Here is a 287618-nt window from a genome sequence, read left to right as displayed (position 1 = left end):
CCCTAGCCTCTGTTTATAAAAGTCACTGCATAATGGGCAAACCCAACAGGGCAGAAGTTGGGTTCCTACAGACTCCCCAGTGAGTCTCTGCTTTGGGTGTAACATTGATAGTGAGAATTCAGGGGTGGCTTTCGGAAGTGTTTTCTGAAATATTTACTTTGCTGATACACTCATATTTTGCTCTCGGTTATTAGCTCCTGAGAAAACTGCACACCATGCCTGAAAACTCAGATGACTTTTTCTAAGGAGCCAGTGAAGGTCAAAAGGAGAAATGACTATTAAGGAAAAGGAAAACCCTTTTAAACTAATTGTGTCAGTAGCAATATGTCGATTAGTGGACTGCAGCTCTAATCTCAGCTTGGATCAATATTTTATTTATTCATCTCTCTGTGTGCTTATCACAGAGGACTCTTTGCCTGGTGTCCAGAATATAATGTTCAGCTCATTTCCTCCTTAGTGTTTCGAAAGAGGAGGGATTTTCAAATGCAAAAAAAAAAAAAAAAAAAAATCCATATGCATATTCAGGACCAAACTTTCAAATTATATTTTGAAGTTGGAAACCACAGAATTTGACCTGTTGGAATAATGTGTCCACAAACTTGAAGGGGCAATGGGTTGGATCCAGACTAAGTCAATTCAGCTTATGTTCCGTTGAGTTAACGAACTGGCCTAAGTTCTGCAAAAAGACTCCTTTAGGAACAAAAGAAGCTTCTGTACAGCTCTCCATCCAGCTCATTTGGTTGATAATGCCAAGGTTGTAGGTTCAATCCCCATGTGGGACAGTTGCATCTACCTGCATTACAGGGGGTTGGACGAGATTCTATGAAATCATGGGTCCATCTAGGCCAGGGTTTCAGCCAGGGGATATTCCCAGTCCTGACTGGAAATGGTGAAGATTGAACCCGCAAAGCAAGAGCTCTTCCACTGAGCCACAGCCTTTCTGACAGACCTTTAGAAGTGGGCCTCTCACCACAGTTCTCCTTCCAGGACTTCTGCTTTCAAATTCCTTAAGGTCACTAGAGAAGGAGAGAGCTCCATCACTGTAAAAGATGACATTGTCCATTGTCCATTAATATATTACCCTGCTCAACCCGTTCATATGAGAGAGGGGAATATCGCTCATGCAGCATAGGCATGAGAGTCGTCTCTCTCTCTGTGTGTGTCATTTTTCATTTAGACTCCTGTTGAGATGCAGCAAAAGATTGAATTCATAGCTATCCGGGAAGTCAAACTCCTATTATGTGTTTATTGGGCAAGTGATTTACGGGTCATTATTCTTCATGATACTGCGGCATATTTTCTATTCCTTAGCAGGCCCCTCTGCTGACACTTCCAGTTTTGTCCAGTTCTGAGAAGCCACATTCTCAAGGACCCAATTATTTATTTTGCACCTAAGGAAGCCTAATAATAAAGAAAGAGATTACTGTACTTTTCCGCCTCAAGAAAATGGTGGGAGATGGCACAGAGTTGTTGAGCTTTTTTAGGGCGGATTGCCGAAAATCGCTCACCCGCACACGTCCAAAAATCCGCATCACTACCCAATCGCCCACTCAATTGCCACGTCAGCCAATCAATGCCAGCCATTGACGCAGCAACCAATAACACGCCCAATAACAGCAACCAACCAAATGTCCTCCCTATGCACTATCCATGTATAAGATGACCCCCCCCCCCACTTTTAAACATATTTTTAAAGAAAAAAAAACCTAGCCTTATACATGGAAAAGTACGGTAGTTATTGCTATACCTCCTGTTGTTCAATTTTATTTCACGCAGAAGCCCTAGCGAACAGAGAGCTTGAGAAGCACTCCTGCTTCAGTGACAGTGGGTCTCCTCTGGCTTACCTTGTGGCAGCACCAAACTGGGTCCAGGAGCCACCCTTTAAATTTCCCACAATGACTCCTATGAAGCATCACTTTGGAGCATTGTGGGAAATTAAAATGGCAGCTCCTGAACCCAGTCACTTTTTCAAAAGGGAGGCAGAGGGCAGGCATTTGCGGTCTGCACCACTGGGACTCTGGCAATTGCTTGAGGCGGGGTTGGTGTTCCTTTTCAGGCAGGACGTTTGAGGAATTTCAAGGTGGCCCAAAATAAAGCTTCTCAGAGTTATTCTGCACACAGAGTGAATTTCACCTGAACTGAAACTTGAATTGTTTTTCAAGCAGTGCTGGTTCCATGTGCCAGTGGGTTCTTGTCCTCTTCTTCATTGGCGATCACTCGTACCCAAGATTGTCTCCCATGAACATGGTCTTAACAGTGAGTCTGTAAGTGACTATGGAGGCCAATTCTGGATCCACACGTCCTACCGCAGTGGGGACATAGGTTTCCGGGCAGGAGTTGATCACGGTGAGGGTTTGCCAAGCGTGCCTTCCTCTTAGCACTTTTCTCCCTTTCGTCCTGAGTTTGTGCTTCTTCAAAGTCCAAGACACCTTTGGTCAAAGCTCCTCTCCAGTTGGAGCGCTCACAGGCCAGTGTTTCCCAGTTATCAGTGCTTATACTACCTTTTTAAAGATTTGCCTCGGGAGTGGGCACTTGATCAAGATACTCACAGTGGGGCCTTCTATTCCTTCACACAGTTCCTGCTGCCTATTTGCTTGGCTCTCCCTCTCCCAGTTGGATCATCTTCTGGAGATACAACCAGATGTGCGCAGGTTTCTGCTCCTCTTGTTGCTTGCTTCCTCACTCACTCAGAGAGTGCACCAACAGCAGCAACTACAGCAAGAGACTGACAGCAGTACCACTGCTAAAGGGTGGGCATCAGCTAAAGGGTGGGCATCAGCTAAAGGGTGGGCATCAGCACTTGTGCACATTAAACCATAGTTTATTGCAAACTATGGTTCAACATTGTGCATGAACCAGGTCTATCTGTCTGTCTGTCTGTCTATGTCTCTCTCTCTCCCCCCCCTCTCTCTCACACACACACAGAGAGAGAGAAAGAGAGAGCGCTCTGGGATAGAGGAGGAGTCTGGATGAGTTATCTCCTCCAACCATTTTAGCTACCTCTTGGACCATTTTGGCTCACATATCAATACGCCACTGAAACACCAGAGCTATCCACAGTCTTTTGTCGGGTCTAAGGGCTTGGATCTAGAACAGGCTTCCTCAAACTTGGCCCTCCAGAAGTTTTGAGACTACAGTTCCCATCATCCCTGACCACTGGTCCTGCTAGCTAGGGATCATGGGAGTTGTAAGCCAAAAACATCTGGAGGGCCGAGTTTGAGGAAGCCTGATGTAGAAGGAATACAAATTTCCCCTATCTAAAGCTGACCTCATTAGCCAACTTGCCCTTGTCCGTGCTAGCTGCAGCCCCAGACCGTCACATATTGGGGTGAAGATCCAAAGGGAGATTATTCTGCATGTTGGGCTGAATGCACTTGTAAATCTCCCTGCAATGAGGGCTCCTGATTGTTGGGAAAATTCTATGTGCATTCAGCAAATGCATGAAAATGGCCCCTCCTACGACTCCAGACTTATCTGTCCAATGTGCAAAGGCCGAGGATGTGGGGCCAGCATGGAAGGAAGAGGCTAGAGAGGCATGGGGACATGTCAGGTGCTAAGAGCAGCATTCAGTTTCTGAATGGAAGAAGTGGGCCAGGCCTGCCTGGACGCCTTGCTCTGTGATCTGGAAATCCTCATTCGCCCCTAATCCAAAGTGTGTGATGGGCTGATAGCAGGCTATGAGCCTTTCAGTACAGCCTTCCCAAGCTTTGGGCACTATGATGGATTCTGCAGCTAAAAGCCCTGGTCATCCCTGGCTCAGACGCAACCCTGATTGAAATATGAGACGGATTGCTTGCTTGCTTGCTGTGAATCCAGGCACTCTCTGCACCTCCTATTTGCTATACATACTAAGCCCCCCGAGATCCTTGCTTTTTTTAAAAAAGTCTAGTTCCCGGGAGCATGGCTGCAGAAATAAATAAATAAATAAATAAATAAATAATAAAACACCCCCCCCTCCAGCTGAAAAGCATCCACAGAGTGTCCTTGAGTGAGCACTGCAGCAGATCTTTAAAGGCGATGATCTGGATGCTTTCCAAAAAGTCTCTCACTTACCTCGGCATCCTTCCCCCCGCCCCCAACACCACTCTAAAACCTTACCAGGCAAATCCATATCATTAATATTTCAGCACCAGACACTTCACAGGCATTGGCTACGCTGCAACGTACCTCATCAATAAGAGCTGGCAAGGACGATACAGTCCACCAGACACTGCTTTCGTCTAGCAGCAGAGGAATAAGAGCAGGAGGAGGCTCTGGCTAGAGAAAGTGAGCAGGAGAGTGGCACTGCAGAGAACCAGCAGAGTACCACTCCATCTCCCAAAGCTTTTCTACGGGGGAACCTCTCGGCAGGTACCGCAAGAGCAGCCCGGCATGGATGTCTTTAAGAAAGGGTTTTCCATTGCAAAAGAGGGTGTGGTGGCAGCAGCCGAAAAGACCAAGCAGGGAGTGACCGAAGCTGCAGAGAAGACCAAGGAAGGGGTGATGTATGTAGGTAAGAGTCTCTTCCTATTACTAAGAGATCTCTTCCTATTAAGAGTGGCTGTTGCTGCAATGCAACGGGGGGGGGGGAATCCACATTTGCTGGGTGACCTTGGGGAATAATGCTACCTTTTCCAGGGGCAGGTAGTAATATTTTGCAAGGAGGGTAAGGTGAAGGCGTCCCTTAATATGTCCCTTGATGAACTAGTTTTGGAAATATAAAGTACATGGCATGGTGAGAGTGATGCCAACCTCCCCTGGACCTGTGCTTTTAGCAACTGTTTGAAATGCACTGATTTAAAGGCTGCGGTTCTCTGTATGCACTTCCTTTGGAGCGCATCCCAGGGAACAGGACTTATTTCTGGGTACCTCTGCAAAGGATTGAGGGGCATGCAAGCAAAGCTCCATGCCAGGAGAAAGCTTCACCTGCTACTTCTCTGCTCTAGGAGCAGAGGTAGGAAAACGGGTGGCAAACCTGAGGTTGATCATTTATGATTCAGCATTTAAGTCATTATAGGTCATTCCTTTCATGATGCACCGGTCTTCCCAAAGATTTCCAAGGGTCAAGTGGCTGCCACGGTGGGTGGTGGACGCTTTGTATTTTCATTTTTTGAAGTGTGCTTTTCAGCCTTGCCTTGCTTTTTGCATTTAGTCGTGCATCATTTTCCCAGCAAAAGGAGCTGCTCCGACGCATTGAATTGGCTGACAACAAAGTCGTAGCTTGTGTTATCAATTAAGGGCTGCAGAAGTTCTTGCTCAATGGAATTTGGCTTCAATTTGCCCTGCAAGGGAGATAGCCAAGTTGCCCTTGAAGCCAGGCACACAGTGGAGAAGCATTTATGAACATGGCCATGGTCTGAGACTAGACGAGGGATTTGTTTTCCTTTTCGTAGCCTTTTTTAAAGGCTGCAACCTCATCCCTGTGGGTGTAAGCCATGTTGACCTCAACGGAATCGACTCCTGACTAGACATGCATGAGTTTGCACTGTAAATTCCTTCAGTGTTTCCCATTCCACAGGGAGACTTGTTTTTATGATGCTCCCTAGGAGGGCACAAGCTGCATTCTCCATAATAGAAGCATTCACCCTCCAAAAGCCATGAGCATATCCATTGCCTGAAAGCTCATAGAAACTGCGACAAACCAGTGTTCTGAAACTCGGCTGGAACCACTCGCAATCCTGTTAGTAGCTAATTTGCCAGGATCTCCAATGGCCAGAGTTGGAAAGGTAGTCAATAACTTATCAGAGGTGGCCCCTTCCGTTTCAAAGCAAAATAGAAAATAAGTTCATCCAGCTCAAAAGCAAAATGTTAAGGCTGCAACATCCTCCTTAAAGACTTCACAGAACACTTTTTAAAATGACATGAAAGGTTCCTTCCTACCCTCCTCTCAAATTATCGGTGCTGCTGGTGGTTTTACCCTAGTACTGTAGTCCTCAATCACTTCAGTCACATGCCTACCACATGCCTCCAAGATCCATTTTTAAAAAAATATTTGAGGCATCTCCATTCTTCTTCCTTGGGTGTCCACAAGAATTTTTTCCAGCGGGGGAGGGAAAAAAATAGAAGAAGAGTTTGGATTTGATATCCCGCTTTATCACTCCCCGAAGGAGTCTCAAAGCGGCTAACATTCTCCTTTCCCTTCCTCCCCCACAACAAACACCCTGTGAGGTGAGTGGGGGTGAGAGACTTCAAAGAAGTGTGACTAGCCCAAGGTCACCCAGCAGCTGCATGTGGAGGAGCGGAGACACGAACCCGGTTCACCAGATTACAAGTCTACCACTCTTGACCACTACACCACACTGGCCAAAAGAGGGAGCAAGCTAGTTTCTCACACACAAAACAAGAGGAATAGTGTGTGCGCATTTTGCTTCATGTCTCAGGATGTACAAATGCTGGTTTAAATGAAAGCTGTCAGTCTAGACATTATGGTTACATCTCCCCTCTGTGGACACCCAGGCACCCATCTTCCTTTCTCTGTTTTGGTCCCTTCTCTTGTCTCCCCTCTTCATCCTCTTAGAGCGGAAGTGCCCATTAACTTGGCAAACACATTTGCTTGGTTACAGTCATGTGGAATGGGAGGGAGCTCATGATCACATTGTAGGTCAAGAAACAACAGCTGAAAACCAATGCCCAGGAGAAGCCTCCCTGTTCAGAATCAGGCTGGAAATTTCATGAGGACCGAAAAGGCTTGCATTCACAGCTTTGCTTCTGAAGTCTGCCATCTCTGCCCTTTCGGATCTGCAATGATCTGACCTGGCCTTTAGAGACAGAGCTCTGCCACCAGTTCTGAAAGCTGCTCCTGAGTGATGCATTGTTGGGGGTGGAAATGGTCCGTTTTAAATACAAAGAACAGTAGTTCATAGCTGAAGCTTTTCAGGACCAACAAGTGCCCGAAAAGGGCTACTAGAGGATAAAGACTGAAGGGATGTGAGAGATGTAGAAGCTGCATCAGGAAGCTTAAAACAAGATTGTCAGCGGTAGATTATCAAGCATTTCTCAGCCCTCTTGGGCACAGTAGGCTGCCTTTTTTCTGATTACAGGCACTCTGTATCCTCCCCTGCTCAGCCACGATAATTGCATCCTTCCGAGCAAAAGCACGACACTTGATCAGTGGTGGTGTGTCCTTACTGTGGTTTGGCTAAAATCAGGGCTGGCTCAGGACATTTTGCATCTTGAGGTGGAGCAGCAAATCCACACCACACCCACAGATCTACACCCACATACCCCATCACCCCTTCAAGATGCATACCGTGTTTCTCCTAAAATAAGACACCGTCTTATATTTTTTTTCGCTCAACAAAACACAGTATGGCTTATTTTCAGGGGATGTCTTATTTTAACCGTGTCGCATCGGTACGCTGCATAGCCACGCCTCTCCAGGCTGTTTTAATGGGAGGTACCACGTCACTATGGCTTATTTTCGGGGTATGCCTTATTTTTGGGGAACGGTTTATATTTCGCAAATGCATAGAAATCCTGCTATGGCTTATTTTATGGCTATGTCTTATTTTAGGAGAAACAGGGTAGTATTCTTCAAAACCAGCCAAGTTATTTTGGCACCTGAGGCAGAAAACCGCACAAGCACCTCCTCCCCGGGAGGAAAAGTACAATAACAATGAACCAAATCGCTTAACAATACGTTGCCTTTTCATGACACCTGTAATCTGCTGCCAGAGGCAGCTGACTCACTCTGTGTAATGGTAGGGCCGGCCCAGGCGCATGTGTTAAGATTCCAATCCTGCGATAGTGGTTATCCTATCAGAACTGCAGTGGTGACCACACTGTTGTCCGCATCGCCTTTCTTGTTAGCTATGTGCCTGGGAGGGATAACCCAAAGGCATGGCCTTTTTCTCAAACCTACAATAATATTTTTTATTATTTATAACCCACCCATCCAGCCACTCTGGGCGGCTTCCAACACATATAAAAACATAATAAAACGTCAAACATTTTTAAAAAACTTCCTAATACAGGGCTGCCTTCAGATGCTGGCAAAAAAAAAGTTTGCTGTATATTTCACAACTTTATACAAGGGGATTTTTAACAGGGGCAGCTCTCCTCAGCCTTGCATGACCTAGCAAATTTCCTGCTTCTGCACAAGTTTTGAAGGTGCATGAAGGAACTCTGGCTGCTTCTGGATCTAGCTGACTTCCCAACATGACAAAGATTCATCTGCCTATCCAATGCTTAGTATTATTATTTTTTAATGACCATGACAAAGCCCTGCATTTAGGCCAGGGGCATCTTTTAAGGAAAGCAGTACAAGCCTCCTGCTGTGTGTCAGGCTATATATCACTGGCTGTAGGGTTAAGAACGTAAGAAGAGCTGGCTGGATCAGGCCAATGGTCCATCTAGTCCAGCATCCTGTTCTCACAGTGGCCCACCGGATGCCTGTAGGAAACCAGCAAGCAAGACCTGCGCACAAGAGCCCTCTCCTCACTTGTGATCCCCAGCATCTGGCATTTGATAGCAACCTGCCTCTAACAATGGAGGTGGACAGTTCAGGGATTCCGGCCATAGATTTTTAAATCTCCCACTAAAGAAGGAAATAAGGCACCTCTGGCTTCTCCTGCCCGGCTCCCCTCATTTGCTGTTATGAGCATGGCGTGGCTGCAAATACAGAAACATAGTAAAACATCAAGCATTAAGAACGAAGTAAATGGGAGAAATTGTACCAGTGGCTCCTGTGAACCAAAATAACGGGCCCACGTAGCAGCCAAAGGGCGCAAATCCTTTTGCATATTTTTTTTTTAAAAAAGGTGACTTTAATCTGTGCAGATAACATTTAACTGCATGTTTTAACAGCCGCAAAACTAGTGCTTTTAAAATATACTGCTTCTTTCTGATTTAATCTTAACTAGCTAAGTCTGACCTTGGAAGTTGCCACTGGTACATATATGAAAATTTTTAGCACAACATACTTCCATTGGGACACTGGAAAATTGCAAACTGGGAGTGGGGTTTGCAGCCTAACCTGGAGAAGCTCTTTGATTCAATCTGAGGGGAACGTCCCTCTTTCCCTTGGGATCTTAGCAAACCAGTCCCTTGCCTGGAGATATTCTTGGTCTTGGCATCGAATCATGCTGTTTATCAGCAGCCAGTTTTTTTGCTGCGCTGAAAGGGATTTCTTGTATATCCCTCAAGATCCCTATTGACTATGCACAAGTAGCAATACTGATGAGTCACTGCAGAGCTGGAGAAGAGCAGCAGCTGGTCTTGCAAAGGATTCTGCTGCTGCAGGAGGAGGACACAGCATCTCTCTGCCTAACTTACATACTCCGCCCCTAGGGCACACACACACGCAAAGCCGAGTTGTTTTTGCTTCACATGGTTAACACAAATCTGACTGCACTGCAGCTTGAGTTGTGGTGCTGTTTACAAGGCCTTGGCCTTTTTCGTTCTGAGAAGTGATAAGTGGCTCACCTGATAGCCTCTGCAAGTTGTTAGAGCATGAGACCAGAGCCTCCCCAAAGTGTCCCTATTTTCCAGGGACAGTCCTGGATTTACAGAAGCCATTCCAGTTTCTGATGTGATCCTGGAATGCCCCGCTTCTCCTTACAATGTCCCTATTTTCAAAATGTTGGAGGGTATGGTAGGACGTCTTTATTTTCATTGGAGAAATGTTGGAGAGTATGGAGTTATCCGACCCTCAGACCATCTGAAGGCAGCCCTGTATAGGGATTTTTTTAATGTTTAATATTAATTAATTAATTAATTAATAATAGAAGAGGGAGAAGAAGAGGAGGAGGAGGAGGAGGAGGAGGATGTCCCTATTTTCATCGGGGGAAAGTTGGAGATTATGTGAAGCTCAGTCGTGGGTTCGAGCCCTACATTGGGCAAAAGATTCCTGCATTGCATGGGGTTGGACTAGATGACCCTCAGGTCCCTTCCAACTCTACAACTTTATGATTATAATATCCAATAGGAGCAATTCAGATAATGTAGCCAGGCTATCTCCCCTCAGTGGCAGCATGTACTTGCTGTTATCATGCTCTGTTCCTTAACCACCAGAGGCCAGTCAGCCAAATGATGTTCCTAGCTATTGAGCAGAAACGGGGAGTTTTTAAAGCATGGATTAAGAGATGCCTCTCCTGTGGACCATTAAGGCTCTTGAGACCCCATTATCCTGCTCTTTGTCTCCCCCCATGCTATATTTTAAGACATCTCCATTGCAGAGCAAGGGACTCACAGAGACCAAAACTCATCATAACAAAAATATGAAGATGGAAGACCAAAGTTTTATGGAAAGATAGCACAATGGGGAGAGCTGGGAGCTGAATTTCTGGCCCGGGGCAAATTTGCAGAGAAGGCAGGGCATACAGCCTGAATCTCTGGAAAAGGAGAGCTAGGAAGGACTAAGAAATTCCAGACTGAGAAATAATACAGTGAAGATGTCTGCTACCACAGGGTAAAGTTATGTGGGAACAGCCTTCATTCTCCTCCATCAATAGTCCCTGGTGTCGACCCATTCTAAGGATCTCATTCTAAGGATCACTGAGATTATCTGTTTATGGAAACTGCAATGGGCGCCAGGTGGCTTGGGCCTACTATTAAAATTTCCCACAATGCCCCAGAGCAGCGCTATACCAGCAGCATTATGGGAAATCAAAATGGCTGTCAGCTGCCTAAGGTTTTTGGGCCTAGCACACAAAAAATGCCTCCACTCTGCATGTGTGATGTTTTGCAAACCCCCCAAGTTCATTTATGAAAAAAACGAAAGAAGAGAGAGCATGCTTTCTGACAGCCAGCTGTGGCGGGGAATGGGTTGACTTTGTAACCTTATACACCCAAGCTGCAGGCAAAAGTTTAAGCTGCTGGAACAACACCCATTTTGTCTTTGGTTGGCAACAGCTGTACTTTGCTGGCAAAGCTTGGCGCTGGCAGGTCGGGTTTCATGTCATGCATAAGGCGAGCGTGAGGCCTGACTCACTGGGTGTGGTCCTTAAAGAACACAGAGCAGACCAAACAAGCTCAGAATAGCAACACCAGAGCTGCCTTGTGGCTTTGGCAGGGTCTTTCAACTCGGTAACTGTGTGAGACTCCTCACTCACTGCTGCTGCTGCTATATCCTGTAGTTCCTGGAGAAATGCTGCCGTTTGAGACATTTCCCCTCAGCCCAGCTTCCACCCAATTCTAAAATGCAAGATGCATGAGGCAACACATTGCTTGGAGGCCTGATCCACTGCCCCTGCAGTCGCCTCACCTTGCCTCATGGGTGCACCAGCCCTCCTCAACACTTTAAAAGGCTACGCTTATTTGGCCATGGCACTCATCAAGGTCTTAAATTCCTATGGATGGCAGTGGATCGAGGCTGTGGCGTTCATGTGTGGCTGTGCTAACCTTTAGATGCTCTTTAAAACCTTCAAAGAGAATCAAATGATGCACGCAGATTCACAGTGCCATTTTCAGTCAACGCACCAGACAGGCTAGGGCTTGTTTTGCTCCTTTGTTATTCCTATAGGCTTAGTTTCCCTTCCAGGCTTACAAAAAAAAGAAAAGAAAAGAAAAGAAAGCACTGGGGGTGGGGTGAGTGACCCGCTTCTCCTTGATGGCTGAGCTACCTTTATCCACACATCACCCCTTCCCACTTTGTCATTTCCATTTCTAGCCTGCCCTTCATTAAATTAACAATCCCAGAATTTGGTTTCAACATGGAGGAGAAATCACGGGTGCAGCTTTGTTGTCAACTCAGGGGCACAGTGTGGGGAGGGCTGGTGGGGCAATTGCCCCGGGCACATTTGGGGGGGGGGTACCACTGCTCCCGCCACCCTCCCTGAGCCAGCCCTTCACTGCTTTGTGAAGCTGGGATCTGATTACCGGTAGATCTCAGCTTTGCAAAGTACCTCAGGGAGAGCGGCCTGAGAAGGATGCAACAGCCACGTGCCCTTTGACCCCGGCCACACAAGGGGGACGAGGCCGGGATCAAGAGGTACATGGCTATTGTGCCCTTCTCCACGCCGCCCTCCTCGGATCTGAGCCTCACAAAGCCACTCAGGGAGGGTGGCATGAGGATGCAACAGCTGTCCCGAGGCATCAAGGGCTGGGCAGGCGTTGTGGGCTTCCTCCATTCCTCACCTCACTTCTGGCATGCTTGCGCAAAGACACATACCCCCCTGGGCGCCATTAGAAAGAAAATTGCCTGGCCAGATGATTTTTGGCTTTGCGGTCAACTGGCAGCAAATTCAAATCCCCAGCGCTAGCTCTTTTTTAAAAACAACAATAGTATACCGTAAGTTTGAGCTCGTCTATAGCTGTCCAATGTTTGAGGGGCTACCTCTGCATTTAAATGTGTGGTTGTGGTGGGAGAAAATCACACTATGCTTGTGTTAACACAACCAAGCAAATCGTGGAAAATTTCATACCACTCTGTGGATAGTATTAATACTCCCCTCTATTATTATTATTATTATTATTATTATTGTTGTTGTTGTTGTTGTTGTTGTTGTTTTAAAAACTAACACTATACCACTTTTAAACAATCCAAAGACCATGCTTTCAGCTATGCCACACACAATCCAAAGTCCATGCTTTCAGCTATGCCACACACACATACAGCAACCCTCTCCCACAAATACCTATTTTTACGTTTTACTGGCCGCTATCTATCATATCACGGGATATTCGGAATTCTGGCAAAACAGGTCACTTGAAAATCTTAAAACATAATTGAAAAAAAACAACAAAGATTTGAGGATCTGTTTCAAATGAGCTGTTTTAGGCACATTCCCTGTAGTAGTAGTTTGTTTGTTAAAAAAACAAAACAAAAACATGGTTCATGCTACATCAGACCTAGTTCGTTGCAATACATACTGATATGCAGCATGATATGCAGAATTCTGCCACTTTGATAGCGACTGATCTGTGATCATAATCATAATCAAGATTGATTGATTGACTCCCCTAGTGTGAACTAGAGGTGGGTGAATCTGTCCATTTCAGTTTCTCTCCTTTTCTCCATTCTTAAGTTCAGTTCTCCACATTTCTGTGATTTTTTTTTAAGCCCTTACGAAAATTCACCAGTATTTGAATGCGAATTTCCCCTACTATGCTGCTTTGCCAAATACACTCATTTTAACAAAGCAATTTCCCCTAAAGTAGTGTGTTTTTGTATCTTATCTTCACTAATGTAGAGGCATTTTTATGGAAGCTTTTACCTCAGCATGTGCATGTATGTCAACATTATTTGGCTTATGTGCACTGCAAAATTCAGAATAACTGTGCATTTTGATGGATGGCTGTGTTTCAGTTCTTGTATTATTTCAGAAGGTGCAGAGTAGGTTTGCCCCAAAATGCAAACAGAACCAAGCTTCTCCACTTTCCCTAGTGTGGATGCAGCCTTAGCTGTTTTAGGAGGTACCAACCTCTTATGCAAAACTACCCGAAGTCAAGTCTAAAGAACAAAATGTCCAGCTTAGGGGTGGAAGTGGGTTTGTTGTGCAAGTGGGCCAAATCCATTTTAATTGTGCAACCGCAATTTTCTGGTATGCAATCGAATCCTCCCTGCAAAATAGCAACTGTCTAGAACCCCCCCCCAAAAAAAAACCTTTATCCTCTCTATTCCTACCTCCCCACACAGGAAAAAAGATGCCCTCTAAAAGGCTTTTGTGTTGTACATTTGTACGGACTCTCACCATGCCACTTATCTGAAGTGCCTTATTGTCTTGGATTCAGGAATCTCTGATCCTTTTGTGTGGGGATGAATGACTCATCTGATCTTTGCCTAAGTATGCCTTTGCTGTACATACTGCCATGCTACCGTGAATGTCAATTGAAGGGGTTCCCCCCCTTGTTTGTTAGCACAAGGATAAATGAAAACAAGCCTGAAAAGACTTTCCCCCCCATTTTACAGGAACCAAAACCAAAGAGGGCGTAGTGCAGAGTGTCACTTCAGGTAAGAGCATTGCAAATTCCCACACTGTGTATTGAATTAGCAGCTTCCATTTTATGCCTTCGGTTCACTTCCACGAGTGGCGTTGTTCCCCCCCCCCCTTATACCTGTGACTACACTTACACTCTGACTACACTTGTTCCCAACAGAATGGCTCAATAGGTTAGAGCATGGTGCTGGCAATGGCAAGGTTGCAGGTTCGATCCCCATAAGGGACAGCTGCATATTCCTGCATTGCAGAGGGTTGGACAAGATGATCCTCAGGGTCCCTTCCAACTCTATGATTCTACGAGGTTCTGTGAGAGCTGACAGAAAACATTGCCACTTTTGGAGCAAGCCGCCATTTTGGAAAAAAAGGCAGCACCAACAACCATATCAACAAGCCATTCACTTTTGCTTCAGTAAAAGTGGCAAGACTTTTACCAAAAGTTTATAATTAGGTTTCCCTCCCCCCCCCCGCCGCCCCAAAAAGAGAGAGAATGGTTTGCACTGCAGCTCATCAGATCTGCCTGTTTCTATTTTATGTTTAGTTGCTGAGAAGACCAAAGAACAAGCCAACTTGGTGGGGGAATCTGTAGTAGCCAGTGTCAACACAGTGGCAAAGCAGACTGTAGAAGGAGCAGAGACCATTGTCACCACCACTGGGGTTGTACAAAAGGTAGGCCAGAACTTAACCATCACAAACACATGTTCCCCAAACTGGGCTTGCCAGGTAAAGCCCATGGTTGGGGTATTTGTAGAAGAAAGTAAGCAGGCCGGATGGATTAATAACTCCTCATCCCTGACAACCTGTCCTCTCATCCTCCAGTCATCTGAGAAATAAACCTTCTGAACTCCAGATACTTCACACAACATCTACCATTGTCCCTGACCACTGGTCAGTCTGGGTGGAGCTGATGGGAGTTGTAATCAAAAACCAGATTGAGGAACGTCGGTATAGATGGTTAGCGCTCTGGGAAATGTCCTTGGGCTGCGTACACACTATAGCTTTAAAGCACATTCTTCCTCTCAAGGAATTCTGGGCACTGTAGTTTATCCTTCACAGAGTTACAATTCCTGGCAACCCTTAACAAACTACAGTACCCAGAATTCTTTGAGGGAGAAAAAGTCCTTCAGATGTGCTTTGAAGGTTTAGTGTGTAAGCAGCTTTAGACTACATGGTGGGGGGAAGAGCACGTGTTCTCAGTCCCAAGATGGCTATATCATGCACCTCTTTTGGGGGGGGGGCAGGATAGCACCATCATTGCCCAGAGTTCTTACACACTCCTCTTACAGAGTCTTCTTTTTCTGCCTAGCATCTTGATTTGTGCTTCAGGCAAAACGCAAAGCTTTTTCTTCCCTGCACTGGCATGTGTGAATTTCAGTGCCAAACAACCTCCGTTTAACTGTTCTCGTCTTGGAATCGGGATCAACTTTTCCATTCAGATGATGCAGCACAAAGCTTCCTTGCTGCAATGCAGGCAGCGACCACGTGTTCACCAGCCAATGCTTGCTCAATTTGTAAGTGAGCCGCGGACGCTGGACCAATTAGGCAGACAGTAGATGCTTGAGCCTTGTTTCGCTGCATCGCTTCAGTTCCATTACAGTTTGATTAAGGCTCAAGCCAAAGACCAGAACACGTCAAAAAATAAGTGATAAAATCACAACAAACAGGGCGATAACACATATATATCCTAAAATACGATTTAAGAACAATTGATTCAGTAGATTCTCTGTGACATAGCCCTGAAACAAAACTGGCTGGAGTTTTTCCTCACAGAGCGTATAAAGCTACGGATTGCATTTAAAAGTCGCATGGTGCAGGCAGTGGCAGACATAGAGCAAAGACAACTACAGTATCTTATCTTATTGCCTGTGTAAAGATAGCAACATCAGAGGCAAAGGAACACATTCTCACCATCTTCAGAAATGCCACTCTTCATTAATCCCAGTGGATTAAAAATGTGTGTGTATTGTGGCTGCCCCCATCCTCTGCCACTTCTGGAAGTTACACTGTGCGCATGAGCTCAGGTATTAGTTTACCTCTGTGTGTGGCCAATTTTTCAGACACGAGTTTTCCACCAAACCAGACTTGCACAAAACAGTGGGTTAATATTTAAAAATTACATGTATGGCATCCCCAAGTTTCAGAAAACTGAGGTCCATCGTGGCCACGCATTCAGGTATCCTTTTTACCTGTGGGTGTGGCCAATTTTTTATTTTATTTTTGAGATACAACTGAAGTGCTGGCTGCCACTTGGATGAGGACAACATGAAAAGCATGCCCACACAGGATGCAGCAAATCCACTTCCAGCGGCCACACTTCCACAGCCCTGAGCTTTTGGCATGTGCCTGAATCACTCTCGCAAAATTGTGACAGCCTGCAGGCAGCCAGTGCGCAATATTGGGAGGGCATGTGCAGATAAAGGAATGATGGAAAGGCTACAGTTTGATACAACCATAAGCGCTGCCCTGTCGTGTCCTGAGTTTGTGTTTCTAACCTGGCAAAACTTGTGAAGTTATAACAGAAAAGAGGAGAGAGAGGAATTAAATTATGCAAGCTGACACTCCTTCATCCTGGAAATGTGTTGGATGCTACTGTTCCAGTTCAGAGAAAGAGAAAATCTCAAGAGGCTTATTCCTGCCTGGTTAAAAATAGATTGGTGAGTCAGAGAAGTAAAATCATGGTGGGCGGAATGCAGCCTGAGAAACAAACAGAAGAAGATTCTCAAGCACGTCACTCATAATTAGATACGAGCTGAGCATGCTGGGCAGTTGCAGGCATCTGATTAATTAGTTATATGTTAATTTGATTTTTAAGCCGTTCTCCATGAACTCTGTTCCCAAGGGTGGTTTACCATACCAAAGGTTGGTGAACTGAAACAACAAAATGCCCCAACTTGTGTAAAACCTATTTGAAGGGAAAAAAACAACAACAAGAACTGTAGATGGACATCGGCTAATTTCACTGGCCTTATTGAATCAAAGGCCTGGATGGAGGAGAGAGGTTCAAAAGCCTGATGGCAGTCGTGTCAGCCGCACATCCAAAGGAAGGGGGTTCCATAAAAGAGGGGCCACTACAGAGGAGACTCTAACTTGTATCATTGCATTATGGGTTTCACCCAGCAACGGGACATATTAAACACACACTTGCCCTGTTCCCGTATAAAGCAAGGGTTGTGTGTGTGTGTGTGTGTGTGTGTGTGTATGAGAGAGAGAGAGAGAGAGAGAGAGAGAGAGAGAGAGAGAGAGAGAGAGAGAGAGAGATTCCCCCAAAAGGAGCATGTAAGAGAAGAGCGTAAAACCTTTCCTTACATTCCTGTGCTTCATAGATTTAAGCAATTCCCTCTCTTCCCAGCTCACTTGTACTATCTGGGCTGGGGAAAACAGCTTAAAAGCACATTAAGGAGACAAAGGATGGGTTTTGCTCCTCTTTTCTTCCACCCGCACATGCTCCTTCTTTTCGAATGTGTTCCAAACCCCCTTGGCGTTACACAGGAAGGAATGCTTAAAATACGCACATTTGTCCAACGTACCCAGCTTAGCCCTGACAGCGAGTGACATTTCTTACTGATCCTCAGCCTCAGTGTGCCTAGTCCTTACCAATCTTCAGATTTGTGTTCAGATTCAAATTTGGAATTCCAAATGAAGCAATTTATCAGTGTGCATGTTTCATTTCGAGATTTCACTTTCTTGGGTTCCATGATCACTGCAGATGGTGACAGCAGTCACGAAATTAGAAGATGCCTGCTTCTTGGGAGAAAAGCAATGACAAACCTAGACAGCATCTTAAAAAGCAAAGACATCACCTTGCCGATAAAGGTCCGTATAGTTAAAGCTATGGTTTTCCCAGTAGTAATGTACGGAAGCAAGAGCTGGACCATCAAGAAGGCTGATCGCTGAAGAATTGATGCTTTTGAATTATGGTGCTGGAGGAGACTCTTGAGAGTCCCATGGACTGCAAGAAGATCAAACCTATCCATTCTCAAAGAAATCAGCCCTGAGTGCTCACTAGAAGGACAGATCCTGAAGTTGAGGCTCCAGTACTTTGGCCACCTCATGAGAAGAGAAGACTCCCTGGAAAAGACCCTGATGTTGGGAAAGATGGAGGGCACAAGGAGAAGGGGACGACAGAGGATGAGATGGTTGGACAGTGTTCTCGAAGCTACTAACATGAGTTTGACCAAACTGCGGGAGGCAGTGAAGGATAGGCGTGCCTGGCGTGCTCTGGTCCATGGGGTCACGAAGAGTCGGACACGACTGAATGACTGAACAACAACAACAACAAAATGTTTCATTTCTGAACCCGAATATTTAGGGTTCTATCGTTCTATCTATCTACCGGTAGTTCTTTACTTGAACACATATTATTATCACCACCACAAACCCACCAAAACCATACATTTCAAGAATTAAAGAGTAAACATACAAGGTCCAGTTAGAGGGAAATTATGTATGCATTACACAATTGTAGGCAACTGCCAGAAAAAGCACAGAATGGGATACCGGGACTTGGCTTCTCGATAAACCCCAGTTTTAATTTTGAAAACTAAAGTTCTAGTCCTCATTGCAGGAATGGGAAAGCTGTGGCCTTCCAGGTGGAATTCCAGTTGCCATGAGCCCCAGCCAGCATGACCAGTGGACAAGGTTGATGGGAATTGTAGCCCAGCCCAGCGACATTTGGAGGGCCACAAGTTCTCCATTCCTGATTCACAGGCTTCATAGTATTTGGGCAATCAATCAATCAATCTACTGCCCTCCCCCCAAACATCACAGGGGGGGTTACAACATAAAGGAACAAAATGCATATAATAAATAAATAAATAAATAAATAAATAAATAAATAAATAAATAAATAAATGCCACACACCCACACCCACATTTAAAAGGACATAGAATTGACCAGAATGTGTGACACATCTCAGGTGCCAAAGAGGAATGTCAGTACAATTTCGAGTGGTTCCATTGACCCTCCCTGTGGTTTGTTAGTCTGCCTGTCTCTCAGATCTACCTATCTATATATAGAGATATAGGAGCTGCAACAGAACAGGACGAGGAGGAAGTGCTGGGAAAGAGCAGCAGGGAGGAAGGAGGAAGGAGGCACAATAGCTAAGCTCCCCCCTTGTGGCTCAGCGACTGGCGATGACCTACTCTCAAAACAATAAATATACTGACCTACTGGCCTGGGGAAGGGGAAAACACCACGGGGGCAGCCACCATTATTTATAGGGGCTGTGAGAACTAGATGGAACTAAGCTAGCATTGTAACATAGGCAACCGTGACGGTAAGTTTATGTTTGGCAAATATTCGTTCCCCTGCCCCACTCGAGCGCCATCAGAGACCTTCTACAACAGTCCAGACCACTGTAGTTATGTTATCTCTCTGACCAAGCTGAACAGCGCATCTGCTCTTGCCGGAGATCAAAATGCCCCTTTGGCCATGGTAAAACAATGAATATGCATCCAACGAGGAAGAGGAAATGGGTATGTGAGCCCAGCCAGCCAGGTCTGCTGCTGCCCGGGGGTCTGCTCATGGGGAGCCAGTTCAATGCCTTCCACTGCCAACCTGATTTTCCTTTGAAGCTGCCAATTCCCCCCTGCTCCCCACCCCTGTCATAATGTACTGGCTTACTCTTGAACATTGAACAGCTTGGCATTCAGAAATCAGCAGGTGACACTGTGGGGAGGTAAACACAGTTTGCCTGGCTGATGTCTGCACAGCAAGCTGGTGGAAGCTGGTTGGAAAGCTGCCAGATTTCTTCTTTTTTTTGTCGCAATAACGTTGCATAACCTCGAAAGGGATTCGGCAATTAACCCTGCTAAGGAGAGGCAGTGAGGCCAAGTGGGCAGAGATCTTTTGAGATCTGGATCCAGAGAAGTCTCATTTCAGCCTTTCCCCCCTCATGGTAAAAAACAACAAACCACTCTACAATAGTTCCTCAATATGCTTCTGCAATATGTTCCTTTTTTCCAGGGACAGTCCCGGGTTTACAGAAGCCGCCCCAGTTTCTGATTTGATCCTGGAAGGTTCCACCTTTCCTTAGGACGTCCTTATTTTCACCGGATAAATGTTGGGGGGGGGGTCTGCTTTTGCCCTCCTAATGGTCTGCCTTGTGTTTTACGTCCCACAGGAGGACTTAGAGCACCCAGTGGAATTTGAAGAGCCACCCGCTGCCACTGCTGAAGATGAAGCCCCAGTGGAAGCCACAGAAACCAGTGCAGAGGTAAAGCACAGCCACAGCCCAGCTAACCCCAGAATCCTTGGCTGGTCTGGGTTTTTTCTCGCCATCTATTGCTCTTTCCTTACTTTCTCTGTGCTGAGCTGGTTTCCATTTCTTTTCTGCATACAGGTGATTTCAGATCTTTTCTCTGCTGATCATAATGCCAAAAATACTCCCCTTTTGTTTGTCTTTCCAGCTACAAGCCCATTCCTGGCTGTTTGGCTGGAAGCAGATAGTTGTCATCAAAATAAAATAAAATAAAAATAATACCCTGCCCGATAGTTGGAAGTGGGTCAGATTCTCTTCCCCATTGCATACGTGCACATTTACTTTGTCCCAGGCTGTGAAAACATACCCCACCCCCCCAAATCCTGGGAACTGTAGTTTACTCCTCACACTGCAACCATTCCCAGCATTCTTATCAAACTACAGTTCCCAGGGTCCTTTGAGGGGAACTCACATGCTTTAAATGTATGGTGTGTATGCAGCCCCAATGCTGCATCTGGGCAAATGGGTTTTACAGATTTCTCAAGTGATGCAAAACCCTAGATAACTTTTCTATCAAATTTATGTAGTGCAAACTGCCTGCAACTCAGGGTGGAGTCAAAAAAAGAACGACTATCTGTTTCCAGTCTTTGCTTACTAACCTCAAACTACTTTGCTTACTAACCTCAAACTATCCCTTACTGGGATGATTCTAGAATAAGGTAGTTTGTAGTTTAAGAGCCAACTTTGATGGAGCATTTTTCAGGACCAAGTGACCCCTTGATAATGCACTGGGCGTATTTGTTTGTGCATATATTAAATCTTAGTATATATTGACTTTTTTTACTATTTCATTTTTTTAAACCATTTTTTTAAAATTAAGTTTCAATTGCAACTTTTTTTTCGAACAACAATCACACACAATATCAACCATTCATCCATGGGCAGGTAATAAACTCCAGCTATAATTTGTAACTCCGTTCCAATCCTATATGGATATACCAAATCTATCACTTTAACCAAAAAGGGTATTAGAAGTAATACTTTGCACGGAAGGAAATTTTATAATTCAGGTTCATTATAGCCTATAAAATTAACTGTGCCACGTTCTGGTGGACCTAAGTTCCAGGACAACACAACCTAGAGGGTTAGCCGGTGGGAAAATGGCTAGCTCATAGGATCCCTAGTACACGCCAAGAACTTTAGCCGATGCAAAGCTCAGAAGGTACCTTCAGCACACTTTGGGGAATGGTGTATCTCAGGAGAAGTTAGTGTGGTGTCCTCAGATTTGTTGGACTCCATTTCCCATCCATCCCAGTCATCATGGCCAGAGACAATGGGAGTTGGAGTCCAACAATATCTGAACTGCCAGCTTTCCCCCCTTCCACGAATGAATAAAACAAATGATCTCGGGTATCTGGGGTGCTTACTGCACCTTGTCCCCATTGTTTTGCCACACCATTTCTTGATCAGGTAGTGCCACCTCATTTCTCCTGTGCCACCAATCAATGTGGCTTTTTGGGTGTGTCTCTGTGTGCGTCCTTCTTCCCAAGAGCTTGCTTGGTGATAGCACACCAAGTCCTCATGTTAGTCCTCAGCTGGGGACCCTGCCGATGGTGCCATGGTGTCCTTCCAGGTTGGAGAGACAGATGAAGGTGATTTCTGTTTGACACCCCAAGCCAACAGGAAGGAGGACAGTGGACAATCCCATAAATACAAAAAAGGAAAGAAGAAAAATAAACCAGGAAAGTTGGTAGGTGCCTTGCCTGCCAGCCAATCACCAGAGGAGATTCCAACAGTCCCCCTCCACTCTCTGCTATAGTTCAGAGTAAGTGAGTAGCAGAGCATGAGACAAGCAGCTGCTGCAGAGCAAGGACTAGCTGCTGATGGCAGTGCAGGGCCAGTCTACATGGATAGAACCCTCAAACGGAGTTAATTTGCAACTTGTTTACAAGGGAATTGTATCCGCTGAATGGTAGCTGAATGGCTCTGTGACTCTTCACTGATCATTCATTTAGATACACATTCTGCCTAAGCAGGAGCCTCCAAATTCAACGGCAGATTTCCATAGAAAGAACGTTATACAACGCTGGTGCTTCCCACGAGTAACAGCTCTCGACTCCAGATCTGTATATTTACATTGCTTTATTATACAAATATGTAAAAGTCAGAGCTAAAGTTGTAGCATCCATCGGTCACTTTCAGATTCTGGAAGTGGCGCTCAGCGGGAATGCCTCCAACACAGTAGTTGGGGAACCCTAAATCTCCTCCTCTCTTCCTTCCGTTTGATTACCCTACGTTGTTGAGGCGACGTGGCTGCCACCTCCCCCTCAGTTCCCAAGCTGCTCAGTTGGCTGCTCAGGTGGCGTTCGGGCTCTCTAGAGTCTGACAGCCCCTCCACCATGCTGCCCTGTTCCTGCTCGTCGCTGTTGCATGACGTACTCAGACTCTCCAGGCGTTGCTCGGAAACCTCGGCATCCGAGACCCCTCTCACCCCCCAATTTGTTGACCCCTGGTGGTTCCCTGACAGCTGTGGAATAGGCTTACTCTGTCCCACCCACTGTTGGCTCCGACTCCTGACTGATGCATCCCGTGAGTCAACATCAGGGCAGGCCAAAGACATTCTGCTGCCTGAGGCAAAGGACAACATGCCCTTCCCCCAACCCCACCCATTCCATTTACAAAAACCTGACAGGAATGGCATTTGAAGCATCCTTCAATACCGGCAATAGAAAACACGGTTGGTAATACGCCGCCCTGTGCAAGGCCAACATTTGACTTCCTGCCCCAGCTCTCTTGGCTCCGGCTTAAGCCAGGCTTTGGGAAGGAAGTGAGAGGCTCTGGCAGGGTCCTAGAGGCCTCCTCCATCCTTCTCAAAGTCTGGTAAGTGCTTGCCCAGCTTTGGGAAGGAGGGAGGAGGATTCTAGGACACTGTCGGAGCTCTCGCAACTCCTTCCTGAAGCCAGGCAAGTGCTTACCAGACTTTGAGAAGGCGCCCTCCTCGGCTGTGCACCCAGTGCATCCATACTGCTCACACTGCCCTAAATCCACCTCTGTAGGATAGAATGCTCTAACACAGGGGTCGGCAAGGTTTACCACGCCTGGGCCTGTTCACTCCAGCGGAAACCACTCCGTGGGCTGGACTGCGCGCACGTCTGCGCAGATGCAATTTCCGGCACCACGGAAGCGAGTCCCCACGCCACGCTGCGCCAGTTTAGTGCAGCGCACCAGGACTCGCCAAGCGGGCAGCTCGGTTTGGGGGCCGGTTAAATGACCCCCATGGGCCACTTGTGGCCCAAGTGCCTTAGGTTGCCGACCCCTCCTCTAGCACACCTGGGGGCAGCAAACTAGTGTAAGGGGTACAGGACAAGCTGTGTGATGCACCCAGCCCTGTCCTCATAAAAGGCAGATTGGCTAGGAGTTCAGGAGGAACAGCATCTCACTCTGCCTAATGGAAGAGCCAAGCCACCCTAGAGAGGAAATGAATCTAGGATGTCAGCATTCAGCAAATTTCAGGCGCACATGGTAACATATAAATAAACACACACACACACACACCTCCAGATTTCTCAGGGTCATTCCAGATTTTCATTTTTCTGCATAACAAATATATTAATTCTTTCTCATTGATGGAAAGGGTGAAATATCTCTTTTCTAACACTGGCACTTTTGCTGAGGAGGGTGTCTACTCAGCACACTTCATTGTTTGTTTATTCCTATGGTGCCACTATGATGGGCACTAAAATGACCACTTACATGCCCGATCATAAATATCAACATGTATGTTGCCCGGCAGAGTGGGGAACCCCTCCTACAGTCTAATTTCTAATTACATTTGATGACAGCTCATTCAGAGGCATGTTTACTGCTCCTTTTCAAAACTTTCTGCATGTGTATAGAGATCTTGCTTTCCCCTCTGGCTTCGGAGTCGACTTGGATTTTGGTGGGGGGCAAATTAACCTGTTTTCTTGTTTTTCTTCTTCCCAGGGCGAAAATGAAGGAAATTAACCCTCCTAGTGTGAAAAGTGGGAATCCCAGGAGTAAATGCAGAAATGTTAGCTGCCACCAGAGCAGGGAAATCACTCATCCCCTAGGCTAACTTCATTCAGCACTACAGTCTTTCACTTGCCTCATACCGACATATCATAGATGTCTAGCAGACTCTTGATCATCTGTTTTAGGGAAACTGTGTGCAGCAGAGCTGTCTGTCTGTCCCCGTTCCCTCCCCCCATCTCCTTTGTGGCTTCCTTCCTTCCCCATCTTCAAAGCCTTCTGAGCGTGTGGTTTGGTAGCCATGATATAGCGCAGTCGTGGTTGGAATTGCTGGTTAATGTCTTCTGCCCATTAGCATCAGCACTTGAGATCCCTAAAAATGGTGGACATTTTTTTTTTAAGAAAAAAAGAGAGACAAAATAAAACAACTTGTTTCAACTAAGTCTTTGTTTGCGCCTTCTCAGTTTATTCGTCATTTGGTTATAGTAGTTTTGCCTTTGTAAGAGGCATACCACACCAGCATTAAAAAAATTAGAGAGGGGAGGGGAAAAGAGCGAGCGGTTGGTTTATATTATCAGCTGATTGAAGAGGACACATTCATCACAGTCTATTCTTGTGCCGTCAGAGCTGATCCCTTTTCATTAATATCTACAAACGCTTTAAACTCTTGAATGTGACAAAATCTATATCAGTATGCCTTCCTCCAAATCGCATCTCAGATTTGCTTAAATTTGCAGCTGTAAGACAAGTGTATCAGATTGTGGTCTATACGGTAATAATGCTGAGCTTGCCAAACAACTAACAACTGTCTGACTTTGAGGCCCCCTTTGAACTTGAGGTCCAGGCCAAATGGCCCTCCTGCACACACAAACACTTGCTGGCCTTGCTTGTGATACAGCTGAGGAAGTGGGGAAGGCCTCTTTCATATATTTTGCAGTCCTCAGACTGGCAGGGAAGGGATTTCCAGTGGCATCCAGGAAGCTATCTGTGCAGGTAGAATACGGAAGGTAAACTTCGAAGAGGATGCAAAGCCGTCATTTGGATCCATCGTCTTTTCCTTGCATCCCTAAGATAAACACAAGTCGCCCTGTTCCTGGCAGAGGCTTCTGCGAAATGTTTCTTCCCTTTGCGAAATCATCAAGAGCAGAGCCAGGGGAGTGTTCATCTCTTAACAGGGAACCACTCACAGTTGATTTGATGTGATTTGCTCAGTAGCTCTTGGGTGGAGCCAAGGATTAAAACAAAACAGACAATCCAGAACAAGCAGCATGAGTCATATATTTCCCCTCACTTGCAACTTAAAAACAAGCACACTTCTAAATAATCCTTGAGCCAGTTGTGTGTGCCCGGTGGTGTTTCTTGCAAAAGAAAAGCCTTTGGGTTTGGCAAGATAAATTGGCGTTCCTCAAGCATTTCCTTGCCTCAATTCACAGATTCCGGGGTCTCTGTGTACTGTCCCACCATCTTTGCCCAGGACAACGAAACCCCAGACACATGGTATGGTGCTCAACTGCCTGTTTTTCAACACAGATCCAAAACGTAGGAAGCTGCCGTATACTAAGAGTGTGTACACACTGCAAATTCAAAACACAAGAATCTTGGGAAGTATAGTTTGTCCCTAACAGGACAACCATTCCCAGCACCCTTAACAAACTATGGTTAACAGAATTCTTTGTATGTGTGATGTGCATGCACAATTATACCACTTTAAACATGACAGTTTCCCCCAAGGAATCCTGGGAACTGTACTTCATTAAAGGTGCTGAAAGCTGTTAAGACACTCCTATTCTCCTCATATACCATATCTACAATTCCCTGGGAAGAGGAATTGATGGTTAAACCACTCTGGAAACCGTAGCTCTGGAAAGGGAATCGAGTCTCCTAAAAACTCTCAGCACCCTTAACAAATGACAGTTCCCAGGAGTCTTTGGGGGAAGCCATGACTGTTAAAATGCCGTAGCATCGCTTTAAATATATGGGGCAGATGTGGCCTAAGTCAGACTACTGGTCTGTCTAGCTCAGTATCAACTGTATAGGCAGACAGGAGTTGCTGCCAACCCTACCTTGACATGCCGGTGTTTGAACCTGGTGGTTTTTTCCATGCAAAATATGTGCTCAGCTGCTAAGACAGGGCTCCTCCTTGCTGTATAACTGCTTCATCACCTCAATGTCTCCCCAAGTTCCAAAGTGGGCAAATGTCCCAAATCCAGGCCTTGTTTTAGCTTCCAAGGAACCTCTCAGCTCAAGGTCAACGCAAAAGACAGCTGCCTCAATGGTGCCTTAATGCCCCATCTGTGCGTTTTATTAAACCAGCAGCAAGCTGTTTCTGTTGTCTTCTGTTCTGAGATGTCCATGCATTGCCTGACGGGTTCTTTCCTTCCCTCGCCACCTGACACATCTGGACTGTACTTCATATTTGTTTGCTGGCTTCAGGTGGCTGTTTGCTCTCCCTGCTTTTTAAAATTCCGAGTCAAGAGATGAGAGACATTAATGGCCTGTCCAACGCTGCATTAAATGGCGAGCAAAACACGCCTCATTTGCTAAAACACACTAGTTCGGCAATACGATTGCTAGAGTCAATACCGGTGATCCCGCAAACGGAAGCTCGGGTAAGTATTGACACAAACTCTGCTGGCTGCATGACTGGAATGGAAGAACCACTAAATAAAGCTTGGCTCACCACCATACCAGAATGGGGAAATATGGCTTAGTGGTTTTTAGTAGCTTCTTGCATTTCATGCTATACCAATTCTGTTAAATAAATCAATAAAAAGGAAATAGTTTGGAAGCAAGTAAAGTAATATGCACAAATAGCCTAAAGAGGGTGTGCATACAAAAGACTGTTAAGACTTAAATGAATTAACCAAGCCTATGCCATTTAAGGGGACCCAGGTGGTGCTGTGGGTTAAACCACAGAGTCTAGGGCTTGCTGATCAGAAGGTCGGCGGTTCGAATCCCTGCCATGGGGTGAGCTCCCGTTGCTTGGTCCCTGCTCCTGCCCACCTAGCATTTCGAAAGCACGTCAAAGTGCTAGTAGCTAAATAGGGACCGCTCCAGCGGGAAGGTATACGGCGTCATTTCCGTGCACTGCTCTGGTTTGCCATAAGCGGCTTGTCATGCTGGCCACATGACCCGGAAGCTGTCTGCGGACAAACGCCGGCTCCCTCGGCCTATAGAGCAAGATGAGCACCGCAACCCCAGAGTCAGACATGACTGGACCTGATGGTCAGGGGTCCCTTTACCTTTACCTTTATGCCATTTAAGATTATTGCATCTATCTCATGAATGGTGCACAAAGGAGGATAAGGGGCCTGCACAGACACATCTGAGCACCAGTACGTTGTGTTCTTGGAGGCCTAGGACAAGGAGGAAGGGCCTTGGTGTCCTATACCTTTTTTCAAAGGATGGCACTTTGTAAATGTTTAGTGCAATAGAAATGAAATCCATATGCCAGACCAATAAATCGGAATGCAGCCTTTGAGGACACTTCTGCAAAGGCAGGAATAGCCAATGTGGTGTGCTCTATCCAACATGACAAATAGTCGGGCGGGTGTGTGTGTGTGAAGGGGAGTTGTGGTTCAACAACATTGGAAGGGGGGCACCACATTTGTTACCTCAATATTGTGGATACACAGGCCCAGATATGAACGGACATTGGTGCCTCTCTCACACAACTGCCCCTGTGTTGCTCTGTGCTGACGTGTCCGCCATTTGCTCAGTTATTTTCCGCCGAGATTCTATTCAGAAGGGATGAGCATTATTCCCACTGATGCAGAAAGAAAACGCTTGCCGAGACACACCTCCCACCTGAGAAAGGCAAAGAATTTGGCATTTTGACACGTGCCTTCAGTTTCGTTTATCTGGGCTCAAAATGCTAAGCCACCTGAATGCTCCACCTATTGAAAATATTTGCCCAGTGAGCATCAAGGTGGGGGAGGGGGATTGTCTTGGTTTGTATATAAAACCAGCATAGGCTGGAGACACTGAAGCAGAATGTTTAGAAGGCCGATGTTTTAAATTTGGTTAAGGACGGAAGCTGTTGAAAACAACCATGTCTGGAAAGCAGCCATGTTTTAAGGGCTTCGCTCAACAAGCTGAAGGGACCGTGCAGGATGCTGGTAAGAAACTCTATCTATCTATCTATCTATCTATCTATCTATCTATCTATCTATCTTGATTTCACTTCAGATGCCCAATGAAAAAGAGTTTTGTTCTCAGGGCTGGTTTATACATTCTCAGTAGCATCAAGCTGGTCTCCAGAATGCATCCCTCTGAAAAACTGTCTTGCAGATTGAAGACACTTCCAACTCTATGATTCTATGACGATGAACTAACTCTTCCAACTCTATGATTCTACAACTCTGTGGTGGCATAGCAAGTTAGGCTGCATTCACACAGCATTTTATTCCATTTTCACAAAGTTTCCGTATCTGATCATTTCCGCACTTTATGCAATCTTTCCCACAATGTAAAAGGCACTTCTGGAAAAACAGCAGAATCTAGCAGAAGTTTAGTGTTCATTTCCAGGTTATTTGGCTCCAGGGAAAAAAAAATCAATTTTACAACCAGTTAACTCCGCAAATTGAGGGAGTTCTGTGTTGTAGTCTCAGGTGAAGAAATTTCAGGCAGTATTCAAGCATACAGTTTTTTTCTGCCGTATCAAATTTAGCACGACATGGTGGTATATTGATCAACAAGCCACAGTTCCATAATGCAACAGGTGATGCAGTATAAAAGAAACGTTAAAATCTGGAGTAGAAGCGCTAGCATTATAATTAGGATTGTTGGTATCTGTCTGTCTGTCTTGGGAGACAATGGAGGAGTGCTTTTTTGGGAGTGATGTCAAACTATTGGAAGGTTACAGTGCCTGCTGTGGCTGTAGAGACCGATACAGGAGAGACATGCTTTGTTGCAGCCGAGGCAGATGAAGGCTGTGCTGTTGAATGCAGCCTTAGACTTCTATAAACAAGGTGTTGTTGTTTTTAAATGCTTGAAGGAGGCTGAATTTCATTTTAAAAAAACACCACCCCCATGTGCAGTCTGAAGTGGAACAGTCCAGGAAGATCTTCACCAAAGAACAGGTTAGCCCTTCAGCAACAGGGATCTAACCATGGCATTTCTTGATTGACATTAAATGGTCTGCTTAATAGTCCTGAGCACTAAAGTGGATGCAGCTTACTTTTATTAACGTTTATTCCATTGTATCCTGCCTTTCCTCTGGAGAGCTCAGAACAATGTGCCCCGCTCCCGATTTTATCCTCATGACTACGCCGCGCCCCACATAAATGATCACATGAAGTGGCACACGCACACCATTTGAATAGCAATGCCCATCAATTTGGGGAGGGGAGGCCCTCAAATATTTTATGGGGGGCCCCAAAGGGACCTCAGCCCCTAGGAGTTGGCTCTTATGCTACGCTGTGAGTTAGGTCAGGCTGAGAGATGGAATGGGAATGCAAACACCAATGTTTGTTGTTGCTGCTGCTGCTGTTTAGTCATTTAGATGTGTCCGACTCTTCATGACCCCATGGACCAGAGCATGCCAGGCACTCCTGTCTTCCACTGCCTCCCACAGTTTGGTCAAACTTATGTTAGTAGCTTCGAGAACACTGTCCAACCATCTCGTCCTCTGTCATCCCCTTCTCCTTCTGCCCTCAAGGTTTCCCAACATCAGTTGGTGTGAGCTAGCCATCACTGTAGTACGCTCAGAGGAATAGTGAGATTTCTTTTCTGTAGCTAAGTTAAAATAGCCTTTCCTGCTCACTCCATTACTTGTGATGTCACTGTTTCCCCCCCTCCTAAAAACAACCCAGTTCTGAAAAACATGTACATTCATGTCCTCAGATGCCACTGATCTGCTAGGTCACAACCATTCACCCAGGTGCTGTGATAAGGAAGATCTTGTTTTTCCTATGATATCTATGTACTCAGCATGCACTCAAAGAACATCTTGTTATTGTCTGCTGATGCGTGTCTGATAAAGTTATCAATCTGAACCATGATTCTAACCTCATGATGCAGGACCACACAGCTTGTGGACCCACCACGAGGACCTCACAACCCATCAACTACAAACAGAAAATGTGCCAGGGGTTCATTAAAACCCTTCTGAGGCTTCTGCATGCATGCATGGGTCTGCAAAAACACACCATGGATACCAGATGATCCTCAAGTATTGCTGATGTTTTCAGCTTGGTGGGGGTTACACTTTGCTAGGGGCGGGGGAGAAATGTGATTCGGATCACATTTAAAGGTGAGCCAAACTGATTTGCACTTCCTGAAACCATACACGAACTGAAATGCAGCCATCCTTCAAAATGTGCACTTCTTCAAATTTTGCAACACAGTTCTCCAGTAAAGCAGTATGTACAAAAATGCTCATGCTATTGTAAAGTGTACAAAAAAATGTATGCATTGGTGCAAATAATGCACAAAAATGTTATGTAAGGGGGACTGCCTGTGAAAATATGCATATTAAGCAAAATTGCATACAAAAAATGTGTACATTAGGCGAAATCACACTAAATGGTGAATTTTCATGAGGACTTTTAAAAATTAATAATAATTTGCAAACTGATCTCAAAATTTCTACAAATTTTTACAAATGAACCTAAGATGGGAAAAATTAGCAACTGAAAGAACCCAAATTGACAGATTTTCTCACCCCTACAGTTTGCACAGGTTTTATTATAAAATGCTCTGGTAAAAGATTACATCCTGAAAGAAACCTATGATATAAATAAAAATAAAATAAATATTGCCCTTTGATTTTCCTAGTGCCTTCCCTTTGTACAACTGATTAAAAAAAAAAATCTCTTTTTTCTCTTTCTTGCAGTAAACAAGGTGGGACAGGCCACGCAGCAAGTTGTGGACCAAGCTACCCAGGCGGGTCAGAAAGGTAGGACTCGAAATTGCTACTAGTTTAAAAAAGCAGATTGTCAATTCAGAATATGTGCCTGTTCCATTTATGATATGTGTATACAACACTTGGTAGGTTGCATAAGGTCAGTGGTTGCCAAGCATCTACTTTGTAGACATAAAGTGATCAGTAACGGCCCTACCATTAGCGAGAGTGAGGCAACTGCCTCAGGCAGCTGATTCTCAGCGTCATTGGTGGTGGGTGGTTGCAATTGGGATTGGTAGGACAGAAGGCAGCAGGGAGGCCAAAAGTAGGTAGAGCCAGAACCAATGACAGGCAGGGCCAGCAAATTCTAGTTACCGGTATGTCCCCATTCTCCTCCCCACTGAGTTCTGTAATGGCAACTTTGAGACTCAATGAGGAGGAAGTTGGCATCCAGTGCCATGCCTTTGACTAGATGTAAGGCCCCTATACATTTAAAGCAGTATCATGGCTTCCCCCAAAGCATCCTGGGAGCCGTAGTCTGTTAAGGATACTGAAAGTTGCTAGGAAACCCCTATTCCCCTCACAGAGCTACAGTTCACATAGTGGTTTAACAACCAATGTCTTTTCCCAGGGGAACTCTGAAAATTATAGCTCTGTGAACATGGCAGCTCGCTCAGTCTTTGCCAGTCTCATCTCAATGAGGAAAGCGCGCACAAAGGGATTCTGCCAAGTGCAGGGAAAACGCAGCAACATCACAACTGACCTCAAAGCACAATCCCACCCCTAATCTCTGACTGGCTAGGGAAAGGAGAAGCTGGGACATGAGGAGTCAAGGAATATTAAGTGGGCTATCCTGCTTTTGCAGGCAGTGGTTGTTCAAGCTGGGCAGGACATCAAAACTACACATTAGGAACCAAGAGTGCTTGGGAAACCCCGATTAGTAACATCCTTCCTTCCCTTTTATAGCTGTGGACCAAGTGTACAAGGCAGCTCAAGGTGGTGTGACCGACCTCGAGAAAAAGATTGGACTCAAGAAATGATGGCCATCGTGATATTGAAATCAGACCAAAGAATGTTTGGCACCCTCAGATTCACACTTCCCTCTTCCATTCTGTCGTAATCCTTATCCTTGTGGAAAACAAGAAACATATTCCCTCCACCTCCCCCCACCCTTTTCTGATTTGTAGATTTGCAGTCCAAAGAAAAGAAAGAAAAGGATCATATCGCCACCTTCCTTCAGAAGGAAAAACGTGCCAGATTTGGACAACTGAATTGCCTAACTATCTAGTTCAGGGCATTTCGGCACCTGTGATTTTCCACACAATCACGTCATATGGCATGAAAAAAAGAGGGCTATCCCCCTGAGATAAGATTTTTATATCCCCTGCCAGTCTCACGCCTCATTCCTTTAAAGACAAGACATCATACTACCACCAGTATATCAGGAGTCATACCAAGGATGGAATTAACTCACCTTTGGTCTGCTTTCTAAAAAAAAAAAATGCTATCAACTGGCTGCCTCTGGGCCAAATTAAGCAGTACGTTTATGGCCCTCCTAATTTCCAATCCTAGAGGCGAAAGAGGAATGGAAATGAGCAGCATCAGTGACAGAGGGATTTTTGGCAGGAAGCCATTTCAGTAGATAAGGTGTGGAGCTTTGTCCCATGCTTCTACTCTCTTGTTAAAGTGGCCCCTCTGGCAACACTAGTCGTTGACCCAGGAGAGAAGGGTTTTATTTTCCAAAGTTATTCATATTGATTTTCTCTGTTCAAAAAATTGTTAGGCTCCAGGAGCATGCCAAGTAGTGCATTTCTTGGAATGTTTCCCATTGCAAGAAATTGTGGGTTGGCAAGACAGCACTGCACTGTTAGCCCTCCACCCTACGGGACCACAAATAAACTGCAATTTGCCATCGCTACCGAACAAATAACAATCAATGCACAACTTTGCTTGTCTTCCCGAGATCTGAACAACTGCACTGTGCATAGCCAACCTGCACCTTGTGTGCACTTCTGCATACAATGTCTTTCACCGCTAAACCTGCGAAGGTTTTCTGGTGGGTGTATTTTGAAATAGATCAACTCCTTTCTTGGTCTTCATCTGAGAAATGGGCTTCATCTATATATAGTTGAAAACACAGTAGCTGGAATGGTTCCGAATGCTGTGTTAGTTTGCTCCACCACGGAGCTAGAGGTGTGCAGCCTGACAGTGCAACACTGCATTGTGAGTTCTCCAAGCAGGATGAAACAATTGGAGGAACTACCACCATTTCTGATATTCACTATCACGGATGCGCAGAAAAAACCCATTGCCACCTGGGATCAGTTTTTGAGATCTCAACAATTGTACTGGGCACTTCCAGGCTGCACTATTTTTAGTTGAAACAGACTGCTTTCTTTAGCATAGTAGTCTGTAATTGTATTGAAAACTCTGCAGTGATGCAATGTTAAGGCAGTCATAAGAATGGCTCCCAACTGCAACTATTGCAAAACTGCAAAGTTTATTGAGGGTGCAGGATAGCAATGAAACACTGTGTTGTTCGCTCTCTTCCAAGCAAACACCATCAACCAACCAACAGGTCATGGCAATACCCATAAAGCATAATTGTTAATGCAGAAGTACTATTTGTTGTTTTACCTTTCATGTCTTTCCTTTTCCTGACTTGAATGTTAATAATAATAAATATGCATGGCAATCTGAATTCTTTGGGTGCTTACATGTGACTGAGCTCTATGGTGCAATTCCCCCCTATGTGAGTTCACAGTGACTTGCAAGGATAAAATCACAGGTGAATAAGTGGTTGTCCAAGCCACCTGACCCTCCATGCCTACCTCCTTTCACTGCAGGGGCACTTTGAGATTGGGCATCATGTGGCATGGAGCAAGGAAGTCCCTGGTTTTGTTTAAACCACATTTCAGCCATTCAACTCAGGGTGTGAGCCGCCCTGAGACCTCTGGGTATAGGGCAGTATACAAATTCAAAAAGTAAAATAAATTCGGCACGGCGCAGGAGATCCACTGTCAAGATATAGCTCTAGCTGAATTATACTGAGCAACTTTGCCCAGAACCATTTACTTTTACTGCCAGCAGCTCTCCGGGGTCTCCAGCAGAGATCTCACCCATCGCCTACTCCCTGAGCAGTTACCTAAAGAAGCAAGGGGTTGCGCTTGGGCCCTTCTCCATGCAAAGCATCCCTTCTGTCCTGAACCCCATGCCTACCTGGCAGCAAGTCAGTCCAGGGTCAATCCATGTGTGCAAACTCCAAACCGAAGCACAGTCCTGCAGAGCATCCAAGCTGAGGTCTATCAACACGGGCAGTTGAGCAAACACAGCCCCTCAGCTCTGCTTCTCTTTTTGCATGCTGATTGCAGCATCTGGGCTTGACGAGGCATATGACCCTCACCTGTTCCAAGCCTACTCAAGCTGAGGAATCACACACCGAGAGCTAGCGAGCCTCACATGGCCAGCTAGGAAAATGGGTTTGGGGCCCTTGCCTGCCTCTGCCTCTTGGAGCACCCCTCCCGCTGCTCCCTATGCCTCAGAGCCCACCGTGTTCATGGAGACAGGGGCCTCTCTAGCTCTGGGTCCTGCTGCTCTGGTTCCTGTGCACTGACTCCCATCCTCTCGTCATCCTCCGTCACCCTGTGAGTACTTCCTACATGAACCTCTCCTTCCCCATCCCCAGCTTGCCCCTGTGTATCACAGTCCCGGCTACACCCCTTGCCAGGATCCTCTTCCTCCTCCCCGTTGTCCTGCCAGTTCATGACACCTTGTATGCCAAAGTTATGGCCCTTAGATATGCCAGTCTTCGGTTGTATGTGTTTTTCTTTGAATCAATCAATCAATCAATCAAAAACACCTTCAAAGCAGCCCTGGGGAGTCACCATTCTGATCAGAGAAAGGGAGATGGTGCGTCAACATTTCCCCTTTGCAACATTTTGTCCATCTAAGGCCTCCCCAGTCTGATATTTGCCCCACTGGAGGTGGGGATGCTTGCGTACAAATAGCAAAGAGTGGGACAACCTGGGCAGGGCCTTAAAGCCAAGGACAGAGTTTGTGCTGGATGCATAATGCGATGGGGACCCAGTGCAGGGATTGGCGGATTGGTGTGAGTGACGGAGAGATCAATGCTTTTCAGAGAAGAGTTTTGGGTTAGAGGTTAAAAGGCTTAAGCTGTGACAACGGAAGGCCAGAGAGCCGCAGCACACACCCAAAATGGTAAATTTGCATCATTTATTGTGATGCAAAATTTTGAGATACTTTTAGACAGGTTATTATTTTGTAATGCCCAGGACAAACAGCCTCAGGTTAAGCAACACTGATGCACATTTTCACATAACCTGTCAGTGTTACTGCACTTTCTCTTTCCAGCCACGGTGTGGAGTAGAAGCCTAAGAATATAATTCTCAGGGTTTGCCGTGTTTTCTTTCCACAGCTTCTGAAGCAGTGCGTGCTGATGTTAGAGATTAAGGCACATGTAGGAACAAGACAACTGACCACAGTTGAATTTGTTTTCTAAGTAAATGTGCACAGAGTCAGGCCAAGGCATTCTGCTAGGTAGAGCAGTGAATGGCAGTTCCTCCCTTCCTAAATAGGGAAGCGGGGAGAGTTTAATTCAGTGCTTCCCAAAACAATATGAGAACCAAAACACAACGATCCTTCAAAATTAGCACAACTCAGTTTTGCAGTGCAGTTCTCCCCCCAAGCAATGCTCACAAAAATGTATATATTTTGGGGGGGGGAGTGCATACAAAATTAATATGTGTATTACTGAAAATCATGCGTTGTACTAGGGAAAGCTCCTTCAGAAAATGTGTACATTAGTCAAAACTGCATATAAACATGCATTAGGAGAAATCTGTAGTAAAACACTGGTGAATTTTCATTTTTTAAAAATCGGTGCAGAAATGTGGAAAACTGAATTTAAGATGGGGAAAAAGAGAAACCGAGAGAACTAAAATGGACAGATCCCTCCATTCCTATTCCTGAGGCACACTTTCCCTAATGAGGCCTCCCACCGCCAGTGCCCTTCCACCATTCGGTTTCCGTTTGTACACCGAGGTAAAGTTCACAAACCGGAACACCACTTCCGGTTTTGCGGAGTTTGTAAACCAAATTGTTCGTAAACAGGACTGTTCTTAAACCGAAGTACTACTGTATCTGAAGCCAGGCAAGATATTTGGGCAGCTACCTGAGCCTGAGAACCAAGCAAGCGGCTCTCACTTCCCTGACAGTAAAAAGAGAGTGGTGAAAAATCAAATAACTATTGTTTGCCCTCTCATGACACCCAGAATCATGTGTGGGTTGTTGTTGTTGTTGTTGTTCAGTCGTTCAGTCGTGTCCGACTCTTCGTGACCCCATGGACCAGAGCACGCCAGGCACGCCTATCTTTCACTGCCTCCCGCAGTTTGGTCAAACTCATGCCAGTCACTTCGAGAACACTGTCCAACCATCTCATCCTCTGTCGTCCCCTTCTCCTTTGCCCTCCATCTTTCCCGACATCAGAGTCTTTTCTAGGGAGTCTTCTCTTCTCATGAGGTGGCCAAAGTACTGGAGCCTCAACTTCAGGATCTGTCCTTCCAGTGAGCACTCAGGGCTGATTTCTTTAAGGATGGATAAGTTTGATCTTTTTGCAGAGTCTCTAGAGTCTCCTCCAGCACCATAATTCATGTGTGGGAGCACTCATTTATTTTCTAATGGTCGGACTGGCATCACCGCAGAAGACAGCAGCTAGGGGCCTACTTTTAGGGGGTTTGGGGGGGCAGGGGAATGTCATTGATTCAATAATAGTGCATGATGCAACATGCCATTGACACAATAATAGTGAATGAGTGGTGGGCTTATTTTGGACCACCCACACATCATTCTGCTGTATTAGCTGTTCTATGATGCTCCATTCCACACAGCAGCAAGCAAGCACTAAGATCAGAGAAGTGACACTTGTAAAAATTCTCCCTTCTTTTTAACACTTAAAGGCCCTTATCGCTGCATCACATACCAAGCTGAGCAGATATGCTGCCCAATATGCATTGTAAACACGAAAGAAAACTCTCCTTGTCACCCAAAACTGTATAAATAATTACTGATGCTTGCCAACTGCCACCTTAAGAGACTGGGAGAATTGCTCTTTTGGGGAGTGAGTAGTGCCATTTTTCTAGAAAACTCACCATGAGCACCTCCCTTGTTCTCTTATAATGGCAATGGCGCCCACCTGACAGGTGCTGGAACTGAGTTCCAGTGAGTTTTGGCTGGGGGGAAAAGCCTCTTTAGGTCTTATTTCTGAGTACCTATATTATTTCTGTATTAGGAGTGCACTGTTAATGAATGCTGAATTTAGAAACTGTGGAAGTATGGGGGATTTTTTCTTCTCTTCCTCTCCCTATTTTTGTCTTTAGGTATGAAATGTGCATTTTGTCACTCTCAGGGCATCCTATTGGCATCTGGCAGTACACATAAAACTAGAAAAACTGGAAAAGGTTAAGAGGCTGTCTTGCCTGTCAACCTACCTCAAGGACTCTTTTAAAAAGCCTAACCTGTTGCTTTAGCGATATGGCATGTTGTCTGTCTGGCTGGTAGGCATACCTAACATTACCTAAAAGTGTACTTTGGACACCATAGTAAGCAACGTAGAAAGCAAGCATCAATAAGGAGCAAGGGAACTTTCCGTTCTGAGAGCAAAATGCCTACCTTCTCATAGGTATTTTTTAATGTTATTGAGATTTCTAGTCTTTCCCCCCCTTTCTCAAATCCAAGACTCGCCGGAGGAATGCATGTGCACAGAATGTAAGGTGTTCGGGAGACTAAAATAGCTTTCCAGTGTGAAACATAAGATATATTTTACCACATGTATTGGCTATTGTCCCCCCACCCCCCAGCCAATGCCGCCACCCGAACAACCCCTAAACAATTGGGTTCTTCTATAGCTTAAAACGGGGGGGGGGGGGAGAGATGGTGGTACTACTGGAATAATCAATCTTGCATTTGGTATAATATAAATGCAAAAATCATGCATTTGGTATAATATAACTGGATAACCTCTTTTTGACTTCTTGAATAGAAAGAAAAAGGTATGAGCCCAAGATGCCTGGATTGAACATTGGGAAAACATCAGCGGAGGGGAAAAAAATAAATGGATACTACTCTGGATTGAACATTAAACTGCTGAATAGTTCTTACCTTTAGGAAACTTCTCCTAACATTTACCTGAAATCTGCTTCCTTTCATTTCCCACCCATTAGCTCTCTAATTCTGCCCTCTGAGCACCTGAGAACAACAGATTCAGAAATAAGGCTTCTATGCTAAAAACCATTTGTTTGGCTTAAGCCCTGGCACTAAGAACCAATGCACCAGAAACTGAGAATTGGCAGGCAGGCAGGAAATGATTCACTGACTATGGAGCACTTTCCACCCTATGCCTGCACCTTTGTGTCTGGAGCAGGAAAAGGGTGAGGTATCCTGGTAACTGTTTTTGTCAGCTGGCCGTTGCTATCAGAAACAACCCAAGAGATGCAGAAGTCCATAGACTTCAACTGGTTACCCCCCCCCCCCCCGGGCCAGTTCGTGAATGGTGAGACTTAATGCAATCAAAGGTTGGATTTTAGTTCAAGAACTCTGGGACAGTGGCATAACTGTGCAATGAGCCATTGCCCATCCTCTTATACATAATGCTCATCATCTTTTTTTTGGCACCATCTTCCAACAAGTATCACCTCTCACAGTTCCAACTCTCCCATCACACAAGTGGTACCCTTGACTAGCATGGAGGCGAGAAGTTCATCACATAGCATTGTCACATGGGTGGATTGTGTGAAGCCACTCATTTGCAAAGGCAGAATCCATCTGCCATACAATGAGCCTCAGCACAGGAACATAGGAAGCTGCCTTATGTTAACATCAGTCAGACTATTGGTCCATTTAGCTCAGTCTTGTGTACTCTGACTGGCAGCGACTCCCCACCAAGAGGTTGTGCACATCTGCTGTTACCTGGTCCTTTTAACTGAACTCAGTGGGGAACCTTCTGCAAGCAAAATATGTTGTCTAACACGGAGTGATCTCTCTTCTTCCCTAGAGGAGTCCTTCCATCCGATGAACCCAACTGATAGCATTTTCCAGAAAGGCAAAATTCAGGCAGGTTGGCACAATTTGTGATCCACCAGACTGAACATGGTTTTTCGGTCACAGATCAGAGGCTTGCCTGATGCCATTTTTGCACTCAGGTGTGCCACAAAAAAAAAAAACCACAACAGGAACCACAGAAGGCTGAATTAATCTCCTGCGCAGCTGCATCCATTTGGTCACAGTTTTCTGATTTGAAGTTCATGTGCTTTCCAACACAGCAATTAGTATCTTTGCACTGGTGTCATTTCCCCAATCCCACACATTGAAATTTACCGTTATTTGGCCTTATATATAACCTCTGGCTCTTCCGAAAGCCATAGTTATGGAAACGTTTCATAACAGCAGGCTGGCCAGTCCAGTCCACAACCACTCTTGTTTTGCAGCTGTGGAAAACTACTTTGGTTAAAAAAGTTTTTAGAAGTGCCAAACCCCACCCTCCCTTGCAGGGAGGAATACAGTAATTCCAAACATCCCTCCACTTCCTTTGAAGTCAGGAGTTTGGTGACTTAACAGAGCTCTGTGGGTTTTTCTGGATCCTAGCTGGGAGGAGTTTGCCATTCTATAAGAGCCAACTCTTTGGGAAGCAACAAAACAGCGCTGGACTGCATTTGAGAAAGCGACCGTCCGCCAACTGATCTACAAATCAGGGAGCAGGAGATCTCATCCACACAAAAGCAAAAATGTTTAAGCTGATTCTTGAAGAGGAAGCAAAAAAATTGACCGGGACCGCTCCCCAGGATGCAGGTAAAGACACTGAGGTTATGTCTTTGTTCTTGTAAAACCACCAGTCTATATTCTACTTTTTCAGTCACAGAAAGATCTATCCTTAAGTAATGCCAACGTCAGACTTGGGGTGGGTTGTTGTCTTAACAGCAACTTGATGTGCAGGTATTACTATCCATTTATTCTCTATGCTGTCAATAGCTTTGAGGTGAACGACCTCTGCCTGAAACCCTTGAGCCACAGGAGTCCAGAAATGCACTAGGTTTGATGGAAAAGTAGTCTGATCTCATGTAACACAACTTTCAGTGATTTTACCTGCTGATCATGCTCCAGTGTAAAAGGAAAAAAGGCTGCAAGGGTATTAATTGCACAAGAGCAGATTGGGTCATTTCTCTCTTGGTGTGTTAGCAAAGCTCCCTGGGACCTATTTTAATTTTTGTTACCATATATGTTCAACTTTCTTCTTCTGCCTTAGTAAGCCTCTTTGGAATAGGGTGGGAGTAAAAACCAAGCACGAATAACTTGGATTTCATAAGAAGGCACTTTGGATCTTGCCTTTCTAAGTGAGAAAATACCCCTCCCCACAAAGTTAACACCTGTATTGTCCCCTACAAGGGGGGGGGGGGATGGGAGTGTACCATACTGCATTGCCACATGGGCTTAGCCAGGATTTTTTTGGGGGGCAGGCCATTTGTTGGGGGGGCAGAACCCTCAGTTAGATATGTATTTTTTATTGATTTCTATTCATTTAAGGGGGGAAGCTGCCCCTCCCTGCCTACGCCCATGATTGCCCATATTTATTTTACAATTGAAAATTAAAACAATGAAGGAAAAATGTTTTCTGGCATTGTTTAGCTTTAACAAAAATGTGTGAAGATAATTCAAAGTACCTCAAATTGAATTTCTTATTTATAGATACAAAAAGGTTTGATTTTTCTATCAAGAAATGCACTGCCTACAGTAATTATCCTGACATTTAAATAAAAGTTCTGGAAGGGCGTGGGTCCAGAAAGCCAAACAAAGACCCCTCTGTTTCATAATTGTTCAGGTTTTCCATGCAAGTGTTTATACCAGGGCTTGTAATCAAGGCACAAAATGTCATTTTAGAATTCCAAAATAAAACTAATTATATAAACAACAGGGTTTGCCAACTGACCTGAAAACAGCCTGGCCGGCAAAAAACCAACAGGCAACACTTTCTGCAGTACATGGAGAAATATCACCAGCTATTGCCTAGAAATCCAGCTTCTGTTCAAGCTACTGCAACGGGTTGCTTGAAAAACTGGCAGCCTTTCTAAAGAGTTTGGATGGACACTGCAAATTCCTTTTTCTCTCTGAAATGCTGGATTCCCTTTTCTTGAGCTGGACTTCAAGTAAATGGAGTTTCCCCAACCTACTGGAAAATGCTTCAGCTGAGATTTTTCTGCTTTGGTCAGATAGCAGTAAAAGGCCCAGGATCTGGTGAGAAAAGTTGGCAAATCTTCTGACCTGGGGCAACATGGAGGATTTATGCAACTTCCTTGAACAGTGTGTATATTGACTATCACAGGAATGCAAAACTGAAATGCATGTTAAAATGTTAATGATGTATAGAGCTTCCTTACTAAAGTAGCTGTGGCTCATTTTTAAAAAAATAATTATAGCATTTTAACTCCACTCTTCAGCTAAAAAGGCTCCCAGAGCAGCTTGCAGATCAATTAAATACAAGACAGTCCTTCGTGCTTATAATCTAAGACACAAAAGGAAGAAAAAGGCGAACTCAGGCATCAGCTCATCAAGTTACAATTAAGAGTGACCAGCTAGGATAGGAACAGTTCAGGTAGACTGATGTAATAGCCACTGCCAGGTGAGATACAAGAGAACCAAAAGCAAATAAATCTCTCAGCAGAGCTAGTGTAATAAAGCTACGTGTTTCTCTTCCTGAAGATGATTTATGACATGTGGAACCAACAAAATGTTGCATTGCGAACTGCTCCTGTTATGGATTTTAGCCAGCCAGTGTGTCTTCCACGACGATTCTGTTCTATATACTCTTTCCCTCTGGATTTCTATTTCCGTCCTCCGACAAGCAAGCCAGCATGTTGACCCATTAAGCATGCTCAGATTTTACTGGGGTATGTTGGGTCCTCCTCCGCCCTTCTAGGTTTTTCCAATTTTTTTTACCTTCTGCAAACCTTGGGAGTCCATAAAGGCTTGCTGATACCTCACATTGTGTGCTGGGGTAATGCTTTTTGGCTATGTAAGAACCAACAATGAGTTTGGTATTAATATATAGGATACACCATTCATGTGCTTGGTACAATTCAGAGAATTGCAAATTTCCTATTTCTGTGATTTATTATTTTTTACTTGCAGTTGATTCAGCAGGTCAGGGCGTGCAGAAAGTACTGGACCAGGTTACAGAAGCTGGTCAGAAAGGTAAGGAGGCATCCTTCTAATAACCTGGGCAATTCTCAAAATGTGTGTTATCTGGATGGCTTATAAATGCAGAAGAGACTTGGTGCATACCTTCTAAATTCAGATTTCCCCCCACCCCTCCAGTAGAGACTTAAGTGGGGAACAGTTTTTCTGTTCCAAATAGTAAACCTGTGTTCAAGTAACTGGTATCATAGGGTTGCCATACGTCCAGGAATTTATTGACAAGTCCTCCTTTGGGGGTCCTACATTCCTACCTGGGGGAAATTTTACATTTTTTAAACAAATGTCCTGGATTTTGGTTTTGTGTGTATGGGCAGCTCTGGTTCAGACTCGGGCAGCGGGGCTATTGGGCAACTGCCCTAAAAACGCTCTACAACTTTTTGTGTCCAGATTTTTACCTCTTCAAATATGACAACTCAAAAATCCAATTTAGCTCTTTTCCACTGTGCTAAATACCAGGTATTACCTTGAGCCTACCCAGGCGGCTAGTGTTTTTGAAATCAAGTTAGCAACCCTCACGATAAGCATTCTGTTGCTCAGTCAGAAAAGATGCACTTTGCATGCAGATGTCAAGTGTAACCCATGGCAAATCTAGCTTAAAAAAAGGTTCATGTACCAATGTAATTGTAAAGGCCATTGGCGGAGACCCTGCAGAGACATTGTCAGTCAAGAGCAGACAATAGTGAACTAGATCTGAAATGCTGCAAGCCAGCTTCTTTATGTGGTGAATGGGTTCCTTAAACAGCATGTAGACTCTCCCCCCTCATGCACACTTGCACTTCCAATACAGTTCTACATCTTATAGAAAAAGCAAACCACATATGTAGTCAGCCATTGTCTCTCACCTCCTTAAATTGTTTTGCTTTTTGTTTTGAAGTGGTAGATGACACCTGCAAAGCTGCACAGGATACTGGAGAAAAGGCTGCACAAAGCCTAACAAGCCAGGCAACTGCCTGGGGCACAGCCTTTGGACAAAGCGAAGACCAGAAGAACGTTTCAACTTAAACCTATTATACTGTTTTCTCTTATTATATATTTAATGGACAGAAATTCTTCAGGTGTTTGGCATATATTCTTTACACCTTCATTAAAAGTGAAGCTATAAATCCCTATACGTTTCGTTAAATTAATCTTAAAACTCTGTTTCATTGTAACTAACAAGGTGCATGTTTTACATGGTGGTTCAATACACTGTATTGAGAAGTGTTCATGAGGCTGGTTTTGCAGAAGGCGCTAGGGCGTGTTAAGTGGGCATACACATTTTATGCGAGACTCGAGTACACATGTAAAATGTAGTATGTGGCTTTAACTATGCATCATCTTACTAAATACTCCTCAGGTAACACGCAACATTCTATGTGAGTGGGGGAGCCTCCCCACCCCACTGTGAAGATCCTGTGTGCAAAGCTCAGATGAAACTCCATTTCATGAAAACTATTTGGAAAAACTTCAAAGTTTTGAGAGAAACTATAAAAACAGTTTGCATGTGTTTTACAGCAGTCAGGAATAAAATGGATCAGTAACTCCTTTGTATCATCCCAATCAAAACCAAAGAACACATTGTACAAATTTGATTACCAGTACTATGAAAGATGGCTGAAAAGTTCTCTGTCTCATTCCAAATCCAGCTGCACTCTATTTACACTGAACGTTTCAGCTCTCATGATGTTGTGAAAAACACAAACCAGCATATGTTTGGAAAGGTCAACTTTTAATAATTGCTTTTGTTACCATGTTATGTCATGAGTTACAAAGTCGCTAGAAAAAAGCATGAGTTCTGGGAAGGCTTGGGTTGTTTTTTGTTTTTAAAAAACAATTCATATTCATTACATAAATACACCTGGCACTTTTATAGGACTCCTCTGGACAAAATACCTATCAAGAATCCTCAAAACTCTGATTGAGTCCTGGCTTCAAGGCCCCCTCTGTATTAAACTACCAGTATTTATGTTCAGAATATGCAAACCACCAAAAAAGAGAGAACAAAGTCAGCATGTTAAGCCACTACACAAAGTTTGTAGTAGCAGCTTGCCTCCTTGTTGCCAATGATTTAATTGTTCATTGAGGCAATAGCTAACGCTAAAAGCTCTCAGACAATAAAACACAACTGAGTAAGAGGCTACACAAATTCTTTGGACTACCTAAGATTATGCTCAAGTACATGTCAATTCTTCTTTTAAAAAACAAGTTTAATGAATATGCTGCAATAAGATTAAACACAAGAGATAATTTCGCTGGGTGCCTGTACAACAATGATAATGCTTCAGCTTATAAAAATACTAGCTCCTGGAACCCATCTTTTTACATGCACCTTGCAGTGCTTGAGTAGAGGATGAGTACATGATTTCAAGGCATCCCTGTAACAGGAGCACAGGTTATAAAAAGAAACACACACATTGCCTAAGGAGAACCAGGTGTATGATGCTGCTAAGTGTAAAAATGAGAATCCTATCAAAGATATTCCCTGCAGGAGGCCTGTTCTGTCGCTGATAATGCCACTGCATTGATCATCCAAGGCCTTTATTCAAAGTGCCAAAGCTGGGAGAGTTATTGTTTGAAAACCAAAGTGCATGAATAGTTGGCTATTTGCTCCAATAGCACACACTCGTGTGATCTGAAGCTTCGCTAGGTTGCTTATTGTGGCTAGACCACAGGTTCATACAATAAAAAGGTACCTTTTTAAAGTTTCATGGCAAAGAATACTTGGAACCTCCCCCCTTCCCCCAAAACAAGTGCATATGAAATGGTTATCTTTAGATATCTTTCGGCATGAAGCACTAACCCACAGATTTATTTATTTATTTAATGATGAAAGACTAACTCAAACTGAAGCCAACAGAGAATCATATCTGCTATAGTTAAGTGAGAAAAGAGGGATTTCTGTGGTTATATGTAAACTTGAAATACGCTTTCTGAAGAGGGTATGCAACAGGGTGCCAGACCTTGGCAGATGACTATCCGTTTATGTGAAGGTCACACCAGCTTCATTGTACACCTTGAAGACTTTCTCAATTGCATTGACGTAGGCAGCTGTTCTCAAGTCTAGACCTAGATTGTACTTCATAGCAGTACGCATGATTTGCTGGAGAATACAAAAATGTTACAGCGTGAGTACAAAATATTTACCGAGCTCTTATTGAATACACACACAATGCTAATATTGATCAGACTTGGAGAAGCCATTGAACAAGGAATATAATGCTCCTTAATTAGCTCGGGCTTCATATTCAATTTCTAAATGGCACAAGGTAGCCAATAAAGTGGTAAATGAATACTTCTACAATTTATTAAGCACAGGGACCTATCCATTCTGTCTTAATATTGGGGCATTGACATTCAGCTACTCTTAATCCTGGAAGATGCTGAGAAACACACCACAGAACTGATGACAGAACAAACCATTTTAAGTCAGCTGCCATTCCAGACAATGGTAGGAATGAGGAGCTGCCTCAGTGTATTCACTCTGGTTTGGCTGAGACAGACAGAGCAATCATATGCATGTACACACTCTGCTCAAAAGGGCTTACTATTGAGCTTGCAACAGGGCACAGGGTAGCCTAAAGCAACACTCCCCAAGCACTTCACCAGGCAGAACAGCCTCCACTACTTGTTGCTAAATTTATAGGTAGAATATTATTTTTTGCTAATCAGCAAGTTAGAAAAATAAAAGAGTTCATTTAATGTTCTGTGTAGGGTACCCAATGCTGATTAACTAATGCAATCCAGAAACTAGAGTGAGAAGGAACAATGTCACACTATTATGTGCCTCTGCAATACCTCTGGAGATAAGGTGTCAACACAATTTTAAAGCTTCCACCCTTACGTAATACATACCCTAGCAGAACGCTCCATGGTGTAGGCCAAACCAGAATGGACAATGTCTTTTTCAGATGCACCCTATATTGAAAAGAATTGCAATGAGTAGTCAGTCTGAAACCAGCCACAGACCCCATTTTGTATTTTTTTTAAAATATTAGAGCTTAAGGGATTGATATATTATGCCACTTTTTGTATACCCCTTTTAACTGCTGGATAGAAAAGGAGACTAGCCAAAGCCAAACCAACCTAAATGCGTTTAATTTAACTGTTTATATTCAGTTGACATATTAACAAGGCTATTCCCTCTGGAATTTCTATTTAGGAAGCCAAGCAATAGATTATCCGTATATAACATTCATGTAATCCAGTACACTTCAAGAGTACTGTGTCAGTAATTATTCAAAGTTAGACAACAATTATGGCAAGCTGCAAATTCCCAGCCTGTCTCTATGTCCCAGCTGCAGGCCTTCCAGGACCATCAAAAGGCAATGCAGCTTTGTGGTGAGCAAGACGGTTCCCCAGTCTATGTGGATGCTGCACAGAGTACCCAGGAGGACAAATCGGAGTCAGATCTCCTCTGCCCACCCCACCCTCCCAGGTCTCCACAATACACCCCAGGTCGGCCCTTTAAATCACAAAAAAATCATGGGTAAGTCACTAGCGTTAATTAACAGCACTACAAAGTCAGAAGGCACAGTGAAACAACTACCAGGAACCTGTGGACAGGGGAGGCATTTGCTATGGGGTATGGCACGCAGGTATCTATAGTCTCATCTGCCACAGTGACCATCCACTTTTGCCAACTGTCCCATTGTCTGTGATCACTGGAATGGGGCACCCACACTCTTTCCTGTTCCCCAGTGCAAACATTGCCATGGAACGTAGTACCATGGTATCAGTTCAAGCATAACAAAGTACATAGAGTCGATAAGCACAAGAGCGTTTTACTGCATCCCTGTGTCAGCACTTTGTCAAATGTTTAGGGGCCCCACTATACCTCTCACCTAGAAAGTGCAGTGCTCCCGCCCCACAACGTGTTCAATAACTTCCTTTCTTTCCTCCCCACTAGTCAGCATACATTCATCTAGGCTGGGACCAAAAGGAAAGCACCAAGAGGTCGCGCCTTATGCTTGTGTGACCCCCCAAAGTAGAGAACCCTTTTGGTGTCAACCCACTGGTAACCCACCAACAGCAGCCATACTGATGTGGTCTGACTTTTAAGTTGTTTCATTCTAGGGAGTCTTCCAGCTCCCACCTCTGGTACCCAGCTGAGGCTTGTTAGAGCAGGACATGTTCAACATGAGCTGCCATGGACTAACAAAGATTGTGGGTAGGTATAAAAAAAACTTCATTTCTCCACCCAAATTCAGCAACAGCTGGAACTATAACCCACTGAAAGCAGCTAAACAAAACACATATTATGTCCTTCATACTATAAGTAGTGAAGTATTTTTACTCTAGTCTGACAATTACACAACTTGTGCCCAGAGACTGGTTTCTTTTTTGCAATAGGCATTTATCAGATATGCAATAAGCAAACTCTTGCAGCAGCTACTTACAGATATTCTATCCTGGAATTCTGCAGTAGGCACAACTGGAATACTTCCACCATGTTTCCCAAACTTTCTTTCCAAGCTCTCCTGGACAGACACTGAAAGAGGGAGAAATAATTAAGTCATGCTTCTTTCCTATGCAAGATTCTTAAATGAAGCAACTTTCAGTCCAGACAGTTACAATCCAATCCTATGCCTGCTTATTCAGAAGTAAATCCTGCTGTATTCAATGAGTATGAAGCCTTGGCTGACTCAGAAGGCAAGTTTCAGCAGTCTCTCTCAGAAGCACTTGCTTTGCTACTAAGTTTCCTGACCAAACTGCGGGAGGCAGTGGAAGGCAGGAGTGCCTAGTGTGCTCTGGTCCATGGGGTCATGAAGAGTCGGACACGACTAAACAAGTTTCCTATATTTCAACTGAAGCAATTCTACTGCAGGAAGATAGAACTCTGAAGCGACTCAAGGATGGACAGTTGGGTGACGAGACTTCTAGATTGATGCAAAATGTATCTACTTCCACTTTTAAACTGAAATTTGCTTTTCAGTAGCTTATCTATAAACTTCCACTACATAACAGAAAATCTCATTCTCCAGTATTATTAATTTGCATTTACATAGGGTTTTTTGGCAATATTATTCTATGTATTGCATTATGCCATACAAAAACAAGTTCTACTAAAAGGTTCTATCTGCAAGAACATATTGTAAACTAATTCACAAAACTTGAAATCTTCTAAAGAAAGTGAGTTTGTTATTAGTAGATGGGATGATACAATTTATTACTGAATCTGCGTAAACTGTGCAGTACTTGTTAAACTTACTTAGCAAGTGGTAGTTTGAGTCCCTTTCATATTTAAAAGTCAAGCGACCATAGCTGACGTGGTTCAGGTTCTTCAGCCACTCAAAGTAAGACACAGTTACACCACCAGCATTTAAATAGAGATCCTGCATAGGACAAGATTTAAAGGTTTTGTGTTTTGTTTTGTTTTTGTTTTTAAGAAAATGCATTATAGGCAACTTAATTAAAGTCTACTTCAAAACTGCAAAAGACGGTAATTTGGAAAGGTACGCTTTGCAACAGATAGAAATTGTTAACATCACTAACTCTAGTACCACTTTGTAAAATGAAAAATAAAGCTGTTTGAAAAACACAGCTTAGCTGCTATTACAGCTACCCACACTCATTGAGCATAACACACTTCAAATTGGGTTCAGTTGCTGGCTGTCAGCAGATAATAAACTCTGCAGCTTCTTCCACCTCATCTTGACAGCACACAATCCATACTGCATTTAAACTGGGGTGGGGTGGGGGTGAAGCAGAGGGAGCTGAGGAGGCAGCAGTCAGAAGCTGACCTTGGAGAGTATAACATCTTTGCACTGGCTGCTAACATGCTACCGGCACAGGCAGTGCCAGAGGGTAGTTGTGCCCCCCTACTCCTAAAATCAAAACAATGATCCAAGACGATTGGTCAGGTATCACCTCCTGCAGCTGTGCAATGTTTGATCTACTGGAGGCCAAAAGGATCCCAACAGCAGATGGAAACCCCAAGGTAATAAAGCAAGCCAAGTGGTTGGTTGTCTTGACAACTGGAATGCAGTGATTTAAGTGGATTCAATCAGGAGCTATGCCTTTGCTACCCAGGCAAAGGCCAACAAAGGCCAGATTTCTTGCCGGGTTGTGGGAGGGAACAGAGGGCTAGCTTATACCGGTATATCATCTGCCTGTGGGACTTTAAGGTTGGCTGGCACTGTCTAAGGAGTACTACCTCACTGCTCCAAGTCAAGCCACAGTGAGCAGCAGCAGCAGCAGCAGAGCAGCACCTTTGGACATGGACTAGGGCAGTGTTTTTCAACCTTTTTTGGGCAAAGGCACACTTGTTTCATGAAAAAAATCACGAGGCACACCACCATTAGAAAATGTTAAAAAATTTAACTCTGTGCCTATATTGACTATATATAAAGTAATTTTTCAATTTTTCCCACGGCACACCAGGCAACATCTCGCGGCACACTAGTGTGCCGCGGAACAGTGGTTGAAAAACACTGGACTAGGGGCTTGTGAGAGTGTGACTGTGAGTGATCAGAAATGAGGTGTTGTACTAAAAGCCTGCACCTCTTTCCCTTTACATTCCAACTAGGCTAAATGACAGTGCAGGCCCCCCTCCCTACACAGGGGTTACGTTTGAAGGCATCACGTGTTTAAGTGAAATTTGAATATTTGAAACACCGCTGAAAAAGCCTGCAAACACCCCACTCTGTTATGAGTTTAACAGCTTGCAAATACAGATGTGAAAGGAAAGTTAAATCTGATCAGTGTTAGTAGGCTTATTTGTATGGGATACAAATAATCTTCAACCAGGATGGATCCCTTGCCCAAAATTCATTTTCAACTTGGGTCCTTGAGTAATTTTATAACTCTGTAGTTTTCTTTTTAAACTATCAATTTACAAAGTTATGCATCAAGTTGTGATGTATTCCCCTGTACCAAATGAACATTCCTTCCCACCCTTGCCATAGAGAAAATGGAAATTCATAGGGTACAAATCCAGCTCCATTAAAATCATTGGGAATTTTGCTAAAAATTTCAATGCGCTCCAAAATGATGGCACATTTTTTTTCGATTTTCGGCATGTAAAACAGGTATGTTTTTAACAAAAATATTTTAATGCTAATTTTGGCATGGAGGAATTATATACCTTACCGGAATAACCATGATATTCCTTTCCAAGAAGATTTTATCTGCCTCAGGAGTTGTGGGTCCATTAGCACCTTCAGCAATTATCTGGAAAGAAAATAAAATATTACAGCTGAATACAGAAAAACTTGTGAGCAAAAATAACACAATTTGCCTACAGCAAGAGGATCACAACTTCTGGATCCATTATCAAGCATTTATTCTGTGTGCTCCTCTTACTTTTGCTTTGACCTTGTGGGCATTGGCCTTTGTTAACTGTTTTTCACTGGCAGCTGGGATGAGGATGTCACAGTCTGCTTCAAGGATGTGGCAGTCCAGGGGCTGTGCCTTTGGGAAGGTGAGAATCGATCCATGTTGCTGTTTGGATACAAAAGGGTAGTCAATGGCTCATTCCAGTGAATTCAAATAGAACATAAATTTTAATAATCCAATCTGCTTCTATATCTAATTCTATAGAATTAGATATAGAATTAGATCCAAACAAACATGGACCAAAAATGGCCTGGAGACTGCCTGATACATCTAAATTCAGGATGGATAGAAGATAAAATATGGCAGACTCATAATAATAACAAATACAAAATTGGGGGAAGAGAAACTCTTTTATATAGAGAAGTCCCTCCCAGTCTCCTTAAAAAAGGCCCCATTTAAAAGACCTTGCAGGTACTCTCAGAAGAAATGACACCAGGTACCACTGGGAGCACCCAGAAGGTATCTTTTAAACATAGAATCTTATAATCACAGATGAAAAGGAGGTAGAGAAATTCTGGAGGAAATATAAAGATTTCGGAGGTACAGACCCCTCTCTGGAAGGTGCAGTAGGAGGACAGGACCCAGAACAATCAGAGGATAGTGTAGACAGCCAGGAGAAGGAAGAAGATAAAAATAGGAAGAAAAAGAAAAGTAAAAAAGACATGACTTTAAAACACAAACAATATGGCACATATGAAAATATTAAGATGGAATGTAAATGGATTAAATAGTAAAGTTAAAAAGAAATAAAATAGCACATATTTTAAAGAAACTAAATTTAGATAAAATTTGTTTACAAGAAACACAGATTGCTAAAAGACATAGAAGATTATTGATAAATAAAGGAATTGGTTTGGAATTTGTATCATCAGACAGCACCAAGAAACAAGGAGTAGTTTTGTATATTAGGTCCAAATTTGAACCATAATTGTTATTTAAAGATGAATTGGGAAGAGTGATTGCGACACAAATTACAATATGGGGGGAAAGGTTGTAATTATAGGAATATACGCCCCTAATGAAAAGAAGGGTGAATTTTTTTAAGATTTGGAAAACAGGCTAATGGAGTACATGAACCAAAAGATTATTATGTTAGGAGATATGAATGGTAACACCCACTAGAGAGAGAATATACTTTCCAGTCAGAAGTATATCAGTCGAGCAGCCGGATTGATGCTATATGGATCTCTAAGGAAATTTCCTTAACGATAAAGTCAGCAGACATACTTTCCAAATACAAATCTACGATTAAATTCTGTATATCGAGAACTCCTAACACACATTTATGGAACACTTCTTTCCAATACAGAGCCCTGTTTTATTGATCAAAATACTCAATGTACCTTCTTCATTGGCAATATGTTATTTATTTTTGCTGTACATATTTGCAATGAAATAAAGAACCATTTTTCATACCAATTTGTAATCTTCCAACTCCTTTGGGTCAAGTCCATCAGGATTCCAGATTGCACCATCTTTTTCTCCAATTGCAACACATTTTGCACCATAACGATGAAGATACCTCATAGAATGCAACCCTACGTTGCCAAATCCCTGTTAAGAAGAGAAGTGTTTTTAGGCTCAAGATCACTGTACAAATAAACAGGAGATATCAATGGTTAAATTGCAACCTATTCACATTTCAGGGAATGCAGTGTTTGTTACTGGGGATATAAGAAATTAACTGAAAGTCCATGAAAGATTTAACCATCACCCATTAAAGCAATGCGTTTAGTTTTCATAAAGGTTACACTGAAAGATATTCAGTTTCAAGAATATTTCTTCCTCTTCCCTCTTCCCAGTAGTTTGGAATGCTGATGTTGAACTCTTTAAGCTGGAGAAAAGGAGGTCTGGATCCTCCTAGAGGAAAATTCATATGGTTTTGGAACCCTATCCTAGATGTTTGCAGCAGAATGACTATTTAGGATGCAAGTAAATTTGCACTAGCATATGCCAATGCCCTGGCTGGATGCAGAGGAGTGGTGGGAGGCACTAAGTGGGGAACCCCTAAGGAATCCCCAGAGGAAGAAGGATCAGAGCCTAGTGAAACAACGATGAGTGGTCAGAGGGAGAAGGAGTAGACCGGAAGGAGGTGTCAGAAGCAGAAGAGGTGACAGAGTGTAGTGCACAGGAAGAGGCTGCTGCAGGGCACATTTCAGACTCCAAGGCAGAAGCCAGCGAGTATTCCGCTCTTGCTCCGACCAGCTTCCCTCCCACCTGGTCTTTATAACCCACAGAGAAATGAGACAAACAGAACAGAGGGTGGTTGTGTGCAGATGCAGCCCGAGACTGCATAGGAAATACTCAGGAGAGGAGGAGTCCTAGTGGGCACTGGGAAGGTGGGGGCCTTCAGTCCTTGCAGCTGCTTCATCGGGCAAGACCTAGAAAGTGTTTCATTTCAGAGACCAGTAGGCCAGAGCTGTGGTTGGTTTCCTTGAATAAATAATTTCACTGGCTTCAGTTGATTTATTGTTTTGTTGCTGACCTACAGTCCTGACAGTTTAGCAGCCTATTTCAGCTAATTGTAAAATCACTTCAGAGGGGAAAGGATGCAAACTATTCAAGGACAAAGCTTGCCTGTCTCCATTTCCCCCCTTATTATTTCCCTGTTTGGTTGGGCACAGGCACACCCCATTTCAGCTCTGCCAACACAAGCATTCCAGAGCAGCAGTGTTGGCACCCCTTTGTTTTCACAGGTCAGAATTTCCCTCTCGCTTATTAATTGGCAAAAATACAGTAACTCATTAGTACAACCCCATATTTAGCAGGGGCAACTTTCTGTTTTAACAAATCTAAAATTTGATTCTACGTAGCTCTAAATAAAGGATTCTAGCAAGCAATACAAATACAAGTTTCTGAACTCTAGGTAACTGTAAAATTCAAAACTCTGACCGATACAATCATATTAGAAAGAGATGTACTATTTGTGGCATTTACCCAGCTCCATGTTTTTAATTGCTCTTATTATTTTATTATGCATGGCTGTTCATGAGATTTTTATGGAAACTAGCTTGTCCTGTATCCTGGAATCCACTGAGATGAAGGGTAGGCTATAAATGCTTTTAATAAATTAATAAAAAGTAGTCTACTTTCAGACTATGCAGGTGGCACAGGACCTATGAATGCAATACAGCAGCTACTGCATGTTCATGAAACCCCCATACACTGGGTGTTGCTTTACAAAAGTGGACCCATCTACAGAAGATACTAGTTCCAACATGCATGATTGATAATCTTTGAAACAGGGATGGAGAAATAGTGTAGATTTGCCATATTATATATAAAGCACACAAATTTTTCTAATCATCATACAAAGATTTTTTATGAAGTCAGTTCCTACAGGCTTATGATCTGACACAATACAAAAGGAAAAAAGAAAAGGAGGGAGACCTCCTTACCAATGTCAATTACAGTGTCTAATTTAGCAGAATCTGAATGTCATACTGTGTGCCACGTCTGTTTTTTAAAGTTCTAGCAATATCCCATGAGATGCATATTATCAGTTAAAGCAGCTACGTATCCAGCTTTTCTCTCCAGTGTGGTTACTATTCTAGACAAAATTACCTGGATAGCAAATGTCTTATCCCCAAATCCTGGAGTCATTCCCAACAGACTCATATATGATGCTTCATTAATGAAGTTCTCAATTCCATGGAAGACTCCACGGCCTGTGGCAGAGATACGACCATGTATACCACCTTGGCTTATTGGCTTTCCCGTGACACAAGCATGGGCGTTAATGTCCTAAAAAGTAATAAATAAGTTTAGTTAGGCTCATTCCCATGGCATCTGTCAGAATAGCTGAATTTTTATGTGTTAATGATGTCTAGTGAGTTTTAGCTTCACTGAAGTTAACATATCATGTTGTTGCTCCTGCAAACAAATCGGTTTATCACAATACTGTAAAAAATAAAGGTAAAGGTACCCCTGACCGTTAGGTCCAGTAGCGGACGACTCTGGAGTTGCAGTGCTCATCTCGCTCTATAGGCCAAGGGAGCAGACGTTTGTCCACAGACAGCTTCCGGGTCATGTGGCCAGCATGACTAAGCCACTTCTGGCGAACCAGGGCAGTGCACGGAAACGCTGTTTACCTTCCCGCCAGAGCAGTACCTAATTATCTACTTGCACTTTGACGTGCTTTCGAACTGCTAGGACTGAGAGCTGGGACTAAGCAACAGGAGCTCACCCTGTTGCGGGGATTCAAACCGCCGACCTTCTGATTGGCAAGCCCTAGGCTCAGTGGTTTAGACCACAGCGCCACCCGCGTCCCAATCACAATTCTGTACTTTTACCAATTTAAAGGCATTTGCATGACACAGGATGCCTTGAGGATCTGCTTACTGCCCAGCAAAGTGTCATGTAGTAAATTTAGCAGAAATATTAATGTAATTGCCAGAAAGATACCCCAGGTTACTTAAATCTTAAGATCACCTTGACATATTTTTAAACAGCTTTTTAATTAGATTTTACATCAGTGTGCATGTGCCCAAGGTGTATTTGGTTCACAGCAGGGTTTCCTGACAAGGATTGACACACACCAGTGATTTCTGTGAATGGGTACACCCAAGTTTTGAATGGTTCTTAAATGTCATTTGCACCCTTTAGGTAACGGAACAGCTTCCTCATAGTTCACTTATTGATTCAATGTATCTTAAAAAAGCAGGCTAGTCTAGCTTTGCTACCTGCTATATTAAAACAAGCTTATAAGAAATCCCAATTAAACTATGCTTAAAATATTATCCACTTTGGGTAGACTTTGCAATAGCACATAAGAGGATCTGAACCTTCTGTGGGCAGTTTACAACTAAATCAGCCAAAGCTGTTTAATCACCTTTAAAATAATCTGGCAATGGGAACATAAAATACAATTATTTGAAAACTATTAGCATAATCCTTTAATTTGTTAAAAGCCCAGGCAGATATCCGAGCCTATGCATAGCAGAGTTACTCTTCTAATTATATACTTCATTTTGCTCTTTTTTGGTTTCATCTTTTTTCCAGAGTCTTTAAAAACAGCTGAAGCATGTTTCACTACTCCCTCAATGAAAACAAAGCAGAGAGGGGCTGGCTGGTTAATTTGTAGTTTTGCACATATGTATTCATTACACAAAGGGTGAGCTAAACATGAGGACCACCACGAAAAGCTGGCAGTCAGGTGTCAAGTTCCCTGTGTGCTTCCATAACACAGGGCTGCCACTGGAGGGAACAACTCCCACAAACGACAGATGGAAAATTTATTCCCCATATTACCAACGTTCTGGACAATTTGAACTTCCTTTTCAACAAACTTCCATTTCCTTCCAATTTTCAACTGCCTCTTTATCTCTAAATTTACTTTTTGCAGGAGCCCCTTAAAACTCTCGGCAGCATTCTTCTTCTTGCTATGCCTTAAAACAACATCTGACTCATAGCATAAAACTATTTTCTTTTGCCGATGACTCATACAAATTTCTTCATTCACAAGTGAGCTTTAGTGTTTTTTCTCATAGCAAGTGCATCTGGGATTACGATCCCATAACCACAGGACCCAGTCCATAAATCTGCTATATTGCACAACAGTGTGGAGTGTTGTGCTTGGCACTCCTAGAGTGCAGGTCAAGAACGGGGACAAGATACTGCATGACTCAACTGGTCTGGAAGCAGCTGTGGCACCACAGGCAGGTCGGCACCCAACACTTTGGTTGGGAGCTGTTGCACCTACAACAGAATCAACAGGTGCTGCAGAGCAGCTTGGCCGTTTCTAGCTTGTCAAGATTCAGGTGTCTGTGCTGAATTGGGGAAATGACTGTGATTTTACAGCAGGAAACATTTGAGGATCACCATCAGAAGGTTTTATAGAAAGCCAACTAGATTGTCTTACAGCTAAGACGTCACTCATGTTTTTGGGAATGGGAAATTAAACTGTAAACTGTTAACCTTGATTGCTTTAACTAGTTTTCTATCAGTAGCATGTGACAAAACACTTTCTTGCATGCCTATCTATGCACTTTTGAAAGCAGAAGTTCATACAAGGCTGCAGAACTAAGCTTTTTCACTTTAAATGCACATGAGGCATGCCACACTGTTGCTTCAAAAAGTTAGGCAATACTTGAACAGAAAATGAACTGGGTTTACAATTCAATTTGGCTAACCTTCAAATACCAAGTGTGAGCTAGAGATTTAACTGACACTTAAAACCCGCAGGTTTGCAGAGAATTATTAACTAAGTTACCCCAATACTTATGTTTTGCCTTTTTTTAGGAATCCGATGCCCAGAACCAGCATGCAAACATTCCCAGGGACGAAAAATCTTAGTAGTAGTGCCTTGAATCACAAGATAAAAGAGGAAAACAAAAACTGTACAGGGACACTGGTCTACTGCCCTGAATACTAAAGAGTTTGCTACACTAGAATGTAATCATTGGCTTGTGGGCTAAGAAAGATTTTAAGTGTTAACACTTCTCATTGCTTTCACTTTGTGTTTATTAGAATCTTTATTGTTTTGCCACTCAACTTGCAAACAAAGTTTAAATTGAATGTAACAGGCCAAATGAAGAAGCTGCTCCAGAAACTTGTTTCCATAGCCACCTTGAACAAGCAAAATGCTAACTCACAGCAATCTAGCCAAAGGAGCTGTGGAATTATTCAAAAGCTTTCTCATGCATGAATAATTAAGAACTCTCAAAGGCCAGCCTGTTGTATCCTGAAAAAGAAACACTTTTCCTGATGTGGTATAAACTCTGACAGGGAATTCAAACTGCTTTACCAAGAGGCATACTTCTGTATTCTCGTGCCCTGTTATTAAGAGATGATCAAGTGTTAAATGGAAAGAGGCAAAACAAAGCCAGCCTTGCAGGACGTATAACCACAACCATTATTTTTCTATTAAGAGACTAAGGTCCAACTCCAGTTATACTACAGTGGTGCCCCGCTAGACGAATGCCTCGCTAGACGAAGGCATTCGTCTAGCGGAAGGCAGCCCTGCAAGACGAAAAAGTCTATGGGGCTGCCTCGCAAGACGAAAATTTTTCATCTTTTTTTTCGTCTAGCGAAAGCGCGGCTTGCATTGCCGCTTCGCTAGACGAAAAACCCGCTAGACGAAAATTTTCGCAGGACAAATTATTTTCGTCTAGCGGGGCACCACTGTACAATGAATAAAAATATACAGTGGTACCTCTAGTTATGAACTTAATTCGTTCCGGAGGTCTGTTTTTAACCTGAAACTGTTCTTAACCAGAGGCGTGCTTTCGCTAATGGGGCCTCTTGCTGCCACTGTGCCGCCGGCACACGATTTCCGTTCTCATCCTGGGGCAAAGTTCTCAACTCGAGGTAACTCTTCCAGGTTAGTGGAGATTGTAACCTGAAGCGTTTGTAACCTGAGGTGTTTGTAACTCGAGGTACCACTTTATAGACAGCTTTAGAGTGAATTTGACCATTGGCCAGTACTACTCCAACTTGCAACAGCTGGACAAAATCTCAGGAATAGGCCTTCCCCATCACTGCAATGATTTTGTCCCAATAATCAAGATCCCTGTGTGACTCCCAGCTACTATTTTCTGACTGGTTCCAATTGGTGGTTGCAGGAATGAGTAGCTCAGAGGCCTGAATCTCATTTTATGAATAGGCCTGAATAGCAATATTTGAGAGGCTCCCTGAACACACAGAACTAGTATACAACAGAACAGAATTTGACCCAGCCTTTTCTTAGCATGCTTTTTTCTTAGTTTGTACATTACTGCAGAGGTAGACAACAGGGTGCCCTTCAGATGTTAGGCTCAGAACTCCCATCAGTCCCACTAGCATGGGACATAATTTCACCAGAGATTATGAGTGTTATAGTTCAACAACATCTGGAAGGCACTGCATTAGAGTAACATTAGGTATACGACTATAATGCAAGAATTAAGATTGGGGGAACAGGTTCTACTATCATACGTACAAGTACCTGGGAGCTGCAATGGGCCTTAGCTTCTCATGTGTACATGCAATAGAAAAACTCAAGTATGGCTGCATATTATGGGAACATTATGGTTCATAGAATGTATCCACACCAACTTCATCAATGTGTGAAGCTACCCAAATTTTTTAAACACCTATCAGGAATAAGACTCAAGTAGACATACAAATGACTGTGCTGCCGGCTTGTTAAAAAGTGATACAAGCCTTCTGCATTGTACTGCACATGCGAAGTATCACATATATGTTAGTCGTAGTGCTTAAGATTATGGAAATGGTAAATGTTGCACAACTGGCAAAATGGGTTGACTAATTCTGCCTAGATTAAAGTGTGTGCCTTCACTCAGAACTTACGTAGTGTCCTATGGTATTGGCATAGGTGTCTGCAATCCAGGACATCTCCCTCTCACCTGTGCTCATGTCAGGAGCAGGCACATCAACACCAGGCCCTGCAGGCAAGATTAAGACCATCAACACAATTCAAACAGCAGCCTCAATTGTATCAATTTACAGCCAACCTTAAGTGATCAATATCATAGCAACTCTTGTACCGTTTTGTGAACTACAGTACAGTACTGGTTTGTGCTTTATAAACAATGAATCAATATTTCTTATGATGCACCCACATTTTGGAGGCTGCTTGGAAGACTTCTGGATCAGATGATTAATTATCACTATCATCATCAATCACCATCATCATCATCTATACACCAATGCAGCTGCACTGTATACTAGAGCCACATGTGAAGTTAAGGGGAAATGGAACCATTCCTGGCTTTTCACATGCTCTATATTACTGAGATGTTTGTCTCTCAAGTTAATATGACTCAGGACCAAGTTTGTGTTACTCGGTTTACTCTGGGAAAAGGTATTTAATGCTTTCCTCTAATTTTCTTCATGGTTTTGGCATGAAAGTGCATTTAGGATTACTGGCAGCCTAGAATCACAGTACAGAGGTTGGTTTTTTTTTTTTTTTTGAAGAAATATCTAGATAACAATAATTCATTAAGCAGTTTAGTTCTTTGCAGTATTCCTCATGTAGGGACAAGCCCCTTTTTACAGAGTTATTTCTGGTTATGAGAAGTCATTCCAAATTTTACAGGGGGGGATCACATTAAAAAAATGGAAACAGAACAATTCACGCACTAGTGCAACTTATAAGGGACATTAGTAAAGGCTGGAAAACAGTACTGCATAAGATAGTCATTTCTGAAAGCATCAGGTTATTTTGGAATGCTATGACAAAGCCTTTTTTTTTTTTTTTTTTGCTTGCTACAAGGTGGAGCTTCAATTTCCTTCCTCAACTTCCTTTAAAACTGGCACAACTTCAACCAGCATGAAAAAGCGGACAGTAACAAAATTGCTCTGAATATCAAATTGACCAGGTTAAGAAGAGCTATTTTGCTACGTTTGTACAACTGTTAGCTACTCAGGTGCAATTCTGGGGCCATAGAATGAAAGCATTAACTCTGCACAAAGCAAATAGTGTTCAGAATTATTAGGAAAGAAAGCAAAAATAAGTGACGGCTGCTGAACAAGACTATGCTACATCTACATGCAAACATGTGCAACCCTTGTCACAACCACATCAACAAGGTCTTGGGTATATCTGAAAAATATACAAAAGCAACTTAATACTCTGGAGTATGCCAACAACTTTCTTTTCAAGTAGGGATGACCAACAGCAACTAGATCTGAGCCATAAAACAGTTTTGCATGGTCCCCAACTGGCACCACTAAAGTTTAATCAAGGTTTGGTAAATTTTTACCCAAATATCACACTGTAAAGCCCTTACTAGAAAAGTTATGTTGCTTTTATGGTACAGTCTGACCGCCTATGAGTGGGTCAGAAGATGTGTATATGTCAGTGCAATATACTATGGACCTTGGGCTAAAGTATAAAGTCAACCTCTTGGATTCAGATATTGGCAATCCCTGTTTTAAGTAAAGACCATGTGGCTTAAGCTTAAGCTGGGCTGTACCACTTTAAACCATATGGGGGAATTGGCATGACTGGGTACACCTCCGTAAACAATAACCCTTTGTGTGCAGAGAACCAGCAGGTCAAAGAGAAGCTAAAACTCTTCTCAGCATTCAGTCACAAGAATCTGCAATCAGAAGTGGTGCAGCCCAGACACAGTCTAACTTGATAGATTGGTTGGAATAAAGAAACAAAGCACTTTGGCATTTCTGCGTGTACCTAGAGATGATAAATGTAATGGTTACACTGTGTTGCATGAGTTACTCAGAGCATGCTAAGCAACTGCTAAAACCCTTCTGGAGAGATAAAGACAGAAAATGCTGCTGAGCCATCTTTCTCATAGCAATTGTTACAGCAGTTGCTGTATAACATACCGATAAAGCCCTTCTTTGCGAGTTCTATGGTAAACCGTCTTGTGATTTTTTCCAATTCATTATCCTATAACAAAAAAGCAGTTAAGGGCTAGGTTGCAAGACATCAACCATTAATGTCATATGTTAAAAGATTTACCAAGAAAAACATTCAACAATACTTGTGTTTCCATTGCTTATGTGCTCTTAGTCATAATACAACAACTCTGCTTGGTGCAGGGAAACCCAGCCAAATGGGCGGGGTATAAATAATAACAATATCCCCACAGTTACATTGTGCTTGAAACATTCCAAGCACCTTGTAAATGCAGTGCAATTACAGGAGTAACCTCTTAATCCAATCTCTGGATCTAAACTTGGAATAGCAGGAAGGTGACATGGAATTGACCCCAACCTTGCAATGAGTTTGAGGAACAGTGAAAACACCCAGCCCTTTTGGGGGGAAAAGCAGTGTCCTGGTGAATTTAAATGTTTGGTTGGCTAACAAGGTCAGCCAAAATCTGTGGACCCCTGTAAATAAATTTAAGCAATGAAACCTTTTACATAGGGGATTCTGAAACACCTTACTTGTTTTAAAACCTTAAATTGCGAATACGTTGCCTATGTTTTATTCCTCAACACACTACAGAATGAAAGATTTCCACCCCGCTGTCACAATAGCCCTACTATAGCAGAGTAATTTCTCAAACTTACCCAACCTAAACATGCTGGTTAAAAGATTTCTGCCAGATTGGAACTTACTGTATAATTTCTAGGATTGATCTTTACACCAGCCTTTGCACCACCAAACGGCACATCTGAAAACAAATGTTTGTGCTACGTTAAACAAGAATGCAAAACTTGCAAAATAAGAGTAGGGGTAAGTGATGGGGGAAACAGAACCTGCCACTACTGATGATGAGTATTTGGCATTTTCTATATTTATTTATTAACAAAATAATTTATATACCGCCCTCTTGCAAAATGTCAGGGTGGCGTACAGCAACATGAAAAACCTTTAAAAGCAATGCAGATTGTTACTGGTACTGAATCACAAATATATGGAGATAAATTCTAGAAAGTGAAGAATTTTGCTGAGCCAAAATTTGCACACATTTCGAAGCTGGGAAAGAAAGCAGGGGAAAGACTATAGGACCCTGAGGTATAATCCTAATCTCTCCTTAAGAAGAGAACACCTAAACTAGCCTATATGTGTGTTTTAAAACAATGAATTAAGTCTGACTTATGAATTAGTGGGGCTTAACAGGCAGCTTTGGCACCATATAAATTGTAGGTTGATTTGGTGTGTTTCCAAATCCTGTTAATCAGTAAATATGGTTATTCCCTATAAACCCTCTCTACCGCCAACTCATCCCATTAATTTAGCCCTCTTAGAAAGTTCACAAAAGTTACTAACTGACAAATAATGTTCACTAGATTGTTGGGAGATGGCAGAGAAGGGATGGGTTCTGTCATTCCTGCAGCAGCTATATTTCTAGGTTGGCTTTTCTTCTCTGGCAGCCAGCTTGCTTTCCATGCTGGGCACAGAAGAGGGTTGAAGTGATCCATTTTCTCTCCACAAGCCAATTTCCTTAGCTGCATGCAATTGTTTGTTGCCTATGGCTAACTGACGAGTGCTTAAATAAAGGCTATGCTAATTCAATGCTAAACCTAAATTTCTTCTTATCCTAAGCAGATAACTGCTTCACTGAAAACATCAAATGAAGGAGAACAGAAGGAGTTAAATATTTTATATATAATAAATACATACCTAGCCCATCTCATATTCTAATGCAATGCTCTGAGATTTAAGTTTGACATGGCCTCAATATTCTTAAATAGCATTAGCAATGACTGAACGTACATGGACCTTTACAAACATCACTTACCCACTACGGCACATTTGTATGTCATTAGAGAAGCCAAAGCTTTCACTTCATCGACACTCACTTCTGTACTGTAACGAATACCTGTAAGGAAAACAATAAGCCAACTTAAGTTTTCATAGTCAAGTAGAAACAAACCTCAAAGGCTAAGAGTAAGTGTCATTTGCACAAGAAGCATTGTAAAAGAATCACTGTGAAAAAGTCCCACACAAGCAATTTTTCAGTTCTCTGGAGTCAGACAAAAAAAACCCAAATTTGTATGCAGCACAGGCATCCAAGAACTAAAATACTGCTTATTTTGGGTATATGGACCATATTAAAGCTGTGTGTGCATTCAAGGACTAAAACTGAATACCCTTCCTTGATTAGTAGCAATTAATAAATAAATATGCCAAGAAGCTTACTGACACAATCTGTCCTGAATGTTTGTGCTACAATACATACCCACTCTAAGGAAGATTTTAATGTTTGACTGTTTTTAGTATTTTGCTAGACGCTGCCCAGAGCGGCTGAGCAACCCAGTCAGATGAGCAGCATGTAAGTAATAAAATTATTATTACTGGTTAACACCCCTGCAATTCTGGCATTGTTTTGCAGTGTTACAGGCAAAGAACTGGTATACTCAAATTCTAGCCCTTATGCACTGGAGCAAAATGCTGCCTTCACATTTGTGGTTTGGAAATTACTACCATATGCAGGAAGCTGTTGCTCAAGGCAGAGGCTAGTTTTGCTTGCTTGGAATACCTGAAGCCACAATATGAATAATTTCTACTTTAAAGAAAAAAATTATGCCCCTTCATTTTGATATTACAGTGACTTAACATAATCTAAAATCTAAACAAAATTTATTATCCTTTGCCTTTTGTGAAAGGGGCTGAGCAATGACCTATGAATTACTTCCTCTTGGTATACACTTGCTCTGGGAGAAACAAACAATTGGAAGGTGTCACTTTAGTCAATATATATTTCTAGAGAAAGCCTACAAAGAAAGGCCAGCTAAATGATTTTTCAATTCTGTACAAAAGTGGCTTCTAGCAACTCCATTTCTATTTAAGAAGCACAAAATCAGATCAAATGATTCCCCTTTCAATTCTGCATCTAGAAAGTAAACTCATTGTTTAACTATAATACATGAAAAGTTGTGTTAAGATAGGACATGCTGCCTTTCTCAAGGAACTACTTGAACCATAAATTGTGATGTTGTTGCCATTAAGAAAATATAAGTGCCGGACCACTGAGAGTTGAGACAGTACAATGAAACAAGAGCCCTCCACACTGTTCTGCGTAGTTGCTGCATTCTGAATATGGGTATTCCCTTGACATCTCTGGTATCATTTGCTGGAGCAGAAATGTTTCAGTTTACACTCGCCTTCCTTTCTGAAGCCAAGCTAGTAACTGCATATGGAGGAAAGAGATGAACCACTTTTTAATGGTAACATGCCTGGAATGTACAAGGGCATACAGTATTGCAGTGTTTGTTCTAGCTGGAGTCAACATTTCATCATTCCAGTCTTTCGGAAGCACATTAATCGGAGGCATGCCTGCTGTCTGCTAGCACGCTTAGGGTTGCCCAATCCACTGAGCAAGGCAGCAAGTTCAGTAACTGTCATGACAAGTTCATTCCAGCAGTTAGAAATTTACCAAGTTGGATCCACAAGGCAGCTTTTAAAAAAAACAACAACAGTGAGATACTGTACTGTTTTGTACTGAAAATGCCACCAACACCTTTAGAAAGCAAAAGCAGCGGTTCAATACTTGAGAACCCAAATACACTGTATATGCATTAGAATCACTCAATACCTGGGCACTCTAGATAAGGATATACATATTAATTTGAGTATAGTGATAAAGTTTCAGTCTTAGTTTTCAGTCAACTTATTCTTTCCAGTTTGACTGGAACTGAAGATAGGACCCAAAGAACTATGATAGTATGTGAGCTCAAAAGACGGAGTTCCAAAAGGTAGAGCATTCACCCCACCACCCCCACATAAAAAATTTTTAAATGTTTTTCTAACTCTGCTGAACTAGTGCAAGCTCCTTGCATATGTAGCTTTCCTGAATCACAACTAAAGGCTGGAATATTTCCAGCTGCTTGGTGCTAGCATCAGATGTTTAGCTGATAATCCTTTAAAGACCTTGGGGGGATCCTTCAATTTCTTTGGGATTTAGACAATTTTATATCAGGATTCTTCAGCATTCCTAGAGCCTATTAAAAAATAATTTTCAAGTAAGTATACTGGTACTTACATGAACTATCTCATTTATTTTAAATGACCAAACCTTAATAAATGAAGGAGTTTCATAAACTGCAATTTGAGGCAAAATCCATTCAGCTTTATACCATCTGCAATTAGGTGCACTACAGAATACGGAACACAACTAATCTTCAACAGAATAAGACTGTATGTAATGTCTGTCTGGCAGCTACTTTTGTTATACCCTACTATGGAACTGGAGCTAATTCAGCAATAGTAGGTTAGATGTAATGCATGAAGGTAAAGACCATTTTTAGCAATTGTAGTCATAGTCCCAAGTCAGTAGAGTGGTGAAGTTGACTAGTCCCAGAGTGCAAGCAGCTTCTGTGCAGCCAATTCCATCTCTAAGTAAAACGAATAAAATATTATTGAATATGATGCAGCTGTAGTGCATATAGCAAAAAGGGAAATGCCAAAAAATAATACATTAATGAAATGGTGGGACATCGATATGTAGGAGTTAAGTAGCCACATATCCTTTGATGTTTAAAGTGCTGTGGGTATATAAATATCAGCAAGTATAGACTTTACTGTACTTAAAAGAGCCTAGAAAACTGCTTCAGGTATTATGTGCAAGGAAGCTAGTTGCTCATGACAGCAATACCTCAAGGACCACCTCTTTCCATAGGAACCTACCTGGACCCTGAGATAATCTTCTGAAGCCCTTCGTGTGCCTCCTCGAGAGGTGCGGAGGGTGGCAACATGAGAACGGGCCTTTGTTTGCAGTGGAAAGCTCTCCCCAGGGAGGTTTGCTTGGTGCCTACATTATACACTTTTAGGTGCCAGGCAAAAACATTCCTCTTTAACCAGGCCTTTGGTTGATTGTCATCCAATGCCCTTTAAAAAATGGGGGGGGGGCATTATTTCATTGTTTCTGTTTTTATTTGGATTATGTAGTCTATGTTTTTATATTGCAATTTTATTTTGTGACTCACCCTGAGACCTGTGGGCATAGAGTGGTATATAATCATCATCATCATCGTCACTGACCCATTCAACTCAGCTACTGAATAAGATTCTACAGCAAACCCCCACCCCCATAGATTGTAGTGGTACCAACTGCTAGGAGATTGCTATGGCTTTTCCCAACTCCCATTTGAAGCACTACAGAAAACTGCACACTAGTTTGACAAGAGACCATGATGGGCCACAAAGAACATGTGCTCCAATGAGCAGCTTAGCTCTGCAATGCCATCTCAAAGTATCTGCAAAATTATCAACTGTAAGTCAAGCTGGGACTAGGGGAGGCAGTGGTTCAAATAACCTCTCAGTCAAGTCACTGGTGAAGGTATCAGTCTTTGTTCACGATCAGGAAGGAAGGGAAATAACTATATTGTGTGCATTTGACAATGCATCTAGGTTTATCAACATGACATGTAATTTTAAACAGCCCAATCTGTCGCATCAGCATACCAAAAAGGTTAAAATGTTGTATCTTGGCATTATCTGTTTGATGGAACACCAGAAGACTAAAAAGAAATAAACTAAATGGCAGGAGGATCTTGTTACTGATAGCTCACTGATACTTTGTTTTCCAATCAAGTACGCTATGAAAACTACCCACAGCTTTATGAAGCTAAACAAAGAGCTCCATTGGAAAAGTGCTGAAGGGCAGGGGTGAGGCCCCGACATGGAAGTTACACAGCAAAGTTAACATTTCTTATTCGGTTGTGCACAATACTGTTATAACTCCTAAAACTCAAAGACGAGGAGCCAAGATGCTTTTCTGTAAAGGACTTAAATTACAAAATGACTCATAGCTATGCAAAATACTTTCCACTTGAACCAGCAAAGAATCTTACTTGTTTAGGGATTTTCCTTCCCTGGCACACCCAAAAATGCAAGTTAACTTAGAAAGACATTGTGATTTATTAACAACTGATCCACCTCCTTTGCAATGGAAAAGTAGTGAAAGTTACTCTGAAATCATCAGCAAACCTGAGAGCAATCCTGTAACTTCTGCTTGTGAAAGGAAGAATAAACTATAGTGTTTTTAAATATATATTTCACATGTCCCCCCCCCCCATGGCTGTCTTCGTATCACAAACTAGGTTAGCTACTCTCAAAAGAAAAAGATTTTTTTTAAAAAAATAACATATATTACTACAGTGGTACCTCTGGTTACGAACTTAATTCGTTCTGGAGGTCCGTTCTTAACCTGAAACTGTTCTTAACCTGAGGTACCACTTTAGCTAATGGGGCCTCCAGCTGCCGCTGTGCCGCCGGAGCACAATTTCTGTTCTCATCCTGAGCTAAAGTTCTTAACCCGAGGTACTATTTCTGGGTTAGCAGAGTCTGTAACCTGAAGCGTCTGTAACCTGAGGTACCACTGTACAAGCACCACAGACATAAGTAGAGAAAGAGGGACCATTTAAAAGGTAACAGAGTTTAAGTGACAATAAATGGCAATGATGCAAAACAAAAGTTTGCTTGTTACTGAAGCAACACTACAAGAACCCGATCTACTGATGCAAGAAAAAACAGCCAAGGAAAACAAACATATTCAAATGTGAACAAAGAAAATAATTTTCTAGCATAACATTAACACTCATTCAAACTGTTGGTCTATTTCCTTCAGTTTCTCGACTAACAGGGCCACAAATGCACTGGACTTCGGAAGTTTGCATTAGCTTACCTTGGGTTACTGAACACAACATCATTTTAGTCACATTTTTAGAAGTCTACAGGGATAGGTCAACTCAATCATATGTCAGGTCCGTGCATGAACAAGGTTTACACATTTCTAGAAACTATTGGAGATCAAGCACACAAGGAACAAACAAATACCAACTGCCAGAGCTTAGCAGAGTGGACCAAGACATTGCTCCAAGTAAGAAAATAACCACCTGAGTTTGGAAGACATCATCTTGGATTTACAAGCTCTTTTTAGAGACATCCCTATTTCTTAAATGTCTGACTGCACTTAGAAGTCATGAGCTGTAAATTGCTTATTCCTTAAATCCCTAAATGCACCACAAATGTATTAATAGGCTTGCTAATGGAAGAACTATTCATTGTCTTATTTGGTTATTCTTTTGAGAGAGGTTTTGTTCAGACACCAAAGGGAAAGGGGTTTCTTGCTCTTGGGCTGTGTAAAATCAGCTTGAGTGTAGGTTGCAGCAAGAAAGCCCACAGGTTTTGTTCCGAGCTTCGAAATTTCCAGGAATTTTACATCTCTAACTATCACTCATAACCATATGAAACTAATTGTATGAAGCTAACGGAGTGTCAGATCACTATTGTCCATTGCAGCAGCCTCTACACAGCCTTAGGGAAGGGACAGCCAACATCTTGTTAGGCAACACGTAAGAAATGGCATTAAAATATCCCACAGCACATAAGGACAAGTCATGTCGTCAGTGAATTAAAGAATCACACTGGAGTCTGGCAATCTGACTTTATAACAGTATTTCCAAATTTGTTTTGTTTTATGCACACTATAAAGAATATATGGTTCACTGAGTAAACAAACAGCACTTGAGATTTAAATATTGAAAAGGTAGCAAGTGATATAAAATTATGTAGTTAGAAACAAGTAACCATACACAGTTTAATTTTTATGTTGTGCTCCAACAGAGACACTTGCAGTTATGAATCTAGTATTGGTTAAAACTGCTATGACTTTAAATATATTACATACCAATATGCAAGGCTGACAGGATTTAAGATCCCGTTTGAACAGGATCTGAAGTCAATCATCTACTCTTGCTGACAAAAGAATCAACACAGATTTGTTCATCACTATAGGATCAATAGTTTACTTTCAGGTCCTGAATCTGTTGCTCTAACAAGCTTTTGCTATGAGAAGTACACAGTCAGAAGTTTGTTGCACATTGCTAACTCCTACTTCCTGTACACTAGTGGATACATTTACTTCTCTAGGCAGCTGTCTATATGATTAACAAGAGCAGCTGTGGTTTCCCGTTAAGGACCGCCTAGAAGCATGCAGTCAAACAGGCAAAGTGAGATCTCGGGAGAATTTTGCAGTTATTTATATAAATGATGACTGTTTTTATATAAATTATATTATTTGTATTAATGAATTACATTACATGCCAAGTGTTACATCAAACAGGATTTCTTTTATTAGTCACCCTATATAGAGCATTTGCAATTCCCTTATCCTACAGGTAAACAGTAACATGCATTAAAAAAAACCCCAGCAGCTTCTATCTGCTTCCCAACCCGTATGGCAGAGCAGGGTGTGCATGTGTGAGAGTTGGAAAGGTGGGTGGGGAGAGGAGTCAGAACACCAGTTGCTTCAACCACAACCTCACTAGGTGCATTACTATATCTCAGTATGCCAACTCTGACATGACAATGCTATCTACCTTAGAGTTGTTTAGATTATTAAGATAATGTGTTAAAGTGCTTTGATCACTACAGAAGAAAGATTCTCAAACTGTGGTCTATGAACCAACAGTGTGTGAGCACTATTCTGGTGAGTGATGGAAAGGCTGCTTCTGTACAATGATCCCCCCCCAATGGGGGTAAAGTGCTTTTTCACTAGGGACAAATTTATCCAATAAGCAAACAAGGCACTATAGCCCCTAGAGCTTATGATTTTCCTTTGATGCAGTTTACTAATTTCTGCCCAAAAAAATTACCAGGTGGGGACCTTCTCAGCAGCTTGGTCTAAGGCCCGCACTGTAATTTTCATACTACAGCACTGGTTGTAATGATGTTGGTATGAAAGAAAAAAGTTTATTAAGTGGTCCACCAAGACTACCAAGCTGTCAACAACAAAAGAGAGCTTGAAAACTGCTTCCCTAGAAGCACTACATAAATGCTCAGTATGAGCTACTTAAAAGAGCCACAGTTCTATGGTATATCACATGCTTTGCATGCAGAATGTTCCAAATTCAATGGCCTTGCATCTCCAATTGCAGGGCCTCAAGTAGCTGAAACAATTAGCTTAGAAAAATTAATAAGTGAAGCACTCTAAATTTCACTGAACATCTGACACCATAACCTTTTAGTACAGAATAAAAATAATTCAAAATCCTTTGACTGATTAACATTTCAATGTATGCAAACCTTTAAAAAATCCACCACTTTTGACCTTTTGACTTTAATCTTCTGAGTATTTAACACTGATCCTGGTAAACAGCAGGTCTTATCTTTCAGCTTAGTAGTTGTTCCGTCCTAGATTAATGATTTCTTTCAGCTATGCTGACAGCAAACAGCCAAAGCCAAATTTTGTTTATTATCCAAGCATCTACTTGAAGCTCAAACATTTACTTTACCCTATCTACCCCAAAGGATCGAGCATATATATTTTTTTAAATCATAAGTAGGCCCCAATACTGGTGCTTCTAAGTAAATCTTCCTTAAATTATCAATGCTGTATCAACAATCAGTACCATTTAGTAAAAAAATCAGTATATGAACATGTCAGTACGCAGCAGTGAAGTCATAAAAAGCTTTGCTTCTAGATTTTCCAAGTACTAGGATATAATGGTCAGACTTCTGCAGTAAGGTGTCCAAGCAGGATGTGAACACCATCCTTAGCTGAACAGAGTAAGAATTTATTTGGGCATGGGTTTTTCTACTAGTAAACCCCACACTATTATTTTTTCTTCAAAAGTAGTACTGATGTGGGGAAAGGGTCAGATATTCACAGCTGTGCCAAACCTCCCTGAATGCACACAAACCTTTGGAAGCCCCTAAAGGAACTGTCTGGATCCTGTTACAAAATAGGTGGTCTCTGGGATGCAAGTTTTTATTTTTCAAGTAGTTAACCAGCAGCAACAAGCTTTCATAGCAAGCCTATCAAAAGTATTAGATACTTCCCACTCTAGGGCACATTATGGACATCTGGTGCTTAGTTTACTAACCCGGGAAAACTACGCATCTCAAGAGACAGCTGTTTGGGTGGTACAAACTACAACTGGATCTGTGCTTTTTGTCACTCAAAAATAGCAGCAATGGAGTTGTATAACTACCATTCACAAGCTCATGTGAAGGCTGGGGCACACAAATCAGAATCAGATGGGGTATCCTGAGAGGAGGGGAAAAGAGAGAAGGCTACACAGATCACTATCCCACTCCTTCCATATACTTTTTAAATTTAAACTTACTAAGTTTTTAATAATTGCAAATAAATAACAAATGAAGTAGACAAAGAGTTGGAGGGAAAGGGAAAGAGCTTGGGGCATGACTGTTAAACTTACCCAGAGGATGATAAAAATTTGGTTACCACCTCCAGCAGTCACTACAAAGGAACATATTTACAACATCACTACTTCTCAGCTGACTTTCTACCACTCATACTGTTATTCTCTACATAGAAAATGTTGAACCAATGCATGAAAATCATAGGAATTATGACTTCCCAACTCTGGAGAAACTTGAGTATGGAGCAGGTCACTAAAGTGTAGAATTGGGATTTGGGGATCTCTGTTACATTTACACATAAGCCAATCCAACCTAACTGAGCTTCTCGTGAAATACTGCATGCTCCATTGGTAACTAGGTGCTACTAAATAAAACACTGATAAAAGTTAGTATTGCAAAACTACTATGTCAGCAACACGTAGGAGCTGCAAGCAGAATACAGCAGTTCCTTTGTGCATCTCTGAGGTTATCTTCACCATAGTATCTGGTCACTAAAGAATAAATTAGTTCCCTTCCAAAGGAGTAGTTATTTTACTCACTATTATTTGTACAATTATGTGATGTTAACCAATTTTGGATAAGATTTTACGCTAGATAGGGTTCTGCTAGTATTCATATACTGTATTATAGGATTTCCTTTCCATTTGTTATTCAGATTTACTGAGCATTTATCTGGATGTTTCAATTTCTTTTGTAAACTCCACTGTCTGAAGTACATACATACTGTTCTGCATTACCAAATTTACAGCATGATTTTGGCATACCAATCAGCTCTTGTACTTACATCAGAGGCTGATACAGCCACGGAAGATTAAGCAAAAATCACAGGAGCTTCAAGGAGGGCAATCCCAATAAGTAACCAGCTCCTTTGAAACTTTGTACACTAAGTTCCTCTACTCCACAAAGGATCTTTTTATAAAACTCAACAGGAAAGAAGTCTGTGGTGAGCTGCTGCAAGAATTTGGAGGAAGTTCAGTTGTCATAGGGCTGAGATGAGGAAAAATGTTGAAATGATTTTCTTTCAGAGCAAGAGATTATATTCTGATTGCCAAAATGCACCTTAACAACCTTTGTACCAATGTAACCTCACCAGGAGCACAGAATACCATAGAAAGGATGTTTTTAGAGTTCTTAAAAGTTTTTGCAGGATTTACCCTCGGGCAACCGACTGCCACATGCATTATGGTCATCCCAATTATGTTTTTCTAGCTACAGCAGCCCAAATATCTATTTTTTATGAAAGTAGTTTCAGTACTGGGCAGACACATTTAAACCTCTCCACCAAGCCCCCTCATGAGGATGCAAATTGTCCCCTTTCTGGTCCTTGGCTTCCACAGCTACCGGTAATCTGCATGGAACATATGAGATGTCACGGGACTACATCATGCTGAACTCAGAAAGTCTTACTTCTGAGTAAACATGTATATGATTGCTTTCTATTTCTACTCTGATCACACAAGCAAACAGGAAAAAAATAAAATGGCACTTATTTAACTTAATGATAAATGCCAAAGCTCTACTCCTCTGCCTTCTATGAGCATATGTGCTCATGTGTGGAGTGAGGCACCTAATACTGAATAATCCCTACTGTTTGGAAACAGCATCTCCTCCTCCGTTCCCAAAGAAATTAAATGTTGCCTCCAAAGGCACAAACAATTACTTCCATGTTACATACCCTCAAGGCACATTTACTCCCAATGTCAAGGATATAGATATGGTGCTGGAGTATGTAAATCATAGAAGAGTTCGTCTGCAGGAGAGACTGCCTACTATACAGCATATGATTACTCCCGGAGGAGCAATTTTTAAACAGTATTTACCATATTTTTCGCTCCATAAGACATACTTTTTACCTCCTGAAAAGGAAGGGAAAATGCCTGTGCATCCTATGGAGTGAAGGCATTGACTGCAGCGGGATCCCTCGAGTGGAGGGATGCCTCTGTCGCCGGAGCCATGGCTCCCAGCGGCGTGGGAGGGAGGCAGCCTGAAATCATGCTGCTCCGCCCGCCCCCGTCGCTGACATCCGCAGAGGGGCGGGGGAGAGTCTGGCAGCCCAAAATCGGGCTGCTCCGCCTTCCCCCACCGCTAGGGACATCTCCCCCCCCGCCGCTGCCAGCGTGCTATGCTTTTATAAGCGGAGCGCACTGGCGGCAGCTTTAGCGGCAGCATGGAGGAGAGGAAGAGCAGCTTGGGCTGATTTCCTCTCTCCCCCACCCACGCCACCAGCGCGCTCCGCTTGCAAAATTGGAGCACGCTGGCAGCGGCTTCAGCATGGGGGGGGGGGGAGAAGAGCAACCCAGGCTGATCTTCCTCTCCCCCCCCCACCCCACTGCCAGCGCGCTCACTACCGGGCTCCCCCTGCCACCCCCGCCGGTGTCGGAAAGGGGCGGGGGAAGGGGGAGCCCGGTAGAGATGCTGTAGCGATGCTACCGGGCTCCCCCTGCCGGCTTGTTTTTGCAGAGGCAGTGGCGAGCAACCAGCAGCATCCCTCCACCGTCACCCGCCTCCGCCGCGTACAGCGAGGGACAGCGGAGGTATGCTGCTGGTTCTTCCCCGCCAACCCTGATTGCCAAAGCAGGCTTGTTTTTGCAATCAGGGTTGGCGGGGAACAACCAGCAGCATACCTCCGCCGCCCCTCCCAGCCTTTTAGAGGAGGAAAACCAGAAAATTATTTTTTTCTTGTTTTCCTCCTCTAAAAATGAGGTGCGCCCTATGGTGCGAAAAATACAGCACTTAAATTATATAGGTGGTATGGAAACAATTATGGAAAAGCACATAAGAATACTACACGGAATTCTATACTTTATGTAGTTAGCAAAGTAGAAAACAATTTCTGTAAGAAGTGTAGGAGAGAAGACCAGCATTAGAAACTGAGATATGAAAGCTAGGAGCTAAATGGCACCTTAAGTCTAGGTTATGGGCGCAACAGTGGAATGTCTACACATGCTTTTTTATAAAAAGAATACAAAGCTGAAAATGAATGAACTGCAGCTAAAATATTATGTTCATTTTTCACATGGTCTAGTCCAGGGGTTGGCAACCTAAGGCCCAAGGACCACAAGTGGCTCCTGAGCCACCCCCGAACCGAGCTGCCTGCTCAGTGAGTCCCCACGTGCAGCGCTAAATTAGCACAGCGTGGCATGGGGACTCGCTTCTGTGGTGCCAAAAATTGCGTCTGTGCATGTGATGTCGAAAATTGCATCTGCGCAAACGCAGGAAATCACGGGCGTGGGCACTCACACGATCCAGCCCACAAAGGGATCTTGGCTGGAGTGTACCGGCCCAGGCAAGTAAATCATGCCAACCCCTGGTCTAGTCCTTCTCCTGCCAACCTCCCTAATATTTTTAAGAGGGTCTCTTCTCCAGTCTTCAGAGTGTAGTAGGAAGTGGGGAGGCAGAAAAAGGTCCTCCTTTCCTCCCACTTTTAATCTGAAATCTTAGGTGTAGTACTGCACCCGGAATTCAGAAACTGCTCAGGGTAATGAAATTGTAGCAAAATGAGCCTATAACAATGGGAGTTTCAAAACTGGAGAAGGTACTTACTCTTGGTATGTACTATTACAGCAAAGCTGAAATTTCTCAGCTTTCCATGGGAATTTTTTGATATTTCCTCCCTTCACTGCTTAGAAAGAGCCCACTGCAGAGGTTTCTCCAAATATTCTTAACTATTTTTTGTGGTGGGTGCAATTTCTCTTTAACAATACCCCCAAAGAGTGCAAGATCCAAGGCACTGTGGAAAATAGGAACGTAGGAAGCTGTCTTATACCGAGGTAGTGGCTCTCCAGGATTTCAGTAGAAGTTTCTCCCAACCCTATTTGGAAATGCCTGGGATTGAACCTAGGACCTTCTGCTTGTGATTCAGATGCTCTTCATGATGCCTGCACAAAACAGTTAGTTGCCATGTATTTTATTCTTTGCATGTGGGAAACTGCCTGGTTGGCAGAAATTTAGCAGGCGAGCTTTTCACATCTTTGTTCTGTGCCAACTTCACCAGTTAAAAGATTGCTCCCACTTTCACTTTCCGCTCATGATGACTTATGCAAGTCATTTCTTGGCAGATGCAAAGACGACACCACACATTTAGAATGAGAGAATCTGAGACACAAAAACACACACACCTCACCAGGTGATCATGGGTCAGTCTCTCTCATCCCAAACTACTTCAAGATACTGTTACAAAGCTAAAAATAAGTGGAATCCCCAATCACATACACCACAGGAAGGTGGGTTACATACAATTTTAGTACTATGATACTTCCTGTTAACAACTATACTTTCTAATGGAGTCATCCCAGGTACAATAATTGATTGTGATAAATTAAGTGCTGAGCATGTATGTGCAAGTGACCTAATCCAAGGAGCCTCATCTCCTGAGTAAAGAGGCACAAAACGAATCTTTTTTTTTCGGCTGCTGAAACCACAAACAATACTGTAGTCATATTAGAAGGGAAAGCTCTCAAGGGGGCAATGACATTACAGCCAACCCACTCAGCAGACCTGTTTACTTCAGTAGTAAAGTACATGTTGCACACACACCCAACACAAGTGGTAACTCCCGACTATGTTGGTGGGGAAGATGGTAGGAAGGCATTTACTTTGCTAAAGTTACTGAAGAGGAAAACTCAGCTCTGGGCTACCCCCTTCAGTGGTCCATTGCTGCAAAAAAGGGGGGGAGCTAAGAGTCATGCGCCACTTCAAAGATTGTCCGCACTTTCCAAGCCACAATGGATACACAGAGGTCAGTTATTTTGGCTGGGACACAGAATACAGCGCTAGTTCCCTTGGCTGGGACTATGCTGTTTCCCATTCATTGTGACTCAGGCTTCCCTCCTCCCTCTTGTTTTCTTTGGTTTTAAAGAACTGGCCCTGAGCTGGCCTTTTTTTTTCTTTTCTTTTCTTTTTGCACTGGGGCTCAGGTAGAGCCATTCAGAGGGGGGGGGGGTGCATCAATCAACTCAGGAGAAGCAAAACCAAGCAGCTTGGCGAGTTGGTTTTTATTATTTTATACACCACCATTTCTTTCAAGGAGCTCAATGTGGTGTGCACGGTTCTTCTCCTCCCAACAACCCTGTGAGGTAGGACTCCCTGTTAAAACTGTTTATGGAAGGCAAGACAATCTTCCTCGGCTACCAGTGATCCCCAAAGCAGCAGCTACGCTTAAGGCCACCCAGCGAGCTTCGTGGCTCATTCGAACTCTGGTCCCCCAGGCCATATTACAACACACTGCTGGCGTTTCTCAAACTTAAGGTTCTCGGTTCTTGTCGACTACAACTCCCATCATCCCTAGAGCTAGCATGATCGGTGATCAGCGACGATGGGAGTTGTAGTTCGACAAGAACCCAAGTTTTGAGAAAACATTGCGCCGCACACGGAAATAAGCAGAGGAGGAGCTGGGTATTCGGGGAGGCGAGGCTCACCTCCCTTGCAGGGGGTGCGGTGCTGGCTGTGCTGCGCCCGGTAGCCCTCGACCACCTCCCACTCGCCGTTTTCCCGCTTGATGGGGAAGGAGACGCTGAGCACGTGGTTGCAGGGCTTGATGATGCGGAGGATGCCGCGGACGCGGTGCCGCTTCTCCTCGGGGCTCTCGCGGGTGCGCAGCCCTTCCACCAGCTTGTCCTCCACGATACCGGCGCCCCGGTCGAAGAAACCCTCCACCATCTTGAAGAAGTTGGGGTCGTCCTCCGACGCCGACACCGCTTGGCTGTATTGGCGGCGCCCGCCGTCGTCCCGACTCGTCGTCGTCGTCGCCCTCCTCCTCCCCGGACCGCTCCCCGCAAGCAGGGCAGCCGCGCACGGCTCCGGGCCGGACAGCGCCGGCGAGCCGGCGGCGCGGACGGGCGCCAGGAGCTCCCCGAGGCAGCGGTACATGGTAGCGGCGGCAAAATGGGGCTCGTGGGGCGGCCGGCGGTTTACCTCAGAGGCGGCAAAAGGGCAAGGGAGACGCTGGGCTGGCGCTCGCCGCTCTGAGAAGGGGGAAAACTGAAGGGCGTCGACGCGGCAGGGCGGGGGAAAAAGGGGTGGGAGGAGCAAAGGGAGGAGGCGGGAAGCTGCTGCCCGCGCGGCCCAATGGCTCGACGACAAGGGCAAGCGGGCCCCCCCGCCGCTGCCTTTAAATGGGCCCCTCCGCGGGAAGGAAGCAGGGGGCGGGCCCAAAGGGTGGGGAAGGGGTCGTGGTAATACCTCCTCCCATTGCGCAGGCGCACCTATTCCACTAACCGCCACCTCCTTCGGTGGCTGTGGGAGGAGCCTGTGTTCTCATCGGGCGACGGTTTTCTTTTTTCTTTTTTTGGAAGCGCGCCTGCGCGGTGCGGTGGCGGAGGGAAAGAGCGTCTGAGGTAAGAGAGCGCTTTTTGATTGGGTGAGGGATTCCGGTTTGTCCCGCCTCCTTTTCAGCAGAGCGCGCGCAGCGACGGTTGTATTCGGTTTTATTTTTTCCGTTGTGGTGTATGTTCTGGGGGGGGGGGCGGGGGAGGTAAGTCGGCTGTTTCAGGGCGAAGCCGGTGGGCGCGGGAGGGTATCTGCCGCGAGGCTTCCCCTTTTAATAAATAAAGGAAGGCCTCGTTGGCCTCTAGTTCCTTCTGGCAGGCGCTGAGGTCCGCCTTGCATTCCTCTCCTCCCGGGCTTAGGCCTTCCCCTGTATTGCGCTGCTCGAAATGTCTTGCCTCACACTTCGCACACCGCATCGATGAGGGACCAGTGCTGCTGCTTCTTTCTTTTCTTCGGGTGGTGGGGGAAGTAGGGGGAAACTCACTAGGAAGTTTGCTTGTTTATTGCGGGCCCAGTCACAGTGCGAGGCAGTGGCAAAATGTAAGATGTGATTAATCAGCTCAGACGGACAATGATCTGGATTAGAAATGGCCACAGTTTTATTGATTGCGGATACAGGTGGACTTTTGCCTCGGGCATTGGGTGCATGTATATCCGTTCCAGCCCCCCGGACATAAAATAATAATTAATTTTAAATAGGTAAAGGGATTCCGTTCCCTAGAGTTCATGCTCAAAAGAACCCCTGTAAGTGACCCTTTACTTTTTGATCCAGAGTACTTCTTACTCAGTTTTGCTAGAACGTATTAACTTAAAACATCAAACATTTAAAACTTCCCTATACAAGACTGCCTTCAGATGGAGTTGTTTATTTCCTTGACATCCTACGGGAGGGCATTTCACAGGGTGCACTTGACTATAACAACAACAACAACAATTTATTACTTATACCACTTATACCAGTGTTTTTCAACCTTTTTTGGGCAAAGGCACACTTGTTTCATGAAAAAAATCACGAGGCACACCGCCATTAGAAAATGTTAAAAAATTTAACTCTGTGCCTATATTGACTATATATAAAGTAATTCTCTTGAACAGGAATCAAATAAACACAAAGAAAGTATTTTATAATTACTTTATTATGAAATAGTAATTAAACAGAAATATGAAAAATTATAAAATACTTTATTCAGTGCGCAACCAGGGCTGGAATTTTTCCCACGGCACACCAGGCAACATCTCACGGCACACTAGTGTGCCACGGAACAGTGGTTGAAAAACACTGACTTATACCACCAATTTATTACTTATTTATTACTTATACCACTTCCAACAGGAGATTAAAAATACATTAAAACATCAGAACAGGGCTGCCTTCAGATGACTACTGAGAAGACCTGGAAAAATTGTTCCTTTCGGAAAATAGCCTAGAATCACTTTTTTTCTGTGGTGCAAATGACCAGAATTGGTGACAGTGCACCTTTAAGACTGTGTTTGTTCTATTGGAGCTGCTTCTAGTCTAAGAAATGGTTATTTTTCCTCCTCCATACCTTGGCAGATTGCTTATGGTATGTTGTTTGCTTATGGTGCACACAAAGAGTAGCAGATTATTATTATTATTATTATTATTATTATTATTATTACAAGTAAGCAGCTGACTGGGATGCTCACTTAGAACCAATAGATCTTTTGATGGATAATAAATTAATACATTATTTATTTGTTGCCTTTCTACATTGAGTTTGCCCAAAGCAGCTTACAAGAAAAATCCCTTTACTATCAAATACAAAACACAGAGGTTGAGGTCTGTGGAGAAAGCAGTTTACAGAATAAATTCACAGAAAATGAAATCAATAATTCAGCAAGCATAGAAAAAACAAACAAAAAGAAAGTTAATATAAAATAAAGTTCCAGCTGCTGCTGGTGCTCTTTTTGTCTGCCAAGGAGCCTTAGCAGCCTGGCTTAAATACAGTTCAAATAGAAAGATTGTCTCACTAGGTTAGATAATTTATGGCTGGCTTTCTCATTTCTCTTCCAGAGAAGATAAACAGCAGAAAAAGAGAGATGCTGGGGAGGGCAATGACAGTACAGTAAGTAATTTTCGGCAGCGTCCTGGACGTTCCAACTGCTGACTTAGCTAGTGTTTGCTTGCCAAGACTTGAAAGGAAGGCATCTACAGGTAGCTGTGAAACAGCAAGCTGGAATCCTCCTGTCTCATGTGTGCTTCAAATATAGGAAGAGCTTCTGTTTTCAGACTGGGGCACCTACTAGTGGAGAGGATGAAGCCTACCAGACTGCTGTTAGACTGAATAACAGCACAAGGACTGTTCCAAGGAAAATAAGTACCTCTTCAATCAGGTAATTTGCTTTCCACCAGCAAACTCCAGAAGTAGTGCCCTATTCAGAGATGTCAACAAGAAAGCTGGCAGGAGTGTTTCATCCATTCGTAGCACATTTCCTGGGAAAAGCAGGAATGTGTGACTGCTTTTGTTCACTAGGAAACTGGAATTAACCACATTTCTTGAGATTGCCATATAATTTAATATTATTGTTTCCTGTGTGAGACACCATATCTCTTCTGCAAAATGTAGCCCACATTGGAGATAAGAATGATGCCTTATTTATATCAATTCTATGAATGACAGGCTGTACTGAATGCACACAGCCCTGTGTGTGTAAGGTTATCTCCCACTTGGACTACTGTGACATGCTATATACATGGGGCTATCTTTGAAAGTGACTCTGAAACTATTACTAATCCAGATTGCAGCATCTAAATTGGTGACTGGAGCAGCCGCTAGAACCATATAACCCTGGTTCTGAAAGACCTACATTTTACGCATATGTCCCAGAGTTTGAGAAATAATAACTTGGCCATAACCAGAGAATTTACCTGTGGGATTTAAATTTAGTTTTCCAAATCTAACTCCATCAGCACTGCACTACTTCTTCTTACTATATAATAAAATTCTGTCATTTGGGTAATGTGTAAATAAAATACTTTAGCCCTGACTTTTACAGGCCTGTATTTTAGCTCATAATATCAATCTCAACATGTTGTACCTGGCAGTTTGAAACACTGCCCTTGCATTAAACTTTTGTTGCCTATATGGTCTGTTGGCCAGCATAAACTGGTTTCATGTACTCTGTACTTCCTTACTGCTTCTTGCTTGCTATGGCCTTTTACATAAATATTTTTCCTTAAAGTTCTTTATCAGGTGCCTGGGCATTGCAACATCAACAAATGTTACAGGGCTGGGAATACATATAAAGTGGAAAGAACAGTGTGCATTTAATTAGTTTATGATTGTAGGGAGATTGTTCTAACCAATTTTATGAAAAACAAATAACTTTTTTAGCAACGGGAAATACTTTTGAAGTAATATTAATAAAAACACATTGGCTATAGCATCCTTAGACTATTGCCTTGTATTTCAAAAAGTAAGTATATTTGTCTCGGTACATAGAAAGAGTAGTGGGAGGATGTGTTCAGGGTGATTTAATGGCTGGAATTTTTATAGTTTGTTGTTTGCTGTTCTCCATTTTCTTATGTAGATTACATTATGTTGGCAGTTCCCACTGACAAATATTGGGGTGCAGTTTTATGTTTCAGTAACTTCTGTGAAAAAAGGTACATCTTACTTTCCTTTTTTAACCACATTTACATTCCAGCAATTCATGTAAAATATTCAGGCACTATACAACGATACAAGCACATTGATTTTTTTTAATGCATGAATGGCCATATTTTTGTACAATGCATAATAATCTCCTTTGAAATAATGTTACTTACTGTAGGTTGATGCATACCATAATGTGGCCAAGCCAGTTATATAAGCAAGCCAGTTATATAAGCACTCTCTTCGAGAGTGTTGTGGACTGAGTTGTTGGAGTACACACATTTTTCTTTTGTGTTATGCTAACTGGAGTTTTTGGCATTACAACTTTCTGGTTATGTGTGGATTTAAGAGCGTTGCGTATATTTTCCAGATGAAAGGGAGCTTGCTATTGCCTGGTTCTGACAAAGTCGTCTCTCTTTCACTCTGTGGTTTTCTTTCTTGACCATTGACCACGGGGCAATGGATTCAAACTACAAGAAAGAAGATTCCACCTAAACATTAGGAAGAACTTCCTGACAGTGAGAGCTGTTCGGCAGTGGAATTTGCTACCAAGGAGTGTGGTGGAGTCTCCTTCTTTGGAGGTCTTTAAGCAGAGGCTTGACAGCCATCTGTCAGGAATGCTTTGATGGTGTTTCCTGCTTGGCAGGGGGTTGGACTGGATGGCCCTTGTGGTCTCTTCCAACTCTGATTCTATGATATAATCTTTCTTGACCCTTAAATATTTTCCACTGTGACTTTCCATAGTTCAGTAGGGAGTTCTTAAAGGCATGTGGATTCTGCAGAGGAAGCATCTTCAAATCAAGTCTGTGTTTATGAGAGAAGCCAATTTGACTGAAGCATGAGTAAACCACACCTTCCACCATGGGTTATCTTGCAAATCCCAAGCAAGAAAAACTTCATAAAATATATCTTTTCGCTTAAAGGAGCACAGGCGGCTTAAAGGCAAGAGCTGCTACAATAATTAACTGAATAACTAAACTGATTCTTTTTCTACCATCTCAACCTGTTGCAGACATAATGGGACAAGGTTTGCAAAGGGACATTGCCCCCTTCCTCCCATGGTTTGTTTTAAGCATAGTTTGTGAACCCACCACAAGCCATGATTAGAAGGACAATCATAGTTAACTTTAACTATGTGCTGGTGTCACTGCAACAGGACTCCCTAGTTGAAGGACATGGTATGCAGGCAGGCAACAGCCCTCAGATGGCACCAATCCTCAGTGAAAATCAGGGACCTGCTGCTTCTTTTCTTAATGCAATCTGCACTGACTAGATTTTAGTTCTGGCCTTTGGAACATATCTATAAAAATGTACAGTCGTACCTCATGTTACGGCCGCTGTGGGTTGCGTTTGTCACAGGATACGAACACGCCAAACCCGGAAGTACCGGAACGGGTTATTTCAGGTTTCGGCTATATGCACAGAAGCACCAAATCATGCTTTGAGTATGTGCAGAAGCACTGAATCGCGCTACGCGCAGACGCAACACTTCATGTTGCGTTCTGCTCATGTTGCAAATGGGGCTCTGGAACGGATCCCGTTCGCAGCATGAGGTACCACTGTAACTGAAGTGTATGTTTTTGGAGTGTGTCCAGAGTCATTTGGGATCTTCAAGCAAATATTAAAAGGCACTATTACTTGTGATGCTTGCTGAGTAACAGTTAAAACTAGTGACTATTCTCTGCAAAAAAGGGGGGGGGGAGTTGATAATTTTGGAGCACAATTTACCAGCACAGTATTGCACTTGATAGCTGCAGCTAAGACAGGGTTTTCTATTAACCAAGATAAAGAAGCAAGTTGTTTACTTGTTTATTGGTACAGCTGGTTGTTGTGTGAGTAGCTGCTAAGCTCCATAAGCCCTTAGAATTCATTTTCTTTCTTCTGTAATGCTGCCTGTGTAGAAGATCCATCTGCTTAGTGCTCTTATTACTAGGTTTGCTGATGGTGTGCGATTTATTTATTTATATTTTTTATTCACAGTATTTATAGCCCACTCTTAGTTGTATGTTTTCAATCCCACTGTGGGGAACAAAGTAATAAAAATAAATGGTGAAAAACAATATAGAAAAATTACAAAATATTATAAACAGGACCAATAAACAATGCTATCGTAAGTTAAACAAGCAAAACTACAGCAACAAAAAGTAACATTTTAAGTTTAACCAAATATGTATGTAAAAACAAGCAGAACATTTAAACTGATTAAACAACCAATGGTATTAGCAATAGTTCCCAACCCATATTTTACTCATGGCAGCCCACTCTCTTCCTCTTTGTCTCTCGTACAAAGAGGTCCCACTATGTGCCAACAGATTCTCTCTCTGTGGCTTTTGAGTAACTGAACATATTTCATTCCCGTTCTCCAAACCCTGAGTAGTATAAATTGTCCATAAGCATCAGCAACAACCCCCCCCCCCCGCTCCTATCCCTTATCCACATTAGCAGCAGAGAAAAGAACATACAAATATAAGTTTTGAACTGTATGATGTCAAACAGGAATTTAGGGAAATCCACTAATAATAATTCTTTCCAGGTATAGTGAATAGGGGAAAAAATTAAACAAAAAGGGGGTGGCAATAAGCCACAGCTGGTGTTTTGCTCCCCTTCCCAGGCCTGAGGAAACACACAGGCCTCAAGGTCAGCAGGGCTGCCAGGTACTGACACGCACATGGATATGCTGGTTCCCCCACCCTTTGTTGTTGTTCAGTCGTTCAGTCATGTCCGACTCTTCGTGACCCCATGGACCAGAGCACGCCAGGCCCGCCTATCCTTCACTGCCTCTCATAGTTTGGCCAAACTCATGTTAGTAGCTTCGAGAACACTGTCCAACCATCTCATCCTCTGTCGTCCCCTTCTCCTTGTGCCCTCCATCTTTCCCAACATCAGGGTCTTTTCTAGGGAGTCTTCTCTTCTCATGAGGGTCCCCCACCCTGCACTCCCTGAATATTCAATCTGCCAGCCTTAAGTATGCATTTGTCCCATCGCCCCTGCCCACCCAATGAAGAATTTAAAGCGATAGCTGACTCTTTTTAAAAAAAAGTAGTTCTGGTCTTTTATATCTTGGAAATAACATTGCTAATTTTCACAGTTGTGTCATAGATGAGGGGTCACCCAAAGCATGAAAGACTTGAATGGTAAAAAATGTCTCTGAGAAGGGCTACATACCTGTATCCCCCCCATAGCTGTCAAGTTCTCCCTTATTTTAAGGGAAATTGCATTATGCTGAATAGGTTTCCTCGTGGGAAAAGGTAAAACTTGACAGCTATGACCCCCCCCCCTTAAAGTTAAACAGCTCTAGAAATCAGCATTGCTCTTGCTGATTCCAAATGTCTTATAGATACTGTAAGTGACATTTGAGCTAGAAACAGCCCAAAGTGGCAGACTGGTTTCTTTCCTGTTTAAAGTGAACAATTAGCAGAACTGTTTATATAAACAGAGAACCTTTTGTTGAAACTGCTAACATTCGCATGCCAATAACAAGCAAGTAGATAACCAAGTTCTTTATTTTTTTGTTTACAGTGAAAAAGGTTTAACAGTATGATCTTGTGAATTGATCTGAGTTAAGCTGCAGTGACTAGTGAATTGTATTCAACTTTCTGTGAGGGGAGGGGAGGATGTTTCAAGACTGTCACAAGTTTGTGGGTAGAATTAAATCACATGCTGCCAAATTCAGGTTTCACCATTAAAGCTGATTTGGAGGACTTGTGCAGCAATCCCACTTCCAAGAATATCAGCGGCAACAAGTAAGATGACAGGAAAATGTACAGGCGCAGCATTGTCTAACCTCCTGGCAAACATATCAAAATGAACCCTCAATAAACAGGTCTGATAGCAATCAAAACCTTGGCTAGAATTAGATATAGCGATTGAAATATAAATGGGAATGCCTGCTTCACACCTTTTGGTGAGGTCTTACTCCTTATGCCATCAGTATCAGAAGTCAAGCTGATGACTGACTGAGCCACAGAAGCTCTTCTGACACTTCAGTTGTGAATCTGGCTCAGAAGTCTCAGTTGTTTCAATCGGAATCGTTTTAGGAAAACTAACATGGGGGGAGGGGTTAGAAAATATTTTCAAAACAGTATGAAAAAAATAGTAATTTATGGTAATTTTGGTTATATTATAGATTTACTGTACTTTTGAGTTTTTCTGTGAAGTTGTAACTTACTTTGGGTCCATCCTGTGGAGAAAATCAGGCTGCAATCAAGTAAATAAATATGCTGTCCCTACATATTGTCCCTCAATATGTGTGCAACTCCTCATATGCACATCGTGTTGAACCCAGAAGTGACCCGAAAACATTACAAAGAAGGGTGGGGACAGAATGGGGTGTTTGCAGGCTTTTTCAGTGGTGTTTCAAATATATGCGATTTTACTTACTGTACCGGTAAATGTGTGGTGTCTTGTAAAGTAACCCCTGTGTAAATTGAGAATTGCCTGTATTCACTTAAAAGTGAGCCATTCTGTTCAAGGAGGCTTATTGTCAATTAAAATTGTAGAAAATTAGCTACATATCAAGCTAACTTTTAAAATATTGTTCAGAACTATTAATGCAGACAATTCCAACTTTATTCCTTGTGTTCCATAGATTTGCCTGACATTTAAATGTGAGCGAGTACTTTAAGCCAGTGTTTTTCAACCTTTTTTGGGCAAAGGCACACTTGTTTCATGAAAAAAATCACAAGGCACACCACCATTAGAAAATGTTAAAAAAAATTAACTCTGTGCCTATATTGACTATATATAAAGTAATTTTTCAATTTTTCCCATGGCACACCAGGCAACATCTCACGGCACACTAGTGTGCCGCGGAACAGTGGTTGAAAAACACTGCTTTAAGCTACCATTCTAGGGGAAGCTCAATTACATTCTGCATGGATTTTTTCATAAGTAAGTTGTTGCAGAAAGACTGAAACAAAACACCTGTTCATTTTAAGAAGATCTGAGAGGTCAATAGCGACTGAGACCTTCCACCCACATTTGGAATTCAGCAAAAAGAAAAAGAAAAGCTAAGCAAGTACAGTGTAAATGTAGATTACAGTGTTGCAAAATCTGTCAAGAAAGTACTTGCCTCAGGGAATGTTTAGCCTCATTCTGTATTATTGGGGTCCACTCTGTTCTGTAGATAGTGGTGTTGGAGCCAGTGTATTTTGCTCTACAAACAATTTACTTGTATGTAGCTGGCCCCATAATGAAACTGGTGCCACTAAGCAGTAAATGCTTCCCAAGGGAGGAGCCTGTGCACATAAGCTTAGCAGCATGTACAGATACGGACGTTTATGTGCTGTGTTCACACATGCTGCATAGGAAATAAAAAAGGATGTAAAATCTCTTAAAATTTGAAAATAATTCCCCCCCCCCTTACAAGTGAAACAGTACATACAAGAAATAAGCAAAATAACTAAACAGGAACTAGGAAGTCACCCCAGAACTGGCCCTACTGAACATATTCCAAATAACAATGCCCACTCACACTATAATGAGCTCATAATCCATCTACTCTCAGCAGCCAGAAAAACCATAGCTCCAGACACTGGAGGGACCTGTCAGGAATAAACATGAAACACTGGTATCAAGTAGTATGGGAAACAGCCTTACTAGTAAAGCTAACCAATAGACTAAATCTGACATGGGGACAAATAGAAGAGGATGCCTTCACTCCAGTATGGCTCCCCATTATCACATAGATAGCCCAACAAGACAACAGCACAAACCCACCAATAGCATACGATTCAATATGACTAACTTAACCCAACATATGCCACCCCTCATGGACAAACAAATCCCACTGCGCCCAACCAACAACACTCAAACACCCCTAGGCCACCCCAACCTCTCTCACCACCAAGGAAATATGACAGGCAAATAGAAAGAGAACCTACCCAAGTGACGCTGACACAAAACCCCCACACATACACTAAGTAAGGAACATAAGCTTTACTACCACCACCTCTCTTCCGTCTCCCCCCCTTTTCTTCCCAACCATATACTGCATATAAACAGGTAAAGGGACCCCTGACTATTAAGTCCAGTCGTGAACGACTCTGGGGTTGCAGTGCTCATCTCACTTTAAGGCCGAGGGAGCCGGCATTTGTCCACAGACAGCTTTCTGGGTCATGTGGCCAGCATGACTAAACCGCTTCTGGCGCAACGGAACACTGTGACTACCCCTGTGAATTGGCAGTACATATAAAGCTTTAGAAAAAATGTGATTGGTGTACAAAATCATTGATTGGCAGGTCTCTCATTTGCTTAGATTGTATGGATGACAGTTATATTTTCAGGCATTCCTATGTAAAAGTTTGTTTCAGATTTAGAGACCTTAAAAGCATTTTAACTACCACATTGCAAGCTATTTCTAAAGAAATCTGCAAATTCATACTTGCAGCATTGTTACAGGTGCTGCTTCTATCATGGATCCTTCACTGCTGAAGTAAATATTCAGTGTGAATAATTTTGTTTGCACAGTTCAGCCTGCTAGGTTTTGTTGTTGTTTTTTTCCAAAATGAATGAAAAATACTTCCAGAAATCAAAACAAGTTTTAAATAAATAAGACTCATCAAATTTGTTTCTTTGTTAGTTCACAGCCCTAGAGCTGAGGCTACTAGGGCCCATGATTATACCAGTATATAATAATAATTTTCCATTTGTAGACTTATATTGAGGGAGATAACTGAGCAGCTTTTGTTCTGCAAAAGGATGGTGATTGTTGACAATAACTCTTGGATTGAAATAAACAAAAAACCAATGAAGGAAACCTTCTACCCTTGAAGTGGATCCCAGCTGTACACCCACCAGTCCTTAGTCATCATCCCATCTATGTCTAAAATATGTCACAAAGAGCAAACAAAAAGCACCTGCAGATTGAGTAAAGGAGCCAAGCTTCATGTTACAGAGATATAACCTTGAGGGCTATTAATGCATCTGATGTAAGTATAGAGACAGCCCAAGACACTTGGTTGCTTGTGGTAGAAAACTTAAATGATGCCCCTGCTCAGGGTGATAAAAGCAAAATATCAAGTAACTGACATTCTATATTTTAATGGTATTTGAAAATGTTGTACCTAAGGTGTCCCTCAATTCTGCAGAATGATAAGACTTGGCCTATTAGAGCAAAACATTTCATGACCCCAAGTACAGCAATCGGCTTGACATTCAAAATGCTGTAAGCCTTATCCATTGTTTGTTCCCAAAACACATCTGGGCACAACTCTGTCCCAAATCTATCTTGAGTAGAAAGCACTTCCATTGCGTAAGTTGACTATGCATTACACTTTAACCAGGAACACTTGACATTGTATAACTGTAAATATTCGCGATTGTACCAAAGATGTCTATTCACATTTTAGATCAAGTGTTCCACATCACTAACTTCTTGGAAATGCAAAACTTGTGAGAGAGAAAGACTCCTAGATGGATTTCACCAGTGGAGGCCAAGGCCTATAAGAGACCCAACATGTCTGCAAGATGGTTAAGATATAGAGATATATTGCAGCAGGAAGGTGAATCGTTTAAATTGAAAGGATATGACCAGGTAAAAAGCGAGGTCACCGACTGGCTGCAATATCATCAAATTTATGAGATTTTCAAAGCAGACAAGAAGATTGGTTTTCAAGTTGAAAAATCAAAACTGGAAACAGAGCTAATAGAATCGAATTCAAAAAACCTTTCCAAAATGTATAATTTGCTGCTAGAGTGGCATACGAAAGATGAAATGGTTAAATCAACAATGATAGATTGGGCAAAAGATGTGGGACATAATATTATGTTAGAGGACTGGGAAAGACTCTGGAAGGAAGGTATCCAATTTACAGCTTGTAATAACTTAAGAGAAAACATTATGAAAATGTTATATAGATGGTATCTAACACCAGTTAAAATCGCTAAGATGAATCCGTCAATGACTAACTTGTGTTGGAAATGTAAATCAGTGGAAGGTACCTTTTATCATATGTGGTGGACATGCCCAAGGGTTAAAGCCTTCTGGGATAAGATTTACAATGAACTCAAAAAGGTAATGAAAATTACCTTTAGTAAGAAACCAGAGGCTTTCCTTTTGAGCATGACCAATGAACAGATACCCAGCCAAGACAGAGTATTTTTTATGTATGCCACAACAGCAGCTAGGATTTTATTGGCAAGAAACTGGAAGGGTGAAGAGATCCCAACGGTGGAAGAATGGCAGATGAAGTTAATGGACTTTATGGAGCTTGCTGAACTGACCGCGAGAATCCGAGACCAGAGGGAGGAGAAGGTGTCGAAGGATTGGAAGAAATTTAAGGATTATTTAGTTAATAGTGTAAAATTGAATATCTGAGCAGAATTAGCTGTTGAATAGGCTTAAGCTAGATAAATATAAGTTAAAGTTTTGGTAAGAATTTTACAGTATAAGATATAAACAAGAATGTCTGAAGATTTTGGGAATAGATTAAGAACTATGTTTTTAGTAAATGAATCTAAGGACAAATAAGATGGTTATTAGTTATGAAAGTAGATATATAGCTACTTAAAGTATATTTGGATTAACAATGCAGTGGAGGGTGTGGGGGAAGTCCCCCTATGCTTAGAAGAAAAAAAATAAGAATGAGATAAAGATTAGTGTTTAGACAGGTTTGTATGTGTTTTTCTTATGTTCATTGTGTTGTTGTTTGAGTTGTTTATTGTGTATTGTATTTCGTATTTTTAGTGTATTGGTGTATGTTTTGTTCTCTTTATATATGCATATGGAAAAATAATAAAATCTTTATAAAAAAAAAAAAAAGGAAATGCAAAACTGTTTCTTCCTGACCAGTTTCCTGTGAGTCACTTTGCAGGAAACTAAAGCAGAAACTGTTGACTTCAAAGGGGTAATTCTAAATTTGGGTTGTGAAGTCTAATTTCAGATGAGGGGAGAGAGGGACAGGTTATGGTGTGCTTGTGATGCCCATGACAATTTCTCCAGTTTGCAAATGTGCCGATGAGTCCAAAAATGTCAGTGGCTGAAAAGGTTGGTATCCCCTGATTTGAGAACACTTGTAATAATTTCAGCCACAAACTGGAATGCCCAAGGTTTTTATTTTCTGCCTTTATATTGGACAGCCCAGGTTGTCCATATCTTCGCTACTACTTGCAAGGCACCTAATCACACCCAAGATTGGTGCCTAGGAATAAAAGGATATATATGGCATAACTATATGGTGGAAACAGAATTGCAGCTGACTCTTGAAGAGCAGGATTGGATGACCTTGTAGTACAAGACAAACACCAATCTATGTTGGCAAATGTGAGGGAGGTATTAACATGTTAATGGTCTCTGACACCAAATTGAGTGGCTCATATGTCATTGAGCTCTTTCCTCGTGGTGGAGGGACTGGCAGGATATTGGCACTTACTGGCACATGTGGTGGGACAGTTGTTTGGCTGGGAGTGAAATAGGTTAGGAGAAATTCATTTTGGAGACCGAATCAAGTGTACTCTTTCCACCCCACTTGCTTTCCCCCCCTGGAATGCAAATTTAAATAAGGCCATGAGTACCGTAGTTTTCAGCTTGAAATCCCAAGTGTTTCTCTTGTCCTCAAATTGTGATTTTAAATGTGTGGGTTGTGCACATACTACATTTTCATTCTAGCTTACAACAGTAAGCGTTATATAAGTAACCCCTAACAGCCAGTTAGGCCTCCCTAAGTTTAGGTGTGCCTAACTCTGCATAGAATTAGGCTGTTAATTGTTTTGCTAAGAAGTAACTATAACATTGATCTCTAATTTAGTCTTTGAAGTGACTAAAGATAATTTGCTAGACATACTGTATATTCTGGCGTATAAGACTACTTTTTAATCCAGGAAAATCTTCTCAAAAGTCGGGGGTTGTCTTATATGCCGGGTGGAGAATCTGTGGTCGAGTATATCTCAAACTCTATTATAACTGGAAAAGTTGGGGGTCGTCTTATACGCTGGATAATATGGTAATAGAACCCTCTACAGATTCTTGTGAGTGTGTGTGTGTGTGTGAGAGAGAGAGAGAGAGAGAGAGATGGTGTAGCAGTGCTTTGTGTCAAAAGACTTTCTATCTTGTTTTGTTGCTTGTGCAAGCCCTTTTTTCTTCTTTCATGGCTTCTAATTGTGTAGTAAGAGCCGTTACAACAATCAGTTGCAGCTCGAAGCAAAGCTCAAACTTGCTGATGCAGTTAGTCACATTTTAAGAGATCATTGACCCATCAGTAAGACTCTGACCACCTCAGAGATAAAAAGCAAATGTTCTATTGGCCACTTATAGTGGAACAGATTAAGAAATGGTGTAATAATTAACAAAGGTAATGGAAATGTGCCTTTTAGTTCTAACCAGTATATGTCAGTTGCAGGTTTTATCTCTCTCTTACTTTAGTACAGAATCTAAATGTAATATAAAAAAACTGATTGCCATATGTCACTAAAGAAATGCAGAGCAATGGAAATTTATTAACAGCCTTACTGCAGCATTCTCTTCTTCCATAATTTTAAATTTGTTATCCTATATTCTTCTGTGTATTAGATTTTAAAAGCAAATGAAAGGTGAAATGTGTTTAAGGTTTAATAATTTTGTTTGCACAGTTCAGCCTGCCAGGTTTTGTTGTTGTTTTTTTCCAAAATGAATGAAAAATACTTCCAGAAATCAAAACAAGTTTTAAATAAATAAATTAAATAAATTTTTAAAATAAATTTTTATTTTATTTTGTTTTAAATAAATAAAACTCACCAATTTTGTTTCTTTGTTAGTTCATTCTTGCGTCTTGTGGTTTAATGTTACTTCTAAACTCAACTGTTCTTGCTAATCTGAAGGAGCGAGTACTTGCAGGTCTGATTAAAAACCATCTGTTGTTCCTTCTAATCTAGGCAATTATAGTGCAGTGTCAACTTTATCAACTTTGGGGCAAGATGCTCAGGTGGATCAACAGTCTCTTGGATGAATCCAGTTATTTGGATTCAGGTATACAGTGGTACCTTGGTTCTTAAACGGCTTAGTTGTCAAACAGATTGGCTCCCGAATGCCTCAAACCTGGAAGTAAGTGTTCCGGTTTGCAAACATCCAACGCAGCTTCTGCTTGAGTGCAAGAAACTCCTGCAGCCAATTGGAAGCCGTGCCTTGGTTTTTGATTGATTTCGGGAGTTGAACGGACTCCCAGAACAGATTAAGTTTGAGAACCAAGATACCACTGTACACACTTAGTTCTGCTTTGGTCACCTAGTTTAAAAGCATAGCATTAGATGCAAGATTGTATCCCCAAATTGTAAACATTTAATTCCAAAGCAACAGTTTTTCTTTTTATTATTGTATAGATTTAGCTACAGTCTTTTTCAGCCGTGGGCCAGTCCACTGTCCCTCAGACCATGTGGTGGGCCGGACTATATTTTGGAGAAAAAAATTAACGAGTTCCTATGCCCCACAAATAACCCAGAGATGCATTTTAAATAAAAGGACACATTCTACTCTTGTAAAAACACGCTGATTCCCAGACCGTCTGTGGCCCAGATTGAGAAAGCAGTTGGGCCACATCCGGCCCACAGGCCTTAGGTTGCCTACCCCTGGTGTAGAAGATGCAAAGCTATAAATAATATAAAGTTCCCCTCTGATTATACAAAATCTCATTGAAAGTAGATATGGCTTGTGGGTGAGTTTTTTGTAGCCTGCTTCTACATAGCAAGAATTGCATGAACCTCATAATGGAGAATTTTAACATGTTTATTTGAACATTAACAACAAAATAATAGGAAATACAATGAACTTAAATTAAACAAATAGAATTTACAAACAATATATAAACAAATAGTAAGCACGGTATATTTAGAAGGGCTTATATATGTTCAACTTATAAACAGATGTATATGAATTGAATTAAAATATACAGAATTGGAAAAAGACCATGTAAAAAATTAAGAATGGATATAAAGAAGACAGAAGAAGGGAAGTCAGAGTTGAATGGAGATATGAAATATGTTATATAGTATGTATATGTCATATAGTTTGTATATGAAGTACAAATGTAAAAACCAATAAAGATTATACTTAAAAAAAAAAAGAATTGCATGAACCTCAGCCCAGCTAGCTAATGTGAGAGAGGGCCCCACAATCTTGGCATTGATATTCAGAAATTGCAGTCTGAATGAACATCTGTCAGCAGTGATTTGGAGTGCTGCTATTGAAGAAGGTTGTTCCCATCTGTGGTATCAACCTCTAGGAATGCTGAGTGAAACCAGCGTTCTTCTTTCTCCCCCTTTCCTGTTCCTCCACTGAAACCATAAGGGTTTGTTTTTTAAAATTAAATCAGAGATTAAATTAAACCAGTGTATTTTAATGAAATCATGAGATTATAATGATTTTGTCAGGTCAAGCATGGAGTGCTTTCTTTACTTGGGTGATCTTCTATTTCTGAATTGACCTTTGCAGGAACCTAATTTAGTGGGAAACATTCCCTGCTGTTTACAGAAAGTAGCTTAGTATATCTCTCTGTGTGTAGTACAGCTCCTGTTTTTGTTAGTATGCTTTAAGTAGTGCCTCAATATAATGATAACCCTACTATTTGGGGAAAATGCATTTCTCCCAGAATCAAGCACAATACAGCTTCTCCAGAGTTGTTACTGCTCTAGAGCTCTATCTCAACTTGTTTGTAGTATTTTGTTTCCTACTTTCAGGAAGTTCTTTAAGTTAGGAGGAATGAGCAAAGAATTGAAGTGCTATATATACTAATAGTATTCTCAGTTGCTTAGTTATAATGGCTGTGTTATCTACATAGTGCCACTGAGAAAGAAGAAGGTATCAGCATGTTTAGAGGGACCCCTAGGTTTGTAAAAGTTACAGGGAATACGCCCCCTTCCGCCGCCCAGCAGCCATAGGAGGTTACATGTATGTTGTGTGGGAGGCCAAAAGCAAGAGGAGATCATAGAATTGTAAATTTGGATGAGGAATTGAATGGAGAATCCCAAAAGGAGACATTGTTGGATGGATGACTAGAACCCTGAATAGTAGTACTACACACTGCAACATTTTGTTGCAGTTCCCACTTGTATATTTTAGTTTCTCTTTGTTGGTAAGACAAAGCAGAGGTTGCATTGCTATCTGTCATTTATGGTGTAGTTGCAATTCCTGCATTGCAGGCGTTTGGATAGATGACCCTTGGGATCCCTTCCAACTATAATTCATTGTATATTTAAACTCTTGTACTGATAGTACTTCTATATGGCTATTGGTTTTAAATGTTTAAATGGATTTTTTTTAATTTTTTTTTACTATGTGTACACTGCCCTATGGGAGAACGGCTGGATAAAATTATAACAGAAGTAAGTTAATTGTAATATACTAATGAACAAATGGGGCAAGTGGTCTCAAACCTATGCTCTGTGGGGTTTACCTAATCAACTTACTTACTCTTGTCATTCCTCTGTCACTTTTGAACTCTACAACTCAGAGGTAGCAAACTCCATCCTGTTGATAGTAGGCAAGTTTCATCATGCCTTTTGTCAAACACTGCATAACCTTTAATCTCTGCTTTGGCACTGCTGTTTCCAGCAGTATTGCATCTTGCTCAGACAGAGTTTGTGGTTCATGATGACCTTGGCTGATCTTTCTCTTTTACTAGACCCATTTAAATCCTACAGATGTTATTTGAAAACCTTAGCCTTGGATTAGGCAAACACTGAACAGTGTTCTCAATTTCTCTTTATTTACCGTCTGTCTACTTCATCCCTGCCGTTATTTTCTCTTTTATAAATTACCTATAAATACTGGGTTATTTTTGTTTCAGCTGGATGTGATCAACCCATGTTCTTCATTGTGCTGTTGAACTTGGAACTGTTTTAAAATATAATGTGGACAGTTGCTCATCCACAAGATCTATGAAGCCACAATAAATAATGTGTGGCTAAAGCACACATACCCATTTGATCCTGCCCACTATATCTCACAGTCCTCACACTTTTGGTGGGTCCCTTTGTTCTGATTCTTCCTAAACTGAACTGCTTTGGTAATGAGAGTGAGCTCCTGATTTTTGGCTTTGATGCTGGGTTATAAATTGGTATTGTTATAATGAGGCTATTATTGGACTGTAATTGAAATCTAATAAAAAAAATCATAAAAAAGGGAATCTCAATTTTAGATTCCACTTGAAATAAAACACTTGTCCATACTAGGGCAGAGAGTAAATAAATGTTAGGGTATGTTTAATATTGCTCCAGAACTTGATTGATTATAAAATGTGTGTATATCTATGCCTCATACAGTCATGCTACAATGTAGATCTACTCATAGTTTTCTAAGGATTTGGTGACCTCTGATGGGCAACTAAGAATATGCATTAAAGATTTTCTGATAAAATGAGAGGGACGTGTTTCTTATTGTAACCTGCTCTGTGTTCCTCTTTAAGAAGGAAAATAGAATATAAATAAATGTTTTATGTGTTAAGTAATAAATGCTTAAGAATTTTATTGAGCGTTGTGCTTGTTTTTTAAAAATATTTTACAGAAGATCAAAAATCTGGAATACGTATCAGAGATCTTGGGCTCCTGATTTCAAGTGGAAGCATTCATGGTTGTGCGTGTTTCGCCATCACTTCAACAACAACAAAAAATGCCAGATGTGAGCAGAAGCTGATGTCCAAAGTGCCAAGTAGCAGTGAACATCCAGATTTGAATAATATGAAAATCTTAATATTTCAGCACAGAAACATGACTGAAAAATTTCATTAGTGATGTTGTCATCTCCTTGTCTTCATGCATTTTAATAAACCTGGATATTTAACTAAAAGTTAACAAACACAGCTAAGTTTTAGAGACAATAGTACCGTATCCCTTAAGAAGTCTGATGCTGTTGAAGCATGTTTCCCAGGTTCACTGAGACTCTTCGCTAGGAACCAAAAAGTAATAAGGAATGTCCCATAAAATTCGCATGGGTAGAAATGGCTGTTGAACACCATAGTGTTCTGGGCTCTTTAAAACACAAACTGTACCATTATTAAGTCTTTCAGTTGTATGATACATCTCAGTTTGTAATGTTTTATTAGGGATACTTAACTGCCTTCCCAAATCGGATGGAATTTTTATTGGGGTAATTTGTATGAAATATTAATATTGCTACCCTTTAATGAATTATTTGAAAAATGAAGTGATTATAAGTCACATTTTAAGCACTGTGTTAAATGAACTATTATATTTATTAAAAAATTTCTTCATAATCAAAAAACTGAAAGAACAGCATGTCCGCAGCACCTCAAATTCATATTTTCTTTGGTGCACCTAGCCTCCAAGCTTCATTAAAGACTTCTAAAGAAGAGAGGTTTTCAGCATCTACTGCTGAAAAATGGCAGAAACTCTACTTTTCATTTCCTAAGGACACTTTTAAACTTTGTACTAGAAAATGTATATGTCTTGAACGTGTAGATCATCGGACACCGAATGATACAGAATTGACTGCTCAGTCGAAAGATCACTTCCCACCAGATGGTGCAAAAGAATATGGGTTGACTGATGTTTTTTTGACAGACTGTAGAGCTGGTGCTGGAAGAATAAAATTACTCAGCAATGAAGCTAAGCATCTTCCATATCAGCAGCTTCTCACTGATATAAAAACAGGTGAACCAAGCAAGCAATCTGAAGATGCTGAAGGAAGTACCAGTAAGATGCACAATCACCTTACTATTCCTCCCTTGGCTTCTAGTACTGAAAAGTTTAGCAGAGGTCTGGAGTCTATAGGACAGGATGATAAACCATCAGATGTTCAGTGTGCTCATTACCAGCTCTTGAATCAATACTTGGAGGGATGTTCCCCACAAGTAATGAAAGAATCAAAGACTGGAAAACCACTAAATGTGTATTCAGATCTTCCAGTTTCAACAGACACTGAATTCCTTAGTATTCTGACTTCAAGCCAAGTTGCTCTGCTTTCAGGAGGGCATGCTGTAGGACAAAATGAAACACAAAGCAAATCTACAAAGGCAAGTGGAACAGAATTGGATGGACTTTGTAGGGAAGATGAAGCATCCACAGAACTGCATATTCAGTTAAATGAAAATGGTGGTTTATGTGCAAATAGTGATACAGATAGCTCTCTTGAACTGTTTGACTTTGATAGTACCGTGAAAAGCAACTCATATTTGAGAGAAAATGCCTTTCAAGAAAATGCTGACCATTTGTGTTCATCTGATGATAAACCTAAGAAAGAGATACATTATATTGAACCATGGAAGAAAGGAATATTGTGTTCTCAAGTCAGCCACTCGGCTAAAAGATCTCAAACATCTGAAGATATTTCACCGGCAACTTACATTACACTTGGAGACCAACAGCAATCAAAGAAAGCCAAATTGATTTGTTCTCCAGTTTGTGCAGTTCCACAAATAGAGCAACTGAGAATTTCAGGGTTTAAGAAAGTTTTAAAACGCCCATCTCTGCTTAAAGACTGTTTATGCAAAGGTCAGAAGTACACCGTCTTAGTCACAGTTCTACATCCTTGCCATATTAAAGAAATACAAACAAAGCCAGGATCTAAATTATCCTCAAGAGTCCCCCTAGCCACAGTCGTAGTTTTTGATCAGTCTGAAGTACAACGAAAGATTGCGTTGTGGAGAGCAGCAGCATTTTGGTCACTTACAATGTTTCCTGGTGATATCGTACTATTCACAGGTGAGGGGTAAAATGGTGCTTATCAGTTCATTTATGACATTTTCCATAGGGAGTATTTTAGACAGTGAACTGGTTGATGGTATATACCTTTCTGCTGAGTCTCAGGTACAATGTTAAGTGTCTCCTGAAACACATTCCCTATTGTAAGCACATTTATAAAAATTGCACTACAACTATAGAAATGTGGTAGAGGAGTCGCTCTCCAGCCCCACCCTACAATTAATGCTTCCTAGCTATTTGGAAGTCAAAAATTAAAGAATCCAAGAACTCTGGCCAGGCGGGAGATCAATTTTAAAGTCTTCAAACAGTTTTATTAATATAGAAGCAAATTCCAGTCGAAATAAATTCCAGGACAAGGCCCTGTTTCGCTAATTCTTCCTCAGGTAGATTTTCATGGTCAAGGTGTACCAATTCTCTGATTGGTATCACCAAGAACTCCCATTTCCTAGCTATTTGGAACATCCAAGAAACCTCTATCGAACAATATCATGACAATGCATAATCTGTTTCTCTCCGCTCCCTGCATTTGTTTTTAATACTGCCTTGATTCAAGGCAGCAACTGAATTGGAGCACAATTAAATAAGGGATTTTTCTTTTCTCAGCATGCATATACTCAATTTGCATGATCAGAAACAACATTTGCACTCACTTCTTCCCTTGCATGTGGCATCACTGTCAGTTTGCAGCTTAACCATAAGCATGATTTGCTGTTGCACTGGAATTGAAAAGCATTAAGTATTTGCCTTCCAAAGTCAGGGTTTGAAGTGAGTTTCTGATTTTTGTCAAGTGCTGATCAGTGTTTGCCACAATGGTGGAGGAGAAAGAAAACAGTTGGTGGCTCAATTAATAAAAACATGGATTGGAGGCTTGGCAAAACTCTTACGCTATGTCCAAAGACTCAACTTTGAAAAATTATTCTTTTCCCCCATCAGAACTGTATTTACTGTCGCCCTAGCAGAAACAGGCAGTTGTGAAGGGTTCTTTACAATGTGTTTTGAAGCCAAAATTTGGATTCAAAGCTGGACTTTTAATATTACCATATCTTTGCCCAATTCAGACAGACTAATTATCTAAAATGTCATGCAGAGCTTGAACAACTTGGTGGTGGCTTTCAGTTTTTGAACAGGGGCTAGTCCAGTTTGTAGATTTGAAGTGGGATGTGTGTGTCCCCCCCCATGACCTGGACTGAGGTTTCTTCTCTTCATTGCAGATGTGATTATAAATGAGAATCGCTGGAATGGGGAAATATTGCTGCAGTCAACGTTCACTAGTCAGTTATTGAATCTTGGAAGCTGCTCGACTATTAATCGGAACAAATGTGAGCTTTAATACTTTGAATACAGTGAACTCTTCTCCCAATTCATGATTTCCTTAATAAATTTAATCTAGTTTTTCCCAAACCACAGAGCCTAGGGCTTGCCGATCAGAAGGTCGGCGGTTCGAATCCCAGCGATGGGGTGAGCCCCTGTTGCTCGGTCCCTGCTCCTTCCAACCTAGCAGTTCGAAAGCACGTCAAGTGCAAGTAGATAAATAGGTACCGCTCCGGCGGGAAGGTAAATGGCGTTTGCGTGTGCTGCTCTGGTTCTCCAGAAGCGGCTTAGTCATGCTGGCCACATGACCCGGAAGCTGTCTGCAGACAAACGCCGGCTCCCTTGGCCAGTAAAGCAAGATGAACGCCACAACCCCAGAGTCGTCCACAACTGAACTTAACGGTCAGGGATCCCTTTACCTTTACTCATCAGATAAATGATGCCTTTTTTAAACACATGAATCACAGTGGCAGCATTCACACATCATGGTGTAAACCACATGGCAGATGTGCAGAAGGCTTTTTCATTCCTTCCCTCTAGCCAGCAGTAGCAGTAAACCATGATCCCTGGAGAATCATTATTTGTTCCACAGCAAACAAACCATGGTGTTATCAAGGTTTGTTTTTGGTTTACTAATCAAGGTTTGTTTGGATGAAACAAGCTATGGTATAAGCTTGGATACAACAACATGGATTGTTGCTCCCACTGGTTAGTGGAGAGGAGCAAAACTATGTTTTACCCTGATGTACAAATTGTTCCTTTATGAGTGCCTTCTGAGTGGTATTAAGCTTGTAAGTTTTACTCAGTAGAGCCGCTGAAATTAACGAACATGACTAAGGTCCATTAATTTCAATGGGCTTACCCTGAGTAAAACTTAGTTAACTATCACTTCTGAAATTGTATTTGTGTTAATGAATCTTTAAAATTTATTTCTAACTGCTTAGAAGCCTATTTTGGCATTAAGTAGTACATAATTTTTAAATTACAATGGTACCTCGGGTTATGTACTTAATTGGTTCCGGGGTGCCGTTCGTAGCCCGAAAAGTACGTAATCCGAATGGCGATATCGCACATGTGGCAAAAACGCTTGCGGGTTACGGGAGTACGTAACCTGAAAAAACGTAACCCGAAGCAGACGTAACCTGAAGTATGACTGTACTATTTCTGAATTAAGTTAAGAACATTGCTAGTTATTTTTGCAAGTGATATTTTGGTCTGGGATTACCATAGGTGAAACATACAGCCCCCCCTGCCCAAAAATTAGAGATACTTTTTAATTTTATATATGTTCTTTTCTAGTCTCGCATATAGTGGATGTTAATATTCTCCAGGATTTGCTGGCATATGTGTCTTCCAAGCAGGCCTATCTTCAAGCTCTCCCCCAAAGGCAGACCCAGACTTTGAACAATATACAACATATTCAACTAGATCAGCTCAAACCAGATAGATTGGTGCATGCAATAGTGAAAATTATCAACATCACTGTGCTATCAGGTTAGTTGACTTTCTAATCCTATATTTCACTGGGGCTGTATCTTGAGATTGAAAATAATAAGGTGGACATGATAGTTCCCTGGCTACAGATTTTAAAAACCTAAGAGTAGACCTTGAAAAGATACCTCCCTCTGACTTACCTGTCTGAGAGAAAACAGCCACTAAGCATGTTAATACAACTATTTCTTCTGTGACATCTTTCTGTCCTCTCACTAAATACTTAAACAGACTTTCCAGATTTCTCTCAAGGAGAAGGGTGGAGCATGGTACCTGAAATAATATAGATAAGAAAATGGTCATTGTTTGATTTATGAGACTACCTGAAGTTTCCCTGCTTACAAAGTTTCCATTTCCTAGGTATTGAGAGCTCATCTGATTTAACAACATACCTTACTAGTAAAGCTAGGCCGGTGATTTCGGTGAGGTGGCTCACATGGCTAATGACAGAGCCATGTGCTCTGTCCCAGATTATTCAGTATTAATGATTAATATCATAGATAAGAATGGACGATAGGTCTAGATTTCCTAAAATAAGCATATGATTGGAGAGCTATTCCCTGGCATTCTCAGAGAGCAAAATAATTCACCAGTTCATCTTTTTAATCTATGTAGCACCTTCCTTGTTCCAAAAGTGAGATCCTCAGAATGCACAAATATTTCTGACATTCTGAAAGAAATGCCTTTTGAAACTGATTAAGGGTTAACTCAAAGTATTCACTGTAATACCTGTTTTCATTTTTGTTCATTTTGGAAACAGGTTATGGATGGATGGATGGATGGATTGCATTTATTTATGTAGCATCACACATAAAAGAGTTGCTGCTTGTTAATGAATATTCATCCTCTTTAAAAGTAAGATTTTATGTCCAGGATGCAGAGTACTACCGGTATATGGCTTATTCCATATGCCCAGAGACTTGTTTTTTTAAAAGCATCCCTTCATGTTCCACATAGTAACCCCTTTTCAAAACCAAGGGGACTTTCAAAGTAGTTTGTGATCTGGCATGGATATCTGCAGTTCAAAGTGGGAAGGTCAAAAATACCACTGGGTATGCAAAAACCAAAAGTAGTTCATTGTGTTGTAGTCTAAAACAACATATAAATACAATATATTTGATGGGGCTAGGTCACTCAATGTTTTGGAAAAGATTTTCAGGAAATGTTGATCAACCATTAACTTGTACCATTTCCTAATTGTGGTTCATAATAGTTTCTTAAAATATGATTGTTTAATATGGTGTAGTTAACCAGGCTCCACCTGATGCATGTTCAGCTGAATTGTTAGTTTTCCCCTCTTGCATATAATTTTAGGTGTCAAAATTCTGCTTTACTTAACATCAGCACCCTCAACTACTCCCCCCCTCAACTTCTGTATAAATTACGTTTGCGTTTGCTATATTTTATCTTTAGAATCTACATACAGTTACAAAGGAGAAACAAAAAGAAAAATTATTTTAACAGTAGAACAAATCAAGGACCAGCATTATGTCTTGGTGTTATGGGGCGCTCTATCAGTTCACAGTCCTCAGCTTCAAAGGAAAAGAGGTAAAAAGTCACTACTTGTTTTAATGCAATATTTGTGGAATTCTTTGTCTGTGTAATCCATTGACATAAGGCAACAGAATGGAGCAAACAGTATGTTATCATTTGACCCTCATCTCCTTTTTGTTTGAAATGGCTATCTCATGCTGTATACAGTCATACCTCAGGTTACGGCTGCGTCAGGTTGTGCGTTTTCGGGTTGCACACTGCGCTGAACCCAGAACTGGTTACTTCCGGGTTTCGGTGCTTGCGCATGCGCAGAAGTGCTAAATCGCACTTTGCGCAGAAGCGCCAAATTGCAACCCGTGCATGCACAGGCACAGCACTGTGGGTTACGGGCACTGCAGGTTGTGAACGCGCCTCCCACACGAATCGCATTCGCAACGCGAGCATCCACTGTAATACAAATGCCTGTCAAATGTATGGCTGATTTCTTACTTCTGACATAGCAGTAGCAATCATTTTCACAAATGTTTCAATTTGTTTCCAGTTACTAACTAGTTAAAGGCTTTTTTGTTAAGCAACATAAATTCACACGGTAGTCTCAATTTATGTTAGAACTAGCAAACTGCCTATCGTTATGTGATATATGCCCATCTTGTGTGTTCTCCTGTGTGTCCCTGTGCAAAAATATTAAGATTTCTGCTCTTTAAACAACTGCAGGTAGCTGACTGCTTTTTATAGCATTTATTTCAAGCTCTGCTTTGTTAAAATAAGGCAAAGAAATCTAGCATTGCGCCTTTCTTTGTCATTCAACTTTGCAATTTAGTCTACAGTTAGTTTTGTGAGTAATTTGAAATTTCAGACAATTTGTGTTTAATCATTAAAGGACTATATCTGGAAGGTAAGATAAGACTTGTGTTCTTAACTGTCCAAATATCTCTCTGTTGAAAAATCTAAATGTTCCTATCAAGACTACCAGGATCAGGAGTTCACTTCATGCCAACCAGGGCTGTAGGTCATGACAACTGAGCATTATGACTGACTCACCATGGAGCAGCATGTGGCCATTCATAGTACACTCATACCTCAGGTTACTCACCACGCCGAACCCGGAAGCACTGCAACGGGTTACTTCCAGGGTTTGGCACTTGTGCATGCGCTGAAGCGCCAAATCGCAACCCGTGCGTGCGCAGACGTGGCACTGCGGGTTGCAAACGCTGCAGGTTGCGAACATGCCTCCCACATGGATCACATTCGCAACCCGAGCGTCCATGGTACTACTGAGCATAGGAAAATAGATCAGCATACAGGGCTTATTTCTGTTGGAAATCAAAGTATTTACAAGCCATTATTTCATTATAAATACATTAATTGTGTGAGAGTGTAATCTTGAGCACAGAAGATACAGTAAGATTTATTCTGAATATAAAGAAGTGTTCATATGTATTGAAATTAAAATACCACTATCTTTTGTTGCAAGGATTGTAAAGAGATGTTGTGTGGTGGTTTTGGTCATGATCTGTAAGCCAGGAAATTGAAATCCCTTCCCAGCTATGAGTACATTAGGAGACCTTTAGCAGTTGCCTTCTCTCAGCTTGATTGTATTGAAATAGTCATCCAACAGGAGCAAGCCCAAACCATGCAATATGTGACTTGTGTGGTAATTGACCATATGATGTGTGTGTATGTGATTTGGATTCTAAAGGCATTGGCCCTGTGCAAACTTTCATTGGCTGAGGAACCTGTGGCCCTCCAGACGTTGCTTGATTAGAGCGCCTAGCATTCCTATCATTGGCTGTGCTGGGTGGGACTGATGAGGGTCTAGCAGCATCTGGAGGGCCACAGGTTCTCCACCCCCTGCTTTACATTCATACATGGGACAGATGCATTTGGTGAGTAGGATGTGACTTCCTCCACCACTCATGTCAAGATGTTTGTGTAAACTAGGCAAATTTATCTGGTTTGTAAACACTCAAAATGCTATGTATTTATTTTTTGCACACAGCATTGAAGGTATTCCTCTTTTTCATCATCTCTGAAAGTGCAGTATTCCATCCAAAGTTTTCTGTGGATATTAACAGGGAATTAGAATCTAAAATTCTAAGTGGAGTTATTCTTTTCTTCTTAGACCACATATGGGAATTCAAATACCTATTTACAAAACACAGTCCCATCTCTGGTGAACTCGAATTGCATACAACACCATGGACATCTTTGGAGTGCCTCTTCGATGATGATAGAAGAGCTATTGAGTTCAAAGAGAAGTTTGAGAAGGATGTCAGATCACTGATGGATATAACTACTCTTGCTGCACTTCTGGAGGAGAAATGTTCTGGTGAGATTTTCACTCTTCTTTTCCTCTCTCTTTTTAAGGGGGTGAGATTCTCTGTTCCTTTATTAAATTGTACTGAAGAGCTTGGGGGGGGGGCGGACAAATCACAGCAATTAAAAATAAAACAAGGAGCACACAATGCCAAATATCCTATTAGAGTTATCCCACATCTGTGCAATCCTGGTGATTGAGTGCCAACCCGAAGGGAAATATGTTTAATGCTCTTTCAATAAGCATATAGATGGTTAGGAGAAGAGAGCTCCCTATGTCATTGTTCTAATTTGGTTCAGTGAAGAAGAGCCGTTTAGGCTGCAATCTTTTACACACCTTAAAGACAATCCCATTGAACTCAATGGAGTTTACTGTAGATTTTAAGATTAGAGTAAGATTAAAATTAATTTACATGATGGTGCAAGTAGCTACCATCATTCAGTTAGCTGTTTCCTTGCCGCAGAAGAGACTAGACAACTTCTTTATGTTTCCATAGGAATGATCCAAGTGAAAGCCTGCATCTCAGAGTTGAAGTTTGCTGTTGCCTCTTCTCCACATGGACAGCTTTTCTTTGATGATAAAACTTCATTGCAGCAGATATTTGCTTCTGTTACTCAAATCACCTATGCGGGCTGTGCAAAATGTGGACTTGAACTACAGATAGATGATAACAAGATCTACAAACAGTGTGTTAGCTGCTTACCCTCTAATAAACTGAAGATATTCTACAGGTAAAAAAGTGTGTGTGTGATGAATGAATGTGTGTGTGTGTGTGTGTGTGTGTGAGAGAGAGAGAGAGAGAGAGAGAATGAATGAATGAGTGAATGAGAATCAGTTGATGGTAGCTGCCATATTAATATATGAATCTGGCCCACAGGTGTATTATTGTGAAAGGAAATATATTTTATTTATATTTCTACATTCTCTCCATAACATTGTTTTAAAGGGAATCAATCCAGTCTGGTGAAATGCTCCCAGGGTCAGATAGTCAATTACATTCACTAGGCTTGTGGTTTTCTGTCACCCCACATTTACTGCTTTGGTATGAATGGGTAGTAGAAAAACTGATAATACTTTGTGTGAGTTTTTCACAGAAGGTTGAAGGGTAAGTGGATTCTTCTGGTAGATGAAGACGAATCCTATGGAAGGGGAAATGTACAGCTGTGTGCCTTGGCACCTTGTGGAGGAGCAAAGTGTCTCAAACCCCTTTCTGGGAATTATGAGATTAGCAGGCCAGGTTATAAATGCAACCTTTTAATATAAGCATTGTTTACACCATTTAAATATTGAATGTGTTTATGGTGTATAAACCCGAAAGACCATCAAGTTCCCGTTTAAAGTACAGTGGTGCCCCGCTAGACGAAAATAATTCGTTCTGCGAAAATTTTCGTCTAGCGGGTTTTTCGTCTTGCGGAGCGGCAATGACAGCCGCGCTCCGCAAAACGAAAAAAAAAAAAAAACGAAAATTTTTCGTCTTGCGAGGCAGCCCCATAGACTTTTTCGTCTTGCGGGGCAGCCTTCCGCTAGACGAATGCCTTCGTCTAGCGAGTTTTTCGTCTTGTGAGGCATTTGTCTAGCGGGGTACCACTGTATTAGTTTAGTTTTCATGTCCTTCCATATTTTTGTTGAAGGGGTTCCGCCCTCGTAGTGCCTTACCAAGCAAACAATGTTGTGGTGCAACAGGATAAAAACACCTCAGTCTAACAGAAACTGTGTTTGGTCAGTGTTACAGAACTAAGTGTTAATGCATATATTTGTATAAATTACTATTACTTCATTACAAAGTGTGATCTTTGGGTTGTATCAGCCAAAGTCCATCCCAGTCATACAAGGACTTTAGCTTGTGCAACAGAACTTCCCCTTCCACTCCTCTCTTCCAAAGGGAACTCCCAAGAACAGCTTTGGTGTACATGCAGGGGGAGGAGTGGGGAAGTTCCATTGCACAGGTAGAAACAGGATATGCCAACAGGATGATTTCATTGGATAGAACCCTCTCTAATTTTATCTATCTGTTTTGGTGATTCCCATGGTAATAAAAGTTGCTGACAGAGCTTGAGGCTGAAGTCCAAAAGGTTTATGGGTACCAGTGTAACATAGAGACCCCTGGAAAACTGTTGGAGCAGCAATTCATTGAAAACTAGAAACAGCAGCATGTTTTAAGATGCCAATTACCTTGCTGAAATAATTCAGCAACTACTGTTGGAAGAGAAACCTGACAACAAACACTAGGTGGCAGTAGTGGATAGTTTATGCAGGTGGGGAAAAAACCCAAAAATCCACAGATGCATCTGACTTTATTATATATAGCAATAGCTGATATTTGAGGTGGTCTCTTTCAGAAATGTTAAGGGCTTTGTAGCAACTGTGCAGTTAGCATTCACATGGAGACAATTTACTGTATATAATAGAGAGAGGCAAATGGCAGGTTGGTCCATAGTCTTATACACTGAATTTTGTACAACATAATTTTGTACTTGTCTGCAAAAGTATAGAAAGCCTATTGTGAAAATCCTATTTGAAAGGGTTTCTTAAATGAATTTATCACCTACCGATATTTCTTTTTCCTATTAGATTTGTTGATAGGCAAATACTGGATCGGATTTGCATTTATGATTATGGATTCCTGTCTGGTTTAAGGAACTGCATGCAACAATTAAATTAACATGACATTTCTCTTTCCTGGTCCACTTAATTGCTCCTTGGGTTTCTACAGCTTATTTTAAACTGCAGCAAGGATTGAAAATAATGGCATGGTGGGTGGTACAGAATGTGAAAGTGTGCCTTGAATCTCTCTTTCTCTCCCTGTATGTATATTGATGTCAAGTTTCTATTTCGGGTGTGGATATGTGAATTCCGCCTCCCTCCTCCCAAAAATGGAATTTAAAATATTATAATAGTTAAAATCTGATTGTTGTAGTAAAACCAAATAATAGTTACATCTACAAGCCTTTAATTTCCTGTGGTGGTTTTGACTTTATAAGAGCATTACTTTTGGTGAAATCTTCCCCAGTGACCTTATCAGGAACTGATAACGCTATAGTTAGAAGCCAGTGTCCTGTGTTAATTATTCAGTATATTTTGAAATTAAGCATCTCAACCTGCTTCTCTTTGAAATCGCAATTTATTTGTAGTTGATTAAAAGTATTAGTGGGAGACTGAAATAGCTGCTCAGCTGCCAACAGATTTGCTTCACCTTAATTGCTTGCATACAGAGAGCCAACTGATTAAGCACCACCATTAGTCAAGTGTTTGGAACTTCAAAGCTGAGAACGTCCTTGACTCAAGAAGACAAAAGTTAGATATGCTTGAGTATACTCCCCCCCCCCCCGGCATTTATTCTGAATCACATGACCTATTTGACGGGTCAGCTGCAAACATGTATTATTTATTTATTTTAAAAGCTTGGTCTTATTGCTCTACTTCTCTACCCCCCCCCCCCAGTTCTGCCTTTGTGTATTTGAACAACAAATGGAGGTGTTGCTAAGTATAGAGCTCATGCCATTTATTACGAAAATAAATGAGTGGTACTATTTTCTTTGGGAAATTATAAGGTGTTGTCTTTAGGCACAGCCCTCTTTGACACTGGATGATCTCCAAGATCATCATTTCAGTTTTCAGTTATAGGGTAGAGAACAAGATTCATAGCAAGTTTCGGATGCCGGTCCTTTGATATTTTCAAGATTTTAATTGCACTACAGTTAAACTGTTTCATTTAAATGCAGCTTAATATACTAACAGTATAACTGCACCATAACTACTCCCCCTTGCAGCCCGCAATAAGCGCTCAACTGTGTGGTTGGGGGATTCTCTAGAGCAAGGGAGTTGCAATCGATAAGCTCCCCAAAGTGTATTTTATTGTGGTTAACTTATTATAATACCTCAGAATAACCAGATATATGTACTCCCCTCCCTATACAAGAGGCTGAGTCAAAAGAACAAAGGTATTCATTGCAGTTCCCCAAAGATTCTTCCAATATAGAGATCCTCTCTCTCAAGCAACAATGCAGTTTAGCTTGTGCCTATGGATCCTTGTTCATCTGGAATTACAGGGGCTTGAAAATATGCACATATAATTTCTTGGCAACCTTTTGGACAGAGGCTTTTCTTTTTAGAAATTAAACACTGTTCTTCTTAATATGTATTTTATTATTTAAAATGCCCAAATCCCTGATATTCAAGTACATGAGTTCTAGAAGGAATTAGAAATTGTTCACTTAATCATAGTTTCCCCTCTTGCTCGTGTCTGGAATATCCGAATAAAGTGTTGAAGGCACTCTGGCTGTAAGTATTCAGCTTCTGAAGTCTCTTGTAAATACATTACCACTTTCAAATACAAGGAAAGGCTACTGAAACAATACACTAGCATATTGTGTAAAGCAAATTTTGTCTGCTTGTTCAATCAAGGTATCTTACTGAGTCATTAAATCAAGATAATGCAGTAAAAAAGAACTTGTCATATGGATAACAGTATGTGACTGAATGTGATAATACTCTTAATTATCTTATCCTCAAGTTTAATGAAAAATTAAGCCATTAAACACAAGCACTGACAGGACATGTATTTTAAGTACACTTAATTAGTATATTGATTGTTAAACCCCATATTGGTTTTTTATTGTTTATGTAGAGAATTATGCAGAAAATCTGGTTTAACATGCTGGCTGTTTGCCGTAATAAACATTGACTTTACTTGACTTAGCATTGATAGCACTTTTCCTGTTTCCTCTTTTAGACCTGCACTGATGACTGTAGAGGATGGGAAATGTGATGTGTCCATTCAAGTGGCATCAGAACTAATGGAGAAAATGTTCCTCAATATTCCAGCAGAGTGGCTGAACAAGGTCATAGGTAATACACTATGAGTTATTTGTGTAACTGAATAAAAAAAAGCAGACAAAACTTAGTGGTCAAATGTTTGCAGCTATTCAACTTCTACTTATGTGAAGTGGGAGTTCTCCCTAAATCCAGTCCTTTAAAAAAAAATCCTCATTAAACTTAAACTGGGAGAGGTTTATTCAGGTGTTTCTCCAACAGAGACATACCAACTGTTCTGGGAACTTTTTCTACCCTGGGGGCAGAGGCCTGGTTTGCATGCTCCATTAAACCATAGTTTGCTGCTCCTGGCTCTGCCATGTAGGGAGAAAAAAAACCCAGCCTGGCTTGTTGCAACATGCAAACACAGGTGTCATGGGTAGGTAAGTTGAGGGTTATTTGGTCTGGGAGGGTAAACTGGGCCATTGGGAATGTTACTCCCTTTTCTAAATATATTGCAGCCTGACAATCTTAGAGCCCTTATCTTGTGCTTATCCCCATCTCAGGCCAATATTTTCACAATATCTTGGTAGGCAGATACTGGCTTTAGCATGAGAAAAAATGGTATAGAACAACATTTGCCTTTTGCCCCTTTGCCCCCCTGCTATCTTGTTTTACTTTGGCTTGCTTTTATAACAAAAGCACACAAACCAGCTTTGGCCTTGAGGTGTGGTCACAAATGAGGAAGGAGTAAAGCACTCACAAGCACCAAACCATAGTCCAAGCAATGATTTGATGTGGTGTTAACCAGGCTGTAGATTACTTTGCTAGGTGAATTAACTACAGTTTTGCATCTTCTGAATGCCATTGAACAGTGTATCAGCCCTTCTACTTTAGAGAACCACAAGAGAGAGGGGTGGTGCTTCTGTGGGTATTCTGCAGACATCCACTGTGCCCCCTTGTACAGTCATGGGGTTTCCTCCGTATTGAACAAGAATCCAATGTCAGTGGCAGGCTTCGCTCTTTTTAAACGCTTATATTTTTAAATTTTAGATAGTTGTGAATGGATTATCGTGCTTTACTGAAAGCCACAAAATGCTTCATATTGTTCTAAAGAAAAGATTATTGGGGGAGCCCTGTTAAGAGCCTATTTTTCCTGTTCTTGTATGAGGAGGCTTGTCCAGGGAGAATAGCTTATCTTGAATGTAAACTGGAAAGGTGCCGTGTGATAATAATGTTTGAACCATTCATTGTTTCTTGCAGCGCCTTCTTTAGAGACCACATACGGCATGGTAGTAGCAGATCTGTGTCATTCGCTGCTCACCGACACACAAGCATCCTATATTTTGGAAATCAGGAGCCATTTTGTACTGGATGAAAATAGCTACCCTTTGGAGAAGACTTTCACTTTGCTGGATTTTCATCTTGATCTCTGAATATATATTGAAATGAAATATTTATTTTTAATGATTTATAAAATATCCCAAGTTTTCTATTTTTATAGATACCCTTTGTATTATTTATGAGCAGCAATTATTTCTGTACAAGATCCTTCTGGTAATTATTATGAAACTAGCTTTTGTGACTAATATTGCTCTTGCCATTATTTTTCTTCTAGAAGCAGGATTAATTATTGGTGTATTTTGAAAACATCCAATCAACATTTTAAATGTCCTACCTAAGAAACTACTTTTCCCTACTCCACCCTTCCATTTGAACCCCAATCTTTTTTACCTTTTTTACCATTGTACAGTGATATTTATAATAAAATTCACTTTTGAAAGTAGATGAGTACTTCAGAGGAATAAAGAAAGATCAAACTCTGAAGAGCCTTTCATGGACTTGCAGATTGTGGCTTTAGCTATTTTTTAACAAATCAAATAAAACTGTTGACTAACACTTCTGCATTCATACCAGAAATCTCTTATTTCCTGGATTGAAGTTAAATGTCACTACAGAATTGCAGATGTGTTCCAAAGCAAACACTTGTTTCTATAGTAACATTCAGAAAAGAAAGAAAACAATTTAAATTATATTTCATTTAATAGAAATCTAATGAACACATGCTGCCGCCACCAGCACAAAAGCAGATCTGTTTATTACGCTTGTTCTTTGTGGGGCAGGGGGATCAATGTCTAAACTACAGCCTTAAATTGCTTTAACAATCATTTCATGTCCTCTCCTCAGTGTATCCTTGAACCTCGAGTTGTTGTGAACTTTGGATGGTTTGTAGTGGCCCACCAACATTTCAGTCACATGAGAACAAATGCCCACAACTGAAGCAACAAGAAGCATGGGCTAAGCTAGAGACCTTTTCTCACACACTGAATGGCTCTGTCTCATGACTCCCTTAAGTGTGTGTTGTAACTTGAAAAATCCAGAGCGAGATTCTGAGAGGCTTTATCACCACAATCAGAAGCAATTACTTGGCTGCCGTTAACCACTTGGCGTGCAATTTTTGCCATCTGAGTGGCTTCCCTGAATATACAAGGACTTTCCTTTAAACTTCTCTGATTAGATTCTTCCTATCCATCATAGGAAGCTTTCAAAATGTTCAAAGGGGTGGCTGTGGGTCTCACAATTAATTGTGTTGCAACAGGCCAATGTTTAAGGGCAAACTCAGTCCTATGATAAGGAACCAGCAGGAAGCAGCCCTAAACTGACACCAACTCACTAAACAGAGCCTGGCATCTTATGAGAAGCAGACAATAGTTACCAGAATAACACAATGGTTCAAATTGTTTTTAATCACATAAAATATATTTTTATATACTGTATAATAAGAGATAGACACAGGAAAAGGACAAGGGAAATGCATTGTTTCTCAGGCTTCACAGCACTTGTTTTAACATAATGCAAAGCATTACAGACTAATAACAGCATAACTGACCCCAAGACCTGACCGGTGCTTCATTTCAAGCAATAACCAAGTAACTGCTCTCAGCTTGCTCTGTCAGTAAGAACAGCACATAAACTTGATTTTCACTAGCTCTGTTGAATCAGGCGAATGACCCATCTAGTCCAGCATTCTGTTCTCACAATAGCTAACCCAGATGCCCAAAAGTAGGACCCACCTTCAAAACAAAGTGGAAAAAATAAATGGTCTGGCTGCAATGTGCACACATCCCAAGTATGACTTTGGCAGATACAACTCAGAATTGCAATGGAAACCAAGATTAAAGTCCAGTGCTTTTATGCTTTGCATTAATTAACACTGCATCCTGCTTCAAAGGGAAGCCTGTTTCATTTCAGCTAAAACAATTTCCTCATTTTCTTTTTTTCCTTCACTGAAGAATAATTTAATGATTAGAAAATATCACGAGCTGAACTCTCCAAGTGAGTTACTGAAATTAAATTACCTTCTCTGATTTTTTAAAAAGTGGTTTGCGCACGACTTTAGGAGAACATAACAAATGGTCACAGCTTGAGGGTTTTTTTTCTGACCTAAACAGAAAGACTAGACTCAAACAGGAACTTTGGATAATGCTTCCATTCCCCCCCCCCCCCCCCGTTCACCATTTTGCATTAGCACAGCACATGCACACAGCCTGGTGATCTAGCCAGCCTGCACTAGTATAATCCACGATCGGTCTGCCTGTGACTGATGAAACAATCCTTTAGACAACCTGAAGCAGAATCCATCTTCTCAGAGAGTTGGAACAGCACAGAAGCTTTGTCCACCTGCCTCAGACCAGTGAGATAATGGAAATTGCTCCAATAAATGAGGCCAGAGATTCCAAAGCCAGAACACTACAGATGTGGTGCCTCCAACTAGCTTTCATAACATGCCTTCTGTGCTCAATTATATCCTTAATGCACTTACCTCCTAATACATTTGATTAATTGATATTGCTAAGGAAACTCTTAATGGCACAGTGATCAGTGCTTCCTAACCAAGGGTTTAAAATACAGGAATCAAGCCAATAGAATCTTATGTTCCTGCCCTATTCTGCCTTGGTCAGATCTGGAGTATTGTGTCCCATTTCTGGACACCACAATTTAAGGAGTTGACAAGCTGGAATGTGTAGAGAGGAGGGGGACCAAGATGATAAAGGGTCTTGAAATCAAGCCTTATGAAGAATGGATGAGGGAATTGGGTATGTTTAGCTTGGTAAAGGGGAGACTGAGAAGAGATAGGATAGCAATCTTCAAATATTTAAAGGGCTGTCACAAAAGATGCAGCTTGTTTTCTCTTGCTCCAGAGGCTAGGATCTGAACCAATGGATTCAATTTACAAGGAAGGAGGTTCTGACTAAGAGCTTTCGGATAGTAACAGCTGTTCAACAGTGGCATAGACTTCCACATGTAGAATCTAGTTGAGATTCCTGCAGTGCAGGGGGTTGGACTAGATTACCCTCGGGGTCGCTTCCAGCTCTGCAATTCTATGAAATTTCAGTGGTCTGTGGTATATGTGGCCAACACTCTCAGATTGATTTGGGAGCTCTCCTAATTTTAAGGATCAAATTCCACTTTGCAACTGAGCAGATCTGAGGTGCCATGCTGTCTTGAAATCTGGCACTTTTAGCAATGTTGTCAACTGTCTTGATCACTAAGTCACCCAACATCTGTGATGGGCATAAGCTGAGGATACATCTGAAAAACCTGTTCTGGAGACAGCACAGCAGAAAGCTCTTTGCTACACGTATCGCCTGCAAGAGTGCTCACCACCTTTCAGGTGCTAAGAGACAGAGCATGCCACCTCTTCACCAACTCCTTTGGCTTACTGATCATTTCATTCCAGTGCTCCAGTTCCTTGCCCCTAGTGTACATGAAAGGCCCAACAACCACACGGCCCAGTGAAGTTTCTAAAACAGGAAGGAGAAAGGAGAAAAGTCATCAGATTCATTGCTATGCAAGAATAGTATGCAGGTAACCAGAGGGCAGTAGTGGAAAACAGCTCCATACCTTCTCCCTCTGAATCCTGGAGCACAGACAGGCCCAGGCTTGCTGTATCCAGCTCCTGCTGGTCCACCTTGAAGCTGAAAGTCTCATTGTACAATGGATCCGAGGATGCAGGAACAACCGTGGTCCTTTTGCTTTTGATGAATTGATTATGCTTCATTAGTGACACTTTGACAAATACACCTGGAATGAGGGGATGAGGCTGTAAACCACTCAAGATAGGTTGGAAGCATTCAGAGGAACACAAATCCACAAACCACAACCCCTTCTCCAAGTATTGCACCTTAAGGAACTACAGTTTGGAATGCAACCTCCGTTATCTTAGTGGATGTCAGGTGGCAGAGGAGCCAACCCCCATGGCAGGTTGCCAGGAGTGGATAAGACAAGGAAAAGTTCTTACCACCTGTTTTTAATTCAATATTCACAGAGAGAAGCTTGGAAATCCAGCCTCGTGGAATAATGGCGTTGCCCTAAGTGAGTCTCCACCCCTTGCCTCTCTCCATGCGTCATCACTACGGGTGCTGAAAAGTGCCCTCTGCCTTTGAGCTCTTTGTTCTCCTACTTTCAGTGCTCGCCGGGTTCTGGGAGAGGGGGCAGGTCTGGAATTTCCCAGCTTTCCCCCCTCATCTGCTTCTGAGCTGTGACCTCCCTCAAACCCCTGTTGTAATTCTGAACTGTCTTCTTCTCTGAAAGGGTCAGGCTGGGGAGGCGGTCTCCACCATTCCTCCTCTGCCCAGTCCCTGACAGTGGACTGTGTTGATATCACAAATATTCAGTCTTGGGTTTCCAAAACTTGAGTCTCCAGCTGTTTTTGGACTACAGTCCCCATCACCCCTAGCCAGCAGGGCCAGTGGTCAGGGATGTTGGGAATTGTCGTCCAAAAACAGCTGGAGACCCAAGTAATTGAAGGGTTAATCCATATATCTGGACTCACAACTGCGAGTTTCAGTCACCTAGCAGAGATGAGAACACATTTTACCTCAGAATACTCTCCTCAGAACTGACAGTTAAGAACAGTTAGGAATAACAGTTACCAAGTAAGCTCCTCCCCCTCTCTCTCCACTACGTCAGGAGACTGAGAGAAAGGGAGGGATGAAAATGCTAACAGTAATGTGCTGTAAATAGGGTTAATTTCTCAAAACCCAATTAAGCCATGTGTTTCTTACCGACAGCATGTCTTTCATTCTGGAGCTTTAAGCCCTTAGCTCTCAGGACTACCACCGTGAGACGGCCCAGATAGTCATTGTAGCTGAGAGAAAACTGGAGGTCGCCATGTTCAGAAGGCAACTTTGGGGTGAAGAAGAATATTGGTCAGCTGCATTGTAAAAACTGCACTTTATCAAGAATTTAGTATTAAGAAGCAAATCTTTTCCTTACTCCACTAAGTTTAAGAGCAGGGTTATTCTCCCACACCATAGATATTGACACCATTCAATTCCCAGAACCCTTAACACACTACAGTTCCCAGGATTCTTTGGGGGAAGCCATGCACTTTAAATGTATGTTGTGGATGTGAGCAGTGACGTGCAACAGTGCCCAATAGATATCAGAGATACCTTAGGAAAAGGCGAAGAGGTTTGCCACCCATGCCTACTCATTTACAAGTGCGGAAGGAATATGTAGTGCTTGTCATTGGCACCAGGAGTTTGGTTCCCTTCCTCACCTTGCTTTCCTTGTTAAGGGGCAGGTTCATGCAGACTGAGCACGTTCGGAAAAGTAAAAGTCTGATGGGCTCCCAGGAAGAAAGGGCATTAAGGATACTAGTTGATCTGGAACAGGTTTGTGGGGAACCTTTGGCCTTCCAGATGTTGCTGAACTAATTCAACCAACCCTAGCTATGGGCCATGCTTGCTAACACTAATGGGAATTGGAGTTGAGCAACATCTGGAGAGCCAAAAGTTGCCCACACCTGATCTGGAGCTTTGAAATGAAAGTCTGGGGTTCTAGCCCCCATAGCCTCTTCCTAATGACACCCCTGAGGACTCAACACCGAGGACTCATAACATCGGGTAGTGCAAATGGAGTCGCACCAGATCTGTATCAGCTTTGGATGGGCACCTGAATATTGCTCCAGAAAACTGACTGTGCATACAGCTCCCAGTCCAGGAAAGGAATCTGTATGAAGATCTCTTTCCCTTAGAGGGTGTGTTTTTATTTCCCTCTGCTCCAAAACTGTACAATGTGCATTCATTCTAGCCTTTTCTCCCACTCTCTGTTGCCGTTTCAAATTTATTAAGGAACAACCTCTCCACTCATAATAGAGCTGTTCTACCTCAAAAGCACAAGAAAAAATATTTCTACCAGGATCTCTAGCTTCCTGAAAGCTTATTCTCAGGTTACTGCTTTCATTTATGGGGAGGGGGCTGCTCTCACAAGTCTTCTGGCTGATTAAATTTGCAGCACAGAAATGACTTGGTTACCATGTGAATTCATGTGAGGGTTGGTTATCTAGGGATGAGCCAGAAAACAGTTCCATCCTGTTGACTTCTATGGAACTGAACCTTGGGTGGGACCATAAAATGCTTATAATTTCTTGGCCAGATCATGCCAAATGACAATTGCAATATCTGCATTTTGAACTGTACCCTTAAGACATACAAATCAGGCTATACAAGAATCACAAGGTGGCAATGTTCCTTGCTTGGGAGAAAGTATCACTGAACTCAATGGAAAGTACATATGTGTAGGATTGCCCTGTGTTTTTACATCTTCTTAGCTCATCCCATCTGACAGTTTAGTGTGTGCTGAGTTTTCTAGAACACCCCTATCTACACTCAAGGTAGGATAATGATTTAAGCTTTAATGAATCACCTACCTCAAGGGTATCGGCTTCCAGATCTCTCCAGACGATGACTTTGCCATCACCGGTAAAGGATTCATTTTTCAAAGGGAATATTACTTGGCCTAAGAGAATGTGTTTCTTCTGTTTGTCAACATGGTAGACACAAAACTTCAGTGTCCTTTGGTATAAGGCGCTACTGGAAATCTGGATAGTAGCAAACAGAACATTGCAAATGAGGTTAAACGGTCTCATTTCCCCCCCAGTAAATAATCTCCCAGTTGACCACTGCAAGAGAAGCGTGTGTGTAATGTGTAGTTTGGATCTCAGTTATCAGGAGTGTGGGAGGCAAGAATCCACAGCATCACATCAAAACAGGAGCAGCGCAAGCTATTTTGCTGCCTGAGGCAAAGGACAAGATGGCGCATTCCCTATTCTGTGCACAAAATCTGACAAGACTGGTAGCTGCATTTTACTTCAGCACTGGTTGAAGGAACAGAGTCCTCCACCACACTGTAGGGCAGAAAGCTAGCTTGGGGGTTGTAGGACAGACGACATGACACACAGTTCTAGCCATGCTCTGCCCCTCAGAATTTGCCACCTGAGGCAGTTGCCTCACTTTGCCTCACGGGAGGGCTGGGCCGGCATCAATGTAATATTCCACTGGCATGAAAGCTTACTTGGAAAACAAAATTCTCATCAAACTGGGGGTTGAGATTTTTGCGCTTGGTCTTAGACTGCAGATAGCGCCTCTCGTCCGGCAGCAGGTAGATTTTCACCAAGGGGTTGCAGGAGCTGGAAGGAGACTGCAACTTCCGGGCTTTGATCAAGGAGACGAGGAGCCTTTCCGATTCTTGCTCGTATTCCATTGAGAACCAAAGCCGACCAATGTTACCCTCTGGGAAGTCTGTTTCGCTCTTGTCTTCGGGAAATCTGTACAGCTCTGGGTTGATGGATCCGACAAGGTATGCGCCAGCTGCACAGAGAGGAAGAAACAACCCAGATCCTTTGAGTTAAGAATATCAGATCTACAAAATGGAATGTTCCTGTATGAACCTGCACACCTCTGCAAACTGAAACTACAGTGAATGTATTATTATTATTATTATTATTATTATTATTATTACATGAGTAAGACTATGTGTTGACCTTTTGGCACAACAGTTTAGATTCAAACTGTAACAACACTAGGTTCATCGGGGGGATGGGACTTGATGTCTATTATGCATGATTCCTTCCACCAACAGTATACAGCCTCCACAACCCGCACTGGTCCCACAACAGACCCCATCTGTAGTTCAGACAAATTCCAATTCTGCTTCCAGATTTCTAACACTCTGTATTCCGGTTTACTCATTCAAATAGTATCGACCTACCTAAGGAATGGAAAGAAGATCGAGGCCCAGAGTCAGGGGTGACATAGAGGTCACTATCCTCCTGAATTTGTTCTCCATTTATCATATCGATCCAAGCTTGCCTGTGAAATTTTGGTGGGACGATGAAGGGGACGCTTTTCGTCCTGCAGAAAAGACAACTACCAGAGTCAGTCACATCAAGCTAGCAAAAAAAGGTGTAAAATAAACCCATTGTTCGATTTAAACGTGCGCTTAAACTCCTCCGCTGAAATCAGTAGACGATCTTTGTTTCAGATGGAACGTGATCGTTGTTTTCTAGACATTTTCTACGGCTGCATTATCATTTATACACATACACACATCTAGCGGAAATGTAAAGAATATGGTAAACAAAATAAATGGTTCTTTTTAATACAAAAATAGTTACATGGTTTTAAGGAACTATTTTTTTTATTAAAAAGAAAAACAGTTAAGACAATAAGTAGTGCAACCCTTCTACCCTAAATCGGAATAATTTTTAAAGTGAGTGGGAGACGATCAGGTATTTCCCCACATAAACAATACCTTACATTTAGAATTTGAACTCTCTCTGTCTATCTCTCTATCTCTCTATCTATCATCTTAGATCTTCATCTTAGATCTATCATCTTAGATCTATCATCTTAGATCTTCAAGTGTTAGCTCTCGTGCAGCGAAAACAGCACCCACATAAAAAAGAGAATACTTGGAGATAGTCTGATGTGTGGTTTTTTTGGGGGGGGACCTAAGCGGAAAAAGGACCCCACCCCACCCCAAGAAGAGCCTGATGAAGACTGACCGCGCTCAGGACAGGATGCTAACTGACTGTTGGGAGGAAGAATGGGAAACTGAGGGGAGGGGGGAATGGAATGAAGGCATACCACACTGCAACAATCCACTTATTGTTACCCGAGTGGTGCTGGAGCCAGAGGGTGGGACTAATGTCCTGATCCACAGGACCAAAGGAGGTCCTGTGTGAGTGAGGTGCAGGGATACCAAAGAAGGATGTCATAAAGGATGTTGACTCATAGCAGCCTTTATGAGCAACTCATAACAGACTTTACTTACATTTGAGACGCCTCATAAACTCTCATGGCAGTTTAGTTTCAGACAAAATATGTCAGTATATATCCCTATTTCTCTTCTAGTCTTTATTCTATATAAAACATATTTTGGTTCGTTTCCTGTTAATTTTGTGTTCACATTTAAAAAAAAAGGATGTTTCTTGTATTAGTTTGTTTTTTTCTACTAGCAATAGTAGAAAACACATCCACGTGTTCTGTCGGTGTAGTATTTCCCCCCACCCCATGCAGAGGAATTAGTCATTTAATAAATTACTCTCTGTCATCTTATATGGGCAAATGTGAAACACTGAGATGCAACTTGGCACATTAAAAAGTGTATGTTGCTGTTTTATTGAAAGTAGGATTGTCATGCCAAGAGCAGTGGAATAATGTGTGTGTGTGTGTGTGTGTGTGTGTGTGTGTTACTGGGTTGTTGTTACTTTTATTTTGATTATGTATTTTGTGGTTTTACATTTTGATTTTATTCTGTGAACCACCCTGAAACCTGCGGATTTAAGGTGGTATATAAAATAAAATAAAACGCCAGTGTGTTCAATTCCAGTGCTTTATTAGAAGAAGGAATGCACTTACAGCACAGACTCAGGATTATAGCTGTCAACTTTTCCCTTTTCTTGCGAGGAATCCTATTCGGAATAAGGGAATTTCCCTTTTTTTAAAAAGGGGAAAGTTGACAGCTATGCTCAGGATAGACACCAAAGCAGCAAGAGATTGTAATGACTTGCCCAAGAAAGCATTTATGCATCATTACCTTGCACAAAAACAGCCTATGTCAATTTGGCCAGAACCTTCCATCAGTTCAGCTGCTGATGAGGGCATAGGTGACAGGTATCCAAATCTCACGACTAGCTCCCATCCCCAGGCCAATCGCCAAGCTTCCCAAATCCACAGATAAGCAGGGCATCAAAGGAAGCCAAAGCACATATCAAAGCAAGTGAATAAACATATGTAAGCTCATTCTTTCAGCAACTATCAATTATGGTAGTTTCGGGGTTATCTTGACAGCCAAGATGGCATTTGCAGGCCTTCCAGAACATTTTCATCATCATCATCATCATCATCATCATCATCATTTTCCATAGTGAAAACAAGGTGGCTTGCAGCATGACAAGATTTGCATAATTACCAACTTAACAAAAGTCATAATAAATAAAGCACATCAAAAGGCACACATTTTCACCATTTGGTTCTACACAACCAGTGGCAAAGATCATTGGTTCATGGGATCTATAAACAGTGGATCACTGGCATGGGTTAGCCACTGACAAGCTGGGTCTCTTGTCGCATGTTCTGCCCCATGGTTTAGAATCTGATAATTGACAGCAGACGTAAAAATAAAGTACAGTGGTATACGAACACTTCAGGTTACGAGCTCCGCTAACCTGGAAGTAGCTGCTCCTGGTTGCGAACGTTGCCACAGGATGCGAATGGAAATCATGCGCCAGAGGCGCACGCACAGTGCCCCATTAGCAAAAGCACGCCTCAGGATAAGAACGGTTTCAGCTTAAGAACGGACCCCCAGAACAAATTAAGTTCGTAACCACTTTAAAATAAAATACACTATTTACCTTGCAACATTTGGCTCCTGCAGACGAACTGGTGCCTGGACTGGGGAAGCGGGATTAGTGAGTTCTTCATAAGAAGCCTTGAAGTACACATTCTTCCAAAAGAGGTATACTGCTATCCCAAGGAGGATCAACAGAAGGATGCCTCCGACCACACCTCCAGCAACAGCAGCTACTTGTTCTGATTGAGCAAAACACACACACACACACCAACACTTCAGTGAGCAAAAGATTTAAGATGTTCATTTTACAATGAAAGCGTACATTCAGAACATGGAACTTCCAGACTGTCACTATTTTCAGGTGGGATTCATTCACAAGACAGGAGATTCAGGCTGCATAATTAAAGTTGATTAACGTTTCTTGTGCAGTGAGAGTACCAAATTATGGTTTATTGTGAATGAGCAGCAGGCTGGTGCATGGCAGTAGAGTCACAGCAATTGGGTTGTTCTCTTGTATGCAAGGCCCCAACCCCAGCTACAACAGTGCAGTAGCAGAATCAGTTCACCTTCCACACATAGTACAGATGTCTAGGTGGTTTAATGACGGACATCTACTTGCAGGGTGTTCCCATAAGGCACAGCCTGCCACACTAAAGGCTCAGTCCCTCGCGAAAGCCAGCTGAACCTCAGGGGCATGGGGAGCCACCAGAAGTGTCCCATCTGAAGATCTTGGGGATCAAGGAGGAGCATAAGAGAACTTTGTAATGTATACTATTAAATAGTGGGTGGACATAGCAGACGACACAGTGATTCTCCAAGCAGCTCTGTTTATTCTCAGGCTGGAACAGAACTGAACTAAAGAGCTCAGCAGCCTGCTTATATAGAACTCAGCTACAAGCAACAGTAACAACTTTCTGTAGTTACCCAATCCCTGAACGTCACTTTTAATCCCTCATTTGCATGTGCGGACCTGAGTGAGAACTGCAGCAGAATGAACTTTATACACACACCCCTAGTGGCCTAGGGTGAGAACTTCAATACACAACATATACCCGGTACTTCCACCCAGAGATGCCAACAGGGAGTGTAGATTAATGTACAATAATAAGATACTGTTTAGGCCTCTCAATGGCTAAATTTCAAGTTTTACATAATATATTTTTTTTAGCCACTTGCAAAAGAAGACACAAATTCACGTAAGATTTGCATACACTTTGTGCCACGTGCAAATGTGTACTCTGTCTTCTTTCCCAGGTGGAGGGGAAGGCCCAAATGTAAATCAGAGTCCACACACCAGTAATAAGGTGTCTGGCAGACAGAATGAGCAGTGAAATAATTCCTCTGCCTGTACCATTAGCTACATATCTGTGACAGTACAGCATAATACAGCCTGCACTGTGTGTGCTTGATCACTCCCAAAGAGGTTCAAAACTTGACATTTACGCAAGTGTGACGTGACCAATTCTTTGCCCACAGCTTAATCATATCCTTAAACATATTTGACCCACCCATGTGGCCCAAGGCCAAGCTGCACTTTCATTCACGGTGGTGCAATTCCGGAGTAAATTTGCGGAGTCCAAGCAGAAATGCTTAGGATTTACGCCACTGGCAATGGAAGCAACATTTGGCTCACTGGTTTTTAAGAGCAAGTGTGCCCTATCTGATCCAAGAATGATACAAATCAGGAAATAAATCAGGAAGGCAGCTAGCACTAAAACATGATGTGGGAACTTCTTTGCAGAGGAAAAAATGGGCACGACTTCTTTTTAAAACCTGCATGTTGTTGAGAAACAGTGCATTGTTTTGTTATTCACTGCGTATTTCCCCAAGCAAAGCGACGTTCCAAGAGCATTGCTGCATTTTCCTTCTGAATGAGAATTCTGCAGTATTTGGCAACATCCGTTTATTTGCAAATATGCACACTGGGCATGGAGGAGCAGACAGGCAGCAGCAGCCTTCAGCAGAACATCAGTTTCCGGATGTTGTGGGACTACATTTCCCATCTGCCCCAGCAAGCACGACCAATGGTCAGAGATGGTGGGTGTTGCAGTCCAGCAACATCTGGAGGACATCATAGCTCATCTGCTTTGCATGGAGAAGGTCCTAGGTTCAGTCCCTGGCATATTCAAGGGGGCTGGAAACATGCCCTAAAAACCTGGAGAGCCTCTGCCAGGCAGTATGGACAGTTCTGAGCTCGATGAACCAATGGACTAACTTGGTATCGCTTCTCATGTTCCTGTGAGAGTCCATTGCTACACCCCCAAGGAGAGTAAAAATATGCACAAGCTGGTACGGTATATAGTGCTTAGGATGTTGGACTTTGGTTGGGGGTCACACTCCAAATCAACCATCAATTTCACTGGGTGAGCTTGGGCCACTCACCATCTAAGCCAATTGTTTTTCTCTGGGCCACACTTTCAGAATAAAGATTTGCTCGCACCACATCGAACTTTTTACTGAACAGAAATACATTGCAAAACAAAAAGAAACAACTCCTAGCAGTGCTTGATTTATAACACAGAACACAACTGCTTTATAATATGATCACGGGACATTCGGAAAGTATGAAACAATGCAGCTACATAAGAACATGACTCTTTCCTAAAATATAATATTGATTGTCCTTGAACCTTCCTGCCACACTTGCCATTCTCTCCTGCCACACCTTTTGAGAACCACTGGTCTAAGCCTGCCTAATAAAGGGACAGTGTGCCAAGTCAAGCCAGGCCTACCTTTCCATTCCTTTCTCCTGCCCCAAGGTCACAGCACTGGCAGTTACCAGTCTTGCAATGGCATCATCTGTGAAAATAATAATAATTCTGCACCTGCCCTTCCTGCTCCACTAAACCACTGATCACAAATCCTGCCAAACCAACTACAAAAGTCAGAAGTGTGCATACTGATTGACTGAACAACCAAAACCAATGCTTCCACTCTTGTAATAACACTCACATCTGGTTTCAAATCATATCTGGGTTTTCAGGCCCCTGGCATGTCCTGTTTAAATGTTTGGATTTTATTTGGTGCCAATTTCTGCTCCAGCATTGTTCCAACCATGGGAGAGGAAGTAACTTTGTACTTGTCACAAGGCAAGCAACCAATCAGAAGTCTTCATAGATGGGGGAGCATGGGGATAATGGGTTCCTCCTAAATCTCAGAGGAAGGCTCAATCCCTGACCAAGGCTCATGCCTCAGGCAATGCTCACCTGCAATGCTCACCTTCTGTCAAAAACCACTTTTCAACTCCGAACTGCCACTTTATCCTTTCACATCCTGCTGAATCCCTAGCTTCAATGCCACCATGCCTGGGAGATGTTTCCTGACAGATAGCAGTTTTCAACCTTAATGAGCTATTAAGAACAATGGGCTGTTTTCCAGAGATTGAGAAAACATCATTAAGCACCAGCAAGAAATTCGCTTAAATAAAATATGATCACTTAATAGTTGTTTGTAACATCTCGCTTCATGATCCAGGATGCTAGCTGTTCGAAAAGTCTTAATGGTTAATGTTGGGCACCCAGCAGCAGGGCATGTCAAGGGGACTTCTTCCATTCCCGCCGCTCTCCTCTTCCTCTACACAAATGGACACAATAATTGGGAATGCTCAACTCAACAGCTTTTATCGGGCATTAGGTGTTAAAGCACACTTTAAATACCCCAGTCCATGCCAGGGAACCCACTCAAAAGCTCTCCTGCAAACAGTAAGTGCAGTCCTTTCTTCACTTGTTCAGGCACGGCCATCCCTTTCCTAGCAGCTCTGACTCAGCCGTTTTCTCAGGGAGGCATGAAGAAGGTGGAAAGCCTCTTGATGTTCCCTTCCTGGTCCGTCCCATGCTTGCAGGTAAGCAAACGTTTAGGTAAAGGGGTTGACTAGATGAGATCTGCTTCCCTGTTTGCCCTTACTCCCTTCGTGGACTCAGGGCACCTCTTTCCATCACACAAAGGCTAGAGAGGTCACTAGGTACAGAGGTTCCTCCTCCAGGAGTCCTCTCCATCCATCTCTGGCTTCATAAGAGCTCCAACCTGCCCCTGTGGTGCCATCTCTTTTCCCTTCATCAAGATATCGTTTTATCAAAGGATGCAAGACATTTTAATGCCAATTTGTGCAGCTGCATCTTACTCTACTGGAGTCTCTGCCAGCACTGATTTTGAATCCGAGTAGGTAGGAAATGTAAAGTGTAGTGGGGTGGTCCCTAGTGGTCCTTCACACTTGATTTAGGCTGAAACGCTATACCCGCTTACCTGGTAATAAATCCCCTTGAACATGATGTTGGTTACATCTGTGTTGACATATATAGGGTTGTACTGTTAGTGTGCAGTGTTACTTCATAAAATTGTAGAGTTGGAAGGCACCAGGAGGGTCATTTCATCCAACCCCCTGCAATGCAGGTAATATGTGGTGTTGTTGTTTGTTTTAATTTAAAAGGGTCCACAGTTGTTCACACAGTTTTTTGCCCTGCAGCAATACCCCTTCCATGGACTTTGGGATGATCCACACCACAATTTTATATCTATTGTGTTTTCATTTATCTGCTTTGGCCTCTCATCCCAAACTCCTGTAAATTGAAGTTTGCATATTCTCAAGCTCACTAACAATTTGCTGCCTTGTCCAGTATACCTGAAGGAGCGTCTCCACCCCCTCGCTGCGAGAAGCCAAGTTACAGGGAACCAGGCAGAGGGCCTTCTCGGTAGTGGCACCCGCCCTGTGGAACGCCCTCCCACCAGATGTCAAAGAGAAAAACAACTACCAGACTTTTAGAAGACATCTGAAGGCAGCCCTGTTTAGGGAAGCTTTTCATGTTTAATAGACTATTGTATTTTAATATTCTGTTGGAAGCCGCCCAGAGTGGCAGGGGAAACTGAGCCAGATGGGTGGGGTATAAATAATAAATTATTATTATTAATAATAATATTGTCATGACATCTGAAATCAGCTGCCTGAGCAACCATCTCACTCTGCCTAATGGTACGACCGGCTCTGCTTTGAAGCCATTGCTAACGGGTTAGAAGACAAGGACATTTTAAAGCATATCTTTAACTAAACAAACAAATCATTATCTTAGCATTGAAATGAGTGAAACATGGGTTCCCTACAGAATGAAGGGTGGGCTCCTGCAGAGTTGCCCCACCCAAAAACTATTTTCTTTCCACTTCCCCACCCCCAAGAAAAGCAATTCCAGCCTCAACAAGACTCTGGCTGGCAAAGAAACCCTCTCCTCTTCCTCTTTGGGCTCAGGGGAGGGGGACTCCTTGTGAGCCACTAGGACTCTCCAGGGTGCTGCCCATTATAAGTAATTTTGTGTACGCACCCAGGGACCCGGAACGGAACCCCCACGTAAATGGAGAGTCACCTAGACTAGTAGTGCAAAGGTCTATTTGAGGTGAGTTCTGGCACCTTTTCTTCTAGGGAAAAAAAACACTGGCAGCACATGGTGCAAGGGAGAAGGACAGGTAGCATTGAAAACTACAGCAGCTGCACAGGCTTTATTTGTTCTACATTATCATAGGGGTATTTTAGTCCACCCTTCAGGCATGTTCCCAGGACAGCGTATGTAAAAGCAATGCAAGAATTCAAATACAGATCCAACATCCTGATAGACGAAAATGACAGCAAAGGTTCTGGGATTCTCTCCTTCTAACCCAAGGGTAGGTGACCTGTGGCTCTCCAGAAGGCATTACACCAGAGTTCCTATCATCCCTGCCCATTAGCCACGATGACTGAGGCTGATGGGGACTGGAGTCCAACAAATATCCACAGGGCTAACCCTGTTCTAATCTAAGGTTTCTTGAAATAGGATGCTCCGGACCCTAGGCAGGTGAAGCAGGTGGTTTCGGAATGTATCTGTCGAGGCTGCTCTGAAATACTGTGGCTGTAGCAGGTGGGTTACAAAATTCCAAAACACAAAGCCCAGCGGTCCATTGCCTCTATCTCCAGTAGGTGCAGAGAAGCAGGAATTTCAACAGGTGCAGCTTGTCATGGTTTTTTTTTGGGGGGGGGGGAGCTGTTTGTGATCAGTTTCCTGCTTCTGCATACCTCTCCGTGATACAGGAGCCCTCGCCTCCCTTTCAAGTTGTGCCTGGCCACAAGAGACGAAAAGCACATGGCGTGCAACTTTTTAGTATTCATTATTGTGACGGTTTTCTGCCAAAGAGCTCTCAAAGCATCTCACAACCAAGAAGTGCCCACTTTAAGGAAACAATATCATACCGCATTAAAGCTGATCGGCAGCTTAATCGTTGCACGGGGAGGTTAAACCTGGCTGCTGGCATTCCACCAGGGAGACATTGGCACCTCCAAAGAGGTTGTCTTGGCTGAAATTCCAGGCATTTCCTAAGCACAGGCAAACACAGATCTCACCTGCTCCCCCTGCAACACCTCTTTCAACAGCATTGCCAGTGATACTTTCAAAGACAGCAGATTCCTGGCTCCAAATGAAGGAACCTTGGGGTCCCTTTCCAGCTCTGCAATTCTATGGAAGTCGCACTGCGTTCTCCTCTTCCTTCACCCCCTTCTCCAATCGCAAAATTGCCTGAGTTGTGCACCACAGCTCCACGTGCTGCTACTTACCAGACATGGGTGCTAGGAATACAGAAGTAGTGCTCTCTCTCTCACTGATCTTCCAGCTGTGCAGCCCAGAGCTTCATCATTCCCATCTTCCCAATGGAGGTTTCAACTCTCGGTCTCCTTTCTTCCTAGCAGCTGTTCTTTTCTCCCTCTTCTCTGGGGCAGTTGCATCTGGGCTGGGGCTGGCAGTAGCAGCAATTAAAAAAATAAAATAAAAGCCCAAGCAAACCCCCAATGTCCCTCCCTCCTTGACAACCTCAGGTGCCAGCTGATAACTTTTTCCCACATGGATCTGGATCACCTGAGATTAGAGGGAGGGAGGGAGGCAGCAAGGACTGGCTGCGCTGCACAGCTCCTTTCCTCTCCTCCTAGTCTCACTGTGGATGCTGAATAAATACACAGCTCCTCCTCCTGGTCACCAAGGAGCTCCTTGAGATTTCAAAGGCTGCTGAGACCTGGCAAGTCTAAGGAATCTAAGAGAGGGACAATGTAAGTGGGCCCTGCCAGCAGCCACCCCTTCCTTCCTGGAAAACGCAGGGTTGGCGTCCTCACAGCATCCTGACAAAAAACATTGGCACGGAGGGGCCAACTGCCAGAAGTGTAACTTGCCTTGCCTTGTATTTTGAAACAAAGCCTCTGAGGACTTTTTTTGGGACATGCTGTTTGGTTTTTCTCAAGTAAGTGGAAAAATAAGAGATTTCTTTGATGGTTTGACGTAACCTTGATCCAATTGAAGGCTAAGCGGAATGGAAGCAGGATTTCCTCCCATGGTCTTTCTCCATAGTAAAGGACCCCTGGACAGTTAAGTCCAGCCAAAGACAACTAGGGGGTTGCGGTGCTCATCTCGCTTTCAGGCCGAGGGAGCCGGCGTTTGTCCGCAGACAGCTTTCAGGGTCATGTGGCCAGCATGACTAAACCGCTTCTGGCGCAACGGGACACCGTGACGGAAACCAGGGCGCACGGAAACACTGTTTACCTTCCCACTGCAGTGGTTCCTATTTATCTACTTGCACTTTTGGGCATGCTTTGGGACTGTTAGGTTGGCAGGAGCAGGGACAGAGGAATGGGAGCTCACCCTGTTGCGGGGATTCAAACCGCTGACCTTCTGACCTGACTCCTCCACCTTCTACATGCAGAAGCCAATCGCATCCACTGATGACAGGACAGCATCTTCCACTGCACCATAGCAGCTATGTTCTACCTCCACTGTTGGAGGCAGTGTGCCTTTGAATGCTAGTTTCTGGGAACTGAAATTGGAGAGACTCAAGTCCTGTCTGCTGCCTTCTTGTTAGCTACTATAAGAACAGGATACTGGACTAGATGGACCTTTGGCTTGAACCAGCTGGGCTTTCCTAAGGGCAGCAGGTCATATACACCACACCAGGGGTTATGTTGCCCCCCTCCAATACTGTGTATTTTTTTGTGGGGCAGCCCCCCCCCCCCGAATGTTTCAAACAATCGAGGGATAGTGGAGGCCAAATGTGGAGCTGAGCGTCGTTTGGCTTCCATGGCTGGCTCCGGCTGCTGTTAACCCTATAAATCGGCAGCTGGTGGCACTTGGGCCAAACTGTGCTCTTCATTGCCAACCTTTGAGGCAAAAGAGATGTGTGGCTGATGAGAAGCACCTGCTCCAAAAGGAGTTGGGCCGAAGTTGTCGCCTTGGCCTGCCACTTTCCCCACTCCCTTCTCAAAGCGGCCCTCCAGTAAAACGGCTTGCCGACTAGGGCCACGGAAGAGCAATTCCTCTGAGTCTTTTACATCAGGCATCCACAGCGGAAAATCTGGCGCTGGGAGAGCTTCGTAATGTTTTAAAGCTTGACAGTCATTTTCTTGTACAGTAGTGGCATTTGCACAGAAGACATACCAACAGCACCACCTCGTGTCATTCTGAAATATCGCACCCACCCAAAAATGAGGGTTAAAACAAGGAAACAAACACTGAGCAGGCAGCTTTTCCTATGCCAGATCCTAACAAACAGCCAGCTAGGAATCTGCATCAGGATATTGCTACTGTCAATAAAATATTTATTTAAGAAAAGGCATTCTTGAAACACTGGGCTGAACAAATGTTTTGTGAGCTTCTTCTTGCCTGCTTTTCTTCTGGGACCTTTCCCTGCCTATTCCCTTGATGGTTGCCTCAGTTGCCTCCCCTGTTTGCATATATGTTCCTGTTCTTCCAAAAGTGCTGTGAGCTTGGAGAATCTGTGACGGGAACAAGAACAGAGACTCCCTGTTTAAAAAGGAAGGAGGCAGCAAGGGAAACAGAGAGAGAGAGAAAGTTGATGGTGGGGAGTTTATATTTTAAATGTTGCTAGACTACAATTTATTATTGCATTTATGGTCCACATTTTTATTCCAGGAGCTCAAGGTGAGGTAGGTGTAGGGAGAGTGACAGAGACAGAGCAGAAGAGAAAGACTGGCCCAAAGTCATCCAGTGAGCTTCGTCTCTGAACAGGGATTTGAACTCTGGTCTCCCTGGCCCTAGTACAACCCTCTAACCACCACACCAAACTGGCTCTTCAGTGCCATTTCAATCCTGACCACTGGCCAGCTGGAGAGTGCTTGGTGCTGTATGAATGTGGAAAATGTCCTCATCAGGTTGCGTGGTGAGAGGAGAGTGCAGTCACAGTAAGCCACAAAGGGCCACTGACATAAATCATCTACCGGTATCTTAAACAATAATAAGGTATTTATTAAGGAAATTGCCTTGTTTCCAGAAATACCTTTAAAAAGAAATACACATAAACCTAAAATTGTCAAATAATAGACAAATTTCTGAGTTCCTTTAGTAGGTGGAATCTAGGTCATGGCGATTTATAATTTTAGTCCATATGTGTCCAGTTTCCTTTTCATCAGAGATAAAATGAGATGTCCACTCCTTAACACAATAACTTTCATTTTAATTCTTCTTCCACCCATGCCAAAGAATTTCAGTTGTCAGCTGAGGGACGTTGCTTACAAAAGAACAGAGACATTTTAAAAATAATAATAATCATGTATTAATCTCTGTTATGATTGTAAGGGGAGGTTATATAAAACTGATAGATTAAAGCAAGATTTGCTTGCATAAATGCAGTTAACTGTGCTTCAATCTGCTACAGAGGCAACCCTGCAGATTATCACAGGCCGGGGTCAGTTTGCAGTCTCATATCACATTGTAATGCTACCCTATCCATGAAACATTGTTACCTCTAAATGACTGACCAGCAAATGTATGGTCAAGATGAGGCACGTTGACGATTGTGGCATAATACCATCCTGGAACTGGTATTATTGGGGATACCAGCAGGTTATGCTTCTAAATATTTAGCACCAACCTGTGCCCCGTTGAAGATGCTTTACCCTGAGAGGTCATTTCTGTTGTGCGGAGGAAAACTTAAACACATTGCAGGATTCCCAAAAGATAGACCAGAGGCAATTGTATTTCATCTGGCAGAGCTTTACTGCCACTGAAGGCAAATGAGCATAATGGTCACAAATCCAAATAACATACAGGTTTGCTACTATCCATAAGAAATCTACTTGCACCAGACTTATCTTAAACTTAACAAGAACTTATAATAAGACTAAACCTTAACACTATAGCATACAGAACAGAACACCACACCAGAACAAAGAGCTAGAAAGAGAAAGTGTGAAACCCAGGCTCCTCCTGGCCTATTATAGTCAGCATGACCTTGACACAAAGAATAACAGAACCAGTTTAAACCAGCTGTACTCAGCTTCCCATAAGGAATAACCCAAACTAGAACCTTCTGCTTGCTTCTTTCACATAGAAAGAAACCTTCCAGAACCCTCTTGAACTAAGCAGAACAGGAAAGATCTCTACACACCAGATCAATACTTTCTGTACTAAGAAATGCAAACTGACAATTTCATCTCTTGTCTGACCCTTGGAACTTTCTCCAGGCCATTACTCCTCTCCCCAGGCCACAGATAGGAAAGGCCCAGAAGGGCATATTCAACTCCTGGGGCCTGAGGTTTCTAACCCCTGCTGCATAGAGAGGTGTAGTTAATTGAAGTGATGTATATTGAATAAATCCCCAAGCAGCCACAAAACTCACTGGAAAATATTGATGTCAGCCATTCTCTCTTGGACTGACCTACCTCACAGGGTTGTTGTGGGACTGAGATGGGCGACATGTTCATTCCTCAGCTCTTCAAATAATAATAATAATAATAATAATAATAATAATAATAATAATTTATTTGTACCCCCGCCCATCTGGCTGAGTTTCCCCAGCCACTCTGGGCGGCTTTCAAACGAATATTAAAAACAATACAGCATCAAGCAAAGACAGGCAGGACTTTTAAATAAATAAATAAATAAAGACACACATTAGATTTTTAAGTGAATACATTTTTTAAACTAACTAATCTTAATTGCTCATCAAGAAAATATAATGTACAAACACATCCCGTTGAAATCAATGGGACTTAAGGTTTCAGTTAAATAAATCAATTCCAAAATTAAAATTCCCAAAATGTAAGGATCTACAATAGCCTTCTCATGTGTTCAAATGTAGCTTCAGACACTTTGTTGCACAAATTTTGTGCCTGCATTAGAGGGGGGAAAGCAGTTTACTTGTGGTAATATTCTGCAAAAATTGAAGGTGAGTATTATGATACCTATTTATTTATGATGATTAAATATAAAGGTGTAATAAGGCAAATGCTGAACTTAGGTTGGTTCCTATGAAAAACAGGAATGTACACAGATCTACATCAATATCGTATCAGGAGTAAAGCTGAAATTAATCTGTTCCTCTGTGCCATAGTCCCAGTGGAAATTCCTCTCCAGAAGCTACTGTTTGCCTTGCTATTTGCGATGATGATTATTTTTCCTCCCTTGTGGAGGAAATAGCAGTTGGGAGGGGGGCATAACGTGTGTGTATGTTAATTCCCTGCTCCTCCCTATGTACTGTGGTCCCACATATGCTAGGTTTTTTTGTTTTTGTTTTTAAAAGATATGTAATTGCAATTGCACATTTAATGCATAGTTTGGTCCTGATTCACAATGAAACCCTATTGCTTTTCCCCCCCTTGCGAGCCTTTTTTGTGACCAAATCCAGCTGGATTGTGCTCTGCATATCCACGGGGTGGCAGTGCTGTGCCAATCATCTACGACAATGGCTTTTTGGTTTTGTTTTTACAAGTACTGTATTTGTTTTGTTATTGTTATTTAGTACAATGTGCTTTTATTTTTAAAAAAATCACCAGCTTCATCCTCACAGTGTCTCTAGGAGTTATTGAATGAGTATTCCCATTTTACACGTGACAGACTTGACCGTGGAAGAGAATGACTAGGCTACATGGAATAACATTCGAATCTGATCTGATGCAGCGCGTGTGACCCTTTGTGCATTAGGGTGTGTCCAGATAGCAGCCTGGTTTTTGTACAGGAGCACTAACACAGATGCAGCATACGGATTTACGGTTGCCAAGTTTCAACCTCCAAACCCCCCTGTACCTTTCAGCCTCTTATTGAATCAGGAGATGGGGCAGCTACAGTTTTTATGCGTGCGCTCTCCCCACCCCCAATAATTCTGTCTGCTCTTTTCTGGTATGACCTGGCAACCTTAGGGCACCAACTAGCACAGGATTTATGTTCAACTGAACTTGTCTTGTATTACTTCCACCGCCTGGCTGTGGCTCTCGAGGGTTTGGGGGCAGGAGTATTTTACAGCCTAACAGTAAGAGCTGTTGGACAGTGGAATGGACACCCAGTTAGAGCCCAGACTTATCAGTGAGAGTTGCAAAATATAGCATGAGAACCAGCAGACTCCTCATTTGGCTTGTGGCTATAGGGTGCTGGTGATTCAGTGTGGCTGATGCTAGAAGACTGTTCTCAAGGCATCATTAATGGACCTAGATATTCCAAACTGGATAAAGTTAAAATTTGCAACATAGCCTTTTGACAATAACATTAAAACACTTTCAATATGCCTCCCTCCTGGACTTGATTAAAATTAACCGTGGCAGGTGGAATTCAAGCAAACAAGCAATGTTGCCCACAAAATGGCATTTCTTCCCCCCCCCCTACATTATTTTCACTTTATAAATCAGACTTTTTAAAAACACACCAAGCCTGCCTCAAGGCGAACGTTAAGTGGTGCAAGTGCTTAAATGCGTTTGGGCTCTAATGTGAATGGTAGAAGCTTTCCCTGTGCGCTTCAGATCATGGAGCCCGGGGGCCATCATGAGCCAGCACACAAGTAGGGCCATGACTGCTTTGACCTTCGCAAAAGACAACTGGGTGGTACATTTTCTGCTTACCCAGAGTGCATGCCAGGGGAAGATGCTGGAGTACAAAGGCCATTGAATTCAAAGATCAGGTGGCAATCAATGGAGTGAAAGTAGCCCTTTTTCAAAGTGAGGCCAAGAACTAAACCTTAACAATACATGCAGAAGAATCACATGGTGCAACTATTCCTGGAATGTACTATTCAGACTGGAGGGGAATTTTTTATCGGCGGGGGGTTGGGGGGTGGGGAGAAGCCTCATGTCAAAATGCTTATGTGTAATGTCCACACACAAAATCAGCATGTTGGGAAACAGAATGCAGGCTAGCCTTTTCCACATCGTGCTGGTTTTGCATGTATCTGTACATTGCATAAACGAACTTTCAAACATTTCATCCCCCATTCACATTCTGAAGTGGTACTTACTGTCCAGCATCAAGATGCGCCATGTGAATCTGCTGATCAGGTAGCTCATCTCTAAAGTCATTTCCTAGGTTACAGGAGCAGTGTGGCTGTGCTCCCCCCAGTGATACAGTAGCTCCCAAAGCTACCCTAATAATGAGGGGGAAAGTGAAAAGCCACATACTATACAAGGATGGCATGACTATATTAGGGAAACCAACTGTGGATATGTTCTCACCTCTATTAAGGCTGCAGCTAATCCAAAATTTACCGGTAAAGAGGTTTCAAAAATATTTCTCACTGGACTCCTTCGTCGCTATAACCATGTGAACTCTTTTCACTCATTTTACCATTCCTGATTATTCTGGTTTTTCCAGTTAAAAATGCCTATTTATTCATTTGTATATTCTGCTTCCTCCCCAGTTCCTTATTTTTAGGGAATTTTCACCATATTCTTAACTAAACAACACAGTCCTGCTTTTATGACGTGCGTTTTAGACTAACAAATGCCTCACTCCAACAACTCCCATGGCTGGGAATGAGAGAAGTATTCATATTAAGAGAATATGACATTACAGATCCAGTTGTCCTTCACTTTATCTTAATTGAGGCTTTTGTGCAAGCCTTTGGGGCATGGCAGGAGTGTCCCCATGACATGCAGTTATCATATTTTATGGTGAACTGTGGTTTAGTAAATTTGCTTTTAACATGGTTTTGCAAACGTTGTTAGCTGCTCTGTGTGCGGAAGAGTGCGATGCAATAAAATAAATTACCCCCACCTTCAAATTCAGTTCTGCTCTACTGTAATATTTTCCTTCCTCCCACCTATCCCCTGAGGCTGACAAGACAAGGACGACGACGAAAAATGTAACTTTCAGCATTGCATGGGAGAGGGAACTTCAGGAGAGGCCTGCTTTTTCTCTCAGCTCTGCAAACTGCCTCTTCTGCACAAATATGAAATGGACAGGAACGCCAACCTCCTTTGCAGCCACCCACCCGAATATACCGGTACTCTGAATTGACCCTTTAAAAATATTTTATTGTTATGAATTGCCTTTACATGCACCTCAAGTCAATTTACAAATATATCCAAGGTTAAGAATAGTTTTTTAAAGGGTGCAAAAAACCAGCTAAAGACAGCTGCTCATTTTGTGCTGTTTTTAAACCTAAGGCCAGTGCTTTTTTTCTTAAAAAATGTTTAGAGGTACTCTCATTTTCCTATTCATATTGAAATACTGCCCCTCAATGAGGTCCGATTCACAAAATGTTGAGGGGTATATGCAGCCCTGCGTCGCCCCCCACCCAAAAGCACTGCATATGGCAGATACCTTTCCACTTGGCTGGAAAAGCTAGTTGAAACAAAAAAAAAAAAAAATGTCTTTGACTGTTTCTAGAAATGACAGATCCTGGGTGCCCATCGTCTTTTGACGATGCTGCCACTCTGAGAGCATGGGCGCCAGGACTGAAAGCCCTGCCACAGAGCGGGCTTCCGATATTTTAGGGACATGAAAAAAGAGCTCTCCTGCAAAACACAGTAACCTCCTGAGAATATGAAAGACAAGGCTGTCTCTCAAGGAACACTTCTCATTATCCCTGGAGCTGGCATAAAACATTTTTCCTGCATGAGGCGGAGCATCAAATGCACCCCTTGCCTCCTGTGACTGTGCCCATCACAGTTATTTCGGCACCCAGGGCAGAAAACCCCACAAGCGGCCTTCCCCTTTAGTGGCGGTAAAAGGCAATAATAAATAAAAGGAAGCAGCTCCTTTGCCCTTGGGTGAGGCCCCAAATCAGCTCCCTGAGGCGGCCCTCTCCCTCTGCTTAACGGTAGAGCCGGCCTTGTCTGCCGCTTCCTCCATACACACAAACACACCCCATTTCATCTTATATACTGTATATCCTATATATACATACAAATATGTGCCCCTTTATCCTTTCCCTGACTCTTTTCTTCCTCCCTGCCTTCCTCCCTCTCTCCTCCCCTCGCTTCCCTCGGCTTGCACAGGCCCAGTAATCAGATGAGGCAACCGGATTATCTCTAGTCCCTCTGCTGCCAGTCTCCATTTTGTTTCCTCACAGCCTTTGGGGTGGCAGGCACTCCCAAAGTGGCTCACCTGGAGATGTGAAGAGGGGGGGAAAAACACACACACACTCACACAACACCTCGGCCTATTATTATTTTATTCCCCCTCCCGCGCGCGCCCTCTTCCCTTCTCGCTTCGAGGGCTGTTTTGCCGCCTTCCCTCAGCCTCATCCCCTGGTGGCCGTTCCCAAAGGGAGACTTCGAGCAAGAGATCGCGCGCCATTCCGTTCCTCTCTCTTCTCCTCTTCGCCTATTGAGCATCATCATCCTTCGTGGGAATCCCCCAACAGCTGGAGGCGTCTGCGGCCTGGATGTGAAACCTCCGTGACTTGGGAGGGAAAAGGTAAGGTCTGCGGAGGCCGGCGCTTGTTTCCCTCTGCCCTCTATCAAAGAGGGAGAAACCTCGTCGGAGAAACCTCCCTTCTTCTTTTTTACGAATCACAAAGCGTGCGCATGGAAAGGGGCTGTCGAGGTTTTCCCAGGGAAACCTAGCAGTGACTGCTTAGCCATGACGGGCTTCCTTTTCCCAGCGGTGGCGGGGGAAAAAGAGCCCCTTAAGACGCCAGTAAGGAAAGTCGCCGGATTCAACGCGGATTCACCAGTGCCTTTTCTCGACACCACCCTCCCTTGCCAGATGTGTGCCAGCTTTTGCTTAACTATCCCTTTTGTCCCGTGGAGGTTTCCCAAAGTTTCATTTGTGCGTTTCAACTTGTCCCCCTTCTTGTCCTCATCTTCGTCCCAGTTTAGGCCACTGGGGGGGTGTACTTTGCACATGCTCGGGGGCACCCACTGCTGCTTTTGAGGATTCCAGAAGGGAGAATTACAGGCTGTGGGACTGAGTTAACACACCCTTCTGGAGCTGGGCCATGTGGCCAGAGTCAAGTCTCTGCTGTGCTTGTGTTGTAAAGTGATTTTGTTTCCATTCTTTAATGTTTTAGGGATGCTCAGCTGGGGCGCTGGAGGTTATATGGTCTAACTGTTCTACTCTGTTTCTTTATTATTATTATTATTATCATTATTATTATTATCATTATTGGTTGACTTTATATACCACCCTATACCTGGGGGTCTCAAGGTGGTTCACAGAATAAGATCAAGATATAAAACCACAAAATACATAATAAAAATAAAAATAACAACCCACTAGCCCCGCCCCCCCACAAAACAAACACATTTTAATAGGGCACAGGATGTTGGTTTATTGCTGTTGAATGTGGTCTGTGTGTAATAGGAGGGAACAAGCACTCCCCTTTTTTGCTACGAGGTCGTAGCATTTGAATTGCTCCAGAATTATAATCAAGAGATACGCTGTGCCAGGAGTGCCAACGTGGCCCCACGATTGTGGGTGCCCAGGGCTGTGGGTGCTGTGCAGTGTGCATGGCCCTGGCACCGGAATTTGTGGATGCCCGGCCCCTTTATGGGAAAAATTGTGGGTGCTCGGGCACCCAGGGTCCCAGGGACATGTTACCTATGTATGCACTCTGCAAATATTAGTGCTGTACATTTTGTTACGCCCCCTTCTGGAATAAAAATTGACACTTCCATGTTGTTTCTTCCTTAGATGGAATTCATTAAAGTTTTGGTGCTTTTTAAAAACGGCAATGTGGAGGTGGATCTCTGAGATCTTGGTATTGTTGACTTTAAATGAGAGAGAGTTGTTTTGCTGGTGGGGAAATGTAGACTATGGCGGCAGATAATGTATTGATTGTGCACAGGCAGGAGGTGTGCATTCAGTTACTGCTCTGTGTGTTTCTTTAACCAGCTTTGGCTTAATTGCTGGAACCAAGAAAAAAAAACAATATTGGGAGGGCTCAGAAAGAGCAGCATGCATGATGCATGAATATGTGTGAAATGCCTTTCCTTGTAAATACATGGGTCCAACAAGGGGGGGGGGGGTTGGGGGTGTGAACTGGTTATCTGGGAGCAGGAGGAGAACCCCTCTGGTCCCAGCATTGGCTCCTCTGCTTTTAAGGGCAGTGTGATTTGCAGAGATTTAGCAAGCAGAGCTTTCCCAGCATAGAAAACATACGGTGGGAGAGAGCATATCTGCTTAATCTGGCTGCAAGCACAGAGCTGGTAAAAATGTTGGCAACCCTACATGCAGCTTGCTCTTGAATACACTAAATGCACACACACTCGTTGCCCCCAAAGGTGCAAAACTGCAAGAGAACTGCAGGAGAAAAGTCAAACACGTTTTCTTTAGGAAAATTGCACCTTTGAAATGTTAAATTATAGGAAAGAGTCGTTGCTGAATGCAACAGGCTTGTGTGTTAGGAAAACATACAGGACAACTTTCCAAATGATACCTGTATTAGTAACCAATGAATTTTTAAGTCAAATCTTACAGCTGCTTTGTGCCTACCGGTAATAGGCTGAATCTACACAGATGCAGTAAATGATTGCATCCAGAACTGCAACATTAATTGCCAGTATTCAAAATCCTGTAATAAGTCAAGATTGAAGCAATATCATGCCCCCCGCCACAATTATCATTTTTTCATATTTTTGTAAAAAATGCTACTTTTAATACGTATATTCTACACAATTTTTTTTATTTCCAGGAAATAAATATTATTTTTAAGAAGATGGTGGGAATTAGTATTCCACTGGGGATTAGAGAGGCCAGATGCAAAGAAAGACAGGACTCTCCATGCCACCTTTAATAGTGAAGAGCAGAATTCCAGCAGATGCAGATTAATACTCAGAGGTGAGAAGAGCTGTGCTACCAAAAATTTCTCCTCTTTATACAACTATTAAAGGTACAGGAGGCTTCCTCTTTTGCATTTGGGCATCCTAGTGAGGATTGTGGTGGTTATGTGGTTTCTAGATTAATCTGACAGCAGCTTGTAACTTTTTATTTTCCAATGCTTTCATTATAACTTTGCTGGAATATCATTCTGGCTAATATATGATACATAGATAGATAAATAGATAGATAGATAGATGTTGTTGTTGTTGTTGTTTAGTCATGTTCGACTCTTCGTGACCCCATGGACCAGAGCACACCAGGCACTCCTGTCTTCCACTGCCTCCCGCAGTTTGGTCAAACTCATGTTGGTAGCTTCGAGAACACTACTGTCCAACCATCTCGTCCTCTGTCATCCATTCTTCTCATGAGGTGGCCAAAGTATTGGAGCCTCAGCTTCAGGATCTGTCCTTCCAGTGAGCGAGCACTCAGGGCTGATTTCCTTCAGAATGGATTGGTTTGATCTTCTTGCAGTCCATGGGACTCTCAAGAGTCTCCTCCAGCACCATAATTCAAAAGCATCAATTCTTCAGCGATCAGCCTTCTTTATGGTCCAGCTCTCACTTCCATACATCACTACTGGGAAAACCATAGCTTTAACTATACAGACCTTTGTCGGCAAGGTGATGTCTCTGCTTTTTAAGATGTTGTACCTTATGTCAATTTAAACAAGAGGCTTGCTTTTAATTTTAACAATGGTATATCTCTTTTCTTCTCCATAATGGTGGTTAAGAGACAGGGCCGGCTCACGCATGAGTCAAGGTTAGTCGACCCCCCTCAAGCCCAGGATCCAGAGGGCCAGCAGATCCAGCCTCCAGTAAATGAATTGCCTGCTGCCGCCGCCACTGGAATAGTTTTGGTGTGCTCCTTGGAGGTTGGATCTGCCACATCTTTGGCAGCCCCCTCCCCCCATGCCACCTCTATAGCAGCTTCTTGGCAAATAGGAGACTCTGCTGGTCTCCCACCCCTAGAGAAGAAATGGTGGAAGGCTGCCCTTTGGGGTCTTCTGGGCTCTGCATCCGCCTGGCATGATTCAGAACAGGCCCCTTTCCCACCACGATGGCCTTTGATTCCCACTTCAACCATTGGGTAAGGTTGACGTGATTCTTCTTCCCCTTGTTCACTTACTCCTTCTTCCCTGGCAGGGGGAAGCACCATTTTGTGGTTTGCTTCAGGTGCCAAAATGTATTGGACTCACCCCAGTAAGGGGTAGTACATACACGCTCAACTCTTGACAGCTGCACTCACTGGCTCGGATCTGTCAATAGGCCACTAACATGGCAGACTGAGCCTTCGTATTGTCTCAGATAACACTTGGTAGTGTAGTCATCACACACATCCAACTTCCAGTCATCACGCATATGGTACTCAAGTGCACGGCTGCACCAAGTCTAAAAGTAAGGCTAAGCGATAATTTATCAATGCAGTGCTTTAGTGCACATCCTTCCTAGCAGTGCAGGAGAAGGAATTTAAAAGATTTCCCAATGCTAACACTATGAAGCTGGGCTGTAGAGCCTATGAGGGTCCTGCAGTCACCTGTGTGGACATTGTACGCTGCAGTTTCTAAACTATGAAGACTGCAGGGATCAGGTGTGTGGCAAGACATATGCCACACAACATACTACAAAGCCCTAAATGCCCTACCTGCCAAGTTTAATAAGTACAGCATTTAACTTACTAATTTCATACTGTAGCCATGTCCACGCGAGAGTTTCTAACTTCACTGGTTCAGTGAATTAGTGCTAATCCAGAAATACAGTGAAGTAATGTTTACACATTGTGTGGGGTTTTCCACGCTGACATTGGTCCCATCAACTGCTGTGCTGGACTGGTGGGAATTAATATGGGCACAGCTGTTGTTTAAGTAGAAATGGTGCATCTGGATACCAGCTAAAAGCTGATCTGTGCATGCAGCAGGATCAGGGATGAATGTACACACACGGGGCGGGGGAACGCTATAAATAAATCAGAAATTAAATTATAACAAAATAAAAAAAACGCTATGTAAATATCACATCAAAAAGTTTTGCTCTCTGGCGCCATCTGGTGTTGCATGTTTATAACACATTCAAAATGTTGTTTTTTTGACTAATGTAGCTGAGTCCCAGGTCATATACTTTCCACCCACCAAGACTATACTATTGTGGTGGGAATAGCTCTGTATATAGAAAGCTAGGGCATCGGGGAGAAGGCCAGTCTAGAACTATGCTCCATGATATGCTAGTTTTCTATGTTCAGGATGTTGGACGTTGGTGGTTCGTTTTTTGTGGGGGAAACACTCAAATATGCAATTGCTATCTGCACTTTGAATACCACAGTCCATTCAAACGTGTACCACGTGATTCTGCTGCATGTGAAGATCAGGTGTCAAACCCCTTTTGCTAAAGATTCAGACTTCATCTGACAGTACTGGTGCTTGAAAAGTTACCGTAGTTTTAAACAGGAGAATGTTATAGTTCTAGTTACAGGTAGCTGTTCTAGTTCTAGTTCACCTTGTCCAAAAAGGAACACCCGTGACTCTTCACCAGCCTGACTCACCTTTGCCTCTTGGCCTCCCTCATTCCACTTCCTGCTTCAGATTCTGCCCCTGATTCTGGACTGCTCTCTGCCACAGACTCTCCCAGCTCACTAAGAAATGTTGCCTCTTCAGCTACCAACACTTCCTCCTCCCAGTCTTCTCTCTCTTCTCCCTTTGACCTCTCATTGTTGCCCCACCACCAATCCCTAAGCTCTGACCCTTCTTCCCTTGGGGTTTCCCCAGTGGGTTACTCTCACCATTCCTCTGTTTCATTCTAAGCACTGGACAATATCATCTGCATTCAAGCATAAGAGACTCGTACTTGAATACTTAATCAGGTTTCATAATTCAAATTTCACAAGCCCTGCTCCACACCCTCCTCAAGTGCTTTTGCCCAAGTGGAGGATGGAGAGTTTATCTTTGTAGAAACCACTGGTGCCTGCATGGCTGGTTAGTGGCCTGTTATGGAAGTAAAAGATACAGTCGCCTCCATTGTTCCATCCACATTTGCCTCTGGCTGCCACACCCACCATTGGCACGTGGTGCCCAGATAAGATGCCCACGAGAAAAGCAGCCCACAGGCTGAAAAAGGTTGCCCACCTTTGCTGTAAACCAGCTTCCTTAACCAATGCCAACACTGGCATGTCACGTGGATATTGAAACCAGTGGTCCGCAGAGTTTAAACTCACTTATCATATGCATTTCAGACAAGGGCATCTGCTAAACTTCATTTATTTGGTATAAACGATGGGAAGATGGGGGAAGAGTTAGGAAAAGTCAGGAAGCAGGGACAGATATACCGGTAGGACAGCACGACCAGTTCCTGCACATTGGACACTGAGCTGAAGGGGGCACTACAACTAGGATGTCATTCACGTGCAGAGCATAAGGCAATAGGCGGAGAGGGCACCAAATTTTAGCCTCACACAGGGTGCCACTGAAATTTGAAAGAAAAATGAGGTTGAACCAGTTCTCCAGTTGGAGGTCCTGTCTCACTTTGAGAGCAAAGGCTGCACAAAAAATTTGTATTGGTTTTATATAAGTTGAACACATACTGCCCCCTCCCCTCTTGAGAATTGTAGTTAGCTGAGGATTCTGACAGATATCCCTTAGAAGTACAATTTCCACAGGTTTGTTTGAAGAAGGGTTAATGTTAAACCAGTTTTAAGTCTCTAGTCTAGATTTATTAGCCTTCCCATTAAGTCTCTTGTCAGTTCCTTCCTCCTTAATAGATGGTACCTATTATTGCCAATTCATGTTAGCACACCAAAATGACTGGGCAGTGCATGTCAAAACCCCTTTGTGCAGGGTGGGCTGTGTGTGTGTGTGGATTGGGCAGAGGTGTCCTCAGAGTTTCCACCTGCAAAGCGATGCTGGCGTCACTCTGCTGGCCTGGAGTTTCCAGTGGGATCCCTACTGGCAGCAGCCCACAGAAAACCCCTAAACAGGTGCAGAAGGGCCGCTGGATCCTGAGCTGGCCCCACTGGCATTGTGAGATGTCATTGGGCCTGATCTGGGTCTTGTCATTTCACCAGCTCCATGCTCCACCCCACCCACCGGCACCCTCCACCCCAACCAGCATGATTGGCAGGGCTATGGACGCAGTGGTGCCCTCCCTGCTCTCTGGCCAGGGTTTAGACTGCAGCTTTAGCCTTGTCGTACAAAAGTATAGATTTAACACAAGTAGTAAAAAACCAGATATATAACTTAATGCTACTTCACTAGTACTGGCACAGTTGTATCTGAAGAAGTGTGCATGCACACGAAAGCTCATACCAAGAACAAGCTTAGTTGGTCTCTAAGGTGCTACTGGAAAGAATTTTTTATTTTATCCAATTTAAGAATGCGAAAAGAGACCTTTTGTACAGTTGTAGTCACAGCCCCTTTTCATTGTAGCTATGGAACACCACTTCAGATGCCTTGGACAGCAGCTGGTGTCAATTTAATTTACACTCAGCCTGTTCCTGTTCCACTTTTCTAATTGCACAAGGGATTAACTAGACAACTTCACAAAAAGATTACAGTTTGATGAAGAGGTCTTTCATGTGGCTGCAGGTGTTGCTCTTCAATGGCACACTAGCAATTCTCTCTCTTTTAAAACAACAACCCAAGTGCATGCACGTTCAGACTTTATTGATCTCAATGTTAAACAACACCGAAGCTCTTCTTTATCTGCAGTTTCCCTTCCTACCTCTACTCTTTTTCAATCAGCACTTTTAATGTTCACAAGCAGTAGTGGTGCCAGGTGAATAGATGTGGGGGGAAATGACATTTCTCACTACCACAGCCACCACTTCTCTCCAAACAATGCTACTCTGTTCTCCCTGCATAGCTGGCACTTTGATTTACCGGTAAATCTTAGCTGTCTACAGCAAGTCAGGACCCACACCTTCGCTTCTACCTCCCTGCATGATTACAAACAATGGATAGCAGAGGGTTTTTTTGGTCATTATTGCTGTTAGGTCATGACGCTTAACATTCTATATTGGTGCAACTGACTTTCTGGAGGTATAGGCTGTTTGAAATATTTCTTAAGATCCCATGCCTGTGATCCGCTGCTGTGTCCTGTTCTTCCAGGGCTAGTGAAACTTGGCAGTGTTTTGTTTTTTTGTTTTGCTCTGACACTAGAAGTTGGTTCTGCCAGCTGGCTTTTCCCTTTCCGCTGAGGCAGCATCAGCGGTCTCAGTTATAGCCCTTAAACGTAATTTCTCTCTTGTGCAATGGACTTCCTTAGGGTGGCAAGGAGCAGGGTTTATATAGATATATACCCCATTCAAAGGGCTGCTTGTTAGCAAACTCCCCCCTTACCTGGCATCACTAATTGTTTACTTCCTATAGCATCAGTAGTCTACAGTGTGTTTTACAGAGTAGTAAAAGGGAAGGGCACTGAGGAATCTGCAGTCTAATATTTCACAATGGGATGACAAGGGTGGGAATTTAAAAACATCAGGGCTAAGGGGAGCGATATGCCCATATTAGTTTCACTTGGAGTAAAATGTAAGACCACAGTTTCTTGGATGGAGCATCATCCAGAGAAGCAATTTATCCCCTAGTTTGTGTTGAATTTTACAATTGTCATTAAAGTTGAGTTAGGCTGTCCAAAGCACAGTATGCTCCACAGGCAATGATTATTGCATGAGTATCCTGGCTGGATGTTTATAATGCTTACCCCGGGGTCCCTAACTTTTTGGGGCCCAGGGGACACATACAGAAATCTAAGAAACTGATGTGGGCACCAGAAAAATACCCATTTCACAGAAGAAAAGCTGGTGATGCTCAGTCATAAAAAATAGAAACCAAGCAAAACACACGTAGCTCAGAACAAATGAAACATTAAAAAATAATAATCAGGCAACACCCAACAATGACATCCCCCTGCCAAAAAAAAGCCCCCATGAAAAATAAAAAATATTGGGCAGGGGGCTTGGTGGGCACCAAGGTGTGTGTGTAAGGGCACTATGGTGCCTGTGGATGCCACGTTGGAGACGCTAGGCTCACACAATTAGACCATACACACGGCCCTATGCAAGCATTGCAGGTTGCATGAAGCCCCTCCCCTCCTCCTTTAATCGCAACTATTTGGTACCAGTCATCTGCAGTTATGACCCTTCTTGAAAGAAACATGAATTGGTAGCGGCCCATCAGGTGAGATGGAGCCCATGCAGCCCTGATCTCACACTGCCTCCCTAGTGTGAATTGCCTAGTTAGTTTTCTGCTGCAGTTCTCAAGCTGGATCAAAGCTGTATTGGGGGAAATGCATCAAACGGCAGTATTTCACGAGAAACCATAGGCTAACTCTGCATCCTGGGTAATGTGTGTACAGTACACAGATCCAAAAACCAGCAGTGGGAGCGCATTGCAACCAGAGCAAATGGTAATTGGATGCAGCCATGTATAGGATTGCACTGTAAAGAAAAGAAAGAAAGAAAAAGCACCCTTTAGATACAAATCTAAAAATAAGCAAAACCCTGGCATCAACACCTTGAACTCAGTTAACTATTGTTTCTTTCTCACTCTCAAGGCTTCCAAAAGAACAAAATAACCACCTGTCAATATTTGTGTTTCAAAGCTTTCAGCATAATCTGTGAAGATTAATCCTATCAGAAGTTGCCTCAAGCTCAACAAGTGCTGCATAAAAAGCTCTCAGAATATTTAATCATATGGCAACTGAGAATATAAGACTGGCCAGTCAACCTTTCCCCACATCTTAAACTTACCTGTTCTTCTGAAATTATAGTATAATAAATTATAATATATTAAACTTCCAGATTGCTCAACAAGAAGCCTTGGTAAAGTTTTGAAAGAACCTCAAAGAAAACTTATTGGCCTAGTAATTACTAGGGTAGCTTTAGTCTTATTCTATTTATTTATAGCATTTCTACCCCACTCTTCATCCCAAAAGGCTCCCAGAGTGGGTTACATAAAATCAAAACAAGTTATTTTGCCTTTTGGAAAAAAAATATAAACCAATAATTGACTCATAATACTCATCTTCAAAATATTGCAGGATCTTCCCACAAGTAAACAGCCTTTTTCCTTTTTCTTTTTTAGTACAGGTGCTAAATTTATGCAACAAAGTGTCCGAACATAAAAGAGGGCTATCACAGATTGAGGAGCCATTTACCGCATTAGATTCGATGGCACATTTACATCCGCCAGCAAATACTTCCTTTGGTTTCAAGGTTTTGAAAATTGAGGTGCGCATTAAATTTGATGGCACATTAGACTTGAGTGAATACAGTGTTTTTGTTAGGTTATTCTGAATCCCCAAAGCTTCTGTTAAATGAAAACTGAGGTTTGATGTATTTGTAAGCATCTGTTTGATGTCTATTCTTTAATTAACAACTTTCCCACAGCCTTCCCAGTCAACAAAGTGTAGATATCCTCTACACTTGCACCAATAACTCCTCTAAAAGTAGAATTTGCCAAGCATGGTAGATCTGTGTTTGTAAATGGGACTATGCACACTCCACCCCTGGCTGTTCATCCTGTATTCCAACAAGAATGCTTGTTTAGGCTGGGAAAAAATGGCCTGCATTCTCATTCTGAATGCTCCATTCCTCAGTTTGTGAGCAGAAAGAGCAGTATATAAATTCAATAAATAAAAGAAAATATGGTTGATTTGGGTTTTTTTTTTGGTGGGGAGGGGGAGTGTTATTGGGTTGTTGTTGTTTATTTTGATCATATATATTGTGGTTTTATATTTTGATTTTGTTCTGTGAATTGCCCTGAGACCTCTGGGTATAGAGTGGTATATAAATTCAGTAAATAGTAAATAGAATAATAAAATAAAGAGCTCTTCAGAGGATTTAAGGATTTTACAGTTTTGTTGCAGAAATCAAACGCATAACCCATATTTTAACAATTATAGCAGAGCTTTTCAAACTTTTCATGTTGGGGACACACTTTTTAGACATGCATCATTTCACGACACAGTAATTCAGCTTTACCAGCGAACAGGGGGGCTGCCCGCTCCCTTTCCAGCCTCGGGAGGAGCACAGGGAGCGTTCGTGTGACACACCTACACATTGCACCCGAAACACTAACGTGTCACGACACACCATTTGGAAACTTCTGAATTATAGCCTTTATACCTGCAAGAAGATCAAACCTATCCATTCTGAAGGAAATCAGCCCTGAGTGCTCACTGGAAGGACTGATCCTGAAGCTGAGGCTCCAATACTTTGGCCACCTCATGAGAAGAGAAGACACCCTGGAAAAGACCCTGATGTTGGGAAAGATGGAGGGCACAAGGAGAAGGGGATGACAGAGGACAAGATGGTTGGATGGTGTTCTCGAGGCTAGCAACATGAGTGACCAAACCGCAGGAGGCAGTGAAAGACAGGCGTGCCTGGCGTGCTCTGGTCCATAGGGTCACGAAGAGTCGGACATGACTGAACGACTGAACAACAATGTGATGGACAAACGTAGACAGCATCTTAAAAAGCAGAGACATCACCTTGCCGACAAAGGTCCGTATAGTTAAAGCTATGGTTTTCCCAGTAGTAATGTATGGAAGTGAGAGCTGGACCATAAAGAAAGCTGATCGCCGAAGAATTGATGCTTTTGAATTATGGTGCTGGAGGAGACTCTTGAGAGTCCCATGGACTGCAAGAAAATCAAACCTATCCATTCTGAAGGAAATCAGGCCTGAGTGCTCACTGGAGGGACTAATCCTGAAGCTGAGGCTCCAATACTTTGGCCACCTCATGAGAAGAGAAGACTCCCTGGAAAAGACCCCGCTGTTGGGAAAGATGGAGGGCACAAGGAGAAGGGGACGACAGAGGACGAGATGGTTGGGCAGTGTTCTCGAAGCTACCAACATGAGTCTGACCAAACTGTGGGAGGCAGTGGAAGACAGGAGTGCCTGGCGTGCTCTGGTCCATGGGGTCACGAAGTGTCGGACACGACTAAACGATTAAACAACAACAAATGTGATGGATGTGGCTGGTTTTTTTGAGGTGAAAGTCAGGTCAGGTTCATCAGTCACCTGTAACTGGTCTTTTTTTGGGGGGGGGCATAATCATTGTGCTGTGTTATGAAAATTACGGGACCAAGTCTGGGGCTCTTGATGACCTGTTTGATAACCCAGCCCTGCCCAAAACAGCCTCAATATCTGTCAATGGGGAAAAATTAACCAAGTGCAAATGTTCTCAACTGCTTTCCAGCCTTTCACCTGAATGGAGCTTGTGGACCACAATTTGGGAACCTCTAGTTTAAAGCTTGTTCTGCTGTTGTTGTTTTTAAAAAAACAAGCCTGCAAGCTCTGAAATAGGATACGGGCAAATATTCTTGCTGACCTACATTTAAACACACATTGCCTTTGGTTTATTTGCTTGAACAAGATTATTTCAAGTGCAGCTAGAAGTAAGAGGAAGGTCAGTCTGAGCATTAAATAAAACCTAGCGCAGTGATTTGATTAGTAGCAATTTACCATCTGGAAAGGAAGGACATTTTAAAGGCAGCTGCATTTGGAGACAAAATTGCAGGTCATTTTTTATGTTGTTTTTTTTAAAAATTAGAGAAACTATATTACCTGTCAGAAAAACAAAAACAACACTTCAGTAATCCTTTCGGTTACGTGTACGAAATCCTCGGGATTAGCCACCCCACCTGACACATCAGGAGCAGGGAAGAGAAAAGATGGCTGATTCCCATATGCTGATATGCAGCTGGCAATAGCTGATGAAACGAAACAAAAACTCAAATAGTTTTTTTGTGCATGTTGTGTTGCCCAAATCTCATTATGAACATGGAAGGATGAAATTATTGTATTAGTTCGTGGCAGGAGCAGGAGGGGATTTTTTTTTTTTTTTTTGCTTTTAGTCAGAGATCACCCTTCCACACCCTCCAGCCTTGTCTTAATGCACTGTATATACATAACATTCCAAGAAAAATCTTGGGAATGCTTTGCAAACATGAATTAAACCTTGGGGTGGATGGGTGGGAAATCTTATTCCCTTGTTAATCACAATTAGATTAAGGACCCTTCAAAGTCATACACAGGTGGCTCTCAACTTATACTGGGGTTACTTTCCGGAGATGGCACCTGGAGCCAAAATTGTGTATAGTCAAAGTGTATTGGGTTCAATGGCAGCCCGGACACTGAGGTCCAGCTCCGAGGGCCTTCTGGCAGTTCCCTCATTGCGAGAAGTGAGGTTACAGGGAACCAGACAGAGGGCCTTCTCGGTGGTGGCGCCCGCCCTGTGGAACACCCTCCCATCAGATGTCAAGGAAATAAGCAGCTATCCTGTTTTTAAAAGACATCTGAAGGCAGCCCTGTTTAGGGAAGTTTTTAATATTTAATGCTGTATTGTTTTTAACACTCGATTGGGAGCCACCCAGAGTGGCTGGGGAAACTCAGCCAGATGGGCAGGGTATCAATAATAAATTATATAGGATTGCCAAAGATTCTTCCTCCAGGTAACTTCCCCCTTTCCAATTTCTTTTGCCAAGTGCAAAAAGCTGAGTGTGCACAAGTTAAATGGCCACAAGGTGCAAGTTACCTGTAGTGAAGTACTGATCAATTTTAAAACAGACTAAATTCCTGTTTTATTATTCAGATTTTTGTGGGGAAGGGGGCATGTTTCATAATTTTTAAATTGAGGGCTTGAAATGATGTTGTTGATGGTTTATCCCTTCTCAGTAGTTTGTCCAGAATGTAAATATGCTGAGTAGAAGTCTGGACAAACTATTAAATTACAAGGCCTAGCCTGGTAGTTAATTGGCTTTTGACAGCAGTGGGGGTGTGACTTATCCCTATTCCCTGCATGTACAATTTGTGACCTACAGAAACTGAATGGAATCACCACCCAATGGACTTCATGGCTCTTCTCTCCCTCCCCACCCCCTTTGTAGTTTCTAGAAAGTTTTTAAAGCCCCATACATGTCAAGCAGACTTTTCTTATTTTCAGGTCCTGAGCACAAGAAATACTTGTGCCCCCCCCCCCGATACTTGTGTTGGAAGGGATGGTTTGCTACCGCCATGTATAATTTAAGTAGTAGTGAAACTGATGCTTTGCATAATCGAGAGATTTCGGTGCAGTTCACAAATTGTGGATTCTTTTGCACACTTCTTTCTTCACAAGCAATGCTTCCCAGAAGTTGCTGGTTGTAATCAGGGTGTCTGTAATGAGCTTACGAATAGATAAGAACCTAGATACAGCAGCCTTCTACTAGAGTCAATCTTATAAGTAAATTAAAATCACACTGCCCTTCTTGGTGTAAAATGAGGCATGTGGTTGCCTTGGTGTTAAAAGTAGAGCTCCTTGTCCTCTATTATTTCTGCACCAGAAGGAAGTCTGAGTAGTCTCCTTAGATGTGGCAGGCAAATAGGTTCCTGTGAATCCTCTGTGGATGCTGAAAATGGTACTACTGGTTTCTTGACTTCTAGCAGGCTTTGCCCACCATTTTGTTTACATCACCTGAGTTTCCCACACTTTTTTGGTTCATATGTACAGTATATGTGGCATAGGGAATTTTTTATTTCCAATTGGTTGAAATTTGGTGGACTTCCCAGCATTTAAAGCCACAATCCTCTACCAATTGCATGGGGCAGCTAAGTGATACTCACTCCCAAACCCCACAGCAGAACTTGAGCTAATGGGATCATTTTGTTGGATGGAGCCCAGAAGCTTTGGCATTGAGTTTGATGGGATACCAGATTTCAGAGCTCGTGTTTCTGCTTTTCCGATTTTCCTGGGACATCCCAGAAATACAGAAGCCATCCCAGCTTCAGATTTGATCCTGAAATGTCCCATTTCCCCCCTCCAGCACTGCCACCACCGAGCTTGGGGAGGAGGATGAGCCAGTGCTTGCAGGGGTGTTGTGCTCTTACGCGAGTGTGGCGCCAAAAGACACACGTCCCTATTCTCATCTGAGGAATGTTGGAGGGTATGTAGTCTAATGGCTAGGCAGCTGTTCCCAGGTCCATGGAGCAGTTGCAGCAACTGGGGATCTCTCCCCCTCCTCTGGTTTATGTACCTTCCCCCAATGGGCTGCACGCATGTAGCCAAAGACTAAGCCTACATGAAGCTGCCTCTGCTCTTCCTGCTTCAACTCTCTCCTGACTCTGGGAGGCAGTGGTGCAGGAGAGGGTGAGGAAGCACCCGACCCTTCACTTGTCTGCCTGTCTCTTCTTCCTCCAGCCCTGACATGTCCCATGCTTCTGATTCTTGCCTCTTGGCTGGTATAGACTCCCCACAAACCATTGCCCCCCTCTTGTGAGTCAGACTCCTGCCCTCTCCCCCCCCCCCGGCACACTTGTCGGTGTCATCCTGCCAGTCCCTGCCAGTGGGGCTCCCAAGACTAAAAGAAACTCATGCTTAGAGAAAAATGACTGGAGAGAAGCCATTTGCGGGGAGGGAATAGTAAACCCTCCTACCTTTCCAGAATAAAGCAACAACACTTGCAATAAGTTACTTCAACTTGGGACGAGGGGGAACTCTTGAGACCTGGGGCAGGGAAAAGCCTGGCGCCTATTGAGTGCTTGATGGTCTGTCCTAAATATTCTGTACCAGCATCTGATCTCTTGCCTATTTTACTTCTGTGGTGCCATGCAATATACAGACGGAAGTACTATTCTATAGGGATGGCCATGGAGATTCTGCACAAAGGCCAGTCTTATCTGCTTGGGAGGTAAGACTAGGGAACGTAGAGAACAATGCAACTCTCCCTTTGTGCAACCAGCTCTCCATCGTCTGTAGCCTGTTGGCCTTACTTTGCACATATTCAAAAAGCAAAGACTTTGCAGTTCGATCGATCTGCTTTTCTTACAGGCTGAACCTCAAAAGATTAGCCATGTGTTGTTGTTGTTGTTGTTTATGAGCATCTCTCAAATGCTTTATGGGTTGTTTGTATTTATTGTTGTACATACGCTCTGTTTCAAAAATAAAACAGGCTGTTACATTTTTGAAAATCACACATGAATTCAAATATGTGCAGGTGCGGAGTATTCAGGTCTTGTTTGAATGCAGGGAAAGTGGATTAACAGCTGAAAAACGCTCAGATGTGGGCAAGCCCAAAGCCTCTACCAAAGCCAGCTTCTAAGCTGGGTGTGAAATGCATCAGGATGGATGAACTGTACTGGCGAATAGGATAGGGAACCAGGGAAGAGGGCCTTCCTGGCAGCGGCGCCCTCCTTGTCGAATGCTCTCCGACCAGATGTCAAGGAAATAAAATAACTATACAACTTTTAGAAGGCATCTGAAGGCAGCCCTGTATGGGAAGTTTTGAATGTTTGGTGTTTTATTGTGTTTTTGTATGTGTTGGAAGCCTCCCAGAAGCAACCCAGCCAGATTGGCAGCATATTATCAGTGCTGTCAAGTATCCCATTTCCCCCAGGATTCTCCCTTATTTTAAGCAGTTTCCCGCTGCTCTCCCTTATTTTTTTATTTCCCTTAAATTTCCCGTTTTTAATGGAAGCAGCTCCTCCCCTGCTGGCCAGGGACTGATTGGGAAGACCTCACCTACTTGGAGAGAAAAGCCTCAGCCCTCAAAGCAAGTGGGAGCCGTTTCCTGTGCTTACAGGGGGGTGTATTCCTCCCCCTGCACCAGCCCCTATCCGTTGCCGCCGAGCCCCTCAGCCGGCCAATAGGGTTAGCTGGCGGGCGGAGCCTGGTTGCCTTTGAGCAGCTGCTGTTTCCTGTCCTGTTTTGATGGGATCAGACAATAAGACAATGGGGCTCCATTGCGCAGGGCACATGGCTGCCTTCCTCTTTGCTCCGCTCCGAGCCCGCTTGGAGTTTACATTGCTGCTCCGCCCACTTTTGCTTCTGGCCCCGCCCACCACTGACATGTGACTGTCCCCGGGATAGGTGAGACTGCTGATCCCTTATTTTCAAATCCGAAACTTGACAGCTATGTATTATTATTATTATTATTATTATTATTATTATTATTATTATTATTATTATTTAGCATGGAGGGGGATGATGAGTAGAGGAAAAGCTGAAGCAAGGAAGGCAGGGTGGGAGGAAGAGAAGGCAAGGAGAAGATAGGCGTCTATTACCTCTTCTGGCATCACCACCCAACACTTTGGCCTATCTATGAAATTTCCTAAGCCTTTACACGACGGGGGTGAAGAATGGATGGTGGCCTGTCAGGTGTTGCTGCTCTACAGTTCTCCCCATCCCTCTCTATTGGCCATGCTGGAATGAAGTTGATACTGGAGTTGGAGTTGAACACCTGGAAGCCGGACCAGCAGGCTCCAATCCCTGCTATACACTTTATAAAGTACCGGGTATACAGCAAATTTATTTCTTAAAAAATAAAAGGGGGGTTCTGTTGGTTCTGCTGTTTGGATATTTTTTTTGTTCCAGTGTGTTTAATCTTTTATGTCAAGGACAAGGTGGAAAACTTGGCTCTTTATCTGAAGCTTCAGTCAAATACAACTTTTAGTTTAATTCTTTGAAGATGAATTTTGCCAGTGCTTACTCTTGAATAAAAGATTAGCACTGGTGCATTGCTAGGCTTTCCTAAGCTCTTTGTCGACAGCAACACACGCTCTAAAAAATCTCCTCCAAAATCTCCATAATTTAATTAAATCCTTATGTATTTCATCTACCTACTTTCCATTTTCCAAATTGCAATTCAGACCTTGTAGGTTATTCAGAGTTCCTTTAAAAAACAAACAAATGTTTTTTTCAACAAGATTGTCCAGGGATTTTAGTAATTTGCCACCAGATCAACATCAGCAATCGAAACAGAAAATCTAATAATAATTCAGATTCTATATTTACTAGTGCATTAAATAGGTCACTGCTTTAATCATAACTCATAGAGTAGACACACACACACACACACTCACATTTGTTGGTTTCAAGCAAAGCAGTTCAGTGCAATTAGCAAACACATTTCAGATCCCCTTCTGAAGCTAAGCCAAAAATAGTGGATGTTAATTCCATTTCTATCCTAATCCTTCTTCTGCTTGTCTAATGTTTTGGTACTCATAAGTCATAACATGTGCACTTCAAATTGCATGTTTTCCTGTTTGCTGTGCCCAAATACAGATTTGATGCAGATTTCCAAACATAAGTACCATATTAAGAGTGAATTCAACATTAATATTTTTTTTTGCTTGGAAACTGGTTTCATAACACTGCGATTGGTTGTGAACCCATCATCCGTGGAACTAAATGTAGTCTCTGCACAGGCACACACACACACACACAAGTTTAATCCTACTCCTAAGTGAATATTCTCCTATCATGTTGCCTCCATGGCAGGAAAGTTCCACCTTAATATATTTAAGGGATTATATCCAACCTTTTGACTTAGAAAGCTGTCAGGGTGGCTTTCAAACTAATTTGTAACCATCAAAAAAAGCAGCTGAAAACAAACAACAAAATTAAAAACAGCTGAACACTAAAATATAATTAAAAACCTGAAAAAACAGGTGGGTTTTTCCTGGCATCTAAAAAGAAAAGTCCCTTGCCAAATAGAAGCTTTTGACTTGTTAAAATGCCAAATAAGTAGCAGGGATTACGACATATGTTTGCTGTAGTATGGTTGCATATACACTATACATTTAAATTACATTTTCCACACCTCCCACAAAATTCTAGGAACTGTAGTTTGCCCATCTCATAACATCCTCAATAAACTACAGTTCCCCAGACTATTTGGACGGGGGATGTCAGTGGGTGTGCCTTTATTTTAGAACCCGCGCAAAGCTGTTTTAACATGTGAACTGCTTTTAATTGTCTTTCCCCCCTCCTTTCTTCCCCTAGAACTCTCCTGTGCCATGGAAACAAACAGCCACCAACTCCACCCCCATCAGGAAACCTTGAACTCTGTTTGCCACAGCACTCTGAGCCTGAACTATCACCCTCTCTCAAAGAGCTCCACAAATCTGGCAGGCGTTGGCCGAGTGGGTTCTAAGGAGGGACAGAACAGCAGGCAGGAGCTGCGAAAGAGCCTCAGCAGCTCCGCCTGCCAAGCCCAGGCGAGGGAGAACGACGTCAGAAGCACACCTAGCTCTGCATGGTCTTCAGCCCACTCAGAAATTGCATCCACTGCCCGAACTGTGAGCAGCCTGTCTCCAAGCGACAGCGTGCAGAGTGCCACCCAAAGCACAAACCATTTCCTGGGTGTTGAGCAGCCCCCAGCGTCTGCGGGAGGGGTTGGCCCTACTAGGACACACACCAAGAGCAGTACCGCTGAGGATGTGTCCGCAACCTGTGATGCAAATCTGCAGCAGGTGAGCACGATGGAAGCACTGGGAGCTGCTGTCCAGAGAAGCCTTTCTGACCTGACGTGCAGCTGTAAGCAGCAGAGCTCCACTCCCCACATGGAGACAAGTGCCACATACTCTGCTATGCGCTCCAGCAGCAGTTACGGGGCTGCGGCAGGCAGCGTAGCATCCCCAAGACCGAGATACGGATCAGACACATGTGAAAATGCCCCCAGTTTCCAAAGTCACATGAGTCGGGCCCCAAGTTTGCCTAGAGACCAAGATGTGCCCACTAGCGTCTTTGACAATGGTGCTGCATCGCAAAATGTGAACGTTTTTACAGACCCTGGAGCGTATCACTCAGCTGTTCTTGGGCCGCATATGCCTGGAGACCACTTCTCAAACAGGGCTATGTACGCCCAGGGTGGAATTGTGTATAGCAACTTTGCAGCTGGGATGTACCCACCTGGCATGGTGGCTATCCATAATAGTACTGCTCTTCCTTACGGCATGAGGCCGGAGTCTTCGATGAAGATAGAGGGCACCGTCCCGGCCTATTGCCATTCCTTGCCGATCCCTTCCGTTCAGTTCATCCCAAGGTTGGTCTGCTCAGTTAGTGAATCGGGCAAAGGACAAGTGACCCCCGGGTATTGCCAGTCCTTGCCCGCTACTGAAACGGCAACACTTCCAAAGCTAGTGTCGTCTGTGAGTGAGTCGGGCCTGGATGCAAAGCGCATCCTGCGCTGTTGCAGTGTGCGTGGGGAGCACATGATGCATATGCAGCCTTGCATGCAACCGAGCAGGGCCCAAGAGGAAATGAAGACAACGTACGTGGTGTTGAATAGCCACCAGGACGGCGTCAACACTGTCCTGAAGACTAAGGACACAGGGACAATGACCTCCATGAATGACCTCACCCGGGGATTGCAGCCCCTTCTTGAGTGCAGAGATGCAGAGGTACAAACCATCCCAACGAAGGAATGTAAATCTGCAGCAACGAGCCCCTCGGTTGCAGCAGAAGGCCACCCTCACGTGTTCCCAGAGGTTAATCTGGAGCCCGAGGCAGAGGGTGAGAAATCTCCGGTGCGGGAGGTGAGGTGGGACGATGAAGGCATGACATGGGAAGTTTATGGTGCGGCTGTAGACCCCGAGGTCCTTGGCTTGGCCATCCAGAAGCACCTTGAAATTCAGATAGAACAGTTTCAAACTGAACCGGAAGAGATCTCTAGGAAAAGTACTGAGGAGCTGCCAGCTAAACAGGAAAAGAAAACCTCTTTCAGAACAATGATGCATTGCCTAAGAAATCCAGGCTGCTGTGCCCGTTCCAGCACAGCAGTGGAATAAACTTTCCTAGCAGACTGCAAGACTATTTTTTTTTAAATAGTTGCAGATAAACACGGGTACACAATATGGAGTCCCCTTGGAATCGAATTGGAAACTGTGAGCTGGTCTAAAATAGAACTCTGCAAGGCAGAGGCTCCAGGGACAGTTTTTAGTATATATATCCCTGATCTACATATTACTCACAATGAAGTAGTAGAATTTTGGACTGTTTTGTTTCAGATTACAGGTGGGGTTGGGCTCTTTTTTTGAATGCTCTTCCACATGCATAAAGCCTAACAACATGCATTGAACTAGCACATGAGAGAGAGAGAGAACTGTGTTAAATCTTCCTCCCTGCTGTGCTAGTTTGCTACACTTAGAGAGTGTTTTTGAGGATGTCTGTATTGCTTTTAGGGGGAGGGCGCTCAGTTTAATCAGTTGTCTTGAAGCTATGGACTCATGTCTTCCTGACCCCTTCCTTGCTGCATAGTTTAAATATGCTTTAAGTGAAATAAACAAATAAAATACTATTATCCCCCAACCTGTAGCCTAAAGTGCTACAGAATTATATAAATTGTTAAAATATATTATTCTCTTCCTCTACCCTCAGCTTGAAGTGGTCAAGAATTGTACCACCTTATTTTGAGTAATGTGTAGATCTATTAAAAGAAGAAGAAAGCCCATAATAAAATACCTGCATTTTATAAATGGTATTGCTTTATCCAGGTGATCTATTTCTGAATAATACTTCAAGCAAATACTATGTTTTTTCTGAACGACGGCTTGAAGCACATCATTGTATTTCCCTGTACACGTATGAATTGTAAGAACCTTTTTAAAAACCATGTATAGTGAGAAAATACTGACTTAGTGTTAAACTTTGGTCCCTGCATTTGTCTTACTGCAACATTGTGCAGGTAGTTTTAAATACTAGAATTCCATTTTATACTTTTTACAAAGATGGCATGTAGTAATTTATGAAAGCACACAATTGAGTACACTCCTTGTTACTAGATAGCTTATTGGATTACAATGCTGTGTACAATAAAACCTGTGACTTCAGTGCAATTAGTCTTTCCTCTAGACCGGATGCATTGCAGATCATTGTGCAGTTGGCACAGCTCTTTGCAGAACATCACATCCAGTTTCTTCAGCCATGAGGAATTGCGTCCTAAATACATGAGGGAGTCGGTGCTTACACTGTTACCAAGGCACAACTGTACCAGTGTTACCAGAGAAGAGTCACAAATGGCTGGTTTACTATGAATTTTAATCTCAGGTTAACCTATCATTATGCGACATGGCTACTTTTGTTTCCCTGGCATTAAATGTAATTGTCCCCTTGAGCTGATGTCCACTAGACTGAAACAGGTGGCAGCTGATGAGGAAAGCCAGCAAGGCAATGAGCTCAGTGTCTGCTAATTGGGAAAAGTAAATAAAACAGATGTTTCCTTATTTTGCATATTGCAGGTCATTTGGTTATTAATGTTTTTTTTTGGGGGGGGGGACCAATCTCTCTAGCAGTCACCTGTGAGAGTGGTGTGTGTGTCCCCCAAGTATCTTTCTGTGCAAGCAGGTCAGTATGGAGACGGCTTGCCTTCCTTGGTCCTAATCATTAAGGGCTTTAGCCCAGGCATCATATGATCATAACACCCATAATTTTGTCACCTGCCCAGTAGGGCAGATCTTGGAAGCCATGTGGATCAGCTGATACTGATCCTCTGGGACTATAGCGGGTTTCCTTCTGCATTGCCTGTCATGGTGGGCCTATGCAGAGGCACAGCCAGGTGTGTGCGGAGGAGCTGCCGCATTGGCGGGAAGTCCTATCTGGGGATCCAAAGCATAATTCCCATCAGCTGCCACTGCTACTGCTGCCATTAATGTGATGCAGTATCATATTTGTGCTGCGGAGGAAACATTCAACTCTCTGCTCACTTTTTTTGAAAGTCACTGGGTTGCTCTATGAGGCTTGACGTTCTCTCTCTGCCTAATAACCTATCTAACAGGCTTGTTTTAGGGTAAAATTGGGATAACTCCCTCATATAACCTGACCTCGGAGGGAAAGGCAGGATACAAGTTTGACCGCTTTCAAAATTGTGACCGGTGTGTACGAAGGAGCTGGGCATATTGTGGGGATTTGGAACCTGTGCGTGCTGACATCTTGCAAACATCCTCGGTGAGGCCCCTGAGAGTTGATTCTGAGCCTCATGGTTGTTATGGAAGATTGTGCTCTGACTGCAAAGCTAATTTAGTTTTCCTTCTAGGCATGTGAGTTTGTGAGTGTGGGTGGCAGCGTCTTCCCATCCAGCCCATTTACTTTGAAGTACTGTATAGAAACTTTTCGAGAATGTCCATCTGTGTGAATCCTGACCCAAGATTCCCTTTCTTAGTCACCCGATAATATTGGGAAATGGCTTTTATATACCGGTACATAGAGCTGTGAAGCCTTCACCACATCAGAGCACTGCTGAATAAACTTGACCGCACTGCATACCTCCACCCATTTTTACTGATGGTGTGTTTTGTCACCCTTAAGATACCATGTCCCATCATAGGCCCGGCTAAACCAGTTAGAAGAAGGCTATATGCTGCTCTTTGTCGTTATTTCCCACCTTTCAAAACTCGCACGCAGAAAAAGGATGGATGGAGGTTGCAGAATCCTGAGCTGCAGCTTGCGAGTCTTAGATGCATTAATCCCATGTCTAATGTGTGAGCTAAGCAGATGTCACCTGTCTGCTTATCGGACTCCTAATAAATCACAGAGCATGCACCGCCTCCAGCAATGTTTGAAATAACTGTAGCATTTCGAGACAGAAATGAGGAAAAACTGTCCCTGTGCAAATCATAGGCAATAAGAAAAGGAAGCTCCCCTTTGTAGCTTGCCAACAATTGCACGGCAGCCTCTTCAGCTGCATATTCAGGCTGACTCTTCCCCACCCAGCAACCAGCCCTCCTCCTCCCCTCTACACACGAACACTTGATGCAGTTAGAGGCAGTGTAATTTAACGAATCTGGGTCAAGAGCTGCCAGTGCATTAAATTGGCTTTACCGCCTTCATAGAAATATGAAGAAGCTTCTTCACGCCACCTAGTGTTCACCTGGTGAACAGTCATGAATTTCTAGCAAGTGACCTATAATGTTCCATAGTTCCAAATACAGTGGTACCTTGGTTTACGAAGTTAATCCGTTCTGGAAGTCCGTCCTTAAACCAAAGCGTTCTTAAACCAAGGCTTGCTTTCCCATAGCAGTGGGGGATTCAATTTACAAAGGGAACACACTCAACAGGAAACGAAACATGTTCTGCTTCCAAAGCAAAGTTCACAAAGCAAAACACCTACTTCCGGGTTTGCAGCGTTCTTTATCCAAGTTGTTCATAAACTAAGCTGTTCTTAAACCAAGGTACCACTGTAGTTGTTTTGGTCCACTGGAGCAAGATTCAAACGGTGGGTAAAAAAAAAAGAATACACCTTGAACCAAGCATTGTTGAAAATGCAATGTGCAAGCTTTTGAGTTACACAAAGTGCTTCTCCCAGTCTGAGTACAGCAGCTCTGCCCTCACTGACCCAGCCTCTCTTTGCTACTCCTGACCTTCCCACATTCAGCAGGAAGGTTTGAAGGAAGCCTCTAAGCACCGTCAACTGAACAGTCTGGAGATTGTGTTCCTGCCTCCCCTATTTGCTGAGTGTGGGTGTAGGAAATTAGACACAGTCCCTTTTTATTCCTTCAGGAACAGTGTGCAGGAGGCTCAATGTGTGCAAAGCATGGACATAGCCAAGGAGGGGCATGGGGGTAGTTGCCCCCTAAATGAATAAGAAATAACAAATGGAGGTTCTGTATCTTTTTGGGATTTGTCTAAACAGCTCAGCAACTTTCAGGGTGTCCTGGTTTTTACTTTTTGAAATATACCTAACATGAAGCCTGCCCCCCCCCTCCAACATAAATTCTGGTTATGCCCATGGTGCAAAGGGGCATGGAATTGTACCAGCTGTCCTCATCCCAATCCCATGAGAGAGTGGGAACAGATCCTGAATATGCACATAAGTTGTATGCACACAGGCTCTCAGCTACATTAGTAAAGAAACAACAAATTGAATGTGCTTTAAACATTCAACACCAGATGGTGCCAGAGAGCAGGAATAGTTTAAAACTACATTTCCCATAGGATTTTTTTCCCTTTTGTTAAAACCATCTAATTTCTGACTTATTTATACCGTGTTCCTCCCCCCCCATGTTTAGATCCGCCCCCTGCAATTAGGGTGCTGAATTTTGCAGGGTTCCTGACTGCAGGCATGGATGCTGATGCAGAGCCTACGCACGTGTAATTGCATATACAGAAGCTCGTTCTGGCATTCAGATAAAGGTATGGAGATTAGAGGCAGGGCTAGTGGGCGTGATCCCCCTCCTCCCTCAGCACACCCGTTTTAAGGTATGAAAAAAAGCTTGTCCCATCTCATAACGGGGAAAGCGTCAATGGCATTTTCTTGATCATCCTCCCCCTCCAATTCCAAAATCCCTGCAATAAATCCTACCATTTTCTCCTCTGCGTATGACTGACCGCGTACACTTACGGTTGCCAACTTTAAACTCAGCTTTGGCTCTTCTGCCTTTAACTGCAACCCAGTGCCCAGGCAGCAGCAAGCTGGAGTTTTTCACTGCAGGGAGATGAGCATTATCTGGAGTCAGGGAACAGCTTCCTCCTGCTAACGAGGGCAGATTAATCTGCTCTTAAAAGCGCAAGAGCCGAGCCAATAAAGAAAGTACTGTAGTAACATTATCTCTGTATTCACCTCCACTTGTGGGAGTTACGGTCAACACTTGACTAATTTCTTTTCCTGGTCAGTTGGCAATCCTTCTGTGCATACCCCATTTCTTGCTGCAGCTGCTACCTGACTTGTTTGGGCCTTTTGGTGTAAAATTGCTGATGAGAATGGCTCTCTTGCAACAAGCCATAGAAAGGAGTGCCTCGTCCATGCAGAAGCATCTAGACCTCATTGTTTTGATCCTCTGTGCTTTGTCTGAGTGCATTAACAGTGACAGCAACAACGAGCAGCAGTCCCCTCTTCTCTCACGCTGGATCCAGCCACCCTGTTCACGATATCACATGCAAACTCAGTTTCCCTTTGCACGATTCCTGGATCAAGTCTCTTTTTTTCTTTTGGCAATGATTTTGGACAGATTCTTTGCTTGGCTTTCTGTGTTTTCCTTGGCCAAGGTGTCCTTGACACAGGTGGTATTTCTTCCCAGACGCCTGGATTTAGGTAAGATGGGATTGTCATTTCTTGGTGGCGGTTATTACATAGGAGCACAGGAAACCTGCTTATACGGAGTCAGAAGGTTGCTTCATCTAGTTTAGTTTATTCTTATCATTGTGCAAATTATGAACAAGATTGCAATGTTTTGTTCCTAGACTTGCTCTTGTACCTTTAACAGCAAGCTTTCGCAGAGAAATTAAGCAATAGGAGCTTTTGGTGACAGTAAGAGAAAGGATGCTATCCTATAAGCATTGCAGAAAGGGTAATTGGTGTTAGCTTGCCTTCAATAGAGACAATTTATGCTACCCGAGTAAGGAAGAGAGCAGAGAGAATTGTAGCAGATCCTTTACATCCCAGTCATCATCTGCTTGATTTACTTCCATCTGGACGTCGCTACAGGACTTCATATACAAAATCGGCCAGGCACAAGAATAGTTTTTTCCCTTGTGCCATTAAATTGTTAAATTCGTAGTTGTATAGCTTAAGGGGAGGTAAAATATGGGTGGGGTTTCTTTACTTCTTTGTATTGTGAGAGGAACAGTGTCTGTATGTTTACATTGCAATGTAGCCGAAACAAATTCCAAGTATGTTGGAAAATGTACTTGGCCAATAATAAATTATTCCTATTATTCCTATTCCTAATACTTACCAGGGCTTACTTTGAAGTAGACATGCATGGGATTCCACTGGAAAAGATGGGAAATTTCACACCTCCAACACATACTCAATTTCTTTCTGCAGATAGACACAGAAAAAGGTTGGGGTATGCATAAGGAATGGTTTAACAATCAATCTGTATTCCCAGGGCACTTTGAAAACAGTTAACCCTGTGAGGGGAATAGGGATCTGCTAACAACACTCACCACCATCAAACGTTGCTTCAGCAACGGGCAACCCCAAACTGAGCATGGCAAAAGATTTCATACCTTTCAGAAACAAATCATTCACAATTTTTTGGGGGTGATTTTTTGGGTGGCGGTTTTTATTGGATTTGTCATGTGTCATGTGTGTATTGGCATATTGCTTTGTTATCGTAAATGAGAAAGGGTATATCGCAAGTCCTTTATTTCATGGGCAACGAAACATCATGGTCATTACTTTAGTTAGTGCAATATGTGAACAAGCAACTTCAGACCCACCCCTGGGCGTGGATTTTTGGAGGTGGGTCAAAAGAGGTTTGCAAATACCGTGGGTTGACGCATACCCTCTGACGTTTCTCCGATGAAAATAGGGACGTCCTAAGGAAAAGCGGGACATTCCGGGATCAAATCGAAAACTGTGATGGCTTATGCAAATCTGTGACTGTCCCTGGAAAATAGGGACACTTGGAGGGTCTTGGCATCAATAAAGAAGGTAGAAGGGCGTAGGATTGTACCCTTTGGCTCCACCCAATTGCTGTGTGTATGCTGGAAGTATGCAAGGGGCTTCCACATGTGGCTTATGTAGAAGCCTCTTTCACGCTTCTGCTAAATGTATAGAGGGACAGGTTGGCAGGGGCGGTCGCTGGGGAGGGGCGGTAGGGGCAGTACGCCCCCAGTGACAGGGTGACAAGCGGTGGGTGGGGGTGATAAGCGGCGGCCCCTCCTGCCACTCCCACGCGCCGCCGCTCCCTCCGTCGCCGTGGGAGCAGCAGCGCACAGTGTGTGCGGTGCTGCTGCTCCCGGGGCGACGGAACGAACGGCGGCACGTGGGGTGACAAGCGGCGGCCCCTCCCACCACTCCCACGCGCCGCCGCTCCGCTCCCTGCCCGCTGGGCTCAGGGAGCGGAGCCCGGGGGGAAAGGACAGGGGCAGGCCAGTGAGGCTGGCCCAACCCCTCTCCTTTCCCCGGGACAGCTCTGCTCACGGAGCGCAGCGGGAGAGGGCTGGGCCAACTGGCCCGCGCGGAGGCGTTGTTCCGTGCGCATGCGTCATGACGTCATGCGCACAGAGCGACGCCCCGCCCCCATGGGTGCCGCTGGGCTTGCCGCCCCCAGCAGCCCAGCGGCTAGCTACGCCCCTGCAGGTCGGGGCACTACATTTATTAGATATATGGAGGAGAGATCTCAAAAGGACTCACAGCACTTTTCAGACCATTTAATGCATGTGGAAAGGACCACGATCAGACTTCTTTTATCATGTTTTTAATATTCTGTCAGGAGCCGCCCAGAGTGGTTGGGGAAATACGAGTGGCATACAAATATTCTTATTATCCCTGCACGCACACCCATTCATTGTACTGTACTGAAAAGACCCCTCTTCTCTGTGCAGTTGGGAACCATGAATTATCTACCTACCTACCTATCTATCTATCTATCTATCTATCTATCTATCATCTATCTATCACTGGTTTAAATATCCCCCTTGCTTTTCTGTATGACTCCATTATTTTACTTTCGCATTTCAGACTGGCCTAAAAACTGCGGTGTTGCGTATTTCCAACCAAACATATTTGCCAAGATTATTGCCGGCAATGAAGCAAGGCCTCATTCTTGGCCGTGGCAAGTCTCCTTACAGGTACGAAATGTTTCATTGATTCTCAAACCTTGCCCACATACAAAATTTGGAGGAGGGCTTGGAGTCTACGAGAGAGGTCTCCAACCTGTCTATTCAGAAGCTAGGTCCAACCAGAAGCAGTTCCAATCAGAAATTAAGTTCCAATCAGCAAAGGCCCTTTCTAAATTTGCTTTACACTTTCCTGTTTGTAGGTTCAGCCAGTTTTATTACTTCCCTGTTCAGCATGGCTGGGAGATGAGTGGCTAGCTGCCCATTGTTTTGCTCCCAGGGTGGCGTGGTCCTGCATTACTGGTTTCTTTGTGCAGTCGTACCTTAGAAGTCCAATGTAATCCGTTCCGGAAGTCCATTCGACTTCCAAAACATTCAAAAACCAATGTGCGGCTTCTGATTGGCTGCAGGACGCTCCTGCAGCCAATCGGAAGCTGCGGAAGCCCCGTCAGATGTTTGGCTTCCAAAAACAGTCCCCAAAACGGAACAGCCACTTCCGGGTTTGCGACGTTTGGGAGCCAAAGCGTTTGGGAACTAAGCTGTTCGATTTCCAAGTTACTACTGTGTCTGTTTCTTCCTTCTTTAATCTCCATCACAGCAAATTGTACTTCACACTGCAGTATTTTGTTGTAGGTCACACTTGCTCTATGTACTAAGAGCGCACCGAATTCTCTAGGTGCCAATTGTCATGTAGGGAAAACTGCGTCATCTTTGCACCACAGGGACCTATCAGCAGGGGAATGCCAAAGTTTGCAAAAGAAAAGAAAAGAAAAGTTCTTTTTTTAAAAAAACAAAACAAAACAAAAACTAAGGTGGAGTTAGGGGGTGAGTACCCAAAACAGCCCAATGAGAATTGAGCGTGCTCAGCTATATCAACATTTTGGTTGAATGTTGAAGTTGGAAAGGAAAGGAGGGGAAATGGGATGGAGTATCCTGGAAAAAAGGCCTGGCTCAATGGCTAGACTGCTGTGCAGGAAGACTTCACATATCCAGCTTGCTTTATGCACGCAATAGGGAAAAAGAATGCCTTGTTTTAAAAATCCATTTCACACGTGATATGTTGTGCAACAGGGTTCTCTAACTCTGGCCTGTGACCATTTACAATTGCTTATAAAAATTATTAAGGGTTTCCCCAATATCCTCAGCAGTTTTCCAGTGGTCTGTGGAGGGGAAAGTTCGGGAACCGCTGTTGCAGTGGTTACTTTTGCCCTACTTCCAATTTCTTCCCGTGATTCAGCTCTGCATTTTCTCCATCCATTTTCCTTCCCAGGCCCGTTCTAAACCAAGCGACAAATTCATCCATGTCTGTGGTGGCACCCTCATTCACAAAAACTGGGTTCTCACTGCTGCCCACTGCTTCCAGAAGTAAGTTGTCTACTGTGTGTGAATTTTTGGAGGCAGATCAAAACAATGTGGGTGGCTCATGCAAACTGCTTTGACTTTTGGCATCGATAAAGCAGGTGGGGTGTACCTACTGTCACGGAATGCTTAGAGGACTCACCAGTCAGGAAGAATGTGATTGACTTTCTTAAACAAGTACAGAACACTAATAGGAAAGCCCTATCCCCACCCAGAGACAATTAAGTACAGTGCCACCTGCTGGCAAAACTATATAATGACATTATCCACACACTAACTTTTCTCTTCTCCACCTCTTTTTCTCCCCCTATTTTCTGTCTGGCTAAGCTTCTTTCTGGTCATTGAGCCTGTCTTGTGGGAAAGCAATTGGAGGAGAGGAGATAAAGGAGGGGGAAGCAGTGGGCAGAGGAAACAGCTTTCCTCCTGCCTGTTTATCCCTTAAGTATAACGTTCACTTCCACATGTGGCAAAAGGGTTGGGAACCTGCGTTGGCCAGTGTAATCGTTCATATATAATTTATTCTACATGTAGAAAACAGAGTGTTTTTATTAACTTGTCCCCCAGTGAAAAACTATACTTGGAAACTTCTTGTGGGAACATTTTTTTCTGAGTGCCCATGCGGTTTCGCTCATTGATGATAGTGATACTAGTCTGGGTGGAGAATTAGACTCAAGTATGAAGGCAGGTAACAGCAGATCGGAGCAGGGGGCATGTGAGACAACACACCCAACCCTACGGTGCATCATTTTCAGGGGACAAGAAGAAGATGTCACCAACTGGCGAATTCTTCTCGGCAAGCATCACCTTGACCACCCGGAATCCACAGAACGAAGCTACCGGGTGAAGCGAATTTATCGGCATGAGCGTTTTCAGTACCCTCAGCTAAATGAGCTAGAGTATGACATTGCTTTGGTTAAGCCAGTGGAAGATATTACCGCCAACAGGTTTATCCATTATGCCTGCCTGCCAAAAAGAGGAGGTTTTCTCCGTCCGGGACACTCCTGCTGGGTGACTGGCTGGGGGGGTACAAGAGGTATTTCAGAGTCTCGTGTGCCACCAATAAGAATTACATTGTTTTCAATAAGTGTCTATACTAGCTTTGCAGCTTTAATTTGTGCAAAGTTAGAAGAATTTGGCCCTGGAATCCGTTTTTGGTAGCCGAGTTGAGTCTTGGAATATGTTAAGAGTCTCTAAACATGTGCAGAGTGCATTTCCTTGACAACTGAGAAGTTGTCCAAATCAGCCACACATGCTTAGGACTAAAAACCAGGCCTTCTAACACAAGTGTTGTCATTCTGAGACAGGTTTGAGCCCTGACATGATAAATTTCATTAGAATTTAAGCACTTGTAGAAGATGGAAAATTAGAAGTACTGTATTTACCATTTCCAGTGTAATGCAAAGTCACAAAATGCTAATCTTCAAGGTTATAAAAATGCTCTGGTTCTTACTCTTCTTCTGCTTTATGCACCGAAGGTGGAAAAGATGAAAACTTCTCTCTCTCTGAGGTTTTGAATCAGGCCAAGTTGCCAGTCATAGATTTCAACACATGCCACCTCAAGAAGTTCTGGGGAAGCAAAATCCAATCATCAATGCTCTGTGCTGGACTGAAAGATACAGCAAGGTCTTCAGCTGCCTGCCAGGTACAGAAATGGGATATTAATGCAGACCCTTTCCACACAAATCTGTTTTCAGGTGCTATGAGTAGACAAATCTCCCTGTCACTGTCGATTTGAAAAATTTGCAACTTCAGTAGCCAAAGATTTAAGAGCTTATCATGCTACTACTGTTAATTGTGTCCAGATTTTAACTTTTGGAAGTATTGCAATCCTATTATGTCACTATAGAATACGACTGTTTCAAGATCAAGCCAGGTATGTATGACAAAGGATAGTTTCTTAGAGGGTGAATACTGGGGGCTGGCGAGTGTTTCAGAACTATGGCACTGGGACACTGTGGCCCAGCTCTCCTTTTGTACCTCCTATTGCTATTTGCTGTGTTGGTCAATACATACAGGTATCAAATGGATACCTTTATGTTTTGCAATGTGGGGCAAAGACATTTGGGGTGGATGCTTTTAACTGGGAGGATGGCACAGAGGAAGAGTTAACCTTGTGCAGCCAACACTGTATCTTGAGATGCTAATAACACTGCTAATAACCTTGAAAAACTGTGGAAGATTCTTTTCCAGGATATTTACCATCCCATCAAGATCGACACTCATGTCTACCACTGAACCCTCACTGGCATAAGAACATGTTTCAACTCTTGGACGATATTTTATTTTCAGGGAGACTCGGGTGGCCCACTTCTTTGCCAAACTGGGAGAGAGACATGGGAAGTCCATGGGGTCGTGAGCTTCGGGCCAGTTGGCTGCCAGGTGCAGAACAAGCCTACTGTCTTTACTAGGACATCTGCGTATATTCCTTGGATTGAAGCAATCAGAATGCGGGATTTTTTTTTGTAAAGGACAGGAAAGACAAGGGAAGTCCAGGAATATCAATAAAATCCTTTGCAAATGTAGGAATGTGTGGTTATTTTAATACGTATTGGAATTCTGGAAATGAGATTTGGGAAATGAGATTTGAGTTCATGGCTGAGCTGAAGTTTTAACCTAGGGCCAACCCTGCAATCCTACTCATAAACGAGTCTACCAACTAGAACAGGGACTCATTATGTAGCTGACTTTCCAAAGGCCCCCTTTTTCCATTTTGGTTTGTGGCGGGATGCCTCCCAGCAAGTTCTTCCACAGACAGTTCTGCAACTTACCGTTACATCTGAAATGTATGGGAAATAAGCTCAGAAAAATATTTGGGGCGCTTCATCCTGATTGGTTTGCAGGCTGGTAAAATGGAAGTTGGCTATTTAAGGAGCATTCATTTTTATTTGTGTTTGTGTGTGAAATTAGGTGATGTCGTGCCCAACAAGTGTTATCACATACTTTCCAGTCCATTTCTCCATCCAGTCTTTAATATAATAACAAATAATAATAACCCCCACAAGACAAGGGGGAAAGCCTTGAACCAAACAACCTCCCTGGCTATTTCTTTGAGCTACGAGCTATTTCCCTCCTCCCAGAGCGCTTTATGTAAAGAGTTAGGTGGAAGCGGCGTCGCCCACAATTTAGTCCGGGCATCGGCTTCTGGAGGCGCGAGTGCGCATGCCTCTCTTTCTCCCGGGCGCTTCCGTTGGTGCCGCTAACCAACGGGAGGGGGCGGCCGAATACCGTCACCCAAAGGCGCCGGGCCTCCGCGTAAATCTCGCGATACCTTGCCCCCGCTCCACCCCGCGAACTCTCTTTTCCGGCCTGAGCTCCTTGAGGGGAAAAGTCGGTTCGTCGGGGATTTTCGCCTTTGAGCCGGCCGCTGCCTGCAGGTTGACCCGGTGAGTCAGAAGGTGGGAGCCGCGGGTTGGGAGGAAGGGCCTCGGCCGCTGTCCGGCATGAGAGTGTTGAGGGAGGTGGGGGGGGGGAAGAGGCTCGCATTGACCTATATTGCCCCCCGCTTTCCGTCCCAGGAGCCGGTTACGTAACGGCACGTGGGAAGAGTCCAACGCGTGTCAATCTTTCCTGGCGTTCCCCGTGAAATGTAACGCTTAGGCTCTGCGTTGCTTCCTTATGCTGAAAATGTCTGGTATTTCTGCGGTTGGGGATTGAATGTAAGCCCCTCCCCTTGCCAAAAAAAATAAAATAAAAATGTTTTGGGTGTCGCTGGGGGCCTAAGAAAACCCGTGGCGAGGGTGGCTCACATTCTCACCTGTTTATTAATGCCATTTATCGATCGCATTCATAGCCCAAGCAGCTCAAAATGCATGGAGCTGTCCCCCATTCTGCTCATCTAACCCCAACGACAACCAGTGCTTTTTCTGGGAGTATTCAAGGGTACGCAGTACCTCCCCCAACAAATCATCTTAAAAGTGTGGCACTTACTGTAACAACATGGTCAGTACCAGTACCATATTTTTCCTTTTAAAAAAGCATTGACAACAACCCTGTGAGGTAGGCGAGGCAGCAAGTGGCCCAAAGTCACCCAGTGAATTTCATAACCCAAGTGGGGGATTTGAACCTGGGTCTCCCAGGTGCTGGTTCCTGCGAGAGGGTCTGGATTCATAAATTGGCTACACAGTATTGATGCTCTTAAACAATGCTGGGCAAACCTACAGTATGTCTTACAGGATTTCCTTTGTTGTTGTTTTTGCTTGATCCAGCAACTGGAACATTGTGGGGGGACAGGATGGGAAATTATATATTTAGAATTGAGGAATGACAAGGCTGTTGGTTTTCAGTAGCAGAACTGGGTTCATAGCAATCTCCACCTGGTTTTCTTCATTTTAGCCATCTAATTGAGGATTGGATGGGAGCTTTGCTGCTGCCATTGTTAAATAGTATGAGAGTCAAACTCTTGCAAGTCTACCACGAATTGCCCAAATTTCAATCTACCTTCAGCCCACCTCGATACATGATTTTGAATATACAGCTATCCTTACCCCTCAGTCTAGCCTCACCACATCAGCAAAATTGGAATTATGATGCCTTGTACCACATAGGAAGAGTGGAATCATGACCTCTGCCTTTTATATATAAATCCAAACATTGGGCATGATCAAGCCAGTGTTAAGTGTTTCTCTGGTTGGTTACTTATATTAGGAATTAAGAGGCAGTTGTGGCAAGCTGTAGCTGATGTGGACAGGGGAAAGTTGCTACACAGTGCAATTGTTGTCTAGTACGGTTGTTATGGAGTGGGTGGGGTTGCCTGTCAAAAAGGCCAGAACTTCCCTGGCAGGTGCAGCCACACCTTGCAATTCCTTGTGTGGTATGATTGCAGCACCAGTCTCTCTGCACAAAGTGCATTACTGAAAGCTTTGAGGTTACACTGGCTGGTGCAATTCTTGTCTTCTGGTATTCTCAAAATAATTTGGTTGCAGATGTGAGTGCCATGGTAGATACAGCAGGGCTGTATACCCCGCCAGATGGGCGGAGTATAATAATAATAATAATAATAATAATAATAATAATAATAATATCCTTATCACTACAGTTGGGGCTGTGGGGCACAGAGAGAACTTTCAGCCCCTGCTAAGAAGCAAGAATGTAGAACTGCATGACAGCAAGAGCTATTTAAATGTTTGAGATTAAGTGTCTGCATGCTGAAAGCTAGAGGGAAATGGAGTTGTGGGATATAAGATTATCTTGGGCTTTGAAAAGGGAGAGAAATCTTCTTTAATTGAAACGACATTTACATTCATCTCTGCTTAATACTCTCTCACCCTGATATCAAGGTAAAGGAAATTTAGGCAAGGAAGTTATGAAATCCCAGCTCCACCTTAGTGATGACATAGTGGCCTGTGTGCATCTCAGGAAGCTTCACTTGCACAGCAGTTAGGAGTAATTATTTTCAGCAGCAGCCTTCTCTATTGCCTACTATTCTCCTAAAAGCTAGAATTGGGACTAGTCTTTGTCATAATGCTGGAAGTGATGCGTGTAGAAAATTGGGAAGTGCATGCATTTAAGAGTCTCTGGATCTTGGTCTTGGTATAAAAGCCACTTACCACACATTCCGGAGTTTGCATCTTAAAAATATATGCTCCAGCAGATTTCGTTTCTTGTGAAACAACAACAAAACCATACATCTATAATTCAAGAACAAATTAATTTTCAACATGTCTTGTTTCTTCCCACCAATGTTCTGTGTTGGGGGTAAAAGGAAGTATACTGGGTTTCAGTGATATATGTTTATTAAAAGTTGAGCCCTGTTGTTGAGACATGGGCAAGTGGCTTTTTGTAGAAGCCTCTGGGTTTTTAGGGGAAATTCCTGAGGCTTTATGCTGCAGCTGTTATTTGCATGTGTTTTATGTTTTTCTCTCTTGTATTGGATTAAGAGGAAAGGTAGTCAAAATAGAACAAAGTTGTTTTTTTCCTTTGGTCTCTTTTTAATGGAAAGACATAAACAATGGAAAACTGGCAAGTCATAAAGTAGGTGACTTGATGATTCTGTAAGAATATAATCTTGTGTTTATGAGCATGCAACAAGTGTGACCACAAAACCTTTCAGGCACCACATGTTTTGAAGGTGGGATTGGGCTTGTAGTCCCTTCAAAATGATTTGTTGGAAAACCACACAGAGGATTGTGCTTCTATTAAACTAATCCTAGAGCAGCACCAGGTAACATGAAGTGGTTGTGTTTATTTTACTTCACATTGTATCTCAAATGTAGCCCCCCCCCCCCCCATTACTGCACACACAGTAAGGATATAACCCCATGCATGTACTGGCTGTGATGGGGACACTCCAGAGCCAGTGTGGTGTAGTGGTTAAGAGCGGTAGACTTGTAATCTGGTGAACCGGGTTCGCGTCTCTGCTCCTCCACATGCAGCTGCTGGGTGACCTTGGGCTGGTCACACTTCTTTGAAGTCTCTCAGCCCCACTCACCTCACAGAGTGTTTGTTGTGGGGGAGGAAGGGAAAGGAGATTGTTAGCCGCTTTGAGACTCCTTCGGGTAGTGATAAAGCGGGATATCAAATTCAAACTCTTCTTCAAACTCTTCTTCCTAGTTACAACCTTGGAAAATACTATCAGTGTTAGTTGTCAAGAATGTCAGTGTTAACTTCATTTTGTTTTGATAGGCTTTGTCTGGTGTGTGCAAGTTGTATGGAGCAGGGAATGTCTTTAGCTTATAAACAGCCTCTTGACTATAAGGTTCACTGGGCAGTTCCCCCCTTTCCTTGTAGGCCCCAAGTGACTGACATAAATACTGTATGTGTGGGTAAGTTGGCTTGGTCTTTTTCCTTTCCCCTCCTTCCTCCAGCCCCTCATGAACACCACAAGTCTTTGCATGAGGATCCTCCAGACTGCGTGAGGGGCAGTCCAAGCTCACAAAGTTGGATTCCACCCATAGTTTTTATTTGCCTTGTGCTCTTTGTTTTTAAGAAGCCTGGTAGGAAAAAGTTATATGGGAAGTAGTGTTTGGTTTTAGTTTCAAGCGAACAGAGCATTAATTAGGTTTAGTAAAACGATGTTGCTGCTGGAATATCTGATACAGAGATACTTAATGGTGTATGTAAAGCAGTTGTATCCATACAGTATTCCTTGTGGTTGTATGCAGCTACTCGGTTAACTATTAGTGCTCATGTAGATGGTATGGGGAGGACTTAGCTATGCTGGAAATTTAGCTTCTCTAACATAACACCATGCCAGAATATAGGAGGGTTTGCTAATACAGTAAGTGCTTCTTTCTACAACCTACTTTAGAAATGATATATTCTGTGAAACAGGAACACAATGTTGCAAGAGTTGCAGTTCCTCTTGTAATGAACCTAAAATATCTTCTAGTTCCCTTCTAGAGGGTTGTTTGAACTAACTTTTACCTATACGTCTGCTCTCAGAAGGCAAGGTAGCTTAAGAGTTCATATGTGGGAGGTGTTTTGGAATAGATAGGGTTGCCATATTTCAAAGGATGAAAATTTGGACACAAAAGTTGTTGAGCTATTTTTAAGGAAATTTGGCAAAACGTAGACTTCTGGCATGGGTTGTTGTGTGTCCAGATATGACACTCAAGCTATTTCTGCCCAGACACTGTTTCCGACTGCCGTATTCTGGCTATGTCTGGGAATTCTGGATGTATGGCAACCCTAGAATAGGAGAAACTTGGGAGATGTGGCTGGGGTAGGATATCTGCTTCCTTGTCCTGATGAGTGGGTAATCTGAAGCATTTCTACTGTATTATTAAAGTCTGCATGCTGCTTGTGATATGTGTGTACATGCTGCTGCTGCTGCTGTTGTTATTATTATTATTATTATACCACCCTATACCCACAGGTCTCAGGGCGGTTCACAGGATGAAATCAGAATATAAAACCACAAAATACAGAATCAAAATAAAAGCAACTGAAGTCAACCCTAACCCTATCTGAAGTCAAATATCACAAGAACTCTGATATCTCCTCACCTACAGATGCCAGAGAGATCATAGCATTGTAGAGTTGGGACCTTGAGGGTAATTCAACCCCTTGCAGCGCAGCAATCTCAACTAAATCATACATGACAGATGGCCATCCAATTGCTGCTTGAAGTGATGTAAATGTGTGTGTGAATCAGCTCTAAGAGCCAGTGTGGTGTAGTGGTTAGGAGCGGTAGACTCGTAATCTGGGGAACCGGGTTCGTGTCTCCACTCCTCCACATGCAGCTGCTGGGTGACCTTGGGCTAGTCACACTTCTCTGAAGTCTTAGCCCCACTCACCTCACAGAGTGTTTGTTGTGGGGGAGGAAGGGAAAGGAGAATGTTAGCCGCTTTGAGACTCCTTCGGGTAGTGAAAAGCGGGATATCAAATCCAAACTCTTCTTCTTCTTCTTCTTCTTCTTCTTCTTCTTCTTCTTCTTCTTCTTCTTCTTCTTCTTCTTCTCTGAGAGAGACCGGGTTATAATGATGGTTTCAGACCTGGTGATAATGCTTGGAATATAAAGTTCCATTAAGGCTTCAGTTCTATGCCAACTTCAGAGGAGACCCCACTGCACACTTTGGGGGAAGTATGTACAGGATTGGACTGCATGGATGGATTTTCAAGTTTACTGCAACATACAGTGGTTTGATTTAGGGCAAACAGCTGGAACATCTAATCCGCAAGGCTGCTTACCAAAAACACACATTTTGTTTTTCAAGTAGTACCAAACAAGCAATAATTCCATTATACACATGTCTGTGCTTGAATTATGTAAGCTTTGTCAGGTAGGGCATAACAGTGGGATATATTGCAACATTTTGTGGTTTAAACTGGCAGATGGGTATTAGTATGATTCTTCAGGCAAAACAAACTAAACTTAGAATGATCTAACTGAACACCTGCATTAAGCAGGCAAGAAGGACTGTCAACTTATAAGCAATTTTAAGAAAAAAAAATCTTGAGTAATGCAGGTTTATTTAAATGCTGATTATGAGTAATAAGGACTACATTTGACAAAACTGCTTGTAGTTTGTCCCACAAATGCTTAGCAGATAAACTTACAAAAGAATTATCTGTAGCCTTAATTGGCTTAACATTTTAATTTGTTTCATTTGATCATTGTAGCATTGCTGCAGTAAAATAAAGAAATAAGAAGGGGTATAAACCACTTACATGCTCAGGGTTGGCTGCAAAAGTACAAATGGTGGAAGTTGAGCTAATAGTTTATATTTGATTTTTGGGTGTATGCTACACTTGTTGATCTGAGAGAAGGCTGGTGTGTTGTTGTGTCTGAAGTGCTCAGCAATAACATTCACTGGATGGCCTCGGAAAATTTGTGCCCTCACAGCCTAACTTTGTAGGCTGGTTGAGATGATAGAATTGGGTGGCTGGGGTAGAACTACATATATTGCCTTTAGCTCTTGGAGGAAAAGAGGTGTGAATAAGTGTAAAAAGAATTTATTACCATATATACTAAAAATGAACTTTTTCCAAACATGGAGTCTTCCATAGTCAAAACAGCACTGCTTACACAGGGAGCAAGGTTCCGGGGGGGGGGGGGCCGCCAAGCTTTGCAGAAATACAGAGAATCTTTTGAGAGTGTGCTTCCTCAGGGTTGACTCTGCTGTGCACATGGATTGCTGGCTGGCTGTTGGTGGGGAATGGAGTGCCCTGGAAAATGGTCTGGCAAGCTGACTGGAAGGCTGAACAGGAGCACTCCACCCTGTGCGATTTTGTACCACTGGTCCTTGGGTGGTAATTCTAATAGCCACACTTACCAGGCTGGTTTGGACACCTAATCCTCTTGCAACATTTAAAGATGCCTCATACCAAGCTGGACCATAGATCCATCTAGCTCAGTAGAAGGAAACCTAGACACTTGGACTTCAGCTTCCATTAGCCCCTGCCAAGCTGGCTAATGGTTGGGGTGTGTGTGCAAGTTATAGTCCCAACAGCAACTGATGCAGCTCAACACGCCCCACCCACCCCCTTAGCCAATGCCGGCTCTTCTGAAAGTGGATGCTTGCAGAAATATTTTTCAACCTTGCTTCCTGAGATCCTTTCAGGCTTGAACGAGGCACTTTCTACATGCATGCAAAGCATGTGTTTTGCCCTTGAGGAAGGAAGTTCTTTGTGCCTTTCAAATGTGCATATAGGATCAGGCCAATGGTTGCATTTTGGAGGGGCCGGGGCCGGGGGCCGTTGTTGAAGCACTTGGCATAACAAAAGCTTGAAGAAACAGGCCTCTTTTAGTGCACACCTTTGGGTAGTCTCAAGATTGAAACCTAATTAAGAACGCCACATTTCTGTGCGTGTCTCTCTCTCTAGTGGATAACCTTCCAGTATGTTGAAGGCATGTGTGTGCAGCAAGTAGTCTTTAGCTATTATTGTAAACAAAATCTGCTCTTTTTCCCTTATGGGGTATCCAAGAGCCCGTATAATTCTTATAACACTATGTTAAGACTTTTCTTTCCTGATATGCAGTTTCTGAAGTTCTAACACTGAAACCAGTATCTTTCTAAGCTTCCAAAAGATGGCACCTGCCATCTTTGAATTTCTTTATCTTTGCATTAAACATCATCCTAGATAACCATGTTTCGAGCACACACATGCAAGCACTACTTCACATTTCGGACATTCGTAGATGTAAGGCCGTATTTTCCTTTGGCCAGCAATATAGTTTGAAGACACACTTTTGCGCATGAATGTTTAATAATTTAAAAAGGGACATGTGAATAAATTTGTGAATCTCTAGTGGAGAAACAATGTGGCTATATTTGGCATGCTTGCAGGAAATGTTTTTCGCATCATTTTCAAACAGTGGCCATTGTGGCCTGACTCTCGTGCCGGATCTCCTCAGTCTCAGGAGAGCTGGCCTTCTCTGCACTCTTTGCTGGATCCCATATTTCAAACACTGTGCAGAAGCAATGTACAGTACCGTATAAATAAAAGGAAACATGCAGAATAACCCCTAAGCCAAGCCTTAGGTTCCACATGGAGCGTTGGAATATGGCAATAGCTCTGGCTGCACCCAAACCATCTTAGAGATGGCCCTGTCAACCACCCGGAGACCTGCGGGTATAGGGAGCTATACAAATTTTATTATTAATAATAGTCGTCAATCTATAAAAGGCATGCATGTGCGCCTTGTGGCAGATCCTCTTTAACGAGGCGGATTTCCCCCTCGTTGGAACAAGCCTACGTGCCTCTCGGTTCCGTTTGCATTTGGCCTTTCGCCCCCGATCTGCAGGAAGGATCGAGCTCCCTCCCCGCGAGAGTTGCTGGGCAGTTTTCAAGCTTCCTCTCTCCCTCCTTCCCTCCCTCCGCGAAGACGTGCAAGGCTCCGTCCCAGCTGTGGCGGCTCTGGCCACGTGGGCGAGGGAGGGAGCGGGGGAGGAGCCGGGGGCGGGCCCGGAATGCGCTCCGTGAAGCAGGCGCCTTTAAAGCAGCCTTGCGCCGGCGGATACCTTTATCTCGTGCTGCAGGCGCCGGCCCCTGGCTCGGGAGGAAGCGGCTCTCGTCCTCCCTAGAAACCCGTGCATAAGGTATGCAGGATTGCAGGGCGGGAGGGAAGCGAAGGGGCAGCTCAAGGCAGTCAAAATGGTCCCAAGGATGCACAATTGGGATCAAGCCCCCTTCCGGGAGAAATGTGCACAGGGCCGGCCGCGCCGATGCCAGGAAAAACAGAGAATGCGCCCGGCTCTGAAAATGCACACGCCAGCAAGCCCCCTGGATCTTAGCGGGGGAATAAGCGTAGCACCGGGCTGCCGGGGTTGCCTGGTTTCATTTCGCGTGCTGGTTAATATTAACAGAAGCTGCTTCTCGTTTCCACACTCAGGGGTGCAGGGGCTGGAAGTCTGTTTTCTTTACAGGCTTCGCTGATGGCTACTTGGAGCAAGGTTGGAGGGCGGGGGGGGGGGTGTTTGAATCCTGCAACGGGGAGGAGACATTGGGTGGTATTCAGCTAAGTTTTACTTGGAACAGACCCACTGAAATTAATGGACCTAATTTAGTCATGCTCGTTAAGTTCAGTGAGTCTACTCACTGAGTAAAACTTGGCCGAGTGCCACCTGTTATTCTCAAAGCTGGTGTCTGAATTCTTTGCTGGATTTACATTGAAAAGAATGCCAGTAGCATAGACTGGCTGTGAACATGGCCAGGATTTTTGTTGGGGGAGGGGAGTTGTTGAGCTTTTTAGGGGAGACCATGGGTAAAAACCCCTCAAAAAGAAAAAAACGAAATAAATAAAAAAATCCTTCCAGTAGCACCTTAGAGACCAACTGTTTGTTCTCGAAAGCTCATACCAAGAACAAACTTAGTTGGTCTCTAAGGTGCTACTGGAATGATTTTTTAAAATTTTTTATTTTGTTTTGACTATGGCAGACCAACACGGCTACCTACCTGTACTTCAAAAAGAAGATATTAGGGGGCAGCCCCTGCCTCCCTTTGGCTATGCCCGTGTCTGTGAGGCATCTTAAACTGAACTAAATTTTAGTTCTGTGTGCTGGGAACCATATCTGTGTCATCTTGGGTTCAATGATGGAAGAAAAGAGGGATGAAAATGTAATAAAATAAAAAGTAATGGGGCTGAAAGCTAAAAAAGAAAAAAAGGTGAGTGCAATCCTATGCACGTTCCCTCAAAAGCATGGCCTATTGCAGACAATGGAATTTACTGCTAAGTAAATATAGAACTGCTGCTTTAATCACCCAAATGGAACAAAAAAATGTTTCAAGGGGCATGGAATATGGCCTTGTGGAATTGAACAGGGGGCTAGTATTGAAAAACTGGTCCCTGCTGGGTTCTGGAAAGTGCAGGTGATTTGCTTTAATAGGGGAAAACATTTACAATCTGAAGACCTGTAAAACATATTTGAGTTTGTTGGCCGTGTAACTTGACTCTAGGAATGTGCTAGTATCATGGGTGTCTGAAAGAATATTTTAGAGTTTTTGGGAAGTCTATGTGCAACTTGAATTTATAATCTGTGGTCATAAACATTAGTTAAACTTGTTGTGAGCAAGGCAGGAGTGTGCATAGATGATAGGAGCCATCTCTGAAGCCAGCTGGATAGTGCAGCTGCTGCTTCCACCCAACAAACGCACATCCAGTCCTGGTTCACTAAACCTCTGCTCTCAGTCTCAAGATCTGGCAGCAGTGCGAAGAGTTATTCTGTTTGACTGTCCAGGGGTTGCAATGCTGGATGTGTTGATCTGTTGAGAATGCAGAGGTAGGACCATAGTCAGGGGCTGCGAAAGAAAAAACTAACAGCACAATTAAGACAGACTTGGGTTGCAAGAATCATTGGGCACAAAGTGGTAGCATATGCTGGCTGGGTGGCAAAGTTATCTGTAATAGTGAAAACAATATTGCATCGCCTGTTGCCCATTTCATCCTCCTTTGTTTGTTTGAGTGGGGCATATTGGCACATTATTTTTTGTGTTTCTCTTTTTAGCAGTGTCAAGGATGAGTCTACCCCAGGAGAGAAGTGCAAGCTCCAGCAGCAAGGAACCCCTTGTCAAGTGCCTTCAGGCTAAGAAGGACTTGGAGACAGCAATTGCTGGAGTAGTCAAGGCTGAACAGCAAGTTAAAGACAACTGGAGAGAGGTATTTGGGGGACAGGAAGGGGAGGAAATAAATAAAAAAATCCCATAGCCTATTCTGGAGGTTATCATCTTGATGCTGCTCCATGTATACTGAAGCATCACATATGTAGCAGCACCTCCTGCTTTACTATACCTGAATACTTCATCATTCCTCATTGATGCCAGGAAGGAATACTATAAATCCATCTTGTGGCAGTGTTGGGAGCCTTGGAGGAGGGTCAACTGTGTGCTAGCTATCTCTTGAAACTTTCCACGTTGAAATAGGGGCCCACCACTGCATGAAGTACAAACAATTTGGCACAGCAATGATATTAAATGGGCTTTGGTTGATTCTACTTCTGACACTTGTGGCTTAGATAGAACTTGTCATAAGAACAGTGACCGAATCCAGCATTTTTTTTTATCTTGCAGGTGAAAGCTCAAATTCACAGCTGCATCAGCCGCCACCTGGAATGCTTGCGCAGTCGTGAAGTTTGGTTGCTTGAGCAGGTGGATCTCATTCAGCAGCTGAAAGAGGAGGCCTTGCAACAGCAGGCCCAGCAACTCTGTTGGGTAAGGTCTAATCTGTACACTTTGCTCAGTTTATGCTTGAAACTCTTGGTTCAGAACTACAGTAATTTAGCCTTGAGTATTTGCTAATTGTGATTGGCATAAGAGCACATTGAGCCTTGCTGAAGTTGGCTCTTGGTGTTCATAGTGAAGTCACGTATAGTCCTTTGTCTCTTACAGTTGTTGGGACAATTTAATTGCCTCATCCATCAGCTGGAGCAGCCTCACAGTAACGACCTTGCCAATCAAATTTCGGCATGTTTGGAGAGGTAAGCAAATCTGTTGAATTCATCTTACTGCCAGGCTTAGAATTACAAGGTGTGTTTCACACCATAATCAGTGGTATGAGATTGCATACAATTTATCTTCCTGCAAAATAGAATTCTCCAATTCCCTTATGTGTCTTGAAAATACTGAACTACAGATTTAAACATTGTGGCCTTGGAAAGTGACTGACCTATATGTGTCTTGCTTTTGATTTGTTGATCAAATTTGTAAGAACCTGAGAGGCCTAATATCCTTGGCACAGTTCAAAATAGTTCACAAAGGCCTCATTTTCAGCAGGATCTGCTCAACTTTTTAATCTAATGATCAGTGGTTTCATTTTGGGGCTATGGAAAATAATGTTCATGATCATTTGCTTTTTCAGCTTGAGTGCTTGATGCATATTTTCTCTTTCCCCCACCCCGCCCCTTTGACAGACTGGGCAATTTAACTCTCCAACCAGAAGAAAGTTCCATCCTGAGCTTTGAGGCGAATATGCCATTCCTTCGTGAGGCCATCACATCTTTTGGCTCAATCTCAACAATGGTGAGTAGAGGATTTCCTCAAGGGTGTGGGATCTGTTCTATGTATCTGCTACTTGGAAGCCTATAATCAGTAGCTACAATCCTGAAGGGCTGCATAAATTCATGCAAAGGCAGGCTGCTTTCTCTGTGGACTTTAAACATTGGACAGCTGACCTCCCTCCCTGAACTGCTTTTAAAACTCTCCTGCTTTGGTATAATTTTTTTCTGGTGGTTTTCAACATGTTATTGGCTTGAAAAATTCCAGAGTTTTAAAATGACAAGCTCAGTAAGATGTAAGTTACAACCAGTAAGTTTATCATAATTCTGACTTGTTTTCTGTGTATTTAAAAATAGCAAACCTCTGATGATGAAGAAGACTACACCCCATGGATTTCTGGGAAGAACTGCCCTGTGCCAGCCAAACTTGAGCAGGTAGAGTTAAAAGTTGTTTCCTGCATGATAGCAGCAGAACAGAAGCATCTACCAGCATTTCATTGTGGGCTCTGTGATTTGAGAGACTAACAGAAGGCTTGATTAGAGGTATAGGACCAAGTGTGCTTTCTGTGACCTTACAATCCAGGAACAGGGAACCTCTTCCAGCACATGCTCAACTGCCCCACATCTGACATCAGATGTGGAGCAGGTAAAGGAAGTGGTTGCAAAGAAAAAATTCAAATTGCCATTTAGCAAGTGGGACTTGCATTCAGTGCCATTCCAACTTTGTGCCACATGGAAGCCTTGCTGGGAATGGCTACAACTCCAGAGTTCCTGATTTTTGCCGAAAGCAGGGCTTGTGCAGGCACTGTTTGAATTCAGACTACCTGAAAACTGGTTTGAGCTCATGGCGATGGTGGGTGGCTGTGCCTACATGTCAAAGTTGCTAGCAGGAGGTGGGGAAGTTCAGGATCTGGACAGCAGGCCCACCCCTATTCTAACTTCTCAGGACAATTACATTTTGCATGCACCGTAAGTGAGCATGCCTTTTATCTGTAGGGAGTTGCTACAATATTTAGAACTCTGTATGTATTTCATGTGAATAGCTATCATGCTACGACACACTAATTAGGGCACTTGATAATAGGTCTAAACTGAGCATGCTGTGCAAATTCACAACAAATCTGATTCCAAAAGTGTTTCCTGCTCAAATATTGAAAGATTCCCTTCATAAATCTGTCAGGCTCCAGTGATGGTTTGGTTGTTCCTTGGGGTGGTGGTAGTTTTTTCCTGGTGATCTCTAACCAGAACTGAATGTGTAACAATAAGTTTGCTGTTGTGATGTTAGCAGAAGCCTTCTTATGGAACTGTGGAATGCCCACTCTCTGACTGGCTTCTTGGAAGTAAACCTGACACTGCCTGCTGTGGTCCACATGTTCCTAGCAAGAACTACGAAGACTGGCTCTTGAAAACACATTCACCAGAGACCAACCAGGTAAAGTATTCTAATTGATTACAGTACTTGGGAAAGAGTAGGTTTTAGAACTGGTGGGATGTCTCATTTTACATTTTCTGTATTACACCAAGGTGCAAATGGTATCATGTTAATGGAACTCTTTCCTGGAAGTTTTTAACCTTTGGTATCGATTTTGTTTGTCAGGATTTAAAGTCTCCCAAAATGTGTTACTTGGAGCAAGCCTGGGGAAATCTGAGAAACTTGGAGAATTGGCTCCTGCAGAACCAACAAGAAGGATCTCCTGAGAAAATGGATTCACGCCGGCGCAAAAGTTCCACCTCCACAGTTAGTTCCTCTTTTTCCATTGAAAAGATAGATGAGTTGGAGCTCCTGGAGCAAGAAGAGATGGATCTTTCCGACTGGCTACTTACACCTTCCGAATCGGAAAACATGAATGCCTTGGAGAAGTGGGAATGTGTGTTTAAGCCCTTTAGGGAGGAATACAGTATCAGCGATTGGCTCCCCAAAGCCGATTCCTGCAACAATTGTTGTGGCATCCAGGCCAAAGGTATAGAAATAGAAAACCTTGGCAATCTCAGGTGCCTTGGTGAGCACCTGGAAGGGAAGAAATCGTCCACCAATGATGCCTGGCTTCTGCAGCCCTCTTTCAAAGTCGAAGATGTATGCAGAGCCAATGAGCCATGTTCTAGCTTTTCAGAGTGTGTGTGCGATGGAAACTGTGAGAAGGAAGCTCTGTGCAAGTGGCTTCTTCGGAAGGAAGGCAAGGATAAAAATGGGGTGCCAATAGGACAGACACCTAGCTCCATCATTGAGCCTGGTGAAGCTAAGCCTCCCCATAACATCTGGCTCTATCCTTCTCAGCAGCTGGGGGAGGAACCGGTCCCTTCTGCAACTGAACAGGACAGTCCCGATATTCTAAAACCACTGAAAGAATTTCTTGAAACCCCATTATCAGCCTGGCTAGCCAAACCAGAGGCCATAGCATTGGGTGCAGAGGACAAAGCAAGCAGGGAGAAAGCAGAAGTGAGTTGCAAGAGTTCTCTTCTGGAGTTTCTAGAACCATTCCACCTCCCTCTTAATGTAAACAGCTGGGTGTTGTCTTCAGCGAACACAGACTCTTCCAGTCAGCCTCCTGCAGAAGACAAATGGCTGCAACGCAAGAAGGCACATGTATGTATTAACACTCAACTGTCGCTGGCTCCTTTAGCATTACATTTTTTTTTAATAGCACCTATTGAAAGTCTTTGGTGAGCAGTCTTAGCATTTTAAGACTACTTTTTAGCAGCACTTGTTGCATGTTCAAAAATACAGGATTAGCATGGTGGTCCACACTAGGTGCAGCTTAATGAGAAATCTGCCTTTTATTCCAGGACTATGGCCTTCCTACAGTGTGTGACCTCTTTGCATGCATGAAGCTGAATGGAGAGAGAGATAAATGGCTATATCAGAATCCTCTACAGGTAACCATTCAGTTGCCAGTTCTCATTTTAGCAAGAGTCTTTAACATCTTTCCTTTGATAAGCCTGTTTATTCACCTCCAAGGTTTCAAGCAGCCCAAATTCCTAAAAACTTGAGGGCTCAAACATTACCATCCCTGGTTCCTTGAAATATGAATCATTATTGTAACCCAATAATTTTGCCCTGTGTTCTTTGGATCTTTAAGCACGACTTGGACTAGTTTTTAAAGTTGTATATTTGGCCAACCTACAGTTTAGATTTTTTGTGATGAAATCTGAGGTGGTCATATTCTCGAAACTGGATACTCTCCCTTGTGATGGAATGGGTAATGTGATGACAACCTGCAGTCCTGGGTGTCACTACTCAGTTGCTCTGTAACAGTTCGCCCACATTGACCTTCAGACGAGGGAATTTCCTTGCTCTGGAGTTTCTATAGGTTTATCTTCTGTTAGCCACATGGCATGTTTGAAGGGAGAGGGGAAAGTTTAATGTGCACATGATGGCATTGTGTAGGCATAGACTAACAGTTGCACTGGTCTATGAACCCTTATCCAGGTCAATTGCTTCAGGAATGTACATTGCAAAATACATAGCCCACAACCAGGATCTGCTGATAGTGTGTTTAACCTTCCATGAATATCATGGGTGTAGTTGCACAATTCCAGCAATATTATTGTTTCCAGTAATTGAATCTAATAAGACAGGTGCATTTGAAAAAAAGATTTGTGTGTTTTGTGTAGCTTCTGTTCTAATGTAACAATTCTGGATTGCATTTCTAGATGTGAAAAACCTGGACTGTTTGAAGAGTTACCTTTTTGCTGATCATCGCACATTTGTACTGACTGCAATCTACTGCATTTATGTGGCCGATTCATCTGCCTCTTCCAAACTTCACTTTAAAGCTGTATGTAGCCGAGTTATGGTTGCAAATTTTGGGCTGTGGATTTGACTCACACCACAAAGAAGCAACTGTATGCATCCTAGTGGCATATGAAATGAAGATCTTTCCCTGGCTGGTCACATGGAAGTCAGTGCTTTGAAATATCTTCCTGATTATATTTTGAGTGCACGCAGCACAAAAGACTCGTTTCCTGTTCCATGACTGCTGAGTAGAGGATTTAGAAGTAAACTCTAACTTAGACCCCGGGGAGGGAAAATCCACTCTATGAAAGTGGAGTTTTTATTTTATTTAGCAAACCTATCCTTTATTTTAAACAACTCCTGGTTGTAAATGTATTAGACCAATATATTTAAAGTGATCCTGCTCTTATGCAACAATGATTGTTTTAGAGCTTCATACCAAGTGGTTAAGATGTTTTATTTTCTTGGAATGGATCCTATGCTAAACGGATCAGAAGCTTCCCAGTAACTTGGTGCCAACCTTATGTTGTGGAAATTGACTAGGATTCAAGTGGTGTCTAGGTATTTTAAAGCACATTGCTGTTTAATGCAAATTTAACTTCCACGTTTCTTAACTTTATACTATTATTGATACATTTAGATTAAATAGCTTTAGGTGTTCGGGGTAAAGAAATACCACTTGCCTTGTACCACAGGATATTGAGGCATTTCTGAGAAGCTCTGATCTTTGTCAAAAAATCATCTTAAAGTGCTCTTTGACTGGTGTGATTAGACTGATCTAAACTACTGAAAACTATATAAACTTAGGCATTCAGTAGCAAAAGGGTTATTGTCACCTGTCTTTAACCAGTGCACTCCTTTAATTGCAGTAGTAGTTTGAGCCATTTTATGGAAATGTGTGTCTTTTGAATGTTTAACAAACCTCAGATAGTTGACCTGAAATCAATAATGAAAATGGAGGTCAAGCCTACTGTCTTAACTGGTAGGTGTGGTAAATATCAAGTCCTAAAAATTGCTCTTCATCAGTTCAATATTTCCTGATGCTGATTAAGTCTTTCCATTAAACCATTGCTGTGAACAAAAACCAGGTTTCGTCTTTGCAAACTTCTGTTTCTTCATGGGAGATTTTGTGAAACAGTGGCAACTTCTTAGTTTGACATGTGCAGACTTTGTATAATTATATGGTTTGCATGTGTATACTAGAAAATACTGACAACTCAATCCGAGTTAAGTTTCTTAGAAAGCTGAATCATTTGGAATTGCAGACCACACCCAACTCTGCTAGTAAGGCAGGGTTGTGCATTATGTGGCAGCATAGAGCTCATGCGCCAGCACCATAATTGCCATGGGTTAAGGGATTGGTTCAGTTAGCTGACAATACCTTAAAATATAAACATGAAACCCAACAAAGAATGTTAGTTTGGTTAAACCTGAAATAGAACAAGAACAACACAGACACAACATGCTTTATATTTTTCATTCCTTATTATATTTTTACATGTACATGTTTTATGAAGGAAAACTAGATTATGGTACATTGTCAAATGAACCTCACTCAGCAGATTAATTTAGGTAAGGGGCCAGAAGGTGGAATCTTGTTCCCCAATACCGGACACGACACAATTCAGAACAAAACAGAAGATAATATGCAGGTATCACATTATAAAGCAAATGAATTGAATTGTGCAAGTTGTAAAATCACTCTAATGTGCTGAGGCACAGTTACCTGCTACAAGAAACAAGTTGCCTAATACCAACAGAGGATCAAAGAAGTGGCAAAAGCTGTAGGGACAAAAACTTTATTAGAACCAAATCAAGCAACAGCATAGTTACATAAACCTCATCATGGGACAGACAATTAACTTGGGTAAAATAACTAGCCCAGGCAAAAGTGAACATGCTGCCAAAACAAGATCTTCAGCTGACAACTTGATCACACCCTCACAGATACTAGCACATTACCATCTGGCAGCTGGAAGGATAGACCGGTTCTGATAAACATGTCACAGTGAGGCTTTCTAGTCTTTGTTTCCATTCTGCTCCATGCTGTACTGAAAGGTTTCCAAGTCTGATTGCACTACATGTGTAGATTCTCAGTTCTCAATGCTGCTCAGAGTGATTGCCTCTGTACTGAGCCCTTCATGTGCTCCCAGTTGTTGTAGACAGCATAGAGACTAGTGAGCATGAGTCCTGCAACGCCACCTCTCGCTATCCCTCGTAGTCCACCTGTGGAAAAGAGATCAGCCAATAAAGATCAGGGGCTTAGTCACATGGGTTGTGCCGTGCTAGAACATTTGTACGAGTAAAACACAGTATCCGAGATCACAAAAACTGCCATTGCTTTGGAAAATATTGACACACCTCAATGGGAACATCTTAAAACAGTGGTTCATAAGCTCAGCCACTTAGTAGGAAGAGATTTTAAGTGTCCTAACTCACAGACCCAATGACTGCTACATTTAGGTTCATGACATAAGATGTGAAGAAGAAAAAACAATTCCACTTACATACAGAAAAGGGCCAAATACAGTGGTGCCCCGCTAGACGAAAATAATTCGTCCCGCGAAAATTTTCGTCTAGCGGGGTTTTCGTCTTGCGGAGCGGCAATGGGAGCCGCGCTCCGCAAAACGAAAAAAAAAAGACGAAATTTTTTCGTCTTGCGAGGCAGCCCCATAGACTTTTTCGTCTAGCGGGGCAGCCTCCCGCTAGACGAATGCTTTCGTCTAGCGAGTTTTTCGTCTAGCGAAGCATTCGTCTAGCGGGGTACCACTGTATATTAAATTTCAGCCCTAGTTGGAATATGAATACAGTGTATGAAAACATAATAGTCCTGTGGCAGTTCAAAGACTATTTTTTTAAATGGACTGTGTAGTCCATGAAAGCTTATGCCGTGATACGTTTGTTAAGCTTTGAGGTGCCACAAGAACCTTGGTTGTTTTTGGTAAAACAAAACTACCAAAATTACCACTATGGAAATTATACTTAACTAGTGGCTAGTGTAAAGCTAGATTTATGATACCAGAATCCCCTTTCTATGGGTTTAGATTTGTTTTACCCAGGGCTGTCATTTCCAGTACCTTAGAATAAAAGCAGTTTGCAGCAAAGCCATTAAGTTTTGCACTGGCAGATAAAAAATAATACGTTGAGCAGGGAGAAAATCCCATCTATATATATACAGCCTACAACAGGCTACGTGACAGGATTTTTGTGTCATGACTTTATATGTGATATAGGTAAAAGCAGTTCATGAAATAACAGGAACTACAACAGAACACTTAATACAGTCTTAACTCTTTAAGAGCTGCATTTTTAAGCAGGACAGAGGGGAAAAGCTAGTCTAGTTTGGGCTTAATTCTGGTGTAACACACCAGAAGAACATGCGCATGGAGATGAAAACCAGTTCTCATTTTTTTCTGATAATGTCAAAAAGAAGAGTGCCTTTTGAATAACAGGGTTTGGAACTCTCCTGACCCTTTTCAGTTCTGCTTGCTAAGCGATAGGCGAATGTACCGTCCTTCCTCTGAAGTCAATTCTGCTAGCCTCGGATAGCAAGTCACTTTACTGAATCCCACAAAACAAGCAGCTATCATTATCTTTCTCTTACATACACATGCTGAGATAGGAGAATGTCAAAACATGACTTAAAAGAGTTGCAGGCTGCAATATTTGAAAGCAGAATGCCAATTGGGAATGCCTATCCAATACTGACTTCTGCCATAATAAGGCAACTCCACAGAGACAGCTTCCTGACTGCCACTGGAAATCCCCCCTCCAAACCATTGGATTGCTAAAAATAAAATAAATGCAAGGTCACACACCTCTGCATTTTTTTAAACACCTCTGCATTTCATACCAGGTGTGGGTGGCATGCTATCTGCTCTTACTCATGGTAGTTTTTGTTACATAAATCAGCCCTGTAATGTAAAAAGTTTTGTGTAAAAATGTAAAAAGTGATGTAGCATGTTTTAAATTTATAATCTATTGGGACAGTACTCTTAACAATGGTGGGACCCACTCTATGTGAATAGGACTGTGAGGCCTGAGCATTTCTATAAAGAAAGGAACCAAATGGTTTTCAATACAAATCATGCCATTTCCACTGATGAAGAAGTGAGAAAGCTAAAAACACCCAGTTTCAAGCCTGATGAAAGCTCTAAGCATGTCTGACAAGAACCCCCCGCTTTCTAAAATAAAAGAACAATTGCTGTGCAGGCCTATCAAACTCCAAAAACCTAGAAGTTTACATATACCTCCGTTAAACCCAACCTAGCTGGTTCCTGTGCCATTGCTTGTTTCTATTTAGCCTGCATATATCCAGAATAATGCCACCAATACAAACTATTTCATTAGATCTCCAATTATACAGGCATAGTCATAAAGCACCACACATTCTGGTTCAACAAATATATTTTCCAAGTAGTGATGATTTAATTTCCGTTGGGTTTCCCTCATAATTAGCTTTCCTTCTCCAAGTTCTCATGCAGAATTCTCAGAAAGAGCTTTGAGTTATACTATGAATGCTCAGATATACCGACTGTCCCTTCTGGTGGCTAGACCCCTTTCCAAAATTTAGCCCAATAAGGGGGCAGCAGCAGCAGCAGGGAATGCTGGTGTAGGCTTCTGCAAACAGCACGTCTCAGCTTTAAATCTTGATGCTCCTGAACCTTTCTGAGCATGCTTGTAAGAATCTTATTGCTGCATGGCAAGTAGAGCTTCCAGGGTTTCCCAGTTCAATCTTTTGGAAGAGAATGGAGACAAAGAGGGCTGCTCAGCTTTAATGCCCCATTTTCCAAACTAGGGGAGTTAGTTTCTGAAATACACACCCTTCCAAATCCTGCTACCACTCTAACCTCAAGTTTACAGTGGTGCCCCACTAGACGAATGCCTCGCTAGACGAACGGCATTCGTCTAGCGGAAGCAGCCCCGCAAGACGAAAAAGTCTATGGGGCTGCTTCGCAAGACGAAAAATTTTCGTCTTTTTTTTTCGTTTAGCGGAGCGCGGCTGTCATTGCCGCTTCGCTAGACGAAAATTTTCACAGGACGAATTATTTTCGTCTAGCGGGGCACCACTATAATTTATATGGCAGACAGAAGGCAACAGGCAGCAACTACTAACTGGAGAAAGCAAAGACTGTTCATAGAAATACACCCAAAGTGGCGAACTTTTAAATAAGCACAAACCAAGATTTGAATACATTTTTCCTTTCTATAGATGCATGTACCTTTGGCACTCAAAAATGATGACAGATCTTTTTCATGTTTTTTGCTAATGTATCACTAATTTCAATTGGTTTTCCGATACTAGTCATATTTAATCTAATGGCACTTTGCTAAGATAAGACTTGCTTTCAGAATTGCAGTAGCATGTGTCAATAACATAAATTTGCCATTTAAAATTGGGAGGAGCCCTGAAAGTTAACTAATGTTGAAACAAATAGAACAAATAGCTTTATTGCTTATGATAATGTTGGACTAGGCTGGACCTGGAGAGTGATCGATTACAGCTGTAGTAGGTAGAAGTTCAGGTAAAAATTTCTTGCTAGAAAAGGTGGACAGACTTTTTAAAGAGGAGCCTGCTGTACAATTGATAAACTGGTTTCCTGTTTACTGCTTCCAGTGTGTTAAAATCTGTGTAAAAAACCATGGCCTAGTTTCTTCAGCTCTTCTGTTGTCTGTAACTGTTGCATACAGAGCAGATCTATTATGCCAGCACAAATGTCTCTTAACATATTTGTTTCCACGTGAGAATTTGGAATAAATTTTTGCATTGGGTTCTGAGGTATATAACCTAAGGCTGCACAACCCTTCTTTTGTTCCTAGGGAAAACAGAGTTTTTTGTGTTTCAAATATCATTTATCAGTATGTTTTCCAGCTACAGTCTGAATCATCTTACATATAGTACTATCTTGTCGGGCTAAAATTGTAGGATGTCTTTTTAACAGTAATCCTTACTGTTTCTGGATGAACTATAGCTAACTGCCAGAGAACTGTTAGGGAGTTTCATGACCAAATTCTGGTGTCATTTTCATTGTCAATGCATTTCTCAGACTACAGTGGTGCCTCGCAAGACGAAATTAATTCGTTCTGCAAGTGCTGTCGTATAGCGAAAATTTCGTCTTGCGAAGCACCAACGGGGGAAGAGCGGTTTGACGGGGGAAAAATATCGCGAAAGAGTCAGCCTTTTGCTAGCGAATGCCTTTCATCTAGCGAGGCATTCATCTAGCGAGGTACCACTGCATATGTACTGTGCAGCTCAATTACTTGGGTAATCTGCTGTTACCACACCACCAAAAAGCTAAAGTCTATATCTAGAACATTTGCCACATTTAAATTTATTCTGTCTTCTCTTATCACAGTAAGACAAATTGCCTTATTTTTTTTAAAACCCTCAATATTACCACACAAAACAAAAACATTCTCTCAAATTTACCCCCAATTTCTATTTTAGGAACTGTTTGTTTCTTTTAGCTCTGGATTAACAGTTTCTATCACCATTAATCAGAAGGCAGAACTCACTAAAGGCAGAGCCCTTGCATTAGGATTTCAGACAAAGGCTTAATGCATATGGAAAAGGGAAACTGAGTTTTCACATGGCTCATGCCTTGTTCTTAAGAATATATAATCACAAAAGTCAGTAGACATGACATTAAGCACACACAGAACAGACAAACTTACTTTTGACCCAACTCCTGTACGCAGAACCAAAACGAATAAAGGTAATTTTGCCAGCGTACCTGTGCTTTTATACAGCATGCCTGTCATGGTCCCAGCAGCAACTGTGTTCAGATCATCTTCTGCACCTCGTGTTTTTTCAATTATGACTCCAAATGCGCTATACAACAGTGCTGGAATTGAATTAAAGTCAACAGTGAGCACACACACACACACACAAAACAACAACAACAACACCACATGTCCAACACAGAACAACCCAGTAAGATTCTGGTCTCAGTATCATTCTCTCTTGGGAAAAGTGCCCAAAACTGAGCTTGCATTTTAAGGAAGCTGACTTAAGAACAATGAAGAAAAGTTTCCCATTACCCTCTCACCCCCAGTAGTGCCATTCCATGTTGTTCAGCAGTGCCCATTGGCCATCCAGAGAGGCTTTTCAGGGTATGGACATGTGCAGAGCGATATCAAAGGGGAGAAGAGGGCATGAAACCTTTCTGTAAACTTAGTTAAATTTGGATGATGAAATGAGGAGGTAAGTTAATCAGAGACGCAAAATGCAGCCCAGTGTTCTCGAAGCGACTAGCATGAGTTTGGCCAAACTGCGGGAGGCAGTGAAAGATAGGCGTGCCTGGCGTGCTCTGGTCCATGGGTTCACGAAGAGTCGGACACGACTGAACAACAACAACAATGTAAGGAAATGGCAGAATGTGTAGATCCAGGGGACATGAAAGCACTGAAGCTTCTGAGGGGGAAGGTAACTTGCTACTAAAGTGTTTCAACTGGATCAGCTGGATGGTTCTACACAAGTGCCAAATGCAAGTATCAATCAATTGGGGCCAAAACCTTTGAAAAGCACCATCAAAATTATTCAGTTGTATTATACAAGGGTGGTCAGCAGCAAACCCAAATGTAAATGTTTTACAAATACTGAACATAAAACAACAACACAGTTGAAATAGATTAGTGCCCACTATAACTTTTGAAAAACTTTTTTCACATTATTTTAAAAGGATGACTTTTAAACATCCTATAAAACTATTCCTCATCTCAGACTGGAAACTAAGAACGGCAGCTGAATTTGTCTTTTGGTTAGGAAGTAGAGCCACGCTCACCCATCCATCCTAAAGCCCACAACTAAAGATTCTCTTCCCAGAAAGGAATTGAATTCTAAAATATTTGCAGACTTGTCACTAGACAGGTCAGGGTAAAGGACTATGACAAACAAGGAAATGTTACTCAAGAAAACAAACACAGCTGTGAAGTGTCTGTTAATGTATCACTTGCAAGGGTGGAATCTTGAACTTTGGGACCTTTGAGCTCAAATGGCAGTTTTCCATGATCTATGATTTCTCTGCTGATGGGGGCGGGCAGAAAGGGGGGAGGGAATCCTTGAAGATGCCAGAGTCTTCTGTGACAAAGGGAGATTTTTCAGGCCTCTAAATCTCATTTAAGGGAAAGCAAGGACCCCTAGTCAGCAGGCCCTAGATTCATTTTATGCTTTGCAATGCAGTGCAATGACTTTCCAAATCCGAAGAAGCCAGAAACCTTGACAAAACTTCCATTCTAATTCTAGTAGACTTCCAGGTTTACTGAAAAATTAAACTGAGTTACTAAGAAAGATATTGACATTTACCATGTAGATTTGGTTTACAAAACAAATTTACTTACCTAGAGATCCAAGAGTGTTGGCCCATAATGCCCCTTGCCTTGTCACCATATTTAAAATCCTACAAGGAAGTAATGAGAGAAAGAGATTGATCTGTACTGCTTTATCATGCTATATTGTTTTCAAGGCCCAAACAACTTAGTTTCTTCAGTCCACACCTTCTGTCCTAGAATCTGTTCCATGCATTTCATAAGGCAAGAGTGAAAAAGGGAAAGCTCAAATGAAACTTGTTCTACCTGGAGAAATCAAATGCTTTACAAACCTTTGATCTCTAGCACACCAGCAATACAGGTTTTACTACAGGAACCAAACTTGAAAGGATATGTTAAATTCTTTTGCATTTTTGAACAAATCTGCTCTGCTTTAAGGCAGGTGGCACTATGTGCCAAGGTTAATTAGAACGTTTATGTAACTCAAATGCAAATTTGGAGCTCAGTGTTATGCAATTTCCTCCCCAGGTTTTCTTTTTCCATAAGCATCCTAGCTAAAAGATTTATTGTTCACTTTTTTATCTCCCCCCCCCCCTTTCAAATACCAGAGCCTTGTACCTTATTCAAAAACAGCCTCTGGAAGTCCCCCAGTTTCAGAAGCGCTTTGCCTTGTGGCATGAAGAGCACCAAGGACCTCTGTATTGGGGCTATGAAGTGTAATATAATCATTTCTGCCCCGTTAATTACTCTGAATAACTGAAGCTTCTGACCAGATTCCATGGGCCACAAACTAAATGAACTACCCAAAACACATGTTTATATAGACACTTCTCTCAGTTCTAATATATCAATTAAATGGACATTAGAACATGATTCCAGAAGCAACCACATTTGAGTGAATCTGAAATCAGGACTGAAAATTCTGAATGGGGCGACTACTGTTTAGGAATGAAGAAGTATTTCTATGCATAAGTAGCTACTAAAGATGCAGTGCAGTGCCATAATAATCCAATCCCTCCCCCTCCTTCAGATATGGCTTGAATTTAGAAAACAACTTTGGGAGCCTGTTGAAGATAGATAATTTCCCCCTCCAAGACAGACAACAGATTTGAATATATTCATCAAGCAATTCTTTAAATCAAAATGCAAGGCTGATTTTTTTACATTTTAAAGAAAAGTGCTTTCATCAAAGGCAACCATGTTAACTGAGCTAATTCTAGATTAACATTTTTTTTACCAGTACACTGCTCTACATATTTTAAGAATTAGACCATAGTGCAGTGTGGAGTGCTCCTGTTCAGTGTGGACTGCTCTTGTTCACTTTCCCTACTTCTGGAAGCCTTGGGGGTTCCCCTGCATATGCTGATGCTCCTACAATGGCCTGGATTTGGCTACAGTTCTGTCAGCACTCAACAACAGAGTTTGCTATGAGAAGACATTATACCAAGACTGCCCAAATTGTTTAGATTGCATTAAGGAGCTTGTCCTTTGGAAGACGGTTAAGCACGCCAAAATTCAAGTGCTAAATTAGACACATTTTAATTAGGACACCCTTAAATATCACTTCTTATAAACTTTATAAAAACAAAGGGGGGGGAGGTCAAACATCCTCTATCGTATAAATTAAAATCACATGCTGAACAAGTATGTATGCTCCCAGACTAGTGCTGAGTAGAACGTTAACTGCTCAGCACACTCTCAGAGAAGCACAGTATTGCCCCACACTGGTGTCAGCTGCCTCCAGAACAGAGACAGTGACAGACAGATAAAACAGGCAGTACTTTTATCTCCCAGCAGTGTAACACCGTCACAGGCATGATACTGACCCAGACAGCTGACTACCGCTGGAACCTAGGGACAAATGATGAACGGGAGACAAAGGCACCTTTCAGCACATGCAAGGTGTCATCTGCTCACAGCATGCTGTGCACCTTACAGAGAGCAAGAAAAGTGAAACTAAATCGAAAGATGGTCTTCCCACTGTGCAAGCTCCTGCCCAAGCAGAGCTGCCATATCGTTTACTTATTACATTCCTGCCTAACTGCTAGTACTTACACACACGTGCTGAACAAACACCCACACCAATTTCCGTTCCGTTTCTTTTTTATGGTTCTACTAACCCAGGAGATTCAGAAGTACTTGCTATCAAATTAATGATTCGTTATTAACTCATATTAGCAAATGCTGTACAGGTCACTTACATCTTTTTATTTATTTTACTTATGCAATTGCAGCTTTGAGTGGAAGGGGAGGGGGAATAATAAATGGAGCACAGAGGAAACACACTATTTATTTATTCTCCCCACATTCCTGCGCAAAGCTGCAATTGTGGGCTTACCGGGCTTTGGGAAAGTGGCGCAGCCCTCCGCCTCCTTCCCAAAGTCAGGTAAGTGAGGCATCAGGCTTTGGGAAGGTGGTGCTATGGCTCTGGCAGGGTCCTAGAGCTCTCTCTCCTCCTTCCCAAAGCTGGGCAAGCACTTACTGGGCCCTGGGACCTTGTCAGAGCCCTTGTGCCTCCCCCCCATAGCCAGGAAAGCAGACCTCCACCTTGCAGAGGCCCTGGCTCCAGGGGATCCTGGCTTTATGCGATTTTGCTTATACACACAATGGCCGGGAACGTAACCCCCACGTAAGATGTGAGCTACATACCTGTATAGTCATTGTAGCTTGAATACTCGCACAGAGCCTTATTTTTTGGACTAGGGAGATCTAATGGGAGAATAGACTTCAACTGATCATTCAGGTAATGTGGGCTGCCAATTGCATTAATGCAGGCAAATGTGTCCTTTTTTAATCCACCGTACTTTCATACTCAAGGAAAAGGGTATGTCATAGAATCTGAGAGGCAGTTGGGTTATTCCAGTTTAGAGAGCATATAACTCCCCTATTGTTTAGGATACACTTGCCATTTTTCCGAAACCTATCTTCAGTAGTTCTGTGACAATGTTGCAGTATAATAATAATAATAATAATAATAATAATAATTTTTAAAGGCCTGTGTTTCATCTGGGATCATGCATCAAGATGTTAAGTTTCTGTACCCCCATTGTTCTAGAAAATGGTAATAAGAAGTACTAACAGATGGATAATTAAAGAATTATACATAAATCTTATAGGTATTGTTATGGTTTTCCTTTTAAACAGTTTTACAAACGAGGGCCACATATGAGCCACCTTTTGTGGAGAATATTTATCCTTGCAACTGCTAAGAATGGAGTGACTGGGATAACTGACCTTCAACATATCTTCCTGAAGGTCCAGTAGAGCATTAATATTAGTTTGCTGCCACCTGCTGGTCTAAAGCATTTAATGTTTGCCATCTTTCTACATAACAATCTGTTCAATATACATATTTTTTTTAAAATGCCATAGGATCATGAATTTAAAAAATGCCATAGGATCATGAATTGGAATCTTCTATGTCCAGCATAATTTGTTTTTGGCCAAGATTTCTCTGAAAGAACAAGAAATCTAATTTGCAAGAAAAGTTATAGAAATCATGTGAATATGTGCATGTATTGACATCCTTTTCAAATGTGGCTCTTTTTTTTGGTGGGGGGTGTTATTGGGTTGTTTTTATTTTGATTATATATATTGTGTTCTTTATGTTGATCTTTTCTGTGAACCACCCTGAGACCTCCGGGCATAGGGCAGTATATAAATTCAATAATAAATAAATAATAATAATGTATGCATGCACAAATTGATAAGCAGGGATAGAAAGAGAACAAAAAGGTGCTTCCTCAGAAATAACTCAATTACTTTCTTTTTAAGATTAATGAAGCGATCACCACCACACGCTGAGCTCATCCTAACTCAAGACTTCTCACACAACTCAGGGCAGTGACAATCTGCTGTCAGGAATACTAAAACACCCCAGATTTGTTACTTAGTCCTTTAGCATTATGGGCACAAAAGGCTTTATAAGTTAAGACTTACACAGAAGTGTAATTTTATCCTGACTGCACTAAAGGCCAATTTAATGATATCTCATTTACACTTATAGGAAGTCAAAATTCAAGGCAAGAAAGCAAGTAAGTATCTGGAAGGCTGTAAGACCATGAATACTTATGAATTCTTCTAAAAACAAAATGAAAAAGGAGCAACCCTTGAAAGCTGAAAAGTATCTGGAATTATGTAATATTTATTTTGGAATTATGTACTTACTGTACATTTCTAGGTTTAGACCAAGCCATGCTCTGTGTCTCCTTCAAGCCCAGTCGCAGGCCATTTAGTGCACCAAATGCAGCTCCTGAAAGGCAGGACATCAGGATTAACTACAGGAAATTCCAGTAAGGATTAATACAGCTCACCAATTAAACATGCAGTCTATGGAAAAATAAACTACAATAATGATACGCTTCTGCTGAAGCAGATATAACAGGCATGTTGTATTATTGAAGGCAATTTACATTTTACAGGCAAAATAGTGAATGTGGCCTGTGTGAGTCACTTGCCCAATCCTTCTTTGCTCTTTTATTTATTCTTATGTTCTCTCTTCCTGTACCATCACACCCCATAGCAATTACCTATTCTCAACCAACAGTCCCTAGAAGACATAGGAAAGTGAGATGGAAAAATACCAAATCATGCCACACCAGCAAAAAATATTTATTAGTCTATGCATAGAATCTTCAATAACCTGTTATAAAACTGCAAAGTTTGTATGTTCAGAAAAACCATAAATGCCATTTTTACACAGCATATGCTACACTACAGACATTAATGCCATTATAGACAGCTGATGTGTATGCTCCCATTCTAGTGCTCAGCAGGATATTAACTGCTCAGCACACTCTCAGAGAAGCACAGCACTGCCCCACCCTGCTGCCAAAATGCCTCCAGAACGGTGACAATGACAGACAGATTGGACAATATTTTCATCTCCCAGCAGTGTAACACTGTCAGGCACGGTAATGACACGGACAGCTGACTACTGCTGAAATTTAGGGAATCAACAACAGTCTCAAACATCCCAAACTTTCACTCAAATGTTCCATTGTTTATTTTTGGCAATGAAGGCCTTGCAACTGTTGTTACAATTTGATGATTATGTCCAGAAAAGCCTTCAAAGGGAACGGTGTTTAAAAAATAATAAATTGCCCAAAGCTTGCAGAAAAAGTATCAACAGTGTAAATGGGGGAGAGATACAACCCAGATCACAAGGCCTGGAAATCAATGCACTGTGGAAACAGCGTAAATCATTGACACTCTCAATGGTGCTAGAAGACTCTGTTCTGTTGTGCCGCAGGACTATTGCTTTTGCTACAAAAGAGTAACACGCTACCCCTCTAGAATTTACTACTATAACGGACTCAAGTTTGTGTTGCTTTAGTCAAGAAGTTTGTCACTGGAAACTTCACTAAATTTGCTAAATTACAAATATATTTTTATACACTACATTCACCCCCACACAAACAAATTCTATCCACTTTAAAACAGACCAACATCACAATATAAATTAAATGTTACCCATACCTGTCATGCAGCATCCTCCAATTGTAAAGAATGCCAGCTCAAACCTGCCCCTAGTTTTGCTAGCTCCAGTGGGTAAAATGAATTCATCCGTGTCCTGAAACAGAAATATCCTTTTAAATTACATTAGTGGCTAAAAACTCATTTGCTTTAAAAAATAGGTACAATACATTCATTTGACTGTGTTGACATTTATGTCAAAGTATTACTTAAGAGTAAAATAAGGAGCCTCGCCATCTCTGAGATAATCAGGCGCTCAAATGAAAGGTTAGATAGCAAGGTCCATAAGAAAATAATACATGGTAAATACATCTACAACAGAAATTCAAGCCATTTCATGTTGACCATGTGTGTAAGCTTCTAGTCTAGCACTGAGCAGGATATTGACTGCTTAGCACACTCTCAAAGAAGCACAATACTGTCCCCCACTGGTTTCAGCTGTCTCCAGAACAGAGGAGCTGACAAACAGCTAAAATAGACAGTACTTTTATCTTCCAGCAGTGTAACACTGTCACAGACATGGAGATGACAAAGACAGCTGACCACCACTGGAGTTTAGAAACAAAACCCTCTTTATCACTGGTTCCCAGATTAGAGAGAATTCACACTTAGTTTCTGCCCATACTAGCCTACAGACCTAGAAGCTGCAAGAAGCTGGGACTGTGTATGGATCTTTAACAGCAAGCATGGCAAAGAGGTAATTGAACACTGTAAGCACTCTCGAGTTGACACTGTGTGTTTGAACCCTGTGAAAGGGAGCTCCCTACTTCTCTTCTAGCTTATAAGAGTGGGTGGTGCATGCTTAAGAAGGGCTACACATCTAGATATATTTATATTTCTGAACTGTTTGGTGCTGTTTGAAAATGGGCCACTTCACAGTGCCCACCGACTTGATCACTTACGAATAAAATTAACAGAGAAGATTCAACTTTATCCATTTATCCATATTCATTTACTGAAGTAAGTAATTTGGATCGCTTGATGAGGAAATTGGTCAAAATCTTTTTGGAACTATACAATGACAGAGGACTGTGACGAGTGCCAGAATCACGGAAATGCCGTTTACTTTCCCACTGTAGAGATATCTATTTATCTACTTGCACTGGTGTGCTTTTGAACTGCTAAGTTGGCAGAAGCTGGGACACCCCATTGAGCGGATTTGAACTGCTGACCTTCCAAATGGCAAGCCCAAGAGGCTCAGTGGTTTAGACCACAGAGCCACCCGTGTCCCTTTACCTTTACCGTACATACATATAACCTTTACATAAATTTCTTAAAAGAACATTTAGCAATCAATTGTAACTATATAGTAATATAATATGAACAAGCATTTACATCTCACCTGTATAAGGTATCTGGGATCTACATTTAAATATGGAGACAAAGGATTCATTCCAGTCACTGCAAAAAATAAAATATAAAACAAAAGATAAATTTCTTTGGCTTAGAACTATCATGTAAGCTCTTCTAGAAAAAAACATGAACTGGTTCAGACAACATACCAATCCTTGGCTATGCAGCAGCAAATAAAGGACCAGAGAGAAGCAAGGCAGCTGCATTCTTGCTAAGTCAAGGTGAGGCATGCTTAGCTTATGTCTGCCAAGCAATCCCTACTCAATGAAATAATATTCATAGTGTGAGCCATGCCTATCCTATGAAGCTGATTAGTACAGAAGAGAGCAGTGTGGAGAATGAAAGGAGAGAAAAGCGAGTACATGAGTTTCAGGCTAAGTAGCCACACTTAAGAAATCTCTATTAATGTATCACTATCACCTTGAAACTCTACGTACAACAGAGTGGAAAAGCCACATGCAGGAATACATCAGGAATACATACTTTTTCTGAAATGCTCAAAAGTTATTCAGACCATTCACCATAGCTGTCAACTTTTCCCTTATTCCAAATAGGATTCCTCGCAAGAAAAGGGAAAAGTTGACAGCTATGCCATTCACTGTGTCAAGGCCCTAAAACTGGTATCCTTCATGCTAAGGAAGGAGGCATTTGATCATGCTGGCAAACCCAAGTTAAAGCAGGGACCACTTTCAGTCTCATGCCTGGTGGAAACACCACGGATGCTTACAGGACAGGGATAGCTCGGTCAGTAGAGCATGAGAATCTTAATCTCAGGGCTGTGGGTTCAAGCCCCACATTGGGCAAAAGATCCCTGCACTGCAGCGGGTTGGACTAGATGATCCTCATGGCCTGTTCCAACTCTACCATTCCATGACCTTGAAAATACACCTGGAAGAGTTAAGTCACCCCAGGACAACTGCTTTGCCTCCTTCACAACTTTTACAAGCTGCAGCCCCACAAACCTGTCTGCCAGCACCTTCATCCCTTCCCTTCCCCCGACTTCGCTTTAAAATGTACAAAACTGCAGTGGGGGAAATAAGAGTGGATCACATACAACAGGGGTCCCCAAACTAATGCCCCGGGGCCAGATGTGGCCCAATCGCCTTCTCAATCCGGCCCGCGGACGGTCCGGGAATCAGCGCGTTTTTACATGAGTAGAACGTGTCCTTTTATTTAAAATGCATCTCTGGGTTATTTGTGAGGCATATGTGAGTTCATATTTTTTTTCAAAATATAGTCCAGCCCCCCACAAGGTCTGAGGGACAGTGGACCGGCCCCCTGCTGAAAAAGTTTGCTGACCCCTGACATACAGGCTCTAAGAGTCCTATGTGATATTCCTCCCACGCTTTCAAGGTAGAATTCTTTGCTGCCACACTGGTCAGTTTTACGTCTTTTATTTGATTGCATTATATGGTCAAAGCTGGTTATAATTATTTTAAAATTTCATTTATACTTTTCAGGTTTATACATTTCACTAATTTTACAATCATGTTAACATTTCAAAGCCTGACTTCCTTCCCCTTCTTAATGCGGTTCCTTAAATTTATTTTTAATACCTTCTGCATATCCAAATTAACTTAATTTGCTCATTTACTCATCTACTTTAAATATATACTCTTATAAAACTGCAGGTTATTACAATAATCCTGACAATGTATTACCATCATCATCATCACCATCACTTTATTCCCCACCACTTGTTATAACGGAGGGATCAATAAAACAGGACACCCCCAAGCCGACGCCCGAAACAAATGAAGAAGCTCCTCTCGCCAGATACTCACGAGGGACTCCGGCCAGGTCCGCGTGGGAATAGCCGGGCCCACCCATCGCCGCGCCGCCGAAGAGGCCGCCGAGCCCGGAGCCCTTCGAGTTCCCGGCTCCCCCTTCCATGGAGGACCTTCTGCCGGGGGGGCTTCAGCCGCCCTCTCCCCTCCTCCTCGTCCGCAGCAGCGGCGGTTAATGGACGTTTCTCCCTCGGCGCCCGCTCGCTCCTTCCTCCCTCCCTCCCTCCCTCAAGGCCGGCGCCGGAAAAGAGAGCGCGACGACCTCCTCAGCGCCAAGGCCGCACGCTGCCGTAAAGCGACGCCGGCGCTCGAGGCTGCATCGCGTGCGTCTCTAGTTCCGTTTTGCGACGGCGGCGCTCTCTTGCTTTCCGGTTCGGCCGGGAAACGGGAAGCGGCGGGCGGCGAGGGAGGGCCGTCGACGAAGGCTGGTCCCTCAGGTTGGGGCGCGTGTCCGAGAGAGTGGGGGGGGTGTCGTTGGGGGGTTGACGGAGAGAAGCGGTGGGGAGCCTCGAGCGGCATAAGAAGCCCTCACAACAGCTGGGAGGGCCGGCGTGCGTGCGTGCGAGTGCCCGCCTCGCTCCCCTCAGCCGGGAGAATGTGGAAGGGAACTTTCCCCGTCGCCTTTCCCCCTCACGGAGCCCCTTCGCCGCCCCCGGGCACGCTTTCCCCCCGGTGGTGACCCTGTCGTCATCGTCCCCACTTCCACCGGGGCGTGTGAGGCGGTCGGAGGGCGGGTGCTGCTCCCCCCAAGCATGAGTGCGGGGTCTGACGCCCCCAGGAAAAGGATCAGGTCGGACCCCCCGCTCGCCCCCTCTGCCGTCGGCAGCAGCAGCAGCAGCAGCAGCTCGGAAGAAGAAGCTCAGCCCCCTTCCTGGAAGAGGAAAGTGACCCAGTGGCAGCCGCCTCTTCCCTTCAGCAGGGAGCAAAGGTCCAGCAGCAGCAAAGCCAGTCCCGCAGTCACAGTGGGGAACAAAGGTTCGCGTCGCCGTGGGGATCCTTTCTCTACAAAAAGAAGAAATAAGGCCATTCTTAGTCACTTGCTTTTCTCATCCGGTTTGCTGGGGGTGGGGAAAGGGGTGTGTGCATTTCCATTTCCTACCCATCAGTTCCATGGGGTTCCATTGCCACCGCTGCCTTAATGCTCTCCACCCAAAAGCCAAGAGCTTTTGGGTTTACGGTGCCAGCCTTGATCCCTGTGCTCTGCTTAGGAGAAGGGTTGCGGCCCTTCCAAGCCAGTTTATGTCAGGATCACGCTTGGGTTTAAGGCTGTGGTCCATGAGACGCGCTGCAACTTGGAAGAGAACCCGAGGGTCATCTAGGCCCCCCCCCTGCAGTGCCGGAATCTTTTGCCCGACATGGGACTTGAACCCACGGGCCTGGGATTTAAGAGTCTTGTGCTCTACCAATTGATGGAAACGGGCCCACTGAATAAAGTGATACTAGTTTCTTACTCAACGTGTGTAGGATTGGGCTGTAAAGTAGATAGATTAGGCATAGTCGCTTGCAGTAATTTAAAACAAGTTCTGATGCTTTTGTCACATTACCTTTAAAAACTGAAAATCATTGTCCTGCTTTTATAATGTAATAGTTTGACAAGATAGTGGCTCCATCTAAGAAGAGTGGTCACTTCCGCTTTACAGAACATGCTGCAATGAAAAGGGAAGCCATATAAGAGCATTCTTGGCTTGGTGTTCATTTGACAATAATTAACTGACAACAGTATTTGACTAGTCAATTTATTGGCATCACAGTTCTGTATAATGTTGTTCTACAACTCTTATGAGTACTTGGAACAAAGGGTATGCTTCTGAATTTGATTGTTTTAGCATCTCAGATTAGTTGTTGAGGCCTTGGTAACGTGTGTTTAGGAAGGCCAGAATGTATTAAGATAATTATTATTTGATCAATCAAGATTGATGAAAGATAGGAACTATCTAGTACAAAGAAAGTTGCTTGGTAAAACTCAAAGTTGTGAGTAAAAATTCTCTGCCTGAGAAAAGGATACAATGTTGGTATACAGTGGCATGAGTGTCTTGTGGCACTTGAAAAACTAACCCAGTTATTATGGCATGAGCTTTCATAGGCAAGAGCATACATATTTCATGGAATCCATACAGTGTAGCGAAAATGTCAGAAATTATACACACTTGGGTGTGTAAGGCACGAGTCTGAGAGAATTTGAGTGGAGCTTCCTTTTGAACCAGAAGTGGAGCTTCTGTTACTGAAGAAATCTCTTGGTTTGCAGTGCTCTTTTTAGCTTTTCTTAGCACAACAGCTTCTCAAGGCATTGTCTCAAATGCACTGGTCTTTTTTTCATTGTATCAATTCCGGACAATTTTATTTTTGAATAATTCAAATAGTACACACTATTTGATTGTACATATAAATTCATCCAACTTTCTGTTAGTACCGGTAGTAACCTGAAAATAGCATCTGATTTAATAGTTTTGAATTTGCTTTACCTTCATGGAGTAAAGCATGAACAGAATTGGAGATGACTCAAGAAATGTCATTTCTAGGAGTACACATTTTTATTAAATAACTGGTGGTATTAGTAATTTGATTACTCAGATAACTTATTGTTATCATATCATACAGATATGCTTCTCAGGAAGCTATGATTGGCTGCAGCTGCCTTTTGAGCATGCCCCACTGACTTACCAGAGTTAGCTAAAGCACCATGAAACAAGTTTGGAGTTTGCAGAAAATTCAGATGCCGAGACAGTTATAAAATATTATATTGTATCTCTTATGGTTTTAAAATAGGAAGCTTGTTGTTGCAATATATTGTACTGTGGTTCATCTTTCCCCCCTCTAGTTTACAAACAAAGGAGGATTACCTCTTGGATGGAGAATAAAGGACCCAAAACAGTGGAATCAAAAAGGTAAAAACAGAACACAGGGGTAATTTATTTATCCAGAATGTAACAAAAGGAGAGAAAAGGACTCATAATCAAAATATGCCTGGTACTTCTGTTCATTCTACACTTACTGCGTCTCCACCCCCATCATTCAGCCCGGACATTGAGGTCCAGCGCTGAGGGCCTTCTGGCGGTTCCCTTACTGCAAGAAGTGAGGTTACAGGGAACTAGGCAGAGGGCCTTCTCGGTAGTGGTGCCTACCCTGTGGAACACCCTGCCATCATATGTCAAGGAAATAAACAACTATCTGACTTTTAGAAGACATCTGAAGACAGCCCTGTTTAGGGAAGCTGTCTGATGTTTTATCACTCTATTATTATTATTATTATTATCATCATCATCATTAATTATGTTGGGAGCCGCCCAGAGTATAAATAATAAATTATTATTATTATTATTAACCGCAGTATTTTGCTCTAGCTGCAGCTTCTGGACCAGGTGCAAGGGTAGCCCCACATTGAATGCATTGCATTATCAAGTCTTGAGGTTACCAATGCATGAACTTGCTCTTTTGAGCCCTGTCCCTGATGGTTGGTGAAATTTAACTGGGTGTGTTGAGCCGGTGGGCCCTGGGCATGGGGGATGCCTGCTACCTTAAAGAAGGTGGTGTGGCGGCTACTACTGAAGAAAATGGCCTTGGACCCAAAGAATTGCAACAACTTTATTAAAATAGTGATGCGTTAATATAGCATTAATTTGTGGGAAGATAAACATCAGTTTTACCTTTGGTTATGGGTCAACATTTTATTTGTATTTGTGTTGTTTTTCTTTTTACAGCTCACAAAACAAAACTTGCAGCACAGAAGCAGAGTCCAAAATGACATTTGTAAAACAAGACAATGTTTTTGAACATGAAGTGAAAAATGCTGAGGATGTTCTTCAACAGGGCTGTTCCAGATTACCTGTGGAAATGAATACCAAGCATGTGGCCTTGCCACAGACTGCCGCCCTGCGTAATTGGGAAGCTGAGCAGCTAGGTAGGGATCAGCTTTCAGAAGCAGAGTCTTTGAAAGGAATCCAAACTGGAGACCAGTTGAAAAATGCTAATGCTAATCAAACACATAAAACTGGCAGTCAGACCCATCGGGGTTGCAATGAAAATCAGGAAAACTGTACTCATAGGAAACTTTCATCAGGCAGCCCTGTGAAGGTAGCAAATATAAAACAGCCATCAAAAGACTGTGATCCAGAAAGGCAAGCGACTTTGCAAAATTTGCAGCCGTTTAAGAACTACAACTCTGAGCATGTAACTTGCATAGCTGTTGAGTCAGATGATGTGGATGTAGTGCCCGAGAGCCCACTTTCAGATGCAGGCTGTGATGCTTGCTCACCTGATTTGTATGGCACTCAGAAAAGTGATCAAGGATGCTGGGGGGAATCTCCTTTTGAGAAAGAGAGTGAACCTGACTCACCAATGGATGTAGATAATTCCAAAAACAGCTGTCAGGGCTCAGAGGCTGATGAAGAAACCAGTCCACTTCTTGAGGACCGAGAAAACATTGATGTGCCAAAAGCACCAAACAAATCCTCGCGGTATCGAAAGGCAGATGCTGACTTGGATTCAAGAAAGTCACAGTCCCGGAGAGGTGAAGGTGCTCGATTTAATCTCCACTTGGAAGGGATGGATAATCAAGTCAAACAGGGTGAAACGCCCACTGAATCACCTGGGATATCATTAGCTGTGTCATCGGAATGCAAAGGTGCCAAACATTGTGGGAGGAAGGACTCTAAAATTACTTCCCATTTCATGAGGGTTCCCAGGACAGAGGAGAAAAGGTAATCTGTCTCCCCTTCTTCTTTCCATACTATTGTACTTAAGTAGCACTGCAGTTAGAATTTCATTCTTGTCTATATAGTAAAAAATCTATGAAAACAGTCAAAAACATGTCTAATTGTTACTTTAACATGAGCTATTGGGTAAGCTAAGGCTTGTGCAGCAACTACAACTCCTACTGGACAGGTATAACTTTGCTCTGGTAACTTCCAGGTTAGACTACCTTAAGGCCTTCTTTGTGGGATGCCTTTGAAGATTGATCAGAAACTTCAGTTTGTTTAAAATACAGTTGTGAGCCTAAATGGGACCAGCTGTAGCAGAGGTGGTGAATTGGATCATCCAGACTTCCACCCACCTTGGGTCATTTCGACAAGTGCAAGGGGCCATCCACCTGACAATCACCAGAAGCAACGTTATCAGGTGGAATGTTTTCCTTTGCTTGTGCAGTTTGAAATCAAACCATATAGGCAAAGGTACAGGGTTTTGCATGCATCACCAATCTGCTGATTGGTGGTGCCTGCAAATCCCACTTATGGCAGGGAGTCGTATCCTTTCCTGCCTTGCATCTGTCTTATAGGATGTCAGGTGTAGGACAGGTTGGAGTGACTTGAAGAAAACGGCTCCGCAGGCCAAACTAGGGCTCCTGCCATGCCTAATTAGACCTGTGACCTGGAGTTAACCCACCACTGGATTACAGGGATCATAGTGTCTCAACAGGTCCTAAACAGTTTCATTTTGATGCATGTGAAAGTGTTGGTGCTTATGTTTAAAGCTCTCAATTGCTTGTGACTAGGGTATCTAAAGTTGTCTATTTCCACATGAATGGAATGGTTCGCCCTTTTGCTGGTTTTTATTGCTCTACTGTTGGTATTCTATTATTGTTAATAATCATAGAGTTGGAAGGGACCCTGGGGATTATCTAGTCAAACTCCCTGCAATGCAAGAATATGCAGCCTGTCAATATGGGGATTGAACACACAAACTTGGCATTATCAGCACCATGCTTTAACCAACTGAGCTAATTTGATTCATGATGGGTTGTGTGCGTGAAATTGTTGGCTGCTTTGGGAGCTACCTGATGAAGAGTGGTATATAAATTATTTTCATAAATGAATAAATCTTGTGTATCCTGCAAACATCTCCCAAGATTAACTGAATATGCTCACTTGAGTTTATCATGTGTCCATTGTTTTAGGACAGCAGGTGAGCATTTTGAGTGTACAGCAGATCCCTTACCCACCACTCAACATTAAGTTTCTTAAAAAGAACTTCAATGATGACTTGGATGTGTGAAATAGTCATCATAGATTAAACATCATAGCTCTTTCCTATTACTTGATTTCACCTCAAACACAGCACTTTTCAAGAAAAGTGGTTCACTCATGCAGTTGTGAGCTGCATGTTACGTGACAAGAAGAAATGTATTACCAAATGATGCATTATTGAATGATATGCATGTTCATATGCTCAGCTGTGTGTGTGTGTTTGTGTTGCAGTGCAAATTTTGCTTCCCCTCCCTCCAAAATACAAGGATATTTATGGAGGGGGTGAGTATAAGTGCCTCTGATAATATTATATTTAGCCCCCAGTGTGTAATAATAATCCTCTGTTTATATTTTGGAGGGAATGAAATTATTTCTGTTAGATAAAAAGCATCAGGCTACTTTACATGATGCAAACATACTGCATTACTGGTTTTGAATGTTATAAAAACAAAAAAAAATATGTTTGATCTCTGTTCAGCGAAAAGTCATGCTTAAGATGATAATTTATCTTTCATTTCAATGGCAGGAATGAACAATGTGAGTTAAAGCCACCTCGACCAGGAAGGAAGATTGCTAAATATACCCCTCCTCTACTTCCAACTAATAAAAAATGGTTTGGGACACCAATTGAAGAGATGAGAAGAATGCCAATGTGTGGGACTCGTCTGCCACATTTGAGGCCATCTGCCAATCATACAGTGACAATCAGAGTATGCTTTACCAACAAAACTTCCCTTTGTAAATTAAAGCTAGACAGTTTTTGTTCTTTTCATAAAGTCTGGATTAAGTATTGATTCAGCAGGTTGTGGAGGTCTTTAGATCACCATGCCTTGAGAATAGTAGACCCTAGAATTCAGAAGAGCAGCATTTAGGGGCTAACTACCTGTTGCACACAGGTGTAAATATTCATGCCCGGTTGCCATTTTTTGTTTTAAAAGGACGACCACTTCAGGAAGGGATGTGTGAGATCACAGAAGTGTGGAATGCAGGCACTTAAACATGTTTCTGCCTGCAACTTAGCTCAAAATTGCCTCTTTGCTCTTCTAGAGGGAGAGCAGTTTGTTAAGTAGCTCTGCATAGCATTTCAGCCTAAGTTAGAACTACCTTCAGTGGTACCTTGGTTCTCTAACAGCTTAGTTGTCGAACAAATCGGCTCCCGAACGCCGCAAACCTGGACATAAGTGTTACAGTTTGTGAACGTTTTTCGGAAGCTGAACATCCAATGCAGCTTCCACTTGAGTGCAGGAAGCTCCTGCAGCCAATCAGAAGTTGTGCCTTTGTTTTCAAATGGTTCCGGGAGTAGAATGGACTCCCGGAACGGATTAAGTTCAAGAACCAAGGTACCACTGTACTTTTGCATAGTACTGAATATGTTTGTTTTGGTGTAATGCAAATTTTTGCATACTGCATAGACTGGACATTATTGCCTGTGTATTTTTGGATATATATTTATATTTTAAGTTGCATTGTACTTGCAGATAAGATCACAGGTAATTTCTTCCTTTTTGTAAGATTTAGTACAGTGCTCCTTACATATTTTCTCTGTTGCAGGTAGATCTTTTGAAGGAAGGAGAAGTGCCTAAACCTTTCCCAACACATTATAAGGATTTGTGGGACAATAAGCATGTTAAGATGCCTTGTTCAGAACAAAATTTATATCCTGTAGAAGATGAGGTGAGGCATGCTAAAAATTTGGGCGATAAAACTTTTGTCAGGCTAAAAACTGTACCAAGTTTCTTAGATATGCTCTAAATTCATAATCATAAATTATTGTGGTTTTAGACGATTTGTTCAAGTTTGATAACTATTCTAATGCATGTGACGTATTGCACTACATTTAGTGTGTGAATCCAGATAATTGTGTAACAGCATGACAGCTCATTTTCCTGCCTGCTACTTTTAAATATGATTGCTTAGCACTGATAAAGTGTTTGTATTATGAGTGAAGATAAAGTTGCCATAAACGACCCTCACTTCTTGCTACAGTGGCTTGTATTGAGAAGGTTAACACAGTAGGTCCATGCCAATATATTTCCATGGGCTACAAAAATCCATGGTTCCAAGCTATCCTATTTCAGCAGGGCAACAAATGAACAAACTTTGAGCCAAATAATTATATCTAAATATTAGAAGCTGTTTATTAGCTCCTTGGGCTTATGGTAGAATTTGAGGTGATATTATTGGTTTGTGTAATTCCACGCTTTTCATTTTTTAAAAGTATAGCTCCCCATCCCAAAGGTTCACGGCAGTTGATTTTACAGCATAGAAAGGATTGCAGAGGTTCATAGAACATTACAGACAGAGCAGTGGAAGATTTCAAAAGCATACAAGTTGCTTTTATGGGTCATGTAGTCAATCTAGTGTTCTCTTTGCGTCAGTGGCCAGTTTGATTCCTCCAAAAAGCAGGACATGAGATTGATTCTCTCCCTTGGTTGCTAGTGTATGATATTCAGCAAAGTTGCTTCTGTACATAGTGGACTGGTTTCCCCATTAATTTGATTAATTACTGGAAATCTCCATGTTTTGTTGATAGTGAAGTCCTTGATTAGTTATGTGGCATGTGAAGAAGTACTTCCTTTTTGTCATTCCTGAATCCGCTGCTAAATGACTTCACTAAGCATAAAGACAAAGACACCATATAATCATATGGTGTATGGAAGACCTTTGTTGTCATTCTGATGTATATACAATTTATTTTTCTAGAGTCCACAAAGACTAAAAAATGCTGAGTACTGAGTTGTTTGATATACCTGACATTTGGAAGAGTCACCTTACCTTACCTTAGAGCCAACTTGAGTGTACTTGTACAGCTTTCAGAAAAAATGTGTGAAAGCCAAGCATTTCAAGAGTCCGCAAACATTGATACCACGGTGTCCAATAATTTAATGCTATAGATTAGTGTGTAGTCTCCATTCCTGATACCCCCCTTTGTTTTTGTTTGTTTAAACATGCTGGCATTTTCCCTATTAGCTAAACTATGATGTCGGATCAACCTCTGGTGCTGAATCACTAATTTTGCCACATCTCCCCATAGTCATCTGATTCACTGACTGAATGAGAACTAGCTGCAGCATTTTATTTTCCTCAGTCCTTGTTCTTGCTTCTGTGCTTACCTATGTCTGCAGCTCTCCTCTTTGCCCCCACCTTACCAGAGTCGAACTCCAGTCCCTCAGCTCTTCTTCAGGTAGCAGAGTCCACTTGTAACTGGCCTCAATCTTTTCCCCGGAGAAGGGATGAAATTAGACATTTCCCACCAGTCCCTTCAGCATAGTTCTTCCAAGGTTGATTGAAGAAAAAGCTATGTGTAGCTGTTATAGGAAAGGTTCTTCAGCAGAAAAACCTGGAGTGGACTTTTATTTTTTGTTTTGTGGAAAAAGGATGGTATTCACTACTTGTATTTTTAGCCATGAAAACATATTGTATTGTTTCTCGAAACAAATAAAGCTTTGTTGGGGGATGTGTGTAAGGAGTGAAGAACAGTAAGAGCTGTTCAACCATGGTACAGTCTCCCTTAGGAGGCTGTGGACTCTCCATCCTTGGAGGATTTTAAGCAGAAGTTAGATGGCCATCTGTCATGGATGCTTTAGCAGATATTCCTGCATTAAAGGGGGTTGGACTAGATGACCCTTGTTATCCCATCCAACTGTATGATTCTATGAATCTTCGTATGGCAGGAAAGTTGGAAAGGTCTATGTGAGATGATATTAATCTTGAATTGCTGCTGAGTTGGAGTTGAGAGGGAAACAAGGGCTACATTTTGCAAAGTGGAAGTCTTAATTATGTACAGCTCCTAGAGAGATGAGTGCAGCCTTAATTTTTTGGAAAGAGCCTTTGAGAGAGCCAGGCTTTTAGGGGAGGTATTCCATCTGCCCTGTAAGTCTTCATCCTGAATTCTGTGTGAGGAACAGCAGGCTGTATTTGCTCAGGCCAAAGGGTAAGACACATTGCATGTGCTAAGAGGTGCATCTATAGCAAAAATAATTGTTGGCTACCGTATCAAATTTCAGTTTATGGAGTCCTGCGAATTCTAAAACTGAACCAATAGATCTCTCCTCTTTTCCTCCATAATTGTGACACAGCTACCAAGTAGGCAGCCATTCTATTCCGATTCACTATTACAGTATTTTCATGTTAGTTGTAGCCTGAATAAAATTTTCTAAGCTGAATCATAAATATTATTTTCTTTCTTTCTTAAGAATGGTGAAAGAACTGCTGGGAGCCGATGGGAATTAATCCAGACTTCACTGCTTAAGAAGTTCACCAGCTCCCGTGATTTGAAGGTAAGGCGGAAAAACACTATGCTTTCTAAAAAAACACAATTGGCTGCATTTGGTTGTCATGCTAAACCATAATTTAGCATGATGTGAACCAACATATGCTAGTAGGTCCCCTTTCCTCCTCCGGCACTGTGGCTAAGAGGAATTTGGAAACTTTCTCTTCAGTTTTGCCTAACAATAGCTTACCATATCATCTGAGCTGACAAACTGGTTAATGTTAACTGTGACTTGATTGAAACAAGCCAGTTTGAAATCATGGTTTCATCAAAGAGATTTCTACCTATTGCCATAGTAAGAAAATTGGAAATGTTGGAAGTTTCCACTTAACAATATTAGAGAGTGGATGACCTGATTTAGTATGGTTACATTTTTGCACTCCCCAAAGCATGAGCATATCAAGTGGACTTCGTGATTTGGAGAGGTGACATGTTTGAAATGCTGATTACCCTGACCATCAGATATGCTACCATTTCCTCCTATCTTGGCAACTGGCAAGGTACACACAGCCTGTGATTTGGGTGGCTTAACAAAATCAAAACTTTGGAACTCTTTGGGGAAATTCTAAAACTGAACAAATACTTCTCTGCTAGTTTCCTCCAAACAGGTTGTTTAAGAACAGGTGAAAGTACAATGATATTTCTCATCTTTCAACTCAATCACCTTTTAAGGGCTTCTCTTTACAGTTGCATCAGATGCATGACAAGTAGAATTGTGTGGTCTGATTAGATAGTATTTTTTAAAATAATACATCTACATTAGAATGAATAAAATGCTTGGCACCAGTATCCATGAAAAATACATTTAAATACTAAATTTCAGTTCAATGATTTTAAAAATAAACGATTCCTATCAATAACACTTTTAATTACTGTAGAGCAATTCAACCAGTTGACTTATCTGAACCTGCAAATTCAAAAGCATTAGAACCAATGCTTTTTTTCTTTAAAAAGAGGTGCCAGAACTCACCGTGAACGCCTCTCTTGTTCTCTTATAATGGCAATGGCGCCCACCTGAGAGGTGCTGGAACTGTGTTCCGGTGAGTTCCAGCTGAAAAAAGCCCTGATTAGAACTATGAGTAAGATTCAGCTTCCTTTTTTCCCTTTTAGCTAGAATACTGTTCCTGTGTCAGAGCAATCTAAGCCAAAACAAGCGCACAACTTTTGTCATGCTTCATTTGTCTTTTAAATGAATAAAATATCTCTTGATCTCATTTTCAAGATCTATATTAATTAGCAGTCTCCTTTTCATACCCAGGTCTTCTGTCTGCAACAGGGGAGACATGTTGAATATTTTATTATACATGTCCATCTTTTTTTCTTCTTTCTTCCAGATGCAAAGGACAAAAACCTTTTACCTCCAGTGTTGTATAGAAGAAGAAATTTTGGCAGGTAGTGAGAAATGCTATAGTTGAAATTCCATCCTCTATACAACTGTGAAAAGTAAAGGAATACTGGCCTCTCTCTGTCTTAAAAGCATAATAATAAAAGTGGTATGACATCACAATACAACCCACTTAGGTCAGGATGTGATTCACCAGTTAACTGGAAACCAGTGACATATAGAGAGAGCAGTGAAATGTTTACGTTGATCTGTGGAGAATAGTCACTTTGTGCAGAGGTTTCTTACCTCCTCAAAATATTAGGCCATTTAGAAACTGGAAAATCTAATACTTGCAAATAAATTGTTGTTTCACATAAGCCACTATGTATTAGCACCAATTGCCCAGCTGCCTTTTGAACCAGGAAATTATTGAGTTAGTACAAAGTAACTGGAAGGTGTACATAAGCTTGGGTAGATTCTTTTTTAAGAACATGTTCAGAAAGCCAAACTGGTCAAAATCACTGAGAGTCTATTAAATAAATTTCCTGTAGGTGCTGCTATCCTCATATGTATGTCAGTATACTTCTTTTGTTGGAAAAAACGGAAACTGGGCGTGTAGAGTATGTGCTTATAATTACAGCATTTTCTTTGTTTTTTACAATAATGTGTAGTTCTTGTTAAGTCCTTGCTGTAGCCCATTTCACAATGCTGGAATGCGTAATCCATTATGGTGAAATTTAAAGCTGAATATCCTCATGGAAAAAATTGTGTTTTTTTCCTTTAAGTATTCTTAATTTGAGCTTCCAAGATTCTCAGAACAGGGTGGTCTGCCATGCATGCACAGTCAAGACCCATATATGTTTAGCTTCAGCAAGGTGGCAGCATCATTTTCCGTTGCGTTCTGCCCTGCAGCCATAGTTGGTGTAGACAAATTTAAGTTGGTTTGTGTGATATAAGAGTAAATATTTATTTATTGAATTTATATACTGCCCTATACCCCAAGGTCCCAGGGCGGCTCACAGAACAAAACCAGAACACATAATCACAAAATATATAATCAAAAACAACAACTCAGTAACACCCCCAACTCAATAACCCTCCAATAATTGATTTCAAAATGCCTAAATGGTTGTTTCAACACAATCTTCTGGGAAGGCAAAGAAATGTAATACCTGATCAGTTCTTTTATGAATGAGTAGTTCTGTTAGTGTTGTGACACTAATGCTTTAGTAATGTGTAAAGAATAAAAAGTAACTTGATAATTTTGCCTATATGATAGAAGCTCATTCTACATCCTTATTCATGTACTACCAATATAGAGAAAATACCTTTTCTAAATGGGACACAATTATTATTGTAGCTCAAGGTCCTTTGTAATGCAAGTGGTGTTGAATTATGGGGTTTTCAGTGTTTCTTAGGTGCCTACCAATGACAATAAAGCAAAATAATTAAACCTGCTATCGAGGTTGGTGGTGGCCTGAGTTTGCAGCACAGAAGATAAAAAGAGGCTTGAATTGAAATTGATCACACCTGTGCTAATGGAAGGGGTTAATTAGCTAACCTATATATTTACCTGAATGTATTGTTAGTCCAGTGAATGTATTAAGTATAAAAGTGCCCCTGTTAAGCTTTTCTGTATGAAACTGCTCTGTAAAGCTGTGAACTTTGATCTGCATTGTACTTCTCTCTGGCAAGCTTTGCCATACTAAGTGTCTGGAGATAAGAACAGTAGACCTTACGCAGAGAGTACTGTAGCTGTCCTTGCAGAGAGGAACTGTTGCCTAGGTCAAGAGATAGGATGGCCTTGCTGGAAGTGCGCAAGAACCAACACTGGGCTAAATGTTCTTTTGCCTTATATGTCCTTTGCCTTATATGTATAACAGGAAATGTACAACAGGAAATGTTCCTTATATGGACAAGAGGAAGTTTTCTGGGGTGGGAAGAGAGCCAGAGAACTGTCTATAACAGTGGTGGCGAACCTATGGCACGCGTGCCCAAGTGGGCACGCAGAGCCCTCTCTGTGGGCACGCGCGCCATCGCCCCATCACCCGCCCCTCGCCCACCCCCCTTCGCTCTGACCAATCAAAACGTGACTGAACCCTAGGGGCGGGCTGTTGAAAACGAGCGGTACAATCAGAACGCGCCTTCCCTCAGGGAGCGTTTCCCCCCCCCCTTCCAATATAGTCTCAGCTTTCCTCCCACCCTCGCTACTGCCACAGCCAATCAGAGCGCCCCGCCGGGGGAGGCTCGCTCTCCTGTCACGGAGGGCAGAGGTTTAACGGGCGCGCTTCTCCCTCCTCCTCTTTCCCCTCCCTCCCTCCCTTCCTTCCCACCCGCTTCCCTTTTTGTCTTCGTCATTCGGGCGCGTCCCCTTCTCCTCCGCCTCAACAGTCGGTAGCCAAGCCAGGGAAGGAGCGGCCTGGCGGAAGGGACACGCCTTATCCACCCTCCGTCCCTCCCTCAGCCGAAGCCGCCTCCGCCGCCGCCGCCCCCCCTTCTCCGCCGCCCCCATGTCGGCCCCGCTGAAGAAGGGCCACGGCGGGCTGATCGGGCTCGTGAAGGACGCCTTCCAGCCACACCACCAACACCTCTGCCCCCACCAGCCGTGGGCAAGAAGATGGCCGAGAAGTGCTGAAAGGCAACTCTTTATTTTGAAAACATTATACATAAAGTGCAGATATAAGTTCAACAACTCTGGGGTACTCCTCCCCCCCCAAAAAAAAGCTCAACAACTCTCCCCCATTATCCCCCGGATTGGCACTTTGTGATAAATCATTGGGTTTTGGGTTGTAGTTTGGGCACTCTGTCTCTAAAAGGTTCGCCACCACTGGTCTATAAGAACTGTCTGAAATTTGACTAGTTTTGTACTTGCTTGGCTATCTAAACACCGAAGTACCTCTGCATGCAGAAATTAAATCTTTCTCTCTCTGAAGCCAGAAGCCTCAGGTTTTTTTTTTGCTTCCATGTTTTCTCACCGGGCGCAACAATGGGAACCCGTAGGGGCAAATAAGGCTCCACTAACATCTCTGTAAGGCAGTCTGGCATCCTTCCATTCATGTTTGTATTCTTATCCTGTCATCTATAGAAGTAACTGTTTGACCCTATCTTGATACAGTTGCTAGAAAAGGGGTAGGTGGTTCAAGATGTTGATGAAGTGGGACTCAAATGAATGACTACATGCTTCACCGTTAAATGAACATTGCATCAATTCTGCAAGCTCCTACTGCATGAAAGATAGCACAGTGAAATATTGCCGTGCTGCACTTTGAGAATGATTAGTACAAATAGACTGTTTTATTGGACAATCTGTATGCTACTGCATTGCGTAGTATACTTTGTCAGCATTTTTCCCACCTTGCCTGAGGAAGCTCTATGTAACAGACGGTCACTTCATGTTCTCATTCAAAAGGGTCAAAAGAGTGAATTGGGTTATGATGACCATTGAGGTTTTAATACATACAGTTCCCACCTTGGCTGAAGCCCAAGGGGAATTGGTTCCCGAGTCACAGGACACCTGGTTGGAGCTCTTTGCATGAAATAGCAGAGTTACAAACAAAAGAAAACAACATAAAAAGCTGGTTGGAGATTTCGCACAAAAGCTTATCAAAGGCTAAATGTGGATGGGGGTGACGGACGGATGACTATCTTACGCAGGCTGGCAGCATCCCTGTTTAAAAAGCTCTCATGCTAAATCCCCAGACTGCATTTTGAACTTAATGGAATTTAAAAGTTATTGGGGGTGAGATGGAGAGAATTTCTGGAAAGAAAATACCGCCACATATTGATTACACTATTCTGCATGCACTGTAGTAACGAATCTGTTTAAGAGCCTTTCTGTATGATTAAGGATATAATCAGAAAATTTGAGTTAAAAAGAGAGATGAAATCAGCATAGATTGTGAAAACTGACCAAAGATTTTGAAAATAAGTACCGTTACTAAAATCAATAGCGGTAAAAAGTATGTAACTGAAGAAAATAAATTCTGAACTTACTATTGGTAATATTTTACCAGAATAATGGTTGGATTGGCCTTTGCTGGCAATGCATTAAATTTGGAAAATTCCCAGGGTTGGAGGTATTGGATTGAATGGATCAATGGGTCCATTCTTGCAACTCTGTTTCTGCTGAAATTTTGCTTCTCCTTTATCTTCTTGTGACAGGGTATGTTTTCTAAGGATTGCTGAAAAATTGTCCAGAACTACTTGGACCAGCAGAGGGTGCTGATTTCTCAAAATTCAAGTTGTCCTACTAATCACCTTTTTATCATTTTTTGTTTCATAGGAGGCTATACTGAGATATAATGTTGCATATGCCAAGAAATGGGACTTCACAGCCCTAACTGAGTTCTGTGATAAGGTAACAAGAGTTTTTCATATTGGAAAATGAAATAAATATATATTTTGTCATTATTTGTTTCTTTGTCATTACTGTAATATAATTTATTTGTAATGTTAACCAATAAATAAGTGAATGCACTTAGTGAAGCATGTGCATAAGCGATAATTATAGACAGAACAATGGGAACAGACTTTGTGACTCAAGTGTGCATGCACACGAAAGCTCATACCAGGAACAAACTCAGTTGGTCTCTAAGGTGCTACTAGAAAGAATTTTCGATTTTGTTTGTGACTCAATTCAGACTTTGTAGCTGATAATGGTTAAACAAGTTTTAAGTATGGTTTGGCATGAGCTCTGAATTGACAGACCATAGTTTATGATTGGCCCTAAAACCAGAATTGGAAACCATGATTTGAAGTGGGTTTACAAATCATAGTTTAAACTAAATTCAGATAAACGTGATGCCTGAATTGACAAGTTGTAGTTAATACAATTGCTTTCCAATTGTTCTTTTACCATGGAGAAGGGAATTAAGTTTTGGGAAGGTGGAACACAGAAGCAGACATGTTGTCCGAAACTATGGTTTGCCTGTTTTATATTTGGATGCTAAAACAATAGTTTGGTTTTTAAACTATGGTTAGCATAAACCATACTTGGTGTGATGTCTCAGTTAAACATACAGCACATTTCCCTAGTAACATCCATCACCTGAGTGAGTAGTCAGTGAAACTGGACAAAACCATGAAATGACGGAGGCTGTACTATTCGAAAATATTTCATTCATTTTGGATTCCACTCATTAATACTGAAAAGTAGAAGGATGTGACCATCATCTTTCCCCTTTCTATTATTAAAAATGCAGTTGGGTATTTTAAACTAATGTTAAACACAGGAGACACCTATAAATGGCAATAAAGCATGCAAAAGACACTTAAAAGTTCAAGAATCTGATGGTTTGGATTAAGAATGTCATCCAAAGAGAATATATGGTTTCAGTGGCCTTTGCAGAAGAAGGAGTAGGGAAAAGAGAATGATGATGTTTTCTGGTTTATTAGAATAGTAATTTTAGGAGTGAAGCTAGAGTGACACATTGAAATGACACGGGTGGCGCCGTGGGTTAAACCACAGAGCCTAGGGCTTGCCAATCAAAAGGTTGGCAGTTCGAATCCCTGCGACGGGGTGAGCTCCCGTTGCTCTGTCCCAGCTCCTGCCCACCTAGCAGTTCGAAAGCACGTCAAAGTGCAAGTAGATAAATAGGTACCGCTCTGGCGGGAAGGTAAACGGTGTTTCCGTGCGCTGCTCTGGTTCGCTAGAAGCGGCTTAGTCATGCTGGCCATATGACCCAGACGCTGTTTGCTGGCTCCCTCGGCCAGTAAAGCGAGATGAGCGCCGCAACCCCAGAGTTGTCTGTGACTGGACCTAGTGGTCAGGGGTCCCTTTACCTTTACCTTTATGACATTACTTGAATGATTAAAACTAGAAAAAGGTGGTGACCTATTTAACCATCTTTTTGTGCGCATATTTGCACATGTGCAAAACCCTCCCACAGTTAACTGACAGCATTGAATTACTTCTGTCTATCCTTCAAAAATTGAATAACTATATTGACTGTTCAGGCATGTATTTTAAAGAGAATTGACCTTATGCATAAGAGTTAAGTACTGCAAAAGCTTTGAGGTATTCTGTTAATTACCAAGGCAGCTGCCAAAAGCTTTGCAATTCCAGAGCATGCTAGCTATTGAATGGAAATGGAGTTTCCTTGGGGACTAAATGGAGATGATTGCCGATTAACTTGAACATGCCAGCTGGAGTGAAATGCAGAGTTTGATCCCAGTGATACTGCAAGCTGACAGAGCTTCAACAATAGCTGATGCATTGACTTGTTTGTCTTCTGCTCGTATTAAGACAAGATGTTTCATATAGACTTAGCTTCCTTTTGCTGGGCTAATAGTTCAAATCAGAGAACTGGCTGGGCAGGGAACAAGAGAGAATAGTAAAGTACTGCTGTATAGTTCTTAAAATCCGTGTAACTGTGATCACCCTATAGATAATAAACTGTGATCCCAAAATGCCAGATTCCATGGCAGCTTCTATCTTTTTGTTTTTTGTTTTTAATAGAAATGAGGAAGTTTCTAGCCCTTGTGATTAGTGTTTACATGATTGTAGAAAAGAGAAACCACAGTGATCAGGGGCTGTTGAAGCTCTCCTATGAGTAGAAGTTACAGTGTTTGGGCTTTTTAATTCAGAAAAAAGTGAGTAATTGGGGGGGACATATTAGAGGTGTATGCAATTATGTGGGTGTGGGGAAAGTGGCTTAGGAGAAGTCTTTCCCCTCTTCAAATACTAGAATATTATGAAGCTGAGTGGCGGAAGATTCAGGAAACAAGAAACCACTTCGCACAGCAGTTAGTTAAATTGTGAATTTGCTACCACAAGAGATGGTGATGCCCACCAACTTTGATGACCTTAAAAGAAAATTATACAAATTAATAGAAGGTAATGATATTGATGGCTCCTAGTCTCAGTATCATGGTTTGTTACATGCTGTTTCTGATCTGGAAGTATCTAAATTATCAGTTGCTGGAGAAGATGAAAGGGAGAGGACCAGTGTGCTTTGGTCCTGCTTGTGGCCACCATTGGAAACAGGGTGCTGGACTAAATAAATGTTGCATCTAATCCATCAGGACAGTAGGGTGGCAGAATCTCTGTATGTGTGTGCATGCAAAATTAAAGTGTCCACAATTAATTTATTAGGTTATTAGACTACGAATGGCTAGAAGGCGGTTGGGGTTGTTTTGGGGTGGGGGGGTTAGCCCTCAAAAAAGGAAGATATATATGTATGAGTAGTAGGGGTGGAATGGAATTTTGTCTATGTTGGAGTTGAGGCCAGTTGGATTGTTTGAGCCTGCTTTGTGAAGGAATAGTAAGTGGACTACGGAGGTGCCTATGATTAGAAACGGGAGTATGAAGTGAAGAGTAAAGAACCAAGTTAGAGTTGCGTTGTCTACTACAAATCAACCTCGGACTCATTTGACTAAGGTACTTCCTACGTATGGTGCTGTAGAAAGGAGGTTGGTGATGACAGTGGCTCCTCAAAATGATATTTGTCCTCAGGGTAGTAGGTATACCTTAGTTAGAATGTTGAGTGATAAAGTGATACTAAATCCAAATATGTGCTTCTGCTTGAGCAAACTAGAGAACTGCTGTGGAACTTACTGATAATAGCAAGATATTTTGTAGATAAGTACTAGCAGCTATTTTCTACCAGTAGAGTCCTCTAAAGCTGGGGATATAATCTATTTTAGTAAAAATGACATCTTATCAATCAATCAATCTAATCTGCTAATGTTGGTTTTCCTTTTACCTGCTGCTGGAAGTAATGAGCTGTATTTTATGGCTCACTTGTGTCACGTTCCACTAAATTAAATCTCAACATTTACTCCAATAATTTATATTCCTAATGTATCAGTTCACTTAATTTGGCAGTTTCTCCCCCCCCCAAGGAATTGTAATAGATTTCCAATAAGTTACAGAATAAAGATCATCAGTACTAATGAATGCTTTTAGAAGCCTGTATCTTTAATCAAACATTTATTTTTCATTCTTCTCTGATGTTTAACAGTTATATAAATGAAAGGTAAATTAATGAAATAGTGCATTTTTTGCAATTCACAAGGAACAGCATTAAGTGAGTAGTGTCTGGTTGGGTTGTTTTAAGGGTGTATCTTATTTTATAGTAGTATTGCTTTTCAAAAGTAATGATCATTGTTGGCCTATGTTGCCCATTAATTCTTTCTGATGAATGTACACAGTCCAGCATTGATTATTCCCTAGTCATAAATAAGAGATGGAAGAACCTTTGGCCTCCATGCTATTAGGATCCCTTTCCATTTTAATTTAGCTCCCAGAGCTGGTCCTATTAATGAGACACATAAGGATTTATTGTTCATTTGAAATAAGTCAACAATGATAAGGAGCCAACAGTAGCCTTACACAAGCACTGGGTGAGCTTAAAGTTCCTTGGGAGTCACTAGGAGAAGATTAAGGTCATATGCAATTCAAGTTTCTGACATGCCCCCTTAACCAAATCAAAGTTTATAATGCTGCAGTTTGCTTTCCAAATGAATGTTTGATAGGACCATCAATGGGTGAGACATTCAAGATCCTTTATTTTAAAAAAAGTTTTCTACCCCTTTCTTGTTTTTCTCAGAAAGCAAAGCAATGGGAATGGGCCGTTGATGTTATGAGATTGATCTTGTGCAGCAGCTGTTTTGATAAGAACATAAGGGCTTGAAGTAGAGAGAGGTTAAATCTCTCTATATGCTCTCCACTATTTAATAGACTTTTGGATGGAAAAAAGAGAGGATACCGCACTTCTCCTACTTCCTATTTCTGTTTCCTAGTCTGCATGTGAGTTGCTTTTGTGTCCGTGTGGAATGGTTGACTTCATTTAACCATGATAATATTAGACAAGCAAGGCTTTTAGGAAAGCACAATACACTGTACTAAATGACTGATCTTACATGACAACACGGGACAAAATTAACCTATTTATCAGACTTGCACATCTTGTAAGAAACCTTAAAAGGATCTCAGTTGAATGTACTTTAACATACACCTCAAATTGTAAGCTATTTGGACTAATATCTTTAATTAGAACTGAAACTTAAAACATCTGGCATGCTACAGATGGGATAATATGACCATCTGGAAAAAACTGTAGATAGGGATTTTTCCAATATGTCAATAATGTATATCTTAAGAAGAGAGACCAGGGTGTTAAATGCTTGTCTTGGGTTGTAGCTCAGCCTTTTCTATGATATTGCTGTTAATATTCCTTCTGTTATAATTTGTATATATAGCCAAAGTGAGAAGCTCTATTTTCAGAGCAGAAATGCAGAAGGTTTGCCTATACGGTTGTCTGTATCTCCTAACTGTACCCTGTTAGGAGGACTGTACACTGTTCAGTTTGCTGATGCACACTTGAAAGGGATAATATGAACGATCCCTCTTGTATGTCACTGTGGGAGCCAGCCTTTATATTCCTACATGCTCACATCAGTGCATCTGTTTCCCCATACCATCTCTGTGTGTGTGTGTTTGTGCGCTGTGTAGATATTTAGATCAGATAAATGCTTGGATACTCAGAAAGCACTTAGTATTTTTGTGTTTTTTAAAACAAACAGTTCTAAGATACTGAATTGAATTTGAGTGTGATAATCTAATGAAGACTTGCTAGCTTTGAGCTTTAGTTGAGGTAAGCAAGCACGATGCGTACAAGAGCATTAAAAATGTTGTAGTTTAATAAAACCTCAAACAAATCCACACACCAATTCTGGAGCCCTCTGTCCTTCTTCCAGTATGTATGATATATTATATCTGTTACAAGGAATATCTTGCCCTGAATAAACATTGTTAATTCACTTACGAGCACAAATTACTGCTTTTGTCACTGAAGTGATAAGCAGTTTATCTTGCCCCCACTTCATGATTATAATTCAGATATAGTATTTTTGTAAATGTCTGAAGAGAGCTTTAGGTACCATGATTCAAGCTGTCTTGTTCCTGTTGGTTAAGTTGGCTGAGAGCAATAAGAATTCTCATCTGGAGACTCAAGATGGAAGAACTTTATTGTGATGTCCAGACATGGATATCTTGTTTTATAATATGCAGAAATAGCCTTGTGTCTGACATGTAGGCCACTCTTTTACTCCTCTTGATTCCACAGAGTGTTGAGAACTACTTGATCTAATGTTGAAGTGCCTGCTATGGACTGCTCGATATAAGAGATTTGGTTGGAGTGAGAATGACAAGAGTATATTACCGGTACATGGTGCAACATTGTGTTGGTTAAATGCTATATCTGCTGCAGCCTACTCTCTTCCCACACATAGTGAAATCAGATGCAGGTTTTCAACTTGCACACTACTTCACTACTTGTAGATTATGATAACCACACTATTCCCAAATTTATTTCAATATAAAGTCTCCCAACCTTGTGACATAGAACTGGGAAGGGAGCATGCAACTCCCCCAGCTACATCTCACATTAACGATTAAGGTTCTAGGTGTCTTTAAACAAGTCACGATTTCCTTGGCCCTGGTCTGCATTACTGGGGTTCTAAGAATAGTTTCTAGTCAAAATAACACAATTTTGGTATCTCTTGTGGAATCGACATAACATTCAGGAGGTGTTTTAAGGTTGTGGTTTTAGTTCTGAGCTCTTGGCCTATACCTATGTAAATTATTTTGCCTTGAAACAAGTTGATTATATTTTGAGGCAAATGTGTTGAAACACATGTGTTACTAGGTTGGGTTAGCTAACTTTCACTCCAAATGCATAGTCCTGTACAATATGCTTGCATTTATTAACTATGTTTTTAAAAGACCAACAGAAGAGGGAGCCCTTCCACTGCAGGAAAGAAATAGTCCACTAGACCTGAATATTGCTATAGAATCTTCTTTAATTTCAGATGCATGTTTAAATGAGGAAATTGCTTTCAGTGTAGATGGAAATAGTCCAAAATGTATATAAGTCATGTTTATTTTAAGATTTCTTACCTTCTCTTCACCACAAGCTTCCATAGGGGACTACAGCAGTATAGTACACAATTCTAAAAACAAAACAATTATAATTACAAAAGGAAATAAAAGCATTCCATCCAGAGCAGGTATGCTATTTATTTATTTATTTAATTTATTTACTTGCTTATATCTTTCCCTTCCTCCCAAAGGAGCCCAGGGTGGCAAACAACAAGTGATAAAACAATAAATGCAGATTGGAATTCAATTACAGGCCTATGCAAGTAGTTCATTTAATAACGACTGGTCTTGGCCTTTGTTTTTAAAGTTAAGGGGAAACTGAAAGGTTTATGAAAACTGTCCGGGTGCAGCTAGTCTCCTGAATCAAACCAGATGGAGAATTTGTATTGTTTCATAACATCTACTTGTTAAGTTTGGCAGATTTTCAAAAACTTTGAAATGTTCAGCTTTTAACTGATTAATAAAAATGTTAATCTAGATATTCCAAACATCCTGAAGGAAAGAGGCTGTATTTATATGGTCAGCAGACAATTAAAAGAGGAGTGGCAAATTCATGGAGGTCAAGGCTATCAATGGCTACTAGCCTTGTTGGCTATGTTCTGTCTCTGCAGCTGGTATCAGTAATACTTCTGAATACCATCTACGGGAGACCACAGGAGGGGAGAGGGCTCTTGTGCTTGAATCCTGCATGAGGGTTTCCTACAGGCATCTGGTTGGCCGCTGTGAGAACAGGATGCTGGACTAGATGGGCCCTTAGCTTGATCCAGAAGGCTCTTCTTATGTTCAGGTGCATATGGTTTTTTTTTAAAAGATACTCATAATACAAAGTGCTGTGGGGAATTTTCATTGGGACTGTAGTGCACAGGGAAGGGAGGTTGAGGTCTTCCCTTTCTGCGTTCCTGGTTAAAATCCTGCCCCCGCCCCCAGGCGTTGGGTCCCAATGACAGGTTTTCTTCCTAAGGCAGGCTTCCTCAAACTTGGCTCGCCAGATGTTTTTTGTCTACAACTCCCATGATCCCTAGCTAGCAGGGCCAGTGGTGAGGGATGATGGGAATTGTCACAAAACACCTGGAGGGCCGAGTTTGAGGAAGCCTGCCCTAAGGCTTATTGCAACTCAAAGGAGGTGCAAATTCATCGGGATAGAGACTGTACAGGAAAGGGTTAAATCTCACCTCCAACCAGATGGGGGTCTTATAAACCTCCCATTTTTATTTCAATGACCATTCAATTATAGTAATGCAGAGTTTGGTCCTAAGAGAATTTATAATACTTTTGTTTTCATGGACCAGGCCTTCTCAGTAGTGGTGCCTGCCCTGTGGAATGCCCTCCCATCAGATGTCAAAGAAATAAACAACTATATTACATTTAGAAGACATCTGAAGACAGCCCTGTTTAGGGAAGTTTTTAATGATTGATGTTTTAATGTATTTTTAATCTTTTGTTGGAAGCCGCCCAGAATGGCTGGGGAAACCCAACCAGATGGGTGGGGTAGAAATAATAAATTAATAATTAACAACAACAACAACAACAACAACAGTATTTATGAACACATACAGATGATGAGCCATACATAACCTCTTTGCAGAAAATTCTATATAGGTAAAATAAATTTGGATGCCTGCCTCATGTCTGTTCACTTGTTTGGCATAGGAGGAGGTGCCTGATATATGTCGTTGGCTAAAATCCAGATATTTATTGCAGTGTTTTTGCTTTCTTTGCAATTATTTCTAGAGTGCCTTCAAAGACTATGGGTTGTACATAAAATAAGGCAGATCCTGTTCTCTGACTTACAAACTACCGGTATGTATAGATGGCATGTCAGGTAGAATGTAAAACCCATATATAATTTTAATCGAATGGTTGCTTCAATTAATAAAACCGGAATAAATGGCAAAGCTAGTATATATAAGCACTTTGTACCGATGACTGGTTTTTTGATAAATCATTTTTATAATTGTCTGGACAGTAGTAAAAGAAACAAGCTGTACTGAGAGAGGTCAGTGCTATAAACATAGGCTTTTAAGCTTGGAACGAATGACCTAAGGCACAAGAATATATTATCCTGTTACTCCATGCTCCGTTTCATTTTAGTTTGTACGCTTTAAAAATACTAGGTCATATTATAGTTGCAGAATCCAGTATTAATAAAACTGAACTTTCAGATGCAGAATGGAGGTTGTTTTTTTCCCCTGTGCAGAAGGGCAGAAACATTCCCTTTTTATTGAACAAATTGCAAACTTCTTTAAACTCCAGAACTGAAAGACGGTTGCTTTGTGGACTATATGCATTTTGGATATACGAGTTAAGCATTTTAAAGATGAAGCAACAATAAGATTTAAGTATGTTTTCCAAGTAGAGATTTCAAGTGTGTGAGGGTGGACTTTATTTTAAAATGATATCAAAGGGCTTAGATTAACATTTATATGCAGCAATTGTTGAATTATCTGTTCTAAGACCTTTCCTGGTATCGATGTCAAGCTCACCGGTCCATAGTTACCTCGGTTTTCTCCCCCCCCCTTGAAGATGGGGTCAACATTTACCTGTCTCCAGTGTGCAGGGGCCTCAACTGTTCTCTAAGAATTCTCAAAGATTATAGACGGAGGATCTGAGATTACACCCGCAAGCTCCTATAGTACCCTTAGGTACAGCTCATCAGGCCCTAGAGATTTGAATTCATTTAAAGTAGCTATGTGTTCCCTTACCACCTCTTTTCCTATCTTGGGCTGCATCTCCCTCCTTGCACCCTTTATTCTGTTATCACCAGGTTGGACACTACTTTCCTTTTGGGTGAAGATAGAGGCAGAGTAGGTGTTGAGCAATTCTGCTTTTTCTCTGTCACCCAGTAGCATTTCTCTGTCTTCTCCAAACATAGCTGAAGAAGCCTTTTTAAATTATTATTTTTAACCTGTCTTGCAAGCCTGAGTTCATTCTGAGCCTTGGAGAAATATATGAACTGTGAAAGGAGCTGGTGGGAGCACTATCTCATGCTTTATTTAAAAATTAGAAGTTTACATTTTAATATGAAGAAAATACATTCTTATTAATACACTCTCATAAAACATTTGAACTTTATTTAAAATTATGGAAATCATTTAAATGAAGCATTGCTTGTCAAGTAAGATACACCTGAGAGATCATTGCAGTCTGGGATTGGCAGGAGACATATTTTAGCTTTCAGAAACAATTAAAGAGAGCCAAATTAACCTCTGTCGGTGTAAGCTGTCTCCTCCTTTCTTTTCCAAGTGTCAGTCTGTGGTTTTGATAAATGTCAAATGTTCCTCCCCTCCCCTCAAATAAGGCTCTTTCCTGCATAATCCAATGAGATTTCCTCCCCTACTTCCTGTGAAGATTACCTTGTCTTTTTCTTTGCTTTTTCTAATCAGAAAACCACTCTAAGATAGTGGCTGCATTTTTGACAGCTGTACATGTTTTCCTAGTGGATTCATTTCATACAATAACCGAAGTAGAGAATGGGTACAGCTTGCCATTCTCCTCTCCTTCCCTTGTGGTGCTGGTAATTCATTTTAACAACTTGTAAGAATAGAAAATTTATGTGTAAAAAAACAACAACACTAAATAACTTACTGACACGCTTTCGTTGTTCAGAGCAGGGAATAGGTGCCCTTCAGATATTTGTCAGACTATAACTCCCACCAGCCTCAGCAAGTATTGCCAGTGGCCGCGGATTATGGGAGTTGTAGTCCAGCAGCATCAGGAGAACATCACACTGGCTGCCCCTGGTTTAGAGGATGCATTTGGATTGTGCTGGTAGTCTTGAGTATTTTCTTAACCTGAAATGTTAGAAATTGGAATTAGCATTACCGGTATTTGTGTGCCAGTGCATCCAATGAACAATAAGCACATATAAGCAATCTCAATCGATTTTCTCCATTTACCCCATATCCCAAAACTTTCCTGAGAGTTTGATCAGGAGAAGCTTTTCAGGGGACTCAGGAGAGGAAGGGAGGAGGAGACTCCTCTTGGGCAAGCCATCTCTACACTCATGCTGTCTTGGATACAACCCAGTGATATTTGATTCAGGTTTCTGGAGTCACCTTCCTGGTTCTTGGTTTGCTCAGATGGCTCTGTCTCCAATCTCAAGAAATGACCCCAGGCTGAAGCGTTTTTTACTCAGTGGCCTCTGCTAATACATGGTCATGTAGACTAGGCTTTGTAAATGGACACTTTATTGACTGTGGATAGTAAGAATTTTCTCCATGAAACCAGGTAGTGAGGCCTCTGTAAAAATATTTTTAGAATGAGCTGATCCTCGCTTCCTTTTTTGCTGTCCAGTCAAGTGACTGCTTGAAAGTCAGGTTGAGAACTAGCAGGGCATCAAGGGCTGCTGAGGGGGCTTCCAGACCAGCTGGCTGTTGAACATTCATATAAAACTTGCACAGAGGTTATACAACGTAACCTGCTTACTGAGTAGTCTTTCTGTGTTGCAGTTATGAGGCATTGCCAGCTGGTGATGGTTGCCCCATACTTTCCAGTGCAATTTTCCATCACATTTCTTATTGAACTTCCTGCAGTTAGAAAATTGATGGGATAATTGTGCTAGAAGATGCAGGATAATAACCAGATTTTGTGTGAATAGATAATCTGTTTTAATAAAGACAGTCTGGGGATATCTGTTGTGATAGAGACAGTGCTAGCTGAGAACACACTTTTACATCAGGTTCTTTTCTAGAATCACATTTATGATGCCTACTAATTTTGTTTGATTCTGTTCCAAAATGTGTTAAAAATAAGGAATGTCTTTCTGATGCAGAAATAATCATATGGCTTAAAATAATTTGAAAGCGATGCTATACCGAGAAGCAGATGACTGTCATTTTGGGGAAAACTGTAGTCAGTTTTCAAACTGAGAGAAAACTGCAACTCATTTTGAATTCAGCAGACAGCCTTTTTCCTGGAATTGTGTTTCGTATTCATTTAACATAGCAGGAGAAACTTCCTTTTGTTAAAGAATGCTGTGGCAGTAAATGGCCACATGTAAAGACAATTCCTAATCAGTCATGGCACTTAGTTTATAAAAAGTCCAGCAAGCAAAACCCCTTTTATTTTGAAAAGTAGGGAATGTGTGTGTTTGAGCTTGTGCAATTGCAACTGGTCTGAGGGAGACATTCATCTTCTTAAGGGGAATATCAATCCGTTAGCAAGCATCCTTTGTGTCAGGAAGCCCCCCTCGCTGCAGCGGGAAGCGATCCCGGGGCGTCTGCAGTACAGGGAACCTCCGTCCCCTCTGAGCAGTTCGTCGTCTTCCTCGAGTGGAGGAAGCGATCACTCTTCCAGTGGGGAGGGGGAGATGGAGGCAGGAAGTCGGAGCAGGGGCTGTGGCAGGGATGGAGAGCCTCAGCACCAAGCGGGAAGAGGGGGAGAGGAACCCTTTCCGTCGCCCCGTTTGGAGAGAGAGGAAGGGCGTAGAAGGGGGAGGCGGGGGTTCAGGATCCCGCGCCTTTTATGCTGGACAAAGAACCAGAAACGGACATTCCCGGACTCTGCAGAGGGATGAGCTGGACGTCTTTAATTTAGCTCCACTGTAAATATCTGCACAATAAAGAACTTTGTGTTTAGAAGTTCTGCGTTTGGCTGCTTTCTCATGGGCAACCACCGAAACACCTTACACTTTGATTTAAAATGGGGCAGACAGAGGAGAAAGTGAAGCCATTTTTTGTGTGGTGCATCACGTGCTTAGTTTAGTCTGTCAAGATTACAGTTTAAAAACTCACACCAGCATTTCTGTCCCATGCTATCTTTCCTTGCTTCCTTCCTTGTGATGTCAAGTGTGCTCAGGGTTTGCAGTTTGGAGGATCTGTTTATAAAATTATGAGATCATTACTTATGGTGCTGCTTACCAAGCCCACTTTTACCGGACAATGAACATTTGTTTTGTGAAGCTGCATGTCACAGTTGCTCGGCCTAGAGCCGTTAACCTCTTGTTTATAATATGCTGACCTCCTTGAATCCTCAGCACAGTCCTCAAGTGTAATCTGCCTGAGCAAATTCCCATTAAAATGAGCAGGACTCTTGCTGATACAGGTCTTTGGTGATCAGGGCTAAAACTAGGTTTCATGTAAGCAATCACTCATGTACTAACCTTGATAAGACTCACTCAAGTAATTTCTCTGGTGAGTGGCACACGGTATTGTGTAAACAAGGTACCTTTCCTGAGAAATAAAATTTGCTTTAAAATGAGAGTTTTAAAAAATGGTATCTGTCAGTATTCTGACATCTCTTAGGTGGTAAGATAGATATAGTCTAGGTTTTATACCATCATACAACTTTGTTTCAAAGTGTAGGTTGCTCAGAAGATGAGACAACCAATAGAGTGTTATAATAGGATATGGATAAAAAGTGGTCAGAAGTGGGTGTGGGGGGGTATGAACAGTACTGTAGTGTTATTACCGGTACATGTGAAGAAAAAGTAACAAACAGCCCCTTTTCCTGCAGGTTTCAAAAAATACCAGTGTCATTAAAGAAAAATGCATATTCTTGTTTTCAGTATTCAATAGTTGAATCCTGAAGGTAGAACTTGAGCAGTAATTGGTGACAAAGGGCTGTTTCATACGTTATGCAGCAACAAACCTGATTTGCCAGTGACTTCGTTGGTCATTGCAGGAACGAGTCTTGGGTTCACGTACTCCCTCTCCAGCTGCTTATTGAGTGAGGAATTTGGAAGCTATTGCTTTAATGTGAGAGTTGGAATAAGTATTGTCTGAGCCTGGACACACTAGTTAGTCTTAAGTATGATGGGTTGAAGCCGTATTGCTTCAAGCTGTAGTGTTTGAAGCTGACTAGTTTCAACCAACCGTAGTTAAGATTAACCACATTTTAGGTTTCAGACAGAATACTCCACTGTGGTCAATTTACAATTAAAACTTCTGTACCACAAGAGGGGGGGGGCACACAATTCTGACTCTCATGCATGTAATGATAAACAACATTAAGTCTGAATAGATCCACTGAGTAGTATCAGCTTGCTCTGATAAAGGTACCTATACCATACATGTGCTTTCAGATACCTGCTTGTTGCACCATGTGGCAAGTCTAAACCAAATAAGCCTTTGCTTTTAGAGGTTCAAGATCCAACATAACTTCCTGTTTTGGATCTGGTTGAGCTCCATGGCAGTATATAAATTCAATAAATAATAAAAATAAAATAATAATAAACCCCTTTCATTCTTAAGTGACTGGTGGCCATATTTGTCTAGGTAGATGCTGCAAGAGCAGTCTCTGGAGGCTGGTCCTTAACAAACCTATAAATGTCCTTTTTCTTAATACCTGATGCATTTATTCTAATGTGAAGTGCTAGTTTGCTAATTGATTAACTTATTTGCTGCAAGTAAATGAAAGACCATTTTACATTCAGGCAGACCAAAGCAGGATGAAGCAGGTGTCAAAAGACCTTATTTGCCCAGGCATTTTAGATTGTAGTTGATGTTTTTGGAATTGTGTTCTGTTTTTAGTATTTTGTATGTTTATTGGTTGGTTTTAATTTTTTTATACGTGGTGTGAATTAATTTTATTTGCAATTCCATACACTGCCCTGGGATCCTTTGATGGAGGCAAGTTAAAAAGAAATAAAATACCCATTTTAAACAGAGCAAGTGCAGTTCTTATTTGTTTTCCAAACCTGTGTTCTGAAATTGTTGGTTGTGGTTCTGTTTCAAGGGGGAAGTCTCCTGTGCTCTTACTGCATTTACTTCCAGAGCTGCATAAGGGAAAGGTTGAAGTGTTGACAGCTGTGACAAAGTCCAGTGCCATAATCTGTCACCAGATGAGTGAGACTATAGAGTTTGTGGCAGTCAACAAAGCATGGCAGCTACTATTCATGTGTCAGTTTTAAAAGACAGGAAGTGCTACCCAAAGGAGAAGAACTATCAGAAGCTGACAGTCTTATAGATGCTTAAGGTTAAATGTCTTCCTTTGAATTAAATTTATATGTATTTGTTTTATATTGCCTCCTGAAATCCAAATTCAACCTTTAACATTCCAATATGTGACTACGTGGGAATATGTTTACTTTGGCAGAACATATCCACAATTTTGAATTTATCTCTTACAATTAAAGTCTGGGGGCTGTTAAAGTGCTATTTTACAGCCTGAACACTCTTATTTGATGCAATTTGTGTAACAAAGAAATCTGTTTCCAAAAATAGGGATCACTGTGGAAGTATGTAGGTCACACATAAATAAACAGAAGACTTATTAGAATATTGCAAGAACTGTGCCATAAAATTTACAAGTCTTCATCCATGAAGAAAATGCATGTGAATGCCAAGGAATGCATGGATCTTCTTGTAGCCCCCCCCCCTTTCAAGTCAACATTCATTGGCATGGGTTGGTCACACAGAGAGTAATAGCTTTTTGGCATCTGGAATCTATTGCGTTTATTTATTTGGCACATTTGTATTTCACCTTTCCTCTAAGGAGTTTAAGGTGGCATAAGTATTTTTCTTCTTTCTCCAGCTCCACTTTATCCTCTCAAACACGATTTGGAGGTGGAGATATATTATGGCTTTCTCAGGGTCAGCTAGTGAGCTTCATAGCTGAGTGGGGATTTGAACTCCAGTCTCGCTGCTCCTAATCTGACATTTCTAACCACTTCCCCACACTTGTTCATCTCAACTGACAATTGAAATTACTTTTGTGTCCCATGCCTGTAGTTGAGAGCAATGAGCAATTTTAGTGCACTCTTACATTTTGTTGAAGCTTTTGGACCAGTTTGATAGCTTCTTCATTTTCCTAACTAATGATTTCTCTATGCAGTTGCATCCACCCCTTTTAAATTACTTTGAATTAATAGACTTTCTTCACTATGTGCTTTGTGCAAGATATATTATTGTTATTGTTATTGTTATTATCATCTAAGCATATTACAAATATAATAAAGCAACACAGTCCCTGGCTTGCAGTCTAGTTAACATAATGCAAAAAGAAAAAGAACTAGATGATGATTTGTGAAATGGAAAAAAAGAAAAACCCTCAAATGAAACCTTAAATCTAATAGTACTGTTCCTTCTCAGTATTATGTGGTTACCAGCTGTTGCAAGCCTAAAATTCAAAGCGTCTATGCAGCTGCAAAATATGAAGTTGTAATTGTGTGGTGCATGAAATGTTCATAAAATAAAAATCTGATTGTTTTGCAATTTATTTTACTGGTATTTTTAGATGGTATCACCTTCCATTTCTTCCCTTTTTATTTTTGTACATGTTGTCTGATTAGATTGTGAATAGAGCCTTGTTCTTTTTATTGTTTGTCATGCTTGAATGTTGTTGTTTTTAAGGTACTTGAAAGATAGACATTATTCAGTGTAAGCATAAGCCAGTCAAATTGGGTTGTAAAGAAGAGGGGTTTGGAGGGACAATGTCAAGGTTGACAATAAAAATCTAAAGACTGGGGAGGGGGCATCTTAATACCATCACCAATCTTTCCCCATTTCTCCCCCCCACCCACCCACCCAGTCCCAGCTGTAAGGAAGAGCCAAGTACAGCAGGCTGTCTGTCTGCTTGAGTGAAGAGAACCCCAGTCCTTAGGGACAAAAACATTTGGTGTCATTTGGTCTTGCTTGCTAGGTAACACACTTTCTTGGGGGATAGCGTACACCTATTTGAAAAAGTAGCAGGACTACTTTGCAAAGCCTCCCACAGCCTTCCCCCACCCAAAGCAAACTGCCTCCAGGGTCTGAAAATATAGTTGGGAATACTCTGTAACCTAGGAACTGTGCTTCCCTTCCCGCATACCTTTTGAATGGGGGGGGCATAACTGTGATGGGGCACTAGTGTGCCTCTCCCCTTCAAAATGAGTCAGAGTTCTTGTCTTTGATGTTCATTGGGAATCTAGAAGTATCCTTTCCAGACATGAAATTAGTTACGACTATAGTATTTTCTTATCTCTCTGCCCTGAACATTCCAAATTCATGGAAGCTCTCAGGGCCACTTCTGGGGTTTTTTGTAATCTTTCTCCTTTTAATTTATGAACTTCTGCATATTCAGGGAGTCGACTTCCTTATTTTGAATAGCCCTGTTTTGCTTCCAAACTGATGCACACACTAAACATCTGAGTGGGTTGTTAGAATAATAGCCTTACTTTTAAACTTCAGGATTGTTAAATATTCAGGATTGAAAATGTCTGGTCTTGATTTCCAGGTGCTATATTAAAATCCAGGTTATGGTCTATAGGAAGATGGAAGAGTTGAGTGCCAAGAATGGTTCTTAAAGAGCTTGTTGTGATGTGTGCACCCTTCTAAATTTCGAGAATCTTAATCTTTCATTTTAGTACATTTCCATGCACTTTTGTTGCAGAAATAAAATTTAAAAATATAGTGCCAAACATTTCAGGTTTGACTTGGTGCCAAACACTGATTCTACTCTAGCATTAGAGGCTGAATTGTAAGGGCTTCAAAGTTTTATGTTTGTACATTTGACTTTAAAAAATGCTTGCACTGAGAAATCACTTCGTCTTGAAAAGCCAGTTGCTGTACAGAGAGACTAATTTGGCAGACCATATTTCTAATACTAGACCTAAATGCACCCTCTTATTTGCATTCTAGGTGCTTGAAGATGCAGAGGCTCAGCATTTGTTTCAGTCCATTTTGCCTGATATGGTGAAGCTTGCACTCTGTTTGCCTAGCATCTGCACCCAGGTTAGTAGACGAATCTTAAGTATACTCTCTGTAGCAGATTAATTTGCTGTGCACCACCACGAATGGTTGAGGTCAAAATGCCAAGGTCCTTACATGTGGTACTTGCCTTGTTGAGCTGAGGCCTAGGGAATAGTGAAGACAACACACATCCATAACAATATAAAAGGACATTAAAAATTCCCTATCCCATTTCTGAACCTTGATTTGAGCTATATATCAAAATCTTGCATACACCGGAGAGATGTGCTAGAATAAGGAAGCTGGCATTTTCAGGTGGCTTCTTTTTCAGGTCCTTCTAATGTGCAAAAGGATAACTGGTTGTGAAATCATTGTTGTTGCTTAAAGCAACTCCTTGCTTTCTGAGAATTCTTGATTTGTCACTTTTTGTACAAACTCAAGTGTAACACAGTGATGGTATTTTGCGCACAGTATGCCTTTTCATGCACAAGCAAGACTGCAGTCCTAACCTGTAAGGTCCTTGGGTGGTTGCTCATGAGAAACCAGGCAAAACTCCAGCCGTTGCTTTAGTAGTTTTATTGTGCATACTAAGTACAGTGCAGAGCTAAAAAGTTCATGTCTGTATCAACCGTCTGCAGAATCTGGGAGTGGCCCCTTCCGGTTCTGACCCCAACATAAGAGTTTCAGTATACAAACTCTCCGCCTCCCCTCTTTTTGTTTCACCCCTCTGCATACTTGGGGCAACGGAAATAGCATGTCTCCCTCCTCGCCCCCTGAGCGAGAGGAGTGCAGGGTCTCTCCAACATCCCCAGAGCCTCGGCTCTCCAGCTCCTGAGCTGCCTGCCCCTCCCCACTGTAGATGAGGAGGTGCTACTGGTCAGGTGGGGCTGAGGCTCGAGAGCCCTTCCACCACCCTGCGCTGAGCCGGGGACAGTTCCCTGGCATAACCATATCTACTCGTGGGTAAAGCCCATTGAATTTAATGGGGCTTTCAGGTAAGGGGTTGCAGTCTGAAATATTTTACAGTGATATTTGATCAGGTGAACATATTAATTTCAATTTAAATAATAATATTTTGTATCCAAGTTATAATTGTGTAATTGTGTGGCCCATTTCCCCCCTTCCCCCAGTAATACATTAAAAAAAATATTGGAGTACAACATTTATGCTTAGTTAAATGCTGACAAATATATTTTCAGGAAAAAAGTAAGTAGAATATTTTTTAGTCCTTTTTAACACAGGGCTTTTTGACAGCTGTATCATTTTAAAAACGTAGAAACAGCAGAGCTCTGAGATCCACAAATAAATAAATATTTAAAGCTGTTTTGTTGTGTAGATAATACTCCTGCAGGGAGGGCAAATTCAAAACCCCAAGTTTCCTTTGGATCTATATACAGGCACATACCCTTGTGGCAAACAAACAATATTTATTCTAGATTCAGTGAGAAGCCGTTTGACTGGAGTGACTCATTTCTAACCTCTAAACCCATGTTACCTCTGTCACCTCAAAGGACCTCTTGGCAGTAGTTTTAATGGCAGGAAAGTGTTTGTCCCACATTGGTCCCTTCTTGGACCCCATCCTGTATAAGAATTGAACAAGGGCTGAGACCTTCATATTTCTCAGGGACCTCTGCTTCATGCTTCTCCAGAGCCCCCAAGTCCATTAGACTACTAGGCTTTCCTGCACACTATATCCTTCAGTTGTGGGTAGCATTTTTCTGGCAAGAATGCAAACCTCTTCAGATGCTACAAAAAGCTCGTCCTCCCTAGCACTCCTGGAAGTTGTGCAGGTCTTCAGCACTGTCTTTCCTTGTTCTTCTTGCTATTCTTGCCAGGGACAACTCTGGCCCAACCCTTTTGGAATATTGCCACCCATGGACTCTTCCCCCCAGCCTACTTCCCTCTGCCAGCTTGTTCCCCCTGCCCCACCTCCAGCTCCAACAGGATCTCCCTAACAGCCCCTTCTCCTCCTTTTGGAGGCCCATGTCCAGTCCTTAAAGTGTTTCCTTGTTTTAAGGAAAAGGGAGGTGGCTGCTCAAACAACATTTCTCCTTTAAGAGTCCTGAATGCAGGCAATCTTTCCAAAGGCAGCTACTTATCCTGATAGTTCATTCAAAGCCCTGCCCTTATGTTGCCCTTTCACCCCCACCCCTGATGCCACGGAGGACCAAGATTGAGCCACAGGATGGAGGTTCCCCACCCCTGCCTTTAGAAATATACATATTTGAAGATTGTTCAAAGATGATACATTAAGCTGAATCCATCCAGGAATCTTGGTTGTAGCTCAAACTGCTAACTTGGAACAGCTTATGAATTCTGCTAAACGTTGTTCACATGTATGCATCTCTAGAAGACATTCCAAAAGCCATCCTGGATACAAACAGTTAAATTTTAATAGCCACACTTCAGTTAATGGAATAAAGTCAAAACAATTGATTTCTCATGAATCAGAAAAGCTCAAGGAAGAATAAGGAGATTTGGAAAACCTGTAGAAAAGGTATGAAATCCTTTTCCTGATTAATTCTAACTGTGCATTTTGAAGTAGCTGCACAAAATAATTTTAAATTGCCCAGTTCTCACTTAACATTGAACCATGGTCTCCATGAGCCAGAGTCAGAGCATCTGGCTCATGTATTTCCCTTTCTTCTCTATTTTGAGTATTGGGAGCTAATTTATAGAATAAACATATAACAATTGTAGTGTTTGAATGAAGCATGTGGTTTTTCTTGAAGCTTGAATTTTTTTTTGCTCCCAGTTATAGCAAGAAAATCAAAGAATACCTTAGTTATGTTGTTTTGTGTATCATCCTGCCGTCTTGTTTTGCTGTGATTGCTGTAATTGCCCATTTTCTTTAATCTGTGACAGGGAGACTGTAAAATACAGCTGTTGCAGTCTCCTGATGTTTTATTTTTCCTTCACGATTAATCATATTGCATCCATTGTTCCTATGGATGCTTCCTTTTTGTTCAGGCTAGCGGTGCTTTGTTTGACATTTTTTGTTGTTATTGATTAGAAATCTCCAGTTCGTCAAACAAGGCTTCCCAATCATCTTGGATAAACAGCTCTTGATTTTAATGGTGCTGCTGATTTAAGAACCCACTAAGGCCCCTAAATTACTTTTGCTCTAAATTAGTAAATGTAATTTTGTTCTCCTGGGTTCTGGGTGATGGTTCTGTTTTTGTTTTCTGAATTGCTAAACTAATTATGTCCATCTTTCTGCCCTTTTGTTAGCCAATACCTCTACTGAAACAAAAAATGAACCACTCCATCACCATGTCACAGGAGCAGACTGCTAGTTTGCTAGCAAATGCCTTCTTCTGCACTTTCCCCCGGCGAAATGCCAAGATGAAATCAGAATATTCTAGCTATCCAGATATTAACTTCAACAGGTATGGTGCCAGTTTAAGTAGCTGATACTTTCAGGAGAGTCTTGATCTAGGGGAGAAGTTGTCCATATTGTATTGCTAATTCCTGAAAGAATCCCATTAAAATAGGAAATGATTCCTGACAAACCTGTTTTGTGAGATTTGGAAAATATGGAAAAGTAGATCTGAGGCTAAAGTTATTGATGGAAATGTTATGGAACTTAAAATGACCAGAACTGTTCATAATTGGTGAAGATAACCTTTATTGTTAGAGTGCTTCTTTATTCCATTTAATCATGCTCACCGCTTCAATTCTAGAAGTGGTCCTTTCCCTCACTTGTCACTTCCTTCAACTCTTCCTCATTTATAAGAACAGCCCTGCTGCATCAGACTGAAGGTCCATCTTGCACAGCATCTTATTTTCATTAGTGGACAGGATGATGCTTCTGGGAAGCCCAGAGTCAAGACATGAAGGCAACAAATTCTCTTGCTGAAAATGTGTGATAGGACACAGAGGGTTGCTTGGGGGAGGGCAGAATTTGTCCCAAATCAGGTGGACCCGATTTAGGGGTCTAGCAACCCCCACGCCCTTTCCCACATTACACAGAAACCCCTCTGTCCCACCCGAACCTACTCAAGATACTTTTGAGAAGGGGTGTAGATGGCTACAGGACAAAGAAGAGACTGGAAACGTTCCTTCAGTTAACTTACCTTAGTATCCAAACCATTGATAGACGTTTAGGAATCTAGTTATGAGTTTTTAAAGGAATATTTTAACATGCTTGTGTTAATTTCAGATTTCATTTGAACCCAGTTAAAACCATTTAAAAACAAGATGCATAGTGAAACAGGAATTCCAGAACTAAAGCCCAACGCATAGATTTTATCTGTCCTGACATGAGCAATGGCTATGGAAAGTGTGTTTGTTGGTAGACCAGCTTTGTTGATTTTTTTTGGGGGGGGGGTTCTTTAACTGCTGTCCCCTTGTCCTCTTCTCTGTTGTTCAGGGTTATACATGCTTGGTTTTTTGTTTTCTTTTCTATCACATTGGACACAACCATTTCTGGGTGCATAGTGCATTCACAGCTACTTGTAGTTAAAAGTAGGTGACGACTACCAAAAGTTCTACAAAATGCTTAGTGAGGGTCTCTTCTGAAAGCATACATCTGGGTAGAAAAGACATTAGGAGTTCTATCCTCAGACCCTAGGATTACATCAAATTGTTGCTTGTAAACACTTAAGTAAAATTACATCAACCATTCCGTTTATAGCTGCACCCGCTTTCAATAAATCAATAAAAATAAATCAATTGAATGCTAAGACATGCTTGGCAGATTAGGTTTAGCACCTTCCTTGAATGGATATATTCCTTCTCTGAGGAAATATCATTTTTACATTGTGTAGGGCTTGGCCATTTTAGGTAATAAAATGAAATGACACATTTAATATGTACATATTAAACAGAAAACTCTCAGTTGCGTGTCTTGAGATCTGACAGGACCATCAATCTGTTTTATCAAAACAAGAGACACTTGGTACAAAAGGTGGAGAACACTATGTATTTTATTTCCCTTAAATCTTTTCAAGTATACCATTGCTTGGTACTCTTACATGCTGTGACAGCAAGTGATCTAAAGTGCTTTGAAACATCCAGCTGACAGCATTTTTAGGAATCTTTGTGTATTGGAATTGGAACATAAGGACTTTCTTTCTTCTTGCTTCTTGTATTAGATTGCTTTCAGATAATAGCAGTGAGGGAGTAACAACACAGGAAGTGCAACAGGGAGCACATTGAAAGAGATGGCATACATACTGTCTCAGAATGAATGACACTTGCAAGTTACTTTGCGTGGAAGGCCCTTTTAGGTTACAATCCTGTGGATACTTATTTGGGAGTAAGCCCCATTGAACTTGGTTGGATTTACTTTTAAGTAAACATGTGAAGGACCAGGCTTTTATTGCAAGGGGACATTCCAAATTTCATTGTCCCTCTGGCCTTCGTTGCCAATCTCACTTAGATTTCTGCCAATAGTAAGTACCTCAAAATGTTTCCATATTGCTTTTCTTCTGTAATTTTTGCAGAAGAATGAAAGGCAAATCAAATATTTGCCAATGTAAAAATAGCCATCTTCTGTATACTTGAGAAGGATGTATTCTGAGGATTTTTAAAAAACACCCCGTGATATATCACATGTGTAATATTTTGCCTGCATAACTATTTTAGGAATGTAGGTGATTGTTTGGTTTGTGTACATGTGGAGCTTTATTTTTTAAAAAGTCTTATAAATTAAAGGGGATCATGCTAATTCACAGAGCAATCTTATGCATGTCTATTCAAAAGCAAGTCTCTTGAGTTTAGTGGGGCTTACACCTGAGTAAGTGGGTGTAGTGTTGCACCTCCCATGTAATTTCTTTAAAAACTTTAGTTGTTCTGACTGACGGTCGAATAAATTGTTATTGATTGATAAAAACTTTAGTTATTGAAGGCCAGTTCAAAAGACTGGCCTACTATTTAGAATCTGTGCACAGTGCGGGAGAGAACCTCTGGCTGAAAAATCCTTTCAAACCATTTATACCCCACCTTTCCCAATCACTCAAGGCAGCATTGAACATCAGTTAGCACAACTAGTCTTACTGTATCAAACTTATTGTATAAAAACATCAAAACGTACATAGCAGAAATGGGGGAGGAGTTACTTTCCTTCATTCATCTAGCTCAGAGTTTCCCAAACTTGGGTCTCTATCTGTTTTTGGACTACAACCCCCATCATCCTTAGCTAGTCATGGATGATGGGAATTGTAGTCCAAATACAGCTGGAGATCATATAATTACTGCAACTGCCTATTTCCCCCTCCCTGTTTGTTTTGATCCAAAAGACTTGTGGAAGAGCCTTTTTGTGCTCTCACTCCCTAGGTTCAGTCATTTTTAAGTTTCATTAACAAAATTGCATTCACATCAAGTAGAAAATTCCTGATTGATTTTTCTTTTCTTTGAAGCACAATTCTGAATATGAATTTTCATGCAGATATTAAGCTTAAAACTAGAATATGCTTCTTTTGTTTAAAGGTAGCAGAAGCAATACTCCCTGACATCATTTTAGTGTCAACAAGGAAAGTTTTGTGAACTTCTTTTTAAAAAATGGGAGAGTGGGGAAATGTACACTAGTTAAGATATATGCACCTTTATGGAATAGTTTTAAGAAAGGAAACTATTATGTTGCATATTGTGTTTATACAGGGAGAATGGAAAATCTAATTTAGCTGTAATGTAATTCTCTCTTACCATAAACATCCATTTGATAACATTAATGAGTATTCTCTGTGGGGGTTTTTTTTCATTTGTTCAGAGTAATCTGATTAGGGGATAAAGCTCCATATTATATTTATGAAAATTGATTCTGTTTACTGTCTACATAGAAATCGGTTTCAAACACCTGGATGTTTTCAGGAGCCAGAGTGGTCCAGTATGCAGGCCTAAAACTGCTTCTAAAGACCTACCTCAAGTGTGAATTGTATGAACTAGTCGCAGAAAGGAAAAAAATACCGTAGCCTGTTGTTCTTTATTGGCTAGTACAGAGGTTGCCAACATGGTATTCTTCAGCTGTTGTGAACTCCAATTCCCATCAACCCAGCCATCATGCTCAGTGGTTAGGGGTGATGAATGTGTTGGTATGCAGCAGTGAGCAGCAGTGTGTGGTATGGGTTATCACACATTGTGGAGCGCGGTGGCGGGGGAATGGCTTCAATGTGGCAAGTGGATGAAATAATTCACTTTTAGATGAAACAAGACAATATTTTTAATTGTGTGGAGATGATATTACACCTGACATTTGCTTGACTGCAATAAATCTAAGAAGATATTGCCTGTGAGGTTAAATGGTTGAGGTGTGTTCCTTAAGCTTGAAGCCAGGGGAATCTAAAGCCTCTAAGCTACTTTCTATGTAAATAGAGAAATTGAAGCTCATTTACTTAATTAACTTGAAAAGACTTGCAGCCAAAACTAAAGGTTTGTTTTCTACATCACTTTGTGTGTGACATCATTTCAAGCTGCTTTGAGGCTATCTCATCCAAAAGCATAAAATCTAATTGGGTAGTGAATAATTCTCATGTTTTTCAATTTTGTAAAAAAAAGGGGGGGAAGTAATCTGCAAACACCCATTTTATGCTCAATTGACTGCCTAATTCACTGCTGGATGCGAAAAGCAGTACTTAGATGTTAGAGGAGGAAAAGACAAAGTGCTGCCATGATATAGCTGAAAAATGACTTCTAAAATAAGTCCTCTGTGTTGCATCCTACTAAGTCCTACTCAGAGCAGACTCATCTAAAGTAATGGACTTACGTTGACCAGGTTCATTGATTTTGGTGAGTCCCCTCTGAGTATGACTTCCTTGAATGCAATCCTCCTTTCATAATACGGACCACACAAATAGGAGTTTTTTCTTGCCAGCCCTATGCACCAGCTGCAAAAATAAGGAATGATAAGCCTACTTAATACTTGGGTGGGGCAGGGGCTTAAAAAATTGTGGAAAACATTTTCAGAATTTATGCATCAGAGTACAGTATTACAAATTTACCTGGAAATTGATGCCAATTTTCTGTTGTCTTTTATTTGCAAAGGAAAGTCAAAGTGAGTAACAGAACATAAAATAAAAAACAGTTTTCGAAACGGGGAGCTTGCCATAAGCCAGTAACAATAGAAACACAAAACAGCATAAAACCTAGCCTTCCAGTAGCAGATGAATAAGGGGAATAACAGCAGAAGCACCATATTCAGAACATGATCAAAACCGAATCGGAACCATAATAGTAGCTAGACAACCTCGGTTGCATTTCTCATACTATACCCTGCATTTTGAAGACCTCTGGCATTCTCTCGTATCTGTCTCCATATTATTTCAGAATGCTTAAACCTCTATTTAAAATGTCTTCAATTTGATTAATATTGCTGCTGTATTTATATAGAGGCTGGAAGGTCAAAGACAAATTGTGGATTGCAGCAATGATCAGCCCTGTTCAAGTTTTACATCTCTCTTCTAAATTGAAGTAGCCATGTGGCAGTTTGACAGAGCATCTTGTTCTGGACAAAAGTGGCGTACTGGAGGGAAATATGCAACTGCAAGTAATTTATCAATTACTACAGTGTAAAGCTGGGCTTGCTGAGCTTTGTCTTTTACTTAGACTGCTCCATAATGAGATTTATTTCTTAAATGACTTGTTTTTCTGCTGGATTCTTGCATTAGTAAATTGATTATCTGAATTCCAATCAGGGAATTGCTTTGGGATTGGGCTGCAGTGTGGCTTGAGAAACTGTAATAAAACATACTCATATATTCTTGTCATTCAGAGTTCTGGGTGGGGTGGAGATCAATGTGTTAATTGCTTAGAGCATCCCTAGCTACTATGACTGTCCTGACTCATTTATTTTTACATTCATTACAAACACGCAGGCGTGATAAGTTGTTACTAGTGAACCAGTTTCTTGTGTTAGTAAACTTCTCTTGAAACTAAAATATCTAAGATGATTTGCCTGTTCAGGCTGGTTCCTGTTTTCCATCTTCAAAACAATGTAAGATGTGGATTGGTGGATTTGTACACCACAAAATTGAGCTATGCAGATTGCACAAGTATGACCTATATGCCTTGTGCACAAACTTGGTTTTCTTTATTATATTTATTGATATACAGCCTTTCAAGGGAAAAAAAGTTCTGAAAGAAATGTCCCTTTTAAAAAAAAAAAAGGTATAACAATTAAAACAACGCAAAACATCTCAATTCCAAGGATTTCACTAGAGTTTTGTCTTCTCATTGGCAGGGAATGTATTGTAGCATGTAGATTTCATCCAATGGGTGATATTAACAACTCCTGACATGTGCAATGCTCAGTGAGGTAGTCATTGGAGCCGCTGATGGAAGAGCAGTATAAAGGACCTCTTCCCCAGTCTTCTTGTAGGGCCAACAGTAGCCAAAGAAGGAAGAAGTAGCCCTTCCCCCTGAAAGGGCAGGGAGATAGAGAAATCAGCTAAAGTAGAGAGGAAGTACAACGGAAATGGAATTGGTATTTTATTTGTGAAACAATTCAGTATAAAAACTGTGAGTCTGAATGTTAACTCACACGAAAAACTGGGCAAAATAAAAACATGAAGTATAGTTATTTTCAAGGTCATCTAAACTATGAGAAATCACTTTTTCTTTTTTTAAATTGCTGTCTTGATTTGCACAATTATTTTAAAGTGGAACTTATTTTAAAATGATAGAATTCAGTATTGCAGTGTGACAAACGTGTTCTGTCTGTACAAGCATTTCAGATTGCCAGGCAGAACAAACCCCCTTCTCTTCCCCCTGCAGGTGGCTCACAGGGTTCTCCTAAACCCAAAAGGCAATTGGGGGGGGGGGCAGGATGTCTGCTGACAGAGTTTCTAAGCTGAAATCCACCCTTATTTTTTTCCTTATTGTACCTTTCATGTAAGCTAACTTCTGCAAACTAAAAAACCTAAATATATAGTGAAAACCTGAAGGGCAATGGGTTCTTTTTGTTTTGTATAAAAGCTTGTCTGCCTTTCTAACAAATGGAATTAGTTGGATGCTATTACGTCACTTTCCATTCCCAGTTAACATTTCAGTATTTCAAGAATAGTTTTTAAAAACGAGATTGCATCCCCCAAAGGGCTTTTACTATATCTGATATCTTTTAGTGAACATGCAACTAGAGGCATTCTGCTTCTGAAGTTCCCACAATTTCTCTCTCCAGGCAAATTGCATTATGCTACCCATAAAGACTTTTTTCGTCTTTCTAAAATCAGATTAAGCAGTGTAAGGGTAGGTTGCTGGAAGGTAGATGACACATTTTTATTTTTATTTTAAATGATGATTTGAGGTAAAAGTATGTTCTTCCTTAATGACTAAAAATAGAGGATGTCTCTTAGGTTGGTTTTCATAAAAGAATTTATTTAAACACTAGGTGTTTTTTAGAGTGCAGTTTTTTAAAGCTTTAAAATGCAGTGAAGAAGAAGAATTGGGAATGTTTCTTGAGTAGTGAATTTTTTCCTTCCTAACATGGCCATTGAGGTATGTCAGTAAAAGTAACTTTTTCACTTGAGGGGATGTAGATAGGTCTTCAGATATTCTAGAATTAAATTCTGAGTTCTTTACCACTAAAGCCAATGCAGATGTCACTGCAGTTGGTTAGCTATGTATGAAACTGCTCACACAAATGGTCTACACACAGGAACATCATAGCACCTGAAAAAACTTAATTCATGTAGCACCTTTTCCAGGAATAGGAAAATTACAACATTTTCCTGTTCATTGAAAGGAAATATATCAAATATATTACAATAAGTTCATTAAAAATGTGGGCTCAGAAAGTCAGTATGCTTCCTAGGCCATTTTTTATTTTTGGAACTTGTAAGTAATTTTGTTGTTGTTGGCGTCCATTGATCTTGGTAGACAATGGAGTAGTACGCCTTCAGGCATAAAGCCAAACAGTTGTGGGGTTACGGCACCTGCTGTGGCTGTAGAGACCAATACAGGAAAGACATGTTTTGTTGCAGCTGGGGCAGATGGACGTGCTGCTACAGGTGCACTATGGGGCTTCTTCTCTGCGCTCCTCCCAGTGGTCATTCTTCCTCTGGTCACTGCTATGGATACATTACCAGGCCCTGCAATTGTCGGCAAGGGATTCCCATATGGCAAGATTAATGTTGCCAGCCTTCGTGTCACATTTTCAGGCGTCTTTGTACAACAGAGGGCTTAAGAAATTTGAGGTTTCTTTGATATGTGGGGAACTGATGTGTACAGTACAAATACTGGACTGTCTTTAACTCAGGTTGAATCAAATTTTATTCTAGGGCCTCCATATTTGAAGAATTGCTATAATTAATTTTTCATTTAGCCACCCCTTGCTTCCTTTGGTTAGTAAATTGCTGAATTATAATAATCTCCCCCCCCCTTTGCTTTTTGTAGGTTGTTTGAAGGGCGTTCACCAAGGAAGCCTGAGAAACTGAAAACCCTTTTCTGCTACTTCAGAAGAGTCACAGAGAAAAGTAAAACATTTTAAAACAGTCAAATTCTCCCGTAATAATTTCAAGATTTCCAGGAACAGTATCTTTCAGAGAACACACATGTTTATAAAGTCCTCCGGAATGTTGTTAATGAGGGGGGAAGATACACCTCTTCAGGGAGGGCATTCTATAAATGGGGAACCACCACCATGAAGGCCTTGTCATGGGGTCATGACCACCAACAGGGCCTCCATTACTGATTGTAGGGCCCAGGATGGCTAATAGTCATATTCAAAATACTTCTGTACAGCAGTAGTTGAGCAGTAGTTTAAAGATGGATATACTAATTATATATGCACACTTTTACATATATATATACACACACATATATAAGTAAAGGTAAAGGGACCCCTGACAGTTAAGTCCAGTCATGAACGACTCTGGGGTTGCGGTGCTCATCTCACTTTAAAGGCCGAAGGAGCCGGGGTTTGTCTGCTCTGCAGACAGTTTTACCGGGTCATGTGGCCAGCATGACTAAGCTGCTTCTGGCGCAATGGAACACCGACACCAGAGCAGCGCATGGAAACACCTTCCTGCCGGAGCGGTACCTATTTATCTACTTGCACTTTTGGCCTGCTTTCAAACTGCTAGGTTGGCAGGAGCTGGGACGGAGCAACGGGAGCTCACCCCGTCCCAGGGATTCGAACTGCCGACCTTTTGATCGGCAAGCCCAAGGCTCAGTGGTTTAGACCACAATGCCACCTGCGTCCCATATCAATCCCTTAATTTAAATGACCTGAGAATACAAAAAACAAACTAGCAATCAAACTGAAATTAGTCATTATGGCAAAAACAGTGAGTTCTCTCCAACGTTATCCTACTCAGAATAGGCCCATTGAAATTAATGGGCACAACTAATTTAGCTCCGTTAATATTGAAAGGTCTAAGTCAGCTGGATGTAACCCAATAGTTTCACATCTCCTTCTCATGCTGTATTTTTCCAGTGCAAATATCTAATATTGTTATACTGCCCAAGTTTTTATGATACCAATATTTTGCCCTTTTTTTCATTTGTTTGAAGGTAATGATGAGACTATTAGCCTTTTACTAGTAACATGTAGCCTCTTTTTTGATGGAGACAAAATGCCATGTTTGTTTTTTCCATGTAATTAATAAGAAGACAACAGTAATTCATCTTTCAGATGAAAAGAAATTAAATATTCCATTCCCAAAAATTCTTTTATTACAAACAGTAATTAAATCACTTGTAATATTATCCTGAGTTGCTGAAAACCAAGAGCTTTGTTTTCAGAAGACAAACATTTAATTTGTGAAACATGATCTCATAATATGACAATCCTCTTGTGAGTAAACACAAGGTTTATGCAGAAATCACTGCTTTTGGAAAACAAACAAACAAAGCTTCTGTTTAATCTTTTGAATATCTTATAATTTCTAGCTTGGTAACAAGACTCTTCAAACATTTCCCATAAAGTCATTTGCCAGGATATTTCATGTCTTCTTCCCTTATGAGTTAGGTTAGCAAATTAGTAATCCAAATCATAGCAAACCACAAGAGATGAAACATTTCCGGGGGTAAGATAGTCTCTATGCAATTCTGCGCATAGCTACTCAGAAGGAAATCCCACTGTGTTCAGTGGTGCTTGCTCCTAGGAAAGTGTGCACAGGATTGCAACCTTAATTGGGTTTACACTATTAATGTTTTTAATTATGTTCACCAAAACTTTTAACAGAGACAAACAATAAAGGCATCTTTAGATTTCAAAGATGCAGCCCTTCCCTTGCACATAAAGGTAAAAGGACCCCTGACCATTAGGTCCAGTCGTGGCCTACTCTGAGGTTGTGGCGCTCATCTCACGTTACTGGCCGAGGGAGCCGGCGTACAGCTTCCGGGTCATGTGGCCAGCATGACTAAGCCACTTCTGGCGAACCAGAGCAGCGCACGGAAACGCCATTTACCTTCCCGCTGGAGTGGTACCTATTTATCTACTTGCACTTTGACGTGCTTTTGAACTGCTAGGCGGGCAGGAGCTGGGACCAAGCAACAGGAGCTCACTCCGTTGCGGGGATTCGAACCACTGACCTTCTGATCAGCAAGCCCTAGGCTCTGTGGTTTAACCCACAGCGCCACATAACAATCCCTTGCACATAACAATCTACATATTTAGTTTGAGTTTTACCTGTCACGCCAACTTATTTTCAGGAATAAGCCAGAGTCATTAGGTTTATCTCCCTTCTGAGTTCCCCCTTCGAGAACACTTGAGTGAATACATTTTTCTGAAGAAGCCAGACACTCATACATATCAAACCTATTTTCGTCTTGCACCATCAATTGTATACCTTAGAAGGGTTCACTATTGGAGCCAATCACTGTCCCACTTCTAATCCGTTAGAAGAAATCAAACTTAAAATCTGTTGTTTAGGCTTACATATGTTGCAGTACATTTTCCTTCATTGAGAAAAGGTAGCTAGGATCAGGTTAACGCTCCTAAATCAAAAGGATGTAGCGTGGAGAACACACCTCCTCTAATAGTTTTAAATTCAAAAGAATATGAATTGAGAGGTAAGATGTGTAATATAAATAGATTACAACCACCATTCATTTTATACTTTCTGTTCATTATTGTTGTTGATTTATTTTTTGATTGCACTACTCTGTTCACTTGCAATTTAAAAATCAAAATATCAGTACTCCCTTTTAAGGAATTAGCATCTTAATATAGGCAATCAACTAGTTACGGTATACTGTATGTTGTTCTTGTATTTACATGAAAGCCAATAAAAATTATTTGGACAAAAAACAAATACAGTATTCAACATATGGCAACATTTCTGTGCTAGAAGTACATCCTTTGTAGATTTATCCTCCAATTGAAATGAAGTGCTACATTTTTATATACTTGCTTGGGTTTGTTTGTTTGTTTGTAGAACCCACTGGACTGGTGACATTTACAAGACAGTGTCTACAGGAATTTCCAGATTGGGAAAGGTAGGGGTAAAATATCTCTCTTAAAATAGTTTCATTTTGATTAGAGCAGTTCTACCTAAATCCCAGTAACGTTTCGGTTTTTTTCTTTTGCCTGACACCCCGGGGGTGGGGTTTGTCAGGAAACCCAGGTTGGTTACATAAGCATCTTGTACTAATGACTGATTCATGTCAGTTTCACAGAGTAGAAAATGGCCTTGGGATATAAAATAAAGTTGTTGTTGTTGTTATTATATCTCAACTTATCAAGTTCTCTATAACTTCTGTTTCAACCATGTTTGCACCTCGCAGTAGGTCATAAATGATTGTTTACAAAACACAAGCAACTTGTACCTGCTTTGGTCCTCTTGGCTCATGTTGGAAGGAAACAAATCCTAATACAGTCGTACCTTGGTTGTCGAACGAAGTAAGTGTTCTGGTTTTCAAACGTTCTTTTGGAAGCTGAACGTCTGATACGGCTTCGCTATTGTTTCCGGCATGCCTGTGCAATTGGAAGCCGTGCCTTGGTTTCCGAACGTTTTGCAAGTCAAATGGACTTCCAGAACGCATTCTGCTTGAAAACCAAGGTATGACTGTAACAGGATGCTACGTGGCAGAGGGGGCTGCAGCAAGAAGGAACTGCCCACCCTTCCATCAGCGGAAGTGCCTTCCATGCATTCAAGAACACATTAGGGTCTAAGGCCATATTTGTACATTCTATAGATTAGATAGATCGATCTCAGTGCTATTTTCTAAATGACATCAACTGTATGCTAATAAATGATCACATGCTTCCCATTAAGCTGAGTGAGGCTAAGCAGTCAAATGCTTTCACAGTGAGAAAGCTGCTTTTTAATTTTTTGTTTTTTTCTGGAAATGACTAATGTAACTTTGCATTAATGCTAATGCACTAAGTTTTGTACAGAAATGGCTTTATGAAGCCTATTAATTTCTTCTGTTAGCGTTTGGATCTTGTTCAAGCAGGGGCCAAAATAAAGGTTTTTAGGAGCAGTAAATCAATAGCTAGATATGACTAATGCAGCTTAATTTAAACTTGTCTGTTTAATTGCACTACAGGATGATTAAATATGCCAGGAATACCATTTTATGCAGAATAAAAATTTCTGTCTAGATAAAGAATGGGTATTAAATCAAAAAGTTTGAGTATTATATAAAAAAAGAAACAAGAGAACTTTTTGCAGTATAGTACGATGCTTCTTTTTGTTTTTAAATAAGCAAAATGGGGCCATTTTGAATGAAAACCTGAAAGCTTTAAATTTTCCATTTCAGCAGAAATAAAATAGATTTTCCATTCTCCTCAGTATGTGTCAAATTTTCATCTTTCACCTCAGCATTCAGTCTGAGGTTAACAGTGGATATGCTTTCCATGGGTGTTTTTCTGTGTGGCAGCAAATAGGCATTTATAGAGTTTCAATTGGGTATATAAATGGTAAAAGAACAAGAGATGCTGTTGATTCTTTGCATGCTAGCAATGCAGAATCCAAAATGGAGTTTGATTACCCTTCGCTCATGGGACTTGTTGCTTGCTTGTATTTAATGAGAAGAAGAAGAAGAAGAAGAGTTTGGATTTGATATCCCGCTTTTCACTACCCGAAGGAGTCTCAAAGCGGCTAACATTCTCCTTTCCCTTCCTCCCTCACAACAAACACTCTGTGAGGTGAGTGGGGCTGAGAGACTTCAGAGAAGTGTGACTAGCCCAAGGTCACCCAGCAGCTGCATGTGGAGGAGTGGAGACGCGAACCCGGTTCCCCAGATTACGAGTCTGCCGCTCCTAACCACTACACCAAACTGGCTCTCCCAGATTAGGGCCTAATCAGAAAACTACTATGATGTGTGTTGTGCTAACACTCCCGCCAACCCTTTTTAGTATTATTTAATTTCTCTCAGTGTAGGGATTGTGCTCCATTTAAAGGGAACTGTCATCTCCACCAAAACAGTCTGTACCAAGTGCAAGCATTTACAACACTGGGGCAACCAACATGGTTTTAGGGTACTGAATTAACCATAAGTGCAACCCATCCTATGTTATTATAGAATTCATTACAGATTGATTGATAGGAGACATTTTCCTTATAAATTTGCAACATGATCTTTATAAGATATTGTTCTGTTCCTCATTTCTGTGTGTATTTAATTACAGAACCCAGAAAAAGCTGTCCAGGTTGCATGTCACATATGAAGGTACTATTGAGAGCAATGGGCATGGGATGCTACAGGTAAGAGCAGCATAATATATTGGCTTGTGCTTAGCTTTAACAAAACTTTTGTTCTATTGGGCATTTTAGCAGAATCATTCGGCTGTGCCCTAGGTTGTATGTGAAAGTACCAAACTAGTGTGCAGTATAACAGACACAGCAGAATTGATTATTCTGACAGCCTTAACGTTATCTATTGTCTCCAGCTCACCTTGTTTTCCACATGTGTACTCTGTGAATAACCTTTTGATTGACAGTTGGAATACCCGGATAGCTCCAGGTTCCTCAGGTCACACAGAGATTGAAGAGCGACAAGAGAGGGGTGGTTCCAGGGTATGAAAGTGACAGGCTGACGGTTTTATTTTTTGTTTCCTTTATTTTGGAAGTGCCCCAGCAGATGACCAGTTCAGTAGTTCGGGAGGCATTGTCTGTTGCCAGTGAAATTGCTTTGGTCTGAGAGCCAGTCAGCTAAAACAGATTGATAACGATTCCGCCTCGTCCATATCTACAAGCATTTTGTTGTCGTTTTAGCCGAGAAGGAACTGAATTCTGAAGTGTGGTATGGGTGGCTGGTACCTGTTTTGTTAATAACAGTTGATTTATCCCTTTTAGACTTAAAACCCATCCAGCAGCCTTAGGATGCCAGAGTAATAGGATGTACACCAGTCTAATTGTGGGTTGTTCTTCTGCACAAGCCTCATTGCAATCACAGGGAGATTCACAAGACGATTAATGTGCTCTCGTGCTGTTTCCCTTCACTGTAATGAGGCTTGCCTGGGAGAACTTCCTAGAAGATTTTTCCCATAGACCATTAATGGAACAAAATCTATTTAAATCCAAAATAGAAAATTCTTTCCAGTAGCACCTTAGAGACCAACTGAGTTTGTTCTTGGTATGAGCTTTAGTGTGCATGCACACTTCTTCAGATATTTAAATCCAGTTTGCATCCTTGTTTTTCACTTTTTTATTTTTATTTTTTAAAAAAATATTTTACAAATGACATTCCAAAATAACATATACATCATAAACCTATCTGAACACTATAGTTAGATGTGTTATAACATTAAATCCCAGGAGAAAAAAATTATATATCCTATTTTGGCATTTCTCTGACCTTTAGGCCATCCTTAAAAGTAACATCTCCTAACTCTGGACTGCTGTTACAAATTTGAATGAACCTCTTATGTGTCCCATATCTCTTATGTTTTCTGGGACTTGTGTCTCACTGTCTTCCTGCTTAAAACTTGTTTCTCACTTCTGAATAAAAAAGGAAAATGTTACAGACCATCATCCTTTTTTAGACCTGTTAGAGTAAAATGGGGCAGGAAAACTCGGATCAGTAATTATTATACAATGCAGAAAGGGTGGGAACTCCATTTTCCAAATGCAGTTATGGATTGCAGGAATCTGTGATGCATCATGGGGGAATGCCCATATAATAGAGGTGAGACATGTGGCCTTCCAGATGTTGTACTACAGCTACCATCACCCATGGCAATTCGTTGTGTTGGCTAGGGCTGATGAGAGCTCATTGAAATCTGGAGGGCCACAGATTTCCTATCCTCACGACAAAGCATGCTCTAGAAAGCCTCCAGAGGGGAAAAATAGCAGCCACTACTTAGCAAGAGCAGACAAGACAAAACAACTATTTCCTGTCCTTCGGCAAGGAGTTTGAGCATATACAAACAATGTGCCACCGGGGGGAGGGGGGAGTCTCAACTGCAACATCTAATGAAAAATTGTGTCCATAGTACGTTTTGCAGTGTTAAGAAAATGCACAGGGTAGCATAAGTTACAATTTGAAATTTTAAAAAAAACTCCCCCCCAAATAGTAGAATGTGCATAGTGTTGTTTGTATATTGTTAGTAGCTAGCAAAATTACATTATCTTATTATTGTATTCATTATACTGTCTCTTCTACCATTTACTGATCTAGTTCACTGGCTTATTATCATGAATTAGATTAGTGTGGTTCTGAGAAGAGAGGCTGTTAGCCCTCATACAGCCCCTTATTTTATGGGGTTTGACCCTGATTATAATCTTTGAGCACTGTTACAGTATGCAGAATGAATATAATAAGACAACAGTTCATATAATTATAGTTGATGACATAAATACTAATTTGGCTCAGGTAACAGCTGCTGTACAGTGGAGGAAGCTATAGTATTTTAATTTGGGAATTGTTCAAAGGCTTTGAGTTCTTAACTTCTCGTGTGTGTGTGTGACCTTGGGCAATCCATTTTTCATTGCCATGTCTCTGGAGTGGGTAGTTCTAGCAAAACACAGGTAAGGAGCCTATGATGGTCATTCCACTCTGGCAGATTTTCTTTCATACTTCTCCTTGAAACATGAGGCCATTTCCTAATGTTGCGAATATTTTCTTCTGAAGCATAACTTTATAGCTTTTGTTACACATGAAGAGCCTGAAAATACATTAAAACTAAGCTGTGTTTTAACATTGCAAAGCAATATTAAATTTTCTCTCAAGCCACTTAAAACTGTAGCCTTGGAGGCAGGAAAATATTTAATAATGCATTTGTTGTTCCGTATAAATTTGCATTGAATGCACCCAATTTCACCTCAGCAATGTTATTGTCAGTCCCGTTTCAGCTATGTAGCTTTCTGATTCTGCATAAACAGAACAAATCCCTCTACTTGGCCAGACTCAGACTAAATATTAGAATGAGGTTTCTTGGGAGCTTTATACATTCAACCACAAATGCCTTTCAGCATTTTTATTGTAACTCTCATTATTTTTTAATCAATTCAGTTGTTAGTTAATAAATTTATATCCTGCCTTTCAGTATATTTTGATCAGGGCAATTTATAAAATTCCAGATTAAAATAGTAACATGAAATGTAAAACAACAGACACAATCTAAAACCAGATCAAATTCCAAGCAAACTTTTCTAAACAACACAAATCTTAGAAACCCTGGGAAAATACAAAAAGATTTCTGCCTGGTCCCGAAAGGATGGCTACATAAATGCCAAGTCAGTCTCTTGTAGGAGACCATTCCATAGGTGGGACACCATCAAGAAAGCTGTCTCCTCAGCCATGTCTACTTGTGTTATTTGGCAGGGGCACTCAGAGAAGAGCCTCTGGTGATGATCAGTTGTATAAACAGGCTGATCTACTTTTCTCTTTAATCAGACTAGTGACAGAGACCCCAGGGACTCATAAAGTAGAGGAACATTACTTGAAGGAGACAACAAGGCACTGATTATATGTGAATCCCACTTTCTTTTGTACAAAAAAGCCAAGAGTGTACAGCTTGTTATCATCTGGCAATTTGTTCCTTTCATCGTGAATGTGAGCTCTCATTCCTTTCAGGTGTCTTCTGTCATACATTTACTTAGATCTCCCTAGACTGAAAAGTGCTGATAAAATTTAATTACAGGACTTAAATGTGCCCCAGGGTAGGCTGCAGATGGCCAAGGATGTAGTGTATCAAATAATATTTCATCAGTCCTTTAAAACACAAATAATCGCAGTCATCTGAAATGCAAATAAAACACACAAATCTCCTTAGGCCACTTCATGTGTTACATGTTTGCTATTGTGTGCCCAAGTGGCAGGAGGTTGCAGCCAGTTCCACTTCCCTAGTATGTGTGTATCATCATGTGGAAGAAACATGCATTTATTATGTGCATATGTTAAAATTTACAGGCATAGAAAAATGTTTTTGTGTACCTGTAAATAATATACAGTCGTTCCTTGGTTCTCGAACAGAACACATTCTGGGAGTCCGTCTGACTCCTGGAACCATTCGAAAACCAAGGCGCGGCTTCTGATTGGCTGCAGCAACAAGCAAGCAATAATTAACAAAACAGGCAATAACTAACAAAAAAAGGAGCACAATAAAATGGCTCAGGCTAGATGGTAAGGTAAAGGTAAAGGGACCCCTGACCATTAGGTCCAGTCGCGGACAACTTGGGGTTGCGGCGTTCATCTTGCTTTATTGGCCGAGGGAGCCGGCATGCAGCTTCCGGGTCATGTGGCCAGCATGACTAAGCCGCTTCTGGCGATCCAGAGCAGCGCACGGAAATGCCGTTTACCTTCCCGCTGGAGCGGTACCTATTTATCTACTTGCACTTTGACGTGCTTTCAAACTGCTAGGTTGGCAGGAGCAGGGACCGAGCAACAGGAGCTCACCCTGTCGTGGGGATTCAAACCGCCGACCTTCTGATCAGCAAGCCCTAGGCTCTGTGGTTTAACCCACAGCACCACCCGCGTCCCCAGGCTAGATGGTAGCATTGCTTAAATATTTTGTGGTTAAGATCCAGAGAACCCCACCTGAATATGGAAAATGAGCATGTATAACAGATGTTTACATTATTGGGGGTGTTGGAAATGTTTTTGAATGTGCTGTAACCACAAAAATTATACCTCTGTCAGGTTGATTTTGCTAATCGCTTTGTTGGAGGTGGCGTCACTGGAGCAGGACTGGTGCAAGAAGAAATTCGCTTCTTAATCAATCCAGAACTGATTGTATCTCGTCTCATTACTGAAGTCCTGGATCACAATGAATGTCTAATTATAGCAGGTTAGTTTTTGTAAGCCCCACACTTGAGAAATATTCACATACCTCATGTGAACCTGGTGCCAAATAACTCCAGAAACTTACTCCCGGTTCATATCACTGGGCAAAAGACAGCAATCTAGGATATGTATTCACTGGAACTGAGCCAATGTGTTTAGACTCATTTTAGAATCAGGGAGATTCAGATTCAAATCCCTACTTAGCCTCAGTGTGTGAAATTAGGCTAGTCACTATATCTTAGCTTAACCTACCTTACAGACTGAGGATAAAATGGGGGTGCAGGGAGAACAATTTATGCCACTTTGAGCTCCTTGGAAAATAAGTTAAAAATGAGCCATAAGTCAAATGATGCAGCTGGTTAGATGCATGGGAACACTTGAGCGTTACCCAGCCTAGAGGAAAGTACAATACAAAGACAACTGGCAACTTGGATATATGTGACCCTTTACCGTTAACAGCAAAAACATATGATCCAAGTACCAGGTATGAAGTTAGGGAGTAAAGGCATTGATCAATAACATCAGCATCTGTGGTTTGGGGGAAATGGCTTGGTGGGCCAAGATTGGCCCACAGTTGGAGGTTCCCAATTGAATCAAAAAATTGTGATTGTATACTGTATGTATTTGCATATGACAGTGAATATTTACTATGGCCCTTTGTTTTATTTTCCCAAACTGAAGAGAGCAACTAAGAATGATCTGAGCTATATGGATTGTTTACTGAAGGGTTGAAGCTTACAGTAATTTATTGCTATGTGCTATGTGCTGAATTAAGATCTTGAAAAATATAAAAAAGAGGAGTATCATAATCTGTTCGGAGGGCAAAGGCAAATAGTTTTTAGGGCTTCTGAATCCAAAATGGATGCTTTTATTTCTGAGGGACGGTCAAACAAACAAAGGAAGCATTCTCTCTAAGTTTTTTTCGTGCACTTTACTTTATTACAGTACTTTCTAATTAATATCTGTGAAGCAATGTTCTGCTCCCTTAATGGAAACAGCCATTTCATCATCCTCATTTGATCCTTGGCTTACTTCCATATCTGTGCTTAGGCGAGTCTCTGCTGTGTGCAGCTATCTGTCCAATAAATTACAGTCTTTCGATGATGCATCTTGACTCAGTGGCCTAATGGATGTAACTGTGCCTCTGAAATTTGCAGAAGAGACGGAGAGATTGGAAAGAAATTAGATTTGTTGCAATTGTCCAGCATCTGTTTGAGATCATCACAGTAGCAAATATGAAACACAGAGCAGAGACTTTCCCCATCTACTGAGTGGTCAGAGGGAATAGTTGAAGTCTGATGTTTTGCTTTGATAGCTGCATTTATTTTAATTTTATTTATTAAGTTTATATTCTGCCCTTCATCGTAAGATCTCAGGGTGGTTCATAGAATAAAATACAGGCTATGTTGCATAGGCAATTTGAAAATGTATTACGAGTCTGACAGCTGTAGGTAATTACACGTGGCTAAAATGAAAATTAACATACTTTGTGTTCATATGAACATGGTGGATATCACCAAACTGCAATTTGATAGGCATGTTGCATTTATTACAGTTTTCTCAAAAAAGATTTCCTCACAAATGGTGAGGGAGACACCAAAGTTGTCATTTTTTCATGCCTCCCTTTCATACCCTTCCCCAGTTCTCACTTATGTAGCTGTGGTGAACATAAAAAGTAGCTCCAAGTAGAAGGCACAGAAACACTAAGGGAGGAAAAGAACAATTAAAATGATTTTAAAGCCTTTTAAAATAAAGATGAATTAATCCAGTTTAACAAAGGAAGAAGGTATTCCTTTCCATATGCTTTAGTGGAGGCATTACTATTCATCATCTGTCTGGTTTCATATTCCAATATTAAATCCAAGTGTGGCGTGAATAATAATATATATGGTACCACAGCTATTTGGTTTTGATGAACTTTCTAATCCATGGCTTAGAAATTGTGAGAAGGCTCTTAAAATCAGACTGAAACTCACTTCCTTGACTTTGTTTTATGAAAGGATAGATGATTATTCTAAGCTCATCAGACAGTTTCAGGCCCCAAGACAGTGCAACCTTTCCTGGCCTTCTATACTGATCAAGCATGACAACCTCCTTCAGTTTCAAGAAGGCAGTCAGCGAATTACAATACTGCTAACCAAACAATTTTCTCTCTCTCTCTCTCTCCCCCCCCCCCCAGCTACACTAGAATTTTGCAAACTTGTTTTATTCACTTTGGATTTTGACAAGCTGATTTCCCATGTGCACGGCATTCAGACTTTCTTTTCAGCATATAACCATAATACCAGTAAAATGATTTGTTTAGCGGAGACAGAGAAAGGTGGTTGGTAACAAGTTTGGCAACTTGTTCAACAGTTGGGATGCACATACTGGGACAGCTCTCTTGCATAGATTTATTTGTGCATTTGGCTTTTCTGGATCCAAACTACATTGCTTTTGCTTATTCAAATGACATTTCCTATCATCCTTAATGAACAGGTATTCAGAAGAAATAACCCTACAGAGGAAGGGAAAATCTCAGTTTACGGTGGCTTTTAAAATGTGACGTTTCCCCCCCTCCCCCAGGTACAGAGCAATATAGTGAATATACTGGCTACGCAGAAACGTACCAGTGGGCCAGGAGCCATGAAGATCAAACACCCAGGTAATGTTCTTGCAAATGAGTGGCTTTGACATTGTGAAAGTTGATAATAAATCCTCAGGGCAGTACATTGCTACGAGCTCATTTCCCGTGCTTGCGATTGACAGTTGCACAATACAGAGGATCCGCAACAAAAAGCTACAGTGCATTTTCTCTTATAAAAGGAGTGCTTCTGTTTAGGATGGCAGCCAGCTATTCCCTCCCCTCATGTTCCATTTTTCTTTTCCAGTAGTCATCCCATAGATACTTAGCATGTTTAGTCCTCATTGTGCTGTTTTTTCAGGAGGGTAGCCCTCTTAAGGTTTTTTTTGGGGGGGGGGATGACGACTCCAGGACACAAGCATTTCCCTCTTCTTCCTCAGTTGCCCCATTTTGACTACGATCCTATCAAGACAAGCCCAGTTTGTTCTTAGGAAGAATTATGCTCGGGATTCTACTATGTCTTCACATCTTGAGTTTTTGTTCTCTGATTCACAGTGTGTAAAACTGCTCAGGCCACTTAGAACCATATTTCCTCTTTACTTTGGAAAGACTTGGGCACTTTGAAGCATATCAGCTGGAAGTGCAAAGTACCATGGAAACATACATGTAGTTGGAGACAGTGCATGTGTAAAGAGAAAATCTGGAGCATTTCAGAGTTACTCAACCTTTTTCTCACAAGTAGAGGGATGTATACCAGTGTCATGTTTTCCAGAATGTGTCCCCCCATTTCTCTTCAGAGCATGATAAGAAGTAACCTTTACTTGGTGTATTTAGTTTTTATATACTACAGTAACACTGTTTCTGGCTTCAGTCTTAACAAAGAATATTTGATTTTGCTACTCGCAAAGAAGTCTTAACTCCCACTGGAACTGGTTCTGTGATGTCTCATAGTTGGTTCTCCAAAAATTCTGTCTTTTCAGGGGAGGGCACTTTCTGGCACTGCTCCTAAGATTAGAGTTCTTAGGAGGGAGCATGTGGGAGATACAGAGGCCCAAATGTTTGGACAAAGGCTTTGCTAATTTCTGTCACCTAGTTGAGACTTAAATTGCCTGTTTATGCTGAGGAAAGGCAAGAAGAAAAGGATTGTGTTTGAAACATGCAGCAGTATAGCAAAATAAAGAAATAAAAGAATGTTGTCTATTTTTCTTGGCCATCCAGGGAATCTTAGTAGTTAAATCACATAATGTCCATTATTTAACATTTGGGATCTGACATTCACATTGTATAATTAATGTATTTCTAAATCTGTGGGGAAACTTCATGTGTCCTCCCACATCCACTCCCTCTCTCTTTGATGGGAGTTCACCTATGATCTATTACAGCATTGCTTTTCCTTGACATTATTTCTGTGCTTTTTCACCACTGGTAAAGCCCTGGAGAGATGAACTCACTTTCAATCTTGTTTATATGAGCAGTATAATCACACAGTTAATTTTACCGCCCTTTTTTCTCTCTCCCTTCTCTCCCCCCCCCCCCTCGTTCCAATGCAGGGATGAATGGCAGAGGCACTGCACAGAAATTGTAGCCATAGATGCATTTCATTTCAGACGTTTCCTTGATCAGTTTGCTCCTGAGAAAATTAGAAGAGAGCTCAACAAGGCCAGTAACTCCATAATCCATCCTGCAGCCTTAAGCCCATCATTTATTTGCAGTCATTTCATTAGTGTTTGAGTTGTGCTGTCCAATAATTTTTGCAGTGTCAACAACTCCTTGAAGGGAGACTTCCTGCTTAATTGCAGTGTCAGTTCACACAAGGTGTTACTCATATTTTCAACAGTAAGATTAAAATCGAACCTTGCCAGGTTAAATCAAGTTGGTAAGTGGTTCTCTCTTGAAATACCTCCTTTCATTTTGAAAAAATGAACTCAATAGTTGTGTTCTTGGAGCTTTTTCCAAATATCCACAGAAATAGTTGCAAAGCAGTCGTGCTTACCGATTCCTTATGCAATGTGTTGTTGTGATTGATCAACTCCTACATAGCTTCCTAATTTTAAAAATAAATTCCACTTAAAAAGTAGCAATATGGTGCTCACTAATTTTAGCCATATGTGCCCCTCCCCTTCACTTTTTCACCTATTGTGCTCGCTTTTCTTTTGTGAAATACTTTTTAAAAACCAACGTAAAAGCTTGGGGTGTTTGGAAATTATGGGAAGCGCTACTTGTGTGACCTACATTCAGTTAGCATATGCTTCTCTTGTGGGACTTGACCCATCAGTTGAAGGCATTTTAACCCAACTCCCAAAGTGTAACTTGCCAAATTTGAGGTGGCAGTGAAATTTAGATAAATTTAGACCAGAATCTAACATTAATGACTGCAGAAGTGCATTATTGTCTGGTTCAAACAGTTTGTCTGAATCCACTGTGATAGCATCACATTAAAATGTCTTTTAAATAAATAATAAATCTTTAAAGCCATTTCTAGATATATATTTTTTCTTAAATCACCTTACACAGTTTTTAATAGCATGCAACAAAATATTAAATCCCTGCAAAATATTACACTATGGCATTGGTTCCACTTGTTAGCCACAGTAGTTTGTCTAAAGGAGCAAAAATACAAATACAGAGGCTATTTCTACCCTTTGTAATATATCTTCATTGCTAGCATATGAATTTGTCTAATAATCTTGAGGGGGTTTTGATCTGACACAGCCATATATGCTTCAGCATGTTCAATTTAATGTGACAGGCATTTCTTAATAATAAATATTTTCCATCTAAGAAAGATCCACACCCTTTAAGATTATGGTTTCAAAAATGCTTAGCATAATTAAGACTTATTTTATTTTTTAAATAAGAGAGTAAAACTAGTATTTCCTATTAAAAGTAGCATTAGACACTATCACAGATAGTAATAAAATAGGCTCTGCAATAGACAGTAAATAAAATTAGTAAACTTCTACTGACGTCTTAATTGGAAAACTAAATCACCTGCTCTAAGCATCTGACATCAGACTTGATGCATTCCATCATGTTGATAGGAAAGATACAAGTTATATATTAGGATAGATTTTACACATTTTGATGCTGCACACAATTCTTCCTCTTTGAATAGAGGTGATTTTAAAGTGGTGGGTCATACTTGAAGCAACTGCTGAGCGACATATTTTGCATTTCATTAACTGAATCAAACACAGATTTATGAGGAATATGTAAATTATGTTACACTGTAGACTAAGACTCTCAAGGCATGTTGCTTCTAGGATGCTGCTTGCTTATAGGTGCTTGCAGTTCTACCTGTCATGTGTTAATTTAAGGTTGTTTGTGAGGTGTATTTGAACCAATTTTTGCTTAATTTTGTCAGGAATTTGGGGCAGTGCCAGCGGCTGCCTTGTCCCTGACTTCCTCCATTGTTTCCACACACACAAGCCTGGCTTGACCAATTCACTTCATTTCCCCTGTTAAGCCACAGTCTCAGTATAGCAGTTTGGTCTAGAGCTTCTTCACTTCAGAGAACAGGAGAGAGGTGTGGGAGCGGGGTACCATTCTCAGTACCTTCCCAGGTTATTTTTTCTTCCTTTCTACCATAGTCTTCTATTATTATTATTTTTTAAAAGCATTATATGCGCTTATCTCCACCTGCTAGCTTGTGAGACTAAGAAAACCCACCCACTTAGAAGAGGCTGACAAGCTGTGACACAGGGTCTTTGCAACAACTTTGCATCAGCATAAACACGCCTTAAAAGCTGTGAGTGAGCTGGTTGGCTGGGCAACTAGGAAAGTGACAGATTGAGCTTCTCCCTTTCCAAGACTAAGAGGGTGTCAGCTCTCTTCCCACTTTAATTTTTCCCAGTGCACTCATTATTGTTTGTTCATTGCGTTGATACCCCACCTTTTTCTCAAAGTGGCATATGTGGTTCTCCCTGGCCTCATTTAATCCCCACAGCAACCCTGCAAGGTAGGGTAGGCTGAGAGGCAATGACTGGCCCAAGGTCACCCTTCATGGCCAAGTGAGGATTTGAACCCTGGCCTCCTGGGTCCTAGCCCAATACAGTGGAACCCCGGGTTACGCACGCGATCCGTTCCGGGTCGCAGTGCGTAATGCGGGCGTGCGTAACTTGAACACACGTTAAAAAAAACCGGAAGTCGCGCAATTTGAGCGCTTTTGCACATGCGCGAAGTGCGCAGAAGCGTTCTGTGCATCCGGCAGTCCCGCGTGCTCCGGAAAACGCTTACGGCGGGCGGGAGTGCGTATCCCGAATGTACGCAACACGAGGTATGACTGTACTCTTAACAACTACACCTACCCTTCTAGGGGAAGGGGCAGAGAAGATGCATGCAAAGAAGCCAAGAAAAGCAGAGACCTGCCATGAAAAAGAAAGTGCTTTCCTTGGGATTTTCAGACCCAGACCATACAAGGTTGTGCATATTCATCACCAAAGGAACTGAAATTGCCAAGGAAATTTAATCACTTCAGTCAAAACAATATATTCCGAATGGGTTGAATTTACCAAAGGCTTGTTTTAAGTATTTCTCTCTCTCTAAGATTCAGGGAAGTTTGGGGCTAGTGAGAATGGATGGAAGAAGAGCCATAGGGGCTAGGTAGGTTGAGATAGCATGAAAGAAACATAAACAAAATACACATGAAGAATTTTGATGTCATACACAATCTTTATTGCAGTGATTCACTAAATACAGTTCTTTGTGGTGTTAATAGAATAACAGCTGAGAAATCCCAATGGCAAAGTGCTATGAGCTATTTTTCTTTCTTCAGGCTTACTGTGGTTTCTTTCGACCTGGTATTCCACCACATCACCTTTCTGCAGTGGCTACTGGAAACTGGGGCTGTGGTGCTTTTGGAGGCGATTCAAGATTGAAAGGTAAAGGTTAGAAATATTGTAACGAATTACATGTAACTAGAATCACTTGTAACAGAGTAGCTGAGAGCAGGGTGGGCAAGAAGGGAAAATTACTGAAATCAGCTTCCTTGTTTTGTGCAAGAAAATGTGAGGCGTTTTTATTTACCCAATTTGTAACTGCTTAATCTAAAATTTAAAAACCCCAAACCTTTGAGCAACAATCGCAAAGCTAAAATGCCAGTGTAACATTTATTCCCTGGATGTCTGGAAGTGGTGCACTTTGGGGGCAAAGGGAAGTTTGGAATGGGGCTGTTCCAGCCATAAGTGCATGCAGTAGCTGTTAAAACCCTTAGCTTTTACAGGCACTTGAAGGCTTAGGGACAAACAGAGAATCATTCTATTCTGTAACTGAGATGACGTGTTATACAGAAAAAAATCTTCACAAATCCTGGAGCTCTAGCTAACCTAAACTTGTCAAACTGGCTTTTTAACTGTATTTTTCTGTGTATAAGACACCCCCATGTATAAGACGACCCCTATTTTTTTAACCCAAAATTAAGAAATTAAGTTGTTTAGCTTTGGGGGTGGGGGTGGAGAGGTCACTTCCGCCAATCGCTCACCCACCTCCCTGCCACTGCCAATTGCTTGCCACAGCCACTGCCGATCGCACACCTCACTGCCCACTTGCCGCAGCCACCAATCTCCTACCCACCTCACCACAGCCACGAATCGCCTGCCCAATTGCTGCAGCCACAGCCAATCGCTAGCAGGCCTTGCCACTGCCACCAATCACTCACCCAATCACCGCTGCCAATCTCCTGTTTGCTGCTGCCATTAATTGCACAGGACCCCTATGCATTCACTATCTGTGTATAAGACAACACCCAATTTTTGCCTTTTTTTAAAAAGCAAAAAGCACCGTCTTATACACGGGAAAATACAGTACGCAGAATTGATGGAAGACTGAAACATTAGCATCTGCTAACATGATTGCCTGGATTAACAGTAGTAATGGCAATATAAAAATCACTCCCCAAATAAAGTCTGCCACTTTTTCTTCTTCTTAGCATTTAGAAAGCAGATAAAATTCACAGCCGTTGTACCACAGGAAAATGTGCAGAAATTGAACACATTATAGCAATTCCTTGCCCACCAGTTATTTCATATGTCTTCCAGTTGAAGCATTGCCAACATTATCTGAAATTCTGAGTAATTAAAGCATGCAAAGTGACCTTTTGTTTCATAAATTATTCCATGAAGCTAGGGAAATAAAGGCCTGTATAATGCATTTTTGTTGTTGTTCAAGGTCAGGGTATATATCAGGGATAGTATGATGGTGCAGTAGTGAGTAAAGCTAGAAATATAGAAAGCCTGCAACTATTCCACTGTTTATCCCATGGCATAAGGGGCAAAACAAGTCCTCTTATCTTCATCCCACTTTACTTTAATACGGTCAAACCCTAAATAAAGTAGCTACGTTAAGGAGTTACATTGCTGCAGGAAGATTGGAGGTTTAATTTTATTTTTGCTTTCATTTTGAGTTTGCTCATTCTTCCCTACTCAGAGGAGGCAGTATATTGTACTAGGAAAAAGCATGGCGACAACTTAGCTCCCGCTCTTCATTCCCATACTGCAGGGATTGCAAGTGTGGTACCCACATGTGCCTCCTGCAGTGCTTGCAAAAGATCTCAGTAAATATTCCCTCAGAAATCCACAATTCACAAGAGGCTGTTTGCTCTTACTGCTGCATTCCAGTTTGCACTTGCTCAGCTTTTCCTACATTGAACGCACACGCCCTTAAGCTTTTCCCCATTTCACCGGATACCAAGATTGGACACGCATCCTCCTGTCCATTCTGAACAGAGGAGCTGAGCAAAGAGCTTCTCGAGTGTGGCAGTGGCTGATGTAGGTGCCTTTTTCTCACTGGCAAGGTAGCTGATTGGGGAATATGCCCACACCATTTTGTGGTTCTGCCTCTACTTCCGCTCCTTTGGACTTGGCAGCCATTTTGCCATGCCTCCGAGGCAGCAATTTTAGGACAGGCAACCATTCCAAACATGTCCGCTGGCTCAAAAAAGTTGGCAACCCCTAGCCTCTTCAAACAGGCTGCTTGGTTTTATAATGCCTGGACAATCTCTCTTACTCTTTTAAATTGTGTCCTGCTGCACTAGTAGTAAACTTCCCATTAGGAAAACTTGCCTTTTGCATGATGTGTGGCGAGTGGGATGAGTCTGTTCAGCAGTGCAAGTACACAAATTCGACAGCCTTTGCATTCATTGGCTGATTGGTAGATGTCTTCGCAGTGCAAAAATGCTAATGCCACGTTGACTCTGTTATAGCAAACAAGTGTTTGCATCGTTTAGGAAAATTGCACCGTTAAAATAGGATTGTTTGGTGTTCCATAGTTGTCCTAGCTCTCCCTTTCTGACAACAAACTTGAACTCATAACTTCAGTCTTTAATTTTTAGATTACAGCAGTACATAAATGAGGTCACAGAATTCTAGGAACAGTGGTTACATGAGAGAGAGCAAAGGCATGACTAGCCTTGAGCTAAGTTGTTGAACCAATAAGTGCAATGCCCCCCAATTTACTTTTCAAGGATGGAGCGGGCACAGTATTTAACACAGCAAGTGGCTGTGAGTCTCAGGACTGTGTAAGCTAATGGGCAGTCCTAGTGGGCTAGCTAGGTGAGTTGTGCGTGCCCTGGCATCTCTATGTCCTAAGTGACAGAGGCAGGTGGGTGCCAGCTCAGCATCAGATGTACTCTCCATCATCTCTCCTGAAGTGGGGAGGCTCCTGTGTAGCTGGGGAAGATGCCAGAGCCAGCTCCTTGGCTGCAGAAGCTGGAGTGGGCTTTTCTGGCAGGAAAGTAACTGGTGACAGTTCTGTCAAGCTGTGTGACCCATCTACAGAGCAAGGATCTCCATCCCCTCTCCCACTGGGACCCTCCTTAGGATCAGGCACCAAATGGGGCTCAGAATCCACCACCCCACCACCACTTGTAATTCCCTTGGGTCATCCTGATCTAGTCCCCTGAATTCCTCCCATTCCTTCTGGGGGTCCAACCACCCCCTCCAAGACTTTTCCACTATTGACAGCTAGTGAACTCCTTCATTCTGTATTCACCCGTTTCTCTTGTATTAATTTATTGCAGCCTTAATACAAATCTTGGCAGCTGCAGAGGCTGGGCGAGACGTTGTTTATTTTACCTTTGGAGATGCTGAGTTGATGAGAGATATTTACAGCATGCACACTTTCCTAATCGAGAGAGGACAGACTGTTGGTAAGCATCAACTGACTCTTTGGAAGAACGTGTGATGATAAACAAGGCAGGGTCATGGTTGCTATTATACTACTGACCTAAATCAAGGAAAACATTTTTGGGAAATGAAGAAATTGAGCTGTAGTGTTTACAATTCAATCGTTTATGAGCAGGCTGTTAAAATGGGCTGTTTCAAAATGAATAACTTTTGATTTTGTTTTGTTTTTCATTTTCCAGGGGATGTCTACAGGCTGTTGCTCAGATATTACAATGAGGAATGCAGGTGTTGCTCCACTCCAAGACCAGAAATCAAACTCTATCCTTTCATATACAGTGCAGTAGAGTCCTATGCAGATTCCACTGATGACGAAAGAGGATTATGTTTTGACGACTAAAAATTTAATTTTCAAGATGAATATCCCTTCTTGTCTTCTCCATGTAGAATATTAATTGAATTGCTGGATGTAACATACAGAGTAGCTTAATATATCCATGTATATAATTATTGTTTTATGCATTATATCTGAAGACCAATCTTGGAAAGAAACAAATTTTCTTTCCAGTGTAGAATGTAAATCCTAATCACTGCATAATAGAACGAAATGTTTGGTAAACATACCCCACCCCCCAGGTTCAAAGTTGAGTTTTTCTTTATGGGCTTCTTTTAAAGCAGCAGATTTGTACTTGCATACCCTTTCTTTCCATTTTTTATAGAGATGCTCATATATAATAGAGATTTCCTATATAAACCAGTTTCTTAGCACTCCCTTCGGTAGTATAATTTATGAGAGGCGGTGGGGGAAGCCTTGTAATGATCTGTTCTATTGGACATATAGTTTCATAAACAAACTACTCCTAATAATTTTAGTTAAAGACATTGGGTTGGATCCATTGCTAGGCCTACTCTCAGAGTAGATCCATTTAAGCAAATGGATATGATTAACTTGGGTCCATTAATTTCAGTGGGTCTACTCTGAGTAGGAGTTGCTGTAAGCAAAGCTGCCCTAGAAACAATAATAGCAAGCGTATCCCGAGATTGTGTCCCTTTTGATGGAGGCAGGATGAGGCAAAGCATGAGCAGCAGATGGAAAGCAGAATGATGGATCCAGGTTACTAAACAGCCAGGATCAAAAGTAAGAGATTGTAAAGGGATTTATATTATTTCTTACATTAGAAGAAGAAGAAGGAAAAAAAACTATAGCAAGGGCCATATATTTATGAAAGGATTAAACAGCTTTTTAAAATGGTTTTAAATTGTACCAGTTTCTTCGTTGCAGTTTTCTGATATTCCTGCGATTCTGATGGATAAATATATATGTTATTTAATGTACAGTGAAACCTAGATGATTATACTAGGATTTCAGTTATATAATATACAACTCTGTAAGGCATGCCTTCCTAAGTATGGACAATATCGTTGAAACTTTGCTTTGGTAAGTGCACAAGCCAAAGGAAACATCTCCAAGACAGCCCAAAATGGGAGTTGTGTGTGGCCACAGTTCACAACTCATCATTTTAGTGGGACACTGGAAAAAACCTATTGCTTGATTTTGCCCTTCAGGGGCACGTGCTCTAAAAAAAAAGGAAGGAAATAAAAATTCACAGGAGGGACATTGGTAGAAACGTTGCTTTAACCAGTTCTCTGTTGGCTAATGGAAGAGCAGCATTAAGGAAACCTTGCTGCTTAATGCTGATTGCAGCATAATGCTGCACTGACTTTCCTCTCCAGCTTTGAAACAAACTAGCACAGGGTGAATAGGTTAATAAGAGCTGTATGGTCCCAACAGCTTCCTAATTAGAGAGAAAACTAAACTGTCCAGGATGCTGCATCAAAGCCAAAAGGCATAATTCCAGGTCGATTCAATATTTCCCCTTTGTCTTAATTTCTTTCACAGCTATTCAGTATCTTCCTTCTCAACTATGTGGTATACTCTCTATTTTTAGCAAGAGAGAACTTTCTGGTGCTGCAGTCTTGAATATTGAGAGAGCTGATGGGCCAATGATCCATTAGATGGGAATGTGCCATCACAAACAGCTGTGTAATAGAGTGATTTTCTCTCTTGACCAATCTAAATTCCACAGTGACAAAACATGCAATTATAGTCACCCATGGCTGTATATAATAATTTATAAAAAGCTGAAGTATATAATTCTTTAAACTTGCAGGTTGTGCGTTTGTTATTTTTGGATTGGGGCAGTGAAAAATCAGTATGCTACATTTACATGATTTCTTTTGTAAAGGAAAATAATAAATCCGATGAACATTTTTCTCCACATTTGGCTTTTGATTTGTTCTTTTTTTTAAAAAAAAATTGACATACCGGTACTTTTTTATGAGCAATGCCACAGGCCTATCGCCTGCCTAGTATTCCATGCTAAGGTAATTAAAATTCTGCAGCCAAACTATTCAAACTATGTACTTGAAGAAACTGAACAGTACAATTTAAAGGTAAAGGTAAAGGTACCCTTGACCATTAGGTCCAGTCACAAATGACTCTGGAGTTGCACGCTCATCTCGCTCTATAGGCTGAGGGAGCCAGTGTTTGTCCGCAGACAGCTTCCGGGTCATGTGGCCAGCATGACTAAGCCACTTCTGGCGAACCAGAGCAGCGCACGGAAACACCATTTACTTTCCCACCGGAGTGGTACCTATTTACTTGCACTTTGTGCTTTTGAACTGCTAGGTGGGCAGGAGCAGGGACCGAGCAACGGGAGCTCACCCCATCGCGGGGATTCGAACTGCCGACCTTCTGATCGGCAAGCCCTAGGCTCAGTGGTTTAGACCACAGCGCCACCTGTGTCCCTATGCAACTTAAAAATGTGCAAATTAAACAAAAGTACTTTTTCATATAACTTATTGTGGAATATTTGCTATTTTGTTTAATTTATTCTGGTTTTGCTAGTTGGGGTTGGGAAGAGGGATTTAAGAATAAGAAACCTTTATCGTGTCTGGGTCTCTTTGGACTGCAGTTGATAGCTTTCAAGTGTTATCTACAGCAGGAGCGGCTGGCCTGTGGTCTTCCAGATGATGTTGGGCTGCTATTGTTGTGGCATCCATCGAGAGACAATGGAGTGCACCTCCAGGGTTGAAGTCAAACCACTGGAGAATCATGGCACCCTCTCTGGCTGCAGAGACTGGTAACTCCTAATTGCTGCCTCCCACGTTTTTGCTGCGTCAGCAGCATCAACGCAACCTCTCCGGGGCTGGGCTTCCCAGGTGACAAGACCCTGCCCCCTCAGGCTCATGGTCCAAAGGAAAGCAGAGCTAATACGTTTGGCACTAGCTTGGCTGCAGGAGTTGCCGAAAGCAGGCATACAAAGTAGCATCCAACCACCTTGGGAGACCACCATTATCATATATTTATTTATACCCTGCCTTTTCCCCTGGCAGGTGGTTTACAAATAAAATAGGCAACAGCTGAAAAACATGAGGGGAGGGGAGGCAATAATTTAAAAACATTTAACAGTAATAGAATATATTTTATCTGAACCACTGAGCCTCTTGGGCTTGCCAATCGGGTGGTCGGCGGTTCGAATCTCTGCGACGGGGTGAGCTCCCATTGCTCTCTGCTAGCTCCTGCCAACCTAGCAGTTCGAAAGCATGCCAGTGCAAGTAGATAAATAGTAGGTACCACTGTGGCGGAAAGGTAAAAAGCATTTCTGCGTGCTCTGGCTTCCGTCACGGTGTCCCATTGTACCAGAAGCGGTTTAGTCATGCTGGCCACATGACCCGGAAAGCTGTGGACAAACGCCGGCTCCCTCGGCCTCAAAGCAGATGAGCGCTGCAACCCCATAGTCGCCTTTGACTGGACTTAACCACCCAGGGGTCCTTTACCTTTTTTTACCTTTTATATTCTATTAAAAACATGGATAATTACCAAAAAACAGCATGGCAGCAGCCCTTTCATTAAAACCAGTCAGTTCCCAACAGCCTGTTGGAATAAGATGGTGGAGGGACAACAAGGAATGACTGCAACTCCTCCTTATCCCTGAGCGTTGACAATGCTGGTTGGGACTGATGGGAGATGTAGTTCCATAACATCTGGAGAGCCATAGTTAAGCCACCCTTCTCTATAGTTAACTTTTAAACATGTCAAGCCGGGGTGGGTGGGATGACCCTTAATTTGAGGCAAATAGAGAAAGCATTTTCCTGTCTTTATAATGACTTGAGCAGATTACACATTATAATGAAAAGCAACCTTTTTGTGTGTCCTGTCTTCAGCTTGTTGCTCATGAATTTACCTTTTGTTTTGTGCACATAAATATTCATGCACAATGGTTCTTTTTCAAACCCTGGATAACATCAGAGGGAGGTTGAAGTGGGTGCCCCCTGGTGTAGCTCCACTAACAGCAGGATGTTGTCAGTGGTTGCTCCTCAGTAGAGCTGCCCCCCACAATCTTCCTTGTTTGTGACCTTTTTAAATATTTCTCCCACCCAACATGGGTGAATGTCATTACCTGAAACCAAATGCGTCAAGTAGAACTTGGGAAATGCATTCTTTGGGGTTTTTTAAATTATTAAAAGAAGCATCTGCTCTTTAGAAATGTAAACTCTTTGTGGCGGCAACGGAAAGCTCGGTGGCAGTCAAAGGCTTTGTTTTCTCTTCGTGTACTACTGCTGTTTTCAAAATGCAAGACTTATGTGTACAGTTTGGACAGTCCACCCATCCTCACAATGCGCATATTAGCTGGGTTATTTGAATTACATTGTACAACCTTGGAAATATGGGATAATCAACAGAGAAGTGGAATGCATGCATGCATTCATGTCATATTGAGTTGTTATTCTTTTGCAGTTAAGAACAACATTTAATACTTTCTCATTTCTGCCAAAAGTTGCAGAGTGGAGAAATTGCAAAACATTGGTGCCATATTTATCATAACCACTAAAGATATTGTGGGACTTAGCAGTTACAGGAAAAGATACTCTAAAAGATACTATAAACTATATCAGACTGAGAAAGAAGAAGAAAGATCAGGTTCACCAGCATGGTTTCCTTTATTCCCAAATAGATGATTACTGTATAAGGTTTATAAAAAGTTTATGGAAGTTTAAAGATTGCTGTAGATCTCCCAAGTGACTGGCAATAGATCAGCAAGCATTTCAAACTCCCAATTATTTAACAACAGAAGGAACAAAACTGCTTTTGCTGCCTGTATTAAGTTGCTGAAATGAAGAAAGCTACCTAGGAATGGAATTGTGTGGGAAGATGGAGTTCAATGTAGATTGGTTATGGAATGTGCGCAGAGGTACCCTGTTCATTAATTATAACTCTTACCTGTCTCTGGTTTATATATGTTACATTTAAAGTAAGAAATGAAATTGATCCAAGAAGTCTGAAGTCTGTCCAATCATGCAATATACAGTCAAATGGCTTACCATTCACTACACTGTTAGTTCCCAGCTTCCTAGTCTGGGTAAATGCCAATACTGGAAGGACCTTCTGTCCTGAAAGAGGTAAAATATATACCTGTAAAAGAATATCCCTTCAAATGCTATTTTGCATTCTTAACATGATTGAAAAGATAGATAAAATTTTGTGAAGTATCAGTTGCTTGTAGCTTTCCAATATTCCATAAACCTTTTTTTTTAAAAAAAATTGAAATGCCTGTATATTTATGGCCTTGTTATGTACACAGCCTATTCCTTATTAATTTATCTTTGCTTAAGTGAATTCAACCTATATTTGAGGCATCTCTTACTCTTAGCTCCATTACAGCAGGGCCATCAATTTCTGGCTAACCAAGCTGTCTCCATGTGTTACAACATTATTTGCAATTCTGGGTGGAGTGACTCTTGGAATATGGTTAAGAGAGATCCAGTACATTTCAATTACTCTTTATGTGTATTAATTATATCACAAATAGCTGACTGATCTTGTGCATTTTTTCATCAAAGGACCCAACAAATGCTGTTATTAAACCTTGTGCTAACTCTGTCTTCAGATTGCTCACACTGTAAGGTAATTACGCTGCTGGAATTTAAAGTCATTATTTCTGCTGTTGCCTGAGGAATTTGCAGAAGAAATAGTATTCATAAGTTGCCAGGAGCATGGGTTTCTTAACTTAATCTTTGTCATACAGCATCATTCAAATAAACAAAATGACATTTTAATTTGTGATTACTTGACCCTCTACAAATTCAGGTTATGAAGGAGTGTTTTTGTTTTTTATATTCCATAAAAATTTGAGAAGTGGGGAAACTGATAGGATATTCTTAAATTTATTTAAATGAAACCTTCAACAACATGGAGATACCCACAATAGTCATATGCACAGAACAAAAGAAGCAGAAGAAAGAATTCAAAAAGTGTGACCTTCCAGTGCTAAGTTGAAAGCTGATACAGTGGTACCTCTGGTTACGTACTTAATTCGTTCCGGAGGTCCGTTCTTAACCTGAAACTGTTCTTAACCTGAAGCACCACTTTAGCTAATGGGACCTCCCGCTGCCGCTGCGCCGCCAGAACATGATTCCTGTTCTTATCCTGAAGCAAAGTTCTTAACCTGAAGCGTTATTTCTGGGTTAGTGGAGTATGTAACCTGAAGCGTATGTAACCTGAGGTACCACTGTACTGAACATGACTTGATGGACATCCCCGCATCTCTGTGGTGAAAGGCCAATAGATCTGATAGTGGCCAGAGAGTGGCAACAACTCTAATACCAGAAGTACAAATAACAATGATCTTGGCAACTGGACTCATAGTTCACATGGAAATTACTTAAAATGTTTTCTCTCTGCGTTTTGACACTCAAGTCACCAATATCAGATTTTTAAAACACAGACAAATATAACAGTAATAAAGGATCAAAATAACATTTATAAATAAGTTAAAACTACATCATCTTAACAAGTGATGCAACAGCATAAATAGATAATAAATTGAAATAATGGGGGAAACTGTCCCAAGCTTACCTTCAGTTGAAAGCTAATATAAACTAAACTATTCCACAATCTGAGGACCAGGCAGCTGTAATCCCTGAAGGCAGGGGCCCCAAGATCAAGGCTTCTGGTGACAACTTTAGCAAATGGGTAGGTTCACAGAGAAGGTGATCCTTCAGGTGCCATGATTCTAGGCTGTTTAAGGCTTTCTTTGTAGGTCAACACCAGTACTTTATCAGTAGAGTACTTCAATAAAAATGCAGTCCACAAGGACAGAAAACTTAACAAGATTGTAACTACTGCGTGTTAGGCTTTATAATGAGCTCAAACTACACAACTCTTCCTCAAACTAGATTTTTTTTTAAAAAAATGTAACTTCAATTCCAACTCTACCCCCCTTTTTATTCAGTTTAGTGTTAAACATTAGATTTACTCTCTTCCAATCCTCTGGGGAGCTCTGTGTGCACATTACATTGAGAGCATGAGCTGTCCTAGTTGCACTTTGCTAATGCTATAAAATGTTTATTAATAGCAGAAAGCCAAGAGTTTTACTCAAGCCATTTTTCTTGGTGTTTAACAAGATTTATAAGTGTCCTCTTAGAAAAGGTGTTTCTAGTTACTTTTGACCTATAGATAATGTGCCATCGCACATTTTTGAAGAAAGGTGCCCAAAGGACAGTGTCAAAACTTCCGATTCAAAATACTTGCTCTGACATTTTCCTTTGCAATATGGGACCTATGAAGCAAATGTAGCATGAAAGAGTGTGCTGGTAATCTAGCCACTTCACTATTTGTTTGAGCAGCACCCTGCTATGACTTCGAAAATAACGATTTTGTTCTGAAAGCATCAATCAGGATTTGAGATATCCCCCCTCCCACCTTTATTGTCACTGCAGAAATGGCTTGCTGCTTGGAATCTCGCAAGGAGCCAATACCTTCTCCACAGTACCTATTAGGAGATTGTCTTTCAATATGATAAATGTGTGAATATCCCCCCCCAAAAAAAAGCTTGTTTGTTTTCCATGCACTGGTGGGAGCCACAAAAAACATGTTGATGGTCCATGTCCATCCACACAGTGGGTGGCAAAGATTCCCCTGAAACATTTACAGTACTTGTAATTTCTTTAACAACAACAAAAAAGAGACTGAAATAGCTTGGCCACTGGTCCTTAAAAAACATTAATCAGGCATTCTCTTGTCTAAACCCTGGACACAGCCAAGAGGCACCCCGGGGGCGGGGCATCGCGGCGCGTGTGTGCGTCATGACATCATGACGCACGCACACGCGGCGACGCCCCACCCCTGGGGGATGCCGGGCGGGGGCTTCGGGAGTCTCTGCGGGCTGCAGAGAGTCCCGAAGCCGCTGTTGTGCTGCGGCCACGGCTTCGGGAGTCTCTGCAGCCCGGGGCGGGGCGTCGCCGCGTGTGCATGCGTCATGACACACACACCGCGATGCCCCGCCCCCGGGGATGCTGGGCGGCCGCTTCCGGAGTCTCTGCGGGCTGCAGAGACTCCCGAAGCCCCCGCCCGGCATCCCCCAGGGGTCATTTATTCCAACCCTCTGTACAGACTCTTGATTATGGGTAGGCAAACTAAAGCCCAGGGGCCGGATCCAGCCCAATCACCTTCTAAATCCAGCCCACAGACGGTCCAGGAATCAGCGTGTTTTTTACATGAGTAGAATGTGTCCTTTTATTTAAAATGCATCTCTGGGTTATTTGTGGGGCATAGGACTTCGTTCAATTTTTTCCCCCAAAATATAGTCCGGATCCCTACAAGGTCTGAAGGACAGTGGACTGGCCCCCTGCTGAAAAAGTTTGTTGACACCTGCCCTTGATCATCCTGGTTGCCTTCCTCTTTGCACATTCCAGCTTGTCAATATCTGTCTTAAACTGTGGTGCCCAGAACTAGAATTACTACTCCAGGTGTGCTCTGACCGAGGCAGAATAGAACATGAACTCACAGCTATACCGGTAGAAAACACTGTGGTGAAAATATTGTTACATTTTTAAAACATCATGTTAGAGCAGTGTCCAGTAGAGGGCAATGACACAATACTTAATTAATGCTATCAAAGCTCTTTATTCGGAGTGAATGTCCCAGTCTGGCTCGGTACAAGTATGAGTTTGCTTTGCCACTTTCCCAACTGCCTGTGTCCTTACTGCTGCATAGTTATATCCACAATGCTTAGTGAATCTAGGGTATTATTAATAGCTTCAGCTCTAACATTTGAAATCGATATCCATGATAGCGCAGCAAAAGCCATTCCAAAGTCAATATGAAATTGTACCAACCAGTCACTTACAAGTGGAATGGAAAACCTGTGGCTCTGCAGATGTTTCTGGACTACAATGCCCATCATCCCTGTCCATTGGCTAGGGCTGCTGGGTGTTGGGAGTCCAAATAACTGTTGGAGGCCCTGAAAAAAAGTGTTTGCAAGGCAATCTTTCTTTCTTTTTTTCTTTTGCCCACCTCTTTCCAAAACCACAGAGGTGACTTCAAAGCACTTAGAATCATTTACAATTAATGAGGGATCTGTACAGCTGTCAAAGTAAGTAGCCACCATATTGTATACAGATGAAAATAATCTTTCTGTGTATGTCTATATGTGAATTATTCAATGGGGACTGCTCAGATAGCATTGTAGTCTTGCTGTTGGTTTTCCTTTGGGTGGGTCATTATTTCCTTTAAAGCTGCCTTCTTATGGTCTCTTCCCCCCCTTTTTTCTCCCTCGGGTGTTCATATACCTAAACTGCTGCAGCATCTTTCAGTTACTATTGTGATTTAGTGATGGGAGAGCCTTGTGGACTCCTATGGCCCCAAGAAGGAAGCTGTTTCCAGGAAAGCCATTTACGTTTCCTGTGCTTGAGAGGGTCAGGAGCCAGACTAAGGATTACTGAGCTTGATGGGACTTACTTCAGCACCAGCATACATAGGATTGGTCCCCCAGAGCTGATCATGCACAGAGTTAACCGCTCTAACCAGTTTCTTTAATACACAAGATGCTATTGAAAATAAACGCACAAAGTGTCACTAGTCCAACTGAAATCCTAATCCTCCTTAATGTGGACTAGGCACCACTGAATTTAATAGGACGTACTTCTTGTTAGATATTGTTAGGATCACACCCACCTGAATATTCTCCACATGACATCACATGTAGTCAAAACTGCAACAGCCGTGCACAAGGAGGCAGATACCATACCTGCAGAGTTGGGGAAACCTCAAGGTTTCCAGAAGGAAGGAAGGAAGGAAAGAAGGAAGGAAGGAAATCTCTCAGAACATCTCATTAAGGACTGTGTGTGCTTATTTCCCATGAAATACTGACTGAATATGAGAAAGGGATACCCAGAAAACTAGATGGGAGGGGAGGATAGAAATGGCTACTGCCAAAAAGAGTCCTGTGTGGACTAAGCATGCTTAGGGCCAAACACATGCTGACAGATTCTTGAAAGGGAAAACCTGACAGTCTGATGGAAGGGGGAATGACATGGAGCTGCCAGAAGAGCAGGACTGAGGATGAGTCACATAAAAAGGATAGAGAGAACAATCTCATTCTCTGGATAGGCCACACCCTGGTTACAACTGAGAAGCAGATTTTAAATGTTGACAGGGATAAAGATGTTAATGTAGCTGGGGATCGGGCACCGGTGCATGCACCCCCCCCCCAATCTGAATGAGGACTGAGCATGCTCAGTGGACACGGAATGCTGACTGCTGGACACAAGATACAAGAAAACTGGTATGTGTGGGATAACCAGTTTCATATAACCAACAGTTTCATATAACCAACAAGTCTAATAAATGCACAAAGGGGTTGAGACCACAGAGTAAGCTGTCCTGCCAGGCTTAGCCTAGGTCACTTCCTCTCCCCTTGAGAGAAAAAAAGGCAGCCAAGACTATTGTTCCCTTTCAGTCTACACATGAATTTTGGTATGTGAGGATCTCTGAGCTGCTACCACCAGCTCAACCGCATGGTTCTCACAAACCAATAATTTAGAAACTTTCACCACTTTTCATCTAAGCTAAGTTTTACTGCCTGTGCAACTTCTGAAGCACGGGAACCTGATCTTTGAGGAGTTTGTAAATAAACCAATTTTTAACATGCCAAACGTGTGGTCTTTTCCTAAGCTGGGGGAAGAGGGAAGAATTGGAACTCACAAGGGCATATTTTAAAGGTCTAGCAGCCTGACTTTCCATGCTTTACTTTGCTGCATATTTTGTGACTTTAAATCTCTGCTGGGGTTCTCTTACCATAGAGAACTTGCCCCAAAGTTGGATCTTAGAATCCAGGAATTCTGCATTCTCTATATATTTCTCCCTTGCACCAACAGTATGTGTGTAGAATAGAATGAAGTGGCAGGAACTCTGAACAGAAGCACTCCACACTAACATTTTCTATTTTCTGTTTCTTCTTTGTTTAATCAGGGGTTTCTTAAAATTGGAATAATATTGTGGAATAATATTGTATATGAAGAGAAAGCCCATATGAATCAGAGCACATGGAAACAGGGGCAGCTCATGCCCCAATGGACAATTTTAAGATATTAATTTATTTTATAAGAAGGTAAGTCAGAGAGCAAACCTCTCATAAAAACAATGAATTTAGCACTATTTGTGCTCAGCCATTCCCTCTCCGCCAGCCCCATCTTTGCAAACTCCTTTCTGTCTTCTGATGTAATGCCCATGCCACCACTCTGGCGATTCAGCTCCTGTCTAGTCAGTGATCTCAACACTGTCTTGAAAGATTCACCCTGTCTGGAGGGAGAGTCATAATTCAGACTCCCTATTAGCTTAGATGTAAGCCTGCAATGCAATGGATGACAGACTGTGCCAGTTATGCTTGGTGGCTTTATGATATTGAATGAACTGTCAGCTTCAAACATTTCACTGTAGGGCAGGGGCTAGCTGTGAGCTACAGTCCTGACACTGAGAGTTAACTGTGTTCCACCATGAGCCAGGGCTTCACTTACTGCAGCATGTAATGTGCTAAGGAGAGTAGAGGTAACCCCAGGCTTTCCCCAGATACCATTTAAAGTAGGCTATAAAGGATCCAAAATGGATAGTGTGATTTATTTAACATTTTCACAAGACACATCTTATATTGTTAAGAGTACAGCCCTCCAATCCTATTTGTTAGCATTTCCATAAAATGCAGTACAGATAAGAACGTCTTGCTCATTTTATCCTTGCACTGCCTCTGGAAGGAATTTTTTAAATTTTGTTTATAATAATAATAATAATAATAATAATAATAATAATAATAATAATATAAAGAGCCAATAAAAAACAATAAAAACATGAATATTGAATGTGTATCTGCTGTGGACCACCTGAATGAAGCTGAAGGACCACTGGTGGTCCATGGGCACAATTTGGGAACCCCTGAACTACACTATTGATGGGGAAACTTTCCATCGCTATGCCCATGCTTTACTTTTTATTTATAATTCTTTATTAAGTGGTTGTTCCAGTGCCAATGCTGTAAAGTAAAAAACAATAAAGCAGGCAGGAAAGGGAGGCTAAGAGAAATGGGGAAGTGAATTATCAGGGTTACTGATTAGGACAATCCATTAATCAATGTGTTAATTACTGATGAAACAAATTCAAAACTGATCTTTTTCCTCCAGGCAGACTCCTTGCAGCACAATCCTAAATTTGTTTACACAGAAGCAAGTCCTATTTAATTCAGTACGGCAGTGTTTTTCAACCACTGTTCCGCGGCACACTAGTGTGCCGCGAGATGTTGCCTGGTGTGCCGTGGGAAAAATTGAAAAAATCAATTTTATATATAGTCAATATAGGCACAGAGTTAATTTTTTTAACATTTTCTAATGGTGGTGTGCCTCGTGATTTTTTTCATGAAACAAGTGTGCCTTTGCCCAAAAAAGGTTGAAAAACACTGCAGTACGGTGTACTCCCAGGTAAGTGGGGTTAGGATTGCACTCTTATTGCAAGTGAGCGCCATCAAACACAGCACAGAAGAAGCAGGGCTATGAAATGGTCACTGCCAAGGAAGTAAAAAGGGAGTGATACTTAGTGTGTTACTATAAATGACCCCCTGCCATTCAGTCAATCTGTCTTTTTAATGGATTCAATATCTAAGCTGTGAGTTGCCTGAAAGCTTGAGTACTTTACATTAACAATGAAGGCTGAAGTGGGAGGAAGGTGTTAAAAATAAATTACAAGTCCTCTACCCATACAACAGGTTCTGAAAGTAGTTTCAAAGCATTCCATTAAAAACAGATACTGTGCATGGAACAAAAGTAAACAGAAGAAGCTGTTTTGTTCTTGCAGAATAGCCCAGTAGGGGCATTACCTCTAAAGAGAACTTTAGCTTTGAGGCACAACATGGTGCTGATTAGTGCAAATAAACCTCTAAGTGAGGCACCTTTTCAGCAATTGCAATCAGACACTGCCACTGGGGCTTCGAAAGCTTCATTAGAAAAAAAACACACCAACCAACCCCCCCCCCTTTCTAAAGTGAGAGTCTCTTTTCAAATACCAGAGGACTTCAGCTGATCAAGAACACTTTTCACACTAAAGTATTTGGTTGTTCATATTTGGTTGTTTTCTTGAAATGAAAAAGCTCAGAAAGGTAATAATGTACATTAAAAAAAAACAACACACAGGGCTACTCCTCCTCAAATATTGGAGAAAATACATCAAACAAAGACTTTGGAATAAAAGCAGAAATCCTTTACACTGCATGGTTTTTTAAAAGGGAAAAAAGCTTGTTAAATAGCCTTTAGAAGAACATTGAAAAAGAAAAGAACATGAGGTTTCCTCTCTCTGTGTAAGTGCTGTTTAAAATTGGGGTCTTTTGACAAAAGATGCAATACAATTCCCATTGATTACAGTACAGCAATCTGAGCTCTGAATTCTTTTTTGTTTATCTTATTTACCTATCCTAGACATTTTAGATCAGTTGTTGTTGTTGTTTAGTCATGTCCGACTCTTCTTGACCTCATGGATCAGTTCCTTTTCTAATTCCTTGGGAGAAAATATTACATAGTTTTCCCCGCAACACCAAAGGCTTACAAATCACTTGTTAATCTTATTTAGCATGAATTTTAATAATGAATGAATGAATGAACTCTCATTAATTGGTCACTCTGCCTTAATTATGAATGAAGTAAATGAAGTAATATATAAAACACAATTTCCTGTCCTCTATCAAGGCATTGAGATATGCCTGATCATAAAATTAGACTTGGTGTGAAGTGTTCTGGTCAGCAAGGAGTGGAACAGATAGCAAAGGGTTAACTCGTGATGCCTTTCCAACAATTTGCTTCTCCTAGTTTAGAGCCTTCAAAAAAAAGTGGAAAGGTCCAATCATTAGCTTTCACGCATTCCATTTGGATATTTGTTCTTTTCATTCATCTGCTAGCCACACAAGGGGACAAAACATTGTTTTGGTTCCTCCATCCTCTATCACTTCTCCCATACTGGACATATGAGCAAGTATTTCTGTAACTGTGCATGCACACCTTTTAAAAATATCTTCCCCCCATTGGAAGTAAACTTTTGCAGCATAGGCTGATGTCACAATCTGAACCACCTTGTTCCACCTCCTCTGCCACCTCAGGGGAGAAAGTTGTAAGCACAAATTTGGTTGGCTACCAAAGCCAGACAACATTTGTGAATATGTTCTTACGTAGGTTGTCTCTGTCTCTGTCTGACTGTCATAGTTGTCCTTAAGGTCCAAGGTTCTTCCCCTTGACAGTACCTCGTTTTATTAGTATATTTTGCTTGAACGTGTTTTATCTGTCCTGAGTGATCGGATGGACTAAAAATGAAAAGGAATTAATACAAATGAAGTTCTCGTAATAGAGTTTGAAGTGTCCTACATTTTTCTAATGCAACCTCTGCCTCACCTTGCCAAATCTGAATTGATGTGGAGACTACATAGGATAAATGGAGTAGGATGGTATATATAGAAAGAAAACATATTTAATTTATCAGAAATTCTTCTGTCTATGGACTTATCAGTGTTTAGTATACTATGAACTAATGTAAGGCAGACTCCCCCAAGTTGCTGCCCTGCATATATTTTAGACTACAACTTCTACTTGCTACAGCCTGCATGGATGAAGATTGTAATTCAAAATATCTGGAAGGCACCATGTTAGGAGAAGGCTGATTTAAGCACGTATGAGTATAATCCCATGCCCAAATGGACATTTCCTGTAAAAAAGTATTTATAACTTAAATATAGTCGTGATGTTATTAAAAACAAAAGCTGTGGAGAAAACCTAGAGGATCTTGGGAGGGGGGAGAATTGTCATAGAAATTCCTTGTTCTCATGAAACACCTGTCAGTTGCTGCCCTTTGCAATTTGGTTCCTTGTGAGATGATGATCTGAGCCCAAGGGGGGTTCAAAATTTACAATTAATATCTTCTCACTCTAATGGGCCTAAACGGGATTGGGACAGAGCAAGGCTCTTAGCAACTGGGGTGTGTGTGATGGGGCTTTTGAAGCAATGGGAAGTGATGTGTACGACAATAGAATGGCAGTTGAAAAAGGCTTTTGGTGAGTGTTGCTAAAACATTTTTTTAAAAAATCTGAGTAAGAAACGTGGAGGCATATACATGTAAATTTATATGAATATCAGAGACTGCATCAGGCCAGTATGCAAAATTGTAAAATAAGGTAATATAACATGACCATAGATAAGAGTGAGAATGTATGTAAAATAATTACAGTGCCCCCAAATTGGTGCTGATGATAAAACACACATCCTGTCATTGTAAAAGCAAGAAAGATTCTTTTTCCTCAAGTTTCAGACTAATGGCAAAGCATTCAAAGGTTTGGGGCTTGCTTTGGGGCTGAGAAAGGGCAAGCAAAAGGTAATCAGTCACTAGTTTCCAACACACAGTATAATACACAGTATAACATTGCTACATGCCACCCCAATCTCTGAGTGATGTGAGATTCCAGGGGTCCAGGTGCTTGTACAGCGTTCATATTTCCTTTAGGAAATGAGGCACAACGGAGACTGTGGTGTCTTTACAATATATGGACTATTTACACACATATGCAACCTGAGCCTACGATGAAGAGCCCACAGCAGCCTTGGATTCAAAAAGACACCAGCCATGGCTCAGCCTCTCTCCAGCTTGCCACATTTTACACACTGCAACTATTTTCCTCCAGCCCACTTAACTCTAACTGCAACCATAAACTCTCCACTCTGCTGGTCTCTGCTAACTATTTCAGAACTCAGAGAGGGGCTCCACCCATTTGCCGACTGGTATAGTCTTTGCTTTGTTGATGGCCCATTTCCCTGTCTGTTCTCTGTTAACTGGTCATCTCTCACGGGAAGCTGAGTCCAGCTATTAAGAGTCTGGCTTCCAGTTTAACTTTCTAAACATTGATTAAATTCTAACACTTACTAAATCCAGGAATCATCGGTGCTTGTTACCCACAAACTCTGATACCCATAAACTTATGACATTATGATACAACAAGGGAAACATCTAAGTCTGTTAACAGAGGTGATAAGCAGGGTGGATTTGATTTAAATCAAATCAATTTAAATCACAATTTAAATCATGATTTAAATCACTAGTCAGTAAGACTTGATTTAAATAAAAAAAATTTTTTGCAGAAAGACTCATTTTTGCTGGTATAATCTTAATATTTACAACCAGGTGAAGGTTTCATTTCTGGAATAAAAAATTTAAGAAGTTTAAGAAGTTAACTGTTTATATTTAGAAAATTCTTTCCAGTAGCACCTTAGAGACCAACTGAGTTTGTGCATGCACACGAAAGCTCATACCAAGAACAAACTCAGTTGGTCTCTAAGGTGCTACTGGAAAGAATTTTCTATTTTGTTTCGACTATGGCAGACCAGCACGGCTACCCACCTGTAACTGTTTATATTTAGACAACTTTTCTGCTGTACTTTATTGGAAGGAGAAAAACAATCATTTCCTTAATAACAATTTAAACAATTTATTTAACTAAAACAATAACATTATGGCATATGTATCCATGTTTGTTAACTGATGTGATTAAACAATTAAAAAAACCCACCTTAGACTGTTTTAGCACACATGAAAAACTTAAAACAAATCCTTAATTCCCGATGAATAGCATTTGGACTATAATGTAACTTAATTAGAAAACTATATTTAGAAATATTTTTCCTCCCAAAGCATTTTATTTTAAAAATCTGATTTAAATAAAAAAAATCCAATTTAAATAAAAATTATCCAATTTAAAAATCATTGATTTTTATCCACCTTGGTCATAAGGGATGTTGTTTAGTTATTTAATTCAATGGGATGTTCTCAAAGTATGAAAGAAAAGTAAAGTGTAAATATTAGCCTCCCCCAGCCTGGTGTGCTCCAGAAGCTTGGGGTTATAATTACCAGTCAGCATGGTTCACACTGGTGGGAGTTGTAGTCCAAAACATCTGCAGGCATCAGGTTAGGGAAGCCTGGTCTACAAATGGTTTTAACTGCAACTGAGTGTTTCTTCAATGTCTCTCTTCCAGCCACTTGAAGGGAAATAACATGAAGTGACCCACACAGTCCTTCCTCAATTCACTTGTTAATATGAACACTGCCAGTGTATGTGGTATGGGAAGATCAGAGTGTTTCAGGAGAGGGGAACAACCTAGCCTTGTTGTCATAATATTTTAATTTGTGGTAATATGTTTTCTGACAGTTTATGTTAAAATAGGGGGTGGGGTAGGGTTAAATTCATCGGAATAACACTTCATTTGGATTTAACCTCAGGGTTTTTCTCCGCTTGGGATTATTCTTCTGCACCTGGATCATCCAATGAAAACTAGGCTCAGAGCCAGCGAGTGAATGGATGCATGAATAAGCAGGCCAACAACTGTAACCTGCAGTAAAGCATTACTTTAAGTATTATTATTAAAGCAATTTTAAAAATATATTCTGTTTTGCTTTTATTGTGTTGTGACCTGCACTGTTATCACAAATGACGAGAAGTGGGATATAAATTGTATAGATAAATAGAATAAGTAAATTATAAGAACTGATCAAATAGTGGGATTTCAGTTGTTCCATATACTCACACAGGTCACAGCGGTAGAACAACACAGAACACAATGGAAAATAAAGAGAGAACTAGAAGCAGGCAAACTCCCCAAACATTAAAATGATCCAGGGTGAACAACCCTTCAAACTTATCAAGAAATATTTTAAGGCACCGAAAAATGAAAAATAAAGCAAATGAAATGTCATATTAATGACACTTCAGTTAGAAGTTCTCCCTCATAGAAAACTAACTGAAGAACTGGAACATCTCAGTCAGTTTGGCATTTAATGAATGAGGGTATCTCATGAGTTTCACCAATAAATACTGGCACAGAAATCAAAGCACAAGGCAAAATCTGGATTAGGATGGGCATGGTAATACTCAATGAAAGTCATAAAACTCAACAAGCAGCAGTCCAAAAAACACACATTAGACCAAGGCTAATGTGAATTCAACTAATCTGCTCATGGAATTTCTTGTATGCATCTTTTCTTCCACCATCCCACACTGAGTGAATGCTCATACGATAAGGATATATGACAAGAGTGATCTGTCATCCTTTTAAAGGCAACCAGTGATTACTTCAGGCATTCCCACTTCTAGAAAAAGCTACCAGTCATGATATTACAAATAAAGGAGAAGCATATGTCAACCTCCCTCATCTTAAAGTTCTTCCTTTATAGCATATAAAAGCTGTTACAGATACTAATAATGGGTATTTAGATGATTATCAGGAGTATACAGAGTAGCCAATAGCAAGGTCTCCTGTGTAACCTTCAACATCTGAGGCACAAGCATTTCTCTGGTAATTTGCCAACCTTATGAACACATTGCCACAGAGAATGTCCTCGTTGGGGGCATTCCCTAAGGAGATAAACCCATTTGCCCACGAGTTTTACCCTTTTCTTTTCATTGAAAACCTGTTAATGTCAACTGCGACAATGATCCACTTTTTCAAATTTGCTTCATTTACAGGTGGTAAGGTTCAAGCATCAAAAATTAATTAGCCACTAGCAAATGATGTTGAGAAATTTGGACAGAATTAAACTTCCCAGTGTTTGCTGGCTATCCAAGGCATCAGTCATAAGTGTCTATTATTTGTGAGAATCCCAAAGCACAGACACAATACTAGGTAACCTTGCTGAAAACGCAAACTGCTGTGGAAAATTTATTCCTCATTACAAATTAAATTTCAATAGGATCGTCTATGCATTTCTCAGAGAACCAACATTCCATTAGGTTTGGGTAAAGATAGAATTAAAGTGAAATACATTGAATTTGCTAGTTTTTATATGTGGTCTTGACACATTCATTCCAAATCAATTGAAAGCTTACATTGGTAAGTTGCACTGTAAGGCTGTGTACAAACTACCGGTATACATTTAAAGCACATTCAAAGTACAGTCATACCTCAATTTGCGTACGCTCCATGTTGTGTACGTTCGACTTACGGACCTCCGTGACCGGGAAGTCCTCCCAGGAGCGTGCATGACGCGCGGGTGCGCAAAACATGTGAACTTCCGGGTTTTCCCCCCCTGGGGCATTCGTGTTAAGCACACCCATGTTACATAGCGCGATCCGGAACGGATTGCGTGCATAACACGGGGTACCACTGTACATTTTGATAAAAGGGCTCTGAAGTTTCACAAGTGCTAGGGGGAAGTCCCTAAGGACACCACATTGGTGACCCCAGTGTTTAATTAGAATACAAGGCTTTTCACACCTGCTTCCTCTTAAAAACTTTTTGTCACTGTATAGATAGTTTGACCCTGGTAAAGCAATTTTAGATACCCACTTGCTCTATTGAATGAATTGCAGCCCTTTCACTCTGTTTGTTCCTTTCTAGGTCAGGTGAATTTCTGCTTTTATTCCCACGGCATTGTAACCTCAACAAAAATTGTGATACATGTTGATATTTATGCCACAGAAAGTGACAATCTTAATCAGTTCTACAGATCAGACCTTGGTTGGCTGTTGCTCTGCTGCTCCATGAAGCACAGCAAAAATAGCAACATACATAATCAAAGCAAATTTGTAGCCTGGAAGAAAACATAAGCAAAAAAGGTATGATAGGAAACTAAAGAAATACCCGGTAACTCAGTTCATGTTGCAATGTTGTGCTTGTGTCATTTAGCTATATATTCCAGCAGAGAATGGAGGGATAAAATTATTTCTTATAAATGGGGATTTTCAGTTATTACCAATCATGTTGTTAAGGTCTAAGATACTTTTCTTTTATTCTATTTCATATACAGTGGTACCTCGGGTTAAGTACTTAATTCGTTCTGGAGGTCCGTTCTTAATCTGAAGCGTACTTAACCTGAAGCACCACTTTAGCTAATGGGACCTCCTGCTGCCGCTGCGCCGCCAGAGCACGATTTCTGTTCTTAAGTGGAGTTCTTAACCTGAAGTGTACTTAACCTGAAGTGTACTTAACCCGAGGTACCACTGTACTGATCTTAGATGGAAAGATACAAAAATAAAATTCAAGAGTATCTGGATTTTCTTGATGAAATAATACACATATATTATTATCAACAGGCTTTAATAAATTACATCTTTGAATTTAGCCTCTGGGTCTGCCCATCCCAAACCTATGTCCAGCTACCTGGGTAAAATATGAATAAAGGTACTGAATTAAGACCTCCATCAATGGAGGTTTTTAGGCAGTGGTTGGATGGCCATCTGCCATGGATGCTTTAGTTGAGATTCCTGCATTACAGGGGGTTGGACCAGATGACCTTTGGGGCCCCTTCCAACTCTAAAATTCTATTATTCTATGCAACAGCAGCAGCAGAACTAGAAAGGGATCAGTAAAGCGGGCGTTTGAAAATACCAAGACTGCAACCTGAGACAAAGTGAAAGCTAGGAATAATTCTACAAATTCTTGATCACCAGGCCTCCGAGATCACAAAATGGTGAGCAAGCTTTTAAGACCACCCGAACTATATAACCAGAATGTAATTGAAATTAATAAGATTTTGGAACGCAGAAATAAAGAAAATCATCAAACCATCAATTCTAGCATCATGCCAGAACTATTAATCATGCTGGATGTTAAGCAAAGCAGGGGGAAGGGGGAGAGACCTGGCTTAATATTGAAGCCATAAAAATATTGGTGTTTTTTAAAAGAAATATTAGGTATTTTGTGGTTTTATACCTTGATTTTATTCTGTGAACCGCCCTGAGACCCCTGGGTATAGGGCGGTATATAATTCAATTAATAATAATAATACTTGTTTTAAATATAGGAGGAAGAAGATTCCCTAACTGGGGCTTCTTTGTGGTGATGCCCTAGTTGCGAAACTCCAGAGGTGGAGATGATGTTTCCATCAATTTCAGCCATTCGCCTCCCTTTACATTTTCATGTCTGCCGCTGTCATTTTACTGCTGGCATTCAGAGGTCATGCACAGGTGTATTGTTTCGACTGTTGCGTGTAAACCATTTTTAGGAGTCGTCTGTGATGGTAAGCGGTGCACACGAGCTTCAAAGAAACACCACGGACCGAATAATTGCCACACACAGGAAGAACAAGGATATAGTTTGAGTGCCTCACTTGTTGTTTAATAAATCATTGAATGTGTCAACATGAATGGAAGTTATTAATATTGCAGTTGTTGTATAAGGGATTGTTATTTTGACTGGAATGCAATTGAAATTAATAAGATTTTGGAACGCAGAAATAAAGAAAATAATCAAAGCATCAATTTTAGCATGCGGGGGGCACATAAATTATATAATTTGGTATTTGAATGATTGGTATTAGTAATTGTATTATAATTTTGCATTTTTATAATGAGGCTATTATTGGAATGTAATTGAAAATTAATATTTTTTTAAAGAGCTTCAAAGAAACACGTGGAGCCTACATTTGTAGAAATAAATAAATAAACAATCATTTTTGCTTGCATAGTGGAGCACCTATGGGGGGGGGACTGTGCTTTTTTTCCTTCTGGGGGTACTCAAGGGCATGCACAATGACAGAAACCATTTTTCTTTTTCTTTTCTAGAAACACTAGTTCAAAATGTGGCACTTACTGCAACAACTTCACGGTGAGTAGGGAAGTTTTTAAACTGTGATATTTTAAATGTATGTTAATGTTTGGTGGAAGCCGCCCAGAGCGGCTGGGGAGACCCAGCCAGATGGGCGGGGTACAAATAATAAATTATTATTATTATTATTACCAGCACGCCCCCCCCCACCCGAAAGGCAGGAAACAACCGCGAGGAACTGAAGCGCAC

General features: G+C 41.9%; 10 protein-coding genes, 2 long non-coding RNA genes and 3 other non-coding genes across 19 annotated transcripts; 9 read left to right on the top strand and 6 right to left on the bottom strand.

Moving 5' to 3' along the window:
* The first annotated feature begins 4181 nt into the window (after nucleotides 1-4181).
* SNCG (synuclein gamma) lies at nucleotides 4182-24488 on the top strand. The gene is made up of 5 exons (XM_033148799.1): nucleotides 4182-4492; nucleotides 13829-13870; nucleotides 14398-14525; nucleotides 19979-20071; nucleotides 24041-24488. Exons 1-5 carry the CDS (start codon nucleotides 4372-4374, stop codon nucleotides 24059-24061), a joined length of 405 nt encoding a protein of 134 aa, XP_033004690.1. The 5' UTR covers nucleotides 4182-4371; the 3' UTR covers nucleotides 24062-24488.
* Nucleotides 24489-27999: 3511 nt separating this feature from the next.
* LOC117046657 lies at nucleotides 28000-32049 on the top strand. The gene is made up of 3 exons (XR_004426603.1): nucleotides 28000-28164; nucleotides 30882-30944; nucleotides 31857-32049. It is a non-coding gene; the product is annotated as an uncharacterized LOC117046657 (long non-coding RNA).
* Nucleotides 32050-34441: 2392 nt separating this feature from the next.
* Nucleotides 34442-43292, top strand: ADIRF (adipogenesis regulatory factor). 2 transcript variants are annotated; one of them, XM_033148797.1, is made up of 4 exons: nucleotides 34442-34534; nucleotides 39549-39752; nucleotides 42087-42149; nucleotides 43027-43292. In XM_033148797.1, the coding sequence occupies exons 2-4, from the start codon at nucleotides 39689-39691 to the stop codon at nucleotides 43152-43154; spliced, it is 255 nt and encodes an 84-aa protein (XP_033004688.1). In that variant the 5' UTR covers nucleotides 34442-34534; nucleotides 39549-39688; the 3' UTR covers nucleotides 43155-43292. The 2 variants fall into 2 exon arrangements, with proteins under 2 accessions (XP_033004688.1, XP_033004687.1); XM_033148796.1 differs by lacking the exon at nucleotides 34442-34534 and having other exon boundaries at nucleotides 39486-39752.
* A 549-nt stretch (nucleotides 43293-43841) lies between these two features.
* On the bottom strand, nucleotides 43842-77023 carry GLUD1 (glutamate dehydrogenase 1). Of its 2 annotated transcripts, XM_033148791.1 has the most exons (14): nucleotides 76407-77019; nucleotides 62621-62701; nucleotides 61494-61549; nucleotides 60756-60819; nucleotides 58755-58849; nucleotides 54030-54209; nucleotides 51882-52019; nucleotides 51014-51019; nucleotides 50433-50570; nucleotides 50220-50300; nucleotides 48340-48463; nucleotides 47528-47619; nucleotides 45984-46046; nucleotides 43842-45231 (listed from the first exon to the last, which is right to left on the bottom strand). In XM_033148791.1, exons 1-14 carry the CDS (start codon nucleotides 76855-76857, stop codon nucleotides 45112-45114), a joined length of 1689 nt encoding a protein of 562 aa, XP_033004682.1. In that variant the 5' UTR covers nucleotides 76858-77019; the 3' UTR covers nucleotides 43842-45111. The 2 variants fall into 2 exon arrangements, with proteins under 2 accessions (XP_033004682.1, XP_033004683.1); XM_033148792.1 differs by lacking the exon at nucleotides 51014-51019 and having other exon boundaries at nucleotides 76407-77023.
* Nucleotides 72855-84476, top strand: LOC117046656. The gene is made up of 3 exons (XR_004426602.1): nucleotides 72855-72868; nucleotides 80775-80777; nucleotides 84393-84476. It is a non-coding gene; the product is annotated as an uncharacterized LOC117046656 (long non-coding RNA).
* Nucleotides 84477-95343: 10867 nt separating this feature from the next.
* SHLD2 (shieldin complex subunit 2) lies at nucleotides 95344-110650 on the top strand. Its single transcript, XM_033148798.1, has 8 exons — nucleotides 95344-97499; nucleotides 98711-98818; nucleotides 100110-100304; nucleotides 101715-101849; nucleotides 103918-104124; nucleotides 104609-104843; nucleotides 108845-108960; nucleotides 110128-110650. Exons 1-8 carry the CDS (start codon nucleotides 96074-96076, stop codon nucleotides 110298-110300), a joined length of 2595 nt encoding a protein of 864 aa, XP_033004689.1. The 5' UTR covers nucleotides 95344-96073; the 3' UTR covers nucleotides 110301-110650.
* On the bottom strand, nucleotides 110210-127409 carry LOC117046653 (synaptotagmin-15-like). Of its 2 annotated transcripts, XM_033148793.1 has the most exons (9): nucleotides 127076-127409; nucleotides 120569-120746; nucleotides 117922-118064; nucleotides 117226-117521; nucleotides 116582-116752; nucleotides 114933-115053; nucleotides 113770-113949; nucleotides 113530-113669; nucleotides 110210-110296 (listed from the first exon to the last, which is right to left on the bottom strand). In XM_033148793.1, exons 1-8 carry the CDS (start codon nucleotides 127080-127082, stop codon nucleotides 113536-113538), a joined length of 1230 nt encoding a protein of 409 aa, XP_033004684.1. In that variant the 5' UTR covers nucleotides 127083-127409; the 3' UTR covers nucleotides 110210-110296; nucleotides 113530-113535. The 2 variants fall into 2 exon arrangements, with proteins under 2 accessions (XP_033004684.1, XP_033004685.1); XM_033148794.1 differs by lacking the exon at nucleotides 110210-110296 and having other exon boundaries at nucleotides 113525-113669.
* Nucleotides 127410-135909: 8500 nt separating this feature from the next.
* On the top strand, nucleotides 135910-157120 carry GPRIN2 (G protein regulated inducer of neurite outgrowth 2). The gene is made up of 2 exons (XM_033148790.1): nucleotides 135910-136139; nucleotides 154291-157120. Exon 2 carries the CDS (start codon nucleotides 154307-154309, stop codon nucleotides 156077-156079), a length of 1773 nt encoding a protein of 590 aa, XP_033004681.1. The 5' UTR covers nucleotides 135910-136139; nucleotides 154291-154306; the 3' UTR covers nucleotides 156080-157120.
* Nucleotides 157121-160985: 3865 nt separating this feature from the next.
* On the top strand, nucleotides 160986-167640 carry LOC117046251 (chymotrypsin-like elastase family member 1). The gene is made up of 6 exons (XM_033148049.1): nucleotides 160986-161316; nucleotides 163696-163805; nucleotides 165064-165158; nucleotides 165905-166185; nucleotides 166628-166794; nucleotides 167442-167640. The coding sequence occupies exons 1-6, from the start codon at nucleotides 160986-160988 to the stop codon at nucleotides 167616-167618; spliced, it is 1161 nt and encodes a 386-aa protein (XP_033003940.1). The 3' UTR covers nucleotides 167619-167640.
* A 764-nt stretch (nucleotides 167641-168404) lies between these two features.
* On the top strand, nucleotides 168405-184839 carry NCOA4 (nuclear receptor coactivator 4). Of its 2 annotated transcripts, none has more exons than XM_033148788.1 (10): nucleotides 168405-168535; nucleotides 178538-178689; nucleotides 179100-179240; nucleotides 179418-179506; nucleotides 179939-180047; nucleotides 180380-180457; nucleotides 181311-181454; nucleotides 181620-182606; nucleotides 182807-182896; nucleotides 183674-184839. In XM_033148788.1, the coding sequence occupies exons 2-10, from the start codon at nucleotides 178549-178551 to the stop codon at nucleotides 183677-183679; spliced, it is 1785 nt and encodes a 594-aa protein (XP_033004679.1). In that variant the 5' UTR covers nucleotides 168405-168535; nucleotides 178538-178548; the 3' UTR covers nucleotides 183680-184839. The 2 variants fall into 2 exon arrangements, with proteins under 2 accessions (XP_033004679.1, XP_033004678.1); XM_033148787.1 differs by having other exon boundaries at nucleotides 181308-181454.
* Nucleotides 184840-185538: 699 nt separating this feature from the next.
* Nucleotides 185539-200836, bottom strand: TIMM23B (translocase of inner mitochondrial membrane 23 homolog B). Its single transcript, XM_033148789.1, has 7 exons — nucleotides 200636-200836; nucleotides 198841-198899; nucleotides 197502-197595; nucleotides 196191-196275; nucleotides 192096-192154; nucleotides 190490-190600; nucleotides 185539-185981 (listed from the first exon to the last, which is right to left on the bottom strand). The coding sequence occupies exons 1-7, from the start codon at nucleotides 200742-200744 to the stop codon at nucleotides 185866-185868; spliced, it is 633 nt and encodes a 210-aa protein (XP_033004680.1). The 5' UTR covers nucleotides 200745-200836; the 3' UTR covers nucleotides 185539-185865.
* On the bottom strand, nucleotides 193669-193872 carry LOC117047645. The gene has a single exon (XR_004426711.1). It is a non-coding gene; the product is annotated as a small nucleolar RNA SNORA74 (small nucleolar RNA).
* On the bottom strand, nucleotides 196769-196967 carry LOC117047647. The gene has a single exon (XR_004426713.1). It is a non-coding gene; the product is annotated as a small nucleolar RNA SNORA74 (small nucleolar RNA).
* On the bottom strand, nucleotides 197848-198051 carry LOC117047646. Its single transcript, XR_004426712.1, has one exon. It is a non-coding gene; the product is annotated as a small nucleolar RNA SNORA74 (small nucleolar RNA).
* A 319-nt stretch (nucleotides 200837-201155) lies between the features above and the next one.
* PARG (poly(ADP-ribose) glycohydrolase) lies at nucleotides 201156-267754 on the top strand. Its single transcript, XM_033148785.1, has 18 exons — nucleotides 201156-201613; nucleotides 203457-203523; nucleotides 204337-205335; nucleotides 207125-207308; nucleotides 208150-208272; nucleotides 210795-210878; nucleotides 216478-216552; nucleotides 233634-233726; nucleotides 236916-237073; nucleotides 245013-245092; nucleotides 248000-248060; nucleotides 250198-250273; nucleotides 254652-254799; nucleotides 257361-257439; nucleotides 258909-259017; nucleotides 262133-262238; nucleotides 265373-265501; nucleotides 265718-267754. Exons 1-18 carry the CDS (start codon nucleotides 201391-201393, stop codon nucleotides 265873-265875), a joined length of 2952 nt encoding a protein of 983 aa, XP_033004676.1. The 5' UTR covers nucleotides 201156-201390; the 3' UTR covers nucleotides 265876-267754.
* The last annotated feature ends 19864 nt before the right edge of the window (nucleotides 267755-287618 follow it).

This window comes from Lacerta agilis, chromosome 5 (genome assembly GCF_009819535.1).
Source record: "Lacerta agilis isolate rLacAgi1 chromosome 5, rLacAgi1.pri, whole genome shotgun sequence".
NCBI lineage: Eukaryota > Metazoa > Chordata > Lepidosauria > Squamata > Lacertidae > Lacerta > Lacerta agilis.
The sequence above is the reverse complement of the archived record's forward strand: the minus strand, read 5'-3'. Positions and strand labels throughout refer to the sequence as shown.

Bases quoted from the DNA above. Each gene is read 5' to 3' on its own strand.
- SHLD2 (XM_033148798.1), top strand. From the start codon at position 96,074: ATGTCCGCAGCACCTCAAATTCATATTTTCTTTGGTGCACCTAGCCTC. The intron at 100,305-101,714 runs GTTAGTTGACTT...TTTTATCTTTAG, and splicing joins CAACATCACTGTGCTATCAG to AATCTACATACAGTTACAAA. The intron at 101,850-103,917 runs GTAAAAAGTCAC...TTTTCTTCTTAG, and splicing joins TCAGCTTCAAAGGAAAAGAG to ACCACATATGGGAATTCAAA.
- LOC117046251 (XM_033148049.1), top strand. From the start codon at position 160,986: ATGGCTCTCTTGCAACAAGCCATAGAAAGGAGTGCCTCGTCCATGCAG. The intron at 165,159-165,904 runs GTAAGTTGTCTA...CATCATTTTCAG, and splicing joins GCTGCCCACTGCTTCCAGAA to GGGACAAGAAGAAGATGTCA. The intron at 166,186-166,627 runs GTATTTCAGAGT...TATGCACCGAAG, and splicing joins TGGCTGGGGGGGTACAAGAG to GTGGAAAAGATGAAAACTTC.
- GLUD1 (XM_033148791.1), bottom strand. From the start codon at position 76,857: ATGTACCGCTGCCTCGGGGAGCTCCTGGCGCCCGTCCGCGCCGCCGGC. The intron at 62,702-76,406 runs GTGAGCCTCGCC...TTTTCCTTACAG, and splicing joins CCGCACCCCCTGCAAGGGAG to GTATTCGTTACAGTACAGAA. The intron at 60,820-61,493 runs GTAAGTTCCAAT...TTTTTGTTATAG, and splicing joins TCAATCCTAGAAATTATACA to GATAATGAATTGGAAAAAAT.
- GPRIN2 (XM_033148790.1), top strand. From the start codon at position 154,307: ATGGAAACAAACAGCCACCAACTCCACCCCCATCAGGAAACCTTGAAC.
- NCOA4 (XM_033148787.1), top strand. From the start codon at position 178,549: ATGAGTCTACCCCAGGAGAGAAGTGCAAGCTCCAGCAGCAAGGAACCC. The intron at 179,241-179,417 runs GTAAGGTCTAAT...TGTCTCTTACAG, and splicing joins AGGCCCAGCAACTCTGTTGG to TTGTTGGGACAATTTAATTG. The intron at 180,458-181,307 runs GTAGAGTTAAAA...TTGTGATGTTAG, and splicing joins TGCCAGCCAAACTTGAGCAG to CAGAAGCCTTCTTATGGAAC.
- SNCG (XM_033148799.1), top strand. From the start codon at position 4,372: ATGGATGTCTTTAAGAAAGGGTTTTCCATTGCAAAAGAGGGTGTGGTG. The intron at 4,493-13,828 runs GTAAGAGTCTCT...CCCATTTTACAG, and splicing joins GGAAGGGGTGATGTATGTAG to GAACCAAAACCAAAGAGGGC. The intron at 14,526-19,978 runs GTAGGCCAGAAC...TACGTCCCACAG, and splicing joins CCACTGGGGTTGTACAAAAG to GAGGACTTAGAGCACCCAGT.
- PARG (XM_033148785.1), top strand. From the start codon at position 201,391: ATGAGTGCGGGGTCTGACGCCCCCAGGAAAAGGATCAGGTCGGACCCC. The intron at 205,336-207,124 runs GTAATCTGTCTC...TTTCAATGGCAG, and splicing joins CCCAGGACAGAGGAGAAAAG to GAATGAACAATGTGAGTTAA. The intron at 233,727-236,915 runs GTTAGTAGACGA...CCCTTTTGTTAG, and splicing joins TGCCTAGCATCTGCACCCAG to CCAATACCTCTACTGAAACA.
- LOC117046653 (XM_033148793.1), bottom strand. The intron at 117,522-117,921 runs GTAGGTCGATAC...CTCTCTGTGCAG, and splicing joins ATCTTCTTTCCATTCCTTAG to CTGGCGCATACCTTGTCGGA. The intron at 113,670-113,769 runs GTATGGAGCTGT...TTCCTGTTTTAG, and splicing joins CCAGGATTCAGAGGGAGAAG to AAACTTCACTGGGCCGTGTG.
- TIMM23B (XM_033148789.1), bottom strand. From the start codon at position 200,744: ATGGAAGGGGGAGCCGGGAACTCGAAGGGCTCCGGGCTCGGCGGCCTC. The intron at 192,155-196,190 runs GTAAGTACATAA...ACTTCCTTGTAG, and splicing joins TCTAAACCTAGAAATGTACA to GATTTTAAATATGGTGACAA. The intron at 185,982-190,489 runs GTACGCTGGCAA...TCTTTTCCACAG, and splicing joins CATGCTGTATAAAAGCACAG to GTGGACTACGAGGGATAGCG.
- ADIRF (XM_033148797.1), top strand. From the start codon at position 39,689: ATGTTTAAGCTGATTCTTGAAGAGGAAGCAAAAAAATTGACCGGGACC. The intron at 39,753-42,086 runs GTAAAGACACTG...TTTTACTTGCAG, and splicing joins GACCGCTCCCCAGGATGCAG to TTGATTCAGCAGGTCAGGGC. The intron at 42,150-43,026 runs GTAAGGAGGCAT...TTTGTTTTGAAG, and splicing joins TACAGAAGCTGGTCAGAAAG to TGGTAGATGACACCTGCAAA.